At 46.0% G+C, this 243,793-nt stretch overlaps 5 protein-coding genes and 3 non-coding genes across 9 annotated transcripts; 4 read left to right on the forward strand and 4 right to left on the reverse strand.

The window, feature by feature from the left end:
- Positions 1 to 53,472: 53,472 nt before the first annotated feature.
- Positions 53,473 to 82,628, reverse strand: LOC126542586 (uncharacterized). The gene is made up of 9 exons (XM_072286132.1): positions 82,535 to 82,628; positions 80,487 to 80,676; positions 77,203 to 77,716; positions 74,789 to 75,006; positions 73,634 to 73,853; positions 64,144 to 64,386; positions 60,112 to 60,405; positions 56,774 to 56,899; positions 53,473 to 54,129 (listed from the first exon to the last, which is right to left on the reverse strand). The coding sequence occupies exons 1-9, from the start codon at positions 82,626 to 82,628 to the stop codon at positions 53,911 to 53,913; spliced, it is 2,118 nt and encodes a 705-aa protein (XP_072142233.1). The 3' UTR covers positions 53,473 to 53,910.
- An 11,432-nt stretch (positions 82,629 to 94,060) lies between these two features.
- LOC126542198 (peptidyl-glycine alpha-amidating monooxygenase B-like) lies at positions 94,061 to 134,796 on the forward strand. 2 transcript variants are annotated; one of them, XM_050189151.3, is made up of 22 exons: positions 94,061 to 94,304; positions 96,363 to 96,509; positions 101,078 to 101,132; positions 101,231 to 101,330; positions 107,041 to 107,126; positions 107,864 to 107,941; positions 108,525 to 108,573; positions 109,639 to 109,706; positions 109,991 to 110,151; positions 111,602 to 111,652; positions 111,735 to 111,787; positions 116,028 to 116,212; positions 118,304 to 118,427; positions 120,676 to 120,792; positions 122,210 to 122,282; positions 123,469 to 123,611; positions 124,434 to 124,522; positions 126,054 to 126,190; positions 126,285 to 126,446; positions 127,479 to 127,575; positions 128,779 to 129,018; positions 132,420 to 134,796. In XM_050189151.3, the coding sequence occupies exons 1-22, from the start codon at positions 94,290 to 94,292 to the stop codon at positions 132,578 to 132,580; spliced, it is 2,391 nt and encodes a 796-aa protein (XP_050045108.2). In that variant the 5' UTR covers positions 94,061 to 94,289; the 3' UTR covers positions 132,581 to 134,796. The 2 variants fall into 2 exon arrangements, with proteins under 2 accessions (XP_050045108.2, XP_050045109.2); XM_050189152.3 differs by lacking the exon at positions 132,420 to 134,796 and adding an exon at positions 130,635 to 130,901.
- Positions 134,797 to 150,955: 16,159 nt separating this feature from the next.
- On the reverse strand, positions 150,956 to 152,452 carry LOC129387806 (uncharacterized). The gene is made up of 2 exons (XM_055077376.2): positions 151,662 to 152,452; positions 150,956 to 151,041 (listed from the first exon to the last, which is right to left on the reverse strand). Exon 1 carries the CDS (start codon positions 152,450 to 152,452, stop codon positions 151,715 to 151,717), a length of 738 nt encoding a protein of 245 aa, XP_054933351.1. The 3' UTR covers positions 150,956 to 151,041; positions 151,662 to 151,714.
- A 4,881-nt stretch (positions 152,453 to 157,333) lies between these two features.
- On the forward strand, positions 157,334 to 188,100 carry LOC126542199 (high affinity cAMP-specific and IBMX-insensitive 3',5'-cyclic phosphodiesterase 8B-like). Its single transcript, XM_050189153.3, has 19 exons — positions 157,334 to 157,436; positions 157,621 to 157,706; positions 159,383 to 159,439; positions 163,102 to 163,292; positions 166,197 to 166,256; positions 166,870 to 166,927; positions 167,963 to 168,130; positions 170,602 to 170,834; positions 171,037 to 171,107; positions 172,794 to 172,864; positions 175,313 to 175,486; positions 177,632 to 177,689; positions 177,799 to 177,940; positions 179,656 to 179,851; positions 183,616 to 183,746; positions 185,292 to 185,517; positions 185,978 to 186,139; positions 186,553 to 186,682; positions 187,701 to 188,100. Exons 2-19 carry the CDS (start codon positions 157,626 to 157,628, stop codon positions 187,784 to 187,786), a joined length of 2,295 nt encoding a protein of 764 aa, XP_050045110.1. The 5' UTR covers positions 157,334 to 157,436; positions 157,621 to 157,625; the 3' UTR covers positions 187,787 to 188,100.
- TRNAD-GUC (transfer RNA aspartic acid (anticodon GUC)) lies at positions 161,220 to 161,291 on the reverse strand. The gene has a single exon. It is a non-coding gene; the product is annotated as a tRNA-Asp (tRNA).
- A 4,297-nt stretch (positions 188,101 to 192,397) lies between the features above and the next one.
- Positions 192,398 to 229,079, reverse strand: LOC126542584 (high affinity cAMP-specific and IBMX-insensitive 3',5'-cyclic phosphodiesterase 8B-like). Its single transcript, XM_055077375.2, has 16 exons — positions 228,969 to 229,079; positions 225,782 to 225,972; positions 224,876 to 224,935; positions 224,606 to 224,663; positions 222,614 to 222,781; positions 214,358 to 214,593; positions 214,207 to 214,277; positions 212,850 to 212,917; positions 211,203 to 211,376; positions 208,681 to 208,913; positions 201,516 to 201,711; positions 200,940 to 201,070; positions 198,103 to 198,328; positions 197,239 to 197,400; positions 195,246 to 195,375; positions 192,398 to 193,815 (listed from the first exon to the last, which is right to left on the reverse strand). The coding sequence occupies exons 1-16, from the start codon at positions 229,077 to 229,079 to the stop codon at positions 193,718 to 193,720; spliced, it is 2,313 nt and encodes a 770-aa protein (XP_054933350.2). The 3' UTR covers positions 192,398 to 193,717.
- On the forward strand, positions 208,222 to 208,405 carry LOC126542689 (U2 spliceosomal RNA). Its single transcript, XR_007601838.1, has one exon. It is a non-coding gene; the product is annotated as a U2 spliceosomal RNA (small nuclear RNA).
- TRNAD-GUC (transfer RNA aspartic acid (anticodon GUC)) lies at positions 228,021 to 228,092 on the forward strand. Its single transcript has one exon. It is a non-coding gene; the product is annotated as a tRNA-Asp (tRNA).
- Positions 229,080 to 243,793: the final 14,714 nt, after the last annotated feature.

A 243,793-nucleotide genomic window follows, 5' to 3' on the forward strand; every position in this document is an offset into this window, starting at 1 on the left:
ACGTTTGTAAAAAAAAACTCGTCGGGCATACCACTAATGCACCAGATTTTTTGGGGTCCAGACATCTATTTTTATATACAATAAAAGAAAGAAATATGACTCGCAGTGACACCATCTGCGTTGCCGTGATCTTCTCCGAACCAGCAGTGAATAATGCGCGTGTGCTTGCTTGATACCTTCGTATTTTAGTGTTGATCAGGCCGAAATCTAGCGCTTTTGTGTTTGAGTTTCCAGTGTTATGTTAATTGCGTCCACAAAACAAGGTTACCAAATGGGGATTGTGCGAGTTCCATTATACGCTGCTTGTACGAACGCTTTAAATATATGAGCCATCACAGACCAGTGAAAGGAATGGAGCTGCGATAGTTAGGGTTGTGTATTGTTGACACGATTTTGCGCTAGATCGAATAAGCGGCAGCAAGGTCTCTGCCCGCAAGACTGCATGCTTTAGGCCAACCTGCGAGATTTCCAAGCATGCGTGCCCCTACCAGGTTTACACAGCAAATCAAAATCAATAGTTTTGTTATTCGCAGGCAAAACTTCCCCTGACCTCGATAGCGTTTATGTTTACGCGCTTAGTGACGCTTTGGTGCTGGTACACGCGAAGAAACGCATGCGCCGTTGCGATGCGAAACGAGAGAAACTATACTGCCACGTACTTCCACTAAACATTAAAAAATAAGAAATCATGACGATTTTGTTTTTATACAGACGATGGGGTCTAGACTGGACAGCGATAGTATTGCCAATTCATATTTATCACTCCAGCAATTGAAGTTTATTCGAGAAAGCGCCATCATCTCGCCCTTCTCGGTCATATCCAACGTCGTTGTCTGTAGTCGATGATGTGCGTAAGTATTAATGTGTCTTTCTCACTTGCATCTTTCCGAAGCACTGCCACCTGGCCCTCTCGCCGCATTGCTGCAGATAACATACATGCAACCGAAAACAGGCAGAGCAGCACCGAAAGAGCAGCTACCAAAAATCCGGCTTTGTCCAGATCTTCATCAGAAAAAGAGAGAGAGAGAAACGAGAAGCGCTGTATTGAAGCACTATTAGCGTCGACAAAAAAATGGAGAAAGGAAAAGACGTAAGGCTGACTACACGGAATGTCTGGTTGGCCAAACTTTAATAAAAAAATATTAAGAGGGGGCGGGGAGGGGGTTAAAGAACGAGAAAGAAAAAAAGAAATACAAAACAACGCGCATGGAACTCACTCAAGAGGTGTCCAGCAACACGAGCTTCGTCGGCAATGCCCGGCGATTTCGCGTAAACTTTGGTGGAGCTCTATCTTGAAAGCTGTAGGATCAACTGGACTTCATTCCGTACTTCAGCCGTACTTGATTGTCTTCATCAAAAAAAGAAAGAAAAGGAGCTCTCAACAAAATGCTGGTGGAAAAAAATGACATAACCAAACACAGAAAAGACAGCAATACTGCTCAATGGTGACCTATAATATCGCCTTCCTCGGGAATATCCAGCACCCTCTTGGCGAACTTGTTTGGGGAGCCAGGCCCAGTGTACAGAGTGGCATGGACAGTGCCGATCGCCACGATGGCACCAATGGACCACAGAACGGCGGACCAGATGTCTGCGGCGTAGAGAAGAGGCACCGCCACGAATGCAGCCACGATCAGCCTGTGGTTCTTGGTGAGCACCAGCTTAGTACCCCACACGGCTGCATACTCGTCGTCCTGATGAAGCTTGAGCGCGGCGAACACTGCAGCTACCACCGCGACGCTCACCACGAGTTCCACGCTGGACATGACGTAGCCCGCCAGGATGGCGACGAAGAGAACACCGTAGTTACTGTGGAAGCGTCCCACGTTCGATTGGATCCTGTCGGCGACCTCTTGGGCGGACTTCGGAATCGAAAATTTCGCGGTGTCCGCGAAATCCTTCCACGGCTGTGCGTGATTGATCCGTTCGCTGGACCAGGACACGACGGTGCGCCGCAGGTCAAAGTCCTCTTTCTTGAAAGGCGAGGAAAGGCGTTTCTGAAGTAACGGAGGTGTTGGCGCTCGGGACGTGGCTGGAGCATCGCCCGAAAAATTCGGGCTAGAATTCAAGCATTCCCCGATGTCGCTCTGTTCACGGTTCATGGCTTCGAACTCCGTGGTCAGCCGCTACGCTGGCAGATGGTGGCTGGATCGAAGCGGTAGCTGTACGCTGCTGTCCTCCTTAAAGAGCTGGGTAGACGCGGACTTGGCACTAGGTCGCCTTAGAACTATCGCTAATCCAGGCGAGCCAGCGCCAACGAACCCGTTCTAAATTCACGAGCTCTCTGATCGTCGATCGTTCTTCGTTTTCATCGGCGTGTGCCACGAGGTGGAATTAATGCCACCTTTCTTTTTTGCACCTCCTGGTTATGTTGTCAAATGTCCCGAGTGTCTTTGTTCGCTGCGTTTTGTTTCACGTTGATTATATACTGTCTCGTTTTTTTTTCTATGGCACGCATTTCCATATCTCATTATTTCATTTGACCATAAAAAAATATGTACTTTAGCCTCGGCACGCACTCTCTCACTGTAATGCAGATGAAACTAGAAAGGAGAAAAAGAAGAAATCGAAGAAGTGCTCCTCATTAAGTATATAATAACCGCTATCTCTGAGTTCCCATGTTCAGCTGCTCGTGTGGCGTAAACCTCAAAGAAAGTTATTTAATTATTCGACATTAATTTTCATGTTCTTACAAGTGGTACAAACACCTTATCAAACGATTGGTACTCCTTTTCCAGCACTTATCAGAACGCTTAAGGGGTGGACAGCTACTGATTTAATTTAAACGCACGCGTGAATGTGCGTAACGAATGTAGGAAAGTAAACTAGGCTATTCAAAAAGTCAGTAGACGGACAACACTTCGAAGACGCTTGGCGGGTGCCGAGTGAAGGTGATTCTAACCACGCACATGTTCTGAAGGCAAAAGAAACAATATATCCCAATCTCTGTGATCTCAGTTTGATCAACGTTCTTTAAAAAGTGCAATTTCCGGCAAAATCTATAATTATGATATAACTGGGTGGAAAATATTGCTGCGAAGCACAAGAAAAATAGTTAACTTCTAGGATCTTAAGCGGAAAAACCACGATATAACTTTGAGGCACATTTTGTTGGGAAATTCCTGATTATTTTGACCGCCTGGGGCTCTTTAAGTGCACCTAAAACTACGAGCGTTTTTTGCCCTATACGCCTCCATCGCAATGCTGCCGCCGCAGCCGGGCACGAACCCGCCACCTGGAGCTGCGCAACGCAACTCCATAGCTACTCAACTACCGCGGCAGATTGCTGCGAAGCAGTGAAGTCTGACGGCGCATTTATTTGCAGGATGTAGAAAGCTGTACCTAATTAGGCATCCATAAAACGATATGCGCCTTCAGCTGTGGCTTAAAATAAGTAAACGTATACCGTAGAAAGAAAGAAGCGAATAAAGTTAATGTACTCATGCACGTATATACAATTTACGAGTAATTTTAAAGAGAAAGATCCGAGACTTTCGCGAGGATCCTTGTCAGCTCCTGGGCAAGGACAGGGTCAGCACACTGCGGTAGATGGCACCAGTTGAAAGAAGCGATGAATGCCGAAATGAGGCTCGCCTCCAAACGAAATAAAAAAGAAGAAATTTAAAAATATAAGTAGTATACGTGCTAAGCTATCCGCCTGTCACACTTTCGTCGCCGCCCCTTTTCACCGTTTCGAAACCATTGGCACGCTTTTCTTTTTTCATTTCTACTCTGACATCAATGACCACGTGACACATTCCTCACCGGCAGGCGGCTATTTGTTTCCGGAGTCCGGTAAGGGCATTGTTCGCCTGTTCGCCTAAATAAAACGCGGAGCGCCAGTCAGGCGCCAATCGGGACCAGGAATGCGTTCAATTTCCCTGGTATGCTCATTTCAGCTCTAGCCTTTGCTTACGCGCCGCTCTCTACCCAACGAGCACACACGACGTACCCGACGACCGGGCCTCCAGAACTGTACTGTGCCATGAACTGCGGATTTTGTTGCTTCTAGTTTCCCAAGTAAAGAATACAGGGGTTACATACGCACCCACTCCGCGTCACACCCTGCCGCAAATGGCTGAATTTTCAGGCTGACCTGAAAAAGCCCTCTGCTGGAAAGCCGGAATCAACGGAGATGAAATGTGTGCTTCTGTTCTTGCTTTTCTCCTGCGGCAAAAAAGCCACCTTTGCCTCATTCAGTAGGTTTGGTAACTGCAAACCCGTTAATGTACCACCGTTAGGCGTTTTCTTAAACTGAATCAGCCTAAAATTTTTCGCGTGCCAGGCAGTTTCGCAATACCAGAGTTTCGTAACGGCACGAATAACTTAGCGCAGCGACAGCCACAGTTTGCCCAGCAATTTACGCGTCGTGGCAGTCGAAAAGGCACTTGCTTAAGCCTATTATTCGGCTCGTAATTAATGGTCCTAAGACTGGCTTCCCTATGTGCAGCGTTCAGTAGAAAAAGTTCTGGCGTAGACTGAGCCTATTTGCCGCTCGAACACGAAGTTCGCCGGAGTGCCGCAAAAAGAGGCAGGCGAAGAAGTTTATGCAGCGGCGCTTGTAATGAGCCATGACTGAAGGAAGAGAAACAAATTCCGCGGTTCTTGTTAGGAAATAATTCGATGGTGACCATAACTTTCCAACGGCACAGTAAACAAAAGGGTAGGAGGTCACAACAGCTATACGGGACTAGATGAGCTGGTTGGCACATGTTTTGGACGCAAAACGGAAGCAGCTAGCCCGCGAGCTTACCAATAGAACAGCTTCACGTGTCCCGCCTCTCGGAAAAACCAGGCAACAGCATGGCAACACGTCTATGATAGAACATGTGGGACAACATAACACAGGCAAATTGAATTCCAACTTCAAAAATTCCGGACAAAATAACAGCTTGTCTTTTGGAGCAGTTCTGCTGAGAATTTTTTAGTGAACACCCAATTATTTTGCTTAATACGTCATCACTCGACTTAACGAGTATATCAAGGTTCTATCCTGCAAGAAAGCAGATAGTATCATCCCTGTAGATTATGTACTAGATTTAGTCATTAATTCATACAATGTCATTAATTATTTGCTTATTAAATAAATAATAAACAGTAGCAGTCCTAATATAGGACCTTGAGGAACACCATGTTTCATGATTTTGAATGAGGGTCACATTTCATTTGCTGATAGACAAGGCTTCTGATTTAATAAGGAGCTTCTACATAAAGCTAACATGACGCCAGTACTTTTTCAGAATTGTAACAGGCCGGTTGACAATAATAAGTGGCTTGAAAAGGTGCGCTAGTGACTATGATTTTGTTGTGTCTGAGGTCGTCATTGTGAAATTTAGATCTCTCCATATTTCTTCTTGTCTTGATTTTTTGGTCGCATAAGTGCATACCATGGTGTTCTAGTGTTGCAATACCTTTACAACCGTTATCTAACAAACCAACCAAGCGTACGTATAAAAAACTTCAGTGGGCATATAGCGGAATGCATACGAGATTTACAAGGCACATTGCAATAAACTGCCGAGATTTACACGCACTCTACACGACACTTCGCGTTTTTTTCCCCGCAACATTGCAAATAACGACCACGAACTGCCCAGTGCAAGACAACAAACGACAATGAACAACAAAATTCGCAACGAGATCGCTGGCATGCAATAAAAAAAGCGTGACGGGTGCGCGTTTTTCTTACACGAACCATCTGAGGCCCACCGCGAAAAAAAGAAGCTGTAGTCAAAACACATGAGAAATAAAAGCGCAAAGATCTCATAACTCAACGCCTTGAAGAAAGAAAAAAAGAAAAAAAGATCAATACAGGAAGAAATATCATAAAGAGAAGCGGATAAGGGCTGCTCGATGGAAGCGTGACACAAGCGAGCAAGAAACTCACGCGCAGAAGCAAATTCTCGGCTTTGAAGGCGAAATACATGGGATCTTTTCGGGGCGTGAAAAACAAAACAACGAAAAGAGCGCGAAGTTGCAGGTTTGTAGACACCTGGCCCTTTCCCAGCTGGTATTATTTCTTGCCCGACGTTGTTTGTTCCCGCGTCGCCGGAGACTTCGAGGCAGAGGCAGGCTGCAGGACCTCAGAATAAAGCACGCGACGTCCACAAACACGAATCGTCGTAACGGCCGGCCGGAGATGCCTGCCACCGCTTGCATATTTTAGGGGCATTCTGGAGGAAGCGGGTGCGGCGGTTCCACCTTCGAAGGACACTGAATGGGAATAAAGTGCATAGCCCCGGGAATCAAAATGGATCGCTCACCAGGCGGTGCACTGACGCTTGGCCAAAAGAACGGGACTAACGCGACCGCAAGCGGAACTAACCGCGCTTTATTTGTTCGGAGGCGAGAAAGAGCGAGAGTCATGTGCGTCTGTACATTTTTATTTTCGTATGTTCCGTACGAAGAGCAAGGAAATTCTGTTTTGGGCCGCTCTCTACCGTTGTACATACGAGGGGCCGCCAGAAGCAGCTACAGAGAGTGCGCATAATCTACTACATTGTCCTCCGCCCTTCTTTTTTTCTTTTTTACAGCGGAGCTGTTATACGCTAGGTTCTGGCGGTTTGTGTGCGTAGGCGAAAAAGATGGTGGCCACCCCAAAGCTAAAAGAGCTAAAGCATAAAGCAAAAGCGTGTCGCCGGGTTCGCCCCAGCTGCGTTTAATCGCGAGAAGTGTCGGAACGTATTGTGATAAAAAGAAATATCGTAATTTATCGTAATAAGAAACACGGAATAGACACTGTTTAGTAGGAATTGCGTTTTCACGTGATGGGCTCTACCGGAAAACCACGTAACCTTACCTCAGTTCCCTTCCACCCGTACAGTGGGTAGGCCGCGTGCGGTGAAGTTTGCGGAAGAACAGCGCGCCTACGAAGAACACCGTCGTGAACAGAAGCGGGAATGTGCGCGGCGACGGCGGCGGCACGTAATACGGACGAATATCGTGCCGCAAACGCCAAGCGTACGCACCTCTGGTTGAATGACCCCTACCGAATCCACTCCCATCGTAATAGTGGGTGATTTCAACATAGGCGTGTCTCGGCCAGACGGAAAGTGGTTCGTGGCGTTTCTCTCAAAGGCTCCGCGTTCAATGTTACACAAACATCAGTGTGCACCCACGACGCGTCATTATTCGTGCATATACCTCACATTTGCCAGGAACCTTTACAGTATCGCCACAGAGCCACTGGCCGTATATCACAGCGATCACGAAGCGATAGTCACCTTGGTGACCAAATAATAAATCCAAAAAAAGCAAACAAAATACGGTTAAAAATTAAAGAAAGCATTGAGTATGGAATTTAATAAAACAACGAAAAATCGTGAGAAAACGAAGTTCATTGTGGCATGTGTCTTATTTTGAGTCAACGAATTTATTATCCACATATGTATCACCATGTATACTGCTCCGCCGGTCATCCACCTTCACAGAGTGAATGGCTCTGAATTTTTTTCCTTTCTTTTTTACTTCTCGTCTACATTCCACGCAACAGCCATTTTCATGCAAGAATGTGCGTCAAGAATGAAGTACTTCCTTTCAACATTTGACGTGTGTGGTCATTGCACATGCTGCCGGCAGTAAACTACCTCGAGAATAAAACAACGACTGAAGATAGCTAAACACGAAGCTACTGAAACAAAACCGCCGATGAAAGCACGCTGATTTCCACAACTGCTGGAAACAATAAGCCATCACAACATGCATTCTCGAATAAGCTGTGCAGTTTCTCTGAGTTCGTTGTACGTGCCTTTCTGAGGGATCGTCGGCTGTACACCGCCACCTGACAATGCAAACATAATTAGGCAGAAATATTTAGCTACATTTTAAATAAATGTTTCTTAGCCGAAGCTGTCTTCATTCCCCGTAAGCATAAGTAATTTATTTTTCTATCAGCATATGTTCTCGTTTTCATCGTCAGTGGGTTGAAGTTAATTAAAGAAAGTGATGGAGTTTGAAGAGATTACGGGGCGCGCTAAGGTTTGCTTACAACCCGGCGGACGCAATACGAACTAATCCTCTTAAAAGCAAGCACTGAAGACATGAAAACGCGTATCAAGTGAAGGTGCTTATTAATTCCTGACGCAACGAATTAACACCCAGGATCCAAGCTTGTATTCATATGATACAGTGCCTTGGTCCAATAAAGCATTAAATCAAACAAATACGCAGGAAGTTGTCGCTCCAGTAGAGCCGTATACAACAACAAAAAAATGTTTCGTGCTGAGTGCAGCGTTGTGCTTAGTGCAGCATCTCTCGAAGTTTGCGAGTTGCAACACGCTGTGACTACAAGTATACTCCATTTAATATTCGAAAAGGTATTCGCGGTCCTGAACGGCAACTCTGTGTAAAAACGCTTAGTAGGCTAGTTAATAGCGCCTCTTGAGATATTTTACCCAAGGGCATCGGTATAAATATCGATTGCGTTATATGCTACCTTGCGCCAACGTCGTGGCCCTAATGTATCGCGACCTTAATGCAGTGCGTCGTGACCCTACAGCGGGTGGTAACGGTGCCACGTTTCTGGGTTAAATACGGCCAAGCCTGGCGAACACACTGAAGACAGGCGTGATTGCGGGTCCGAAAACAAGCTAGCGAAAGGGCTAATACATGTCGCCGTCGTCGACGTCCTCTCGTCATAGATATCGATGTCCTCCCCGAAGAAGCTACTAGCTCCGCTGTTCATCAATATTCAATCTGCAAGGCGGCAGCGCGCGTTCTACCGGTGGCGACGGCTTCAGCGTGGTTAAGGTCAGGCTAGACCATGATGAAGCACGCTGAGCCTCAATCTGTGATCAGCCGGCCGATACGGGCCTTCAAATAATCCGCTGGCTCCCCGACCGAGATTACTATACGTAGAACGTTGTCTCGCCGGTTCGTTCCACCGGGCCGACGTACGGGTAAGGGAAAGCACATGCGTTACAAGGCTTTGTACACGAGGTTTCGCGCTGCCTGTTAGTCGTCCGCATACGCCTAGTCTTATCCAACATATTATCAATGATAGATATTGTACGTACACAGAATGTCACTGTGCCCACGCTCTCAGAGACGCAGTCGACCAGGCCGTTGTTTGAGGAAGTGAGACTGATGTCGTGTCGTCATAGAGCTGAAGGCAGTTTCTTCGTATATAGTCGAGCTCAATGCCACATCGCGAATGCATTAGATCTCGCCTTTACAAAACCATGTTTTCATCATCGGGCCAACAACAGCACCTGGCAGCGGTATAGGTATATAAGGCTGCGACTGGACACTGGAGAACGCCTTGGAGGGCCAGCTGCCGCAGACCAAGGATATACACGCACGGAGCGTGGTAGCAGCATAAAAGTTGACTCTCCAAGCAGGGCACGCTGCTACCACGCTTGACGGTACACAAGGTCATGCAGTGCGACCTACCTAAATTTCCTATCCCCGCTTACCCCCCCCCCCACTTTTTTTTTGTTGTGCGTTATAACGTATGCTTCATAACTGGATGACCTTAGGCTCAATAACAAGAAATAATGACAGACGTAATTGCAAGGTTCATTTGCCTCTTTGTCCTTACCAATGGAGCAGCAAGATGCCCGTTCGTATTAGGTTTCAATCACCACTTTCTTCTGATGCCACCGAAGCAGCGTTCAATCGCAGAACAAAAAAAATTGATGATTTCGATACTCCCTAATGCGAAATTCGAGTGCAGCTTGATAAGTGCACTCGAATTTCACGATATATTGAGGCAAAACACTTTAGACTGCTTCAGACCGAAACCGCAGCAGCGACTGGTGCTGGGGTAGTGCCGTCAGCGCCTTCGCACAAGGAGGGGCAATATAAGAACGCCGGCTTGATGAGCGGACTTGGAGCCAGACGACGACGAACGCGCGAGCGATTTCACGAGCGCGTTACCACGGTTACGCAGAGAGACGCCGTCACTCAACCCAGGCTCGTATGCCTAAGAGCTACGATCTAAAAGAACGTAGGAAAGTCCAGCAGTGCCCAGACTAGGGGTGGGAGCCTTGAAATAAATTTAAATACAAACATATTTTTATATTTTACGAGTTGCTTTCAAACGCGAACACAGCAAATGCTCTGTGAAAGAAATCAGCCATTAACCATTCGAAGCCGAAGCCATAACTATAGTGAGCTAGAATATATATTATACTTCCCTATAGCCATAAACATACACCCGCGCGTTTTGTGCTCTCCGGTGTTGCTTAAGCTTGTATTAGAGGCCTAGTTTTCGTTGCTGTCACCCACAAAAAGAGACGCACGTCGCATTACAACATAAGTTTTATACCGCCTAACTCAAATTTTAACGTTACTTCACACTTTCTCACAGTAAACAAAGTCCACACACTAAAAAGAAAACAAAACAATGAAACTGTAGAAGTCCCTCCAGAGGTGTCCCGCAGTAGTGTCCAGCAGTGTCTGGTGACACTCCCGGACGCTTTGGTGAAGCTTTATCCTCGAAGAGGCTCGGCGTGGACCACAATACATACATTGCTCGCCGCAGAAATATTCAAGGACATATATTAAAACTCTTGACCTCTCTCGCCGCACTTCTTGATTTTAACCATAGACCTCTCCGACACACTGTTCTAAAAAAGCCACAGACAAAATGATTTGAACTCAAAAGACAGGAATTTCGCTCAAAGGTGTCCCATGATATCACTTTCTTCGGAAGTGTCCGGCAGCTTTCTGGCAAACTTGTTTGAGGAGCCAGGCCCACTGTACAGAATGGCATGGACAGTGCCGATCGCCACGATGGCACCAATGGACCACAGGACGGCGGACCAGATGTCTGCGACGTAGAGAAGAGGCACCGCCACCAATGCGGCCGCGACCAACCTGTGATTCTTGCTGAGCACCAGCTTCGTGCCCCACACGGCCGCAGGCTCGTCGTCCTTATGCAGCTTGAGCGCGGCGCACACTCCAGCCACCACTGCGACGCTTACCACGAGTTCCGCCCTTGACATGACGTAGCCCGCCATGATGACGACGAAGAGAACGCCGTAGTTGCTGCGGAAGGGACTCACGTTTGATTGGATCTGGTCGGCGATCACCTAGGCCGACTTCGGAATCGAAAATTTTGCGGTGTCCGCGAAATCCTTCCATGGCTATGCGCAGTTGAGCTGTTCGCTGGACCAGGACATGACGGCGCGCCGAAGGTCGAAGTCCTCTTTCTTCGGAGACGAGGAAAGCCGTTTCTGAGGCAACGGAGGCGTTGGCGCTCGGGAGGTGGCTGGAGCACCGCCCGAAGAATTCGGGCTGGAATTCAGGGACTCCCTGACGTTGCCCTGGTCATGGTTCATTGTTTCGAGCTCCTCGGTCGGCTGCTGTGCTGGGAAACGGTGGCTGGATGGAATCGGTAGCTGCGCACTGCTGTCCTCCTTGGCGAGTTGGGTAGACGTTGACGTGGCGTTAGGTCTGCTTATAACTGTGACGAATCCTGTCGAACCAATGCCAACGAACCCGTTGTTGTTGTTGTTGTCCTGAGTGGCCGTGGCACATACCCACAGCGGGGGCTTGACCAAGAATCAGGTGGTTCAATTAGGTGTTCCAAATTCACCAGCTCTCTGATAGTTTTTCGTTTTCACCGGCGTATGGCGAGAGATGCATAGAATGCCACCTTTTTTTTTTTCGCACCTCCTGGCTCTGCCGTCAAAAGCCCCGTGCGTATTTGTTCGTTGCGTTTTGTTTCAGGCTGATTATATTCTGTGCCATATGTTTTTATTTCGATTGCATGCATTTCCATATCTAACTCTTTCATTTGACCATAAAAAGATATGCGCGTCAGTCTAGGCACGCGCTCTCTCTGTGATGCAGGTGACGACGACAGCGACGGTAGGTGTTACAAATTTTGTTATCATAAGGAATATCTGTTCCAGAAGGCCCGTTTCGCCGCATTGGAGTGAACCTTTCCATTCCTAATACTCTCTCTTCTGAGGCTTCCTCTATGAGACATTTTGCAGGAATGTCTGCGCAGCTGTCGAGAAATTTATGCATTCATTTACGACGATTTTCTTGTTAAATTCTTAAAACGTTACATTACTTGGTTATACTAACGCATGTCACCGTATCGGAATCCTTGTAGTGTTTTTATACTTGGCTTGTTGACTTTTAAATTCAACGAACCAACTAACCCGTCTGCGTTTCTTCGTGTTCCTCGTCCTTCGTCTCGTTTTCTTAGCGCTTGTAAAAGTTTGCTTCTACATCATGAACCAACTAACTCGCACCAGAGCCCAACTAATTACAGAGGTAACTTTCGTATCTGCTCAAAACTAACTGCTTGTTGCCATGGCCTCTGCAATTTCGCAACACAAATGTGTCGCTGCACCTCTAGTATTAAACTCTGGCGGCGGTCACACAATGAAGCAAAATGGGAGTTACGGAGGCTGAAAATCTCCCGCCTGCCAGGATGGTGATCAGAAATATCTTCCACGTATCGGTCAATTTCAGGCCATCTCGTGTTGGTGGCGACCAAAATAATACTAGAACTGATAACTGAAGGTGCAGCAGGCACTCCGAGTACTAATGTTAGTCAACAATAACCCGTAGTTGACTATTCTCGTTGTGCGGCACCAGAATAATTATACCGCCATCACACGGCAAATGTAATGTCGTTTCCGTGTAATGATATTAGTCAAATTATTGTCATTTTTCTCTGCGTGGAAACACATGGCGAAAATAAATGCCATTTGAAATTGACGACCTTGCATGACCTTGGAAAGAAACATAAGTTGAATTTCACAGGTGCATATCTTTTATATAAGATTTATTATTAATTAAAAGCTACTTTAGAAATATATTCTTGACTGTTTTAGACGATTTTAACACACCTTCACAGCAGAAAGCAAATCAAGTCAAGCTTAAGCAAGCCCAACGAAACACAATATGACCGACGACATAGGTTCCTAAATGGTCTTGCCTAAATAGTTTCATCTGGCGTTCCGACCGTTCAGCCACAGTGGGACTAATGGGCAGTACATTAAGTTGTCTCATCTTCGTGCTTACGGACTCAGACGTACGTTCTTGTGACTTTGTTTATTACCCTTTATCTGCCTCCATTGTCCTAAATGTTTTAGCGATCTATACTTTTCATAAAGTAGAAGACGCTCCGAACGCGCATAATGGCAACTAATTTCAGTGGTTCAGCCTGTCGAGGTGGCCAAATGGAAACGCGCGAACCGCCAAAACCCGCTTGCTTTCCCGCAAGAAATGCTGAAAGGGACACTGAAGGCAAATACTAAGTCGACGTGGACTGTTTAAATACCATGCCAGAAACCTCGCAACGCTTGTTTCGTGCCAAGAAAAGACTTAGTTTACGGGAAAATTGCGTTTGAAGGACCCAAATACCTTTTTCGAAACTGAAATATTCCGCCGCAAAACCGGGGAAGTGGTGACGCTGCATACGCCATCACCGCCCTTTGCTGCCGTCGGCGAGTAAAACGGCGCCCGACAAACGGCGGTACCGAGCCAAGACAGAATGGCGGATTCGCCTCTGCGGCTGCTTTTTGGTCAAGTGGCGTAGACTGTTCAGGCATCCCGCAACACCACACGTAAGTTGAATTCTTAGCTGCGTGCAGTTTGTGCGAGTTTAGCGAGGCAGCAAAACCAGCGCAGCACTATGCGATAACGAAACTACTGGAACGCGAAAGCGTGGGCGGTGCGGAGTCGAGCGAAAACGAAACCTTTCGACCGCCCGCGTCGTTGTCAAGGGTAATTTCAACGAGTTCCTTTTTCTAAAAATGAGATAGAACTGGACAAGTAGCATTTTATCTCGTCGTATATTAAAATACAAGGATGTTTTTTGCAACGAGTGGTTGAGTACTAGGGACAAAATTTAACATAGGAGTGCTTTCGTCATCAGGTAACTACTTGAATGCCCCAGGGGAGTCTCTAATCACGTCCTGCATTTACCTCAATTTCTCGATTATGAAGGCTCTGTTCGCGATAATATTGACACCTGAGAGATTCTCGAGCACTAATCTATCACTTTAGCTTTACTTGATGTTTGCCTTTAGCGTCCCTCTACGGGTTTTCTGTGCTGCTTGTCGATGCGTGCGTCCGTGGCGTAATGGTTTTAATGCCGGGCTTCTGTAAAGATACTGCTTTCGAATCCTGTCGTTAGACAAGTTTATAATCGTTTATTTAATCAATTATAACACTATGCTTTGTTTAATATGATGATTTCACGAAGCCGCTTGAAGCCAGAAAGACGAAGTTTCGGCAAATCCATGTAGTACCCTTCACTCCCAGGCTGGCTGAATCGACCTGCTTGCAGCTCCTGTAGACACTATAGTGTGTATAATTACCAGAGGGAACTTTGCTGCTATAGCGTCAGAGTTCCTTCTGGTAATTATTACATGAAGCTGTATACGGTCTGACCATACTTCTATCAAAACGTACGTTTCTGCTGCGGCCCACTGCACGGAACTTTCTGGCTCTGGGCACGTGATCCGCACAGAGCGCACGGAAGGACCGAACTACCAGGGCTCAGCATACATGGCTGACACCACTGTCCAGTCGCTGAAGTGAAAGCAGCTTTTAAAAGAAATTGACGCGCTTGTATATCAATAAACTGGCACTTGCTTAATACACCAAATAACAAAGAATATGTATTTTTTTAAGTACAAATAAGAGACGAATTCTTTAAAATCTCCCAGGTGTCGAGATTACGCGTTCGGTCTCAAAATGAATGCGAATGAATTCTGCGAATTCATTGAGTTGGCAATGTTTTTTCGAAGGAATTTCATTATGTTTTCCCGTGAGACAGAAGCAAACGACATTATGAACGAATCCAGGGAAAACACGGGGAAGGCGGGAGATGGAAATTCAAGACGATGTGCAAAACAAGAACAAGGTAGAAGTGGGAGCCAACGTTTAGACAAGTGAACTTTTTTTTTTTTTCAGGGTGCTGAAAAAGGCAAGTCCACTTGTCAAAACATTGGCTCCCGCTTTTGCCTTGTTACCGTTTTGCTCATGATAATGAACGAATGTCATTCGTTGTGAATGCCAATGAATTTGCCGTGTGACAGAGTCTACTGTGTCAAGATCTTGTTGTGCTTAGTTATCTTTCTCTCTTTCTTTCTTTCTTTTGCACATTTTATACTCGAAGCATTCAAAATCAGAACACAGAAACGCTTAAACGCATGTACACACGGTGGTGACCTTGCGCAGCCTCTGTATGCTAGCACAAACTGAAGCAACTCCAACTTGCATTGCTTATTTGTTCGTGTATGTCCGAATGAAACAGGAACAGCAGATTTTACGTGGCCTTTAGTAGAGGAGCGTCCCACAGAACAAGGCCGACCTCTGGACATGGATAATCTAATTTTTCGCAGAAACCAATGTAGTTCTCCTTCTCGGCAATGCTTGCGTATACGAGAGCGGTGCTCAGTTAGCGCCGTTTTATTCGCTGCTGTTCGGTCATTTGGAAGTGCGGGTAAAATGAGAACGCTTGCGCAACGCTTCCATATATTCAGTTATCAGAAGTCGACGCTTCTGCGCAGTTACGAAAGGTCTGAAACCAGGCGCAGCGCAGACAACAGGTTTAATCGAAGATCCCCTGACTCGGCCAACGTGCGATTAGGTGTTGCTGTAGTCGTTGCTAAGCTACAGCGAACTTCCTTCAGATACATCCTTGCGAACTCAGGGATGTTTCGCTTATCGACCGGCAGTATTTCTTTCTTCTATTTTGTTTTATCAGAGCTTAAGATTGTCGTAGCAGTAGCTAACAAATCGTGGGACTTTTTTCTAGAAGAGGGAAACAGTCTTCCAATTAGTTTTCTTTCGACACGGTGGTTTAGGTACTGTAGAACTTTATAACTACCATATTTATGAATAATAATTTATTGGTGTAATTTGTTGCTAATAATAATTGGCAGGAGTCCTTACTCCAGAACTTCTGCGGCCCGAGTAGGTCCAGGGGGCATCAGAAAGTCTTCTGTCTCGTCATTAAATAAAACAATCATCACTGCTTGCGTAGAAGAGTGTAGCTCGTTCTAAAACGCATAGATAAAAAAATGAGGATAGAGAAAGACGCTCAATTCTCGTACACAGGACCGCGCGGGTGTGTTTTACCTTCTAGGCTTCACTTGAAGCGCGATGGTCTGTTCTGCGTGCGTACGAAATGCACATAACATACGCTCCCGACAAGGAAGCGCTGAACTAGTCTGATGAACGTCGAAGACAAGAAAGGAAAAAAAAAACAGGTGGAGCAACTGCCGGCTTCGATCGCCAGGCTGTACCCGCCTGTCGCTACAATCAACCAATTTGAAAACGAAATGTTCTATGGCGCTATATACAAGCCTTTGCGCGGAGTCTGCAAATACGTAGCACATACTAGCGAAACAAGGCATTCAAGCATGTCTTCAGCAGATTATAACGACGCGAAAAATAAGAACATTGCGTCTGGTACCGCCCCAGAACACCACGTGTCCGCTGTGTCTCCGACGCCCGTCACATTGATGTAGAAAGAAACTGGGTTGCACGTTTATACTAATCTGATCATTCAGTCCGGTGCGCGAATGCTTAACAGATGTACAAGCAGTCTTCCTGCGGAAATATTAGATTTAGAATAACACTAGGACTATGCGGTGTAAAAGTTTTGAGTCAGGGCAAGAACGTCAAAACGCATTTGCCAAAAAGAGAAAAAAAAAACTGTTTGAAGCAGTTTACGCTGATTAGCCTTTCCCTACATGGTAGGTTTGTGTGCTTATTCTGTCTGCGGGAATGCCTTCACCTCAGGTAGGTCTTTATGTGTCTTCTCCTCACCTCCATAAGTGAAATTCAGGCAAGCTCATGCAGCGTCTGAAGCACTGAGCTCTAGAACCGCTAACAAGAAACTCCGCGTAAGGCAAATGCGTTGAACGTACGCGCCGCCCAGGGCAAATACCAAGTCTTGGATTTACAAAGAGACAATAAATACACTTGCTCACTTTCTACGTGTCATATAGACGCTTCGTCCGTGTTACTGGTGTGGTTTGTACTTAGTCTTTGTAGCGCAGATGAGTTTCTGTTTATTTTTCGGCTTGAGTGCAAAAAAAGAAACAAAGAATTTCGACCAGAAACTTCGTACCCCCAACTTCAGTTCCGGCCTGAGGCAATGTTTTATCTAGTCTTCCTTGGCTGTTCCGCTTTCAATATTATTTTTTCTTCGCTCACTTTTTACGTCTGTGGCGGGTTATTTTGAGACCTTGGAGAGTAAGGAATGACAAATGCATGCGCCAAGAAAAAGTGACGAATTCGTCGCGCTGTGCGCAGAAAGACCAGTAACAAAAGTCACTAAAACAAACGAACGCGCGAATCCGGGAAAAAAGGCGGCTTTCTCTCAAGAGCGGCGTGAAAGGAAAGTATCCAATCCGGAATTAGGCGTGAGAAACCTTGGCCGCTACTCCATCAGCACTGTGCGATGTTTATCTTGTTCTTTATTTTTTACTAAGCTGGTATCGCGTTTCTTTCTTTCCTTTCTTCTTTTTTTTCTTCTTTTTTTTCTCTTTTTTTTCTCTCAGTGGACGCCAGCATTTCTGTGCCTCACAGCAACGCAGCGCAGAGAGGATAGATTGTGCTTCGCCACCTGCACAGTTCGCCAAAGGAGAGAAAAAAAGAAAAAATAATACCGAGCACATTCTGTCAAATCGAAACTTTCTTTGCGCGTCCTTCAAGCGGGCTCACTGGCCTGTAAAAGAAGTGAAGGTGAGCTAGCGAAAGGAATTTCAAATATATAGACATAAAAGAAAAGCAAGAAGGTACCAACACAACCGATTTTGGAAGCTGAACAAGCAAAGGGCTACGGACAGGGATGCCCAGATTCCTCGACAACTACTGCCCTCGTGGTCGCCTGGTGTAGCAGCATTAGAAAAGGATGGAAACAAGGCGCTCAGGTAAAGGAGAGAGGAGGAAATAAATAACGAATCCAGGGATGTTAACCAGCAATGCGTCTGGTTGGCTACGCTACTCTGGAGGACGGGAACGAAGTTATAGAAAGACACGCAACGTAGCGGCTATATTGGAATTCGGGTGTCGACGGCGGCGAAAAAGGGCGCGGGAAAGAATCGGAAGGAACCGAGAGGGTCGATTCTAGCAACCATCATAGGGCGTGTGAACAGATTGTGACGCCAGGGAAAGCACTTGAGCCCTAAATCGTAGGTATTGAACAATTTCGTGTTTGCAAGAATGCGCTACGTTTTATATTGCCAAGCACTACATTAACCCAGAAAATAAGTTATAATAGAGGAAACGAGAGCAGCCCGTATCTACGAAAGGCTCCACAACTTAAGCTGTTGTGTTCTCTTAAGAGCACTGGGCGTTTTCGCTTTATTTATTCACATGCGTTCCAATAATATTTATTCAACACTGAACTTCAACAAGTTCAACGCTATGTTAAACTGCAGCATCAGCGTGCGTTGATCAGGTGATGAACATCCCTGAAACCTTCCTGGGCCCTCGTTGAAGAACTCGTATCTGGGAGATAACTAGCGTACAAGTGCACTTCTTGAAAGCAACCAACCTCCTGGGCAACAACGTATGAATACATTAACGAATGTTCAACTTGCATGTCCATTCGCGCACTGACTCTCTTTATTCCTCTCTTCAATAACACTCTGGCCTTTCCCCGTGGCATGGCGAGGCGTACCCAGGCGAGCGCTACCCTCACTAACCTCTTTGCTTTTCTCTGCCTCCTTCCCTGTTTACACAAAGCTATACAAGCGCTGCATCAGTTTTTATGAGGACCATGGCAAAGCAACCGCCTCCCAAATGAAGGCTCAACACTCACGCGCCATGTGTTTGTTTTCACACTCCCTTTTCTTTTTCTACTCATTGTGTTTCGTCATTCCCCTCCCCCCTCGTAGGATGCCAAACCGGATGAAATCGCAGTTAACCTCCCTGCCCTTTCTTTACTCCTCTTTCTCATTATCTCCTTTAACAATCGACGCCAATGCAATTTCCTTACAGGGAACTGAGAAACACTGAAACGTTTCGCCACTGCCTGTCAGACAGAAATGCAGAAATGGGGGCCCAGGCAGCGAGTGGTCCCTCGATCAAATCAATAGGAGCCCTCGTTTTCGATCTCCGGAGAACAAAAAAAAATATCCGCCAGCTGCCTAAGCGGGGTATTGCACCGAAGACAATCACCTGCTATCGATCACGAGTGCCGCTTTTTCGCTCTGCCAACGTCCAAGAAACAGGCCTCACTACTTCTACCACCGTGTCTCGGACGACAGCTGTAAGTATCTTCAATACGCGGACGTACACATACGAGGAGATCTAGCAAAAGAAGACAAAAACAATATATTCCGTCAGCTGTATAGATACCTCCTCATACACCCCGGCTCCTCCACTACTGAACTCATACAGCCCGTCCACGGGGAAATCGAACAATAGTTGATTGCACATTACATCTTGTTGTGAGGAAAGGAACCCTCTGCTACGCTAGGGTGATTCTTCAGCCATCTTTCAAAGTAACCTGCAGAAAATGGCAGTTTTAATTGTGCGCTGCCACGTGTGTCTCTGGCCTGAGCCTTTTGCGCATGCGCGAATTGCTACTGGTATACACGATTTGAGAATTGATGTGGTGTACGCCTGTGCGTGTGTCTTAAGTGTGCCAGTGTAGCACCGTATATGCTTCGATCTCATATTATCATACAAATGAGAGAAACAGGCTGTGCGGTGTTTTCGTAGCGTTGTTCTGGGCCGACTTTGTTTACCTTATGTTCGTATATGTGTTCTTTTTTTTCTCTCCTATTTCGTCCGGTTGCACATCCCCTCGTCTGAACATAAGGGCCGACAACAAATCGCGGCTTGTGTTTACACAGAGTTAATAGAAGAACGTCTGCACTGTCTATCCCCTGTGAACATCAATGAGGAGTTGTTATACAAGCCTCGAGGTAGGCAGCTATTCCCGACGAAGAATAACAAATTGCTACTAGTGGTGACTAAAAATATGGACTGGTGTATTCTTAAGGGAGAAGTGTTCGTCCTTTCCTCATTGATTTCTTTATTGCCGCAATTCATTCTTTCTTTGCTTTGTGCCTCTTCCCCCTTGTTTGTTTTATTCGAACGTTTCCTCCTCTGTACATCCATAATTCACGTATAGCGCTCTCAGAAACATATGGGAAAATATGCGGAATCATCCTCCCTTGGGATATTAGACCGCGTGGAACGAAAAGTTATGATCCGGGACAAACTTGATGTAGTTGTTTTTGTTGTGATAAGGTGGTGTAAGCCTAGAAAAACAACCCGCCGTGGTGGCTTAGCGGCTATGGTGTCGCACTGCTAAGTACGAGGCCGCGGGATGTAATCCCGGACTCGGCGACCGCGTTTCGACGGGAGCTAAATGCAAAAACGCCCGCGTCCCCTGCATCGGTCGCACGGTAAAGATACCCTGGTGGTAAAAATTAATCCGGAGTATCCCACTACGGCGTGCCTCATAATGAAATCGTGATTTTGGCACGTAACACCCCAGAATTCATTCAAGCCAAGAAATATAGGCCGCCAAAAATCCGGCTATCCCACAATGATAAAACATAAACCCCAGCGACTGAGCAATGCGAAGAAAAGAAAGAAAAATTACACGCAGAACCTCCATAGATATTCGGAAGTTTATGCTTCATATTAATTTGGAATTGTCCATCCATTTCTTGGGCCATCCCCCATCGTTGGTAGGAGCCACACGCGTGATAGGCAACAACAACAACAACAACCTCCTGTGGGAGCTAGCTAAAAGATGAGTAACATGTGCTACTAATCACCTGCTGTTTCGTCGTCGTATGCTGCTGTGTTTGGTACAATTGCGAGAAACACCGCGAAAAAATTGTGAAACGGAGAAGCGCGGCTGCAACACCAAAGTGTGAGCTGAGCAAGAGGCGAGTAATAGCAGTGTTCACTCATGTTGTGTGATGGCGCATTTGTACGGTGCCGCTGCTTCCTGGAAGATGAGCACTGGCTGATGCGTGCTGTAGTACGTGACGTAATTGAACAGCGTCACTTTTGGTAGACCTCGTACGTAGACGTGCTCGACGGCACCGCCGCCTCTCGATGGGAACCATTATCAACCGTACTTCGGCGGCGGCTGCCTTTCGCGAGGCCGCGCGGGCTCTATCTTAAAAGCAATCTGCGATGGGGACTGAATGCACCGAGTGCCGACCGCTTAGTTCGCATTGTGTTCGCGCCGCTTAGTTCGCGTTGAAGCGAGAGGCAGCACGATGGTGGATTCGCTCGCTACGGCGGGCCCTACCTTGAGACCGTTCGTCTTATGTGACGGACGGGTTTTCTCGTTGGGTAGGCACAGAAATGTTTACGCATATAAAACAAAGTCAGAAAGAAAAATATGTACGATAAATAAAACGTCGCATAAATCAGGCACAGTTTGCGGCTAAACATAATAAGTGAATCAGGCATATCAATATATGATCCTGCAATTACGGCGCACATCACTAGCACATTTGTACAGTCTAAAATGACTGGCTGATGAAGAATAACAAATTGTTACTGGTGGTGACCAAAAATATGGAGTGGCGTATTTTTAAGGGAGAAGTGACAAAAGATACAAAAAATAAAAAAACAAAAGTAACAAAAGATACATGCACACAACTGCAATAAAACATTAATTCTGTGGCTTTATTTGCCGAAAACACGATCTCACTATGAGGCACGCGTTAGGGAGGGGCTCGGATTAATTTCGACCACCTGCACCTAAATTCAAGCACACGAGCGTTTTTACATTTCGCCGCCATCTAAATGAGACTGTCGGGGTGGAATCAAGTGCGGAATGATAAAGTACGTCCCTATACATACTACATGAGAAGTGACAGCACATTCAAAAGAAAATAGAAAAGATTCGCCCATGATGGCCACTTATGGAGGCTGTGCGGGTAGCAGACGCTAAATGTTCCCTAGCCAACAGCACCACTGAAACACCCGACCTAGCAGGCGGAGGAAAGAGTTTTCAGTAGCACACGCTGCGATTCAGCAAATTCACCGCTCATCTTGCGGCACATTCGTCCAGCTCCTGACATGACTTCGCACTGGTGTGCTAGAAAGTGCAGAGGAACATACACTCCCCACAGCGCGTCTAGCCACTTGCAGAACTTGGCTGGACTCATCGGTCTAAAGCGGATGCAGTGGAACATTGTTGATACAATTTTCACGGGAACCGGAAACTAAAACGTATCATCGGAACATTGCATTATCCAGAGCAGGCTACAAAAAGTATGAAAATAGGCCTACTCGGCGACAAACTCAACACGATAGGTTTGTGTGACGTCGAGTGACACTGTTCCGCATAACACGTTATGCGGAGCAGCATCATTCGACGCTGCACGAAACGCATCCAACGCATTTTTATTCAGCAACGTTGAAGTAGCTCGTCCGTTTGCGCTGAAATTTCTTCTTTCGGATGTCCGTGAAAAAGCTTTTCTGGAAGTTAAAAAAAGAAAGAAGGAGCCACCGTTTGCTCACTCAACTGAGCAGCGACGCACCGCCGGTTGGTGTGGCCGCACTGCCGCAGCAACGTCACGCATGTCAAAGAAATGTCACGCAATATGGCCTTAGCGCCGACCTCTGGTGGTCATGTGTGGCGACCGGTTGGACGATGCTCTTGTTGTGCAGGCAGAGAGAGACATGCCAAGTCCACAAATAACCTTCGCCCTGCTTTGCAAGTGGCACTCCCTATTGAAACCAATAACTTTCAGAGCAAACTGCTCGGGCTCGATGTCGCGACGTCGCGCACTGCTGGCGTCGCCTGCGTTATAAACAACAAGCTCTTATATTTTTCTCGGCGAAGGTTGCGTGGTCGCTGGCGAATATCAGATTCTACGCGAGAGTTTTCAAGAAAATGGCGGACCGATCGCCGCTTGCCGCCGCCGCCGCCGCAGCAGCAGCAGAAGCAGACGCACCCCGCGAGACGCCATGCAGCGCTAAATCAAAACAAGCCGCAGCAGGGTCTCGCGCTGCTGTGGCTCATCTCGCATATATTGCAATACCAGCGGTTGCCCTCTGCTCACGATACGAGTGGCGGTCTTCGAGCGGCCTTCTTTAGCTACTTCATATTCTCGGCCCGTTCTCTTCTTGACTGAAGTATTGCAATATTTTTTACGGGTCATTGCAATTAGTAAATACATACAGTTTAAATGAATTATGAAATTTGTTGTTAGCAGGAAGGAGCAAACGCCGTACATAACCTCTCTCTACGCTTTCCGATCCATCAAGTCATTCGTCCATCGTCCATCACTCGTTTCATATATTCAAACGCACGCACATCTAACATACATTTGACATGAACGCGCGCGCACGCGTTTAAGGTGGTGGCGGTATAACGCAAGCTTACGTGTATAAACGAAGCACCGATTTGATTCGGTAAAATGCAATCAAATATCTTAACAAGTGTCGGCCGTCCATCGAAACCAGTGTGCGTTATCGCTACTCCGTGCGCAAGTTCGTCCGCAGCAGTATGCTACAGGTTAGGCTTAGACCCATGTTAAAGAACCCCTGGTGATCAAGACTAACACCAAGCCATCCGCTACGGCATCTCTCCTGACCCGAGGGCTGCTTTGTTGGCTTTGAACTCCATAAATCAATCAGTCATCAGCAATCGTTGTATGCCCTTTGCTCAAACCTAATTTTGGATAAATAAAACGCTCTTCTTTCCCGTCAGGTCCTCAGCTTAAAGGCAGAGTTGCGTAAATATTCCGAGGTATGCACGCCACTTCCAGTTATTGATAGGATAAAAACTTACAGTCATCTACTCAGCCATGTAATTCTTTTTGGATAGTCATCTCCGCGCATCTCCCCTTTGGGGAGCAAGTCTCTCGGAAACAGATCGCTGCGTGATTAACGTTCTGCATATTCACGGCGAAGCGACTAAGCATGGCTGTGGGTCGGGAGCAATAGTGAAAAAAAAAAGCAATTCGACGTGCTAGCTCTCCAGTGATTCACTTTTTTTTTTTCTTGTCAAAAGACGGAACGACCTCCTTTTTTGGTTCCGCGTAACCTTTTTTTCTCAACAGTTTCTCATTTATTTCCTTCTTTCTTCCATCTAAGCTTCGCAAAGCTGAAAGAAAGGCAGCTCTGATTTGCTCTCTGTGAGCATTCAACCTTTGCTGAAAAAAAGAAAAACAGAGGTTGGACGAAGGTTTTTCGGTGAACGGATGCACACACGAGCGCACACGGTTCTCAAGTTGCGCGCGAGATACCGCAGGGACCGAATCTGCCTAATTATTCTCGATCAAAACGGGATGGCTGGACGTTTCTGTAATACTTAGTCTACAGAGGAATATGTGCACGTGCCATCAAAGTCAACGCTCTCAGCGCCGACGTCGCAGATGTCACTGGAAGCTACCAAACGACCCAGTTTCTTTTCTTTTTCTTTCAACATCGCGAAGACGACTCACTTAATTTGGCGAAGAGCGTGAAACATTAGTCTGAATCGACTCCGAAAGCATCAGTGACAGTGCGCGGAGAAGTCGCTGACAGAGCCGACATGGAGATTAATGGGGCGCAGAGATCCCGTGAAGGTGCTCGACGACGGAGTGTTTCCGAGCTTCCTTCTTGACTTTCCTGTGTTTGTTTCACTTCTTTCTTTTTTTCCAGTGCTTTCTTTTCTGCTTTCGTTCACGTTCATCGGCTACCCGATTATTACACTTCAAAGATTGAAAGACGGCTGCAGCGCAAACAGCTGCAGCATGGAACTCATTTGTAAATGTCACGCTTAACTCAAGAACCAAAGCAGTGAATTCCATTCTTTCATGCTATTTTCAGTGCAATAAGTCTACGAACCTGTCGGCCCAGAGTTGTCATTGCCCGCCTTCCTGTGCTTTCCTTGAGATATTCTGTTACGCCACCTAAAGGATACAAGTTTCATTGGCTTTTGCCGAGGGTGCGTTGCCAAGGCTTCAAACTTGTTCTCCACCTTGCCATCTGATGTAATCTACGCTTTTATGCTACGAACTCACCGCCAGCACAGAGTATGTATAGCTGGCTAAAGGAATCTACTTTTTTCTACCTGGCTTTATATATATATATATATATATATATATATATATATATATATATATATATATATATATATCGGCCATATACTGTCGGGGATAAATGCGGCCGCCGCCATCACCGTAAGACATCCCAGGACAAACTTCTTTTTACCACAAAGATGTGGTTTGTCAGTGTCACCTACGTCTTCTTGCTTGTTTCCTAGATTCATATAAGAATGTTTGTTGCCATTGTAATAGCTATGGCAAATGATATATAGCGCGCAACTTCATTCTAGCTGTAGTACGTGTGATAGATTCTGGGATGCTTAATGCTGGTTCTGCAACGTTTAGCAACCAATTCACGACACACAAGCAGATGTGTAGCACTGAAACGACGTCAAGCAGCTTTGGTAACACGGCGCGCATGTGTCGCAAGCTGCTACGCACCGTTCGTTTCTTCTTTGTCTCCAATATTTGCCCTGTTTGCTTCCCTTCCCTGTCGAATGTCGATCAATTATTCTCTCAGGTTTTGACGAGAATAATTTCACGCACTCGCCCGATCCAGGTAATTCACCACAAACTAAGCTGCCGTCCCTTTCCCCCTCATTTCGAGCTTTACTCTCTCCCCACATCTGTCTAAGAGCTCCAGTCGGCGGCCATCAGGCAGGGCTCCATTAAGGCTCGACTTTCAATGCGGAGAAAGCCCGCATTCCTCTAATGACAACCACCCAACCGTCCTCTCGCTAATGGATTCCTCTTCCCGGAAATCTGCAGGAAAGAGACGGGACGTATATCGGTAGTCGCGTCGCGAATATTGATTCAGAAGCGCAACCAGGTGCGTGAGGGGAAAATACTTTGAAAAAAGCACTGCTCGCCTTGGAGAGGAGTGACATGTTAAAGCAAATGCTCGGACGGAGTTCGAGTGATGCATGGACTAGAATGAACACGGATCAATTCTGAGCTCGCTGCAGGTCGAAGATGGGAGAGAGAGGTTAAGCAGCCGTTAAGTGGCCTCTTTGGGTTTGATAATAAATGGTGTTGCGACTCATTTTGCCGCCTGCATGCGCACATTTCGTTGCACGCCTCCGGCGACAGACGTAGAAACACAGCCTAGCCAACGGTAACTGGACAGACGCCAAGCAAGAAGAGTGATGTAAAAGGGATTGGAGCTGCCCAGAAGAGGTATTTCGTTTTGTTCCTTCACGCTCCGTATTATCGTCATTGAGGAGGCTCCTGCTCGGCGTCAGTAATTGGAGTTGCCACTGGATATCTGCCGCTCTTCAACGAACCTCTTTCAAAAAGACAATGCTTCCTAAACTACCACTCAACCAGCGTTCTGGTAACTGCGAGGAGTGGACCACTACCCTACGAAAGTTTGAAAAAAATTATGGTGTCCGCTTCTGGCGCAGCATGTCAAGAACGTGCTGGGTTAGGAGGCATGAGCCCACCAAGAGACCCGGACTGGAGCCTTAGCTCCTTCAGAAATAATGAATGCTCTCTCTCTCTCTCTCTCTCTCTCTCTCCTCTCTCTCTCTCTCTCTCTCTCTCTCTCTCTCTCTCTCTCCTCTCTCTCTCTCTCTCTCTCTCTCTCTCTCTCTCTCTCTCTCTCTCTCTCTCTCTCTCTCTCTCTCTCTCTCTCTCTCTCTCTCTCTCTCTCTCTCTCTCTTTCTCTCTCTCCTCTCTCACACACACACACAGTGCAACATGGGTCACTGGGCATGTAATAGCGGGAATGTGCCGATCTTCACCTAATGTCTTTGACGCCAACTTGGGTCACTGGGTATGTGTAATTAGTTATGTGTCGCTCTTCAATGAAACTCTCAGAACCAACTTGAGGTGGCTGGGTGCGTGCCACTGAGTATGTACTACATTACGATGGACCTGCTTAACGCCAACTAAGGTCACTGGGTACGCGTCGCTCTTCAATGAACCTCTTTGACACCAACTTGAGTCACTGTATTGTGCCACCTTTCCACGAATCTCTTTGACTTAGGTCACTCTTCGTGGGCAACTCTTCAACGAAATTCTTTGACGCCAACTTGTTCTTTTGTGCTCTGCCACCTTTCATACTCGGCGGCCATGAATAATTGGCATGTTGCAGAGAGGGACAAGCTCAATTCCCTCATCAGAAAGGTCTTTAAGGTTGTTCTCGGCTTACCTGTAAGCACTCACACCGAAAACCTCCTCAAGCTCGAAGTCCACAACACGCTCGAAAAAATAATCGAGGACCAAGAGCGCTCCAACTCAGGCTATCCAGCGCCCTGGCGGACCGCAAGATACTCGATGAGATGGGCATCAACCCTGTCGACCAGTGCCCCGACGCCGTGCGGATTCCCACCGACATCTGTGGTCGTAACACTTACAATTACATACGCGCCTTTCTAAGCAACCGCACGGCCACAATAGGCATTGGCTCACTCAGAACCCCGACGTTACCTACCCGTAACAAAGGAACCCCACAAGGTGCTGTTCTATCACTCACCCTTTTCAACATTGCTATGATGAAATTACCTGACAAACTTAACGCAATACCAGGAATCAGGCATGCAATATACGCCGATGACATCATTATCTGGACCACCACTGGTTTCGAAGGAGAGAAACAAGACTCCTTTCAACAAGCGACCGACGTCGTCCAGCAATATGCCAAAACAAGTGGTCTCCGGTGCTCCCCCGAGAAGTCCGAACTATTAGTCGTTCGACAGAAATCACGAAGAAAACTCAGTGAAAGACCCCACACCACACTCACCCTCGACGACAAAGAAATACCCACAGTAAACCGCGTCCACATTCTCGGCCTCCACATACAACAGGACGGCGGAGGCGCATACACCATCCAACGTCTCAAGCAGACCCCCTTCCAAATCATGCGAATGGTCAGTCGCATCACCACCAAACAATACGGACTGAAAGAAGACGACATAATACAGCTCGTCCAGGCCCTGATAATCAACCGCATTGCCTAAGCTGCCCCGTACTTACCCCTAACTCCCAAGGAGATAGATCAATTAGACGTACTTCTTCGGAAAGCCTACAAGCAAGTGCTCGGCCTACCACAGGTAACAGCGACACGCAAGCTTTCAAAGTCCATAATACAATAGGAGAAATTACAGACGCCCACCTCACAAGCCAACGAGAACGCCTAGCCCTCACACCAACAGGAAGAACCATCCTAGCGCGCCTAGGCTACCCCACACACAGCAAAGGCCACGAACAAGCAAACCATCGGGCCCCCAACTTCCGGGAGCACATCAAGGTAGCTCCCATGCACCTGGAACACCATGCCGATCGTCGCCAAGCTCGCGCAAAGACTCTACAGACAAAATATGGCGGTCTCCCCACCACACTATACACAGATGCCGCGTAGTACCCCCAAAAAGCAGCCATGACGGCCAGCGTTGTCGACCATAACCTTCAAGAGGTCGTCTCAATGACGGTCCGCACTGCCAGCGCCTTCGTAGAGGAGGAGACAGCCATCGCCTTGGCCATCACCTCTAGTCTGACCAACGAGTACGTCACAATTATTACTGACTGTCAAGCAGCTTGCCGCAACTACGCGAGCGGCAGAATATCTTCAATCGCCCACCGACTCCTCAAACAAGCCTTCCAATTCCCGGACGTTGAAATAGTATGGGCTCCAGGACACGAGTCCCTCCGTGGAAATCAGCGTGCGCACGCTGTAGCCCAAGCTCATGCCTCCCCGGCGCCACAAGACAGGGATACGGCCGCACCTATGGAGCCCGTACCTTTACAATACAATGCCATACTACAACACCACAGACTGAACAGACGACAATACCCACCTCCACACAAGACCCTCTCACGTGAAGACGCCATGACATGGCGACAACTACAAACCAATACATACCCCCATTTAAGCAGACTACACGCAATACACCCTACGCTATATTCATACAAATGTCCCCTTTGTAACGATGGCGCCTCCCTGCATCACACCACATGGGCGTGCCCCAACGTGAAGGCAGTCCCACAAATACCCAACTCCACACTAGAGCAGTGGGAGGCCGTGCTCACTAGTTCGGACTCTCGTAACCAGTAGCAACTGATGTGGCGCGCCCGGGATTCAGCAAGAGCCGCAGGAGCCCTGGACTAAGGGCGCCCCCCGCACGAGCAGAAAGACACCTGCTTATCCTTGCCTTTTTTTTTAAATAAATGTTTCTTCTCCTCCTCCTCCTCCAGCGACATCAGGTCTCAACTGCACATCGCACCCATTCCCCGTAATATGTACCGCGCAAACTACGTCTACAGACGTCAGGCCAGGGGTACAGCTACTCGAGCTTGTCCACAGCAACCACATTCAGACAAGCTTCGCGAATGCTGCGGCCTATGTCCAACAAGAGGCATTCTCCGTTTCCATCGTCGACTCCATTTCCAGGCTCACTTGCTGCGCTACGGTATGCACTTCGAAGCCCGTGGTAGCCGAACAGGTTGCAATCGCGCTGGCTGTGCCCGATGGTCGCAGAGGCAATATATAGCGATTCCGAGACAGCCATTAAGGCCTACCAAACCGGGAGGGTCTACCCTCAGGCACTCCGTATTCTCCAAAGCACCAGAAGTATTTCTCCGCATTTTCTCACTTTGTTTCCCGCTCTTTTGGGGTCGACTGAGGGCTCTCCCTTTGACCCTAACGAGGGCGTGCTCGAGGCCGCGCGAGGACTCACTGACCGCGCCGCCTCAGCAGTCCCCCTGCACCGCGGGGAACCCTTGCTCACGTTCAATGAGGTCACCACACACTACTATCTGTCAAGGCGGGTATTCCCCCTCCCGCACCTTGCCTTATGCAGGGTGCGGGCGGTGAGCCTTCGACATTCACAAGCCCGTGCGTATTCTAACATTGCGGTTCTTCATGCAGTATACCTTGAAAGGTATCCCACTGCGGACTGCCCTGCCTGCGGACTAATGCCAACATTGGATCAAGTGTTGTGGGAGTGTGAAGCCATCGGCTTCTCCTCCAGCGATGATAGGTGGACTGCGCTCTTGGGCAGCCCCGAACTCAACGACCAAACCCTGGCCGTCCAGAGTGCTTGCGATCGGGCCGTCAAGCTCGGCTTGGCGGTCCCTACGTGGGACTAGCCGGGTGGCGCGGGGTCTCCCCTGCGTCTTCTCTGGACCTAATAAAGTTAGTTCACTCACTCACTCACGCCAACTTGGATAACTGGGTATGTGCAACTGGGTATGCGCTGCTCTACAATTGGGGGAAAAAATCGCTGCTGGGCGGAATTGAACCCGCGTCATATAAATCCAGACAATTTTGTTTGAATACATATTCAGGCACGCGCCACGCACAGAATTGGCGGTGGCGCTGCCGGACGGCACACCTGTATGAGACACGCTGTAGTATGAGAGACTCGGGAATTAATTATGATCACGTGACATTATTCAAAGTGCACCTAAATCTAATTACACGAGCGTTTTTTTTTTTTTTTGCATTTCGCTTCCATCGAAATGTGGCCGCCGTAACCTCGATCGAACCCGTGCACTGGAGCTCATCAGCGTAAGGCCGTGGCCACTAAGCGCCACGACGGGTCGCCAGAAAAGCATAAAAAGGCTGTTTGAGAGGTAAACGAGAAGGAAAAACACAGCACCCTTCCACTCTGTGAAGAAGGATTACCAGCGAAGCTGTGTATGTGGGCCATTTATTTATTTATTTATTTATTTATTTATTTATTTATTTATTTATTTATTTATTTATTTATTTATTTATCTATTTATTTATTTAAGATACTTTCAAGGCCCGAAGGCATTACAGAAAGGAGTGGGTGAACATAACAAAAAAAGTGTGCAAGATACAAAGACATATTCAACGTGGCGTTTCATGAATGGTGGTTTTGAAGGTATCGGTATCCAGGATGGCTGCAACAGTGGCGGGAAGGTGGTTCCAATCGTTGCTTGTGCTAGGGATGAATGCATTACTACAAAGTTTGGTACGTGAAGACTGCACACCAACTTTGAAACTGTGGTCAGAGCGAGATGATATGTATGACGGTTGGGTGATAAGCTGTTCTTTCAACAAGGGTTGTGGTTGTAGATTTTATGGAATAGCGAAAGGCGGAAGCATCTACGACAGAAAGAACGTTTTGGCAAGTTATGTGTTGTTTTCATTGAGGTAACGCTAGCATATCGGGAGTAGTTTGATAAGCTGAAACGCGCTGCACGATTTTGAATGGCTTCTGTGCTGTTTATGAGTGTAATGTTAGCCGGGTCCCAAATGGCGCATGAGTATTCAAGTTTGGAGCAAAGTAATGTTTTGTAGAGAGTTAGTTTCAGTGACGATGGTGCAGATGAGAAGTTCCGGCACAAATAGCCCAATATGTGATTGGCATTGCTACATATAATGTCGACATGCATGTGCCAGGAAAGGTTGCTGATGATGTTCAGTCCAACGTATTTGTACGATGAGACAACTGAGAGGAGGCTATTGTTGAGGAAATACGTATGCAGATTAGTAGTACTGGTACGCTGTGATACGCGCATGCATTTACATTTGCTTAAGTTAATGAATTGCACATCCGCCGCGGGTCGGCAAGTATTGCACTATCTTCGGGATGAGCCCACATATGGTTCTTAACACCTGCTTCAACTCCGCCGCGGGTCAGCTCGGCATTGCACTATCTTCGGGATTTTTCTCTACACGCGGACACGATAGTGGGGAAAGTGGCCCTTCAACTTCGCTGTAAAAAAAACGGAGTGCGGAGCTCTTCTTTCAAAAAGAACGGAAGAGATGTGATGGCCATTCTTAGAGCCCCTACAAAAAAAAGAGTGTTTCTTTTTTTCTTTTCTTTCACACGTGCACCAAGGATATATGGCCGCCACCACCAAGAAGGGAACGTAATGCCCGAATCGCCTGTCGTAAAAAACGATCGTTGCGAACAGCTTTTTAGAAGCAACCTCCAAAGTTTCTGTAAGCAATCACACGGAAGCATCTCTCGAGCTTGACATGAAACGACGCTGCTTCACGGCGTGACGGTGCCTCTTTGAGGGTTTCGCTCAGACAAGCGCCAATTTGTAAGAGAGGAATGTAAGAGCAGTCACTAAGACAGAAAGTTGACTTCACGACTCATGCTACCCCGAGAAAGCGGGCTACAATGGGCGCCCACCAGACCTCTACAACCTCCACCCTTTCCAACAGTTTTTAGGGGCAGTGTAAACATGTATCGAATTTTTCACGTAACCAAAACCAAAAATTAAGATTAGAGTGAAACCTTAGAGGACTGAGACCAATTGCACATTCTTTGTAGTCCTGATTTACCCAGGCTACTTTTTGAATTAAGATTAGTTAGCTAAGTAGTTAGGTTCAATTACGCAAAATTTCAAATATGTATTTATCACACCCCTATCACATAATGGGTGTTGATAACCAAGTCGGGGTGTATGACCGTCAACGTGGTCTCGCAAAAGCTGAAACAAAGAAAACCATTCCTCCGCTGCCTGCGACCTCTCGCATGCCCTATGCTAACATCTGCGCCCCTATAACCTGCATTACACTGGCTGTGCCTTTCCATCATATATTTACCACACCCCTCTCTTGCGGATGCGACATAATGTATGCGTGCTTGCGTGGTTCATATGCACGCAACACTTTCTTTTTTCACCTTTACAGAGAAAGTGTATCAGAATTCGGCTTCCGACAATCACTAGAATTTAACTTTCTCTCTCAAATGCAACAAATTACGTTCAAATTGGTCCACCAGTTGCCTCATTCTGCATCACAGCTGGGCGAGGAAATAACATCGCTCACCAGTAATTCGTTAGTGTTCCTCTGTGAGTATTAAGGTGAGAAATATTAAGTTGAGTGCGAAATTGAATTTTTCTGCAGTCACTAAGCGAGCGTGCTTCCTGTAGAGCGTCCTTTGCAGCGGAAAAGCTATTATTGCAACAAAGCCGAACACACAAAAAAATGAGAAAGAGAGAGAGAGAGAGACTCTAAAGCAAATTTTACTGCTCAAATTGTTCTTCCAAGTATTCTGCACCTCTCGTCTCCACAGTTTATTGTTTTCGCAATTTCATAACACTTTTGCCCTTTTTTTCCTAAACCTTTTCTTATTGCAGCACTCGTTTTGTTTGTTTGTTTGTTGGTTTGTTTGTTTGTTTGTTTGTTTGTTTGTTTGTTTGTTTGTTTGTTTGTTTGTTTGTTTGTTTGGTTGTTTGTTTGTTTGTTTGTTTCTTTCTTTCTTTCTTTCTTTCTTTCTTTCTTTCATGGCATGTCTTTAGCTTTGTAGATAACTATTTCATTCTGATTGTCTATTTTTATTGTTATTGATATTTCTCCTACTTGGTGCTCCTCCAACAAGGATCTTATTCAGGTCTGCAATAGGCCTGATAATTAAGTAATTAGATATTTATAAAAGAAATAATTATCTAATTAATTAATTAATTACATAATTAATTAAGGCTACCTTCAAGTACTTCAGGCGCCCCACAGGACACTTAATGCGTTATGTGTTTTCTGTCAGAAGTCAGCACCGATTACATCATACCAATCAAGTGGGTGAAAATAGGGATGCCATCAGAACCTTCCCGAAGCAAGCGAGATGAGGTCTTTCAAAATTGCAGGAGACACATGTAACGTGCCAAAACTTTCAGGGACCGTGTACGTGGTTCTGTTGAAAACAAAACAAAATGCCAACAACCTACATGCCTCTAAGTCTTGGAACACCAAATATTCGTACGATGATGAAAAAAGGAAGCAAGAAGAGCTATAGTGCAAGAAAAATGATATAAGAGTATCCGGGCGAAGAAGAAAAGGCAAGGGAAATATAGAGCGGCAAAATACCTTGCGTAAGAGGATCAAGAAGCACTTTCACGTCATGGTGCCAATAGATTCACGCTTTCTCTCGCACTCTTTCTCTCTTCTTCTCGACACAGTTTGCGCAAGGTGTAGGTAACGCAATGTTGGTTGCGCATTCATGGTGCGGTCGAGCTGTTGCGACGATGGTTCCCGTGCGCAACACTTGACGGTGGGCGGCCAGAGGCTTCAGAGCGTTTACGACCCGTAGCAGCGTCACTTCGACATTAAGGACGTCCCCGAGAAATCCTTATTTTTCTCTGTCCTTCGGCGCTACCCTTGTTAGGTTGCAAGGTTTCGGCGATCGACCGATTAAATAGGGCTACAGTGTCTCACGCTGCCGATGTTCGTCTCTTGTGCCTATAGAATGTTAATACCACGATAAACAGAAGCGGACCTTCTCCTCGGGTTCTTGTGTCTGCAATCCAGTGTGAGCGAAAAAATAAATGGTGTTGACAAAAAAAAGAGGAAAGCGAAAGTGGGTCGAGATTCTGTCGACATGGCACGACTTACGGCGAGAAATCCAATTATTTGACCATTTCAGTTGCTCGCGAAAGACAAATTCAAAGTTTTTTTCTCTCCAGATGGGAAGTAATGACGACGCAGTGGCATTTCTTTAAGCACCGGCACACAAGACTAAAGGCATTTTTCGTTCATACACGTCATGTTTGAGAGCATTGCAAGCGCGGCGCGCAAGCGGGGGTGTCGCGTGCTTTTCGTTTCTTTGTTTTTCGTGAACTTTCTTTAGAACGCAGAAAGAAATAATTACGTAACAATTAGAAAGCTAGAAGCTGCTGAATGAGATGTTTCTTAGAACGTTGTACAACTTTCTCACTAGAATTTGTGCCTATATTTGAAGTTGGTTAATTAAATTCAGATAACTATGTAATTAATCTGAATGCAAAAAAAAGAAAATGGGACTTGCTCCGTACAATAATCGACAACATGCTTCTAGTTGAGTCCTCCAAAAGTGCTTTGGTATTATATTAAACCTTGGCTAAAGGTAGCTGGAACGTATTGCACTTATTACGACGAAAGCTCGTTGCAGTGACTACGGACAAACTTGAATCAATCATGAGCCAAGGCCAACTTAGAAAATGAAATTAAATAAAGAGACAATGTTGAGGCCGGAAACGGCGCTTGCGGAGTTCAGTCTTGCCTAAATCAATTAAAGGGTCAAGGCTTAATTTTGCACGCCTTATTCAATCTCCTGCTACCAGCGCTACTTGTGGGAATATTCTTGATTTTAAATTCTTATTGCAGATAATTTCAGAGCACTCGTGAAATGGGCATAATGTTGCCTAGCCATACTACTCCTTAATTGTTGCTCTTGTTGCTATTTTGTTGTTGTACTTCTTTCAGTTATGAAATGTTGCACTTGCTATTTCATTCTGTACCTGCTCTTGCTATATATTGAATGACGACAGCCGCACGTGTAAATACTAAATAAATAAAAAGTCTGCTGTTCATACCTAACACGTTTTGTAGCCAAAGCAAAATTTGTGCGACGATGATAAAACAATAAATTATACAAAGGACAAACATGTACAGTCAACCACAACATTTTACGGAACGTGAGATCTGAAAGAAAGCTGAATGTCTGCGCAGCCTAGTACCATTCGCATTTACAGCCTCTACCAGTATATGTGAACAGCATTGTGATGTTCGGTTTTACCAACTGCTGTTACAGGTTGTTCAGAAAGTCAACGTTTTCTGAGATCCCGTGGTCCGTAAATTTTTCTGGTTGACTGTACTAGGTGAATGGGGCGCATTATTCTGATGTCGAAAGCGATAAATTAGACCGATAAAGAAGGCTATTAGCAATGACATTGGAGAGTGTGCGGTGGATTGATTTCTTGCAAGCTTCTCGGGAACTTTTGCAGCATTTACTACGCCACGTCGTTGGCCTTGACCTTGTATCAGAGAAAAGCGGCCCATCTCTAAGGGACAGTGTGTGTGGCCGTAACGACGACATTTGGTCTCGACGCCACTCATAAATCTGGAAAACTTTGAACAAAATGCGACTTCAGGACCATTTCAGACTGCTTCGACATTGAGCTTTATTGATCTTGAAAAACGGAGACGGCCTTCGCAATGAGCACACTTCATGGTTAGAGCGAACAAGTCAAGGCCACACGCTGCTGGCGATAAAATGATTTCCGAGCAATTGACATCTCGGCAGTAGGATGGTCATAAACCGCCATTCACATCCTTGCGCACTTCCGCGTCATCAAGAGGGTCTTTCGTGCCAGTGTTAAAATGCCGATACATGAAGACGCTATTGCGCGGAAGGCACAATAAAAGAATCTTACCTTGAGCAGCAATGTGCCTAGTAATCAGCATCATCCTCAAAAACGAAGCACATTTGTAGGGGAGTATTTCTGCAGGAAATAACGATAGATTATGTCTCATTCAGAATAGACTAGACTATTCGCCGGTATCGGATCCCGACAACAATGGAGTGCAAGTCAATGAATTGACGCAGCTTTACAACGGTGCCTATAATTATTGTCATTCACAGCAAGTGAACCAGCCATTCTTTTGGCGTTTGTATGTATGTCATCGCGTAACTCGCCGAAGCAATGTCTTCTCATTGTGCATTTACTGCAGTAAATTTTCGTACGTTGATTTACTTTATTCGCACTCTTCAGAGGACAGTATACAAATGTCCATTTTCATTCTTAAGCGATTTGATTCATTGATAATTTTATATATTTGATTCACATTTAATATCCGCGCGTTCATATAAACATAATTTCTGAACACTGGTGCGCTACCGTTGACTAGAAAGTAAATTATCTTTGAAGGATAGTCTTTTATACAAGTTCCGAAGGATCTTGGATATTCATAGCGCTGAAAAGAAATACCCGTGAGCAGCAGTAACTCCGAAGCACATCCCAGCTGAGGAAATAATTCGGAGTTTCTCCCAAAACGTGAAGCTATTTCCATTGAAACTTCCACAACAACACTAAGCAAGGGTGGTATAGTTCTATCGGCCGTATGAGTTTCAGTTAACATTCGCTTACTAATTGGATTAACAAGCGTCGTGTCACGCCGCACAGGCAAGCGTAAACATATCTCACTCAACGACCGCGAACAATCGCAATCACAACACTGGCGCGATAGAGATCGGCAGCAGCCGCGAACGAACGCTTCGTACTGCCTCTCGCTTCAACGCGTCTCTGAAACTTGAGATCACGCTGCCTCGAACACCACGAGCGCGAGAATAAAGAGCGCTCGAAGCGACCTGCCATCTCGGCTCGCCTAATCTTAGCAACCGCCGCACATTACCTCCAAGATACGGTGCGCGGGGCAGCGATCAGCCGAGCCGTACGAAGCCATGGCCGGGCTAGAAGACGAGACGTAGGCTCACTTGCCCCAATGCTGAAAAAGATGCCGAAGAAGACTAGCTCTCGATATACAGCGAAAACCGCAATACAGCGATATACAGCGATATACCGCAAAAGTTTGTTGGCTAACCAGTGTCGTCGCCGCATGAATCACCTCGTGCCGTTGTTTTCTCTACAAGGTCTGCCACAATAATACAGCGATCAACAGAAGTGAAAGTGTTGCAAAAGGCATTTATCGGGGTGGATCGGTGCATTTGTATCTGGCATGCGGGTAGGCTCATGAAGAGCGCAGGAGTCCGATATCGCGCGGTGGTACAAACACCGCCGCCTCCTGTCCGGCGCAACAGGCTGACAATCCGCTAACGACGAGGTCGCCTGGCTAACAGCCGCTCGAGTGGATCGGAAGCACATAGATTTACGAGCGTGCTGGCATCAAGTCGAGAGAGGGAAAAAATAATGAGAGCCGCAAAGCGCGACATGCCTTTAACGAAGGCAATGCACGGCCACTGCACCGGGGTCCGCCGGAGCCGTAAGGGTCTGGTGTAATGAGGGTTAACGTATGTGCAGTTCACATCACTCGGAACGTAGTTTTCCGGGTCATTGCATTGCAGAAAGAAGCCTTGCTCGTGCACTGGTCCTAGCTGGCACTTTGTGTCTACGATGTAGCTCTCTCCGTATTCCAAATCACTTTGCGAAGGTTTCTGTCTTCTTTTTTTTCTTCGCCTTCATACCAAGACACTGTGCGTAAATCACGTGTACGTACCTCACCTGTCATTCCTGAAAAGACTGAAGCTGGTGCGCACTTAGCGAAACCTCGACCTCGTATGACGTATTTTACTTTCTTCCAACAGAACTTTTCTGCAGCCTACGCGTCAGGGCGACTTGTTACCGTTAACTGTGCTCACCCTTACGGAACGCGGAGCTGAAATGAGGGGTGACATTATTTGGCCCGCATTTCTGTTTTATTCTTGGCGCTCGGCTGTGCTCAAGAATTTCGCTAGACGAAAACGTCGACGCACGCAGTCGTCAAGGGATTAAACACTGTAAATCGAGCGGGCGTACGGTCTTTCGTAGATTTTGATGTGTACCTATTAGTTTGCACGCAGACGTTTTACTGACACCTGATTAAGGGTGAGAAGTGCGTGTGTATATGGGGCGAGTCTCGCTTGTGTGCTTTTAGCGGCGTGTTGATATGCATGTAGCATGCCCCTGAGGCCAAGTGCTCGCATTGTCACTCTTTATTCCCTGACGACCATACAAAGTCGTCAGTCTTACGGGCAATAAGTATAAGTATTCAAGTACTCACAACAGCCTCAGTTTAAAACGGATCTTCGTACAATGACATTTCTTTATTACATATCTGCGTTGTCGCCCAATTACTCACCATTTTCCAAGAAAGTATGAGAAATGCTGAAGTTATATAGTACTGAGTCGTCATCATATTGTCCCTCGACAAAGTGTTGGCACTCTGCGTGGGAATGACAAATACAATTCTGTCAACGAGTTTCGGGAAACACACTCTTTTTACAAGCTCTCTGACTACGCTATGGAAGCAAATCTGTGTGGTATAGTAGTTTGAAGCAATTGCTCAACATTCAAGGCCTTTGTCTTGAGCTCATTCCAATAGTAGTCTGGAGTCCAATGCTGCCTAATTAGTCGAGAGTTTACGCCCGAGAACATTCGCTTTAACAAGGTCGACTCGTGCCTTGCGTAACGTTTCAAAAGTTAGGACCTGCTTGTTGCAGTTCGAGATAACAACGACTGAGCTCAGTTTATTGTGCGACTTGATTCGACGCAGCGTTAAAGCACTCCAGGATGAACAAGGCCGGCACCCGTGACAAAGAAAGAAGTGGCTCCTTATTTATTTAGTTATTTTTCTTTCGAAAACAAAAACCAATGGATGGTTTCTCTAGTTTCATCGCGTTGAGTAGGAGAGTGCAGAAGTTGCACCAGCAGTAGCAGCAGCAGCTTACGCTTTAAATCTCCAACTCGAGGCTCGGCCGATAAGGAGACTCAAGGCAACGAGCAACCTTAGCCGCGCGGTAAGCGTCCTCTCGCTTGACTTCGGGCAAATCTTTTCCGACCGTGTCTCGGCGACGTGCCCGTGGCGCAACCATTAGACGCGTGCACTGCACCGGAGGGCGTCTGTGCGCTGTGCAAACAGTCGTCTTCACTTCGCACAGGCACACACACGCTGTGCGAATCACGTAGATGGAGTGATAGATTTGCTGACGATAGTGCCCGATAGATTTCCTCGTCAAGTTTGTTTCATCTTACTGTACAGGTTCACTCGCGGATCTTTATTATTCCGACAAGAAGAACTTTAAAAATTACTTCAGGTTGTCAACGCTGCAGAGCTATACATAGTTACGACCTCGCATACAACACAGGTGATTTCCCACAACTCGCTTCTCTTTGGTAGCGACACGTCTGCAAAGCATTGAAATCTGTATAGTGGGTAACTTGAAGTATTCTCCCGACTAAACCACCGCAACGACACCGTAAACGACAAACACTTTCTGGTAGTTAAGCATAGCTCAGGAACATTAAAATGGGCCATTACATGTCGAGGAATGCTTTTTTTGTTCTACGCCAAGGCGAACTAGTTTGTTCTGCGTTCGGCCGTTGTCTGCGCATGTGCTGCTTAAAGACCGTCCCCATCGCTCGTCGGCGCACTAAGCAGTGAAGGCACTTTTGTCTTTCTCGAGGACGATTAACCTATATGTGAACTCCTTTAACTTGCTCAGACCCTCCGCGTGCGCGCGTGCGTGAGCTCACCGCGTGTTTCTCTCCCCCCCCCCTTCCCACTCTCTATCTCATCTTTTGATTCCTTCTTTCCCGTCCCCCAGAGTAGGGTAGCGAACCAGACCCATTTCTGGTTAACATCCCTACCTACTCTCTTTATTTCCTCCTCCTGCGTTAATACGTGACCAATGCTCATCATGGACAAAAGAGCAACGACGACGAAAGCACTACTTTTTTTTTTCTCATCACACCCATGCAGTGCAACGAAAGTTAGAACGCTCGCGTCATCGAACCAGGAATGAACGTGTTTGCAGAACCTCTCTGAGCCCTATTTATATCGCGCGCCGACTTCCTTCGTCTGCTAGCATGCGCATCGTTCTTAGGCGAGAGTTCTGTTGCCGAAATTAAGTAGAAAATTTCGAAGGAAAGCCATACTCTCGAAACACAAGTATCCAGAGATAAAAAGGAGGCGATCTTCTACAGTTCGGCCATTGTCAGAAAGAGAGACGCTTAGTCTGATCAGGGATTTATATAGAAGAGAGAGGAAAGGCAAGGGGGCTAACCAGGTGAGAGATTCCGGTTTGGTGCCCTGCACTGGCGTCGAAAAAATTCGGTTTGGAAAGAGGCTAGCAAGACAGATATACAGATTAGAATAAGAACAGAAAGGGCGTTCTCGGAATATAAGCGTTCGAGCAGATCGGCGGATCGCAAAAAGCGCAGTAATTAATGCTTACACGCAGCCCTCCCATGTGATGACAAATCCCGTCGATGTAAAAATAATTCTCCCGACAGAGGTCGGTAGTCCGACTGGTGGAGAACGACTGAGAGTAATCGTCTCTGGACGTGATAGCGCCGGCCTCCGGCACAGAAGAAGAAGAAGAAGAAACTTTAGTAAAGAATAGTCCGGCAGTTCTTGATGTGGTGGCCTCAGGTGACGGCTCGAAGTTCTTGGACTCGAGCGGCATCTTCGGCTTGCCGGACGGCCCAGAGCTGGTCTGCCAGCTCTGAACTTCTGATAGCCGCCTCACAGCGGCGGCGACGCCTACGGAGAAAGTCCCCGGCGGCTCCCGCATCCGGGGCGGCGTCGGGAAGAACGGAGCTCGAGCCTTCTCCTACTCTGGCAACAGCCGCGATTCTGGACGCGTCGCCGGAGCTGCTTTGATTACCGTGGTCACAGGCTGCGGCGCCGGCTATCCCTATGATGAACGCCGTAGGCATTGGACCGTACTTCAGGCGCGCTCGACTCTATTCGCCGGATTCTCCCTTTAAGCCTTTGGTTTACATCAAGACTACACCGCGGAGAGAGGCGACATTCATTTATTTTTCTTTCTTCCTTCGAGGCTATGGTTGAGCCTTATAGGAGAACTCGTAATTCACGTGTCCCTCATATACCTTCATCTCATGCCTTCACATTGCAATCCCAAACGTAGCGCATAGTTCCCGTTCTCAGGTAAACAAAATTATAGTTTGCCGCAAAAATCGAATACTAGCATATCTTTGGTGTGTATGTCTCATATGTACGGTACAGCGGCCCCAAATGACCAAATTAATCCGCAGCCTCCACTACGCGAGCCTCACGGAGTAAGTGCCCAGCTGAGATAGCAAAATTTTATCAGCACTCACTACGCAGCGATGAGTAGGCAGGTTATCAGTACTTTACGCATGCACAGCAACACGCAGTCGGCGCAGCCCTTCCCCAGCAGACGCGCCCATTTCTGGACACGACGCTTTAAGCGAAGGCCCGTGGCGTCGCGTCGCGAGGAGTTCGCGCCATCTCCCGAGAGAGACGGCAAATAAGCGCATTGCGGAATCGCGGTGTTTTCGCTCCCGCAAGAACGTGAACCTCAGGTTCAAAAGAGTTGAGAGGATTTTCTTTTTTTATGATGACGCTTTTATCGTGCTCTTTCTTCAGAATATTTCTTTATTCATCATTTCTGTCGTCCTTAAACCACCCAGGTAGTAAAAAGCAGCGCATGTAGACCTTCCCCAAGACCCTCTCAAGACACTATAGAAGGTTGCCGCTCGGAAGCAAGCTTTTGCGAGCAGGCAGGAAGGTCACAACTGTCAACCCTGCAGTAGTGTGTGCTCGAAGAGGAGGCAAGAGGATATGTTCTACGCATAGATGTGATCTCTAACGAATAGAAGCTTCGGTAGCGGGATCGGGTACGTACTGGAACTAGGCAGCAAAAGTGAAAAAAGTACTAATAATTATAGCTTTGAGGAATTCCTATAGGGAGCTTCCCGGATTAATTTCGACCACCAGGTGTTCTTTAATGTGCACCTATATCTAAGTGCACCAGCTTTCTTACATCTCGTCTCCATAGGAACGCAGCCACAGCGGCCGGGTAACGAACCCGCGACCACGCGTTCAGCAGAAGAAGTGGAAAGTGGGAGTTGATCTCACTTCGACGCGACAGCCACCATGCAAAAATTCGGTCAGGCAACTGTACGGTTAGCCAGCGAACGCTTCCCTAAGGTCACTAAAAGCGTATATAGGCACGTACGCGGGAATAAGAGCAACTGAGATAACGGGACCAGTAAACGGTTCGCAGTAAAAAACGAGGGTGCGTTTTCTTTTAAAGAAAATAAAACTTTGTACGAAGGTATGGCCTGATTACTCGGTCATACGGTCTTGTGAAACTCATATCCAGACATCCTGAGTAAAACGCGTCGTCTTTTGTTAGAACCCCTAGTGACCCAGTTCGTCTGTGAAGCTGTAGTTATACAGACGCGCATCTGTCGTTCTTCGCAAAAATATGCGCACTGTATAGTCTAAGAAATATATGAAAATGCAGTAATCTGACTCAAAAGAAACCGCGCTTGCGGCGCTATTTGTTAAAATAAGAAAGCAAAGGGAGAGAAATAGAAAGACGAGGCCAAAAATCAATAGTGATAATGGTAACTTAGCGACGTTCGCTAGCAAAACGAAGGACTTAGCGTTCCTATCGCTTGTTTCCGCCTGAACGCCTGTTTTCCTTGCCGGCAACCTACGTATGGTCGTTTTCTTGCTCACGGCGGCCATTTTTGTCTCAAGACGCATACGCGACAAGCACGCTTAGTTTGACGGGGCGACACCGCGGAAATGAAAAGCGAGAAACGGAAAGCGAGTGGTTCTTTTTTTTTCTTTTTTTTTTCTTTCCCGAGCTAGATCTCGACACACTGCTTGCTTTCTAGCGTTCCCTCTGTTTTCGCCCATGATGTTTTTATCTCTATGCTTTCCCTTCGTTGACTCATTTTTCTAAGTGCCAAACGTGGCCGGAATACCACCGCTTCCGTTCGCACCACCGCGTGGTACGAATGCGATAATCGCTCTCACTGTTTTTTTCCTCGCAAAGCGTGCGACGCCAGCGAAGTAGCTTTATTTTCTCCGTACAAACGAAAAATGGTGCATAAGCCTGTTTTCATATAATAGGGATTTCCATGCCATCCTCTATAAACGTAGTCTATTTTCTTGTCGCAACAAATGCGATATTTGTGTAGCTGAGACTTTGAAACGTGCTTTTATTGTTATTTTTCATTACTTATCTGTCTCCTGAATAGCGAGTAGGGTCAGAAAAGCGGAAACTATAGTCTTTTTTCCCCAAAAAACAGCGAAAGTGCTGAGAAGCCAAAAGGTACGAATATTTTTTTACTTCCTTTTCTTTTTATTTCCCGTTGATACGTATGCGACATGAGCCTTTAGTCGACGAGCCTACAGTTACTATTATTTAGCACCAAATCCACAAAGAAGCAGTTTTTAGTATTGCCACAGAAAGCTGGCACTCCACTGGGAGCCGCTGAGAACTGACAGTACGGTGCCTGTGTTTTCCCAACTGCTTCAATGAGAATAGTGGGCTTGCGCTTGCGCGCAATCAAACCCCCCCCCCCCCCCTTCCCCCGCCCCCACCTCTCCCGCCTGCCTGCCAGTCCGTGTTGTCTCGAAAACAAGGCAGCAGACACAAATTAATGTCACGACACTTTTGTAGAGGTCGTTTTGACGCGTATATGCAGTATCACATGATCACACTAGTTGCTCGTCTGTGGCCTTTTTGTGCGCGTGAGTGTTTTAGCGTCAAATGTGGGACACGCACGCGCAGACAGGCCGCAATTAAGTTTCGTTTTCTGGATGACAAAGCGGAAACGACAAGTAAGCAAGCGACATCACTACCCAGGAAAGAGGTGTTGGAGGGGGGCAAAGACAGCGAACATGCTCTAATTAGCTTCAGTCCAAATGGGAACGTCCCAGTAGTCTGGGCAGAGTCTTCGTCAAGTCAGTAAATGTCCGTAAGTCGTCGATTGCAACACGACACTTCCGCTACAAAAAGTATGTAAAGCAGAGTTGCATTCTGGGCCGCGCAGATCCCCCGTAATTCCACTCCTCAACTTCTCGGAATGGTAAGAGTTTGGCCATTGCCACTCCTGGAATTTCAGAACTTACCCATTCCATTCCTCCAGTTCCAGTAAATGGACGTTTTCTCCATAACTGTAGACTTCTCGCACTTTTCTGCCTATATTGAATGAAAACAAATTTTGAAGTCTTAAAAAAGTTAAAAAACATGCTTTGCGGCCTTTTATCCCTGCAGCGCTCCGTTGCCTGTAACCTTTATAACAAAAGGTATTTTGTCAATGTTGGTTTTAGTAAAAATGTATCTGCCTATGAGTTGTGAAAACAATCGTGAGCCCTCAAAAGAAGCATTACGCGAACACATGTTGTTAGGAATGGCCTGCCGAGGTGCCGATATGCCAGCTGCAGCAGTAGGGTTGGCGTTTTCTAGGAACCGACCGTCCTTCTCCAGCCTCTTGGCGTCACGATGTCTGCTGTGTAAGGAGGACAATACGCCGCGTCAGCGACTCTCCGTCGCGGGAATGCCGAGATGAGGTCGACGAACCAGGCTTTGTTACTGAACTCGCCACCGCCGACCTGGTCTGCCGTGAGCGGGGGAGTTCCCGAGGGAAGGTATTTGGCGGCACCTTCCCACGCGCCCTTCAAGACGTAAGCCCCGAGTTCTGCCAAACCCGTCTGGCCTCGGTGGGGGCAGTGAAAGCTGTGCGTACGTGTGTGTGTGAGCCCTCCTCCTCCAAAATGCGGGTCGACTACGTTGACGTTGGACGCTACGAATTGGCGGTGAACTGCTGCTTTCCCTCACCTAGGGATCTAGGGAGGACGGAGTGTTTATAAGCAGCTGTTGTAGGCTGCTAGGGTGTGCTCGTGAGCTGTGTGCTCGTGCTCGACCAGCAGTGTGTTTGGAGCTTCATGCTCGTATGCTGTATGCTTCGTCTTGCGTGCTCCATTTGGGAGCCACGCTAGACTGTCGAATGTATCTCTTCGTTTAATGTAAATAACTGTAAATAAACCCTGTACGCCTATTTCCTCCCAAGTTCCTCCCTACGACCTCCAGCTCTTACAACTGGATGCCAGCGGCGAGTTCGTCCTACAACTCTTACAATGTACGGTAGAGCACATGCCTGGTCAACGCAGTAGCAATACTTGAGGGAGCTTATTTCGCAGACACGTATTCAAGATGACTGTTCAAGACAATTACATGCATCATAAGACTGGACAAAAAGATCAATAAAACATGATTACATTAATTTTATTCTCTTGTTTGTCAAATATCATCGACAATCAGAGCTGCGGGGGTTAGAAGCCACGAAAATGTGAAGCGATTGTAAAAATATATTCAGTTCTTGTGTTAAAAATATCACCCAAACACGTCAATTTGTAGTGACAGCCTGTCCAAAGCGCTTCTCTAGTCTATAATTGGGACAAAGTGACGAAACCGAGCAATGTTCTGTCCCTCTCCAGGCTTCCTCAAAATCATAATGTAAAAGATGGTTCATAATGCCTTCGGGAGTGAATTTACGCTTGACCGTGTTTATGCAGTTTTTTTTTTATTTTGGCATTACGCCAAACATGACGCTAATTTCTCACTTCATGGTAAACCAATTATTTTTCAAGTGCGAGGTTGCAGCTGCTCACTCACGACCGCTAAAGTTAGCTTCACCTTAGCTGCACACGTGCTAGGCAACTGCATCGCTAGCCGGGTTACAAGGACGACTTTTTCTACGAGTAAAGCAAGCCACAAAATAATCTTACATTGCTGTGCATGTCAAGCTTACAGCTAGATTATTTTGTCCCTTTAACGATTGGAATAAAAGCGAAACGTATCGATATGTTGGAAGGGTGGTGTATTTTTTTTTTTTTTTAACCCATCTACGGTAATTTGGCACCATTTCTTAAAGGACACCTCTGGCCTCCTGTTATCGTGCGTTCTGGGCACTCGACAGCGTGCGAAAAAAACATGGCACACGTTCTGAATTACCGTGGGCTCGCGCAGGGTGCAACCATTTGCGTCGTTGTTCTTGGCCAGTATCCTTGTGACGTAGATCGTGCGTGCTCTTGCTAAACGGAATAATTCTTGGCATCAATAAGTTGTTCTTTCATAAACGTACTTCAACATTGTAACGCAGAAAGGTCTTCCGGGTCTTCAGAAATGTAGAACGGGCATGTTCGTGTTGTTTATAATTACCGCTACAGAAGTAGTCACCTATAGGTAGATACTGAAAGAACTGGTAGGAGAAATACAATATATTCGCCAATATATACAATATGATGCTTATTTTTATGTATCCCCCTGCTGTAATGCCTGCAAAGGCGAAGCAGGTATCAAATAAAAAAAAAGTCTACTTTAGCCTAGATGGAAAGTTTACCAGCTTTCTTTTTAGCTTTGTAGTCTCGTCTCTAGGCCACATTTAGCGCTAGAGTACTAGGTGTCCATTTCACTCCAACTCCATTCCAGAATGTCGCGCTTACATTCCTTTCCCATTGCACGCGTCCGACTGAAGCCTCCCTTCCATTCCCATTCCAATCCGGATGTTTAAAAATGTGGAATGATTCAGGAATCATTCCAACTCGGCAGTTAGCACTCCGTAACTCTGGCGTAAAGGTAGACTTTAATGGTAGGTTCGTGGCTAAAATCACATCTATGTGATAAAGTTCTTTCTCCGCGCATTTCCCTCACCCGCTCAAATATGCTCGACAACACACATAATTCACGAGCCTCAGAAAGTCAGGAATAAAAAAAACTCGTTAACGAGACACCCTTCCTATACAAAACCCGGAGTCATTTGCATATGGACGTATCCCTTGTCTGGTGAGTTTTGCTGTTTTCACGTGCGCGTGTATCGGCTCACCACGAAGATGGTCACACGGTGAATAAATGAGTGCTTTATTCGCTTCACGAAAAAGTTTACGTCACGCTTCGGACGTGTAACGCAGCTGAAGACGCAGCAACCGTAACATGCCGCGAGAGAGCGCGCACAACCGCCGAATCTGGTCTGGTGAGCCATTGCTGTTTGCCTCAAATGGCTCCTGATCTGCCGCAGCTCAGCTTCATTGCCTTTTTTTCATCCCTCTCATTACCATATTACTATACTATACTATACTATACTATACTATACTATACTATACTATACTATACTATACTATACTATACTATACTATACTATACTATACAGTCATTATGCAGCGAGGCAGGTCGCAAAGTACAAGCATTACACCTAACCTTTGGTACTGGAAAACTGAAATTTCTTCAAAGTAACCTTGAACGCAGCAAAATATGACCCCCCCCCCCCTCCCCCAGTAATATTGCTACTCACTGCTGAGGCGTTTCTTCGAAATTACCGACTCTAGATGTCACTTAACGATGCGCCCTTTCTGCTTTCGCTCACCTTGCATCTTTTCCCTGAAGCCTAATTTCGATGCAGAAATATTCCAAAAAGCATTCGCTATGATATCGTCGCAAAGGCAAAAAAAAAAAAAACGTGTATTATAGATCAAAAAGCATCCATACATTTGCATACATATTTTGGAAACTCTTCCATACTGAATTAGTCCCGCAAGATGATTATACTAAAAAAAAAAAAAAAAATGCGTCCTTTCCTTCGCACCGTCGAGCGTCGCGCACACACAAACGCACATGAACAAACACCGTTGCGTGGGTGCTTCATCCCAGATATTGCAGGGCACTTTAAAACCGACTGCACCCCCCCTCCACACCCCCCTCGAGAATGCAGAAAACGCCCGGATGATTTCCGGAAAGCCATCAGCCTAAAACGTCCATTTCCAACACGTGGATCAGCACCCCGTTGCCCAGTCACGCGCGGTGTTTCTCGCTCAGGAAAAATGAGTGTCTGGGAAGGGTTAAAGCCAGCCCTGCTGAGAGCAAAGAAGTCGGAGAGGCGTCGAGGCGGTTGCCGATTCGAGAATGGTGCGTGCCTCGAAGAGGCGCTGGGTTTTCGGGCACCGGCGGTGTTGGCAGTGGCAGCGTCGGCAGGGTCACCTTGACGAGTCATTCCCCAAACACCGTAATACTCGCCCTCCAGCCCGCGCACGTTGCCGAAACTGGCGATCGCTACGCTTGATCGGATGCAACCACTTTGCGGGGGGAAATGCGTCGACTCGCAGAAGGCCTCGAAACCCTCGAGTTTATGCGAAGCGAAATCGGAAAGTTGATGAGCGGAAGGGTGCCTGCGAGCTTGGCCTCCTGCCCCGCGCACACGGGTCAGTGAAGGCGCTCGGCACGACAAAGGGGAATCGGAGACGCTATCCAGACTAGAGTGGAGTGAAAATAACCATCACATCTGTGGGAGAGTGCCTGAAGTTTATAGCCGACACTGGCCAGCTTTCCACTTTTTATAAACACTTCCTTTGTTTGTTTGTTTTCTTTTTTTTCTTTTGCGCAGGGCTGTGTCTCTTAGTTGTGATGGGCATTTATTATAAACAGACCCGTTCATTGGACCAAACATGAATTTTTTTCACTATACTCTTTTTTCTGCAAGGACGAGTCTATAGGTAGGCTCATTTGTTGAAGTGAATTCGATTCAAGAGAGTGGCCTTGTCCTCGCGGCACTTCACGTACTCACTTCTTGAACTCTCTTGGAGTCTGCGTCGGGCGCAGCGCACGAGCGAGGTGCGCTGGTGTCGCACCCATACAGGGAACATCACAGGAACGCAGTAATCTGTTTTTGCCATATGCTACGTCCAGCGCCGTTTCTCCTGAGGGACGACTGAATACTATGTTAGGACTCGGAATTGGAAGACAAAAGTTACGTCTGTCGTCACCGTCATCATCGCTATCGCTGTATTTCAGAGCTCCTGACGGCATGTACAGCTCGCAGTATGGGTAAAATACTTAGTAGCACCCTTTTTATAAATAACGATTGAGCAAATAACTTTTATAGGTGAGCTTTCGGAAATTTTCTTTAAAAAGTAAACATATAGCAGCTATGAAAAATACATCCGTGATGTGGTAATATTTGCCGAGATATGCACGATTTGAGTGTATATATATATATATATATATATATATATGAATGTCAAACAGGCGCAATAAAAAAATGGCTCTGTAAATTTGAAGAAATCTGAATTTACCGACTATGTTACAAAATGGACGAAATCGTCGTCCGAAGCAGCATTATTGTGTGAAATACTCCCGACCAGTACCACACTTAAAAATATTCAATATCTATGTTTTTGGTCGACCGGCTTCATTTCTCAGAGAGGTGTCCAGGTAACCTAGCGCCAGTGCACGGCTTGTGAAGTTTATTATTTATTGCTCTTTCCGGGCAATAATAAACTTTATCTGATTTTTTTTTCTGTACACTAGCCATAAAATTATTGTTTTTTCTCAGGCACAACCAGCGCCTCCTCTACCTAGATGCCTGGGACGTCGCTTCCTTTCTCATTGGAGGCGCCCTGCCACGTGTTGAGTGTCGGAGCCGCGGGGTAGCGCTCGCAGCCGTACTACTGGAGTCCGCAAGGGGCCGCGCGCTCTAGTGAGGCCCGAGTTGATTTTTTTTAAACACTGCGCATGACAACTGGCTGAAGCCGCCGCCTCGACAGTCTTTCCTCAAGTCCACAGTGTGGAAGTGTTGACTGTGCACTACAGGGCAACTTGACGGTACTTAATCCTTACTCGAAAGTACCTTAGCCACTGCTCACGCAAACTGCTGCCGGAAAGTGTTTCGTGGAAAGACACGACCGGGTGTCTTTTGCTCTTACTAGACGAGTTCTGTGGCATGCAGCAATGGCGCATTACTGAGCGATTGAAATGACATATGGCTCAATAAAACATACTCGTATATGAAAGCCTAAAAGCAAGGCTAAAGAACTTCCGAAAGACGGGCATGGCAGTAAGCGCCAAGCTGACGGGCGAACAGACGAACCTGCGCCTGGCAGAGAATAAGCACACTGTCTGCAATATGGGGAAAGTTATTTGGCACTTTTCACCGCGCTGCGCCCTTTACATTGTATGGTGCTGTTCTTGTACAACAAAACGTACGGTGGTAAGCGGAGTGGAGGAGGAAATAGCACGAATTTTGTGTACTTACCCATAGATCTCAATGTGCGGTCGCTATCTGCTCGAGTTTTATCGGGGGTGCGGTGGCCGGTGTGTCGCAACCGTCCATCGCAAGGGGCTCTATTGACCGTACCATGGGGAAGAAAAGGAAAGGGGAAGGGCAACAGGCTTTTGGCTCACATCCCAGGCATTTATAAATGTTAGAGGAGGCGCTGGTAAAACCATGCAGACATGATAAGTATTAAAAGTTCTGTTACATTGGGTCCTATTCTTGCTGCTGAACTTTCAGATCGGTCTTCGGAAACGCCACACCAAGCACACGCTGATTCCAAATTGTCAAGCGTCTCTGCGACGCTGACCGCCTCGTCACATGCGCCATGGAAGCAGCCATAGGGAAGACGAAGGCTGTAGGCTGTAGGTAAGGTCTTGGATGAAAAGTCGCCATAAACTACTCATTTCCGATCAAAGGAAGAAATGGAGCACTTGCTTAACATTGATCAGCGAATTTCATGGGCTTCCAGGTAACTGAGTATTTGTACAAGCATATTTTTGCGATTTATTTATTTATTTATTTATTTATTTATTTATTTATTTATTTATTTATTTGAATGACAAGCCATGCAAAGACATCTATTGCGCGAACTGTAGCCAGGAGGGTAAGTACAGGGCTGTTGTATGTGTCCCTCTGATTGGCTGGTTGGTTCTGATTACTGCTCGTAATCATGAACCAACCAGCCGAAATGCGCACTCTTCTACATGGAACAAAGACGCTGTAGCGGAGACGTGGCTGTGAGAAATGTGGGTACTAAGAGGCGAATTTTACATTGCGGGTGTCTTACCGCAGGACTTCCTGCACACGGAAACACAAGAATTTCTTTTTAAAAAAACATGAAGTGCAGGAACTATGCACTTGTGGAACTAGTGCGGCTGGCATGCCTCCTTCGATTGAGCTTTGCTGGAGTTCAATCTCTTGAACGAATGTAATACGCGACTGCAAGGAAAAGGCCCGCGCGACTGTCCCTGAAGAAGAAGGTTTAAGGCGAGCACCAAGACACGCCTCCAACAGCAACATGCAGACACGGGAGAGGGACGTTCCCTTTTCTCGATTGCGCCAGTACTGCATCGCACGATTGGAATAGCGTCGGCGATCAATAGCGGCTCTTTATTACCGCGCTCCAACTTTGCGCAGTTGTATGTTTATTCTTCTTTAAGGGTATCCTACTTCTCAAAGGCGGCCGCACGATGTTGTACCTTTCAAATGCGCATCTTCAAACTTCCTATTGCATTACCATAGAAATCGTCTTCCCTTTTTTTTTAACCCATTCCCCTCTCAGCTCACTTCAAGAGCAAAGACGCCATGACGAGGTATGAAGTGCGGTTGAAACCTCAAGCCCATTACCGCAAAGGTGATGACGGCAGCAGTAAGCCATGCGCGGCATTAATGGACTTCTTTGAGCTTCGAATGAACGGTCGTTTCTCTGCGGCCTGGGACTGACTAAATCCTAGAAACGGCCGCGTCCTCCTCTGACGCCCCACGTACTCTCGAGACGAAGCCCCGTCTCGAGCTTGACGATGCGCCCTTTGAGTCTTGAAGCGCTGTGGGTGACGTTTCCGCAGCGCGCGTCGGCTTTACATAGTGTGCAGAGTGAATATTTTCTGCACAACCAGATTGCTATCTAATTGAAGTTTGTTGTTTGGTACATCTCAGTTGGATAACATGCTTACTCTACGTATTCATTGCATTTGCTGGACAGATGCGCTGGTAGGTGACATACGTGGCGTACATTTTACGTATACATGGGTGCCTTCTTTGTTGTTGTTTTTTTTAGTTGCACCAAATTTTTTAAAGATTGCCGGAGGCAGATAGCACAATGCTAACCCTTGATCTAAATCCCTCGATGAGGCAGCCACTACTTCTACGAGAAATAAAAATGTTTAATTGAATGATTAACATTACACTAGTTACCTTCTTATTTCTTACACGACACTAACGGTAATCTACGAATTGTAGCTTGTGAGTTCGCAAGGCGTATCCATTTGGAGCGAATTCTCTGAAGTTCAAAAGTTTCGAGAGAATAATTTTCAATGTGGTCCTACGAAATGCGTTGGTGTTCCAGTTACGTTTGGGCTTCAATGCTTAAAACAGCGGTTTCTTAAAAGAGTCAATGGAACGCCACTGCATTCGTCGGAAACATTGAAAATGAATATTTAAGAAATGGTACTCCGGATTATTCGTTCCAAGCGGATATACCTTGCGAACTCAGCGGCTGTAATTAGTAGAGCAAAATATGTGCTGTAAAGTAATGGAAAAGTTAATCAACGTAATTTTGTTAATCATTCAATTAAGTATGTCGATTTATTTAAATTAATGGCCGCTTCATTGAGTAATTTAGACAGAAGGTTAGAGAGAGAGGGCTCTTTATTGGAAAAACAGAGAATTTTGCCGGCGCGTATATAACTGCTGGCATGCTACTCTGTATAGGGATGGGGAATGGGATTAAAAGATTCCAGAAAAGAGTTGGAGAAAAAAAGAATAAAAGTAAATATGAAATGTCCGAGTGGACCTCGTACTAATGTTTACAGGTGACATGGCGGGTAAATTTCAGCTTTTGTATAGGAAGGATGCAATTTTTAAAGCTTTCCTATTTGACCAATTTCTGTCAGGTAATTGAACAATAAATCCAAAACCCGTCGCTGTTTTGAAGGGCCGGGCATTGGACCTAAGATGCTCGGTAACGTTAACGGTTCGTGGCCAGAAGGTTAGAATTGTGCTATCTGCCACAGGCAATTTTCGCAAATAGGTATATACCGTATATATGTGCACTTTTTAAGATAACATTCCTTATCAGAAGCTTTTTTTGTTTTGTTTTGTTAAATCTCATTCTGTGAGGCCAATCTCTTTTATCAATATATGTTAAGGCAGCTTCAACTTGTCACTTTGAACGCAATAGGTACAAACAACAGCTTTGAGAAGGAAAATTTCATAACCGAACAAGAAGAAACAAATACAAAAGGAACAAATGCGACATCATCTTGACCCTGGAACGTAGAGCTATGTGAGTTCTCAGTATAGTAAAATGTTGATGGAGATTTCGCGGTAAATACGCGACTCCACCGTCGAATCCATCGTTCACGGGGCGTTATACGGGTACACCCCATTCAATCATTCGATCCTCTTCTGCAGAATATTTGCAGCAGTAAATGACTTTTTTTACAGTGATCCCCTTAGCCCGAGCAGGGTTAGCCTTTCTTTATATGCACATCCATTCATTCACTGCGAACACACTGTCTCACGGTGGTATACCTGAGTCTGTTCATTTAGTGTTTGATGAAATAAAACAATTCTCGGCGTTTCTCTGCAACAAACACAAATAAAAGGTCTGAGACGGCAACTTTCACGACCGAACAATGAAAACCAAGGAAAAAGGAACGAATTCGACACAAATGCGACAGCGTATAAGATCGTCGTTAAATACCCCAAAAATGCGTCGTCCAAAGACGTATTTTCGATCATTTTGGAAGTCCGCATAAAAACGCACGCGTAACCCGAAACGGCATCCTGCGTCAAACCAGCAAGCGTACAGCGCAATGTAGCCGACGTTAAATGTTCTTGACTCGAATTCATATTGACCGAATGTCCAAGGCAGCGTCGATTGCTATTGCAGCTCAAATTCAGCGCGGTGGGAAACGTGGTGCGTCTTGGAGTCAGGCAGCACACCCTTAGGTCTTCACCAGAAGGCGCACCTCTCCTCCGGATTCATGGCCGCGTTTTGGGGACAGCCGAAGGCGGCCGAGAACCAGCGATTGTGGCGGAATGGCGTCCTGCACGATGCCTCAGAGCCGCAGCGAACGTAGCAGCCTGCAACGAAGTAGGTCTGCTCGTCACTGAAGTCTTGGAAACCCAGCAGCCGGGCTTCGTTCGGAGTGGTGCGGTTGTTCGCTTGGCCCTGAAGAGCATTCGTAAGAGAAGATAGGAAAGTCTACGCTGTAATGACAGAAAAACTCGCGTGTTATGACCAAATGATGTTTTCTGGATCTAAATTCTCCTGCAAATAGCTGTTTACGTCGTATTTTTCAGAATCTGGGGAACGCACACGACATCAGCCACTCGTTGAAAAGAATTTCATCCCAGGCAGCACACGAACCTTGGCCTGCCGCATAGAAAACGAGCATTCGATTCTACACCCTAAAGCTATCACGACAGCTCGTAAAGCGCCGTGCAAAATAAGAGATAGTTGTGAAATTGCCTCCAAAATATCCGGCACTATGCGTTGCTTCCCATCAGTGATCTCTGAGGCCCACCAGATATCTCTGAGGCCAATGACTGCACTTAATTGTGTCCCCGCGCTCGCTAGGCGCCACTAGACAGACGGCCCCGCAAAAGGCGTTCAAGCTGGACCTTTCCGCCTTTGCCTTGACGGGGTTTCTATATCGGTGCTTCTAGAAATTGAGGAACGTAGAACAGACCAAATCAATACGAAGTAAAAATTTAAAAACAGAATTGCTTGCTGTTAATATGAGCAATTTGCCAAAGCTCTGTACAGACGGGGGAACATTTCCAACAACGAAAAATGGGTATTCAATTTGAGGAAATGTCGCAAAAAATGTGCTTATCCTAGTGTGAGTTATCTCTACATCTATCTGATGTCTTGTCATGATGATGAGGTGACCGATAATGATGACGTCTTGATGATCGTGAAGAGGGTCATGAAAACTGCCTAAGGGAAAAGACATCAACGACAGAATATAGATATTGCTCGCATATTGAGGAATAGCCCATCGGTCTTTTCTACGTTAGGAGGCAATACTTGTTCGTGGCATCCACATACGGACGCCTGTTTATTATTTTTCATTGTTGCCACATCCAACCGAAGGACATTATTGTAGAGCAGTGCTTTACAAAAAATACACATAAAATATGCCATGGAAGTAAAAATTACAAATCATATTTTACACGCACAAATTTCAATAAACAGGCCATATAGCGAGAAAATATAGGCGGGTCACAACTTCTGATGACGGAGCACAAAATATACATGACCAAGAAGCTGCTTACAACATATACGTGCATACAATACAAGATATACATAAACAAGATATGAAGGTTGGTAGCTACATCAGATTTTTAAAATGGAACGTGAAAACGAAAACAAGATTTATCCGAGCTAACATTCGAGCTGAATCATTTCATATTGCCGCGCATGTGCTGTATAAGACCTTAAGCGAAGGTGCCATTATTAGACGCTCGGTAAATGGTTTCATTGGGAAATAGCCCATGGGAAAAGAGTTCACAAAAAGTTTTGGAAATCAAACTTCTTCTGCAATATTTAGTTAAAGCCACAGGCATGGACACAATCAATATACCGGCAACACTGGGCACATATAAATGTCATTTCAATTAAAGCTAATTAACACCCCGGAAAAAATTTCTTGAGGCAGCATTGTTTTGAATGACAGACTATACATACAACAGCACATGTCGTGGATTGCATACAAATCTGAAAATACTTGATGTTCAGAATTATCCAATGTCAAATTGTACAAAACGTTAGCAATTTTCAGCGGTAGAAAATCAGTCTCTGTACTGCTCGCACCGGTTCAGAAGGCGGAATATGGAAATTTTTTTACAATAGATTTAATTGAGAGCACATTATATACTTCACGCGGGCTTTAACTAAGCTCAAACGAAATGATATCAAGACGTTTAAGTTCGCGAACTTCTAATCAAGCTCCTAACTTCCTATGACATATTTTTTCGAGAGAACTATAGCTCCAATACATATATTCCTCCTGCTAACAGGAAACAGCCATGTGTTCGTCGCTCTGGCTTTGGTGGTAGCGCGTCTCAAATTTCAACAACACAGAATCAGGAATGGCACGACACGTGGACTAAAGCTGACTCCGCAGTGTGGCTGCTCCTTAAAACATGAGCATGCACAAGCTTTGAACTGTCGTGTGATGGTGTGGGTATGCCACCACAGTTAGGTAATTGGAAACCCGGAAGAGACTTCCTGCAGTATACAAAGCTGCTGCGTGCAATTACTATTCAGCTTTTGTTTTCGCTAAAGCGCAGTTTGTCAATAAGATTATTATTTAGAGACAATACAGCGTCCATTCTCCATAGAATCCTCCCCGAGCTCCACATCTCGAACGATGTCTGTGCACGCCTTTCCTCATTTCAGTCTAATCAAATATTTTACTCCAGTTTAAACTGTACGTGGAAATCAAACGCATAGTAACGTTAGAACTGGAGTGAAATATGCGTAGCTTATTTTCGAGCTTATTGTTGATTATTGGGTATTCTCAAGGTTGAGATTTGAGATTATTGGGGAGAACTGAAGTGTGTGTGGATATTACTTTAAATAACAGCTACAACTAAGGGATGCCAAGACACGTACGCCGCCATTGTGTGAAATTACCAGGTCTCATTTTGCAAGAAAAGCACGAAAATATTCGAACCTTGACAGGCGTACTCTTAAACCACCTTACATAATATTGAGTGATGCCCACCAAATGAGCTACAGCGTCCCAAGTAGTTTGTTTGGAAAGTGTGGAAATGCGCGAACTGCGCATTTCGATAACGTTGCTCACCTGAAATGCACGCCCCACGGGCCTTTCGACGGCGGCGTGTAGAAGCACAGCAGCTGTGAAATTGTCGGCAGCTTCGTTACATGGCTTCGTCGTGTACGGATGCCGGACGAACGTCTCGATCAAAACCTACGCAGTCGAAGCCTGCGTCAACGTACCGTAACCACAGTGAAGTCATTTCATTAGAAATGTAAATATCCGACGAAATCACCGAAATACAGATCGACGTCTTCGAAGGGCAACTTTACTTAGTGAAAGCGAAGACAGTTCCTTTTGTGTACGCATTTTGTGTGTGTGTGTGTGTGTGTGTGTACGCGTGCGTGCGTGTGTGTGTGTGTGTGTGTGCGTGTGCGTGCGTGCGTGTGTGTGTGTGCGTGTGTGTGCGTGTGTGTGTGCGTGTGTGTGCGTGTGTGTGTGCGTGTGTGTGTGTGTGTGTGTGTGTGTGTGTGTGTGCGTGCGTGCGCGTGCGTGTGTGCGTGCGTGCGTGTGTGCGTGCGTGCGTGTGTGTGCGTGCGTGTGCGTGCGTGTGTGTGTGTGCGTGTGCGTGCGTGTGTATGTGTATGTGCGTGCGTGCGTGTGTGCGTGTGTGCGTGCGTGCGTGTGTGCGTGCGTGTGTGCGTGCGTGTGTGCGTGCGTGTGTGTGTGTGTATGTGTGTGTGCGTGCGCGTGTGTTGCATTCACTACCTGGCCACCAATTACATTGGGACGCGAAGACGCATGGATGCAAGGTTACAAAAGTATGCAATTTCTTGGCACCACAAAGCAATTCAAGTTAGCATCCAGGTACTCACAAACTCTCAATTTTTATTTCATCAAATCTGCTAACGAGATTGTTTCGCTGTAAAATCTGTTCAGCGACAAGTGGGAAAGTTCAATGCTCTATTTTACATACAACATGAGGATGTCTTGTGATTTCTTTTCTTTCTCTCATTCGTTTCAAATCGGTGCTCTTCGCAGCTTTAGCGACACCATACGCAGCATACAATCGTTTAACGTTTCTTCACAAACAGAATCGCGACTAAATTCCACCAGCGCGCTGCCACACTTTGGAACCACAATAAATAACGAGTGTGGAACCACGTCCTCGAATATCAATTGCGCGGAAAATTCTCGACTTTCGACGGCCATACAGATTATATTTTGTGGCCCTATAAATTTATTTGGGTGGAATAAATTTATTCTTTACGCAAAATCGTGAAATGATTTCGCAACGCTCCCTTCAGGTGCAGCCTCCACTTACATTCCTGCATTGCGCAGAAAATTCAGTTTTGGCTTTGGCAAGTGCACAGTTTGCTTTTCTTTTATACATATTTAGCTATGCTAAAGCTACAAAGAACTTCAATAAAAACATCCAAATAAGACAAAGCTTTCCAGTAAGATGGGGATGAAGGCATCCGAAGTGATCAACACTGCTCGAACAAGGAATGTCGCTGGAGCCAATGCTTCGGCTAGGAGAGTTGCCTTCGTCATAGCAGCAACTGTTTATTATTATTATTATTATTATTATTATTATTATTATTATTATTATTATTATTATTATTATTATTATTATTATTATTATTATTATTATTATTATTATTGTTATTATAGCGCACCTCACCCCTCCGTCCAACTGGAGTGAAGAATAAGCCGGTGTGTAGAGCAGGCTGAAGGAATCTCGAACGTTAGAAGTTGGGAGGTGATCAAATCTCTAGTTTAAGTCGATAAAGGATGCCTTCCTGATCCAGTTGGGGATGAGAATGGACTGGAGTCCATTCTCATCCGGCACTCTACTGCGTCACCCTTCGCGTGATGGGAATAGGAGGAGCGCCGGACGCCTTAAATCGGTTGGCTGCATGTACCCACAGGAACGGCCCACATTTTTAGACAGTACTATCTTCGCGATCGATCCTCAAAGAAAGGTTAGAAACCCAGATACCAGATACGGATAAGGGTGAGTAAATCGCTAAGCAAGACATCGTCATCAAAAGAAACACTAGAGAGAGGGATATTGTGAAACAGAGGGAAAGAGAAGAAACGTGCAATCAAACATGCTTCCATTCCTTACTGACGTCACTCCTGTGCTGCTTAATTTTTGTGCCTTCGTGGTCTTGATTTATTTCGCAATTTTTCCTGTTTTATTCACTAGTGCATTTGTTTCCTTTGCTTACTGCTGACCTTGCCACCTCCCTGTACGTATAGTTGCGATAGCTCTTTCATATTGTTTTCTTTCATACGGTTTGTTTTAGTGCCTTTTAAATTATTGCACATTTTGAACTCTCCCCCACCTGCTATAGCCTCCATGGGCTGCATTATGAGCAATAAATAAGTAATTAATTAAGCCTACAATTATCGACCTCCAGCTACTGCGGCGTTCCTATAATTGACTATTGTTCGGGTAATAAATACAGGAATACGACGCAAAGTGTAGTCGAAGCAGCGTGCTCTCCGCCCTGCGACCGAGCCCCGTGCACGAAAAACACAAATTTGTTCGTACATGAATGAGACCGCGCACGTGGCTCACGGTGGCTGCTATATGGGCAATTATTAAGCGCTTGGCAGCTCGTTTTCGCTCATGTGCCAGTGCGCGGACCACCGAGGAACAGTGAAGACGTGACTGGCGAAAGCCTTCGTTGTGCGTCTGCCAAGGGATGTCCTGTCACCCAATGACGATAGAATAACTGTTTAACAGCCGGATGCTTACATCGCGTGACGGTCTCTAGCAATTGCCCTGAATCCATTTCCTTAGTTACAGTTGTGCTCTAGCACAAGCATTCTACTCTAGTTGTACTCTAGTAGCATTCTCCTTCGCTCAAGCATCTTGTACAACAGCTGTGCGCAGATGTCATCGTCACTGCGCCACTGCGCGTCTTAGTGGCTGTTTCGCAAGGCGTGAACACTTGTCTTAATAGCACAAGACACAAATTCTTTTCTTGGCGAGCTGTGTAATACGATTGGTCCAAGTTTTTCCGTTGCGCTTCCGGACCAAATGACGATATGATCAGTCTGTGACCCCGTTATCGAGCGCTGAAGTTGTAGCGAAGAACTCCTTGCGGCACGGTGTTGCTGGCAACCCGAAGGTCGATAGTCTCGGCAAATGACTTTCAATTATACTGTATAGGGCACAGTATATTAAAAGTGTCATGACCCGATGTTCAAAGCTGCTTCAAATTCTGCTATAGGTATTATGTCGTCGCAAGTATACTTCCACGACTCATAACGGGCACGTGAAGAAACCGCTTCATCGCTAGGGGGCCGCCTAGGGTATCCATGAAAATAGATTTGCCACGGATAATGACGCAAGCAGCATCTTTCTTTCCGAAATGTGCCCACAACACGCAGCCGGTGCCTCAACAACCTACCTCGGCAACAAGTCGGCCGAGGGACCCGTAGTTAACGGAGGGGGTGAGCGTCTGCCCGAAGACGGGCGGCTGCAGCACCAACATGGGCACCAGCAGCGCGTGCAGCGACTCGAGGTAGCGCAGCCTGGTGTCCAGCGGATCCACGAACAGGGGCAGCGACAGGTGGTCGAGCCTGGAGCCGAGCGCTGCCAAGCGAAGCTCGCTCAGAGCGCTGGTCGTCTGCGCCACAGAGCCGAACAAAGTGCGCCTGGCGTCGGCCACCGGGACCGACTCGTACAGCGCGTCAACGACCTCCTGAAAGAACAAGCAGGGCGGGGTGCATGGGCATGTAATCTGCCATGGGACTCGCTGCACAGGGTGCCTTACATTACGTGCCGCAAGTTTAGAAGGAAGCAAAGCCTCCTACGCGAATTTAACCAACCATATTGCCGTCAATATGTCATTAGGAGGATTCAGTTCCTTGCGGCGCGCTAGCTTTATTGTATAAACTTCTTCAGCATTTAAGGAAAAGCCAGCTAAATTTAAAAATTTCGCTGAGTCAACTGTAATTGACTTTTACGTAATGCGAAGCGTTCATGATTTGTAGAGAACGGTGGTATGAGTGATGTAACTGTTGTGTAGTGAACGGGTACGTAGAGATTATATGTTGTAGGCGCTTATTGTTTATATTACATAAGACAGAATGTTTATAATGGCGAAATATATAATTGGAAGCAAACTAAAACCCAGTGGCACATACGAAGTCACCCCTGTGGCATATTATTTTAGAATTCATTATCACCAGAGTCGGCCTACTAAAACGGCAAGATACCCCGCCAGCCCGCAAAAACGTGGCTGAGATCGGTGAACGCTTCGCATTAAAGAAAACTGTGACGCGGATGCTTGCACGCCGCAGCAGAGCCACAGAACCGATGAAACAGCCAATTGTAACTGCTGAAATTGAAAACTTACGCCGCTGCCAGCCAGTGCGCTATCGAGAATCGCGATAACCAATAGGTCATTTTCCTTTGCATTCCCAAAGGAGTACAAAGTAGTGTAACACCGTTCAATCGTATGTAAGCTCTGTGTAAATATCGAACGGTCAGCGCATGGCGTATACATTTGTACGGTGAGCCATCGTCCTGAGCATACGATACAGAGTAGATCTCACGTGCACCGCAGATTCATTCGAAGAACACCTTGATGACTATTCTTGAAAACAACAGTGTCATATACAACGTTATAGAAATACATTTGCCGAGGCCATCGACCTTCTGTGTTCATAAGGGTGGCTTGTAGGGCTAGTTGGTACATGGTTATACTATTAGAATGCCAGAAAACTTGAAAAATGGAAAAAAAAATGGGAGGCAGACATGGATGGACATAGCGATAGGAAGGTGGCTGCCGTGTGGTGCCAGCAACACGTCGCGTCAAGGAGTTCTTCGCTACCGCTACAACTTTCGCTGTCTATAATGTGGTCACAGACTGATCATATCGCAATTTAGTCCGGAAGCACAACGGGAACACTTCTACCAATCGTGTACCACAGCTCGCCAAGATTTTCCGTCTTGCGCCCTTGAGACAAGTGGTCCCACCAGAAATCATTAACTAAGATATAGAGAATAAACTTTACTGTTGCTCTAAAAAATATTCCCGTTGTGATCTGTGTGGGTCACTCCGGAATTCCTTCTTCTGGTCTAAGGCACCCACGTAGACAACCGCCACGCAGGCTCGGCCTGTAAATGATATCTGGTTATCCAGGACCGGGCTAGTCAAGGCAGCCTCTCACTGCTCCAATGTGGGACTTTTGTGTGGAGGCGTGCTGGGTTACGTTGGCAGGCCCACATGGTCTGGCGTAATGTAACCTTATCCCAGCAATGTTGACATTTACCCTCATACGCGGTAGGGCAAAATTTTTTAAGTATATATACACATGGAAAAGTGCCTGCCTAAAGCTGACGCCAGCATGTCACCAGCATGTCGCCTGCTCTTTGTTGAGCTTAGGGTGGGGCGGAGGTTATTTTCTGCTGTTTCCCCTTACGTGCTCCAGTATTTCGCTATACCGTTGGGGTACAAGCATTGATAGCCACGCCTCAACCCCCCGCTCGGTAAGTGTGGCCTCGAGAATTACGTCAGCCGTGTGGTTATCTGCATGCACTCGTACCCATGGCATTTGATGTTTGACTCGGGGGCTCACGCCCTGAATGAGTCCTATGGCCGTCTTGCATAGTCTTCAGTTGAGATAATTTGCCGGCTTACTGCGAGTCGGCGATTATAGTCAAAGACTCTCTCCTATGGATACCGCTAGAGCTACAGCGGCCTCTTCAGTCTACGTGGGTTTACTGTCTCTGACAGTTATGCTGGCGAGTTCTCTACACGCAGAGTCCACTGCCGTAGCAACAGCCACTGATCATCTAGCACAACAAACTGCGTCCACGTATACCACATCCGCTCTGCCCGCCAGTCCTTTTTCTGGACTCTTGGCTCTCCCTTTCCTTCTGCCTCGACTGGGTGCATGTGCCATGGAATCGGGAGCACGGTATCCTATTTTGTATCTCTGATGTTCCCGAGGCAATCTCGGTAGCCGATATTCTTTAGCAGAGATCTACCGGTCTTCGTTAGTAGGAGCCATTCAATTTGGGAGCTGAGCTACGCATTCTGATGTTCTAAGTAGCTGTTGGTAACGTCGAGGTCCATCGCTTGGTCGTAGAGGTCCGCTTGGGGAGGCCCAGGGCCACCTTATAAGCTTTGCGTAGCATGGCCTCTACCTGCTAGCTTTCTGATTGAAGGAGCTTCTGATACAGCAGGCAATACATAGCCCTGCTGGCTACGAGGGCTCGCTCAAGTCTCGCCGTATATTCTACCTGGAGCCCTCTTCTGTCATTTGCGACTCTGGTGATCATGTGAGTCACTTGGGTCCTGGCTTTGGATATGAGTCTGAGCGTGGTGTCTACTCTGTGGTTAGACTGCAGTCACATACCCAGTATCCTGCCCATCAAGCGTAACCTCCAGCTTGAGTGATTTGTCGTATCGCCTTCTGCGTATTATTATTTCGGACTTATTCGGTGGGCAGGCTAGGCGGCATTCTTTGGTCTACTGATTCACATAGTCCGCCTACTCATGAAGCCGTCAGTTTTTCTCCCGCCGAACCCTCGCTGACCCACACCATGACGCCGTCGGCATACACGGCGTTCCAATTGCCTGGGAATCTGTCAAGCCGTTCTGGAAGTCTGGACATGGCCATATTGAAAACTATCGGGGAGACCAAACGCACTGTGAGGTGTGCCCTTGTTAGGCATCCTGATGACGTCAAACCTCACGTCACCCATGTCGATTGGGGCTGTTCTAGCGGTCAGAAAAGCCATGGCATATCCGTGGATCTTCTGACCGCAGCCTAATCGACTCAGTCCCTCGAGGACTGCGTCGTGACTCACGTTGTCAAAGGCCCCCTTTATATCGAGGGCCATGAATACGTCTTCTACGTGACATGGTGATCGGGTCAAGACTTCTTCCTCGAGTAAGAGGAGGACATCTTGAGTTGACAGATATTGGCGGAAGCCGAACGTTGTCTTGGGTAGATTACCTTCGAGATAGCCCTGGAGCCGCGTGACCACCACTCGCTCGTAGAGTTTTCCGAAACACGGCGTTAGTGATATGGGTCGCAGGTTCTCGAAGTCCGGTTTTTTCACAGGCTCAGGAATGGCCGCGGTCTGCGCGTGTTTCCCCATCCTGAGGCACCGTTCCCGCTTACCACAAGAATCTATGCGAAAACGACCAGGTGATCTGCAGCCCGACCATAATGGAAAGCTAACAACAAAAGAAAGGAAACTTAGCCGATGGTTTTCATTTTCTCTGTTCGATTATGTGCGACACTGGTATTCATTCACAGGCGACGAGTTATATAGCCATAACCTTGCTTAGTGACCGCTCACGTCAAGATAGCGCATTTCAGTTTCAAATAGCAACGCTTTAGTGCTTTCTTACTGTTGCAAGTCTAAGGCCTACCTGGCTTTGACGGCACAGCTACAGACAAACGAAATTCAGTCACTTAACGTCTTCCATAGGCAGCAGAAAGATGGTCTGGATGGTTCGCAGGCTTTCTGCCATCTGGAAACGGCCCGATGCCTCCAACAGCTCGGCCATCTTGGATGCCACGTCGTGGATTACCACGTCCGCTGCCGCAGATGTGCTGGCGTTCGCTGCTGTGTCAGAACCGCGGGCATACGCGGATGCGACGGCTAGAGGCATTTCGCGGTTAATCATGTTCATGCAGTGCCGGGAGCGTCTGTCTTGCACCTGGTAGAGCATAAGAAGTTTCGCAAACTTTATCTCTGTGGATATGAAGGTTAACTTTGACGGTCTGGAGTGCACACGCAGGGTGTCTCAACTAAGTGCCCAACACTCTTCTCAACAAATAATGACTGTAAATACAGACTAACCCACAATTTTGGTGGCCTAACTAAATGTCTACAAAAATTTCAACACATGACCCAACGATGAATCCAACGACCTTTGCGTTCCTGTATTTTGTGCATTTTATTTTTAGTTTCTTCCTTCTTCTTTTTTTCTTCCTTATGTTCGAACACTTTTTTATTCACCGCGTTTCTAGAAAGTTGTATGGCGCAAGGGAAAGTACAAGGAGAAAACGCTTCTGGCAAGCTTACTCTCGTTAATGCAAATAAGCTAGACTCAACGTCAGGAAATGTTGCGGCATTTTTCTTTTAATGCGATAGTATTATATGCCGCATTACGCGAAAATCTGGCGTTGTAGTCAGCGACGTGACCGAATGATGGTACCAAAATTGCCTACGGCAAAGATTAAAACCATATAAAAATATACTCGAATTGACGTCAGATTTCTCAGCGAGGCTACTGTAAACAAAGTAAATTAATGCATTTGAGAAGAATATTAGGGAATTCCGGTCTGAGCACGCTTCCCCGACGCTATGGCGGCTTCTTTCTTTTTTTTTTTTCTTTCCCGCAGTCTTTATTTTTGTAACATAGCAAGTACCATGCACTGAAGCGTTCTTTCACAGGTTCCCTAACACAGAGAGAGAGGAAATCACACATCTTCATGAAGACCAGTCTTTGCTGCAGGCACTTCTGCCACGCCTGCCATCTCTTGCTAAGCTCATATTCAACGTCAAGCAGAGAACTTGTATACGCAAAGTGCACAAAAGTGCGTTTACACCGGTTTCCCGTTTTCTAGAGCTAGGATGTAGTCAGTTCGTGATCTCCAAATTGCATGCAAGCCTTGTAACATCAGGGTTTCAACACTACTGTTATCATTTTTGTATTCCTCTGTCAGAAACTCTACATCTTCCAAATTTGGTTATATCTGTACATCAAACGCAATTCATATGTTGTGACAAAAGTGTGCTGCATTCGTACAAAAGAAGGCGTGTTGCAACGATTCTGGATAGGGGCAGAGCGCCGAGTTCGTTGAACACAGCACAAAAAAAAAACTGGTTACTTAGCCATGCTTTGACGTGTAAAACTTCAACATGAAACTTAACAAAAATCCTTAATCACTGTTTTCACAGGATATTTTGGAAGATGCTTGGAAAGTCAGGCTTCAGCTGGCTTCCATATCAAGACCGATATAGTGGTGGTGGGAATAGTATATCTATAGTGCTCCAATGGAGCCTCTTCCGTATTACATTTTTGAGGTACACTTGAGAAAAACGCTGTTCAAAGAATCGAGCTGCCTGTTCCACATCCCTGTACCTTAGGGTGCGCGCACGTGGGACTCCTTGGGCACCATAAATCTACTCACCGGAGTACCCACCGCCTAGTTTTTTGAAAGAGTGATGTTTAATGTGATTAGTATGTTTTTTTTTTTTTTTGAAAAAACAAGGTACCTGTGAACTTTTAGTTTTAACTCTAAGTTTACAAGCCCTAGGCCTCCTTTCAGAACCTTGATCCTATCCGGCGATTACAAAAACGGGCTGTCCGAATTATAACACAAAGCAAGTATACTGAACCAAGTAAACCAATTTTCCAGTTATTAAATATCCTTCCTTTCGATCTTTTGCGGTCTTTAAAGATAGCGCTGTGTGTAAACAACATAGTAAAATATAACCAACCTTTCAATGCCTCCCTGTTTCGCTCTCCTTCTCGACTCACGAGAAACCTCACACATAGTAACTTTAATCTGCCACCGAATAATAACATCTACAGTGAAAGATTGGTGCAGTTTTCAGGAGCCAAGGTTTGGAATGCTTTACCCCCAGAAATAAAACAGTCCCACGAAACTAATAAAGCATTAAGAACATACTTTTTGAGCCTTATTTGATCTATGTGACAGTCGTTCGCGGTTTGTATTTGTTGTACAGTGTTGTTCATTACAGATCTTTATTCATTCTCCTGTAAAATGCATATTGTATTATTTTCTCCTCATTGTATAGTGTACTCTGGTCTTTCGCCGTGATTTTGGGCTTTCTATTTTACACAAGTGTTGTGTCATTGCCATCGTGTATTTTTGTATCTGAACCCCACACTAGCCTCTGGCTATGGGTTCAGTCAGTGTCTGATAATTTGTATGGCAAGAATAGAAATAAAACAACAACAACAACAACAACAGATTGCCTAAAAATAAATTAGTGCGCCTCATGTCCCAAATAAATGTGGCGCAATATCTATGTACTCGATTCACGTGTGCCGGCAAACAGGGGAATACCTGCGCTGAGTACCATACGACTGGGAAGAGCACAGTATTGCACGCAAGGGCTCTGTTCATAAGTGGGACAGTTCTCCCGTGCCACTGTTGCACTTTCGCCACGAGAGTGTCACTTCGAATTGTATTCTGTCCGTTCTGCAAGTTGGCAGTATCAAAGCACAGACCAAGGTAGCTGATGATTCCAGACGTCCACTTAATCGCTAGAAAGGTCGTTGGTTTTTGAGTCCCATACACCTAGTCATGCACCCGCGCACTTTCACAATTCACTTTAGCACCAGACACTTTTCATGACATGCTGCACTGCACTCCTTGGCGGACATCTTTAGAGGCACACATAAGCTTAAGGTCGCCAGCGTAGGCGAGGACTTTCAGAGAGGTATCTGCGAAACGGAAGCCTGTTGTGTCGCTATCGTTCAGAATAGCTGGTGGCATGGGACATCCTTGCCTAACGGATCTGTTGAGCTCTATTGTCGGTGTTGTAATCCCGTTGATTGCCAGACACGTCGATACTTGTCTGTAGCAGGCACTTATATATTTAAGATGCCGGTACCCAATGTTGCAGGCTTTAAGCGAAATGAAGAGAAAGTCATGAGCTACTCTGTCGAAAGCCTTGCTCAGATCTACTCGTAAAACCTCAAGCCTGGATTCATCAACGGAGGTGGCTTCGCACAGATAATCTGCATGGCATGCAGATTATCGCTGATACAACGTCCTTTGATGCCGTATGATTGATGGTTCCCGATGACTGCTCCGAGGGCAAAGTCAAGCCGTCTAGCTATAACTTTAGCTAGAATTTCGTAATTGGTCGTTAAACGGCTAATGGGGCGGAAGTCGCTCACTGCCGGCTCTTGCCTTGATTGCTTTTTCGGCAGTAAGACAGTAAGACCTCGTCGCATAGATGGCAGCATTAATCCTCGTTTCCAAATGTCATCGTACACGTCGCGTAGTGTAGACACTAATTCCGGCGAAAATTTCTTGTAAAAAGCAGTGCAGAGCCCATCAACTTTTGGCGATTTTCTTGGTTTTAATTTACGTATGGCCCATTCTACTTTGCTCTCTGATATGCACTCATCCGTTTGCTGTTCTGTCTCATCATTTATGCAATTTAACGTCGAAGCATATTTTTGCAAGAGTTCACGGTCGCGTATGTTTCTTCATATACGAAGAGGTCCTTGTATGCTTAGGTAAAAGCAGCCTCGATGTCATTTTGGGGTGTGAGAAGGCTGTCGCCGCTTTGTAGCGCTTCTATTCTGTTTTTCCAGCCCCACTGTCCTTCTTTTGCCTTGAAAATCTTAAGCGGTTCCTCATCTCTCTGCTGTGATCACAGCGCCGTTGTACTCCTTCTCCAGTATTGCCAGCAGCTACCCTTTTCACTCTTTGATATCTTATGTAAAAGAACCTGTGTGACAGCTTTCGGCTTCGATAAGATTTTTCTGAGTTTGCATAATACTCAGCTTCTCGCTTTTCTTTAGTGCCGATTTTTCCTGTCCTTTCGTAAGTAGAAACATCTTACATTCTTCTAACTCTTACTACAAGACAGCGTCTACGTTTCCTCGGTTCGGTCTTTCCTTGATTAGATTCCTGATGCTGCCGCATATCTTTTGTCATCCAGCAGACTATCATTCAGCTTCCACAACTGCCATTCCTTGCGCCTCCGTCCAGTTCTTTCCTTTTCTTCTAATGTGGATGTGACAAATGCATGATGTGAGAATGCGACGGGCTCCGCCTTACAACGCCCGCTGTACGATGACAGGTCGCTAGAGACGTAAAACCGATCAACCTTCGAATAACAGTCACCTTTGCAATGTGTAAAACCATCGTTATTTCCTGGCGCAAGTTCAGTAACATCCTGCAAGTCATAGTCGCGCAAAAGCTTCCGGAGCTCTTGTAGGCTGGCATCTGGAGATCGCTTTTGGAACAATCAGAAGCACGTAAAACACAATTAAAGTCGCCGGCAAATATGGTATGGCACGGTGAGTCAATATACCAGCTGCCTCAGGCCTGAGAAGAATTCTTTTCGGAGCGATGCCTCATTCGGAGCTTGAAACAAAATGAGCTTGTATGATTCGTTCCGGTAAACCAAATCCACCCTGCATAAACAGCTGTTTCAGTGCTTGACCTACTCGGGGTATTCTAGTACAGCTGAGTGTCTTTTTTACCAAAATGGCCGTTCCTCCACTGTATCCATAAGCAGGTAAAAGATGAAACGAGTAATGGTTGCGAACGAAATGGTTCATCTCTTCCAACTGCACACTCGATGAAAGCTTAGTCTCCTGAATAAATGCAATGACAACATTTTTCTGTAAGAGTAGATTTAGAAACCACTGCTTCCTCTGGCGTATGACCAAGGTCATGCAGTTTTAGGTAAGCCATATTGAGAAAAAGAAATGATGGCTCTCCCGTAATCCGGAGTAGATGTAGGCATGAAATGGCTACCGGCAAAGCAGATTGGTTGGAGATGATACTAACCCCATTCTTAAAATGAATGTAGTGTCTTTTTCGACGGCACACCCCACCACACCACACCGCCCCACGCCACACTGGTCCATATGGATGCAATAGTTTCCTTTACAGACAGAACCTCATTGCAAGTCTCAACTCGGTCAAACAGTCATCCGCGGTGCGCCGGACGCTACCGGATTGGACGCTGCCGGACGCTACCGGCGCGGTTGGCGCGCAAAACGCTTCCATCGGCAGGTCCTGGCCCAAACGCTGCTGGCGTCTCGCGGCGTTCTGCTCCAGAGTTCCTTCCTCCATCCCAGTGACCGCGTCTTCAGACGCCACTGGCGTCTCCGGGCGTTCTGGTGCATGCTTCTCTATGGCAAAACCTTGAGTCCCAGTGGAAACGCCGATGGCATCTCCGATAGCGTCTCCACTGGGACTGAAGGGCACGGAGCTCAGAACACTGCGCTGCACTCTTTTTCCGGCTCTCCCGAAGTTTTATCTGTGATTACAGACACAGCAGGCGAAACTACTGCCGCAGCCTTCACCGGAGAAACGGCGTTCTCAGTTCATTTTTGCGTGGCTGGTGTTTCCGGTTCAGGCACTCATAAGGAAAGGTAAGGTTACGCGGCTGCAATGTTTCTACAGCTTCATCTTCATCCGTAAGCGCCTCTGTATCGTAGTTCTCGACATCTTCCAGTGTCATGGTAGTGTATGTTTTCCTGCAGTCGTCGGCTTTATGGCCGAACTTATGGCATTCATAACAATGATGGGATACGGCAATCCTTTCTTATAGGAGCCGATCTCTTGCATCTTGGATACAGCGGCGATCTTCCAAGCATAATTACAAGAGTATTGCTGCCACGTATACGAATCTGATGTGGGAGCATTTCGACAGAAAATCCGTGTTTCGGTTTCAAAATCACCGACCTGGATGAGATTTGGGCTCCCTTCAATTTTGCGGTCAGCCACGCTTCCTTCCTCACTTCCTCAATTTTTGCCAAATGGCTCCATTGCTTTTCGCATGGCGTCGTCGCTGGTACGGTTAGGAAACCAATGGAGCTTGACTCTCACCATTGCTTTTCACATGGCGTTGTCGCTGGTATGGTAAGGAAACCAATGGAGCTTGACTTTCACCTGACTGCCTTGGGATCGATGACATCTTTTACCTTTTATGTGCAGTTCGCTTGCTTCTCCAAGCACTTGCTTCGCGGCCATTGAATACATCGTTAGCGCTCAGACATGATTCATCTGGTAAGCACCAACCAACGCCACATCCTTGACTGCTCGTAGTCCCGCAATTTCTTCTTCGAAGTCGTTGATTCGGAATGGCCTAGCAGACACATCACAATGCAGAAACACAGTGTTCAGGGAAGCGCTCCCAGTTAGCACTTGGAGCAGAATAACCTCGTCGTCTTCAGCAAAAACAGTAGAACCGCGCCCTGTGGGCGCTAACACCGCGTGGAGAGAGCAGATGGTCCCTGTGTCCGACGCGCGCGAGAGCCGACGATGTAGTGCCCCCGACTCCACGGCGGCTCCATGGTTCAAGTTGACTTATGGCGAATTCGGAAAATCGCACCGGGGCGCCCTGGAGCGACGATTATGGGGTGAAACGGCGCATTAAGGCGCCTCGGTGCGCACAGGTGTGATTTTCCGAATTCGCCATAAATGTGTGCCCAGTGCGTGCGTCATTACGCACTGTGACGTCGCAACCAATGGGCAGGAGGTGACGCCACGTCATGAGTGTACAAAATTAGTGTATCAAATAGAAAGCTAATGTCCAACTGAATGCCGCTAAGCGGTCCTTCAAGCTATGAACTCCTTGCGGGCAAGCGAGAGCGTTGAGACACTTGACGTATTTTCATTTGGCCTTACCGAAGAGTAGGCAAGAGCTTGCGCGGACAAGGGATGCGCAGAAAAAGACATTCCCACACGTAAACAGACTTAATTGTCTCTACCGAATTTTTTTTCTTTATTTAAGGGGCTTGTTATCGTGGAAAAGCAAGAAAAAACTGAATCGGTAGAAGCACTCTGTATATTGTCAGGATTGGGGGCTCAATCCCATCGCTCGTAACCCTTTGTCAAGATTGGAGTCCGGCATGAATTAGAAGGTAGCTGGCCCATGCCGTCGTGCAACTTATCCACGCTGAGGACTTTGATGAAGGGAAGGACTGCTCCTCATCGAGAACGAGGAATATGGGTTTATTTACAGTATTTACATGCAGGGGCGCTATAACGTAAAACTATTCCAAACTTTTCTATTCCAATTCTGCTATCAGCCCTCCACGATTGGTCAAAAACTTTTTTCGACCACCCCCACTTCACCTGTCACGCGACGTCACGAAAACCGCGATACCTCCCCATCTGATATGATGTGTACACACTGATTATGCATGATTTGACAGAAAAAAGGAAAACAGTTATTTCTGATTTCTTTTCGCCATTAGCCTCCGGGTATTCGTCAAAAGTTTTCGGGCTGCACCCACTTCACCTGCCTGTCACGCGACGTCACAAAACCGCGAAATCTCACCGAGTCAAAGTGACGTGATGCATTAAACATGCATTAATAAGCCGAACAAAACTGAATTTTCTTCTGAATAGCCGCAGGCTGCCCCGTTCCGAAAGGAATAAAAGATGGCTGCCGCCGATCGCTCAGGCGCTGGCTACTCGCACCTGCCGGAGAGCATGGGTGTATTTGTACATAATAAAACTTCTTGCGTGGCCGTGTAACGTTTTCGAGCACTTTCGGCACGTTTACCACCTCATTCTGCCAACTCTTTTTTGCTGAGTGTACCCTTTAGCGTCATTCTTAAGCTTCCATTGCATGCCGCCGCGATTTTCGACCAGCCACCGCAAGCTAAGTAGGGAAAGCCGACCAATCGCAGACACCGGCACCACCCTCTTCATCCGGTTATCTATTTTCAGTGCACTGGCTCTGCCCCATTGAATCCCTCTCCACTTGAGCGTTCTCCTCGCCTCTTGTCAGCCAATTAGATAGGAAAAGCCGCTCAGTGTAGGCAATGTTATTCGTTTTTCAAGCAAACAAAAGTGACCTCCTATGAACGAGGAGAGCATTTTATTGGTGTGTTCAGACAACCCTGCGGGTGACCGCCCGGTGCTTGCGTCGGTGGTTACGCAAATTTGACGTCAGGAGATTGGAATAAAAACATATTGGAATAGTTTTGCGTTATAGGGCTCCAGTTCATCAGTCTCGCCCCCCCCCCCCGATACCCAAGTGACGGAAACGTTCGTCCAGTCATTGTAAACACGCCGCCTCTCCGCGGCACGGCTTACACACACACACACACACACACACACACACACACACACACACACACACACACACACACACACACACACACACACACACACACACACACACACACACACACACACACACACACACACGCACACGCACACGCACACACACGCACACGCACACGCACACACAGGTTCACGGTCCGGAACCGACGTCACACGGACATCATAGAACTCGGAGCTGACCCCGACAGCACGGCCGCGTGCCCATTGTCTTGCGTCTTGGACGGCGCGTTGGAAGAGGCCTTCGAAGACGTTCCCGTGGCATCTCCCCCGCTCGCGGCCGACCCGGGTAGGTGGTGTCGTGTTGCGGCACAAAGCCTGCTTCGTCGAACTCATTCAGTCACAACGGCGACGAGGCTAGTGCGTAACGCCAAGGAAAGTTGCCGCCACTGTCGAAACGGGCCGGCAAAACTTGCACTGCAGCTGGCCGTTCTTAACAATATTTGTCAGCGCGCTCAATAACTTTCTTAGCTACTCCCCGACCCCTTCGTCACAAAGCACTTTATGAAATCTTGGTTAGTAACACATAATGGCATCAGAATAAAAATACCTATGTCTAAGATTCAAGGAGACTGGCGCATTATAATAACATATAGTTGGCTTCATTAGAATGTCGGCTAAAATTGAAAACTTTTTTTTACACTTTCGGTGTTCGTAAACTGCCTTCAAACGCAGCGCCAGTCGTCAAGTAATAGTATGCATGACACGATGCGTGGCACAATTTTCTCCAGTAAATATTTCTCCCGTCGATGTTACTTTTATATCTGGCTAAACATAGCCAAAGAAGCAAAACCAATAGTGTTGTTGCCTTCAAACTTGTATATATCCAACTTTGTGAAGGTTGTCGGGATGACCTCAAACTGTACGCTTTTCATAGTGTCTTCATAAGTATTGCATTACCCCTATAGCCCCATCAATCCACTTAGGGTGAATTTGTTTCATTGCCTCCGGTAAAAATATATTTAGGGTGATTGCGATACGCGCTGGGGCGGGCATAATTGAAGAGCACCAGGTCATTTGTTTAATATTTTGCGGCACAGTTAGTCAGCTAGCGGTATGACCAGGATGACATCCATTGTAATGACGAGAAGGATAGCCCACCTCGACCTCATCGAGCAAGGATGTCACGCTGAGAGGGGCGAGCTTGCGCATTACGAGCCATGCGGCGATCACTGAAGCGTCGTCGGTCATTTTGAGCACGAAGTACTCGAGCGCCGTCAGCAGCGTCGATGGCTCCACAGAGGGCGTCACCTGTCGGCCAGCCACCTGCGACGCCACCTGGCGCCATGTCTCTGCACTTATGTGAGACCCGGACCAGAGGCTGCGAGCAATAGTTTACAGTCATGTATCTTATGTTTACAATATTACGTATACATTCACATGCAGTGGAGCATGCCATATATGAGATCACTCGACGAGAGAGTCAACGTGCGACATTGCCCTTGTTTTTTGCCACGAGGAAGCATTAGTTTAGCCTCTTTTTCGTCTCTGCCAGCGACAATATGACCTTGGCGCTTTCTATTCTACAAGTAAATGTTACTTTTGCGGCAGTACTACTGAATAGTTAAGCATGTGAACGACGCACAGAATTGCGAGTCGTATCCCTGAACCTCGCTTTCCTCTTCGGTAATCATCATCATCATCATCACCATCATCATCATCTCTCCTCAGTTTCTTCTATTTCGCTCTGACTTAAATGCTTCTCGAGTAAACGGTCCCTCACAGAGTATGGTCTGTAGAAAAGCGGGAAATTCCGCTCTATGTTCTGTATTAGTTTTTAACCGATCCCCTCTTCAGATTTGTGTAAACTGTATCATCCCAACTTTCGGATGCCAACCAGCGTTGATCGTTCCTGTAGAGTGGCGTGTCGTCGCGTAAGCCTGATATGGGAAATTTTCTACATCAGGAAAACTACGTGCGCAACAAATTAATAATGAATAACTTATGTGCGATACCTAAAGACTACAATAAAGACGAAGTGAGACAAACTGCACTGATTTGGCCCACGTGTTATCGACAAACACGTTCAAGGTAGAAATACAAGAAGTTACCAAAAAACGCCTAACAGTGTCAGTTTCATTTTTACCAGCATGGCTTTCCAATTCGAGCCCCTCGAGGTGGTGGTATGACCTCTCCGCTAATTTACAGCCATGGCAACGACATGATCAAATCACGAGCATGGGAAGCTACAGCCGAGCTGGAATAAGCTTAAACAAACCGATAGGGAAGAAGATGGTGGTGATGGCGTCGTCTCACCTGGTGTTCGAGATGAGTGCACTGAGTAGGCGATCTGCACTGGCGACGCTTCGGACGACACTAAAGGCCTGCTGTCGACCCCCAGGCCAACGAAACCCAGCCACCACAGTGAGGAGCGCCTCGTTGTACTTCTCCGAGCGCTGCAGTTCGGTTCGGACCTCGAGCCAGTTGGACAGCTCGTCACTGCTTCGCACGGTCAGCACCAGCAAGCCATTCGGCTACGCGGTCACAATGGAAAACGTTCAAGAATCTTGTGGATGCCAACAGATTAGCGAATGCACATACTACAAGAAGCCATAAACGCATGTGCTTGCCTCGCCCCGCTCCCCCCCTCCTCCCCTGTCAGAAGGGAGGATGGGGGGAGGCAAAGTAGGGCATTTGTTCCCTCCCCCTCACTTTTGAAAGAGGGCAATGTCTGCTGCACACTGGCAAATCCAGCAAACAACAGCCGAAGCCAAGATCTCCTTTTTTTTCAGAATAGCGCTCGTGTAAATATGCTTTTTGTTTATTAAGTATCCCCTGCTTTGGCAGCTAAGATTGTTTTTCCGGCATCGCCTCCACGCGCGGTAGCAGATGACGTTCGACCGGCCGCACTAAGCAGTTCTTCGCAATGCAACCGCCTGCTGGACGTGCCTTGCACGCCTGCATTGCAAAGAAGGCTGCCGCCGGGCAGTCCGAAGCAAGTTCATTTTACGCCACTTGCATCATCCATTGCTTGTTTGGGCCGTCTAACCTAACCATCTATGAAAATACAAAATCAACATTGCTTTTTATAATTTACCGGTCAGTCATCAGCGTTGCCATGTTAACAGTTGTAGCAGTAAATTAATTTACAAAAACCAATTGGAGAATGTTGTATGTTCGGAACACTGATTTTATATTCATTACAGTCACTATAAGTGGGCTCGCATGTGTGTGGGTGTGTGCACACAAGCAAAGTATACATTAAAGGGCAACTTCGGCATGTTGTTGTTGTTGTTGTTGTTGTTGTTGTTGTTGTTGTTGTTGTTGTTGTTGTTGTTGTTGTTGTTGTTGTTGTTGTTGTTGTTGTTGTTGTTGTTGTTGTTGTTTACGCCTATTTTCCATGATACAGCCAATAGAAAAAGCTTTCTAAACGACCGCCTTGCCACTGTCGGTACGTGTAGCTCTCCCACTCGATAGAGAACTCGCTGACGTTTGTTTGAATACGATGCTAGGCGGGAGCTTGAAAAGCAATACTATAGTGCATGCACACGTGCAAAGCCGGCTTCTCCGTTATAATGCTCTTCGTGGGGGGAAGCCTGATTCACCCATGGCGTTCGCTAGACGGGCTTTTACGCTGTATCAGAAATACAGACGGCTCGTGATAATACGAACTCAAATCATACAAACCTTGCGTTAACTCAACCGAGCCTGACTTTTTAGTTGCTGCGACATATATTTAGTGCATTTTGAAGCCGCCTAATTAAAGTAATGGTTTTATGCAATTCAAACGTTATGGATTCACGTAGGAAGTCGGGGTCAGAGCAACGCGCCTTAAAACGCCTAATAAGACGTTGATAAGGTATCTAGAATCAAAACGTAGCACATGCTTAATCTCGATGGCAGCTGCAACGATTTGGCAGGCAACACCTCTATCTCTCTTCTATTTTCTTCTATTTTTAGCCGCTCTAGTGATGTGACATAACAAAGAAATATGCCCGATGATGTTTCCAACGGTACCTGACTAACTGTGACTCAAAACTCACAAAAATTGTGCCCATCGACATACTGTGGGAAACAATGGCGCGTAAAGTTGCCTATCTATAGCATTCTTGAGGCCTCGCAAATGAGTGTTAACGGATGGCGCGACATGTCCGTGCAAGGCGAGCAGCTGTGTGTGACGCGAGCGTGCGTGTGACGACGAAGACAAGGCGACGGCGACGAGGACGGCTTGATGGCGATGGTCTGCCGACTTAGCCGTACCACTCCCAGGAATGAACGCTATACTTATGTTCTGATGCGCCCTACGCCGATTCCGAATGTTTTGCATTGAGCAAACCGGGTTGATCTCGTAGGTGGTGTGCGCTATGTCGCCTCGCTTGTCACATATCGTCTCAAAGGAGTCTACTTGCCTCAGCGAAGGATCGGACCAACTGGCACACTCTCTGTTTTATAAGCAAATTGTTGACGTGCGACCGTAAGCGCGTCTCAAAGCACCACAACTTGCTGAGGGAAGGAGAGTGGTAAAGTTGTTATTCATTCGTGCCACGCATTCGCCCGTGGGCTAACGATTAGAGCATCGGGCAAAGGGCTGCGGCGACCCAGTTTCACATCCTCGCATCAGACACGTAGCTGTTCCTTTGTTGAAGAAGCCCCAAACGATGCGCGACTTTAACCAACCTGCCTGCTTACCGCAAAGTGCGTGCATGGTAACGCTTCGCATGAATGCTCACCTTTTGCTCCGGTTCGACCTGGCATCGAAACAGCGCGTGTAAGCGCCAGCGCAGCGAAAGCGCGATCAGCTTGGCGAGCAGCGACTCGGCCTCGATTCGGGTGGGCGCAGGCGTCTCCTCGACGAATCCCGGTGGCAGAGGGTCCGGCGGCCATCCAAAGCCCAGTTGGCGGAGCAGGTCCGACAGCTTGGGTGCCGCGTCGTCCTCCAGCGAAGGAAGACGCACGCACAGCTGGAAGAGCGACGCCGCCTTCTGCAAGGCCGTCAGGTTGCCGCCACTGTCCTTGACGGTGGCAACGAGCGTCTGCGCCAGCTGCCAGCCGGCCTCGGCCAGTGCCCTGCGTTGACAGGACCGCGAGAACGTGTTGGCGTATATGCTTTGTCGAGAACGCTGCTTCCACGAAAAGAGAAAAAAAATACGAGTGGTAGCGCTAGAAACGGGAGGTGCAGACTGAGGCAGTTGAAATGATAGTCTGCACGTCCCCTTCTTTGCGCTGTTACTCGCTTTTTTTTTTCTTTTTTTTTTTTAACGTGCACCAACCAGTCCAAGATAGCACTTTATTGCTTCCACGAGCCTAATGATGGCAGGACTTTAGCAGAGCGTCGCATAGCTAGTTGCGCCATCGTGTACGGTTGTGTTGTAGGGGGTCTCAAGTTCTTCTGGTAAAAAAGAAAGCGACTACACAGTTTAGTGTAAACACAAAGAGGGTGTTTCCTCAAGAATACCAGCTAGCCAAAATACACACAAGGAATAGCTCCTCGGTCGATACATTCCGAGGAACCTTGAAAGTTCGAGTCACCACGCAAGTACACAGAGCGAATAATTCTCACCCATGTCCGAAAGTCGCAGGTGGAGTGCCATCCGTCGAACGGAAGCGCATCCCAGCGATCGTGTTCGCCCGTACCAGTGTCGCTTTCTAAAGCCAAGTCGAAAGCATTCCGCGGGACAGTCCCGCAAAGAGCACCGAGCAGCCGTCGGTACTCTTCGCGTATGTCTCACGTGAGAAAGTCGAACCTCAGTAGATGCGAGACAAGTGTCAGGGGACGTGAGACAATCGAATGGCCCCACAAATGTCACTCCCCATTTCCATATTTAGCTATTTCTTGTGTCTAATTTACGTCAAGAAGTTACATTACGAACTCCGAACATTCCCTTAGGTGGGCGATCTTTCGAATGAAACTTTCCTTGAGTACTGTCGCAAAAAGCTACGTGCAACACAATGTTATTGTTACATGTGTCACATTGTCACGTATTCGTAAAGTTGTTTTAGTTACCTGTGAAGTTTTGTATTGCTGAAAGAGAGAAAAAAAGGACGGTGTTTCTGGGTCTATATTTTGTTTGTTGTAACTTTATGTGCCAAATATTTTTGCTTTCTTCAAGCATTTTACGAATTGTAGTAGCTTGCGTGTTTTTAAATATTTACGTTTTCTTAAATTTATCCTTTCATGCAGTGCATATTTCACTTTTAATTGTCACATGTCAAGCATTGTGCAAAATTCCATCAGGGCGCGGACCCCGCCTAGCCACTGTACTTTGGATTTTTGTGTGTACTCCCATTATCTTAAAAAAATATTGAGTTGATTTCTGCGGCAGACTTTAGCGATTATTATAATTAAACTGGGGGTGCGCGTGCCTCGAGCACCGATCAGCTTTTATTCTGCATCTGTAACATTTTCTACTCAATATAATTTGTAAAGTTAACACATTACTGAAAGATGTATCACGTATGGTGCACAAAAGACAGCTTCTGGCACAACATAGTCGAAAAGAAAGGAAGCTCTACCTATTTATCCAATAGCTGACCTTTCTGGCAATTACCTCGCTAACCTCCCTGCCTTTCGTTTATCATTTTATCTATCTCTCTTTCTGGCAATTAAATACATAGCGAGTGTAGCAGTGGAGATAATTTTAGTTATATTTTAACGCATGGCGGCAGCTCGTTACATAACGCGAAAAACATTCATAAAGAAACAGGTTATTTTTCACCAATTATACGCTCCATTTAGACACGCCTGTAGGTCATCCCGACGCGAAAAGCAAAACATTTATTTGTTTAGGCGTATAGGCAAAATGTTTCTTTAGGCATATCTGGCCTGAGCAAAAGGTCGTCAAATATTTTCCCACGAAACTAAAACGTGGTACAGTAAGAAGTTAATAAGAGATATTCAACGAATCAGTATGCTCATTGGCGATTATTTGGCAATTTCTGATGCCTTGAGACAGCGCTGTCCACACCCGCTGCGACAGGCCTGATCAGTGGCCTTGGTGTTCTGATGCCGAGTACGAAACCGCGAGTTGGTTTACCGGCCGTGGCGGCCTAACGCAAAAGCGATCGAGTACACCGAGCCTTGGCTGTGCACGCTAAACAACCTCTGGCGGTCAAAATTAATTCGTCAACTATGGCGTGTCGCGTAGCCCATGTGCTTATTTGTGCCATTAATCCCCATCGACCAGTCAATCTGTTCCAGCAAAAGTTATTTTTTTCTTTTAACCCCCTTTCTTTTCCTTATTCTTTATTTTGAAATTTACATATGCATGCTTGGAGACTGCCGTCGATGAAAGTACTCCGAATTATAACATTCAGTTCAGTTTGCAAGCCCGCCTCGCTTTTCGAGTTCACCGTCGTTGAAGGCGCTCTCGTTAAACCAAATGCGGAACGGCTCGGGAGCTTGACGTTTATCACTGTAGAAGTTTCTGTAAAATGTCGCGCCTCCCTCAATATTCACGGCCCCTGCGATTCACTATACGTTCCAGAAATTTACGAAAGGACCCAGGCGGTGACGTGCTACGGCCACCGAACTCGCGTTCCATTAACTTCTGATTGCAGTTGTATCTCTGGAGGCTTGTGTTTGAGAGCCGCACGTTCAAGGTAAGCCAGCTGGATGTTTGTCTATCGGCCACTTCGAATACTTATAACAGTTATCCAAGTCTGCAGCGTAAATAATTTTTTTTCTCTTTTTTGTGAAGTTCCTTGTGACGTGAGCAGGAAGCAGCTCCCGCGCAAGATACAGAAGGCCATCGCTACTACACCACGCTTCCAGCACACATATGTATTCTTAAGTCTACAGCGTTCTGCGATTGTGCAGTCCTGTTTCGATTTTGCTGTCAGTGAACTAACGACAATCGTCTGCTCCTGTGATGCTGCCAGCCCCGGCAAGCAAGACTACGATACGTACTATTGCCAGCTATCGTGTTGCCATGCAGTTCAATCCATTCAATTTACAATTCAAGTGTGTTAGGTATTACAGCGCACTGTGACCACTGCAACGACGTCGTCTGCTGACCTGGACCGCACGTCACGAAGCAGGTGGGTGGAATCCGAGTTTCCGCAGACGAAACGCTCGAAGTCTTCGCAGGGGTCCGCGGTGCGATCCATGGAGCGCCGGTAGGCCTCGGCCAGTAAGCGCTGATCACGTTTCCAGGCGAGGGACCTCATAAGCAGGTCATGAGTCAGAGACCCTTCGCCACCGGTCTCTGAGCACAGCCATGAAAGGAAAACAGAATGGATGCCGTGGTAGAAATAACAGGTGTGCACGTTCAACCCACACCACCAAAAGAATAGCTCCGTTTCCCGGTTTAAAGATGTAAACCTCCGAAATCGCAAATAAAAAAAACAATTCGAAGGCTAGCAGTTCGCTTCGCATTTAATAAAAGAAACACTGGTTCTCCGTGTACTCTCATGTCATCGAATCAAATTAAACCCTTTCTATAGTGAGAAGCACAGTAGCCCGATTGACGTTCTTGCACTTTTTAGTTAATCAACATGAAAGTTCGCCTTTACCCTTTGTAAACCTTCTCACCACACGTAAAGTACGTCATAAGCACAACTTAATATGCACACTTCATTTCGCATAGCCAATGCTTATAAATATTCTTATTTCCCATGAACATTTGAGGACTGAAATAAATTACCCAAACACATCATATTTGCCAAATATTTTCCAAAAGTGCAACAGAATTTCGTATGCGGTGATTAATTGTGGTTGTATACAATAGCCATACGTAAGTGTTTTTACAGCCTTTTCCGCATTTTATTTCTAATCATTAAGTTTGAAGTTCCTTGTCGTTTTGCCCTTCCTGCTTGGACTTTCTAAGGTCAGCAGTATTTTGTTAATAAAAAAAATTAATCTGAATTGCGCCGTAAGCAATTTTAAGACGGCGACGTCACGCTGAATGGAAATTAAAGAAAAAAGACACCAGCGGTTCTAATGACTTCTAATACATGCTCCGCTAAAGCAAGAAGCGATAACCTTAGGCCATATTCAATTTTGCGTTTTCGAATAGCATCGTAAAGGTCGACTTCAAGAAGTGTTCAATAGAGTTACTACAGAAAGTGTTCAACGGATAACTTTTTCGAGTTTCAGCGCTCGCCCCGAAAATCATTAAGTCGGCGCCTCTCCTGTCTTTTATACCTTGAAATAAGTAACGAGTGTTTTCTAACAAAAACAAAATTGAGCTGAGCGGTATTTTAGCTATACAGAATTTGTTTAAACAAAAGGCGTTTGTGGGAAATGGTATAATAGCAAGAACCAATATCAAGGAACCATTTATACAAACACTTCAGCTTGCCCTTTGTATTATTTCTCGATGCTAAGGCATAGAACGTGAAAGGTATCGATGGAGATTTAACTCGCCCAGCTTTTCGCACGCGTAAGCGTGACATCTCTTTCTTTGGTAAAGGAAGAAAATGAATGCGAACGCATTCTGGGACAAGCTTATCGATTCTTGTAGCTTCAATTACCATATTAATAATTAACTCTGCAAGAATCACTAGACTTGGCCTGAATAGCGTTAACACTCCTTCGCTTTCTTTATCAAGGAAGACAATGTCATTTCTTGCTGCTACAATTAGCTTGCGCATGCCTTGTACGATGGTCTTGAGCACATGCATCCGTACCTATCACTGGTGAAATTTAGATCCTGTGTATGTCTTGCAAATCCTGTATCTACTCAAACTGTCATGCGGAACACTAGAAAAACTGTCGTTTTCCTAGTATTATGAGAACAAAGAAAAACTGCGCTAAAAAGGACAAGACAGAGAAAGAACCACACGACACAGGCGCAGGTCGTGCGCCTGTGTCGTGTGGTTCTTTCTCTGTCTTGTCCTTTTTAGCGCAGTTTTTTTTTTTTGTTCTCATAATGTCCTACCAACTAGCCCCTCACCGTACGCTACTAGTTTTCCTAGTGTTTAGCGTAAAACAAGGCCGAAACTGTTACCGTGTAAACACTCCAGGCTAAGCGGGACTACCGCGCTTTAATGGCGCACTCTTGTGATAATCTTTATGAGGCCAGTTGCCTGATAAACGCTCAGTTTCGTTCACGGCTCCCGTACCTCTGAACACGAAGCTGAGCACCAGGATCATCGCGCTTCCCAGGCCAACGATGCTAAGAAGCAAAGCGGCCTGAAAGCGTGGGTTGTCCGCCATGTTGCGACGCTGGCTGAGTTGCGAATGCCAACCGACGTCATTGTGAGTTAACGTGACGTGATCGGTCATTCTGTCTGGCCGTAGTGAGCCTGGGACGCTTCGCGGTTCGCATGCACCAGGTTCAACCGCTGAAAAACGGGAACGGGCGGCCACGTCGTCGTGAGAAGCAGGAATGCTGGCGCTCGCCGACAGTAGGCTTGAACCGGCGCTTCCACGATCAAGTACGAATGGCAGATGTAGATGAAGATCCTAGATGCTCGTGGCACATACCCTCTCTGGGTGATTGGCCAAGAACCGGGTGTTCAATATAACAATGCGAAAAAAAGAATCACAAAATGATGTGGGCAAAATTTGTGAATAAGTATATGAGAACTAATAGATAGATTTTAGGTCGTTATCTTAATGAAGAATGAAGGATTAATTAAATGAAGGTAAATCTACAGTTAATCTAATCCATTTTGTGGGTATGTAACGAAACCTTAAACACTGATTTTATAATCGAAGTCTTTTCTGTCGTCTCCGATCACACGAGCCACGAGCCCGATTCGCGCGGAACGTGCTGCAACTACGTTTGGGAGCTCGCGCCGCCGAGAGCTTTAGAAAAGGAGGAAGTGATAAAAAAAAAGTCGCAGCTTCGCCCGAAAGGCGAAGCATCGATTGCAGTAGCAAATTAATACACGCCTACACGAAGTAAGGATAGTAATCTTATCCACCGTATCAGCTTAGGAACATTCGCTTATAACTGAATTAACAAGGACGGTGTCAGCGCGCACAAGCAAACATGAACATGTCACGCTCGAAGAACGCGGACACTCGCTGCGAAACGCTGAACGCTGGTGCGAGCAAGCGCGGCAGCAGCAGCGAGCGAAGTGACCTTCGTGCGGTCTATCGCTTCAACGCAAGAGCGGCGAAGACACAGCGCACACAAAGGCACGAGCCGTCTGCACATCTCTTTCAAGATACGGCGCGCGCGAACGCGCGCCCGTGCAGCGTACGGACTTGTCGGCGGAGTCGAAGCCGCCCCCTCCCGCGCTGCCTCCCTCCGTTCCTCCACATATGGCGCGCGAGATTGAGCCGCGATCGCCGCCTTCCCTCGCGTGCTTTCACTCGCAGATACAGAATACAACGCGCGGCGATGGCGTTATTGCCCTTGGACTTTATAGGGAACATCACGGCGATGGCGACGGCAGAAATGCGTCTGAAGTGTCCACATAATTGCTGTTGCAATAAAACATCATCTATGCAGATACATCGCACCTGTTGAAATCGATGTGAGGCGAAGATTATTTGTACAGGGTCTGTGCATAATTTTATCGATGTTCGCGCAATTACATTGGTGCACAAGCTAATTAAATAAGTGCACGAGTTGTTTGAGTAATTCGTTTGTTTCTCTGATGAAACGTAGTTCAGATGTTTATTTTACATTTTGACGTGAGCTATGCTCACGCACAATGGTGAAACAATTCCGGCCTAATTGGTCGAATACCCCCACTGACATGCATCGGCCACATGCCATGATATAATTTATGGAGCAAGAACATTTTCACGGCAACACATGCCGTGGAACAATGAACATCGACAGCGATTGGCTCGTTATTGTGCCTCAAATGCGTCATTGTTATCATTTCGCTATAATTAGCAGAATTCCGAGCCATATCAGCCGTGTGCAAATGGTGTGTACGCGCTTCTGTGTTCCTTAACTAAAACACGCCATTGTTCTTTCTACAAAGATCATTCACTCGCGTGCGACATCTCCCTATAAACACACACGAGCGTATGCGTATAGTACATTTATGTTATGTCGCACGAACACGCTTTCAGGTGTACCAAAATTGCGGAAAACGGCGCTGCCCCGCTGTTCCAGCTACAGCAGGCCTCAGTCCTGGCTAGCAGCGTCCAGCCAAGGCTCTAGCCACCGCTCGCGGATTCCTCGTCTACTTCTGCTTCCACTACTATAGCTGCGATGTCATGAATAACAGTGGCATTTAATTCTGGGGTTTCATGTTCCAAAACCACGATTTAATTATGCGGAGCGCCGTAGTGCATGGGAGACTCCGGATTAATTTTGACCACCAGGCATAGGCGCCGACTGAGGGGGGGGGGGGGGGGGGGGGGGAGCTCCGGGGCCCGAGCCTCCTCCAGAGTTTTCTGGAGCGGCAGAGCCCCGCCCCCCCCCATCCCCCGGCGAAGCCTATGCCTACACTCCCCCCCCCCCCCCAACATAGACATACACACAAAATGGCATTGCCGGAGTTTTGTCGCCCACATCCTTTGAGGTTTCTTTTCACTTGTATTGACCTGTTCACTTAAAATTTTATTGTGGCCAATCATCATCATCATCATCATCATCGGCCAATTTATGCCCACTGCAGGACGAAGGATTCTCCCGGCGATCTCCAATTACCCCTGTCCTACGCCAAGCGATTCCAACTAGCACCCGCAAATTTCCTGATTTCGTCACACCATCTAGTCTCCTGTCGTCCTCTACTGCCCTTCCCTTCTCTTCGTAGCCATTCTGTCACCCTAAAGGTCCAACGGTTATCTAACCTGCACATTACATGACCTGTCCAGTGCCATTTTTTTCTCTTAATGTCTATTAGAATATCGTCTATACCCGTTTGCTCTCTGATCCAAACCGCTCTCTTTCTGTCTCTTAAAGTTATGCCTAGCATTCTTCGTTCCATCGCTCTTTGCGCGGTCCTTAACTTGTTCTCAAGCTTCTTTGTCAGTCTCCAAGTCTCTGCGCCATATGTCAGCACCGGTAAAATGCACTGATTGTACACTTTCCTTTTCAATGATAACGGTAAGCTCTAAGTCAGGAGCTCACGATGTCTACCGTATGCGATCCAACCCATTTTTATTCTTCTGTGAATTTCCTTATCATGGTCAGGGTTCCCTGCGATTAGTTGACCTAGGTAAACGTACTCCTCCACAGACTCTAGAGGCTGACTTGCGATCTTGAACTCTTGTTCCCTTGCCAGGTTATTTATCATTATCTTTGTCTTCTGCATATTAATATTCAGCCCCACTCTTACACTCTCCCTGTTAAGGTCCTCAATCATTTGTTGTAACTCGGCCGCAGTGTTGCTGAATAGAACAATGTCATCGGCAAACCGAAGGTTGCTGAGGTATTCGCCGTTGATCCTTACTCCTAAACCTTCCCAGTTGAATAGCTTGAATACGTCTTCCAAGCACGCAGTTAATAGCATTGGAGAGATTGTGCCTCCTTGTCAGACCCCTTTCTTTATAGATATCTTCCAGCTTTTCTTGTGTCGAATTAATGTAGCTGTAGAACCTCTGTAGATATTTTCCAAGGTATTGACGTAAGTGTTCTGTACTCCTTGATTACGTAATGCCGCTATGAATGTTGGTATCTCTACTGAATCAAATGCCTATTCGTAATCTATGAAAGCCATATAGAGAAGCTGATTGTACTCCGCATATTTCTTGATTATTTGATTGATGACATGGATGTGATCCATTGTAGAGTATCCCTTCCTGAAGCCAGCCTGTTCCCTTGGTTGACTAAAGTCTAGTGTTGCCCTTACTCTATTGGATAATATTTTGGTAAATATTATATAATACTGGGACTAAGCTAATGGGCCTATAATTTTAAAATTATTTAACGTCTCCCTTTTTGTGTATTAGTATAATGTTTGCATTCTTCCAGTTTTCTGGGACCCTTGCAGTTTATAGACACCTCGTATAGAGAGCCGCCAGTTTTTCTAGCATTATGTCTCCCCCATCTTTGATTAAATCGACTATTATTCCATCCTCTCCTGCCGCGTTTCCCCGTTTCATGCCTTGCAAGGCCCTTCTAACCTCATCTCTAGTGATAGGAGGAGTTTCTATACACTGTTCATTATTGTTTCGAATAGAGTGATCCTGAGTCCTCTGGTTACTGTAAAGGTCAGTATAGAATTCTTCCGCTGCTCTTATTATACCTTCGGTATTACTGATGATATTACCCTGCTTATCTTTCAGTGCATACATCTTGGTTTGTCCTATCCCAAGTTTCCTTTTCACTGATTTCAGGCTGCGTCCATTTTTAACGGCTTCTTCAGTCTTTCTCACGTTATAATTTCTAATATCACTTATTTTCGCTTTGCTGATCAGTTTTGACAGTTCCGCGAATTCTATCTTATACCTTGAGTTGGACATTTTCATTCTTTATTCCTTTATTAGGTCCTCTGTTACTTGGGAGAGCTTGCCTACTGGTTGTCTTGGTGCCTTGCCTCCCACTTCAATTGCTGCCTCTGAAGCTAGCCTCGTTACGGTTTCAATCATTACCTCTATGTCATCGTCATCATCTCTCTGTTCTAAGGCTGCATATTTGTTTGCAAGTACCAGCCTGAATTTGTCTGCTTTTTCTCTTACTGCCTCTAAGTTGCCCTGATTTTCCTGACCAATTTTACTCTTTCTCTGTTCAAATTGAGGTGAATCCTGGCCCTCACTAACCTATGATCACTACACTTAACCCTACCTATCACTTCTCCATCCTGCACTGCGCTGGGATCGGCAGAAAGTATGAAATTAATTTCATTTCTTGTTTCACCATTAGGGCTTTTCCAGGTCAATTTTCTCTTGCTTCTTTTCCTGAAAAGGGTATTCATTATTCTCAGTATATTAATTTCTGCGAATTCTATCAGCATCTCTCCTCAAGCGTTTCTGAAATCGACACCATAGTTGTCAATTGCCTGTTCACCCGCCTGCTTTTTCCCCACTTTTGCATTAAAGTCCCCCATTACTACTGTATACCGCGTTTGCACTTTTCTCATCTCTAATTCAACATCTTCATAAAACTGATCTACTTCCTCATCGTCGTGACTGGACGTTGGAGCGTAGGTTTGTACTACCTTTAATCTATACCTCTTATAGAATTTGACTACGACTACTACTACCCTTTCGTTGATGCTGTAGATTTCGTCAATGTTGCCCGCTATGTCCTTATGGATTAGGAATCCTACCCCGTATTGCTTCTTTTACGGGAGACCTCTATAGCAGAGGACATGGCCGTTATTCAGCAATGTGTAAGCCTCACCAGTTCTTCTAACATAACTAAGGCCGATAATATCAAAAACAATGTCTGATAGTTTTTCGAAGACTCCTGCTAAGCTAGCCTCACTCGAGAGGGTTCGGGTTTTAAACGTTGCAAGGGTCAGTTTCCATTGGCGGCTTGTCAAGACCCAGAGATTCATAGCACCCTCTGCTGCGTTGCAAGTGTGACCGCCGCCTTTATCAGCTCCTCCGCAGCCGCTGGGGACTGAGGGCCATTGGTTAATTGAAGAGATCATTAGAGAGGATGTGGCCGAATACTGCACCAGGGAGCCCAATTCCTGTTCTGGTGAGGAAGTGTCTTTGTTCAATCTTAGTGGGCGTTCCTAATTTGGTTGTACCTGGATTAGTATAGCCCCACTCGCTCTCGGCATCTTTCGCCGGTGTCAGGCGTCACTCCAAGCCTGCAGATGTAGTGCACTGGCGAATGTCAAAAAAAGAAGAGAGAAAAAAAACACCGGGGAGGGGGATTTGAACTTCCGGCTACTGCAACCGAGCATTCGGCATAGCTCAGTAAGATAATCCCGCAGGCAGCAAGGCTATCTTGTCACCGATAAGTACGGCCAAGAGGGCCCTACATGCCTAAGAGATCCGCTAATTTGTCCGCCCTTGTAGTGTTGTCGAGTGTGTAGTGCCAACATCTATACGCGTATTAGGTTCTCCGAATACGTTTCCAAGATCTGTATCAGCTAGCTTCTATGTATTGCAGGCTTATGAAGAGGGAATCGCGGCGGGTGCAGATGTTCGGAATTTTTCTGAGTTATATTAGCTACCGTTGTCACGAGAAAGCATGTGCAAGGTATGTCGGTAGTGTATTTTCGAAGCCATTTTTGTAGAGATTTCGTGTTGCACGACATAGTGTCAATTCTCGGTGGCCCTAACCTCTTGTTTCCCGAATCTCACGCATGCACGTAGTCTTGAGCGCGCCTAGGTACACGATATAGTTTCGCTGAATTTGAACAGCACTTAACACTTGTGCGTATAAATAAAAAAAAGTGGCCGTGGCTTAGCTTGGTTAAGCCTGCTGATTGCGAAGCAATAGTGTGTTAGGCCGCCGTTGTTAGGCCGCCGTTGGTGGCTACCGCCTCGCCTCGCGACGGTGTGAGATGGGGCCCCGTTTTTACACAGCTGGTGTGACGTCACACCGACCGTAGCGCCCCTGGTGAGAGGAGCGGGAGTTAGGCCGCCGTTGGTGGCTACCGCCTCGCCTCGCGACGGCGTGAGATGGGGCCCCGTTTTTACACAGCTGGTGTGACGTCACTCTAGGTCACGTGGTGTGACGTCACGCAGCGAGGTCACGCTAAAGGTCAATGGTGCCTACCACCGCCTCGCCACGGAACGGGCTGAAGTGCGACCTAAAGTAGTATTGCTTCGCAATAAAAGGGAAAAGCTTTTCAGCGCTTACCGAGAGGCTCCGAGTTGCGTGTGAACCGCTCGTCGCGTCTGCTTTTCCCTTGTCGTCCGAAAACTCGCGCACCCGGGTAGCTATTCAGAATGGTCAGTCACACCGCCGTCTCAATACCGCTCTGAGATTCGCACAAAGCAGGCGACCTTGACGACTCTCAGTGGTGTCTTCATCCTTTCTACAGCTTTGGACAGTGGTTATATTGTGGCCTCTAGCCACAATATAACCACTAGATGCAGTAAGCTATTGTGGACAATAGCTTACTGCATTATTGTTGGCGCGGAAGTGCATGCCTTTAAATTCTTACTCTCGCTTTGTTTCTGCAAATCTTGACAATAGGAGGACAAGCGCACTAGAAGCACTAGTGTCAGCTGCCTCATCCGTATTTTCTCACTTAAACAATGTTTTAAGTTTCCGCCGTAAACGCCATACACATATACAATATGTTTAAATATACGCACAGGACAATTTTTATTATCTTTTTGAAAGAGAAGGAGGTAGTCAAATAAAAAAAGGTGAAGGGCGCTTAAGCTTTGTCTTTCTAGTGGAACGCGACAGCATTCAAATATCCCTGACTGCTTCTCAAGTTTCCCGGCAACTGTAGCTAATGTAACCGTAATGTTTACCGGGAAACGCTGGCCGCAAACGCAATGCACGAAGGCGGGCTTTCTGGCAGAAACCCGGCCTCTTGTGTGGGCCGCGATGGATAGATGAATGGATGGATGCTATGAGCGTCCCTTTGGAACGTGGTGGGGGGTTGCGCCGCCAAGCTCCTATTATATTGCCTAATTTCCTACCTATGTCAAAAATTTTTTTAAAAAATGAAAGGAAAAAAGACACGATGAATTCTCATAACCGAACTTTCTGAATCCCTATTGTGAACTTTGTTTTTGCACGCCTCCGTTTTTTGACGTTTCCCTACTTTTCTTCCACCAATCTTCCAATCGCCTCTTACTAATCTCTACTGCGGACATGTTTACTTCTATCCCTGCTCTCACTGAACCGAAGGGCTTCGAAGAGGCCAGAGATGCCTTAATCGATCACTGGGCAGATATCTTCAGATTCTAATAAAATATGCTCCATCGTTTACCTAACTTTACCGCAGCAAGCACATGTTTCTTCTTCCTTCTTATATCTCGCTTTATAAGTGCGTGTTCTAAGGCATCCTGATCTTGCTTCAAAAAGTAATGAGCTTCCCTTTGAGTTATCATAAATTACTTCTTTCCTTATTTCGTTTTTTCCTTTTAAGTAGTCATTCATAGCAGGTTTCTTTTCCATTGCCGCCACCCATCAGATATCTCAACCTCTCTGTCTTTCTGCTTTCAAACCATCATGCTAGCGTGTGGAGCTTGGCCGCGTGAATCAAACCCGCGCTAGCGTGATTCGGGCCCCACAGTTAACCCCTTTCTTCTCTTTCTTATATAACGAGGGTCCTTCGGTAGCATGTGCGGGTTTATTGACCAATTGCCTTCACCCAGAAAGCTGACGTACCCGTGACGTCTGCGGCAGAAAGGATGTTCCACATCCGCCGCCAAGGTGTGTGAGTGGTGGCGCTGGCTAACACTCCCAAGGTTAGTTCTAGTAGTAGCACATAAATACCCATGAAAGTGGATGGGGAAACCGCGCCGCGGTAGCTCAAATGGTTAGAGCATCGCACGCGTAATGCGAAGACGTGGGATCGTTCCCAACCTGCTGCAAGTTGTTTCTTCATCCACTTTCATTGCCATTAATCTATCATTTCTTTAATTCAGTTAGTAAGTAGAAGTAATTTCCCCTATGTTTTCCTTTGTGTCTTTGTTTCTTGGCTTCTCATAATATGATTAGTTCAGCTTGTCATTTTCAGTTAGAGGGTCCTGACCCATCAAAGGTCGGTGTTAAAGCTGTGTTGACTTCTGGATAGGCGGGTGATGAATGGGATGGATTGCCTCTGATAAACGTCTAAGAAATTGTCTTCGCCGTATTAAGTTGTAACAGCTGTAGCTTCAATAGTGAGCGACGACAGCGCCGCAGCTACGATCCCCCCAGGGCGCACAATTCACGATGCATAGAGATAATTTTTACCAATGAACGATCCCACAACCTTCGCATGGTTGTGGGATCGTTCCCCACTTGCGGCAAGTTGTTTTGAAGCGAAAAGCTTCACTACGCTAGTCAACACCGCGCTTCGCGCGAGCCGGCGTATGTCGGAATCGGCTCCGTAAGCGTGTTCGGAGTCGGCGCAGGTGGCCACTGCCGCGCGCTATGCGTCATCGTTTGACGTTCGCCGCAAGCGCATGTTTATCGCGGAGGCCGACTATATAACCGCTTGCCAGAGAATAGGCGTGCGCATTCAACATGGAAGGAGAAGAGAGTGATACTACCGATACAGAGATCTGTATTTATGGCTGTACAGAAATCGCAAGACAATGTGCCCAACAATGATGAATAAAGAAGTTCAATAATCCTGCATAACTTATGGTATATATCATTGATAAGCAGTTTGCATAACTACACAAGGCACACGTATAGCATAACCATAAGTAAAACCAAAGCATATCCATAAGTGAAACCGTAAGCATAACCATAGGCTAAACATAAAGCATAACCATAAGCTAAACCGTAAGCATAACCATAGGCTAAATCATAAAGCATAGCCATAAGCTAAACCATAAGCATTACCGAACCTTTTCGCTTCGAGATATCCAGGCTTAACCTTACGTAAGCCCCAGCCAATTTTTTCATCCACTTTCATTTCCACTAATTTATCGTTTCTTTATTTTATTTATTAAGCACAAGTAATTTCCGCTATGTTGTCCTTGGTGTCAGTGTTTGTTGGCTTCTTATGATATGACTAATAAAATCGGGCCCCTCGGTTCACCCCCTTTCGTCTTGTTTCATATATATATATATATATATCATAAGAAGCCAACAAACACTGACACCAAGGACAACATAGGGGAAATTACTTGTGCTTAATAAATTAAATAAAGAAACGATAAATTAATGGAAATTAAAGTGGATGAAACAACTTGCCGCAGGTGGTGGATATGACTAATAAAAATCGGGCCCCTCGGTTAACCCCCTTTCTTCTCGTTTATATATATATATATATATATATATATATATATATATATATATATATATATATATCATCATCAGCTTCGTTACGCCCACTGCAGAGCAAAGGCCTCTCCCATACTTCTCCAACAACCCCGGTCATGTACTAATTGTGGCCATGTTGTCCCTGCGAACTTCTTAATCTCATCCCCCCACCTAACTTTCTGCCGCCCCCTGCTACGCTTCCCTTCCCTTGGAATCCAGTCCGTAACCCTTAATGACCATCAGTTATCTTCCCTCCTCATTACATGTCCTGCCCATGCCCATTTCTTTTTCTTGATTTCAACTAAGATGTCATTAACTCGCGTTGGTTCCCTCACCCAATCTGCTCTTTTCTTATCCCTTAACGTTACACCCATCATTCTTCTTTCCATAGCTCGTTGCATCGTCCTCAATTTGAGTAGAACCCTTTTCGTAAGCCTCCAGGTTTCTGCCCCGTAGGTGAGTACTGGTAAGACGCAGCTATTATGCACTTTTCTCTTGAGGGATAATGGCAACCTGCTGTTCATGATCTGAGAATGCCTGCCAAACGCCCCCCAGCCCATTCTTATTCTTCTGATTATTTCCGTCTCATGATCCGGATCCGCCGTCACTACCTGCCCTAAGTAGATGTATTCCCTTACCACTTCCAGTGCCTCGCTACCTATTGTAAATTGCTATTCTCTTCCGAGACTGTTAAACATTACTTTAGTTTTCTGCAGATTAATTTTGAGACCCACTCTTCTGCTTTGCCTCTCCAGGTCAGTGAGCACGCATTGCAATTGGTCCCCTGAGTTACTAAGCAAGGCAATATCATCAGTGAATCGCAAGTTACTAAGGTATTCTCCATTAACTTTTATCCCCACTTCTTCCCAATCCAGGTCTCTGAATACCTCCTGTAAACATGCTGTGAATAGCATTGGAGAGATCGTATCTCCCTGCCTGACGCCTTTCTTTATTGGGATTTTGTTGCTTCTTTATGGAGGACTACGGTGGCTGTGGAGCCGCTATAGATATCCTTCAGTATATTTACATACGGCTCGTCTACACCCTGATTCCGTAATGCCTCCATGACTGCGGAGGTTTCGACAGAATCAAACGCTTTCTCGTAATCAATGAAAGCTATATATAAGGGTTGGTTATATACCGCACATTTCTCTATCACCTGATTGATAGTGTGAATATGGTCTATTGTTGAGTAGCCTTTACGGAATCCTGCCTGGTCCTTTGCTTGACAGAAGTCTAAGGTGTTCCTGATTCTATTTGCGATTACCTTAGTAAATAGTTTGTAGGCAATTGACAGTAAGCTGATCGGTCTATAATTTTTCAAGTCTTTGGCGTCTCCTTTCTTATGGATTAGGATTATGTTAGCGTTGTTCCAAGATTCCGGTACGCTCGAGGTCATGAGGCATTGCGTATACAGGGTGGCCAGTTATATATATATATATATATATATATATATATATATATATATATATATATATATATATATATATATATATATATATATATATATATATATATATATATGTATGCATGCCTCGCCACTCCTCATTTTACAAAACACTTCTGTAAACTCTCCATGGCGCGAGACGCGTGTGCTTTCGCTCACTCCGTGGTGCATGTTTGAATGGGACCGTAGGTAAGATCGTGCACGGTGGTATTCGTCTCCGTAAGCACCTTCGCATCATTCAAAATTGGCGCCAGAAACTTCGAAGATGGCATTAGAAATAACCATCATAAATTGTTATTTTTTTCTGTTAACTCAGTAAATTACGCTAAGTAAAAAATAAATTAAACTTGTTTTGTTTTAGTATTGCTATTTTTTTGTAAAGTAACATTGTCTACTGCCGACAGAAGCCAATCCAATTTGTTCAGATAAGTAACTTGTTGAGCCAGTGCCATACGGTCATACGGTTGTATTTGTTTACTGGCTGCAGATCGTATCAAGAGTGGCCGCATGCTTGTTTCGTGGGATGTGATTTGCGCACAGTGCTTTGATATGAACTCATAAACCAGATAACCTGTCGTAAAAGTATGCGGTTAAGGGACGTCTTAAACTGCTATATGGTTCGCCTCGAACATCTGAGGTAGTGCGTGAGCGGCGGTGGACTCCGACGTTGGAAATGGGTGCCAGATTGGTAAGTAGAGCTTCAATATGTTTTGATAGTACGTCTGTTCCGATCGCTCACAGGCTCGTACCAGGACTTAGGATAACATCCTGTGGCAGCATGTATTGTCGCCTTCAAGTGCAACGCGATATGCGAAGACGCGCGGTCGCTTTACTGAAGCTCTGCTAGAGAAGATATGACGAGCGATTGGGAATCCTATCTCTTTGATCGCTATGCAGTTCTTTCGAGTGAGGTTTGCATTCTCATCAAGGAAAAAAAGATCCCCAGCTAGTCAAGAAGTAGTAACAGCGTAGAAGTGTAGTGGATATGTCGCGCCGATTCCATGCGCCAACTCTAGAAGCGTTCTGCAGTGCGTAGGCGCGAGTTGACGCATTCGAGCTTTTACTGCCTAGTGACAAGACATCCAAAATTTGAGAGAACAGCTGTCACTTATACAGTTGTTTTCCTGCTTTACTTGCATAAAAATCCTTGCTTTTTTTGTGTGTGTGTGACGTTGTGTTGAATCGCGATTACTCTGCTAACCACGATTCTGACATGTTCCGCGGTAGTTCCCTTATGTTGAAGTTAACATCTGTGGTAGTTACTTTCGCCAGTGGTTATCTCGCGGTTAGTAGAACGGTTAGACTTTAGGTTTTCGCTGTCTTCCGTGTGGCATACTTGTGATTGTCCTTCCTTCCCCGGGATTTCAAGTGCGGAGCTTCTCTAGTGTGCGCAGAGGTTTAAAAATAGGTCGCCCCACTTTTTCTTTAAATTGTGTGTGTACGTTCGTGTAATGTATTACAAGCTTTTTAACCGCTCGTATTGTAATGAGAAACGACTTAATCTTGCTTCCGTTACACATACACTTGAGGTTTTATTCATCCGTGAAATTTGCATAGAAGGATCAGCTGTGTTGATAAGCATCTTGCATTAAGAACTGACTTGCTTAGTTTAACCGTACTTTTTCTGCAATGCAAATATAGGCAGTGTCTACTTGTGCAGCTGTTGATACAGCATCCAAATAACAATGGATTGGCTTACGTCACCCCATGCTTTCAGCTGCAGCCAGACTTGAAAGCATTAATATGCATTATAGTTCATGTCCTTGGTAAACTGATATTTAAAATTGCCTTGGTGCTCAAAAGAAACTCCCTTTGTAATGCTTCTTCTTTTTTTAAAAAAAAGGACGTGAGGCATTGTACACAGCTTGAGCACTGCGGATGCAAAGACGTCAGTTGAAGTGCTCGAAACCTGATGCCGTATTCCAAAACAATTCCATTTGTGCATATGAATGTCCTGTAGGTGGCTTTCCAACAGCCACTGGCAACCGACCTGAGAGGTAGCAGACTTGAAAATAACACCACTAAGAAGTGAGCCAGTAAGCCTGCTCACATTATTATTATTATTATTATTATTATTATTATTATTATTATTATTATTATTATTATTATTCAACAAATTTTTCAATCAGCAGTTCCAGGAAAAGGATACCTCGCAAAAGTGATTGTTTAGAAACATGGTGCATGGACTTCTTTCATGATTTCATTAGGTCGCCTTAAGTTACAGTAGACGCCTGTTAAGGTGAACTTGAAGGGACCGAAAAAAATCTCTTCATCTTAACATAAGTGATCCATGGGCCTCAACATCTGTTATTGCTGGTGCTTTTAAGCATCCATCACACAAAATGATGACCCAGCATTAAAGCCAAAAGGCAGGTGTAAAAAAGACACAGTTATTAAATTTGCATAATAAAAAGTGTTTATTTAGGTGCTCCTGCTTCAGTTGTTAAAACAATTTTTGGTGTCCAGCACTGTCTCAGAGCTGACATTTTATCTAGCCTGTTCAAACATTCTTCAATAGCCTCATGTTGAAAAAATTCACCAAAGTGTTCAGGTCCTTATCAGCTGCATCATCTGTGAAGCTGGTCCTTGTAGCTCCCGAGCAGTGTCCTCGGCTAATTACTAGCCTCCAGGCGCTCATGGATAACTTCCTCAATTATTGCTTCTATGTTGTCAGCCTGTTCGTCTTAATGAGAGACTACTGTTATTACACGAAGGCACTAAAAACATCTTGTTTGGCATGTTCCAGTGGTCCTTCCTAGGTGGCTACTGGCTGCTGGTAGGCCTTTTCTTTGCGCCGCCGTCCGAGGGTCTGTGGCGTCGTGGCGAGCCACCACAACACCGTCAGAGCAGACTAAGGACCTTGTTGCGCATGCCTGGCGTGCAGCCAACCCAGGTGAGATCTTTTGTTCTCCAAAGCATCAAGCATTTAAAGGGATATCTGACAACAAAATTCTCGCTATTGCTTTGATCCTTCTTTACTGTCAACTTCCAAGAATAGCTTTGAAAATAATGGTTGAAATTAATGTATCCCTATTTCTCTTCTTCCTTCCTTTCTTTCTTTTTCTTTTTTTTCTGATGCAGACCTACATAAGATTTGAGGTTGAAAACCAAGGTCAAGAACTAGTCAACTTAAAAGGTTGTGCAATACAGCAATTGCCAGTGGTCGCTGTAATAAATTTCTATGGACTTGTTGATCCACACTGTGGCAGCTGTGTGTTCATGACACCAGAAAACTCGAAGTTACATGTTTTTTAATGCCACGGTTTGCCAGTGAAAAATAAGTATATATTTGTAGGCTGTTGCAACTTGTATTTGCTTCCTTACCTGCTAAATATAGCAAGAGCGAAGCTGCAAGTCTTTGGGACGTGTGTATGTAAATGTAAAAAGGGTCTATCCACGTAGTGCACTCAGACAGACATGCCGCTGGTGGCGGCCTTGCGAAGTGCAGTCGGGAAAGAAGGTAGCCATCTGCCGTAGTTTTCTGCGCTATTGCTCGTGCTTCTCTGTTCGATTCACATTCTCAGAGCAAAATAAGCAACACCTTTCACATGTGTGGGGTGGCCAAAGCTTCAGGGTATGTCAAAGATTTGTTGCGTGGTGGGTGCTCAAATACCTACAAAAACTTGGCGGTGACATGGTTCTAATTATTCATTGCGACGTTGCACGAGCGGCAGCAAGCCATTTGGCGGGAAATTTCTTGTTCTTATGCTTTCTTTTGCCATCTCTGTGTTTGTCGCACTTGATCATGTTTGCACGGCTAAGCATCGAAGTTAATCATGGCCTACCCATGTTTTGTTCAGTTTGTCCACAGTGCAGCATGTGGGTTAAAGGCATTTTACTTGGGTTCAGAATGCGGCTTGCTGCTTCTACTGTTTGCCACTTTTTCACCTTGTTGCGCCACCTAGGGTGCATGACTGCACAAGTGCATTATCGTGTTGTGTGTTAATGAGGCTTGCAAGGACTGATTTTGTTGGTTTTATGCAGCCTGCTAAATCATCACACCAGCTGTCACATAATTTATGTTTCTGGATCTATTTTATGCATGGCTTCGTGCATGTTGAACTGTTGCTAGTTGCTTCATGCAGAACTGTTGATATATTTGAGTGCAAGGTTTTCACCTCACCTCATTTGTCAGGGGCTTGAATCATGCTGTGCTTTATTGGAATGACTACAGGCAAGTGCTTCTTCAACAGCTTTAGTCTTTTCACCCAAGAACATCTTCGATATTGTGGTTTCTTGGGAAAGGTGTTAGAAAAGACTTAGCTTGGGGCAAGGATTGTTGTTTTACTTTCGCTGAAAAGTTTGCATCACGTTTGGGATGTCTTTACACCTTCATGTTGTCTGAGCAGACTTAGCATGCAGAATACTTGGTTTATTTCGCAGCGTAGTCCTTTTCGTGTGTGTATTTTGTACTCAACTGAGCTATTCTTTATTATCTGTTGCATTATTGAAGTGTAATGCCTACGCCGCAGAGGACTGAATCCAGCCTTGCTGCCAGCGCCTATCTATGTTGACCGCCACTGCTCCGCCTTTATATATATTGTGTGGCATCTCTCTTCAGTACCATTCTAAAAAACAAATACTGAAAAGTTGGTAATACTTTAGCTTTGTATATTTCCAAGCAGGTCACTAAGGGAACTTCAAATTGTGAGAACTGCATCGGGAAGGGCAGTTTGTCAACGTATGCAGTGGATAAGGCGCTAACTTGCACTTTTATTCACCTGTACTTTCCGTGACTTCATTGGCTAGTGTACGCATTTCTATTAACAAATTTGCAATTACTCTTCTTGAGGTAACTTTGATGGCACTTATTTGGCGACAGCACATGTATTCATCAGCAGAAATATCAATACAATGTGTGCAGGCATCGCGCCATGTAGAGTCGTTTGAGGTATAAGTCTGCACCAATAATGGGTGCCTGTTATTGAGGTACAGAAAGAGTATTACAGCAAGGGTAGAATATTAAAATATACGATCGAGACATCACATTAGTCAACAAAACCAAGTTGACATAATTGTTCTGCGGAAACCCACAAGATGGAGAGAAGTAATTAATAAAGAGAAAATCAGACATGCACCCGTTCGTAGCAATTGCTACAAAGGAAACCCATACGGGTTCCTTAAAAGAAAAGCCTCACAGTTGAAGAAAAATTCATCCTGGTCCCAGACCAAGACGAATTTTTCTTCAACTGCGTTTTTCTTCAACTGCTGTAGCAATTGCTACGAATGGGTGGATGTCTTATTTTCTCTTTATTAAAAACCAAGTTGCTACTTAAAGGGCCCCTCATCAGGTCTGGCCATTTTGAGCTGACAAGCGCAGAGCATACAATGCGCAACAACGATTGTGTTTGCAAAGAATCACATCGCTATGCGCTGCAGAAAGGTCTGAAATTTCAATCCGAACGCCGTTTTCCCTTCTCCTCGTGTCCGCTGCACTCCAAGCCGGATGGTGACGTACTCGCGTCCCTGAGCCTGTTTACTCGGGTCCGTAGTGTGCCGTCGCTCGTGGTGACATGTGACTTCGAGAATTATTCAAGGCACCATCTGTTCTTTGTATGATCTGTTGCTTGAATTGACGAATTGAAGTTCAGAGAAATAATACAACACACAAACGCAATGTCTGCATGTTTTTTTGTTTTACTTCACATCAAAGCAAGAAAGATGTACTTTCACTTCGTCTGCTTGTTCGCACGGTCGTGCAGTCACGTGCACAGGTACCTAAACTATGCCATTTTCTATCGTGTTCCAGCTTGTGATCATGCTCAGCGATGCTCTTGGTCTGCCTCAGTATTCGTGTAGCACTGAATTATACCGCTAGTCATGTGTCCTTGTGCACAGTGCGCAGCGCCGAAAAAAAAAAGCGAGGAGAAAAAAAAATGAAGGCTGGGCCCGTGACGTGTCCGTCACGTGATCCTCGAGGTCCTGTATGAGAGAACACAGGGAAGGAATTTCGCTTGCGGAGGCTAGATGGGGCAAGTGGAAAGAGCGTCTCGCTATGCAGTGGAGCTTGCCTCCTGAAATCATGGGTTCGCGGCACTGAAATTTCTATCTCGGCTATTAATGAGCTGATTTGAAACATTTTTGCCGATAAGTGTTCCCTAGAGGACACGTAACAACTTTCAGCGCATAACCAAAATTTGCTATGGGGCCTGGTGAGGGGCCCTTTAACGTGAGCTCCACTTCGTATAAGTGGGCTTCATAACTCTTGTGATCGGGACGCACCTGGCATGTATGGGAACTGGGTTGTCCCAAACTCTGGTAACAGTATGTAGATGTCCGCTCTCATCATAGAGGCCTGCGCCTTTATTACAGCTGTCGCCATAGAAGAAATAGTCTGACACTCAAACATATAAATCACAGCCTCAAACTTCAGCTAGTGTTGCTCGAAAGAGTTGTCGTCTGCTACTGCTCTCGTGTGTACTTTCGAAAGTGTCTGCTAAGAGGCCAGCACTGGCACCTCTATAGGTGGTGCACCACACGTATAGGCATCACTTGTTCAGACCATTGTAAATCTCTTAGTTGTAGTCAAATGTCTCACTTGGCTTTTGGCATTAAATATATCTGTTGTTTTTTTTTTTCATTGCAAATGATATTCATTTAGACGTACCTTCATATCTAAAGGAATTGTATGTAACCGATTCAATAATAGGCATGGCCTCTGTAATCTGTGCAACTTAGCACTGATGTCTTGCTCACCACAGCACTTTATTAGGCAGTGTGCCTGGGACTGTTGTAACACTCACTAACTTTACAGTGCAGGACAACTGTTGCATTCACTCCCAGTGTTTCTAGTCTATAATTAACATGATAGAGGGAACGTAAATGTCAAAAAGCCATGTTTGAATAATTTTTTATGCCATCTCCAGCAAAAACTAGTTTAGATAGTTTTGCAATGAACTTTCGATTACCACTGAGGGTTTCTTAATGTTCATGTGTCAGACATATTAAAAAAAACACAGTAATTGGTCTCATAGCCTTAGTGCCCTGCGTAGCTTAATAAGTATGCATTGACACCTTATGTGATTCAGTACAGAACTAACGGTGTCTTGATGTCCTCGAGTCTTTTACTATGTTGGTGCTAGCATCAATGGCATGCATTTATGTGTGTATTCCTCATGTATTCCACACCACATAATTAGTATTCCGAATCTTTTCACATTTCATTTATTTGAAGGATTTACTAGCTAATGCAACATATTAAACTGGTTCTTTCTGTTTTCAAATCTACAACCACAAAATACTAAAGATGCTGTGGTTGTTTTTGTTTTATTTTATCTCGCAATCAGATTGTGGATATCTTACTTTCTCCTTTCATGTAAAGGATTGACAATCTTTTAACTGGGTCATCTGCTTGTTTGCAATTATTGTGTACATGCGGCAACAACTTCTCATTGTTTGTATTTTCCATCTCAATTGCATTTGTGACTGGAAACAACCTTTCATTTCTTCTTTTTTTTGCAGCCGGATGATTACTATTGTACAGCATATAATTTAAGTTATGAAGAAGCCTACATAGGTAAGATGATGACAAGCGTTTTTGCATATGTTTATCTGACTTGCACCATCTCAAGCTCTATTCCACAAACTGTTGGCATCTCGGCACTTGTATTGCAGTGAGCTTTAAGCCGAAGCCAAATCACAGCACAGCGAGTCACATGCTGCTTATCGGCTGCGGGAACGTCTTCAGGAAGGATCACCTTCACCCAGGCTCCTGGTCAGCACCTCTGTCACTTATTACTTGTCTTATCTGCATCTAATTGTACCCTAAAAGACTTAAAATGGTCCTGAGATGGCATCTTCAGTTTCGTTGGCTCTGAGGCTTTCCTTCTCCCCTTGTAATAGCAACTATGCTGGATTTATTTACAAAGGCAATTACAGGGTAGTCAAATACAAAAGCAAACATAATTTGTACTCAAGCAACAATTACTGTAACAGTGCGGACTTGGACATCACTCATTATTACCCGCCACGGTGTCTTAGCACCTATGGTGTTGTGCTGCTAAGCACGAGGTCACGTGATCAAATCCCGGCCGTGGTTAGGGTGGCTAGAAGGGGAGGTGTGAATACCGGCGGCTCTTTCTTTCGGGCGCGCGTGACCCCCTTGCGCACCGATGCCACCAGGGGGAACGTGGCGCTGCTGCTCGCGGCGTGGTACTCCCGCGCTGGCCTGCGCCCTCCGCTGTCACTTGGTCTCGTCGCCTGTTTTGGAGTGTTCCTCCCGATATTCCGTCATTCGAGGGCGAGATGCTGTAGACCACTAAAGTTATGTTGAGCACCGCAGCGACGCACGGCTAGTTTATTACATTGCAGGTTATGTGGCGAGAAGACGTGTTTTGCCCACACATTGTGAAGACTGCAAAACACCATAAAGGCAATATCCCCAGAGAGCTTCCACCAGAGGCATCCAAAGAGTGGGACCTTGAGGGCCTTTTATATCCGTCAGAATCGTTCTATAAGCTGGACAATGCCCTTGAAAACAAACTCACTCGTTTATTCAGTGTAACACCCGCCGTGGTTGCTCAGTGGCTATGGTGTTTGGCTGCTGAGCATGAGGTCGTGGGATCGAATCCCGGCCACGGCGGCTGCATTTCGATGGGGGCGAAATATGAAAACACTCGTGTACTTAGATCTAGGTGCACGTTAAAGAACCCCAGGTGGTCAAAATTTCCGGAGCCCTCCACTACGGCGTGCCTCATAATCAGAAAGTGGTTTTGGCACGTAGAACCCCATAATTTTTAATTCAGTGTAACACGCTAGCATGCCAAAGCTGTGGCCGAGATTTTGCAGTCAATTGGTTAAATGTTAAAGATTGGTTGCCTAGACCATTCTGCTACCCTGACAGCCTCAGTTATACGTTTTTATTGCCTCACAAGGATTCACTTTTTGCTTAAAGGTGTCAATCAGCAGAGCAGTGAGAAGAAACGGAAAACACTGAAACATTGCGTGTTGTATATTTTTTGCTCACTTGTTAATAAACGATTTCATGACCAGATCTGTTGCTTCACTGTCTGCAATCATAGTAAATTTCTTATATGAGAATCAAAATGACATGCTACAGGTCTGCAAGCGCAGACAAAAAGTGGTTTGTAAATACGTCCAGACTTTATCAGGTAATGTCTGCAGTTTACAGGTCTTACGGCACGCATAGGGTCTTACAGGTCTTACGGTACGCATACTCAAGCAGGAAACTAACAGAATTTGCAAAGGTAGCCGGGAAGACGTACTCTCTTCGCATGAATAAACTAATCATGGACAAAAAAACGTACGTGTACTGCTCAGTAAGTAACAGCGTACGCGAAATCAGTGGATACGATCAGTGGATACGCAAGATAGCGCTGGTACTGTAACTGCACGTGCTGGCACTTCCAGTGCATCATAGCTATGCCCGCCCAGATCCTGCGCAAAAGACGCCTCTATTTTTCTTTCCAATATACGGAGTATTCTGAATAAACGCGTGGAATTGTCTTCCGCTATTGATTCCTGCTCTGCTGACATTGTTGGTCTAACGGAGACTTGGCTTTCTGCAAAAGTTAAAAATGAAGAAATTTTGGACTGTGAAAAGTGCTACAAATTTTACCGATGTGATCGTGATTACCGGTCTGGTGGTGGTGTTCTGCTGGCGGTTACCGATAGTCTTGCTTCCCATGTTATTCCAATTGTATCCTCGCTTGAGCTTGTGTGTGCGCGCGTGCTCATTGATTCTCGCGAAATAATTTTTTGTGTCTGTTATCGGCCACCAACTGCATCATTATCGTTCTGTAATGAACTGCACGATGTTGTCAATCAGCTGTTCGTCCGATACCCAAAATCGCCCCTCTTCTTACTTAGCGACTTCAATTTTCCTGACATCAGATGGGAACGAGACTCGGTTTCCTTAAAACACAACTCAGCTGAAAGCAAAGAATGTTTAACTTTTTGTCACGACTTCAACTTAACTCAGCTCGTTCACTTTCCCACTCGCATAACTTCCACTTCCGCTAATATTCTAGACTTAATACTTACCACTACACCCGACCTAGCTACCGCCTTAACTCATTCACCGGGAATTAGCGATCACTCGATAATTCACTTCACTCTACGGGCAAAGATTTCTAAGAAGAAAAAAACTAGGGTCATCCAAGACTACGGCAAAGCAGACGTAACTGGAATGAATGGGGAATTTCAGGTCCTTGCTGATCGGTTTTTCGCCGGTTTTGAGCAGCGATCGGTTGAGGATAACTGGTTGCTTTATAAAAACAAACTCTTGTCTCTTATTGATCGTTTTGTACCTAAAAGGAAAGTTTCATCATGTACTCGCTCACCATGGTTCAATAACATGTTAAAGCGCATGCGCAACAAAAAGAAGCGGATATTTCGACGCGCAAAATTCACAGCCAGAATAGACCACTGGTCTTGCTATCAAAAATTTAACAGAGAATTCTGTACTGCGCTCTCAAAAGCCAAGAAGGAATTCTTTGATAAAACTCTTCCTTTGCTACTTCGTTCTAATCCCCGTAAGTTTTGGAGCATTATTAACGGTACTAAAACGACACACATTCAGTTAATCCAATCTGATGTCCCAGTAATTCAAAGCGAATGCTGCAATGTTCTGAACAATGTGTTTGCTACTCATTTTCATAAGAGCACTCCCACAGTATTTCCGCATATACCAAGAACCAACTTCTTCCCAATGGATTATATCGCTATTGATGCAGTTGGTGTCGAAAGGCTGATTGTCAACTTAAAAGTGTCTTCGTCGGCCGGTCCAGATTGTATTTCATCAAAAATGCTGAAGTGTACACAAGTTTATTCTGCACTGATATTGTCAAAGCTTTTTCAACAGTCATTACAGATGTCTACACTGCCCTCTGATTGGAAGATAGGGAAGGTGGTCCCTGTGCATAAATCTGGTGATGTACATTCCCCCAATAATTACCGCCCCATATCATTAACATCCATTCCAGTAAAAATTCTAGAGCATATAATATACTCGCACCTCATTGAATTCCTGGAGTCCAATTCCTTCTTCAGCATTTATCAGCATGGATTCCGTAAGGTAGTTTCGTGTGAAACGCAATTGTTATGTTTTACTAACGACTTGTTCATTAACGCGGATCATGACTTTGATACTGATTGCATATATTTAGATTTTGCTAAAGCATTTGACTCCGTTTCACACGATCTACTTATCTTCAAGCTTAATCAACTTAACATAGACCCCAATGTACTTGCATGGATTAAGGAATTTCTCTCTAACCGTAGTCAGTATGTGACGGCTAACGACTTCTCTTCACGTAATTCTGCCGTAACATCTGGTGTCCCGCAAGGGTCAGTTTTGGGCCCTCTGCTCTTCTTGATTTATATTAATGATCTTCCTACTTGCCTTTCTTCCTCAACTGTCCGACTGTTTGCAGATGACTGCGTGGTTTACCAGAAAATTACTAACCATGACGATTATCTCAATCTGCAACGTGATCTAGATAGGGTATTTGAATGGTGCAGTCAATGGCTCATGACACTTAATACAACTAAATGTAAAAGTATGCAGGTTTCTCGCCACAGCACTAATCACTGTCCGCGTACTTACCGCCTCAATAATATTCCATTACCATCTGTTGACAGCTATAAATACCTTGGTGTTCACATTTCTTCTAATCTATCGTGGAATACGCATGTAGAATTTGTAACTAACAACGCCAATCGCATGCTTGGTTATCTGCGTCGAAACTTTTTTGATGCCCCATCGTCCCTGAAGTTAACACTTTGCAAAACCTTGGTACGTTCTAAATTAGAGTACGCATGGGCCATATGGGATCCTACTCAGACTACACTCATTCAAACTCTTGAAGCCATTCAGAATCGCGGCGCACGTTTCATCTTGTCGAATTATTCACGTCATTCCAGTGTCACATCTATGAAGAAAACCCTAAACTTGCCTGACCTTTCGTTGCGTCGAAAGTCCTCTCGCCTTAGCCTTTTTCATAAAATCTATTATTATAACAACGAGATGAAGGACGTTTTGTTCCAACCACCTCATTACATATCTTCAAGGACCGATCATCGCTTCAAGGTGGGGCTACCTTCTTGTCGCACAAAATTGTGTAATGACTCTTTTGTTCCTAGAACAAGTGTCGCATGGAACCACCTTCCCTCCACAATCGCCAGCATTGCTGATGACCACCAGTTCAAGATCGCTTTACAAGACGCCTTGTAATACTTCTGTTTGTTTGTTTGCTGCACGCCTTGCCATTTCTTCCCCACTCCTTTCTGTAGTGCCTTTGGGCCCTGAAAGTATTTTAAATAAATAAATAAATAAATAGGGTGATTGACTGCTGATCTCGAGGACGAGATCGCATTTTCAGGGAGGTGATATGCAAGGCGCACGTGTGCCGTATGATGTCAGTGCGCGTTAAAGAACCCGAAGTGGTCGAAATTATTTCGAAGCCCCCACTAGCTCTTAACACCCAAAGCCAGCTCACGAAATGCGCACAGACAAAACGCGTTTTAATCTCTATACAGTGCGAACTGGGCCCGTAAAATTTCACAGGAGTAATGATTTAGGCTGACATAACATTGTTTTCATGATAAAGATGCATTCTTTTACGCTCGCAGAAAGCGCGCGATACCCGAAACGGGCTCACTTTCACTTTGCTGGTAGAGATGCAGCCGACGCGAAGCTGGCGAGGCGCTCATTTCGGCTGCGTGCTTACCCCGCTTTGGTCAACAGCGCCGCCTCGCGGCATCGGTGCACTGTGGGGTCACGTTTGCGCCGCCGGTATTCACACCTCCCCTTCTAGCCACCCTACCGTGGCGGCCACATTTTGATTGCAAAATTGCAATCAAAATGCTAATTGCAAATTGCAAAAACACCAATGTCGCGTGCCTTGGAGGCACGTTAAAGATCCTCTCGTCAAAATTAATCCGTAGTCCCCCCACAACGGCGTCCCTTTTTATCAAATAATGGTTTTGGCATGTAAGACCCCAGAATTCAATTCACTCACTGTTGCCGGTTGCATTGCTTTCCTCCTGTTACAGAATTTGCTCCTTTCTTGATTTCAGCACAAAAACAAGGACAATTGGTGTACTTGAATGCAAGTCAGACGTTCTGTGTCACATTTATCTCCGCTGTATAAAGCTGTGCTTGCAACAGCGAGGATGGATTCTCACTCATCTATAACCATGTTATGTCACCTTCCTTTCAGTCTTTGTTAATGGACTTGTGAATGTTATTCTCCTGTAAGATGGAACCAGCCAGCAGCAGCTTTTACCTTGTTAAAACAACAAAATGCACTGTGTTGCTAACGAATGAATGAAATGGTTGTGAAAGATCAAAATGCAGGGAAGCGTGAACAGTATTGTCATAGAAAACTTTTCAGTTGTCTTCTACCATGTGTGGTTCGCTTGATAAAAAAATGTCTGCTTTACCTTTCGCTTTCTGTGTGAAGGAACTGCGATCGCAATGCGGTTTGCGACAACCTGACTGTTCTCTATGGCTGGGCCCGCAATGCAGCCAGCACACAGCTGCCAGAAGGCAAGTGTTATCATTCGTCTACTGGTATTTTATGGCTTTAAGATACGGACTTTGCAGAAGGAGTGGTGGCACTACCACACTTATGGAGCCGCAAACAGAGTTTTTAGTCTGTGTTGGGCACTCCAGTCTCTGAATATAGTGGCTGCCCTAAACTGCTCCGAAGGCTTTGCATCACAAACATGGCAACACAATCAAAGGGATGGCTTGTGCCTTATGCCATATCCAACCAAATTATTGAGCAACTAACAGTGCTTGTCAACGATAAATAAGAATTTAGGCTATCAAGCACAAATTGCAAAAGGTAATAATAATTTTACAGTTGTTTTTTTATATTGCTTGTTGAGAACATGACAGCCTAAATGAAAAGGTATTGCCGTTGCTCTTAGAGTGGGCAGAAATGTATTCACAGCTAACAGTGCAAACCAGTACGTATTCTCATTTGGTACTTACATTAACAGTAATGATTGATATTAAAAAGGAAACACAATCGCACCATTTATTCTGTTCTTCTTTATATTTTGTGCTAGGATTGTTTTCTAACCTCTCTGGTGTTATGCAGACAAGACATAAAGTGTGACTGCTTTCTAGAACTTGCCATTTCTACATTCCCTAATTTGTGTTCTTGCAGGGCTCATTAGTTCCTGATGAGTTTCTACAAAAACAAAGGCTTGAGCTATAATAAATGTTGCAGATACTTGTCTTTTCCTGGCATGGCTTTTTCTTTTTTCTCCTCCCAGGTGTGGGATTTCAAGTTGGCCATCTAACACCTGTCAGATACTTGGTCCTTCAAGTGCATTATGACAGCCCAATGCCAGGTGAGCTCAAACTGTTAGCAGCCTGTGCTCGCAATTACTATTATCCATGGATTTTTGTTTTCACTTCATTTTGATCCTTCAGCTATTTATTTTCACATGGATTATTAAGATGTGGAGGAATTGGACTTAAGCTTTTGGTTAGAGAAATATTGTGCTCTCGCACTCAGCTGTAGGCCTGACATTGTGGCCTTTTCTCAGTGATTCAAGATGTTTGTATATAGGCCTAGTACAACTGAGTGTTTTGGTTATTTTTAATTATAGTTGATTGGTTGATCTGGTTTGACGTCCTAGAGCAACAAAGGAGCTGTGAAAAGTACCATGTTAGAGGGCTGCAGATTGATTTTGACCAGATAGGGTTCCTTAACAAGCACTTACTTGGAAGTGCATGAGAATTTGTGCATTCTGTCTCTGTCAGAATGCAGACATTGGCGGCAAGAATAAAGAAAACATCTTATGATCATATTGCCCAAGTATAGATTTTATTTTGCTTGATCTTTTCTTCCTTTCCTTTCTTTTGTCCTACGTGTACATAGATGCAGGAATACAGTGATCAGTCTCTCAGAATTTTGCATACTTTTTGCAGATGGGGAATCTGACACTACAGGCCTGGAACTGCAAATTGACTTGCAGCCGTGAGTGTCATGCAATATATTGTGTGTTTATTTCATTCTTGTTTTAATTGTGGCATGATGTTGATCTGCTGTAGTTGTAATGCCTACAAAAAATCTTCTTTGTTAAATATGAACAGTTGCATTAGCCCACTATATATCGCAGTGTGTTTCTGTTGTGGAGTAATTAAGTAATGAACTTAATGTGCAGCTTTTGCTTTTGGGGGGATTTTCATTGCTCTTGTACATTTAAGGACTTCGTAAAGAAAAGTCACCCACATCAGTCATCAGAATATGGCCTTGCCTTTTAAAATGCAAGATATTTATTAAAATTCATTGTGTGGTTGCCAGAGGAGAGCGTTCCTGCACTTCACTTCACTATTTGAATAGGAAAAGTAGCAACTAAAGAGTAACACCACATGTTCACAATATATTCAAGCATCATACTGTCACGGTGTGGAGCAACCACGTGGATGTGACACTGTGAAAGAAAGTCATGAGGTCAATCTTTCAACTGAAGTGTAATATATATGTACATTTAACACCACACTTAAGCACAGTAAGCAGGCGTTACACATCGACAGCATTATATGCTGTGGCACCTTCTGGTAGAAATCAAAACGGTTTCAGGGCTTGGTGCCATTGTAGGCCTAACAGAATCAAAACAAACAGCTGATCACAACAGTCGTGGCAGAATTTCACGAATAGTTTATCCTCACTGTGAGATGAGACTGAACGAGAGCTTGCTGCTTATTTCTTGCTGTCGCAACAGGGAGCAAGTAGCAGGGGCGATTCGGATGAATGGTGCTGCCACGTTGTTATGGAACCACAGTATGTAACCAGCAGAAGCCGCTGCACGGACTTCTGAGCAACATTTCGAGTGGCTGAAAATGGTAGATGCGACAAGCAATGGCAACAAATTGCACCCCGTAACGACCAAGCTTGTTGCTTGTTACTGCCACTTGTTGCCATCGCTTGAATGACACAAACGTGGTGGAGCCTTACAGCTCCCTCTTAAGCACTTGGATGGCGAGCCAAGTTTTACCGGCCTGAATAATTTAACTCTTGGCATGAAAATTTATTTTATAGGCAAAGATACCTGGCTGGGATCCACGTATTTTATGCTAAGGACAGGACCATCCCACCTGGTCACACAAGTAAGTTGCTCAATTTTTTGCTCACCCGTTTTATTCTTGTGATGGCATTATCATGTCTTTTCATGTGAAATCTAAAATGTGAGCTAGTCTATATTCCAGTTTGTGGTTCAGTAGGTCCATATCCTAGGACATTTGACATTCATTGACACCAATAAAAATTTTTGGGAAAAAGTCTTTCTTTTACTCCATAAACATTGCCTGGCAGTCTGTCAGGTGACATCAATTACTCTTGTCATTTTGCTTTAGCCGTAACGCTGTATTTGGGTTGGTCATTTGCCCTGCAGACTTTCCCGTGGACGTTAATTGCGTGGCAAGCCGAGAGGAGACGATCTTTGTCTTCGCCTACCGGGTGCACACACACTCCCTGGGGCGTGCCGTGACTGCCTATCTGCTGCACAATGGCCAATGGAGCTTGCTGGCCAAGGGTGATCCACACCAGCCGCAGGTAAAGGGAACAACAAAGCTTTCAGAAGCTATGCATCATAGAGAACAAGCAGCTGTCACTATTGCTTAACTTACTTTCACCTTATTGCCAGTCTTTGACTGCCTTGTGCACCATGGCGCAGTGCTGCGAAAAGCGAGGGCTTTACCTCACTTCTTCTTTACCTTTAGTAAAGTTTGCAAGGCCTTAGCGAGTAGCGAGATGAGACATGAGAGGCGATGGGTTTCAAGGCACTAACAGAATATACATAGGATGATCACCAACTGTAGCAAACAGTTGTTTACTGCAAAAGGAAATGAAAAACATCTGTTTTTATTCGCAGTGCAACCACTGTGATAGATGTGGTGTTTTTTTGCCAGGTAAATATACATCACCAGGTAAAATGCATGAGCATCAGATCTCTGCTGCAAGCCCTGAAATGTGCCGATGCACAGGCTTAACTTCCCACAAGCAAAGTAGGAAAAGCTTTGGCTTGTAAAATTACATCCGACAGATAAGGGCTTTTAATGTGCTGCAACAGATCATTTTATTGTAATAGCTATTACACGAACGCTCGACACGCATTCACAGCATCATAGGAGACGTCTGGCAGCCGCTGGGGCACTGTCCCTTCTGCCCAGAAGCCTTGTGTGCTGCATCGCACCAACATGTCACTCGGACATATAGACAAAACGCAGTCCGAGGAGTTCGTGTGCATCTCTAAATCTTGCTATTGCTGTCAATGCTTTACCTTTAGGACGAAACTGCCGAATTTTTTATTGACACTGAGAAAAGTGCCTGATTTTTGTTACTAGTAACCAGTACTACTGCAGTTGAGAACAGACAGAAAAGTATTATATGACATTGCATAAAATTTTGATTCACTGGCATTATGCACAAAATCTTGTTAATAACTATTAAAGAGTTAAAATTGCTTGATGCCTACAATAAGAAACCAACAAACATTGACACCAAGGACAACAAAGGGGAAATTACTTGTGTTTAATAAAGCAAATAAAGAAACGATAAATTAATGGAAATGAAAGTGGTTGAAAAAACAACTTGTCGCAGGTGGGGAACGATCCCACAACCTTTGCATTCGATCGTTCCCCACCTGCAGCAAGTTGGTTTTTCATCCATTTTCATTTCCATTAATATATAGTTTCTTTATTTCATTTATTAAACACAAGTAATTTCCCCTATGTTGTCCATGGTGTCAGTGTTTGTTGGCTTCTTATGATATGACTAATAAAAATCGGCCCCCTCGGTTAACCCCTTTTCTTCTCATTTGATACATACAAGACAGAAAAAATAGAAGAATGCACACAAACACTAAATTTGGCATGACTGCTCCTTCTCTTTTGAAAGATGGTTTACTGTGCAAGTTGGTATTCCATTTTCGATGCAAGCAGCATTAAAAAAAAATGATGTGAGAGCTTTTTCTTTTATTCTTGTGTTCCTTCCACCTCCTCAGGCATTTTATCCTCTGAACAAGACAGTGCCTGTCAAACCTGGTGACGTTTTGGTGAGTGCACCCAGCATTTGATATTTCACAGCTTCATGGCATGAGAAACAATTGGTTCAAATTAATGAGAAATCCTTTGCAGGCATCCCGATGCACCTACAACACCATGTCAAGAAAGCATCCCACAGAAATCGGGTGAGTGCTACTGACATGATATAAGCTAGCACTACAGGTCAAGGGTGCTCAGCTTTCAGATTGTGTTTGCAAAGGGTACATTGTAACTAGGTGCATTGAACTTGGTGCCTTGTATAATTAAAGTGGCATACTTCAAGATTGACTCGTTTAATGAAGTCTCCACTGCCAAAGCTAACAAATTCTGTTCTCTCTTCACACATTCTGTGTTCACTTCTCCTGGTGTTTTGTTTTATGAATAAGTCAAGGTCGTCTCTATTCTGCATGTTTATGTCAATTTGCTTTTCTGTCACCTATGTCTATGTTTAGGTTGCACGTACCATCTGCAGCATGCACTCTTAATGCTTCTCTTTCATCTTCTGTTTGCTCAGTGAATGGATCCACACTCCTTGTGCTATGATCTGTCTAGAAAGTTGTACAGTCAAATCTTGATCTAATGAATCGCACTGGACTGCCGAAAATGGTTCCTTATCTCGAAATATTGTTGTAATGAAGAACTTCGAGTTATAAGCCAGTGGTAAACCTAGGAATGAGACCTTGGAATGAACCTATAAACCTAGGAATGAAAATTACGAACTTTGGCGCGTGTGCAGACAAGCATACTCTCAAATAAAAATGTTTCACTGACTTCAAAGCTGCTTTATTTGAAGAAATCAGTGATTTTCTTCTGGCGCGTGCAGCACGCATGACCGATTAGGAATGCGTCTACATCTTCCACTTTGCGCAATACCTCATCGGGTACGTCATTGCATCAAACGATGAAAGTGCGGACTTTGTTCATGCGCACTAAAACATTAATGTTCGACACGATCTCATCTTCTGTGTTCGGTGACCCACAGTTGTCTTCCTTCAGGTCGTCATCGTCACTGGAGACGTCGCAAATGCAGTTAACAATCTCCTCGGTTGTCAGGTCTGCCGCCATTAGTGCTGCGCTGTCACTCTCCACGTAGTCATCGAAGGAAGAGACGGCGAGCAGCAGTTTCACAACCTTGGTCCACATGTCTCCTGGGTTGCTGTCAGTCACCTCCAGGTCACCTTCAAGCTGCACAGGCACTTTTACAAGCCCTGCTTTTTGCCAGCAGTTGCTAATGGTGGACGCCTTCAAGTTCCACCAAGTTCTCGTGAGCATTTCCGCTGCCTGACGAATATTTATTGCAGTCGGCTTCTTTAGGCGGAGGTTTACAATCAACCGCTGCACAAGGCGCTTATGAAATTCTGCCTTCACACTCTTTATAATGCCCTGGTCTAGGAGCTGCAGCAAGGACGTGCTGTTTGGCGGCAGAAACTCCATGCGAACGTGCATCAACCGAACATTCACAATGTGAGCAGAGGAGTTGTCGACAACCAGTAGAATTCTCAGTCATCCCTCCTTATTTGGTCGTAGAGTTTGATGAGTCACTCAGAAAAGAGTTCTCTGGTCATTCAGGCTCGCTTGTTGGCGCGGTAGTCGTACGGTTCTTACGTACGGTTTGTGGCGAAGCTTGTGATGAAGTTTGTGGTGAAGCAGTTGGCACTCGTCATGGTTATGATGATAGCTACTGCACTCGCAGTTTTTGTTTCGCGCGAGAGTTGCAGTGCTGTTACTTTTAGCCGAATTCGTAATACTGATGTTCCTCGGTTATAAAGGGGAAAATAAATTACGTGGGTTATTCTGAAATATGCGCTGTATTGAAATTAATAGTTCTGAAATATTTTTACATTGAAAATATAGGCAATCTAGTGGGGATTCCTAAAATATTCGTAAATTTGAGAAATTTGTTAATGTGGGGTTCGTAGTAATGAGATTTGACTATAGTTGCCTTCTACCATGCTGAGCGTGCCGAAGGCAGTTTGCCTGTTCAATACTAAGTTGCATTTTAGTAGTGGCATAGCTTCTTGTTCTTCACTTTCTTGAAGAAAGGTGGCTTGCATTTCTTCAGCCACACTTGTCTCTCTGCTTGCTCTCATAAGCTGTCTCTTGTTCAACATCATTTGCTCATCTAGGGTGCCCAATTTCTTTTTTGTCATCTTTCATGCACTGTCATTCACACAGGACAGTTTGAACACAAACCCCAGAAGTGCAAAAAATTCAGCAGAGAGGTTCATATAAATGTGTTCTTTGTCGTCCTCAATAAGAAACAGGAACGGCACATTTAGGTGTTCTAATCTGGTGCACTAATGCCATTAAGTCCCATACAAGTACATGTGTCAATATGCAGTCAAACCCAGTGAGACCTCTCAGGGTCGATTTTCTTTATTGCAGATTTAAAATCTTAAGTGAACTATATAAAAAAATATTTTCCATGAGTAAACATGCATTATTTATTCATGTACACAGATTGGCTTACATAAATGCTTCAAATACGAATAAGAAAGTTGATACACTAAAGTAGATATATATTCTGTTTTAGCACTTAGGCAGTAGTCCACATCACAGGAATTGCCACTCAACTCGCTTGCAGAAGAGCACCCGGCGCTCACATCCCTAGTGTAATCACACGGTGTATGCGAGTACACGAAAAAAACTATGATTGTGCGCCCATCGGAAAAACCAAACGAGTCATAAACTTACATTGATCCTTTGTCCCATCGCCAACGAGGGGCAATCAGTTTTCGTGAGTCTCAAAAAAAGAAACGCAGGCATGGCAGCATTGTTTGTTTGTAGTACCAGTGCCCACCTGTGAACAGATGTAATTGCACGCCCATAAACAATAAACAAGCGAGCACCTAGTGGTGACCCTTTGAGCGATTAGAAACCAGATAAACATCCGTTTTTGCTAGTGCGACAAATAGGAAGGGCCCACGAGATGAAACCAAAACTAACCACCTCGTGTATACGTGAGTGGTCTCTGACGCACTGGAATAAACAGGCCATGGGATTAAAATCAAGAGACTCCAGAGCAAAAAAAAGAAAATGTTGTTGTAACCACACAGGGTGGCAGCACTTGCTGGGCAACAGAGAGTTAAAAATTTACCACGTTTTTCAAACATACAGACAGCATCGTAAATATGCGGCATCGACCCTTTGGGTCTTGTTTGCTGTGTCATATATTTATGTCTTTGACCCTCAAAGAGTTTAGGATGCACGTTGATGTCATTGGAAAAAAATTTGCAGTCTGCTCTGGGCAAAAAAATGCAAGCGTGGTGCCTCCGACAGACCATCAAATGTTCTGCTGTGAATTTTGATGGCCAATCAACGACTTGCTGTACGAGTACGTGGCACAGGAACAACAATAAATTACATGCACGTGCTCTGCATCATTGACATGGGATTTACACATTGGCTCACTAGTTTCAATGCAGCCAAGCTAAGATGTTGGTGAAAATCTGCTCATGCATCCGGAATGTGCCGTTTCAAGTTGCTCTTGCTGAGTACAGTTGCTGATCGATTTTTCGGATGCAAAGGGAGGCACAAGCGGACCTGAACTCAATGACATTCATCAGTTCAGCATATGTGTCTGATCCATGTTCGATCACCAATAATTTGTTCTCACAGATGTTAATCTGTGGGAACAGTTATAATAATAACCTGCTTCCTGTGACAACTTGTTACCAGCCACTATTCTTAACCAATGGCTCTTCATCAGCAGCATCCAAATTATAGTTGGGTGCAAGTCAACATGGCAGCGACTATTCATGACAACCACGTTTGCAGCATCATGCACGCCGATCATGTCCAAAAAATCAGGCGGCACACTGCGCAGTGCCTGTAATTTTGGTTGCCGTCATAGATTAATTCTAGGAATAGAGAGTGATGGCACCAGGAAAAAAATCAAGCATCTGAAGAATAGCTCAGTGGCTGTATTCAGAATTTTAAATCGAAGATTTATTTGCCTACCCTTCTGGGTTTTGGTGGTGGTCGTAGTGCCGCCTCCACATTTGTGTGCCAAAATTTGTTAAGAGTTTTATGAGTGTTAATGCTAAGCGTCGTTTGCCTCTTCCAGCGGCATTGCAGTAGGTAGGTATGTTTGGTATGTGTCTTGCATGGTATTTTGTACACTGCCTTCAAGTTGTATTATGCTGTGTCTGGGGGCTGTGTCTACTAAAGCAGGACACTTATCTTTCGAATTTCAAATTTTCATTATTTTGCATAATGTGCTGCATCACGGCCAACTCCCTGTTTAAGTCAGTGTAGTCAGCTGATTTACATAGTATAGACTAGGCAAGTGTAACTCTTTTTATTCAGCTCAACTGCTTCACATCACACGAATAATTTTCTCATTTCTGTTCTCCTTTCTTACTTTCTTTTTCTTTTTGTTCACAGGCCAGGGGCTAGGCAAGAGATGTGCAACCTGTACCTGATGTATTATGCATTGAGATCTAGCAATCGTACATCGGGTCAGTGTGAAAACCTAGAGCGGCCAGCATTAGTGAGCCAGATCCCGCTAGAAAGCAGTGGTGGTGAGGAAACTGTGGTTGATGGCTTTCCAGCAACTGGCAGCCATTATGGTAAGCTATCGTACATGTTTTCTGATACTGTACAGGCTCAGGTGTGTTGACATTTCCTTAGCTTGACATACACATGCCATATCTACTCGAATCTAAGCTGATACTTCTGTCATGAAATGTCAGAGACAAAATTTGCGTACATCAGCTTGTTTGTTCCAAATACTGTACAAGTAAGTTGTAAGCATCAGTGTTGCCTTTGGCAATCTGTTTGAAATCTGTATCTACATAGCTACACTGGTTCGCTAACTCAGAAAGCATGCCAGTCCATCCCAAACCTGACTGGTTGCATCAATCTCGCTTCTTCCAAGACCTGTGGTGAACTGTATAGCAGGCCATGGGAAGCCATTCCTGCTAAACTCATCTTGAAACCTTTTTAAAGCAGCATGCTCTAAAAGTGATAGACTAGGCTGAAGTATAAGAATCACTAGCAGCCGAGTGAAGTCAATGCAGATTACGATGATAAGGGAGCTTGCCTTTAGGGCGAACTTCTTGTGTGTCACGCACAATCATCTTCTGAAGTATTTATGACTAGCAGGGCAGGTGAGGAAATACAATGCTTTGCATTTGTTGGTATTCAAGGAAACCTTGTTGTTTCTGGTCCTCCAGATTTATGAGTATAGTCTATTTCTGTTGATTCCACCCTAATGGGACCGGCGAACTTGGTCGAATTATCTGGCAAGTCAAATTAAACAAGGCGCAGAATAAACGCTGAAGCACACTGCTGATTCATTTGGCAGGTAGTATTTGCCCAAATCTAGCATGCCCCCGAATCAAATACGCCCCCACTTTCATTGTATCCAAAACAGAAAAGTAATGTAGCAATTACACTGAAGCCCCTAAACAAAGTAGATATATAACGCGCACCTGATTTTTTTAGCGAGCAAAATGGGCAAGAGTCTTCTAATGTGTTCCACAATGGCAGCCGGTTGCCTAAAGTCAGCTTCGCTGCGCGTTTTTAAAGTCAGCTTCAATGCAATACAGTTACGTTATGCGGTAAAGCACATAAACTCCGCAAAGGCGATTTTCATTTTGCATCCGATTGTACCGTGCAGGCAATTTTCGGCACAATTTTCTTGAAGAAAGGAAGCTGCATGTTAGAATTGGGTAAATACCGTAATCGGACATTGCGAGCTACAGTTATTGCTTGAAAACTTTCCTAGAGCCGACTGATAATAGGCATTTTTGCCGGAAGATGGCATGTTTTCAATGCTTTCACTGTCCTATATGCTTAAGTTTGGGTTATCCAGAAAATGCCAATTTTAGGATCGATATAGGAAAAGCTTGGCATCCACAGAAATGCATGGCCACCAGCCAGTACCTTCGGTCATAATCAAATTAACCAAAACATCTAATTAACCGAGGTCAAATTAACAGAAATCTACTGTAGTATTCACTTCGATTTGTGCAAACATGGCATTACTGTTGTATTACTGCTTATTACCATGATATCAAGGTGAAGCTGCTAGCCACATCATTAGCAGTATGGGGTGAATTGTGAAGTTGTGTCCTACCGAATTTGTCGGAAACATTCTTCTGCAATGATTCTTTACACGCTACATGCATACGTAGCTGTAGTGAGGCTGTGCTGCTGCTTAAACCTCTATTCTAACTGATAAGGATTCTGCTTACTTTGGTTACTGTGTGTTACCAATGAGCCTGTGGATACCTGCTACATCTATATGCAATGTTATTGATATAACACTAATATGGATACATCAAAATAAATTGCCTCATTGTGAAGCTGTACAGAATTTGAAGTATCGGAATAAAAAAGGATACACATGCACTGCTGTCTTCAGAAATTTTACGTGGTGGTGAACGTCTCATTTGTTAAAAGCTGCAACAGCTCACTTAAATCAAGGCAGTAGTAGTAACAGGGACACACGGAAGCTAAGCGCTCACATCGAACTGATGTTGATTGAAAAATTTATTGAATATTTACAGTCTGCTATATACTCTTAAAATGAACAGCCATTTCAAGCTTAATCATCATTTCCAGCTTGAAATTCTAGCACTTTCTGTATTGTAGCTAAAATAGTCATCTGTTTAATTACGTACGAGATGCACACACACTCTGTTGCTTTGTTCTAGTGTTCTCAGCCAGTGAAGGCTGGCCTGATTCAGACGTGCACTTTGGCCAAGTTGTTGCTGTGTCGATGGACCTCGACGGGAACCTCGTTGTCTTCCACCGAGGATCACGTGTGTGGACAGGGCAGTGAGTGAATCTTCTTGGCTTTTTTTTTTTTTACGCAACAGCATTATATGCCCCATTATGCAAACGTCCGATGGTGGCGCCACTGAGCAATAGTGCCAAAAATTGGCTGATGGTGCAAAGAGTAAGAACATGTCAGAAATGCTCATATTGACGTCAAATTCCTCAGGGAGGTTTCTGTAAAAAAAAGCTAAATTAATGGCTTTGAAAAGAAAATTTGGTAAATTTCGGTCTGGGTCAGAATCAAGCCCGGGCCTCCAGGGTGCAAGACAAGCACGCTTCCCCTACACCACGGTGGCTCCACAGTTCTGGCTGACTAAGGTGTGCCTAGTGCGTGCATCATCGGGCATGTGATGGCGCAGCTAATGGGTAGGAGGTGGCACCATGTCACGAGTGTATAAAATGAGTGTATAAAATAAGAAGCATTAATTTCCAATTGAACGACACTGAGTGGTCCTTCATGTTATAACTTCTCATCGGCAAGTGAGTGCATTTTGATTTGGCCTTACCGAGGTGCAGTTAAAATGCAGGCAAGAGCTTGCATAGACAAGGAACGCACGGAAAAAGAAACATTTAACCAAAAAGATTATAATGCTTTGAGCTGGCATTTTAGCATGATAAGGATTGTTTTTGCTTTCATTGATATTACTTTTGTTTCATTAAAAGAATGTCATTGTTAAAACCTGCCACAGCAGTTTAGTTGCTATGGCTACCGATAAACTTTTGACGTTTTGTGATTTTTCAAAATTTGCCACTATCATTAAAGATAACAGTATGTATTAGAGACTAAATGCACAATGATGTGAGCTATCAACTAGCAAAGTATGCTGAGAAAAAAAATTTCAGAAGAAACTTGTGGTGAAAACACACATTAATAGATTGCCAAAAAGGGCCATTCTTAGCCCACTGTTCAAAAGCCAAGTTTGCCATCTTTTCTTTTGTTGTGGGCTTGTGCCGAAGTTGAGTTTATTAAATTGTGTAAAGTAGTACAAAAAGTATGAAAGCATAGAAAAACCATTTTTATTGACTCCCAACAGTATCGGAACATCGCACATTTGCATAAGCCACATTTACAACCTTGTCTCAGTTAAGATTCTTCCATGCTGTAACGAAGGCGCACACTGAAAAAATAAGCTTGGTTCGGATTAGTGAATGGATTCTGCTATGCTATATAAAAATTTAGTTGGAGTAAGAAAATAACTGGGGGCTCCCCTTCTGAGTCTCTTTATCTTAACACGCCAGGAGCAAATAAAATACAAGTGCATAATTTGTAGATGCAGTGAGCACAACACTAATTTGTGAGTATCAAAACACATTGTAAGACTGTGCTATTTGCATGCTTTTAATTTTTCCAATTGCACTCACGCTAACAAATCCTGATGACATTATGTCACACTAAGTCAGGATTGTGTCATGCTGTATTCTAAAATACTAAGAATGTGGCAAATCAGTTCAACAAAATTGTGCAAGGTGGAGGAAGGTTTATGAAAGGAAAAAATCACATCTACCCGTATGTAGCAGGAAGCTACAAAGGAAACCCACACGGGTTTCTCAGATTGTAGCTTCGTGCAACATACGGGTGGATGTCAGTTATCGCTTTCATGAACCTTCCTCCACCTTGTGGAATTCTGCAGAACTGATTTGCTGTCCTTGTACTTCGAGCTGTCAATTAATTCGCCCTCGCGCTGCGATCTGCTAGCCTCCTGGTTAGCTCAGATGTTAGAGTAACCGACCCTGAAAGGCGTTGTTCCCAGGTTCGACTCCCAAACCAGAACGAATTTTTCTTCAACGCAAGGCTTTGTTTCTAAGAAACCCATGTGGGTTTCCTTTGTAGCTTCGTGCTCCATAAGGATGGATGTCAATTTTTTCTTCCATACTAAGAATGTGTTATTGTAGCAGCTAAATTTATGTAAGATTTTTTTATGTCCGCAACATGTGCTCCCTTTTCCTCACAGGTGAAACTTAAGCCTTGCGGCAATATTACGTAGGTAGAAAGATGACTACAATAGACTGATAATTTTTCTTATATGCGAGAGCTTGTCATTAGTGCTTATTTGTATAGTTTGTTGCCTGATGATAGTTTGGCAGTCTTCTTTTTTTTTCCAGACATATGCAAGTGGGTAATTCACCTAAACAGTGTTTTTAATGCTGCTTAGTGTGATTCCACAAGAAGCAATTGGTATTCATTCATTTCATAATGTGCAAAAAAGAAAGGAAACTGCATGCAAACTTTGTGATTGGTGTCATGCAGGTCCTTTGACTACAATGACGTCTACCAACGTGTGGAAGAGGGCCCCATTCCCGAGTCCACGGTGCTCACCCTTGAGCCCGGGAACGGTCACCTGCTTCACCGATGGGGCCGACAGCAGTAAGTGTTGACACTCTCAACGCTGAAATGGGTGGCCTTGTACCCTTCATGAGGTATAAACAAGGTCCTTTTTTTCTGACTCAATTATGGACGCCACACAAGCTTGTAGTTGAAAGGCAGTGTGTACCCGCCATGGTTGCCCAGTGGCTATGATGTTAGGCTGCTGAGCACGAGGTCGCGGGATCGAATCCCGGCCACGGTGGCTGCATTTCGATGGGGGCAAAATGCGAAAACACCTGTGTACTTAGATTTAGGTGCACGTTAAGGTACCCCAGATGGTCAAAATTTCCGGAGTCCTCCACTACGGCTTGCCTCATAATCAGAAAGTGGTTTTGGCACGTAAAACCCCATAATTATTATTATTCAAGGCAGTGTAGGGAGGCAACTCATCACAAGGAAAAAGAGGTGTTTAGACATGGCATTTAAGTGACATTTATTTCAGGCTACGTTTTGACTTAACCATGTTCAAATATTTCAAAAGAATCAAGACTTCCTGTCGATTGTAGCCAATTCTGCCCGCTCCTTGAACCTTTCAGCAGACAAAACATGCACACACCACATGCAGATTAGTCTTGCAAAGCTCATCCTACCAATGATTTATGGATAATTTTTTGTCTATGGTGTGCACTCAATCTTTCACCTGCATCCCAACTGCTTTATTTCTACAGTGAGCTTCTTTGCCATAAACTTTTTTAAGTTAGCCAGCAAGAAAAGTATTGATCAAGTGTCGTGACCAGTAAAGCAATGTTTGGGAGTTATGGCTTCAGATTTTCCTCTTTCTCAGACAAGTCATTCCAAAATAAGTGCACTGACCAACATTGCGTGTGTCACACTTGTTTAGTGTCCAGTAAAACATAATGTTATGGTAATGTGCATTACAAGAGAAACAAGATGTATTAAGAAGGTTTAGTTTAAAGCTTCATTTGCACAGCTATAACCACGTAACTAGACCAAACTGCACTAAAGTCAAGCCACCTACTACAGCGGCTCAATGACTATCGCATTTTTCTGCCCAGCACAAGGTTGTGGGTTTGTTTGCTGGCTGCAGTGGCTGCATTTCAATAGTGGTTAATTGCAAAACTGCTCTGAGGTGCACTTAAGTTTCATTATAGAACCGTAAGCGGTCAGAATTAATCTAAAGCCCTCAACTACTGGCGTTTCCTATAGAACTAGGGTTGCTGTGGGGCGTTAAACCCCATGAACAATTCAAGCCAAGCTAAACTTTACACATCCTGCCATTCACATCCTGCCTGTAAAGAAATTCACATTGACAGTTGCACAATATTTTTCTCCTAACATGTAGTAGTGTGATGAATGAATGCCTTGACTTGCTGAAATGCCACAGTGTATTTGAGTGTGCATGGTCGGGGACACTCATTTCTATTTTATTTTTTTTCCCTCTCTCTGCATTGTTCAGGTTCTTTATGCCACATGGTCTCACTGTGGACAGAGAGGGTTTCATTTGGATCACAGATGTCGCCCTACACCAGGTGAGCGGCTTATTTGTATTGCTTGCATGCACAGATTTGTACTCTCCTTCTCATCAGTTGTATGGTTGTGCCATCTAACCACCTCTATAAATGGGACGGTTAGCATTAAATTTAATCTTCATGTAGCAGTCCAGATGAAAGTGAGTGCCCATCGGCAGCACAGTCCCTACTCGTGTGTCTTTACTGTGATGTTCAAAAATGGATGCATTGAAGGTTTTTTTTTTGTGAAAGCAGCAGTATCCGAACTGCGGCTGGCTGTTGTTGGTAGGTTTTTGTTTTTTAATTCACTTAAAGTGACAACTATTTTTTAATTTTACAGCCATTACTACTTAATATGCGGGTTACTGTCACACTTTATTTATTGTTCAGCATATCCTCCTTGCCAGAATTTCGGTGAAGGGTTTTCACATATCAGTGCACTATTGTAATTCAGAATGTGATTAGCTGATTCATGTGTAAGACTTCTTGGTGTATATGTACTCCGAAATGCAACTTGATACGTTTCCATTTTGCTGCACTTCATTCCTGACCAACCGTACATCAGTGAAACGCATTGGTAAGAAAGGAACTGTATGCGAGGGTTACAGGGTACATACCATATTTAATTGTGTAATGCCTGCACCCCCATATTGTAGCACAAGTATCTTTTGGAAAAAAATAATGTTCGTCATCATCATCACATTCCACTTGATCATGCAGCATAGATTCAGCTCATTTCAATGGTATCAGCTCTGCTGCAGCACATTGTTTAGTAGCATCATGCTTTTAGGCCTGTTCTGCTAGCAACAATGGGGAGGCACCTGATGGCATAAATTGCAACCTCATGAGTGGGTGATCATGAGAAGACTCATAAAATGACGTGGACAGTGGCAGCAATGAGGACGATTGAATAAAAACAGCCGCCCTCAGTTGTATAGCAGTCTGAGCACAGTTCGAGGCATCAGTGAGTAGCCATAAGCCTGCCTCCTGTAAGGCCCATAGCCTGTGAAAGTCCAGAAAAGAAAGTGCAGGCCTTACATGAGTAAACACGGTACATAACTGGTATTGAGATCACCAGGCAGGAAACAATCGGGAAGAGAAGCACTGCAGGATCGGAAGATTTGTTCTGTTCATCTTTTCTTCTGCATTCTTGTAAAACATGGGTGCAGGCAGTGTGTTACAAGTGGCATCCTTGTGCGTCTTTTAGGTTCACAAGTATCCTCCTGGTGGAGCCAAGATTCCCCTGATGTCTCTTGGAGAACGCTTCCAGCCAGGAGGAGGCAAGGACCACTTCTGCAAGCCAACCAGTGTTGCCATTGCTAGTGGAGGCGACTTCTACGTGGCTGACGGGTGTGTGAACCTGTGGTTTCTCTGCTGGTTGATCTGACTGTAGGCTACTGAGTGGACCACTATACTGTGGGCTGCTTTTCACGATGTATACTAGTATGTTCATTTTGGGGAGCGCAAGTATTCGAAATTTAAATACAGTAGAACCTCGTTCATACATTTTGAAAAAAAGCCGCGAAAAAAAAACGTACTAACAGGGAAAATGTACAATCCGAAGTAGCTAAAAAATTTGACAGGCTCAACTATCGTTGACATCTACGTAACACAAAGGGTCGCACAGATTGTTGCAGCACGAGACGTCGACGCACGTTGAGCTGGTGCTGCTCCAGTGGCCCGAGACGCGTTTTGTTGTTTTCCTATTGCATGGTGTTTTAAGAGGGCAACAGGAAACCGAAATAAAATCAAGCTGGTGGGTAATGCCAGATGCCGCCGAAGCAAAACGTGATGCGCACATCGTGACGCCTGCGGCAGAGAACGGCGGCACATTTGGATTATCGCCTACTAAAAGCATGCAGTACACTACCAATGGCACGACGCACCACGTGCTGTAAAACAGATAGGTGAAGATGCTGATCACAGTAGGTTTGGTGGCGATAGCTGTATATACGGCATGTGACGACCCGGGCGGACAGTTGCTTCACTTTCGTAATGAGCACTGCGTTATAGTTAATCTAGTTAGCAGGCTACAATTTCATTGTTAGAGAAATCGCACCAATCATTTAGTTATGTCAAACTCAGGTAACTTTGATGCTTTCATGTCTGTACCTTGGCCTCCGCCATAAATATTATATACGTATATATATATTGTATCTCTATCTCTCAAAGGTACTGCAACTCCCGAGTGGTGCACTTTGACAAGGGAGGCAAGTTTCTTCGTCAAATCGGTGAAGACGGTGCATTCTCTTCCTCTTTTGGTGAGCATGTCTTCTGGGGCTTTCAAATAACATTTAATGACAACTATGGTTGACACTGCTTTCACCAACAAACAAACAAACAAAGAAAAAATTAGTCTGCACCTTAGCTATATCTTACCGTCTGTTTCAGAGTGCCAGATCCTCCTTTGCTTGCGTTGCATGCCACAGGTTACCTTGCCCAATGCACAGCTTCACTGTACGGGATTGGCATCTAGCTTGTAACATGAGGCTGCCTACAGTGTGCGTACTGGATGCCCTATGCTGACAAAGGCAGAACCCGAACCATGCTCTAAGAAACATGCAGCGCAGTACACGGCTTGCAAAAGTAATGTCGTATATGAGATACCCCTAAGTTGCCAACAGGTTTATATTGGTCAAACCGGACGGTGTTTTAATGAAAGGGCACGTGAGCACAATTGGGCCGTAAATAACAATGCGGGGGGCCATCTGGCAGAACACTGTAAACGTCACAATTGCCGCCCGTATCTTCGTGACACCAGGTTTCTGGCACGGTCTAGAGATAGACTAGAATGGGAGATATTAGAAGCTTTTGACATTGCAAAGGCCGAGGGCACATGCATTAGCTGCCCTTCAGTGACGCTTACCAAAAAAGAGATAGCTTTTCTAATGAGATCGGGAGGTCGTGATGTCACGATGGGCCATTCTAGGTTGTATCTCTTTAAAATCCTGTTTCTTCAAAAAAAAAACATTTAATTGGAAGTAGCGCCTTGTCCGTCGTACATGTTCCTCTTTTAGTCCACGTCTTCGTAGCGCTCTTTTCTTCAAGTAGATGAAATCGGCACTTCATTAAGGGTCAAAAATGAGGGGAACTTCCCAGTGCACACTGAACCACTGTGGGCTCCAGGCACAAACACCTGATCTATAAAAACGCCACATTAGGTAGGGCGAAACTATTCCAAGAATTATCAAATCTCGGGAAAAGTCTCTGGCCCCCTATTTTCGCAGTAACAATGTATTGTCTGCGGCGACAATAAAACTTGATTGATTGATTGATTGATTGATTGATTGATTGATTGATTGATTGATTGATTGATTGATTGATTGATTGATTGATTGATCAGCCCAAGTGGCATTTTGTGGGCACCTTGTCTGAAAATGACACTGTATACATATAAGACATTACGCTAATGCTGATAACCCACCTACAATCAAGTAGAGTTGTGGGCACAGTGGCACCAGTGTCTGTGCCCAACTGTTGCAATATTGCTGGCTCGCTCTTCTCCTAGCTTCCATGGATTCTATAGCAGCGTCGGTCAAACTATTTGTAAACACATGTAACGTGTAACACATGTAAGTGTAGGGCAGTTGGATTACCGTAACAGGCCAACCAAGAGCCACGTACTGATGTCGCATTCAGTGTTGTACACGAGAAGCGCAGGAATTGGGCACGTGCATGGGATGTGCTTACTTTGCATGCCAGCACTTCACATTATGTCCATCTTGCACTACGGTGAATCATTTGCCACCTTGCAAAATTAGAAATGGTGAATCGGCTTCATTTGGTTTTCAGTGACTGCTCCACCCGGGAGCTTTGCCATCCCCCACAAGATCATCTTGGCTGAAACAGAAGGGCTGTTTTGCGTGGCCGATAGAGAGAATGGACGAGTGCAGTGTTTTGACATTCTGGGTGGCTCCTTTAGCTTCAAGGTAAGGGGCAGCTCAGGCTGAGGTCAGGAGTACTATACAATGAAATTCTCTGATGGTCGTCACCATAGTCTTTCGGTTTCCCCATTCTGTGCAGCTCGCCATAGACGCGTTCCAGGGCAAGGTGTACTCCATTGCTTATAGCGGAGGCCTGCTGCTAGCTGTGTCAGGTCCCCGTGTCTTGTCCAATCCCTCCAGGGCCTTCCTCTTCAACCTCACATCACGGCAGCTGTTGGCTTCGATGAGCCCTCCCAGCGGGGTATGATATGCATTGTGTCTTTACTTTACTCAGTGAACTATATATTTTAAGTTTACTTTATTTCACCAACTGTTAGTAGCTGAAGCATGGTGCTGTGCCTCTAGGTCGGCTCTCCTTGCCCTTAGCATGTTTGTTTTCTTTGTTCTCTTCTAATTCTTTGTGATTTCTCTGCCTTCCTTTCTCAGATATCCTTTCTGATTCTTTTCTTTTGAGGTAGACATTGTGTCGCTTCCGGAGCAAGTTGCCAGCCTGTGCTTATGTTAGACTTTTGTTACCTTTGACATTAATGCTGATCTTTGCTGTCATAATGTGAAAGCATGTGAGAAAGTGCCTTAATGCAACAGGGGTAGTTTGTTTAGACATATTTAGACATATTGAATATTCAATACCTGCCAACTCTCCCAATTTTTTCGTGAAATTTACGAACTTGGGCTCGTTTTGCAATTTTACTAATTTTGTGTCAAACTTTAGAAAACACAAATTCGGTGGCAAAAATATGTGCGCCTCAATCTTTTAACCTTCTGTTGAAATCTTCTGATGGTGAAAGGATGCAAGATGGGTGCTTGATTGGAGCAAGTTCATTTGGACGAGTTGTGGAGGCAGGCAGAATAGGCAAGAGCTGAAGAATACATTTTTATCTGAAAGCAATGTGTTACTTGTCAGACAATGCTGTGCTAAATCTGCTGCGGCTTGTATGTTCAGGACAAGCTTTAAAGAAATGCGTGCTATTTGAAATGTGTGCTACAATAGCAATAAACTTTATTCAAATGGTTTCAGTGGTTATCTAGGGAGAGCTTCCTCTTAAAATGCATGCTTACATTGACTCCATCTCTTGCCCTTTCATTTCTACCCTCTGTCCCACCTCCATTCTTTCTCAATTTATTTATTCTCTCATCTTAGCTTCTTTCCATTTTACCATCTTTTTTTTCCTTTAATACTTCAAAAAATAGGGGTGAGATAGATGGCTGTAATTTTTCTTGTATAACATTTCATGTGAGGTTGAGTGACCCTGTGTTTGCTTTGTCTTTCCAGTCTTTTATAGCCCCACATGACATTGCATGTTCCAAGGACATAGAGCAGGTCTACGTAGGTGAAATTGGTCCCAACCGTCTGTGGCAATTTGTCCGAGGTGAGCACAGTTCATGCAAGCTTGTAGCAGTGTGTACAGGGACGCTATGATAATTGCACCTTCAGAGTTTGTAAAAAGAAAAGAGCTTTCTTTTTTTTAGGGTACAATCTTCCATTTGTGCTGTCCAGGGCAACAACATAACATATGTAAACATGGCGTTTTGTTCCAGCCTACCCACCATGAGTGCGGTGCATACTTAGCCCTTGTTCTAATAGTCTTGCACTCACTAGTCTCTTCTCAGCCTTGCCTAATATAATATCTAATGATATTTTGACATCTGATATGATCTTATATTATGATACTGATATCTAATGTGAAAATTTTCCGAATGCGTTGAGTTGGCACTTGGCATCTCTCTTTCTCTCTGTCATTTGTCTTGGCCTTAGGAGACCCATTTCACCACACTCAAAGCAGTTCTATGCAGTTTCTCAAAACATTGTGTTGCCACCTGACCCAGAAATGTCATCATTACAGTTAGCCATTAAGCAGGCAACTTTAAGTCGTGTCATGAAACTAGCCATGCTGTGTATTTTGCCCATTGTTCTTACTGATTTAATCTCATGTGGCCCAGGAAGGCCTTGAAAATAAACTTTTTAACATTCAAATACTATGTGACGAGGCAAAAATCTCAGGCAACTCCATCATTTGGTGAGCCAAGCAATTGCTGCCATAAAAGTCCTTGCTGCATTCAAGTATGTGAGAAAGCAAAAGCCATAGAAGTCATTTACTAATTTGACTAATTTGATATAGATTTCACTGACCAGCAACCCTTGCACTCGTGGTGGTGGGATGCCAACTTGTAGCAAAAGCACTGTTTTGGGAAGTCACTTCTCTCGTAATCTCACTTAGTAAAAAAAAAAAGAACTTCTTCACAGCTCGGCAAGTTAGACAGTACAAATAGAGAGTGTTACAATCTTTCATTTCGGGCTGCCCAGTATATAGTGCCTGAAGGCACTGCTTTCGAGCAGTGAGCATTGGCGTAAGCAATGTCTCGGGCATTTTCGGGCAGTCTGAGACAACAAACCGCACAGACCCACAGAGGCTCGAAAGACATGCAAGTCCATTGCTCATGTCCATCGTGGCCCATTGTTTTCGCTGTTCACCTTGTTGGTCACAAACCAGCTGAGCCCTGATTTGCGCACTAATAAAGTTCTTCAGAGATTGCCAGTTGTCCTTCACAGCGTCTCACTCTGTTTGCTGCAGAAGTGCACCGGAGCGGCAAGAAGGTCCTGGTCGATGTGCCTCCACCAGCGGTGCCTAGCACAACGCCCCCTTCAGTACCGCGGGGTGAAACAAGCTCCAGCAAGTTGCCTACCTCGAAGGAGGCTGGTGATGAGGACGAAGACAACTTTGGCTTCTCCATGGTGGTGGTTGCCCTGCTGGCCATCCCCATCCTTTCCTTCCTCATCATCACCCTCATTGTGCGACTCAAACGCAGGAAAGGTGAGTCACGTGCGACTTTCAGGCAAGAAATAGGTGCAACCACTGTTAGGGATGGTGAATAAATATTTAGCATGATGGCACCTAAAACATCTTATCATAGCTTAAAACAGGATTCTCAAGGAACAGCTTAAGACACCATATATATTGAGGAAAGTGCCTTGCAGCTTGCAGGAATGGTTTAATACAGTAAAATTTCTCCACCCGCTTGACCTCATAAAAACAGAAAACTCTTCAGTAGTTCCTTTACTGCAAACAAAGGCTATTTTCACCAAGCCATAAGGCACTACTTCCAATGGCGCACGAGCTTTATAGAGGATAACATAATTTAAATTAGTGATCCTGCATTTATGGCTAATCAGTGTTGCAGTGCTTCAAATTGTCAATTGTCAAATTGTCTTCACTGAAACCATCAAACCAATCAAATCAAATTGACTTCAAATTGTCAATCTCAATAACGAGCTGTTATCTGCTATCCTTCTCGTTAGTTGCCCCTGAAGTATTGTGGCACTGGGTTCGGTCACTCAATCAGGATTAATTTTTCTTCAGGTGCAAAGCTCCTGTATAGAGTAATGTGTGTATGTCCTTGTATCTTTATGCTGCTTCAAAGTGGATGGATACCAAATCTCATTTTCATGGACAACCCTTTATGTGTAAAAACATGTACTAAAAGCACCAAAAGTGCACAGGGCAAGGGTTCTGCAAAAACAACAAAACTTAATTTTCTTGATGTCGTGGTATGGAATCTGAAACTGAAGACTGTAGTTCAGAATTAGCATTGCAAACATTGCAATGCATTAATCAGTTTCAGGTTTTCAATCTAGGTTGCCAAGAAATATTCGTTTATTTTCTAGACCTGTTCGTCTGCATACTTGTCATCACAGGTTTACATGACGGGTATGAATGCACAAAGAGCACATGAAACCGTTACCTGCTTTATTACTGTGCATTCTTCTTATTGAGAAAAATATGTAAAGTGACTCTATGCATCAGCCTTGAGTTTAGAACTAGAAGTCAATGGTTCTCATCACTCACCATTGCCAAACATTAAAACACAATCACAACAAGTAATGGCACTAGGCAACATTATGTAATAAATAGAAATGAATGGAGAAACTTGAATACCGAGTATTTTTTGTGCTGGGCACAACTTTCTTGTAATGGTGCTTAACTAAACTAAAAGATAAAGGTATATCTTATAACAAGCATCACTGTTGCATAATTTTGCATATTACTATTATAATGTCATTTATGCACGGTGTTAGCAGTATTGCTATTGTGCATAGACATTGCATAACAACAATATGAGTTGTAGTATAATACCTATACTATATACATACATGCATGTCTTAGTTGCTGAAGGGCTTAAATTATGGGCACCCCAAGCTCAATGAATGAGTCATGGCTGGCCTAGAATTAATGCATTCACCTCCACGCATTCCACAAGACTTGTAACTTGTGACTTGTTCTTTAATGCTGTTGTCAGTACCCTGACTCTTCTTTAAATGCTTTAAATGCGGAAGCAATAAAATGTCTTGCCCCATCTCTGTGCAGGACACATAATGCGTCATCTTCATGTAACTTGTTAAGATTACCTAAATTATGATTGCTTGTTTTAGATCCAGAATACACTCCATTGGAAACGAAGATGGGTGACGAGCTTCTGTGCCCTGACTAGCCACCTTGTCAACCGCTGCCAAATAGCACTGCGCATCCCGACACCAACAGAACAACAATGCCAACATGAAACAGTGACGTTAAAACCTTTCTGAACGGAACACCAGGAGGAGAACAAAGGAGAAGTACAGGTGCATAGTGGGGGAAAATGCTTCTAACTAGTTTTTTTTTTTTTAATGTATATTAAAACCAAAATTGTTACATTGTCATTCTTGTTTTGTTTTCTTTATTCTTCATTGTCAGTTTTAGTGCCATAAAGCGTGTCTTTGTCGGAAAATTTTTAATCTATGGTATTTTGCTGTCCCACTTGTCTGGTACTGAAAAGGCACGACTAGTTGCATTAGCATTTTCTTCACATTACAACAAAGAAACAAAGAAAAATTTATGTACTTGAACGTGCACTTGAAACATTTCTTTTGTCTACATTCAGTGCAACACCAAGGAAACATGCCTATGATAAGCTGTAGTGTCTACATCAATTAAAAGAGATAGTGCTTACCTCATAAGCTTTCTAATGTTCCAAAGCTGAAAAATTAATGCTAGTCAAACGAGGAATGTCGTCGTATCCTGTGTTTTGGCAAGGGTACTTGCCTTCACCCTGACGAAGACAAACCCCCTTGTTGAAACGTTGGATATGATATTCCTTGTTCTACAAGCACTGTTTATCACATCAAGCCTCCATCTTCCTGCAAATGTCTGTCTTGTTGGAAAGCTGAAAAATGACATTTGTCATTTACAAGGCTTTTTGACACACGGTGGGTAGAGCACATCCTTTTCATTCCTTTATCCATAGAACACCGTAGTGGTTCAGTGGCTACGGTATCCTGCTTAGCACGAGGAGGCAGGTTCGACTCCCTCTGCAATTGCTAGATTATGGCTAGGACAGGAGTCAAATGTGCTCATGTACTTGCTAAGTTATGGCATATTTAAGAACTTCAGGGTTAAAATTTTAGAATCTGCTACAGTGTCCCTCAATGCTTTGGGAAGTTAAACGCCATCAGTCAGTCAATCAGTTAGTTAATCAATCAATTAATCAAGCAAGCTATGATATAAATGCCTGTGGTGCCACCAGAACCAAATCCTAAGATGAAGCAGCAAGAACATGAAGTGCTTGTTGAAGGGGCACTTTTTGATGCTTAAGGCCTCGACTACGTGAGTTTTTACAGGTCATGGCTGGCATCGAGTCTCCCAACTATGACCTTTGGAAACTCCTCAGCACCTGCAGTCAGCCAGCAGTCAACTTCACGTTTAATGTCAGCACCAAAACCGTCTGGAAGAGCAGCAACCTATCACAGACTACTTTGTAGGCAGTGACTTGTAACAAGCATCAGTGCTCGGAAGCTTTAAGTTGCGTGCTGCCATTGGGGGGACTGTTGTTGGTTCCACTCTGGAACGAAAAATCATTTGAACAGCACATTTGAGCTACAGCCTGGAGGATATATTGTTCTGTATAATTAAAAAACAGCAAAGGGAAGGACCGTGTCCTATCACTCACCTTCCGTTCGATTTGGTTGCACGAAATTCTTAACGGTATTTACACAGCTCCCGCCGAGATCGTTTGCTTTCACCACACTAGTGCTGCATGGACACTAGATGCTCACCGCGAGCCGACTCCTGTGAAAACACTTCTTTGTGGTCAGGCCGTAATCATTCTTGTGCTTGAAGTCTCATGAGTTAGCAGTGCATTGTGGCACATGGTTGAGTCTCCCTGTCGCTGGCATGTGCAGACAAAGGGTCCAGCAGCAAAGGCTGGTCCCAGGGAAAGCTGGACCTGGGCCAGCTTCTGCAGCCGCACCGGGGTTTCGACCGACTAGCTCTGGATGACACAGCGTCTGAGGGCAGCGACTCTGACGTTGAGGAGTACAACGCCCCCGCCCGCAAGGCCTGAGAGAGCACCCTCCCCTTCACCCCCTCCAAGATCACCCAGTGAACCACACACCCTAGGTGTTTTCCAGCACACACCCAAAAAAGCTGCATCACTCAAGGATTCCCGCTTGTAGTGGTCTAGAGCTTCTCCTTGTGGGGGAAATGAACACTGGCAGAAAGTGGAGTTTTGAGCTCACAGAATTTAATCCAGAAGCTTGCATGCGTTTTTTGTAGCATTGGGACTGAATGACAGCAAAGTGTCAAGCTTGTAGAAGTGGTGAAGGAGTGACACTGTCTATCTGCACCTGCTCCAGAGCCCAGGCATCAATACCGCACAGCTGGAGCATGTGCACTCCGTTCATTTGACCCACAAGGAGACATCTGGATATCTGTGATCACATTCCTTCATGCCATGCAGCCAACCTGAGCAGAGTTCAGCTTGACTTATTGGCAACCTCTTGAGCAGCCAGTCCATTGCCTACCTTCCCTTTGTTTCATTTTTGTTGTTGTTGTTGCTTTTGTTATATCTTTCCAAAAGGGAAGTCACCTGAAGCCTGGGAAGGGAACTGTGTGTTCACTCCTGTTCATTTTCAACTCTGGTCACATTTGCTATATACTCTAGTGCATGCACTACATGGCAGGATGTCCCCGTTTGTATGCCCCCAGCACTTTTGGTGGCATTTCGAACAACCGTGTTTGCACTGCGCCTTGTTACATGCTGTCAAAAAAAGCTCTTTAGGATGAGCACATGTGTATATCACGTTCTGGCAGCTGACACTTGATGTCACCATCATCAAGTTGAGAAGAACAGGGATGTGTGGCAACTATTGCAACAAATCTCGCACATTGCATTCAGGCAGGGTCAGCGATGACATCGCGCTATTATGTCGAACAAGTGGCAAATTCGTGAGACTTTAATTTTGGGATGGCTATGAAGTCTGTGGTCTTCTACTGGCTGGTGGTATCATTAAGATAGTACTGATAAGATAGCTCTCAAAATGGTCTGTAAACATGATGACAATTGTCGTCAAACTTCGAAACCGCTTCTTAAATTGTCACAAAAATAGCAAATCAGACAACTTTTGGTGTGTAAGCAGTATAAGGTGCATTTTAACTAACTAAGGTCGCAACTTTTTCTACACCACTGCTTTAGTCAGAATGAATACTTGTTGGTTGGGGTTTTCTTTGTCTACCAAGATAGTATAGAAATCGCAAAAACTATACTGAACATATTTTATTTTTTGGCTCTGGAATTTTCCCAGCTGCAGTCTAAGGAAATGGTTGGAATTGAGCTGTTGCCAAGCTGTCTGTGCAATGGAGCAGTTAGGTAGGATGTAAGCAAAATGCAAGGATCTATTTTGCAAACAATGCCTGTGTTTATGTGTATGCGCACCGCCCGAGTAATAGCAGCCATAGAGTTTCCTACAAAAATGACTGAAGGGAGCTCTGGTTCTTGTGTCTACAGGAGATGCAAGTACGGTAGTTCAGGCAGCATAGAAACAATGGTTAGTACGTGCGTTTTTCCAAACTTTGTCCTTCTGGCTTCAGAAGGCTTTGTGACTTTCTAAAATGATCATTTCCAACAAAATGTTGTGTTATATATGAAACAATCTGCAGTGATTATGCATGTTTGCAGAGTCTTGTTGCCTACTGCAGTTAGAAGAAGAAAAAAAGGATTGCTTTAAAATTCAGGGCAATAAAGGCTAGTCAAGCATATTAAATAAAGCCGGAAGAATTCCCGAAGCCAGGAGCACAAAGATAATACAAATCTATGCACAAACTGCCCTTCCTATGGTAGCTGAACAATCACAGTGCCCAAGTTCCCTCTAGTAATTTCAATAGGAAACTCTATGGCAGCAGCATGCTAAAACAGCTTGTGTATTAGCTGGTCTCCAACAGATATTCAGATTCATATTGTCTGTGTCAGACGGTAGCCAGCCTTTGACTTACACGGACCACTGCAATAGGCCTCGAAGGGACATTGCAAAAACTCTCATTCAGAGTCACAATTTTTGTAAATTTATTATATTTTTTTTTTCTTTGTTGACCTGTCCTGTGGTACTTCTACACACTACGGACATTGTGGTTGTGGAGTTGTGTCATTGTTTTGCTCCGTGGTCTGTGGCACCTGCGTCGATCTCTCTGTGTCAGCAGCCTGACTGAGGCTTTTTAACCTGAGCGGTGGTTTGGAGCAAGCTTCAAAGTTGTCAGAAATAAATGATGGCAAACTGCCTGAAACCATGTTCTCTCTCCTGCTTTCTTCAGCTTAGGTTTAAGAACAAGGAGAATGGTGGTAGCTTGGAGTAAGATAGACAGGAGCACTGACTCTCCTATCGTGCAATGCATTTGGCACAGCCAAACAATGTTTCAGCGGTAAAAGGTACCCAGTATTCAACTGTGCTGTCTGCCTGTGCTCTCCTCCTTTCTTTTTTGTAGCTTTCCAACAAATTTTACTCTCTCTCTTTCTTCCCTAAATGTTGGCGCTAGGGAGCCTATATAAGCATGGAGTTCCGTAGTTGGCATGGCGCCGAATGTGTGTGCTGCACAGCAGTTAAATCAAGAAATGAATGTGTTGAGACGGGACCTCTGAGATTGTGCGCCGTAACAGGTTTTGCTCCGACCATCCTATTTGCATGGGGAGAGCGTAAGTTCAGTAGTTAATGTGGTCAGCTCCTTCTCTGCTCCGCAGTGCTCACAATTGGGGGCTTTTCATTCATCAAGGGGCTTTCGGATGCTCCGGTACTGTTGCTGTGGCTTGGACAAGGTGAGGAAAAAATGCTTTTGGGCTGCTCTGTCATCCCTTACTAATTTGAACATGATAGCTCACAGTCTAAAAGCAGCAAAGTACATGCTGGGGCCTAATTATGCTCAAATGTGTTTACTTTTCTTCCACACGTTTACTCCCACTACATTCACATGTAGAAGTGGAATATCCTTACAAGAATTTGTCGTGTGCTGGAAACACCCCGCGCATCGCAATTTGTGGGTTGTATGTGTTTTTTTTTTTGTCTTGTGAGCTGGTTTCAAAGCTTTGAATGAGTTGCATGGTGGTGTCAGTGCTTGATTTCGTTTGTGAATTTTGCCCTCGTGATAGGGCGTAAAGTAAGGCACAGCACAATCCACCCTCAGTAACCTGCTGCATTCATCATTTGTGCGCTTAAATTTAGATGCACGTTAGAGAATCCCAGGTGGTTAAAATTAATCTGAACCCCTTTGTATGGTGTAATTGTATCGTGTTCTTGGCATGTACACCCAAGTTTTCTTTTCTCTTTTTTCTCCCCCAGGGATCACCACAGTAACATTTAGGTATAAAGTTTGTAAACAGGGATGAAGTGCCTCAGACAGGCTGGCCAACGTTTCGATAGGAGGACCTATCTTCGTCAAAGGCGATCACTCGCAGGAATAAGATAGGTCCTCCTATCGAAACGTTGGCCAGCCTGTCTGAGGCACTTCATCCCTGTTTACAAACTTTATACCACAGTGTGCTATTCCATCTGTCAGCCCCTTTCTTGTTTTTGGACTCACAGTAACATTTAGTCATACTAAGGCTCCAGACACCAACTGCAATGGGCGTCAGTTTGCCATCTCATCTAAAATTTTGAATTCTGTTTACTGACAGGAGCTAGCGTGGTGCGTATGACATATCAGCTCACAAGAGAAGCCATTCAAAATTATTATATGAGAGTACAGAAAGACACATTGTATGCTTATCTATGTATCTACTGTTGGCTTTGTCAGCAAACGGACAAGCCTTACTCGCAGGAATAAGTATGCCAGTCCAAAGGCAAATATTCAACGAGAAGTGCCACTGAAATGTACAAATGCACAAAGATTTGGTTCAGCTAAGGAGCAGCAAGCTCTAAGTTTGTTCTTTGTTTTGTTTCTTTTTTTTCAGATTACAAAAAAATGTGTGTTCTGCTGTGTGAATTTGTAGGTCATTACCTGCTGCGTGCCACAGTCTCAAGGGTGGCTGGAGCGAGAAATTGTGCACCAAAGCATGAAACAAAGAATTCTGTAACTATTTACTCATCTATTAGTACATGTAGTTGCTGCCCAAGCAGACGTTGCCATAACTAAACAGCGGTATGATCAAAAGTTTAATTACATCGAAGGCAAGAAGACTAGTAGCTTTCCCGCATGTCTGCTTACGGCATTTTTTTTTAGTATATTTATTTATGAATACCTTAGGTGGCCTTCAGGAAGGCATTGTGTAAAAAGGGCAATACGGTTATATCAACGTAAAACAAGCATTATTGAACAAGGCAGAAGAGAGCAGTTTGTCGGAACAGAACGAAAAACGAAAAGAAAGGATATATTTGACTGGAACGACAACATAACAGAAACATTATTTATTTGTTTGTTTCGGAGTGAAACTAAAATATTTTTTATCGGTTTTTGGTTCAAGGGAGAAATTTGCAATCCAAAACAGCTGATGTCAGGCAACATCAGAGTTAGCGCAAATCTCGGGGGGTCTGCATAAGCGTGTGTCTCAGTCTCAGGCAGAGATAGTGCTAGTGATAGCCAGTTGAACGCTCCACTAACCTAAGTCCGCCGCTCGATGCACTAGTAGATTGGCATCGTACACTCTTAACAATGTTTGCAGGCTTTGGAGCTTATCTCCTTCCACAACGAAAATCGTCATCTATCTTGCCCGCACTTCCTTTATTTAACGCTACGAGCCCGGTATTTCCAGATCGCTATCGACATACGCGTTGTCAGAGAGAGATAAAACTTTATTGTGTCCTTGATGGGGTCCAGGGGTGGTGGGGGTTGGGAGACTAACCCCTAGTCCCTTCTTTATTGGAACAGCGGACTCGAATTTCAGTGAGTATGCTCGATGACATGCTGCTTCTGAGATAATGCTCCTTGCCTTGACTCAAAGCACTGAGCATGATCTCAGAATTTATAATTTGCTCATTGAGAAAAATAAATGCTATGTTTTTATTGTTACTTTGCTCAAAAATTTTTTCATATGAACCAAAACCGTGATAACCATTGTGGATTTTTTTTTTCTTTCTTATTCTTCGGTCCAGAGCAGACTGGAACGGAACTTTTTTCAGTGGAACGAAACTAAAACCAGAGCGAAAAACATTTAGTTCTGACATCCTGGAGAGCACTGACTGTGATGATAACAAGTGTTAGCGTTGCATTTTAACTTCTCAGAATTTCCGACTGCACGTGGGACCGACTAACACAGGCTCGGTATATGCAGATGTGCCAAGATTTCTGGCACCCTTAAAAGCATTGCCAGACTGTGTAGAGCCTGTAATGACATCATATGGGCTCCACTATGCTGTCCGTAACGATCCATGCCAGTAAAATTACGTCACCAAGTTGCAGCTTCGATATTGTTTTGCACTTTTATTATTTAACAGTCTAAGATGATTTAGGATAAAAGGAATGAGCTGTGTTTGCTACATTTCATGACGTTTGTTTGTGTGCTGCCACTCTCAAAATTCTGATGAATAATTTAGTCAAGAAAGTAAGATCTGGCATGAGCAACTTTAGTGATAGAATAGTGTAGCAATATAGCCCGCATGTACAGCATGTCATTAGCATAGCATGGTATATAACATACGTATACCTAAGTATATGCAGAACCAGAGCCTCACGACAACGACGATGACAAAAATTCACTTGAAGTGTCCAGTAATTTCTATCACAGTAAAAAGTGTGAGGTAACAAAAACATTCACCATATGCAATAGCGCATATCAAACTAAGAAGTTCCGGGGACACCTAAGCACTTCTCATGAGTTGTGAATGTGAGAGCATTAATGTGCGATTGAACATCTCTGAGCAGTCCTTTGAGGTATGAACTCCTTGCGGGCAAGCTGGCATGTTGATATGCTTGGCACGTTTTATTTGGCCTTACCAAGGTGCCGTTAGAACGCAGGTGAGAGCTTGCATGGACGAGGAACGCGCAGGTACAGGCTTCCAAGAGCAGCGGTGACGTGGCATCGCTACTATGGCCTCTCCCCTCATGCAACACCTAGCGTTTCGTCGAGGCGCTCAGGCGCTCATGATATGGCATCGAAGCCAATGGGAATTTACCTGCCATTTCGCTGCTACAGACGACTTTTTCACTCAATGGGCCAATTGATGCTATCGCATCAAAACAGGAAAACGCACGCACGGGGAGATACTAGTAAATATTATGCGATCATCATTGCACTACAGAGAAGGTGTACAATAATTGACAAATCACTGCAACACAAAGTGCAAAACGAAAGAAAGAAACACTAGGCAGACAACAATTCAACTCTGCCAACTACGTTAAGCTACCAGTTCACCGGCAACATATGAACATACATATGAGTTGTTTAGAAAAATAAACTAATAAGTAGTAAAAGACTATAACTACTATAAAATCAGTGAATAGGAATATAAAAAGCTACAGTAAAATACAAAGACCACAAAAGAACTAAACGGTTCAGACGGCAAAATGTACGAGGCAGAGTTGAATTGTTTGGGATATATCCTGCAAAAATCTTTCGCAAAACGTGAAAAGAGAGGAAATGCGCGTGTTGACATCTTGCGTGGTAGGCCTTATGATTATGATTTTAATATATGCTTTTCATTCTAGCATATTATTGTGATAGCAATTATAGGGAACTCCAGTCTCATTTCTGTCGGCGGCGGCACCGTGAGGTTCCGCATAAAGTTCAAGGGCGATAAAATCGTCGTCGCCGCTCGCCTTATGCTGTGTGTACGAGTGAAAGCGTGCAAGGGTGGGCCGGTGATCGCGGCTCAATCTCGCGCATGCAAGCGAGGAAAGCGGGGAGGAAGCGCGCCATCTTCCATCGCGCACGAAGCTCCGGGGGGAGGGGGGCGCGTTCTACTCCGGGCGGCCACGTATTTACAAGTGCTAGTAGGTACAGCGGGGCGTGGCACTCGTTGAGACGCCGGATGTTTGCGCGCATGTGCGTGCAAGAACGGGTGCGAGAGAGGAAATGTGGGCACTTCTGCTCCTTGAATATATGACTCTGCCTAGGCACTACGGAGGAGTTTCTTCCTAGGCGTGTCGGCAGAAGTCGCGGGGCGCGGTTGTGCTGAACTTAGCATCGCAAGTTGGCGGCTCGACGCAATCATATTTAATCGATCATGTTTTTACTAATGAAAACAACGTGTCATTATTTCGCATTATTGGCGGCGCCTCCAGGACACCAAAGCGGCAACGGGGATATCAAGGCTAGAAGCCGGACTGGTCCGTGGGTTGGGGCTCGCAGAGGCCTGCGCGTGCCAGGGGAGTATAAGATCGGCTGTCCGCTATCGCGGACAGCCAATGTTTCTTTTTTTTTTTTTTTTTTTTTTTTTTGCGAACACCCCCAGGCACGCTTCGGCCTCTGCGGCCCCAACCCCCAGGCCGCCCGGCTTCCAGCTTTGATCCCCCCCCGCTACCGCTTGGGTGCCCCGGAGATCCTGCGCCGCCTGCTTTAATATAACCTCAGGTGCTCTCCTGAGGCCTCCGTTTGCCAGTTACATGTGCCCTCCTGGAGCAGTGCTCGTAAAAAATCCGATCTATCGTCGCGACGAAAAAAGCGGCCCGCGACTTATAAAACACCAGTCAGAACATTGTCCCTTCAGACACAGCGATCACCAAGCGGCGTCCGCGCCCACTGCCTCACCGCGCGGGCGCAACCAGCGGCGGAGCGTATAAACCAACTCGACCGAACTCCGTGTGTGTGTGTGTGTGTAGTGATTATAAGGGTGAAGGGAAGAGAGAAGTGCAGTGCCGTAACTGTCTCTCAAAGGAGGACACCTCAACAGCACTGCACAGGGTAGGGGAAGTGGGAAGGAAAAGATTAAGAGAGAATGAAAGAGAGCGGAGAAAAAAAAAAGAAAAAAAAAAGGCAAGAGGGTTGAAAAAGAAGAAGCAATGCGGGGCTTATAGCCGCGCTCTCAGTTGAGTTTCGACAAAAAAGTCGAGAAGGGCAGCAAACGCTCTCTTGGCGATGGAGGCGTGGGCTGCGGGAAATAGTAGTTCTGTCTCCGTGTTGCAGGGTAGACCCACACGACGATAGGATGTACAGAGCGCGGTGCGCTCAGCGTCGAACGATGGGCATCGCAGCAGGAGAAGTGCGAGAGTCTCGACCGAACTCCGCAATGCCGGCATGTCTAGGGGACAAACGAATACAACGCGCTCTAAGAAACCTCGACCGAACTCCGCAATGCCGGCATGTCTAGGGGACAAACGAATACAACGCGCTCTAAGAAACCTCCTCCGTAGTGCCTAGGCTGAGTCATACATTCAAGGAGCAAAAGCCCACAGATTTTCTCTCTCGCGCCCGCTCTTACTCGCGCCTGCGCAGAAACGTCGAGCTCCGTCAAAAGTGGCACGCCCCGCTGTATCTACGAGCAATTCTAAATACGCCGCCCCGGGCCGCTGCAGGTTTATGCGGAGTGACGGATGAGGAGGACATCTCTGCGGAGGCACCCTAGCAGCCGCCGGAGAAGAACGCCCCTCGTCGCGCGCCTGACACCGTGCCTCGCGCGCGACAGGAGAGGGCACGCTTCCGGCCGCGTTCCTCGGACGTGGCGCCTTCAAAGGTGCCAAGTCCTCTTCCCATCTGACAACGGTTCCTCGCTCGCGCACGCGAGATTTAACCGCGTTCGCCTTTTACGTTCGCCGGCTCACCCTCGCAAGCTTTCAGTCGCACATACAGCATACGGCGCGCAGCGACGGTTTTATCGCCCTTCGACTTTATACAGAACCTCACGGCAACGGCAGAAATGCGCCTGGAGTGTCCATACAATTTCTATCGCAATAGAAAAAAGGCGGGGCCCGTGTCGTATGCGTCACGCGATCCTCCAGCTCCTGTATAAGAGAACGCAGGGAAGGAACTTCGCTTGCGGAGGCTAGACGGGTTAAATGGATAGTGTCCTTGTTAGCGGCGACGCTCGCCTCCAGAAATCGGGGGGCGCGGTACTGAAATATTTCTATCTCGGCGATTATTGAACCAACTTGAAAAAGTCTTGTGGTAGAACGCTCCCGAGAGGGCAGCGTATAACTAAACTCTGCTATGTGGCCTGGTGAGGGGCTCGTGATGGAACGCAATGACCAACAAGTGACAGATTTATGTCCGCCAAAAGCGGAAACGTGGTGCCAAGCTAGCTATGCCCCGACTCAGCTAAGCGAGTTACACAAAGCTGCACATGCGCGCCTCTGCAGGTGCTTCTTTTTTTTTTTTTTCATTTACGAACAGGAGTACAAAGGAACGAGGCGCTGTGACAGAGATTGCGCGATCCGTCTCCCGTAGCAGTGGTATACGCTATCAACGTATGTATATTTTTATCATTTAATAAATAGTGCAGCCAAGGGCCGAGCCCACAATGCTGTCTTGGACTCGCCAGCTCCGATAGCGAACGCACCTCGTCAGTGGCGCTTGCTTACACGGGGACATTAAACTATCGAACACCCACAATTAGATGCCTCCATGCTTCAGAGCCTGGCGGCACGTTAACACGCTGCGTTTTATATATAGTCGTAGCGGTGCACCACTGTATGGCATCATGGATACGATGTAGCGGCCGACGTGTTTCACGTGCCTTAATTTTGCTCCTGCGGTTATTCCTATGCAGCCATTAGTATGGCGTCGTCGTCGAGAGAAGCGACCGGCGCGTCGGGAACGACCATGGTCAAGTTCACTTCCTGTGCGGCAGTAGCGGATATACCACTGACAGGTGTCAGCTGCTTGACGAAAATGGCCAAGCCGAAGCACAACAGAAGGATGAAAGCCAGCAAGGCCGCCTTCGCCGAGGTATTGAGGTCATCGTCCTTGATGGCGTCGCTGGGCAGCGTGATGGGCCCCTCCTCCGCTCCTTCGGGTGGCACGACGTTTATCGCGCTGCTATCGCTGCCCTGCTGGGAAATGCGTCGTCCACTCGACCGCTCTCCGCTTCTTCGGCCTGTCCAGCCAGCTTCTGAGCCGTGCTTGTTTCTGTTCCACTTGAAGCTTCTTTCCCGCTCCACCGAAGAGCTTGTGCTTCTAGGAGAAGCCTTTCTTTCGTCAGAGCTTGTGCTTCCAGGTAAAGCCTTATCGTCGGAGCTTTGGCTTCCAGGAAAAGCTTTCTTATCGTTGGAACTTGGTGCTGAGCCCGCTGGCGCCTTTGAGGGTGTTGCGTGGCCCTGGTTAGACGGAGCTATGGTCATAGCCTCTTAATTCAGTTTGCAAGGGCCTTGCGCAATCGAGGACGCTCCCCGGAGCTCCTGGTTCCCGGGCGGCCGAGTCAGCTGGTCCACCAGCCCAGTCGCTGCTGCTTCGTTTTCGTCGACATCATACAGACCGCGTTCTTGTTCCCGAGCAATGGTGCTTATTCGCTACGGTATAAATGGGCCTAAAAGCAGGCTTTCCTGAAATTTATTTAAAGGAGGAAAAAAAAACTTTATCCAGCAGGTAATTGGAGTTACGGCAGGTCTGGGTGGAGCCCTTAGTCCAGGGCTCCACTGACTTGCGGCTCGCTGAGCTTGGTCAAGGAGGGCCAATTGGCTCCCTCGGTCCCCGCGTGCGAGCAGTGCCTCCCAGTGCTGTACGAAGTCCGTGACCCTTAGAAAAGGTGAAATGATGATGCTTGGCCGAGCCTTACATTCCCACGTTATCTGGGCCAGCGTGTGCTTTGCGCCGCACCACGGGCAGCTGTCTGTGTAATATGTCGGGTGCTTCCTGTGTAAGAGGTTTAGGTGTGGGTTAGGAATTGGCTTGTATGCGACGCTAGTCCTTGACTTAAAGCATAAGCTATTTGTTTCGTTTTTTATTGTTTTTTTTTCTCGAACAGTTGCTGTTTTAGGCATAATACAATGTATGACAGAACTACAAAATGCCGCTCCTTGCTCAGCCTTGCGCTGTTAGCACAAAGTGGTGTCATAGTGGTGGGCCGATCCCGGGGTGCAGTCTACAGTTCCTGCGGGTGTGTTCCTGCCGCTGGGGGTAGGGACACACCCGCAGGAACACTGCAGGGTGTGTGCCATTTTTCAATGAACCTCTTTGACATCCTTTTGGGTGTTTACCACTGGGTATGTGCCAATGGATATGTTCACCAAGGGCCACCGGGTATGTACCGCTCTTCAATGAACCTCAATAGCTCCAACTTGGGTCACCGGGTATGTACAGCTCTTCAGTGAACCTCAATGGCTCCAACTTGGGTCACTGGGTGTGTGCAGCTGGGTATGCGCGGACTTTGCGTCGGCGCCGCTGCATGGCGCAGCGTGTCCAGGTATTGGTATGAAGAACTTTATTTAGGTCCTGAGGGATCAGGGAAAATTAAATGCGCAAGTGAACGTTGGGTGTATAACATCCGCAAAAGAGACAAAGGCGCCCCAAAAAAGATTCTGGGACCATACGAAGTGTGCTCGGAGTTCTAATTAAAAATTCCCTAACGGCTACAAGAGATGAAGACGGTAACGTTCACGAAGGAGACGATGCGCTGCGGTGCATCAAAGCCGTTATTAGGGATAACTACGGCACCAAAGTAAACCTAGTTCAGACTCAAACAGATCGAGCAACAACTGAGAAGCCTGAGATGCCAAAATTTAGCGCAGAAACCTTTTATTGTAAAAAAAGCAGATGTCGCTAATAACACGGCTGCAGGACCCAATGAAATCCTATTACAGCTAATCAGAAGCCTCGGTTCAAAGAGCAAGGGACTGCTCACTAATGCCATAGGGAAAGTGATTAGAACGAAGAAAATTCCGGTTGGATGGTGGGAAAGCAAGATGAACCTCATCTGCAACGGCAAAGATGATAAGGATAAGACGAACTCGCACAGATCAGTTACAGTAAAGTCAGTGAATGACAATGCAAGCCATAAAATTGGTACTGTCGAAGTGGGTGGAGAAAAATTACGTACTCGGGGAACTGCAGAATGGATTCAGGCCAGGCAGACGTTTCCTCAGTGCATAGAGGTTTCAGTAGCGCACAATAGATCTTTATCAATAGCATTTCTAGATATTAAAGAAACCTATAATAACGTAGACAAGGAATTGTTGCTGAGGAAGCTGCTGTATACGATATACAGAGACAACCGAGTACGAGTTCTATGGGAAAGTCGAAAAGGTAATGAAGTGGTGGGAATCCACCAAGGACTGAAGCAAGGATGTCCTTTAACTTCATTGTCGTTCACGCTTTATGTTAAGGGCGAAGAAAGACGACTGGAAAACAGTGAATCAGAATCTGATTTATCCTACATGCGTAATGGACAAATGGTGCAACAGAGACATCTTGGACTGGGGGGGGGGGGGGGGGGGGGGGGATGTATGCGGACGACATAGTAATACTAGAGGCCAATAAAAAATTTACAGACACTTGCGAATAACTGTGGCAGCGCAGCGACAAATCTAGCTTAGAACGACAGAAAGCTGACCTAGTTGGTAAGGATTCAAAATGCAAAAAAAAAAAGGTAAGGCGTGCAGACACGGACACAAGAGAAGTGGACAACAGGAGTGCCGTTCGTGTTGTCCGCTTCTCTTGTGTCCGTGTCTGCGCGCCTTACCCTTTTTTGCATTATGACAAATCTAGGCCTCGAGTTTAGCGCAGAGAAATCGGAAATTATGATCTGTAATGAGGAGACGAGTAAATACGTGGTGTCACTTCAACAGCAAGTCACACGCACAGTCAAGCACTATAAATACATCGGCGTATACAAAAACGAAGGAAAGACTCAAGCACCCGCCAAGAGAATATGAAAATAAAGCGGAAGCGGAATGCTGCGATAAGGAAACACAGAGCACTGTGGGGCGACATTAAGTATGAGGTGGTGCATCGAATCTGGATAGGAATAAGGGTGCCAGCGCTAACGTTCGCAAATGCCGTTCTATGCTTAAAACCGGATATCTTGTCCGAGTTGGAAGTTAACCAAAGATCAGTAGGCCGGCTGACTTTGGGAGCAGGCGGTGAAACCGCAAATGAGGCAGTGCAGGGTGACGTGATTTGGGCCTCTTTTCAAATCAGAGAACCACAGAGCAAAATTAGTTTTGAAGAAAGACTCGGGAACATGGATGAAAATTAATGGGCCGCTAAATTGCACATGTATGTGTACTTGAAAAGCGTGGACACAGAATAGAGGAAGAGGTCAAGAAGTTAGCAACCAAGTACAGGGTAATTGAAAGTGTAGATAGGCAACCAGTAGGAATCAGAAAGAAAGTGAGAGAAGGAGAAACAGTTAATTGAATGCGACGAATGGAAACAGAAAGGACCATGGAGAGTTACAAGGATCATCATCATCAACCTAATTTAAGTCCACTGCAGGACGAATTCCTTTCTATCCAATCTCCAATCACCCCTGTGCTGCGCCAACCGATTCTAACTTGCGCCTGCGAATGTCGTAATTTCATCGCCGTCCTCGACTGCGTTTCCCTTCTCTTGGCACCCATTCTCTACTTATAATTGTGCACCGATTGTGTAACCTACGCATTACATGACCAGCCCAGCTCCATTTCTTTCTCTTGATGTCAATTAGAACATCGGCTACGCCCGTCTGCTCTCTGATACAAACCGTTCTCTTCCTATCTCTTTACGTTACGCCTATCATTTTTCGCTACATCGCTCTTTGAGCGGTCCTTAACTTGTTTTCGAGCTTCTTTGTCAGTCTCCAAGTTTCTGCCCCATATGTTAGCACCGGTAGAATGCACTGATTGTACACCTTTCTTTTTAGTGATAATGGTGAGCTTCCAGTAAGGATCTGAGTATGGCTGCCGTATGTGCTCTAACCTAATTTTATTCTTCTCTAAATTTCCTTCTCATGATCAGGGTCTCATGTGAGTAATTGACCTAGCTAACGTATTCCTTCGCAGACGTAGAGGCTGGCTGGCGATCTTGAACTATTGCTCCCTTGCCAGGCTATTGATCATTATCTTTGTTTTCTGCATATTAATCTTCAACTCCACTCTTACACTCTCTCTTTTAAGGTCCTCAATCAGTTGTTATAACTCGTCTCCAGTGTTGCTGAACAGTACAATGTCATCTGCAAACCGTAGGTTGCTGAGATATTCGCTATTGATCCTTACTCCTAAGCCTTCCAAATTTAATAGCGTGAATACTTCCAAGCACGCAGTGAATAGCATTGGTGAAGTTGTCTCCTTGTCTTCCTTGTCTGACCCCTTTCTTTACAGGCATCTTCCTACTTTTCTTGTGGAGAATTAGGGTAGCTATGTAATGTTTGTAGATATTTTCCAAGATATTTACGTAAGCCTCCTATACTCCTTGATTACGTAATGCCTCTATTACTGCTGGTACCTCTAGTGAATCAAATGACATTTCGTAATCTATAAAAGCCACGAAGAGAGGCTGATTGTACTCTGCAGATTTCTCGATTACCTGATTGATTACATGGATGTGATCCATTGTACAGTATCCCTTCCTGAAGCCACCTGTTCCCTTGGTTGACTGAAGTCAAGTGTTGCCCTTATCCTGTTAGAAATTATCTTGGTGAATATTTTACACAATACTGGAAGTAAGCTAATGGGCCTAAATTTTTCAGTTCTTTAACGTCTCCCTTTTTGTGGATGACCCGCCGTGGTAGCTTAGTGTCTATGGTGTTAAGCTGCTAAGCACGAGGTCGCGGGATCGAATCCCGGCTATGGCGGCCGCATTTCGATGGGGACGAAATGCGAAAACACCCGTGCACTTAGACTTAGGTGCACGTGCGTGTGTGTCCGCGTGCGTGCGCGTGCGTGCGCGTGCGTGCGCGTGTGTGCGTGTGTGTGTGCGTGTGTATGTATGTTTGCAAATACCAGCCTGAATTGGTTCGCTCTTATCCTAACTGCGTCGTGGTTGGCCTGTTTCTTCTTGACCAATTTTACTCTGACTCTCTCTTCAAATCGAGGTGAATCCTAGACCTCACTAACCTGTGATCACTGCACTTTACACTTCCTAACATTTCTACATCCTGCACTAAGCTGGGATCAGCAGACAGACAGACAGACAGAGAGAGACAAATAACTTTATTTGCAAGGTCCTGAGAAGCTTTGCCCTAGGGCAGAGCTGCGGGCCGCTCCCACGTGGGGACTGGTAGGCCGAGCCTAACCGCTGCATCGCGGGCTCTCTGGACAGCCCAAGTTTGACGTGAAAGTTCTGAGCTCTGGATGGCATAGCTCCATTCTTCTTCCGTGATGCGATTGGGTCCCTGTAACGAGGGGCATCGCCAGAGCATGTGTGCAAGATTGCTAACAGTCCCACAGTCGGGGCAAGTAGAGCTTAAAGCCTCTGGAGTGATAGCACGGAAAAGGGCCAGGTTTGAATAGGCCTTAGTCTGAAGCATGCGTAATGTGACGCCAGAGGTCCAGCCAGTTTGCTATGAGGGGGAGAATAAGTCCTCCTTCCCAGGTGATAGTGCGTAGTGATTTCGCTTAAAGTGATTTCGTAGTGTTTTCGCTGAAACCCCGGAGTCTGAGCTCGACCCTGCTCCCGCGCGGTGGGTTAGTGCGCACGCTCAGGAGTGGGCGATGTCATTGAGATTGGGAAAGGAGTCAAGTTGGGGGTCGGATGTGCGCCGGAAACCACGTGATAGTGTGAGGATAGATTATCTTGTTCTTGAGAATCTTGTGAGCCTCCTCAGCGATAGAACCTGAAGCGAAAGCCCTGACCGCCGATCTCGAATCAGTGAAGATTTGTGATCTGCTGTTATCTAGGAGTGCTATAGCAACTGCGACCTGCTCCGCTCTGGTTGACGTTGAGCTCTTCAGAGAAGCCGCATTCACTATCTGTCCGTTGTGATCAACGAGGGCAATGGCGAAGTTAGACGACTGTCCATATTGGGCTGCGTCGAGAAAACGTGCCGAGTAGGGATCGTCTTTGGTATGCTTGAGGAGGGCGAGGGCTCTTGCCCTGCGTCTGCCTACGCTGTGTTGAGGATGAACATTACGGGGAAACGGTGCGACTCCGTATGTTGTTCCTTTGATCTTCTGAGGTTTCATATTTCCGCTCTTCCATGGGGATAGGGTTGATCCCAATAACGGCCAGGATCTTCTTTCCAGCCGGGGTACAGGATAGACGGGCCAGTTCGGCTGACTCCTGGGCCTCGATTATCTCGTCCAATGTGTTGTACACTCCTAGTTGCATAAGGAGGTCCGTGCTCGCCCGTAACGGAATGCCTAGTACTTTTTTTATACTTTTTCTGATGAGCGTGTTTAATCGTTTCTTCTCGGAGCTATACAAATTGTGCATGGCTGCCACATAAACTATATGACTCATGAGGAAAGCGTGGAACAACCTGAGGAGGTTGTCTTCCTGAAGGCCTCCACGTCTATTCGAGACTCTGTTGATGAGTCTGATCATGTTCGCAGTCTTGGTTGTGAGCTTTTTGAGCGTCGTATTGTTACTGCCATTGGATTCGATGAACATGCCGAGGACCCGAATGGTGTCTACTCTGGGGATAGTACGGGCGCTATTAGTGTAGAGTTTGATGCTTATTTCAGACAACGGTTTCCAGCCTCTAGGTTTGGGACCTCTCCTGACTGGCCCGTAGAGGAGGAGCTCAGATTTGCTCGGGGAGCATCTACGCCCCGTATTTTCCCGGTACATCTCTATTTGGTCTACAGCCTCCTGTAAGCCTAATTCAACAGCTCCTTCGCTTCCTCCGGTGCACCAGGTTGTGATGTCATCAGCGTAGAGCGTATGATCGATCCCTTCTATGTTGGAGAGCCTTTGCGATAGTTTCTTGATGACAATGTTAAACAGCTGTGGTGAGATTACCGCTCCCTGTGGCGTGCCTCTGGGGCCCAAACTGAAATTGTAGGACTTGAGGTCACGGATTTTGTGCGTGGCCTTGCGATCTCTGAGGAACGAGCTTATGTATCTGTGGAAGGCGTCTCCCAAATTGAGCTCCGAGATGGAGTTCAGAATGTGAGCATGGGATACATTGTCAAAGGTCTTCTCCAGGTCAAGGCCTAAGATGCCTCTTATATCTCTCGTGTTGTTGTCAGTGATTTTATACTTGATGAGCTTCATCACGTCCTGCGTTGACAGGGCCGTACGATGGCATCCCCTACCGTGCCCTCAGAAACCTGGAAGGCGGCTCCATAGAATGGTTGACAGAGGAGATCATTGGAATATAGGAACGAAGGGTTGTCCCGGAGTCCTGGAAAATGGCCTCGGTCATCCTCATTCCAAAGCCTGGGATCAACAGAAAGTATGAAATTGATTTCATTTCTTGTTTCACTAGTAGGGCTTTTCCAGGTCCACTTTTTTGTTGCTACGCTTTCTGAAGAACGTGTTCATTATTCGCAGCTTATTCCTTTCTGCGAATTATACCAACATCCTTCCTCTAGTGTTTCTAGAACCGACGTAGTAGTTGCCAATTGCTTGTTCACCAGCCTGCTTATTCCTGGTTTTTGTATTGAAGTTGCCCATTAGTACAGTATACTGATTCTAGAGGGGGGAACTTTGGGTCAGTTTGTTCGACATGTTTAAAGAGGAAAAGAACCGCGACTTCAGACGGGACGTAAGACGGAGCGGACAGGACGAGCGGTAACTAGCAACTGAGGTTTAGTACCATGAAACACATAGCAGGAAAATGTCGCATCTGCGCGCAGCGTACCTTGACATACTGAAGAACAAGATGAAGCACACGTGGCAGAAAGCATCCTAGATGACCATGGAAAGTGCCAAGGGGCAAAAAACAACTATCACAGTTTAGTCAAAAACCGGGTTTCTTTACCTAGGAGAGCCACCGAAGGCTCACTTACACACGTGTCTAGGCCAAGTCTGCGCATGTGTGCCGCTTCAATAATTTCTCGCTCAAGTCTAGAGCCTCCCCGTCCTACAATGATGGCTCCGTCCGTTCGTCCGTCCGTCCGTCTGTCTGTCGGTGTCTGTCTGTGTCTGTCTCGCATTATTAAACGTGAAAAAAATATACCTCTGCAAGACCCATTTTCCTAGTTCAGCTTATGCTCAATGTATACCTGACTGACAGCAGCGCTGCAACTTATTCAGAGAATTATGACATGCAAGACCTGCAAGTGCGCTTATACTATAGTTTGTGTAACCAAGGTGGCAGGTCTAGGGCTATAATTGTAATTGGTGTCCACATGCCGTCTCGCGACGTCATTACTGCCACCTTCCGTTAGCCGCACCGTCAAAGCTTTCAAAATGCGTGTTTAGCTGTGCGAGAAAGCCTGCTTGCGAAATATTTCGTCTGTAAAAAATTTTTCCACGTACGGCTATACGGCGTCGCCGAGTTTTTAACCTGATGTGGAGCTGTTTATTTACTATTGTCATCTTTCTCTTTGCAAGTGGTTTCCTTTTTTCCCTTTGGTACTCAACTTTGTCAATAACCGTGACGACGCCCTCTTTTTTTCGAGCAGCACTCCACGATGGACAGTCCACGAAACGCCCGTGAACAGTTCTGCAGGCTTACCGATCGTTAATATCGTCGCTATTTGTTATTATTGATGGAACTCGCAATTTCAACATATAATGTATTTTCGCTAATAAACAGACGTGGCTTTGAGGCCGAGGTCAATCTTGTGAACACGACGTCCGATGTATACCTGCAAAAAAAAAAGTTAAAATTTGACTAATCGAAGCATGTATTCATGCGGCGTTTCATTGAGAAGACTGGAAGTCTTGTCCATTATAGTATATTCTGCCCGAGGGCTGCTTTTTCGTATACCCCGTAAGAGATAACGGTGGGGAAGTCAACAAGTGAGAGTTGCTCTTCATACAATACGACAACACAGATTATTCCGCGCCAGTTCTAAGCCAGAAATACAGACTCAGGTGGCCAGAGCGCGTGTACAGGTGTGACATTCAACGTGACCCTGCGCACAGACTCGATACATCCGCCGAGCCGCGATTAGAGAGGTATAGTGCGACAGCGCCTGCTTCCAGCATATCAACTCTCACAGTAATCGTTGTTGCTTAAGCTACTTAAGCGATTTTCGGAAACATCTTCTCAATATTTTGAGAAACACGGTGAAGTTTTAGCATCGACAAAGCACCTCCCTTGCCCGCACACTTCTTGTCCGAGCTCTGCTTATACAGACAACCGAAAACAATATATTCAACGGGGAATGACATCACGCAGTTTTCAAGACATATGGCGATGGTAGCATTGCGGGTCACGCTAGCTATATATGCCAGATTCGCTGTAAAGGGTGCCAATACGCACACGAATCCGTAGCATATGGCGGCGTGGACGTTACATCCGTGCAGTACCATGGGTCATGTCAGCAGCTGCCGCTTTGCGGATGCGGTAGTTGACCCGTTGTGGCTAACGGTCGCTGGAATCTCCGACTCCACGGTTAGACTGGAGTTGAGGTCCACCGTCCATTCCCGCTCCTCCAGCTTGTCGAACCAGGACGCCTGTGCAGTCGCGTTTCGGCGCCGTCCTGCGTCGGCGCCCAAAGCCCGCTGGCGCACATCCGTCGCCGTTCCATCCGCACCGCTGTCGGCACCGCGTTTCTTTTGGCTGCCGGTGACCACAGGAGGCGCGATCGCCGGCGCCTGTAGCATGAGGCCGGCGGCGGCCTCGGTTGCGCCCGGATCGGGATCGTTTCCCGCGACCAGCCGCCGGCTCGTGGCGAGCACGGCAGACACGATGAGTCCGATGAAAACGCACAGCGCGAGCGTGACGAGCACCGAGGTCAGGCCTTCCTTGCTGCCCTGCTGCAAGCGCTTCAGAAGGACCGCACTCGAGGCAGCGAGGTGTAGCTGATCTTGGTAATCGCGAGCGCTACCGGCCGACCGCGCCGGCGACGGCGGAGGCGGCACGCGGAACGGACGACGTTGCGGTCCAGCCGCGGCGTGCCGGTCGACGCCGAGGTCGAAGCACGTACTCTCTTGCCGAGGAGGGGCCTCCCGTCGATGAAGGTTCGGCGGCGCCTCCGTGGCCGACGGCAGACCGCCGGACCGACGGAACTGGCTGAGGGCGCCGACCTCGTTTCGACCGTAGTTCATCATCTTCTTCTTCTTCAAGAAAAGCGCACGCGGGCAGCACGTGAAATCGGGCGATGATTACATATACGACTGGCGATGCGACGCACGCCTCAAATGTGTGACTTCGTGCTTTCGACGCTAAAGCGTTTGGATGAGCCACGAAGCTTCACAGCATCGGTGGTTGATTATTTTACCCGAATAATATAGCGGGTAAACGTAATTAATATAAAAAAGCATAAATCGTTGTAAAACAAAAGTGGTTTCCAATCCACGCTGTGACGGTGGTTGGACAGCGAAGCTCTAAAGACAAGTGGTATGAGTACCCATTGCGACGTATAGGTTGAAATTATTCATGTGGTGACATTAAAATGTGATTTACCTAATTATTAACCTAAAATGTTTCGACGGCCTGTAATTTGGCTGAAAAAGAAAGAAGACAGAAAGCTCGCCTTCGCGCAGAGCGTTTGCCGCAAGCGTTTGCCGTTAAAGATTACGGTTGCATAAGCTGCAGTTGCCGGGAGGCGGAAACTGCAGCTTTTGCGCATTGCCTATACAGTTGACGGGAAGCGGCAACTGTAGCATACGAAGCAGGACGTGACGTAACTACCCTTTCATACGTAAAAGAAAAACCCGCCTAGCAAATTTGTGTTCCGATAGCGCTATGGAAAGGCCACGCATAGTTTGGAGTCCCGAAGAGCAGCGTGAACACAGTAAGCGGCGACGGGAATAGCAACGTCAATATGCACAACGGCGTCGTGGTCAGGCTAGGTAGGACGCAGTGGTTCCTGCCCAAAGCATACCACGCACAGTTACTACGCCTGAAGAGCAGCGCGAATACGATGAGCGATGAAAGGAACAGCTAGGTCAACATACACAACGGCGTCGTGCTCAAGCTCGGCAGGACCCAATTCAAGGCTACGTCGCATTGGTCTAGCGGATCAGGTGATACCACAGCTTCGCTGGCCAACCACCTTAATTCACAGCGTGGATTGGAGTCCATTTATTTTTCTTATTTCTTTAATAGTACACATTTGATGTTTCCCGTCAATAACAATTTCGTATACCGCCTATCTTTTTTTTTTTTTTGAAATTTTGCTATCATGAGCATCTGACTGTTTTGATCTGCTGTCAGATGAACGCGTGCATTATGTTTCTGCGCGAATTATCGGTTGGCTCGCTCAAGTTCTGCGCATTCTCAGTGGCTGTTGTTCTGCGAGTTCTTACGTTGTCGATTTACGTTACTTCTTCCTTCTTATTTTTTTTTTTGGGGGGGGGGAAGAGGTGGTTCCTTTTGTTGTTGTTGTTATAGTCCGCAACTTGTTTTATGTGAAATCCACTATGTGCAACAAAGAGAAAGAGAAATTTACTTACATAAAGTCATATAGGTCGGCCTGAGCTATAACTTGCTCTCAATGAGTCTCAATGAACCTCAATGAGTCTGCTCCCGAGGCTGCGCGTGACCTCACCGACCGCGCTTGCTCTATAAGAAGCACTGACTCCCCTCCTCTCTACGGTCACAGGGACGCTCCCGCTACTCACAACGAGATTATTAAATATTTCTACATGTCCAGAAGTGTCTTTCCACCCCCTCACCCCTAGTTGAATAGGGCGCAAGCCGTTTCGCTTAGGCTCCTACAGACCAGCACATATCCGTGTCTGTCCGCTCTCCACGAGGCTTATCCCGACGTGTATCGCGACGACGCTGGCCCGTCCTGCGGCCAGACCTCCACTATACCTCACATGCTCTGGGAGTGCGGGTCGACATACCCCAAGTTCATCAAGGAGGAGTGGGACTCGCTTCGGCGTAGCCCCGCTCTAGAAATGCAAATACTGGCCGTCCGGCGTGCCCGCGACCGGGCCGGTGGGCTAGACCTGCCGGTCCCGACGTGGGACTAGCCGGGTACGCGACGAGTTCGCGTCCTCGCCGGACCTGCAATAAAGTTTATTCACTCACTCACTCACTTGCTCTGGCCTGCTACTCTACGCTGGGGAAAAGGGACAGAGAGGAAAAGGGCTGATTAATGATGATGATGACGATATGAGGAGGAGGTGTGTACATACAAATTCGCAACGTGGTGGCATCTCTAAAGCTGTGCGTCGAGCCCAGTGGCTTGTACAAAGGCTATAGCGCCACTTCTTATCAGGGCACTTGTTACCAAGAGCCTAAAATAAACTCGTCTGATAACGGTCTCTCATCGACGTTTGCAATAGAAGAGACCAGTTTCTGTCTTTCTTGCGCGTACGCGAGACAAACGCAAAATATATGGTCAAGTGTTTCTGGCAGCTGACAGTATTCACAATTTGGACTAGTATCACTGCAACCTACGAGAGGTCTATAACGCTGGGTGAATGCGACACCAGGGCGAATCCGGTGCGCCATGTTTGTTTGGCTTCTTTTGAGCTTCTGAGGCATATTGAATTTCATTTGTGGGTCCCATTTATGCACTCGCTTGTGTCGTCGATCTGGTGGGGTCCAGTGCTCCAACGTACGGTTGCGTATCACGCAAAGAAGTAGGGTGTTTGTGTCTGTTCGTGAGAACGGAATGCGTACCTCAGAAGCATTATTTAAAGCTGTTTTCGCTTAAACGTCTGCCTGTTCATTCCATATATCACGCCACAATGTGAAGGTATCCACTGAAAGGTGATATTATGGCCATTTCTATTTGCATGGTCGAGGTGCTCTGTAATTTATATAGTCATTGAATAATACGGGCACCGTCTGAAGACACAGTCAATGGCTTGAAGAGCTGGCTTGGAATCGCAGAATATCGTCCGTGCACGAGGAGGCTCGTCGGAGAGAAATCGTAGTGCCTCCCGGATAGCAAGAAGTTCTGCGGCAGTTGACGTTGATCTATGGTCTAGTTTAAACCACCGTGCGACGATCATATGTGGGATGACGGAGGCTGCAGTGGAGGCATATGTTGTGACAGAGCCATCGGTATACACGTGTACAATATATCCGTACTCTGCATAAATGTGAAACAGGGTAAGTTGCTTGAAGCCAATGGATGCAACGGATTACCTTTTTTTTTTGTAATTCTAGGGATCTGCAGATTAACGAAAGGTTTAGGCAGGACCCAAGTGGTACTCTCGGAATACAGGCGGGATAATATCTTGACGGTAGAATATTCTGATGATGCGATAGACTCCTTGTAAAGCTGCAATCTGGGCTGGTGGCAAGGATCGATGACAAAAAATGGCGTCTGTGTCGGGTCAACACACGAAGATATACATTCGAAGAGTTTCGCAGAGCAAGCATACACCAATAGAACAAGCACGCGATTCCACTATTGTTCCATTGGCTGACGTTGACACGACCTCGACGGGGTGAGGTGGGTCTTCACCGCAAGAATCAGGAAACGACGACGAAGCCGGGCATTGTGATGATGGGGAAAAAGTAGAAAATATTCTATTCACTTCATTGGTACATGGTTGTGATTCTCATCCGGGTTTCGAGCGGTTCTGCTTAACACGGTGGCCAGGAGGGCCTTAAAAAACCCCTTGCGGTCTGGTGGTCGTCGCTGTCTTCTTAGGGAGCCTGTGGAAGTATTAGTGCTTTCGTCAGGTTCTGTCGTCGACGACCTCCTGCCCTTCAGTTTGTCTTCTCTTCGTCCTTGCCTTTGTGTCAGCTCGGGGAATAAAAGGGGTGACGCTGTTTCTGAAAAGAGGGCAGTTATGTCGACATGAAGACGCCCGCTTGAATGCTTCTCGTACTTGACAGGTCGATGTCCAGGCTTATCATAACAGCCTTTTCTGGGACGAGGCAAATCATCTTGTCATGGGAACGTATACGCCTGAATGTCTCTCACACTTGACAGGTCGATCATAACAACGTGGATCGTGGGAGGCCCAAACATGTGCGCAATGCTTGAGCTCGAATGCTGTCCAGCGTGCGCATACAGCTATGTTAACCGCAGCACGTGAACACGCTTCTTAGCCGATCCCCCGTTGTGGGTGTGTGCCGTATAGCACGGAAATCATAATCATCGTGAATACACGGCGACCATCTCAAAGAGGTATAGCATGGTGTTGACACTATATGTACCACCTGCTTCTTGGCCGATACCCCATCAAGAAGAGGGTGGCACACACCGTGTCAACGCCAACAAATTATTTGAGATGGTCGCCGCGTGTTGACGATGATAATTATTTCCATACCACGGCACATACCCACAATGGTCAAACAAACACATACCCGCACATATCGAGACTGCACGCAATCTTTCCAGAGGTATACACAACAGGGATATGTCCGTGGTGTAACGACCACACAGCCACACTGACACACATTACTTACCAGTGTACGGAGCGCCCAGACTGGGAAGCCAACTGGCGACCCTGGACCAGGCCCGGCGAGCCGCTACGGCCAGTGGGGCTCTACAAGAAGGCTCCACCCGAGATTAACCCCACGGAGTTCCTTCGTACAATAAAAAGTTTATTCTCTCTCTCACCCACAATGGGGGATGAGACAAGAAGTGGCCGGTACAGCCTGATCAAGTAGACAATTGGGCAGTTTGGCACAAGTGATGCAACTCACTACGTCCTATTTTACGTTTAAGGTGGCCAGACAGGTAGGATAAATATACGAATAAAATGCATGATTAATGAAAAGACCTGTGTGAAATATTCACTTTACGCGTAGGTATACTAACGGACCACGTCTTAGCTCTGCCTTGTCACGTATAGTGATCTTATCGCATCTGGTTGCATTGCATGGTCGTTCCTTCCTGTTCAGTTTTAATTCTGCGTATTTCGCGCTCGTCTCTAGCAACGCCACTTTAACCTGCCGCCACAGGTGCGAGTACGTACAAAGGGCGTGTAATCTTCTTTGCTATTTCCGCACAAGAGTTGCACGTGCGGGTGCTCGCTGGATGAACGAGAAAACGTGGAAAAGAAGACAAAAGTCTGCTACGTGAAGGCGCGCGACCACGTAACGGTCTGGCGCGAGAGCGGGTGGCAGCAGAAGAAGAACAGCCAACGGTCGCAACGGTCGTCAGGGCTGAGCCAGGTAAGAGCCGGTCCGCCGGCAGCGCTAGGCCTTTCGTCGCCTTCACTTCAAGTCGGTCATGTTGCCCTTTTGACACCGGCGTCGTTAGTCCTGCAGAGCGTCGCCTATTTCTCTAGTTGTAGTCGTGTTACACTTCCGAAACCGGCGTGTTCCAGTGATTTGCCTTGGCGCATCTGTTTCGCAGCTGCAATGGCGCCGCCGCAAGACGGAATTTCCCTCCACGACGCGGACACGAAGTACAAAGTCGCACGCGAGCGCCTTGCCCTCGGAGTGAGTGCCTGCACAGTTTCTTGCATATTCCTCCCTCTAATTTCATTCTTTCTTTAGTGCTTGTCGCCTGCACCCGCGCTGTAGTGCTTCGAGCAGTTAGCGTGATGCCTATTACGAAGTCCAAAGTGGCGTATTCGTGTAATTCATAGTTCGTAATGCCGCTATATACGTAACTGATGCGCAGCATGCTTAGAAAAGATATGCGCCGAGAGGAATTCCTCGGTGGCATGTGCTGACATCAGATATGTGGAAGCAGATTCGCAGATATAGTTGACATTTCGTAGCAGCTTTCACGGAATCAAGTGGAATTACTTAATGCATATCGTGTAAGAAAGTTAAACGTACACAAAATCATAATGCTCTACTATGGTTTACCGTGTCAAAAACTTTAGTAAAATCTTGAAACAAGCAACCGATAATACATCCGAAATATGACATCAAAAAAGGAATAACCAAGCGCCCATAACAAAATTCTTATGTAGTGACTCTATCGGGATACGAGTAGTCAAGACATGCAGCAAGAATATTATAAGGGTTTGCCAAAAAATTAAGGCGTTACGAGCCAGAAGTTCCAAAAATTCGCACTCAAATTGTTGCCTTCTCTTGAGGGCATTAGAGGCCCCTGCGCCTACACGCGTGACCGTGCACAGTGGAAGGCAAAATGGGGAGGCTGCAATGAGGGGTCGATGTTAAAGGCACACTGAAGGGAAAAATAATTTGAATAGTTATTAGTAAGTAACCCTTCAACAATACCAAAGAAAACCCTCTTTATCCGTGAGGAGGCTTGCTATGCGAGAAAGGATGCAAAAACGAAATACGGGTAATAACACCGCCTTCAAATTTCTCCACCAGCACGCCGAAACGTCATGAAATCTGACGATGCCTGCTTGAGCCTTAGTTATTTTTTTATCACGAAAGATGGATTGAATTTTATCGTAGAGGAGCCAAAAACTGAACTTAGCAAGTTTCAAAAGAATTTTTGCGATAGCTATTACATGGGCATATGTATAGTACTTATGTGACAGCTCGAAGCGTTCGCTCCATTCTGCCGGCGCTCTTCAGCACGCCAGCCTTGTGACATCGAGCGCTCGCGGCCATCGAGTGAGGTAATCGGCAGGCGAATGTTTATGAAACGACGAACATTACTTCGTGTAATTGTCTAATGCTTTGCTATCGTTGTCAATGATTCGCCTTACGGGCGAAACTGCGAATTTTATTACTGAGTCACAACGACCCAAATACGCAAGAAAAAGAACTGCATTTAAATTCGTTGCATCACACGGACGTATACTGGCGCTGGGGTTTAAGGCGCAAAATGTCAAAAAAGAAATTTAACTGGCCTTTTTCTCTTATAATAAACCTATTACCGTGAATTAACGAGTCTTTAAAGAATATATATTTTCAAACCGTTTTAGAGGAGCTCTGCACTGTTCCTTCAAGTCATACCGTTTTCGCGGCCGCTATAAAAAATACGCTTTGTATACTGCGCCCTCGCTACTTCGGTTTGGCTCACGCTTTCTAGCGAGGGCTTCCTTCCTTCCATGGGTCCTCGACATGATTTAAGAACCAGATTTGAACAGGTCAGTCGTTGTTGTTGTATTACTGTACGTACGGTGCTTACTTCACGCGCTATTTACACCGTCACTAATTCCAACCGCTCTTTTCGTCTCTTGCAGGAAGGGACCGTCGCACTCAAGTTCGGCTCGATGTACCTCAAAGTCCCGACCGTCAGAGTAAGCATAGCGTCTGGTTGCCTTTTTCCGTCTTCACGTCTTCGCGTAACGCTTAACACCTTAAAGGATCTGAACGACTGCAGTTCCGAATGCGTAACGCTTAACACCTTAAAGGATCTGAACGACCGCAGTTCCGAAGGCGTAACGCTTAACACTTTAAAGGATGTGAACGACCGCAGTTCCGAAGGCGTAACGCTTAACAACTTAAAGGATCTGAACGACCGCAGTTCCGAAGGCGTAACGCTTAACAACTTAAAGGATTTGAACGACCGCAGTTCCGAAGGCGTAACGCTTAACACCTTAAAGGATCTGAACGACCGCAGTTCCGAAGGCCTAACGCTTAACAACTTAAAGGATCTGAACGACCGCAGTTCCGAAGGTGTAACGCTTAACAACTTAAAGGATCTGAACAACCGCAGTTCGTCACGATCGACTGGCGCGTTTTGGCTTACGGCGAGCTCGCCTCTTCGCGGGTATTTCGCCACTTTCTGAATCGCTTGTGATGAAGCGAGGCACATGGCCTCCGAGATCGCACGGACGCCCCGATCGAACAGGCCACGAGAGGACAATGTTGTTTTTCCTTTCACAACATAGATGGCAGCAGCCCTTCTACAGTCCGCGTAACGGGTATAACATCATCGGTAAGAAGTACATTGCGTTCTCAAGAAGGCAATGATCTCGATGGCGTAGTGGGTGCGACATCGATCGTGCGAACCGCCGTGCTTTGAGCGCTGTCATACGGCTGGTATAGTAGTCTGCACTAGTCTGCATAAGATCAGTCAAGAAACAGCATAATACAGGCAACCTTTTCCATGAAGTTAAAAAGAGCGCATGGGGTGGTTCATATAAGTTCATAATAAGGAGTGTCCGAATATTCGGAACTTTAGAATAAGATATCGAATATTGTCCCATTCGATTCAGCGTAATCGAATCGAATAGTCACTATTTGAAAACACAAGTATTTTTTTAATAGTATGCGCCGTTTACTTACGCAATCAAACATAAATTGAAGAAAAAGAAATCTGGGTTCCATCCTATCCTCAATGGACATAAACGAGGAGGTTATATAACAATACATAACCTCATTGGACGTAACGTACTAGAGCAGGCTGTGTCGCTCCGTCACTCTTTCGGCTAAACACGATCACCCGCAATAAAGTATTTATACAAGACAGTAGACATTGTCTGATGCTATATATAGATGCAGCACCTGTGTCCTCTCATCTGATTAAATCAGGATACCTTTAATTGCAGCATACATTTAGAATAGCGGCACTTTCTGCGACTATTCGAGAAAACTAGAGAAGTAATTTTTTTTCACTCTGCCGTCATGCAGAGTGAAAAATGCATTATAATATAAATAAACGTTATATTACAATGCATGACCGCGTATATAGTTTCTAAAGAGCGTTGAGTTTGAGAACAATCTGCTTAGTTGTTCCTAATGCTCCGTTTGTGCTCTTAATGAAGGATGCTTTATAATGTGCAGCATAATCACAGGAAATTTATCTTGTCGGGACCATCAAGTTGTTAAAATGTTTCGATAATAAAAGTGAGAGGGCTGAACATTATATTCGCAAACTATTCAAAAAGTATTTTATATTTTATTCAACTCTGTAATAAAGACTGCCGCATGCTATTCGCGCACCCCTAGTTATTAAACTATCCTGTGCGGCGCAACGTTGCCAGGAAAAAGAAAAAAAAAAAACGTTAAGAAAGAATCACTCTGAAATTTAAATTCTAAATGAATACACTGAAAAAAAATACGAAAAAAAAAAACCTCCCCGTCGGGGAATCGAACCCCGGTCTCCCGCGTGACAGGCGGGGATACTGACCACTATACTAACGAGGAGCGGTGTTCAAGAGCGTATTAAGTTTTGTGTTCTGAACGTTTCCAACGTCGCGTAAAGCGGCTTTTCGCAGCGGCTGACACACATGCCCTTTTTTTTTTTTTCTATGGCTGCTGTGTACTGTATGCAGACTTCGCGCAACGTCTCTCTTCAACTTTCCGAGTGTTACCAGGAGGAGATGCCATCCGCATACAGCTTTCAGACAGGCCGCGTGCGATTTGCTCGTTTGTTGCTGCTAAGGGGACGCACGTGGTCAGTCCTAGCAACGCTTACTTTCTCTTGTGAGTGAGGGAGCGACTTTGGCCTGCTATCTACGCTTTTGCCGCGGCACATACAAACAATTCAACAAAAAACAGCACATCTTGTATCTCTTTAACGCGCCGTGGAAGAAGCTGAAGTACTCAGTACATTAACCGACAGTTACTTTTTTTTTCTATCGTGATAGACGCACATACTCGTAGGCAAAATGATAATGGTGAGGGAAGAACGAATGAAAATTTCGTACGGCTTGAAGGCCTTGTAAATATAGCAACCGCATATTTACGTTCAAGGAAGTTTTAAAGAAGACAAGTCATCTTCGATTCGCGCTACTCGCCGCCTTGAAAAGGACGATAACAACCGCCGTCAAGGTCGCACGCAATGTCGCAATATAACCCATGCTCTTTGGTGAGAAGAGTGGGGGCGGAGCAAGGCTCAGAATTCGCAGTGACGTCACCCCGAACGGGAAACGAAGCGATCAGAGGCGCTAAATTTGAACGCACACGTGACTTCCTCTGCAGATTTTAGAGCCATACTACGGAGGTTAGGCGTGGCGCACCCGACACTATGTAGGACAAAGCGACACCCGCAAACACATACAAAGAACAAAAAAGATCATACGCTCGTGGCGCTCTGCGTCTGACTCTTCTGTCCGCTCATTATAGCTATGAGTATGCGTCTTTTTGTCTGGCTTCCTGCATTTATCGCAACTGCCGTTATTGCCCTACAAACTGAATCTTAGCCCGTCGTTACGATTGGCGTGAAGCACCCAGTGCAAATAGACATTGTGTGCAAGGCAAATAGAAATTGGGGGGGGGGGGGGGGGGGGGCTTCTGCGAACTGTGCGAGTCAAAGGTAACCCCTCCTTCCTCCAGCCAAACGGGAGCCACGGGTTACCGCCAGCGAAGGCAAGCACGTGTAACATCGCCTAGGAAAGGGGGAGCAGCTGCCAATCACCGACCGGGATCAATACACACCATGTGACGTTCATCTTCAGCAGCAGCAGCAGCCTATTCTATGTTCACTGCAGGACGAAGGCCTCTCCCTGCGATCTCCAATTATCCCTGCCCTGCGCTAACTGATTCCGACTATAGCGTCCGCGAATTTCCTAATTTCATCGTCCCACCTAGCCTTTGCCGTCCTCGACTGCGCTTCCCTTCTCTTGGCACACATTGTGTAACACATGTGAGGTTGGCGTGAGCAAAATCCCGCCTATGATTTTAGCGGGCCTATTTAAGCCGCCCCGCAATGTATCTTTTTTTTATTGTCTTCGTTCTTTTCTTGGCGCTGAGCCGTGCTCCCTCAAGGGCTGCAGAAGACAGCGCTAACATTTCCTTTTCACACCGAACCACCTCCCTCTTTCCTACTTCGTTACCATGGAATAAACGGTGCAAGTTTCACACTACAAATCGTCTCGCCCCTGCTTGGTCGCTATGGTCTTGCGGACGCCTGCGGCCTGCCGACAACGCGACGCTGCCCAGTAGTAACGCCGATCGAGGCTCAAGTTACCATCGCAAGTTACGGCGTTTCAACAGCGTCTCTCTCTCTTCGCAGGTGATGTTCGTGTTCACCAAAGAGGACGCGCAGTACGGCGCGCTCAAGTGGGCCGCGGAGAAGATGCACTACGCGTGCAGCCTGAGTACGACGGCCGAGGAGGCCATCGAGAGTTTCTTCAGCGAGCGCCCGCACCTGGTGTTCATCGACGCGCGGGGCAAGGGCGGCATGGACCCCACCGCTCTGTGCAGGTCCGGTTACGTTGCCGTGCACGACCCTTGTGGGGCGCCTGCATAAAAGCGACCACCGCGTGCTGCACTTGGGCTACGGTGGCTTAGTTGGGCGACGCCAGTTTTCGACCGCCATTGAGAGGGATAGACACGGACACATTGCATAGTAGCCGGCCGCCTGCCCCGCCGCGTGCTTGTATGCGTTGTGCTATGTGGTGCTGTGTGATTGTGGGGCACTACGTGCCAAAAGCACGATATCATTATGAAGCACGCCGTATTAGGAACTCCAAAATAAGTTTGATTGCAAATAACTTTGATTGCCTGGAGTTCTTTAGCGTACACCTAAATCGGCCGCTTTTGCATTTCGCCTCCATCGACATGCGTCCGCCGCGGTCGGAATCGAACCCGCGACCTCGACCTCAGCGAAGCAACGCCATAGCCACTGGGCTACCGCGCTGGGTTTGCTGTTTCTCGAGCTTACGTTCACTGAAATTCGACAGTCCGGTCTAATGCTATGTGTCGCTATGTAAGCAGCGTCTCCTTGTGGGCAGTTTCGGTCGCATAAGTTACACATCTATATGCGCAAGGTTCAATACGGTGTTCAGTGCAATGGCTTCATGGATGAATTTCACGGATGAAAAGAGGAAGCTTTAGCTCGGGCGCTCCTATCTAAATACATGGGAACGACGAAATTGGTTTTCTAGGCAGCCACTGCACCGGTTTTGATAAAGTGTGTTGCATTAAAAAAAATTGTGACTGTGTGAAGCGGATTATTGATTAAAGCTGTCAATTTTCTTTAAAAAACGCTGAAAATTGCAAGATTGAAAAAAGGACTCAAGTATAAAGTTTACAACTCTGGAGCTTAGCAATAAAAATAAGCGATATAAACGTTTTGCAAAGTGCACCTAATAATACATCTAAAGAGGACAAATTGATGTATCATATACACACCGCTATGAAACATACCCCTTATCTGTGGGTAGGACTCTTGTAAAAGCATTACCCGCCGTGGTTGCTCAGTGGCTATGGTGTTGGGCTGCTGAGCACGAGGTCGCGGGATCGAATCCCGGCCACGGCGGCCGCATTTCGATGGGGGCGAAATGCGAAAAGACCCGTGCACTTAGATTTAGGTGCATGTTAAAGATCCCCAGGTGGTCGAAATTTCCGGAGTCCTCCACTACGGCGTGCCTCATAATCAGAAAGTGGTTTTGGCACGTTAAACCCCATAATTTTTTTTTAAAGCATTGTAAACATTCTAACAATTTAACCTGAGCTGTAAATTTATAAATCAAGTTTGCCTGCTCTAGATGCTCTAACGGATGTAGTTTACAGAATGGCGATTTCGGTTCTTGATGCATAGCTACAGATCTTCACCAATTTTAGCCAATTTTTCTAAAGAATTCAAGGTTTTAATTCAAGATTCTTCGTCTAGAGTCACTACAATTTAGCTTTCTCTCTTAAGTGCGACAAATTTCATTCAAATCGGTCCAATGCTTGTCTCATAAGGTATTTCTGCGTGTTAGATGTATTTGAATAGGGAAATCGGCGTTGGCGCCGAGCTAAAGCTTCCTCTGAAGTGCAGACGCTTCACCTGTCCATAGCTCATTATAGTGTGTAGGTGTGCGTTTTACTTCGAGCACTTAACAAAAGAAGCTTACACATCATTCGCAAGAGACATTTAAGTAATGCATTCACTGATTAAGCTAATTACATTGATTAACTTCTTAGTTACAGACTTACGGTACATGTCTATATCGGAAAGTTGATGGGAATGGTCGTCAAAGTCTAGTTCCATGCTTCAACATTTCAAAACGGCCTTGTAAACTGGAATAATTCACCTTAAATTATTTGTCTAAGCACGCGGCACTGCGAAGCGCAGTTTGCCGTGCAACTTTCTTGTGACGTAGCAGGGTGGCATAGAATGAAGCGGCCGCTTTATCGCGTCGTAAAGCCCAGCTTTATTTTTCGACACCCTGTGACGTCACAGGAGAGTTGCAGTGTCGCAGTGTTGCGTGGCTAATCAGGTAAATTCCACACATAATTTGAGGCCCATTATTTCGCTCAACATGTCCGTTTTATAATTTTGAAACTCGTAACTAGACACTTATGACAATCCTGAAGAGATGTCGGGCGGCAGTAGCTGCGACAAGCAGATCCGCTCGTACGGCCAATACTCAAACGTTTGCGAGGCCACGCATCGGCGGTTAGATGACTGTGCGGGTTCGCAACCGGTACATAGAATATCGCAGCATGCGGTGCTTGTTGGTTTACGTCCCTCTTTCTTTATCGTAGTTTGTTCTGACGGAATTCGGAGTGACGTAAGACTTGATAAAGAAGTTGTAGCTCCTGCAGTAAAGATATCTTCGCGTCGCCGCTTTCGCTTTGTGGTATCCAACAAGGCGTTCGTCGTATAGGTCACGAGGACGCATTAGTCGCGAGAAATTTACTACAACGCTGGCTAGCCTCGTAGAATGACTCTACAACGTACTATGTTGTTACGAAGCACAGCACTGCATCCGTGCAGCTTTTTCAATCAATGGCCAGCCACATTGTTTTCAAATGCTATAGTTGGTTAAACCAGTTATAGAATTCATCTTTTAACACCAACCTTCCTTCGTTCCGCAAAAGTGAAATAATGCACGACCTTTAATATAGTAGCTGTGCGTGTCATTTGTCACACATGGAAGCAGCACGTATGCAAGTATATTTAGGTTTGCAAACTTCTTCCTACTGAACGAACGCGAGGCTGGATTGTTTTTTTTTTTTTTATCATCTCCCAGACAGTTCTAGTCACCCCTGTTTTGTGCCAGCCGAAACCATGTTATGCTTGATTATTTTATACTCTCGCCACCCCGTCTAATCATTCTTGCTTAGGTACCTGCTGTAATTTTTCATGGTCCGCGTGTTTTCGTCCCTTTATGACAGGACTATGCGAGGCAACAGAGGCAGCCAGTTCTCGTGCATCGTCGCTGTTGTCAAGAGAGGGTGAGTGAATTGTCAAGTTGCGCTCGGTGACTGCTGCATGAGCGACCCTGCAACGTTTTCCGCTTGTTCGAAATCGATACGAAATGTAAGTTGTAAGTTCTCAGTTGTCGGTAATTCAGCAAACGAATTACTAATTGTTTATCGTAATAAATCATTTTTATTCAATTATCGATTTTTTTTTTGTACGCATGTACTCTTCTAGGCCAGAAATAAATGTGAAGAAGCTGTTCTATTAATTTATGTGAAATGCTGTTCAGGCTTTCTGGTGTTTATGGTCCCCTAGATGGAGCTAGTGGTAGCCTGCGTCGACTATAGCGTGTTGAAGAGCACCAAGAAGAAAAACATCAAGGGTGACATGTAGCTTTTTCTGCAATTTCAGGGTAGCTTGCTTCTGACTTCATCGTTCTACCTGTGCAGTGGTTCGTTATTTTGGCCTTAGTTGCGCAAACATCATCACCGTGTTATGCATTGCTGCCTCATAACCACGGTGGAATGCACTGAACGAGTATACGCGTGAATCCGTCAAGTTTTCTACAATTACATATTTTATGCTTGACTGGAAAAGGTGACGTTTCAGATCACGTGATCGCTCACTCTGTTCTTTACTTTGCAGGCTGGCCGAGAAAGAAGACGCAGCTATCATACCACTGCTCAAATACGGTTTCAGCAGGGTAATTTATCCTGATTGCACATGTGTTTAAAAGAAAATTTGACATCTTGCCCTAACGCCCTTTTATTAGTGCGCACACGTGTGTGGCATGTTCCCGCGCACGCAAACACGTATCCATCATTAAGCCGGTCCTGCTGCTTCTGCAAGAAACCGTTGCACACCCATATTATGAAAAGCTACACTGGAAGCACAGCGCGCAAAGGATGAACCACAAAGACTAGACAGGACAAGCGCTAACTTTCAAGTTGAAAGTTGAAAGTTAGCGCTTGTCCTGTCTAGTCTTTGTGGATCGTCCTTTGAGCGCTATGCTTCCACTGTAACTGTTTTATTAACCAGCCCAAGCCTGTACTCTCCTTATAAAAAGCTATAGTTACATGAATAGCTGTCAGGCTATGACAAGGTATAATAGTAAAAAATCAAAAAAAGGCTGGTGATATGCGTTATAAGTGTCGATGCGTCTGATTTAGCGACAATCCTGATGGGCTGCTAAGCACGAGGTCGCGGGATCGAATTCCGGCCACGGCGGCCGCATTTCGGCGGGGGCGAAATGCGAAAACACCCGTGTGTATAGAGTTGGGTGGACGTCAAAGAACCCCTGGTGGTTCAAAGTATTACGGAGTCCTCCACTACGGCGTGTCTCAGAATCAAATCGTGGTTTGGGCACATAAAACGCCACAATTTAATTTTTTTTAGAGACAATCCAGATAGCATATACCAATATTTAGGCAGATTATATTTCTGTGTAGGAAAACAATCCTTACAGATATTTAAGCCTCACTTCTATTTAGGAAACAATATGACAGTTTGATAAGATTCCTTCGTATATGAATTGAACAAGTGAGCTCGAGACCCCGTTTTCGGGTACGGAGACACATATTCTTGTATACTCGCAATCGCATACTGCGCGAGGACGTCAGCAGAATTTTACTTTATATATGTTTAGGAAGAAGTGCCTGAAGTTTCTTTTCGGACGACTTTAGCAGCCAAAGCTGCTTTCTTTTTCACAGTATAGTCTGATAATTCCTTACGGCTGCAGTGGCTCACAGAAACCTGCTCCCGCGGCGTGTGCCTGAACGAGATGATACAAATCGAGCACAACGACCTCGTCAACCTGCGGAAGCTAGCGGCGTCCGAGGCGCTGTTCTCGGCACTGCACTTCACCCGAGATGGCATCTTCGTCACCGGACCTTCGCACGAGATACAGGTGGGCCTGCCGGCTTGTCCTTATACCACCCCCCTTGCATGTTCCGATTGTTGCAAAACGAGTGCGTTAAACACTAGCTGCCGCAGGCGTGAGCAAAGTGCCGGACATCGTTATACGACCATCGGACGTCCATAAAGATGGTGAAGAAGGAATGCAAACACCAATCTGGGTAAAATCGGCTGCCCACGTATTAGACCATTCGTCATCTTCGTATTATCGCCAACTTTATTAAACCCTTAACTGCTGTGTCAAATTACAAAAAAGAAAGTTTTCTCGGAGTGCAAATTTTTTCTAGACCTGCGTATCTTGCGCCAATTTTTTCTCAAAATTGCGACGCCAGGAATGCCTATTGCATTTTCTACTGGTCGGTTTGAAAGGGAAAAGAAAACGTAGCAAGAGTTACTGTGTTATTTACCAGTCAAAATTACAAGAGACTGCACTTATACACATTTGCTAAAATTGCGGAAGGTTCACCACCAGTTAACTCGTCGTCAGCACCAGAGGATGTTCGTTGTGATGAGTTACCTTGTCATCGGCAGTTGAGTTACTCTAGTTAAGGGGTTAAATGGTAGACGCGAGCGCGGGGCAGATAAGCATCGTCGGCCACACGTAGCGCGGCATCGCGGCGACATGAAAATGTAGTGGTCGGTGCCGTGAAAATGTAGTGGTCGGTGCCGTTCCTCCCATTGCCTATGCACGCCTTGCACATTTCCTTCTTTCTATGTTGTTACGTTGTCGTAACGGTGAAGAATTAGACCGTGGCATAAGTGGTGAGTCACGAAGCTAACTCTTTATCGGGCGGACTTGTGCCCACAAACCAAGTTACACTCGGACGCAACGATAGCGGCGAGCGCAGCGTCGGTCGTCGAAATCTGATCTGCGGGTCAAGCGTGTCGGCAATTTTACACGACTCGCCGAAGATTCCAGCGTTTTTGCTGATGCTTGCGTGCGTTGTAGAACGTACAACACTAATAGCGTCGCGCACGAAATCTGATTAGACAAGGTTCGGCGACAACATGTAGACAACAGATAAAATCTGCGACAACGTTCGAGAAAGTTCCGACACAAGAATGCGGGTCTTGCGCTAACCGACAACTTTGTAACATTTGTTAATCCATGATAAACAGTCACCGGAAAAAGAAAACGTACACGTGTCAATACTGATATATTATTCGCGAGCGGAGAAGAACGGAGAATCCGATGCATTGCGATCAAGCTACTTATAGTGGCGTAGCCAAGGGTTGGCACCGGGCACATACACCCGCTCTCCCACCCTCCTGCCCGATAAATAAATATGTCTTTGTTAGTATCGGGACTGCCCAGTTCCCTCCTCCGCGTACCCAATCAAGGGTGTGCACTACCCCCCACCCCCCCGAAAGATTTCTGGCTGCGCCACTAGCTGCTTGTCATACCATGGTACTTGCTTGCCATAGAGTACTGCTTGTCAGGGTACATACTAGGGAGTACTTGTCGTACTCTTCATACTCGCCGTTTACTGCGATTACTTCCATAGCTGCGTTAGATGCAGTACGCCCATATCAAACTCGAAAGAAACTGGCGTTATTCGCTATAGTGAGGAACGTAAAGAAGGAACCGGAGCCGCTTTCCCATCTCCTTTTCGCATCTCGCGGTGGCATCGCGCAACACGTGGCCGACGATGCTGTTTGCAACAAGCTCGCGTACTCCCTGTTATAGAGTTTAGTACATTGCAGGTAAACAGTGGCAGAGTGGAACCAACCTTTGGGCCAATTTTAGGGCGATTAAATTGCCCCTGAATGGACACCCGCAGGCTGTCGTCTGCACTAGCGGGCCTTCGACAGTAGGCGACAGTACTATCAGCATGATATCGTCAGTATAAACTGAAACGCGAGCAGGAAAGATCAGCGCATATATTACGTGTAATTGCATGAAAATGCGACATATAATCGCTCTGGGGCTGATTTTTAAGCATGGAGTTAGCGCCAAGCGTTCGTTTTGGAGTCTGGATTAGGCCGCTGTTACAATTGCGGGTGAACCTGCATATACGGGATGCGTTCGTCGCTGAAATACTCCGCCATTTTTGTCTTATCGTTGCGATGCGCCGTTTCATCATGCCGGCTCGTCAAAGCTTTACTTTCGCAGATTCCCACAGTGCGTGAAATCATAATGATTTTTTTTTTTTAGTTCGCACATAGGACAGCTCACGTATAACGAATAGGCTTATATGTAGTTCCATCTGTATACCCTTACTTGTTTTATTCGGGTGGCCGGCTCTGTTCTCCACGGAATTTCGCAATGAAACAACAGTAACTATAAATATGTCTAGTGCAACAAGTATACGCCTTCAAAATTCCTTTTTTTTTTAAAGCTAGGCTTTCCTATGAGATATTTTGCGCTATGTCACGAAATGACAGCCGTAGTACACCGTGCCTCGTTGTACTATGCCTCGTTCATAGACATATACTCGCTGAAGCCCCCCTGTTTGTGCGCAGTTCGTGAACCACGCGGCTGAGCGGCTGGTGGGCTACGCGGCGGAAGAGCTGCTAGGCGAGAACGCCCGAGAACTGCACCGCATCGGGTCCCTGAAGGCAGAAGTGGCCGAGTGCATCGGCGCCAAGCTTCACAAGGGCCACGAGTGGCAGGGCACGCTATTCCAGCGCCGCAAGTCCGGCGAATACGTTCCCGTCTTGACCAAGATCGCGCCCGTCGACATCACTGGTCCAGGGTATTCAATGTAGTGGCACTTAGTTCTTCCACCTATAGTTGAAGTCAAACAGGGGTTCGAACTCACTTATGTGATTCCCTTATTCTTTCGTCGCCGCGCCTTCATGACCTCACGTTAAGCAGTCTGTCTCTTTTGTTCGCTTGACCCTGTCATGGATAAGACTAAGTCAAACCTTTCTTCCCCCGGTGTCGTGTACGTGCAGGAAGTTGGACCACGTTGTGTACATCAAGGAGAGCCCTTTCCTCATGGAAAGGCCCTTCTCTCCTGACACTGGTGAGCTTTGCTGTATGTAGCCTTAATATATATCGAACTAGACACCACTCGTCACTTACAGGGCAACATGTTTTTTTATTTGGGTCTTTCTTTACATTCGACGTTTTGTTCGTTTCGTACTTGACAGAATATAGTAACGATGGAGGAAGGATGAATCGTTCAGATATTTTGCAGCCTTATTGAGGTTTGTTAAATGATGTGTGTATCATCGCGCGAGTGTACTGTCGTCGTTTATATTGAATGACCCATATTCGAATTAACCGAACGAATGGTGAAATTTCTTGCTAATATGCCAATTATTTGCATTAGGAAATACATATTATTCGCCACATGCCGTTGTAGCTTTACCATAACGCTTTCTGTCCAACCAGTGCCTTTATTTGAACGAAAAAAACTGTCAAAAACACAAAGGACAAGAGGAGAGGTTCACACCACAACGACTGGACTATCAACTGAGGTTTATTAGAATCGGTGTAGTCCCAGCAAGGCCAGCGGAGCATGCGCAACTGCATCATCGCTAATCACATAGCATGAAAAGACAAGAAACGCTTCTATCGTGACCGACCTAGAAATTCAAATTCTTTTTCAAGTAAGCGCACCGAGGTTGTACTAACACAGTCATCACCTAATAAACTGATGTAGTACGCTTCCAAGATTTCTCGCTCTTCCTTGCCCTTGCCCCTACCAAGAATCGTCACATTGCTGAACAAAGGGTAACAACTACACTCATTGCAATGGCGAGGCAAGTTTGCACCGTTATCTGACCCCAGGGAGGAGTGGTGCTCACGCAGGCGGTCATTAATACATCGACCGGTTTGGCCTATGTAAAATCTTTCGCACTTGAGAGGGAACTTATAGACAACCCCTGCAGCACATGCCGTAAAACGGTTTTCATGCTGCGTTGTGCAAACGTGTTTCCTTGCCCTGCCTCGAGAAATGCGCGAGCACAGACCCGAAAGCTTACAAGGGGCAGAAAACACAACACTTACTCCCTGCTTGGCGGCAACCTTCTTGATGTTGTGGCTCACTTTATGCACATACGGCATAACTTCAAGTTTCCTACGTTCAGTTGCCCCACCATCTACCAGCTTCGTACGTTCCTTCTTTAGCCTCTGAAGCAGCGATTCAGCCACCGCTTTCAAAAGAGGCGGAGGGAACCCTGCGGCTTCTAAACTTTGGGATTGTGCGGTGGTGTGAACCTCTCCTCTTGTCCTTTGTGTTTTTGACTGTTTTTTTCGTTCAAGTATGTACCAACTGGCCCAGATTTCAACCCTTCTGCAGTGCCTTTATGCCCTGGTATATTTTTCTTTCCTTTTTACTTCCCTGTCACTGTTTACATCGCATAACTCGTTTCGTGTGAAGCTACGTTGGAACATCATGCGCTCTTTCTTGTATCTTAATATCTTGAACTTTGACACGTTTTTCAAGTACCTCGATGATGTCTGCACCAAATGTCGCATCAATCCCCTAGCTGTTAACGCTGTTTCTACGCTTACCGCTTCTCTCCTAAAAGCAGCTGCAGCAGACTCGTATCAGGTCACGGCACGTGCTGTCTTCGCATAATACGTCAATATGGTAATGGCCATTGCTTACAATGACGACGCGGTGTGTGTATGTATGACTATTGTTGAAGAAATGCAACGTTGATTCTTTATTACACTTTGTGCATCTCTCACCCACATACAGCCGGCTCCAACAAGCGACAGGCGTACGCTGCCAAGTACCACGCGATGACGATCGAAGGTCCCATAACAAAGGTACGCCTCCGAATGCCGCGCCAGATATAGAAATGGCTCGAAATGGCATGCCCCGCCACCAAAGTTGGCCGCTGACTTTAAACCTAACACAAACTCCGCGGCTACCGCAATGTCACGTGATAATGTTGCCACGCAGTCAAGGATGCAAAGCAATTTCAATGCGAATTGCCTATCGGAAGCGAACGTTTGGTTTAAGCTAGTTGGCTCATTTGGTGAACATGGGCAGGGCAGGGCAGTGCGCAAGAAACACGGACAAAAAGGTGAGTGAACAGCGGTTGACATCAAAGAAAGACAAGGCCTTCTTGGGCGCATTAGTGTGCTACGTGGTTTATTGTTTAGACTGCACTAACCTCGGGATCGGCCCATATCTTTCGGTGAGTAAAGCCACACTTAATAATTTATAACATAAGAGTTACATCAGCACCAATAAATAGGTCTGCCAAAGCCGCGTTGGGCTTGAAGCGCAAAGCGGACAAGCAACGTTTATAAAACTGCGATATCACGGGCACCACAGAATATACAGGAACGTTTTTTGCAGGAATATGTAAGAGAAAAACGACCTAACAGGAATGAAGAGGGAAATAAAAGAAAAACAAACCACGTAACTTATGCGAAAATGTAGTGTGAGGTAGCACTTACATTATAAAGCAACCAAATAGTCATCTTGCAGTCATATAGTACTAAACAACCATCGATATTTTTTCGTGCTCAGAACGAGCAATAACATTTGAAGGTCAAACAAAAAAAAAAGAAAGAGAAGAAAATGGGGGAAGAAACGGAATAGGAAAGAACATATGATATCAGCAGTGTACTACTTCAATATTAAACCCAAACTAAAGTTACTCTCTTCAGGGTCTATTCTTGCACGTCAGCACCAGTACATTTAAGTGGCCATAATAGTGGGTTGTTCTCTTAAGGCTCACATATCAGACAGTTATGTATTATTGGAATGAACCTGGAAGAAAAGACCACTTCTGATTGCGGTTTTAGGTGAGCGTAGTTTGAACGAGCACATCTAGGTTAATATTCGTCCATGTCATTATGCGCTGCCTTGCTTTTATCTATCGGACGAACACGCACTCAGGAAAACAAAAAACTTGGCAGAGGCAATGATGTTGCCACGATAATCGTATCGAATGTATGCTTTTGTGCGATCCAGGGCCCGTAAAAACATCGCTTAAGTTAAATCTTTGCAAGAGAAGTTGCCAGCCAACTGCTCAATGGCAAAAGAACTTAAAGAAGGAAAAGCCTTGTGAACTCGGCTTCAAAAGTTTAATTCACATAAGTATGTTCTTCCTTTGTAATATCGGTTAGTCACTGGCTGGCAATCTTTGCTTATGTTTGACCGGCATCCGTTATTACAAACTATTTGAAAGCATACGACGCGTTTGGTGAATACGGGCCCACAATCGCAGACAATTTCACAACTTGCAGGAGACTGTTATGTCCTCCAATCACCGTTCACCTCCACCCCCCTCAAGAATGGAATGGAATGGAAAAACTTTATTTCTCTATATCTCAGAGAGATTGGCGGTGGGCCGGTGTCTTCATGTTTTGAGTCCTGGCAGCACACCTTTGCCGCCGCTGCGTTGTTCTTAACGTTACTTTAAATTTAAAAAAAACTTCACTGAAACTTTTAGTATACGCTGTATCGCACATCAGTGTCGTTCGCTTTTCTAAAGCGCATTCTCTCTTTTTATTTTTTAATACTATATATACAAACTAGGAACCACTTCTGTGGCCCAAGTAAAAGGTGCCTTCAGTCGTACAAAAGAGAACAAGAACAAAAGACAACCGAACATTCAAAACAAAAGCAGAAATAAATAACACATACTTGGACGGTATATTCACCAGCTGCAAAAGTGACGCTGCAGTTGTGCACAAAATCATCAGTATCAAAGATGATTTCAGGTTACTCATTCTACTCGGATACCGTTTTGGGAAGGAAACTGTACCCAAATGCGTTGTCCTGGCGGAAATTGGCCCATAAGGAAAGATAAGACATAGACCAGAGTTTCCAGTGGTCGCCCATCCTTTGGCCCTCTGATCGGTCGTCCAGGGAAGTTCAAGCAACGCTATACCTTGCTATCGTAGTCAGTGCTATCTGAGCAAATGAAATAATTTTGTATGGGCTTCATACTGCGCAGGAGTGGTTAACAGTAGTCGAACAAGGAATGTCGCTGGAGCAGACCTTTTGACATGAAACTTGTCTTGACGTTGGCTCCTGTGATATTCCTTCTTCGACCACTGTTAATCGCTTCAATCCCGTTTAGATTACTTTGTCAGAATTACGTCACTTATCATGCGCCAATAAGAAACGTGATGCTGGTATTTAGGTTATAAGGAAGGGAGGCCACTTTCCAATAACTGCTAGCCTAGCAAATGATGTGATCCGCTGCTCTTCAGTTCAAGTCAATGGCTTTTTATGCCCAACTAACCTGTCCACAGGTCGTCAACATGCTGGTGGCGACGAAAGAGAACAGCCAAATCTCCGTGGGCCAGTCGCTGGACCGCGTCATCGACATCCTGCGCTCTACCGACCTGTACAACCCGCAGTTAGGCGCCTCCCTGGCAAAGGCCGAGGACCAGATGACATCAGACCTTGTCGCGGGACTCTGTTCTGTACGTTAATCTTTCGTTAATGTTGAGTTCAATTCGCGCAAGTCTCGACCTCACTATTAGATGTGGAATCTCTATTGCTGCGGCAGGCAACGTGAGGAGCACGTTGCGTTTTGTAACGACGTGACGCTACGCAATGACGCACTTCAGAGAAGCTCGTATGATTGCCGTCCTTCAGTTCTAAACGAGATGACTGTGCGACGCGCTGACTCAGTTTTTGTTGTGCTGTTAAGCCAGAGATATTAAGCTCGATTACCTAACGTGATAGTAGAGTTAACATAGGAATGTAACGAAAAAGTGTTCTCCGTACTGGCATTTGGGTGCACGTTCACTTATCCTAAATGGCTAAAATACATCCGGCGCTCACTGCTGTGGTGTCCGTGTCAGCCGAAGCGTTGTTGTTGCCGAATCATTGTCGCGCTGTAAGAATGAGCCGATGCAGTGTCGCCTATTCTGGGAATTCAAATCGAAACAAAATGCATGTCATTGTCACTATGGGCTACGAATTTGGTCCCAAAGTGCGAAATGTCGCCCTAAGGATTGTTGGCTGTATGAGTATATATATATATATATATATATATATATATATATATATATATATATATATATATATATATATATATATATATATATATTTGATGGTTGGTATTGAACCCGGTTCCCGCATAATAGAAGCTTGATGTTCTGTGTTGCGGTTCTCTCTTCATATACATATACATATATATGTAGAGAGAAATCGAATTTCCGACGCCAATTCCAGTACCAGCGTGTTGTTCTGGCCTCAGTTTGCGCCTGCGCAGTCGATAGCGATTACATAGCTAACATCCAAACAGCATAAAAAGCTTCGCTTTCAAGAAGATACGTTGTCACTGATCACCTGGATTGTACCTCGAATAGAACCAGTACGACTCCTTCGAGGACAAAATGAGTCTCGCCCGAAGTGCCAATCATGGGCAGCGATACCAATTGGTTTAGCTTGGGCTTTTTCGTTTGCGGCTTCTACTATGGTTCAACCGCAGGGATGTTCGCTCCGCAGTTTAGGAATTTCTAATGGGGTCTAACCAATTGCCTAGTTCTATTCGTATTATTTCCTCTTTCTGTATGGCTTTTCAATTATTAACTAATAATTTTCCTGCGATTATTGTTTTGATTTTAAGATACTCTTTCACCCTTCAGCAGTACTTACTAAATAGAAGTGCTAAAAGTTTATTTTTCGTTGCAATTTGTAATGATTCAACCATATAATGGCGGATACCCCATAGTGGGCAAGAGACACGAATTGGATATATGCGATACCAACGACTCCTCGAAAGATGTTCAGGCAGAGGCGGACGCAACATATTGGTGCGACGCAAAACACAAGGCAAGTGCTGCTGGGTAGAAGGAACAGCGCCCTGTCAGCTGCTAAGCGTATCTTGCACGCGGGAAATTCTTAAAAATGTCCTATTTCGTCTAGTGAGGCAAGCTTCCCCAGACTAATGGTTAGAGCATCGGGCTTCTGTGCTATAGAGGTCCTCTGTTCGAGTCCGGCCGTTGGACAACCTTGTTTATTATATATGTATATATATATATATATATATATATATATATATATGAAACGATTATAAAACATATAAACGCTGTGCAGATCCGCAATGTGAAAGTGCTTTTATGAAAGGACGATTGGCCGTTCACCTCGGCAGTACATAGCAATGTCCTGAACTGTCCCTCCTGAGAAACGCGCACAATTTTTCCTTGTAACTCATTATACTAAACTAGGCGGATGGGAAAACTTCTTTTTTTTCCTTTTGTAAGTCATGTTATTGGCTAGCGCCTTGGTGCTCGTCTCGTTGGATGTCACAACCGGCCGACGCTCGTTCTCACAAAGAGTTTTGGTCAACGAGAAGCAAAGTGGCAACCTCATGTTAGGAAAATGCAGTGCGCAATGGCGGCACAATTATTGGCGATAACGCGCGCTCATTGGCAGTTGTGAAGTATACCCTTCTGCCAGCCGAGTCTTATTGGCTCCCCCATGGTCCAATCAAAGGCCACCGTACTCGGTTTTGTACAGAAACGGGGGCTCGGTGCGCAGCAGTGTGTTCCGGAGAACAGTGGGTCCGGCCGTTCTGACGCACAGCGCGACGACGCTTTATTGCTTCTCGCTCGCAGACGGGCCAAAGACCGACGGGTGTCCGGCGACTTTCTCACGAGACTGCGCTGATGAAAGGTATTGTGCTGCTGCTGCGTCCATATATAGGACAAGACCGGCGCGCAACGGTCACGTAGCCGGACCAAGTCCTTAGGCGCGTGGTCTGCGTCCCGCTTGGTGGATGCAGTGAACGTGGTGAAAGCGACGACGGCGCACGCTTGTCTCCCGCCCAGCCTAGGCGCCGCGCCCTCCAAGATCGAGGAGCTGCTCGAAAACGACGTCAAGTGGGACTTCGACATCATCGAGCTGGAATCCCACACGGCGCGCCGGTGAGTGCACGCGTTTCGTGTCCGCGACGTCTGCATGAGAACCTTGAGGTTTTGGCAACGAAGCGAATGCGCATTGGTCCACTGAGTTTTCATCGTTTTTGACGAACGCGCGTATTTTTTCTTCACGTTCTTTTTGCGTGTTGACCACAGTATAAAGATGTCATCATAATCAACGTGCGCACGTGCTTTTTGGTCGGACCCCCGTTCTGGGCATGCGCCATATAGTATAAAAATCACCATGATCGACACGTAGTAGTCGACCATCTGAAAGAGCTAGTAGATATTGGCATAAGAAAAGTGTACGTGTGATTGCGGCCTAACGGTTGGAGTATTATACTGCTGCGCAGGTGGGCCCGCCCATAGAATAAAGAACCAACTTCAATTTTATTTGTGCGTCAGGTGTGCATATAAATGTATCGCCAAATCGTTCTCAGTTCTTTGTTCGCGCTTTGTGTGGTGTGTCCCATGCGTTGTGAACTTCTTGGTTCTATGCAAAAACAGTGCGCTTATTAAAAAATAGTGTGCGACCGAGTGGCCCCAATTGCAGAGTTACAAGTTTTTATCGTAACGTTGGCCGGGGCTGACCGGTATGTGCGTTATCAGCGTGACATATATCATTCTTGACAGGAAACTAGAGAGCGCAGCTTTAATGCGCGATACGTTATTAGCCTTCTTCGGTCACTTTTTGTCTACCTACCTATTTATCCTCTTTATTTCGCTCTTGAACTGAAAAAATAACGAAGGTTTCTCAGGTGCTAGGCGCTATCGAACGTGCGTCACATGGGTTCATCAAGCACAGTGCTGCGCCACGAATCCCCGCGCGAAGCGGGGGAATATTTATCAGCGTTAGCACACACTGGCGCGCCAGCGGGGCATGCAGTCTCGAAGGGCATGCAAAGAGAAGTGAGACGTCGCGCGGGATATCTCGCGCCTGCCGCTAGATGGCGCAGCGTCCAGAGATATAAGTGCGAGATAGGAGCCCCGCTGAAGTACGCGGCTCCTACATGACGCGTTGCGGCGGTAGTAATACCGTATGCCACTACATTGATTGAATGCTTATCGCCTAAATGACGACAGTCATTGTGAGATTGGCTCAGTCGGAATTATTTATTTTTTTAGGAAAGAAACGCAAGCAAGACAGATGATTGTTGTTTGGGGACAAGTCGCACTCCAAATTTTGTAAACGTTTTTTTTAGAGAACTTGTCATCATGCTTCAGAAAAGGACAGCATGAGGCACCTGAGATAGTTTTCGTAGTTCGCCAAGAATAATGGCGACATGTGTGCGAATTTAGTGACGACTCACTCCCGTCAATTATAATATACATTTATTGTCCCCTGCACCGCCGAGTGGTCGATCTCGGTGATATAGCGGTATCGTTCCAACCAATTATAAAGGCCGAAAATAAATATGAAACGTATCCTTGCAAAATCTGCAATATTTAGCGTACGAGAGAATTCCATCAAATGCAAATGCTGGACATAACAGCGCAGGCGGCCGGGCAATGGTAGAGACCATTTGCGAACGAAATACATGTATCCACAGAAAAGTTCATCCGCCATAAGTATTATGAACAAATGCCACATAACCGTGATGTCGTACATATAGCGAAAATAGCCGGCCAATTGCAAAGAGCGCTTATGAACGAGAAGCACTGCGAATCCGGCCCCTGGGCCAGATAGGCATGTGAATGGACTTCTATGGGGTTCTACGCAGGCCGCTCACCTGGCTGGGCCTGTCAATATTCGCCAAGTTCAGCGTGCACACCAGCCTGGAGTGCGACGACACCATCATCAGCAACTGGTTGCAGCTCATTGAGTCGCACTACCAGGACAACCCGTACCACAACTCGACGCACGCGGCAGACGTTATGCAAGCCACGGCGTACTTCATGCTCAGACTGAGAAGCAAGGTATGACGTATGGTGCGCGTGACCTGCTTTGCGTGCTTCAACGCGAATTCCGATACTAGCAAAAGGTCACTGTACTTGCCAATGGGAAAAAACAAAAGGATGGAACGTAAGATCTCGCACAAGTGTGTGAAGAGCCACTGCGCTGCGCCGAGAACGAAGTCGCCGGCTCTCTTGGATGAGCAGGGCGGGTCATAGATGCGCCCACATGGTGCCTGCACTATCATTGGCTTCAGTTTTACTGTCGCTGTTCTCAAACGACGTTCATCGGTAGATGCAAAAACATGCTGCATAGGATCGCTTCTGGCCTCAGCGGGCAACCAATTTCAGTGCTCGACAGCATCTTCCATACACCTGAATAACGTAACCCTATGAATATTATAAGCATTTGGGTTCTTCAAATAGAGTGCAAAAACATAAATAAACATATCCAGCTCCCTTCAATACATTGCGAATGAAGTGCAGGGACGATGGCCTGAGGGTGCATTCGCTATATTTATTTATTTCTTCGTACTGCCAACCAACCCTTCGGCAGGTTTATTACAGGAGTAGGGTTTTGAAAATAGAATACACATAAATAACAAGAATTGACACCAGCAAGAATACAGTTAGCTTAAGTCCAAACAAAAAAGAAGGAAGAGAAGGCATGCACAATGCATAATGCTTAAGTTAGTGTAAGTGCACTAGTTCGCATAATACAAACAACTTTCTAAATTTTAAACAGTGAGCACAATACAATAATGAAAAAAACATATACAAGAATAGGGTAAACATAAATAGGAAACGCTTACAAGCTCATCAGTACGTATAAACTGAACTGTTCTTTGTACCACTTCTAGAAAGTAATCTAGTGTATGCTGTTTTACAATAAGCCAGTCGAGACCATTTTGTTCTCACGTGGATCTAGGAAAAAAAAAAATAATGAAATGTGTTATTATTGCACGAATATTATTGCACGAAGTGTGAAATCATGTGTGTGGGGTGTTTGTCTTGTTTTCTTAGTTTCAACGTATCCTGTGTGGTATATTTTTAAGCAGTTGTACAATAATATATATAAATCTTTAGGCGATGAAGTCTAGCTCGACTTCTGAGTTCATGTAATCCTGCACGACATAACAATTTTGTCGGGAAATCCAGGCGTCAATGGCGCCTAACGATAAATCAAACAGCTTTCCGCGGCACATTCTCAAGCCTGTTAATACCACTATACTTGTGAATGGGAACCAGATTATATTAGCATATTCAGAAGCGGTCTGACACATGTGACGTATGCTAAATGCTTAGTGTCATGGTTGGCGTGGCGAACATTCACTTGAGGAAACACCATTTCATTATGGTTTTCGCGGCTATAACGTGCTCTGTATAGCTGAGACTGGACGAGATCCTAACGCCAGGATATTTGTGCTGGCTTACGTTACGGAGCGTGATGTTATTAAAACCTCAAGAAAAAGGCTAAGCTTGTTTTCTTTTTCTTTTCTTTTTTGTTATTGACATCATGGATAATAATGGTGCTAAGACAGATCCCTGAGGCACGCCGGATGTGACGTTTAGTGTATCAGAAACATGATCATTGCCTTGTACAAACTGCTGACGGTCTGACAAATAGCTACAAGTCACTGCCCCATTCCCAAGTTTGCGAATCAGCTGAAAAGCCCACTTTTTATGGGAAATCCGGTAGAACATCTTTAATTTAAAAAGTCCGTAATATTATGCCGATTTGAGAGGGCTTATTAACACCTTGAGCAAGGTTTCGACAAGTTGCGTCACGGTAGACAGGCCCCTCCGGAATCGCATGTTGGTTTGGGAGCAGCAAACCACTGTCTTCGACAAAGTTTGTAATGAATTTGAGAATAATATGCTGGAATAGTTTGCAGCTGGTGCAAGTTAAAGAAGTAGGCCTGTATTTTTATGAAATTGTCTTATCACGAGATTTGTGCACTGGGATTATTTTCGCAACTTTCCATTAGGAAAGGATCTGTGAATCATGGATAGATTGTGTAAATATTAGGCGAAGATACTAATTGGCTTTGCATAGTTTGGGAAAAGCATTCGGTATCTCATCTGGGCCACAGCCCTTTCTTTATCGGCGTTTAACGGCAGGTACAGTGTGCCACTCTCTGTTATTTCTGGAGTTCCTAATAACGTTTTTCCGCTAGATGAGATGATCGGTGAATGTTACCATTGTGAACACCAACTGGAAGTAGTGACTGACTTGTTCTACCTTGTCTTTTGTTTTCAATGAATGGAAGCATTTTGTCCATTATTTTTACAACTTACATTACGCCATTACATTGCTGGTGATTATTTAATGAAGTATGCTAGAGTGGTACTGTAAGAGTTGGGGTCGGGCATGAATTAGGCGGTAGCTGGCCCATGCCGTCGTCCGACTCATCCACGCTAAGGACTTTGTTGAAGGGAGGGACTTGTTCTCATGGAGAACGAAGAATATGGGATTTATTTGCAGTATCTACATGAAGGGTGGAGAACGTTACATTTCATCAGTCTAGCATGACTGAAAAAAAATGCATACCAAGCGGCCGTCAACGGCTGCTGAAGAACACTCTGTCCTCCCTAGGTGAGGGAAAACTGCCGTTCAACCTTCGATCAACGGGAGCGTCCAAAGTCATCGTAGACGACCCGCCTTTGAGGGGGAGGGTTCACACACTCACTTCCGCACTTTGATTTCACTGAACACGCCGAGGTGAGAGGGTTCTCGTAGACAGAGGTCTTGACCCGAGCAGGTGCCTCTTAATCCCAGAGCTGACCCCGAAGTCAGTTGCCGCCGCGTCTGTCCATTGACTGTGATGACCTCTGGGGCCCGTGGGAAAGTACCGGAAAACATCTCCTTCCAGGAGTTCCCCCGCTCCAAGCAAACCGTGAAGGCGACAGCGAATCGACTAACAATACTCGGCCCGTCGAACGTGGCTAGACATGCAGGCGCCGTGGGGCTGTTGAGGCGACGCATTGTTGTATTTACAAAGCAAGTCGTCGCAGCGGGCTGCGAAGGGTTCGCAGGTCACTTCTCTGAAGATCGCCAGCCCCCGCAGGCCGATCGTAACAGTACCAATAAAGTGCATTTTTGACGAATTTTGCATTTCATCATTTTGGATAAGGCGGATATCTGACCAGTGTAATTAACGGCTGAGCACGGCTATCTACCTTCCCTTGACCTTTAGATTTGGCTTTTCACATGAATTATAAGAGGACCGCTTTCGTTCTAACGAAACTGAAACCAAGTATCCCAACGTATCTTACGATCCTGATTAAGTCGAGAAGTATAGCTCGCTTAGAATGTCTTTCGGTTGAACTATTCTACATGGCCAATTTCACATAAAAGCAAGTTGCCTTCTTTATAGGAAGAACCTGTGTATGGAAAGGTATTCTTTGAAAGCTCTGTGACTGTAAAACAGCTTACATAGGTATCGGTAAACATTTTAAGCATTTCAAAAGTTGCAGAAGCTTTGTCTGTCGACCACTTCGTCAATAGAGGGCGAAAGTTTTTAGCTGCAGCACGCTGCTGGTTTCTGTCGCAACGGCAGTCACTGCCGTTGTGACTAGCGTTGCTGAATATTTTTTTTTTCAGATTTTAGTGGGAAAGCTTTAAAGTGTTCAGCGCTCTTGGTGAAATGCTTTAAACATAGTATTGCCTTAGGAATTATTTACAACTGCCGCCGCTCGAGTTCAAGTGGGATCTGAATTTCGGTACTTCGGACTCTCAAGATTATTGCAAGACTTTATTTATTTGACTGTGCTATTCTCGACTACAGGACATATTTGACCCACTGGACGAGGCCATTTGCCTCGTGTCGGCTGTGATCCACGACGTCGACCATCCCGGGAGGTCAACACCATTTCTCTGCAACTCCAACCATGAGCTGGCGATTCTGTACAACGACAGGTGCGTGTTCAATCCCAGCGCGCCTCCTCTATAAGTCATTCAATGGCAGCCTCTACACCATGCAGTCACTCGATATAAGCAATCCTTGTGGTAGAAAAGCGACATGGCCACTCCGGTGGGCTGAGACGGCCTTAACATTATTATTCATCTACCTCTAGCACTGTGGAAGACGTTGCAGTCGTTTTTCATCATCCTTGAAAGTTTGTCTAAAGGAAGTGCGGGTACAGAATACAGGCATATATATATTTACCTCGGCAAAAAAGTGCGCACCTGGAGCGCTACCACCGCTGCAGGTGTGACATTTCGTCCACTCTGGCAACGCCTTCTAGATAGCACAAGACATGTGCACTTCGATCCAGGATGTCATGCTACCTTGCCCGACTGTCATATAATGTAATGGGAATGCTGCCGAGTAATCTGCAGTGATTTTGATGTCAGTGCTTTCGTCACGTCTGGCTTGACAGTAGAAATTTCGATCCCTGTAGCATGACGTCATAAAGAAGAGTGCACAGAACAGCTATCTTATGCGTTGACTCTGCTCCGTTGAGGAGCGCTCGTGCAGAGAGCGAGGTCGACTTGGTGTCGCGGCGATGCCCTCTCCGCAAGCAACACCTGGCACGCTAAAAGGGCAGCAGGTGTACCCGTTCGCCCGCCCTCGTGACGGCACAGCTTGTGACGTGGCGTCGCAGCCAATGGCAATACGAGTTTAAATGCCGTTTCGCTGCTACAGACGACAGACGCCGGCTTTTTCAATCAATGGGCCATTTGGCGCTTTCGCATCAATGTGAGCGGCTAAAGTGCACAAATATATGTACCTCAAAAGCGTAAACATGGAATCATGAGGTCAAGAAAGCAGCAGACCAATAACAGGGTAATTTAAAGTGCAGATAGACAATCCGGAGTCATCAAAAAGAATATGAGGGAAACAAAGATTGTAAATTGAATGCAATAGATGAAAACAACAAGAGAACATGGAAATTTACGAATATTGCAAGAAAGAAATGAGGAGGAAAAATCTGTACGATGATTACCAATGGCAGTGCCTTGATATTTGAGGCCCAATCGAGCTGGTTGCCTGAGCACGAAAGCATACCGGAGTAAATATTTGCAACAAGATGAGGTATGTGTCTGTGGCAGAAAAAGTCCGAAAACCACTCGGTACTTCGTAACGGAAACCCATGGGCAAGACTCATAAGAAACGTCCTCCTATAGAAGCGCTGGCATTCAAAGAGGATGGAAGCACTAAATGAAGGGCGCATGACGTTTGGTTTGAAATTTCAGCTGTTTTCGCGGCGCGCAGTGGTGTAATACGTACTTTGCAGGCCCGATCGTTAGCGCGCATTGTGCACACTGCGCTTGTCAGGTCAAAATGGCCAGACCTGGTGGGGGGCCCTTTAAAAGCAGAACGGGCGAAAAGTGTTTACAGGCCTGTATTTGCTCGCCCCTGCAATTTGACGCTGCTATATTACGTCTCACTCATAAAGGGTATAAAATAGCTGCTGTAGCGTAGAAAGCGCACGGCCTCACGAGTCATTTCCCGTGCAGTTCGGTGCTGGAGACTCACCACGCAGCATTCGGGTTCAAGCTGACGCTGTCGGACGAGAAAGTCAACATCTTCCAGAACATGGAGCGTGACGTCTACCGCTCTGTGCGAGCTTCCATCATCGACATGGTGCTGGCCACCGAGATGACCAAGCATTTCGAGCACTTGTCCAAATTCCTCAACGCTTTTCAGAAGCCTTCCCAAGACGACGACGCATTTGGGCCAGAGGTGACTGGAACTAATAGCATTAACTGGAACCTCCTAATACGATTTTCCATATTTGTACATTATGCAACTGTGCATGTTACCGTTCAGCGCGGTACAGTTGCACTAACGAGGTCAAAACCACGGATCACTCTAAACTTACTGCACTCGCCAGTTCTCTGCGGAGAAATAAAACTTTTCTTATTCTTCACCCGTGAGAATATAAAAATGGCTATTGGCAGTGCTGTGTAAAATCTTTACAAACGACGCGATTCAGCGTCTCTACTTATCAGCCATTAAAACAAGTAGGTTGGCTGATGAGGCGTTTTAGCAGAGATTGTATGTGACAAATATTTGACATGAAGATGATACTGAATCTGGTGTTCGGTCTTCCAACAGCACTAGTGTTAACAGCACTCAAGAGGGAGTACACTGTTAAACATTTTCGCATGTTAACCTTGCATGCCGCGCTGGACTCCTGAAGGGCACGCAGGACCAAGGGGAGTTTGGATCCCTACGCTCGCCTGAAAGCGTGGTGCTTATCAAGCGGATGCTCATCAAGTGCGCTGACGTCTCGAACCCAGCCAGGCCTATCGAGCTGTGCATACAGTGGGCGCAGAGAATCGCCGAAGAGTACTGCTCCCAGGTAGGTCCTTTCCATTTTATAGTTATGCATAGTTTGTTCATCGCAATGGATGACAAAGTGCCACAAGCCGAATCTTCGTTTAACAGAAAGTTTGCACTCGCCAGCCCGTAGCACGAAGCTACGAGTGAAACCCAACAGGATTCATATTCGTTTTGGTCCGGGCGTCGAACCCTGCCTTAGCTTTTTCAACACAGCTTATCAAGATAACAGTGAACAACCTTCAGACTAATGAGAACAATCGACTTGACTAGAAGTTTAGAAAAATAGTAATGAAAAACTTTCGCCTGAGTGATTCTTCTGAAGCAGCTTGTGTCGTTGTGGTTTACCTTGTCTACATCAAGTCATTCGACGATTGCTCTGTTTACCCCGAAAGACGGTTTTATCGGTTTTGTTGCACGCATCTCGTCACGAAGACGGATGAGGAGAAACGTCGCGGGCTTCCCGTAATGATGCCTGCCTTCGACCGGGCCATTTGTAGCATCGCCAAGTCCCAGACCGGGTTCATCTCCTTCTTCGTGCGCGACATGTTCAAGGCATGGTCAGGCAAGTTGACGCCACTGCCACGTTGTCTTTTTCTCTGCGCTGTCACGTGCGCTTGTTGACGTAAATGGAGACACGGGAAGAAGCAGACAAAACAGGCTTTGACTGACAACTGACATGACACTATTGATCGAGCGGTGCAGTCCTCCTCTTGAGTGAGCACTTCTGCATATCTAGACATGACAGTCAGATGGCGCGCGAAATCGTGGGAGCGCACCACATTAGGAAGAAGTCCGATAATAGCATTTAGATTTAAATAAAGGGCATCATCAGTACACCCTCTATTTTAATGTTCGATTATGAAATGTGTGTGCGATTGTGTGTGTTGAGTGCATGCGAACGCAGGTTGACCTTTCTTTTTTCCTAATAAAAAAGTGATTGTCAGTCGGCGCCTTGCCCTCTATTTCGTTCCGTTTGCGCTGTCTTAGCAGTGAACGTTAATCAACTCACCCACTTGTCTACTTTGCTACAATGCTGTCATGTACAGAAAGATGGAGTGGCAGCTAAGGTCAATGTCAGGGGATTTTTCACGAACCCGACATTTCTACCTGCCAGTCGCATGACCACAAGGACTCTCGACTGTTAACAAATAGTGTAACTCGTGTCCACACACTCGAAATCCTGCCGACGAGAAGAGGCTTATTATACGTGTCCTCGATTGTCTATTCAAACACTGCATCACTGCCGCCATGCCCATACCACGATCTTCACTGGGAGCAGCAACTGAAGTTAGTGGCGCCTCCGTGAATGCCCTGAGGAGGACAGAAAAGCGGTCGATCATCTTGTCATTGCACTGCGCTATAATCCATCTCTGTACAATGGCCCGGCATGAAAAGCGTTTCAGAACAAGCGTAAGCTATAACCCGACTGCTGCAGAGCAGAGCACGATAGTAGCTTGTTTTTTATCCGCCGATGTTATTTTCCGACTTTTTTTTTCTCTCACCTATGAATAAAGAGAACACCGTTATTGCTGTGTGCTTGATAACCTCACGAACTTACTCATCTTGCTCCACGCACGCAGACTTCGGCGAGTTCCCCGAGATTGTGGACATCATAGAGAAGAACTTCATTTATTGGAAGGACAAGGAGCCACCTGCACCTCAGTAAGCGAGTCGCATATTCTGCCTACATGGCCAGCTAACCAAAGGAGCACGTGAGACTGTGGCGAGCACAATAGGCTGCACCAAATCGGACAGAAGCGGCGGCGAACACCCGTTGACGCCCCATCGAGTCTCCGCTGCCACTACAGGTTGTGAAGCTGCCCCACGTGGCCGTCGCACCACTACTGAAGCAGTGCTGAGATGTGCGCAAGCAAGACGACCGAACCCCCAGAGCCTTGTCGCACTTGGCGTGCCCATCCCAACAGCCTCGCGCGCCGCTTTGTACGTGCTTTGCAATAATAAGGCGTGCTGTGCGCAGCATTTTTGCACCTGCATTTCGCCTGGGGACCAGATATGTATTCACCCTGTCTCTTAAATCTTTAAATGTCAATGACAGGCCAAGAAGGCTGGAGATGTCTGTCCTGCAAAATTGTCCCGTGTCTGTTCTCCATTGCCACGAGAATAAAGAAAGAAAGCCTCTATACGGATTGTACAGGCACGGAGAAAAGGCACCTCGGCGACGCCGCGGTCACAGTTATATGCTAACAGATAGGCTGGTGTGAGGGCGAAGTCAAAAGATGACATGCACAAACGCTCGCATGATTATCCTAACCTCCACGGTAAATAATTGCCCATTGTTCTTACGAAAATTCACGGTTAATCTTGGCTGCCATTTTTTCCGTAAATTTTACTGGCAACTTCAATTTACACATTTCTCCTGCAATATTTGCATAACAGTACCTTGGGATTTTGACGGTACACTGTAGTTTACAATACTGGAATACTTTGCTCTGTAAAACTGTTTTTGTTGGGGTTGTTTTTACAGCGAAGCTGTATATGGCTAGGGTTCCGTGCGTTTTTGTTCTCCGTGAACAAAAACTATCATCATCAATCGATCATACCCCCGTAAGCATTCATGCTCCCGTAAGCAAGCAAAATATGCAATGGCTCATAGCCCCGTAGGGCAGAGACTACAAGCACTCAGCAGTGACGCGAACGGCGCCTAAATTCTAATCACGCATACTACATACAGAACATGTCGAAAACTGTCGTCAATGGCTCATACCCCCGCAAGCAAGCAAAAAGTGCATTGACAAAGTCCGGTAAGGTTCATGGCTACTCACTTGGTTCTTGGCTACTCACCGAATACGGAGCGGTTTACGCCTTCCGTGTTGCAGACATATTCCTTGCGATGCCAACCCAACCGATAACCCAGCGACGTACGTGCATTTATTTGACATGAGTGAAGTAATGACCACCGACCAAGACAAATGACTGTGCGGACCTTTCTTCACGATGACCATCAAGTCAGAGTTCTTACCTTTGTTGAAAATTGTCACGTTCGTGTTGTGTGAGTTGAGTTGAGTTGAGTTGTTGTAGGCTACAGGTGGGATTAGCCTTGCAGTTGCTGCCGGCAATTGCTCCACCGTAGCGACACTTAAAATAAGTAAATCGCATAATCAGACACAGACCACACAAAATACAAATGGTCACTCCTCAGTTCACCATGTGGAGGCCAAATCTGTGTCCTGTAGGTAATTTAAAAGAAGGCGAGAGACCTCCTTCCTACACAACCGGTTCCCGCGCGGGAAAACAATGTCTTGAAAAGAGCTGTGAGGAACTCGATCCTGTCTTCTTGAGGGACCCGAATAACTCCTTCCTTTCCGCGTTATACACAGTACAGCACATTAGGTAATGTTCTATGTCACCGCACACACCACACGTTGAAAATAATGGTGATAACGCCAGGCCAGTCTTATACATCCACGCAGGGGTTCGAGCAGAGCCCGTGCGAATGCGGAGCAGTAAGGTAGCTTGGTTTCTTTTGAGGCCCTTGATCACACATGGCTTGTGAGGTGAGCTCCACAAAGAACTGAGGTGGCACAACACTGCTTCTCTGAAGAGTCTGTTGTCGTCTTGAGGCACTCTTCTCAATGGATTCCCAGACAGCGCTCTATGGGCGAGGCTGTCCGCCATCTCGTTGCCTATGATACCTGTGTGCGAGGGCACCCATTGGAAACGTATGGAGAAGCCTTTGATATGGAGATTGTGCACCGAGCGTAGGGAGCTAAGACATAAGGCATCAGTAGGGAACCCGTGCTCTAACCTTTGAAGGGCAGATTTTGAATCTGTAAGAATAACAACAGGTTGAGGCGTACAAAACCGTAGTTTCTTTAGAGCTGCCTCAATGGCAACGCTTTCGGCCGTTGTGGAGGACACGACTGCAGTGAAGCGAACAGACCAATCATACTTCAAAGAGGGAATGTGAAAAGCAGCTGCACTAGATCCTTTGACCTTGTCCACAGAGCCATCAGTAAAGATTTGAAGATGACGTGCATATTCAGACTCAAGATGTTCCAGTACCAGCGAACGCGTTGCCGCCAGAGGAGAATTCCGCTTAGCGCGTACGTGAGGAATTGTCAACGAACAATCGAGGCTCGCGAATGACCAAGGTGGTTTCAACCTCTTAGTTCGACCTCTAGTGTCAAGACCCAGGTAACCAAGAGTATTTAGTGCCAAGTACGCTCGGGACTCAGATCTCTTTCGAAGGCGCTGTAGAAGGGCTCGGCCGGCTGCCGTCTGTTTGAGGCGGCCAATTTGCATCAATAACCTTTGTGAAGCGACTAGGCTAAGAGGTCTCGATAGAGATTCACAAAGTACTGCTTTGTTAGGAGCAGTCTGCGGAACGCCAAGAGCCCTTCTCAGGCCCTTTCTGTGCAGAACCTCAAGTCGTTCCAGCTGTGATATTGAGGGGGAAATTAAAGGGAGCTGATACATTATTCGACTCGTCACTAGTGCATCGTGCAACCTGATCATTGAGGAAGGGTGATTTCCCCATTGCTCACTCGCAACTCTACGAATCACATTGAGACGCGAAGATATCGATGTCACAACCGAGTCCACAGCTCGTCGCCACTGTAGACGGTAGTCAATAATGACACCCAAAAAGCGCTTGTGTTTCAATTGTCGAAGGCAAGATTGATCAAGGTCTATCTTCAGCCGCGCATACCTTCTTCCTCTACCTGGAAAGCCAAATTTTTCCACCGAGAGAGTCAACCCAACACCTTGAAGGTAATTTTGAACTAAAAGTAATGCCTGTCGAGCTATCAGAGCTAAACGCTTGTGTTGATATCCGGTTAACCAAAGGCAAATGTCGTCCGCGTATATCGACATATGGACATGCCTGCAATGTTTTTGCACTTCAGCGGGAAGACCAGCCATTACAACGTTAAAGAGCGTTGGGGAAAGAACACTTCCCTGAGGTACACCTCGTGATACCGCCCTTTCGGTGCTTGTGGTACTTCCTAACCGCACTTGAATTTTACGATCACTGATAAATGAGTGAATGAATCGCAGAAGATAGCCCTGTACGCCCATGGCCTGCAAACTCTTTAGTATTGAGCTAAACAGCTTGGCTGGTCAACCACCTTCACAGAGTGGAATGGCACACGATTTTTTTCCCTTTACAGCTGGAAGCAGGGTTTGCGTTGAAATATTTTCTGTTACGCCGTTTTACACGTATTTTTGCGACTGCATAAACTTTACGGAGTGTCGTAATTTATTAAGACGTGAATCTTACTGCCACCAATTAGCAATTAATTTTCTTAGATTTCTCATGAACAGTTTAGAATTCTGCAGCCTTCAGACGGTACAATATTTTCTATGTTGAAGAAAGTATGTCCGGTCGTTAATTTCTATCAACGTTTTAGTCAGCGTGACATTTTTTCACATTTGCTATATTTTGCATGATATTGCGCAGGGCCAGCCTTATAAAAATGCCTAGTATTCGCCTCGTTACAAAAAAATATATTTCCACTCAAACTATGTCGGACTTCCGCACGTTTTGGTACAAGCTACACATCTCGTGCAATAATATGACAGACATGGTGAGTCGCGCGTACACGTACGTGCTAAAATTGGGTGCAACCAATGTCGCTGCACACGTAGGTGCACATGAATTCTGAACAGGACCACGTCGAGTGCAACATGGAACGTCAGAAACATCGCCGAGGAGGGCGCGCTTCCACGGGATGAGTCAACTTCCTCCACTGCACTTCCTGTCACTTGTAAGACTTACGACATGGGAGTGCGCCCCAGCCTACACTACTACTAGCTGTGGTGTGGACTGCCCTGGACTCGAAGAGACAAAAGAACACGGACGGCCCACCTTCGACAGTGTGGATGACTGGATTAGTCCGGCCACTCAGAATAAAGTCTGGCGTACGTGGGTACGCGTACGTTTATAGTTTGCATACACAAACGGGCGTGTACCCAAAGAGGTCCTTTGCGTATGCAAAGCGCCACCACCTAATATTGCGTTCCTTTGTACTCTTTGTCCTTAACTTTGACACCTTTAATACTAACGCATTAAAATTGCTGTCTATACCACGTTTCGAAGCCAGCAGATAATGACGACAAAGAAAGCGTAAATGAAACTAGGAGGGGCCCATCCGTTCCCTTCCTCGGGAACGCCTAGACGAAAGCTCGACGTGTGCGGTTCACACTACGCCTCGTTGTGCTTTCACATTAGCCTTGTATGACGAACGCACCATAAAAGTTCGTTATAGGCGAGTTCATCATGGACATTGCGTCCGAGCCAGCAAATAACGAAGGCAAGGAAAGCAGAAAGGAAATTGTTTTATTTGAAATGAAGTGGTCCCTCGGTTCCCCTTTATTATGGCACCCGGAAACTACGTCTGTACAATATCTTGACGTGACAGATTCGTACGACGCGCGGCTTTATTTCCAAAAATTAAAATTAACAAATCCGTATCTAACCAACGCACTACAAAAACACGCTATAGCAGAGTTTGGGTACACGGTATTAACACGGTATTAACTGATATATCGAACACAAATATTCGTTATAAACGGCCTGGTTCGACTCTATCGACCTCATCGTGGCCTAGGCCTCCTTTTAATACATCGGTATATTCGTTATAAACGGCCTGGTTCGAATGTATCAGCCTCATCGTGGTCTAGGCCTCCGAGATCAAATGGAGTGGCGCTCTGCGTTGGCCTCCGTAAAGGTCGTGGAACGGATGGGCAAGGGCCGCTGTGTTTGGCTGCTCGGCGCCGCTCTCAATCCTGCTTGAAAACGTGGTTTTAAGTACTTCACGCCGCCAAATGCGTCCCATTAGCACATGGAGCAAGAGCGGCGCGCAGCGAGGAAGCAAGCGCGAAGCATCGCAATGCAAGCCTGCGAGAACGCTCGCTCTAATATAACTGCACCATAACTATATGCAGTTCAACCGCATGAATTCTGCCACGTTCAAAATGTAGAGCGTTGCGACCTTCCCGCAGGGTTGTCATGTTGAATAGCGTTAAAGCGATAACATCGGCTCTATATACCTGCCGTGATTACTCTATACCACTAGCTCGTACCTGCAGCCAGAGGTATGTAGCGACTTTGACGAACAAAGCTGCCTTGATCAAGATAACTTTTCAGTTCATATTAACACACGCCATATTTTCTTTTCGTTTTCGCTTTGTTTTGTTTTACTTCGTCTTTGGTTTCCATTCTCACTTATTGAGCGAGATGGTGACAATGTTTGCGCAACGATGAAAACGAGCGACATGTTCGCACTGCCCGACATGTTCTTCGAAAGCTGCGCAGTCAACGGTGCCAAGGGTATGCCGAATGCCCTGTCACTGTCGCCGTTACTTCACTCAGGCGCGTGCTGAACTAACGACTTCGGTGATGCTCTCGTCTGCGCCAACTGCTGCGGTCCATCTTCGGTATTCCGTGCGCGTCTTCTGTCCTTGCACAACGAAGCACAAACGCGTGTAAGATGAGCGTGCGCCCAAGACGGCGCTGGGCCTACGCGAATCCAGCTGGCTCTCCGGCGATGAAAAAAGGCCACGACTTCTGCTGCACTTGTGCGTTTCGTTGGTGACGGGGAGGCCGCCTTTCGCACCATCAACCAACCACGCGAACTCAGCGGCTACCCTGCTGAGTCGACGATGGCTCCTTGTCCTTCCAGTATATGAAGTTCTTATCGATGTACTCCATCAGCTCGGGGAAATCGCCGAAGTCTGTACGGAAGAGATTGTGATGGAAGAAGACAGCTTGGCAATGGTCTCGCAAGAAACTCGCAGTAATAATAAAGTGTAAGCGTATCAGGAAGTGTAAGTATCAGGAAACTCTATGTTGCTCTATTATTGAATTTGAATACGTGAGCGCTACAGATTTCGTCTGCGGCTCACTAAGGCCTCCTTGATGTATGGTCGTGACCTTATATGAAAGCCCCATAGGTTACAAAACCATACACAAATTTATGCTGATGTATTTTTTTAGACAATGTCGGGGTGAGGGAAACGCGTTTGCAGATGAATTAACTAAAAAAACACACAGTGCAGATTACGAGAATATGCCTCCGACTATACCTGGACGTTATCAGCGAGAATGGCCTATGCTACGATACATGAAACTATTAATGCGCCCGATCGGCACCTCACGACTTTGAAAAATCAGAAACGCCTGGACACTGCGTCATTATTCAAAATCTGGGCGCGCGCGGTTCATACTGATGCTCTTGTATGCGGGAGCATACCCAGAGAGGTTATATAGTTCATATATTCCCGCTTCGCGTTATCCCTATCACCGAAACCTGCACTTGCGACATAAAAGCAGAACTGAAAGTGCGGTGAAACTCTACCGCCAAGACACACCGGACATCGTTGGTGGCAATGAAATGAACACTTGCAATCACGAAAAAAGATCTTTTCTTTTTAACTGCTTTCTGGATTCAGCAGCAATGAAGCTTTCCTTGGCTTCACTATGTTAATGCCTTTAAAGCATGGATAGGCACATTCTTCTCTGGAAAATTGTTTGGATATGATCGGACCGTCACCTTGAACAAAACGGTCCTTTCCCAGCGTTGATATGCGTTTATTGTGAAGCAAGGTGGCTATATGCTAAAGTTCCAGTAATACTGTCGGTAAGGGAATACACAACTCGTATATATAGTATGCAGTACAGTACTTTCGCAAATGCCCGATCATGTATGTGTATATATATATATAGCATACGCAGAAATAGGTAAGCAAAATGGGTTCCTATGGCCACGGAACTAAAAGCCGCTTTTATAAGCAGCACCAAGTGTACTCAAGAGTAGAAGTATAACTTGCAAACAAAGAAGCAGCGAAAACAATGCAAATTGCTCAAACGGCTGGCGATAAACAGCGGTTAATTGCGTAGCAGTACAGCTAATTTAACGGAGAGCTGTGCTTCCTAGCTGGTTAGCTCGGTTGACAGAACGACTGTCCAAGAAAGGCGGTGGTGCCGGGTTGCATATACACGAGCCAAAAATATTATTATTTTTTTTTTTTTTTTTGTAAATGTGAAACTCGTATATCACTGTATGGGCTTTCTCCGTTGCTTCCTGCTGTTTCCGCAAACATTCGCTTTCATGTGGGAATAATCGTGGCAAAATGCTTGGATGGGCTAGCACCGGGCAACTTGCCTGACCATGCCCTGAACATGTCGCGCACGAAGTAGTTGATGAAGCCCGTCTGCGATCCTGCAACGTTGCACATGGCGCGGTCAAAGGCCGGCATTGCCACGGGGAGGCCACGCCGCTTCTCTTCGTCCGTCTGTAAATTTAAGAGCATTTCCATATATACACTCTGTTGTCTACGGACTTCTTGTAGATCACCTTGGCCTTTTTGTCTTTTTTTGTGTGTAAAGTGCATAAGGTTTCAATAAACAAAAGTCGTTAAGGGGAAGCTTTAGCTCGGGGGTTCCTACCTAAATACGTGGAAACAGAAATGGTTTTTCTCGGCAACCACTACACAGAATGTGACGAGGATGATGCATTTAATAGAAACACCTGCGATACAGTGCCCGTAGGAATTAACTCGTTTGTTTTGGTCCCTGATATTTTCATAATAGTTGAATAAACTGAGTTTATAACTCTAACTCAGCAATAAATAAGGCTTAACTAAGAGAAAATGAGACATCCAACCAATCGTAGCAATTGCTACAAAGGAAACCCACAAGGGTTCCTCGAAATGCTGCGATTGGGTGGATGTCTCATTTACTCTTATTTACTTCTCTCCACCTTGCGGGCTCCCGCAGAACTATTACGTCAATAAAAAAAAAAGGATATCACAATTATTTAAACTGCACCTTATATATAACACATTTACAGCGGACAAAATTGATTCAGTATACACCTCTCTGAAACGTATTACTGATTTGTAAGTGGAACTTTTGCAAAACCCTTGTAAACACTAAAAACTCCACTTATGCTGCGAATTCTCATATCAGACTTGTCTACATAAGATGCTATAAAGGATGCAGTCTTCAAAATTGGGATATCTGTATTTGGCGCTTAGTTACGAGCTTGTAGACTTCGTGATTGTTATGACCAATTTTTGGCAAGTTCTGTAAACAACTGCAGGCCCTAATTCAAAATTCTGCTTTTATACATAGAACTTTTTCTCTCAGACGCAACAAATTTCTTTCAAATCGGTCAAGCGGTTGTTCCGTAAGAGCATTTCTGCGTATCACATTTATTTGAATAGGGAATTCGAGTTGGCCCCGCGCTAACGCATACCCTTAATAAGCTTTCTGGTTTATTGTAGTCCATATGTTTCCGAACAGATTGTCTGCATATCGTGGACATTAATTAGACAAAAGCTGTAATCATATGTGTACAGATTGCCTTCAGACAATCCACAGACTTCCCAAAAATAGATCTTGTTTAGGTTTGCCTGTACGCGCGTGACACCATGCTCAAGAAACACTGAATTTTTCACAGACTAGGTAAAAATTTTTGATGGGAGGCGGAAAGATGATTTCGTCACTTTGGGTGCCAATATCTCTACTTATATGAATGGCGCTAATAAGCATGCATTTAATCACGCTTTCCTGTTCTGCTTCAATGGGCTCCTAGAGCTAGAGCATTCCTCTGCTCCTAGAACATAGGAATGGACTGTCGGACTAGTTTGTAGGAATGGACTGTCGGACTAGTTTGTTAATGATCACTAACTCGCATAACATCGGGATGAAGTGAAAAATATACATAGTACATAGTGCGTGCGTGCGTGCGCTCACACGCACACACAAATCTTGTTTATGTTTGCATGTGCGCGTGCGTGACACCATGCTTGTTAATTTACTTAGTAAGCGAATGTTTGCGAGTTTATGCGGCCGATAAATATACTATCCTTACTTCTTTAGCTATATAATAGTTTTCTATAGCAATCGATATATGCTTCGCTCTTCGGGCGAAAATGTGACTTTTTTTAGTGTAAAGATAATGACTAAGTTATTAGCATATATTTTTCTGAACTATCCACAACCGAAACATAACTCCTGCCTATAAAAATCAGGACTATACGGTCTCCGCATTGTTTTCCTATATTGAATCAGAATTGGGCCTAACTCCTTGTAGCATTTATATAAACTATACATTGGGTGTGGCAGAGTTAAGCAAGAACGGAGCGGGTCACCTGTCCGCAGTATTCTTCGGCGATGCGGTGCGCCCACTGGATGCAGAACTCGGTAGGCCTCGCGGGGTTGGACACGTCCGCGCACTTGATGAGCATGCGCTTGATCAGCTGCAGGCTGTCCGGCGAGCGGAGCGACAGGGCCTCGCCGCGCTCTTGCACAGCCTGCGTATACGCGCAGGGCACCCAGCCGTCGTGCTAAGCACACAACATTGACAACGCAAGGATACTGCATGGGCCATGACGTCGCAGAGTGTACACCGACAACCGGCAAAAGAAGTCATTTGAAATACAGTGGGTGCGAGCGCTTTCGAGAAACCCCCCAAAAAGATGAATCGGCAGACTATACGGAATCCAAACTTCTTGCACACACGCTGCATCAAATACAGCGCCCAGTAACATTGCGCTCCCTTGATTACGAGAACGGCCACAAGCGACCCGATGGCGTTTATATCACGTTCGTGCTTTCGCCGCACATGCAGGCTTGGCGATGAAAGCATTGGTCCGCGGACGTGCGCAACGCTGCGGTTCCAAGCGTCAGATCTGCTGCTATGTGTGCTGTATAAAGTGGCATTGATGAAAAATCTGCTAAAGGCGAGCGCTTTCTGTGAAAGAAAAATTCTTCTACGACCATTTTCGTTCACTCCATTTATCCTCGCTTTTCTTTCACTCTGCTCGCTCGAAATTTCCTTATCAACTCGACGCCTTGTTGTTGCAGCTGCTGGAAACGCATTACAGTCAACGTTAACAAGGTAATTTGATTATATAAAATCTATGTGGACGTGGTGTGTACGTGACACCGCCAGTCAAGACTGATGTACGTGTCCTGAAATTCCAACAGACTTTCGCTCCCCCAGTTCCACTTGCCTCTTGCTCGTTCATTTCGCTTTCCTGAAGAGGCTTCTGGAAGCAGTTGAGAAACTTGGACAAATGCTCGAAGTGCTTGGTCATCTCAGTGGCGAGCACCATGTCGATGATGGACGTGCGAGCCGTGCGGTAGACGTCGCGGTCCATGTTCTGGAAGATGTTTACCTTCTCGTCCGACAGCGTCAGCTTGAACGCATATGCTGCGTGGTGACTCTCGAGCACCGACCTGAATGCAGATATCGTGAACCGCATATTGAGGTCACGTTATTTTCCTAGGCCCCAAAGGAACAGCATATGTTTTTCACGTGCTGCTGTGCTTTAACCGTTTTCCTATATACTGTCTCCCTCCCTCGCTTCTCAGAGCCTCTGAGAAAATTGGCAAAATAATATTTTTTTAAGAGCTTTATCGAAGTCCGCGACGACTGATGTTTTGAGCGGCGAAGAGCGGCTTCTGCCGGCTGATCGCCGCTTATCTTTAAACACTCCTCCGACTCACTGTCACTGGGGCACCTGTATGGCAACCACCCGGCTCTATTCGCTGTTGTTCGCCACACTGCCGTAACCCTAAGTCTTCCGCTACAGAATCTATTCCTCCATTACCTGCTTCCGCGGAGAAGCTCTCTAGGCTAAACCTCTTCGCTAAACCTACGTCACGACGTATCGACTCTCTCGCCTAAGTATAGGTAGGACCATAGCCTCCGAGATTTGCGCGCCCTGACAGGTATTCCCATTCCGTCCCGTTCACACGGGGAGAGCGCACTTTCAGTGGTGGGCGTGGCCCGCTCCTTCTCCGCACCGATGCGCTCGCACTCGAAATCTTTCCATGCGTCGAGGAGGCTTTCACGCGCTCCGGTAATTTTACTTCGGCTTGGATAAGGCGAGAAAAACTCGACTTTGCACTGCTGTATGATCCCTCACTGATTAGGAGATTACAGCTGAAGGGGCACGAGGGGCAACGCGCGCGCTGGGGGCTATTTAATCTCAAATGCGTTAATTATTCCTGCACAAATACACTCGGACTACATTCACGTGGGTATATAGTGGTATATCTGTGCAAGATTTCGCTATGAGACGGACAGAAAGTATGAACAGTCACCAACTAGCCCCTTTCATCGACCTTTTGAACTAAGTATACGTGATGTTAGCTTTATTAGTGAACGAAAAAACATAACTCGCAGGAATAAGTTTGCTAGTTCAAGCACAAATATTTAAGGTGGAGTGTCACTGAAAGTCCAACCACACAATGAAATGTTTCAGCTGAGAAGGCGCAGCAAGCTTTTAAAAAGATTTCATTGCGAATTAATAAAAATCCGCGTGTTCTGCTGCGTGCGTTTGCGTGCCATATCTGCTGCGTGCCGCAGTTTCAAGGCTGCATAATAAATTCATAAATTATGCAACTATAGCTACTCTCTTATTGGTATAATACGGTTGCCACCCAAGCAGGCATTATTATAATTTTAAACAGTATGATTGAAACGTTAATTACACCAAACACACAAAATCCGCGTCTCTCTCATCCGTGTGTCTGTTCACGGCATATTCATTTTATTTATTTTAAGTACATTTCTTTATTTATGAGAACCTTACAGGCCATCAGGAAGGCATTGGGTAAGATAAACTACGGTTGCATCAACGTAAAACAAGCGTTATACAACAACGCAGAAAGGAGCACCAACGTAACAAAAACTTTATTCGCACAACGTAATAGCGTGCACGATCAATACAGTTAATATTTTATTTCAAGCAACTACAATTTGTGCGTCATGAAAAATTCTACATAAATAGCAGCCTTGATTAATAATCTTACTATTTTAGAGAAAGAAATGACACATGTCAATAACGCGGACTAACTTTGGAAAACAATCCATGATATATCAAATAACGTCGCTTCTTAATAAACTCTAAAAGAGATTTGGACTTCGAATTTAGTCGAAACCTCTTTAAGAAACAGTTAAAGTATTCGCTCGATCCTCGGCTAATAGCGCCATCTAGGGGCGCGGCCGGGCGCGCGTGACGCTTTTCTCTCTCTCTCTCTCTCTCTCTGCGAAGCGCGTCTAGTGGGACATCCGGAGGAAAACCGGCGAGCGCGAGCAATCTCGAAGGCTATGGTTGGTCTACTCCCTCACGAGTACACTAGCTCGCTTCACGTTCATTTCACAGGCGTAAGATAGTGAGACGAAGGTATACGAGTTGACGTATGAACAGGTGTGAGTGCCGGTTAACGTACGAGCCAGAGTTAGCGACGGTGAGTTGGAGCGGACGCGGGTGCGAACGTGAGTGATCACTGCCGAGTGTGTGTGTGGACTTATGTATGTGAGTGAGAGCAGGCGAGTGACTAGGAGTGGGCGCGAACATTAGCGTGAGTGATCTGAATAAAGTGGCTGTGAGGGCGAGCGAGTGATGATAAGTATAAGAGGGCGAGAGTATAGGAACGTGAGCGAGTGGCGACGAGTGTGACTGCATGAGTGCTAGTGACTCCACTTAATCTGCCGACCACTCCATCTACTTAAACAGCAGTTGTCAATCAAGCGGCCAGAGTACACCCGTTTACGTGATATATTCATCGCACCGCCATACGCGTATTGGGCAACATGCGCTGCGCGGGTGATAACAATGCGGCAAACAAAAATGTTGCATTTTGGCAAAACGTTACATATAACCGCTACCACTGGCCCCCAAATACGCATGCGCAGTCGGCAACAGGCGGAATCGGTAACGGTAAAAGCAGAACTGTAACGCAATGCTAAAATATTCTGATATCACCCCTACTTGCTCGGCATAAAGGGCTATTTTGTCCGATGTAAAACAAGGCCATCTAGCCAACTCTGCACACTCACCGGTCGTTGTATAGTATGGCCAGCTCGTGGTTCGAGTTGCAGAGAAATGGGCTCGACTTTCCGGGATGGTCGACGTCGTGAAACACAGCCGAGATGAGGCAGATGGCCTCGTCCAGCGGGTCGAATATGTCCTGCAATGAGCACGGCCGATCGACACTCGGGAAATTAACACCCGTGCTTTAACCCGGACAAGCCTGGCATTTTTTTTTTTTTTTACTTTGACCAGTGCGTTAGATGGATTAAGGGTTGGCTCAACAACGAGCCGGACAAGATCGGCGAACGACACCGTAGATTTGAGCATACGTTTTCTAATTATACACGCTGGGCAACCATATTTTTTTTTATTCAGTCCCTGCGTGCTATTCATGCAAATGTATCAAGGTACGACGAAGTAAGGTCACAGAAACATTCCAATGTTTATGCGCCACGCTATAAGACGGAGCAAATAAAGCGACAACTTGCGAATATCATGTATTACAATTGCGTGCAAGTTTGCTACTGCATCTTTATTCTACTCATAAATTGCTGATTCCAGAAGAAGAAATATCTTTTATTTTCAAGACATGTCCTGCGCACCTTCTTTCGAAGCCTGAGCAGGAAGTAAGCCGTAGCTTGCATCACGTCGGCTGCGTGCGTGGAGTTGTGGTACGGGTTGTCCTGGTAGTGTGACTCAATGAGCTGCAACCAGTTCCGGATGGTGGCGTCGTCGCATTCGATACTGGTGGGTACGTTCATCTTGGCGAACAGGGACAAGCCCAGCCAGATGAGTGGCCTGTGATAGAACGGGTGGATGCACGTCGCAGGTGATCATTTTTCTCCGCAAGCCTATTGATTTATTTTTCTTAAGGCCGAGTCATTACAGAGAGGAGGGAGTGGTATCAAAACAAAAAGAAATAATATACATTTTAGCGGCATAGTAAACGGTCACAAAAAGTTGTTAGCAAGGGCTTTTTTGAATTCGTTGGCATTGACGATTGAAACAACGGAAGCAGGAAGGTGGTTCCAGTCGCCGCTTGTTGTGGGAATGAAGGAATTGAAATGAAGGTTATATATAGTGCGGTAACATGGCACGTCGACCTTGAACTGATGATCGTTTCCGGTAAAAATGTGCAATGGTTGTAACAAAAGGGAGTCGCTTAAAGTGGGATTGTAATGACAGATTTTATGAAATCTACAGAGACGTGAAATTTTACGACTAAGTGACAGGTTAGGCAAATCAAGAGTGAATTTCATTGAAGTGACACGTGCCGTACGCGAGTAGTTAGATAAAATAAAACGTGTTGCGCGGTTCTGAATGGCTTCTATGTTGAGGTTCAGTGAACTGACATGAGGATCCCAAACGGAAGATGCATATTCAAGCTTGGGCTCAACTAGTGTTTTATAAAGCAAGAGTGTTAAGTTGGTGGGAGATGACTAAAATTACCTTTGATATAACCAGGAGTATGACTAGCATTACTAGTTGCATGGTCAACATGAGTTTGCCAGGAAAGGTTCTGAGAAATATAAATACCAAGGTATCTGTAAGTGGAAACCAGAGTTAGGCGAACGTTATTAAGAGGATAAGTACACGGTGTGTCGTTAGAAGTACGGCGAGTAACTCTAATTGCCTTACATTTATTAATATTCAGTTTCATTAAACAAGTCTCACACCATGCATTTATATTACTTCGGTCCGATTGAAGTCTTAAATGGTCATAGCAGTTAACATTTCACGATAAATAACGCAATCGTCCGCGAACAGTTTTATGGACGAACAAATCCTGTTAAGCAGGTCATTAATGTAACTGACCCCTGCGTTACTCCGGATGCCACAGGACAAGGAGCAATAGTTGTGGTCGTTAACTGTTACGACCTGCGTGCGCCCAAGCAAGAAGTACTCTATCCATTTTAGTACGTTATGGTCTAAATTTAGCGCACGCAGTTTGAAGAGTGGTAATGCACGACATACTGAATCGTATGCTTTCACAAAATCTATGAAAACGCAGTCTATGAGGGAAGAACGATCTAAAGCGGTAAATAATTCGTCAGTGAAAGACAGGACAAATTATTAAACAACAGGCAAACCGCTAATCCTTTTGCAGAAAAAGTTCACGAAGGACACTACAAAATAGGCGCCACAGCGGTGCCACCGTATAGGCCACACTAAACAGTGGGACTGGTTCCGCGGAGCGCGACAACACAAAAACCCGCCGCGGTGTATGCACAGCCATGCAGCGGCTATGGCGTTGCGCTGCTGAGCTCGAGCTCGCGGGTGCGATACCGGCCCGCGGCCCTGCCGCATTTCGATGGGGGCGAAATGTACAAACGCTCGTGTACTCATATTTAGGCGCACTTCAAAGCGGTCAAAATTAATCCGGATTAATTCCCCCACCGCTGCGGCGTGCCTCATAATCAGAACGCGGTTTTGGCAAATAAAACCTCAGAATTTCATTTCCTTTTAAAGCGAAAGCTTTACTGGCCGCGAACTTGCGATTTCGCCGTGGCAGTGCTCCGAGGAGGCACATGACGTCACAACGCGCGCCTCGCCGCGGATATTTCTCACTCTCGCTCCCTAGTCACTATACTTCGCATGCGCCACTAGTAGCACCGAGCCACAGATGTTCCTCCGCTGGGCAGCGCCGCGCCTTTCCGCCGCCGCCGTTTGGTATGACGTTACACCGCGTTCCTCGTCGTTGCGCTCGCCTCCACTCGCTTCGCCAGCTGCGTCGCATGCCTGATAATATGTCGGAGGATTGAAAAGGAGAGTTCGCGTGCGCCGCAACCACAGTTGAGGCGGCAGTATGGACGGCGACAATTCTGATAAGCAGGAGGAGACCTGGAATCGACATCGGAACGAGATGAAGAGGAAACGAATCGCCCAGCAAACAGACGAACAGCGCGCCGAACGACTGGCTAAACGCCGCAACATAGCTAGACAACCAGACTAACCTGGACTTGTAATCAAGATTAACCAAGGCTAACCATGCTATGCCTTAGCTTTCGCTACGTATATCCTGGCATAGCCGAGCTAAGCCACTGTCAATTGTTTTAAGAGCATAGAAGGATGCATTCGACGCCAGCGCGAGCGAGTGGCGACACAGTTAAATGCACAATATAGGCAGAAGCAGGCACATACCCAGGATTGTTTCTCAGGGGGGGGGGGGGGGCAACCCAAGGTAACTTTTCTATGCTAATGGGGGTGGGGGGGGAGGTACCTTTACTAGTACAAATGTTAATAACGCCCGCTATTCGTTATAAAGACGCGTAAATCCACAAAAGAGAAATGAAATAGGGTGTATCTCACAGGTACGCCTGTGAGATATACCTGTCCTTTACTAGGCAAACAAGGAACCACATCAAATGGACTCGCGCAGGAAAGAAGCGCATGAATAACACTGCTAAGAAAAATTAAAAAAAAGGAAGGGTAAAATAAAGATTTCCATGGTAGCATACAACATTAAAAAAAAAAGCAGTTGGCAGCCAAGGCACACGGACCGCGTGGGGTTGTGTTACTCCGCCAGCCAATCACAAAAGCAAACAATCGTTGTCATGCGGCCTTTTCAAAATTGCGTCGTACTTGATACCTCGGAAGTGTCTGCTGTTCTTGAAGAGTCTTTTCATCGACGGAAGCAACGAGGTGGGCTACAGACATGGACAAAGTGTATGGAGTCTGAGCATTTCACTCTTCAAAAGTGTGCCTGCCGTGGTTGCTTAGTGGCTATGATGTTGAGCTGAGAAGCACATGGTCGCGCGATCGAATCCCGATTCCTGCCACGGCGGCCGCATTTTCAATTGGGGCGAAATGTGAAAACATCCATGTACTTAGATTTAGGTGTGCGTTAAAGAACTCCAGGTGGTCCGAATTTCCGGAGTCCCCCACTGCGGCATGCCTCATGGTTTCTGCACGTATAACTCTATAATTAATTAAATCTTCGAAAGTCTGCGGTACAGTTCATTTCACTGCTGAGCACGTTTTACGAATGAAACTTGACTGCCAACTGAAGTACAACTTGACAATATACTGCATAGTTGCAGCGAAGCAAGTATTTCATTTCAATAAAGAATTAGGTATTCGCCATTCCACTATTATAGGTGAGGGAGAACGTATAAAGTTACGCGCTAACAATTTTATTCTTGTGGTTACCGCCTGATTTGGTTAACAGGAAAAGCTTGAAGTACGAATTATTTGCAGCCTCGCGGAGGAACAGTGGCTGGCGATTATGAGTGCGTGTGTGGGGCTTGACTGAAGACTTGAGTTGTATCCGACTATTGCAACGTTTTTTGAATTAGCTCTGGAAGAATTATAGAGGAATATACATTTGCGCAACAATCACAGTTCTTTTGGATCCCTCGTTTACTGCTCTACCAAGTTAAGTGCCACAACCGACTCAAATTGTTATTTGGGAAGTTGCATAACGATGCGTGGCAGCCAGTCCCGTACAACTGTGTAGAGCGCAGGACGCTGCGGTTCTAGACGTACTGCGGCCCCCCCGGAAGGTTAGAAAAACACCTATACATAAGCACAGCAGGAGAAGTGGCTACGTCAGGCGGCTCGAATGATAACTGTAGAAGCGTCATTCAAAACACACGGACTTATTCTCCCCTTTCGGCGGCGTTTTCTCTACTTCCTTTTTAAATAAAAAGATGTTGATCCATAAATATTTTCATAAACAACGGTTAAATTTGTTAATATTCGCTTTCTCTTCCTGTTTGGCTGCTGCCTTGGCTCTCTCCCTTAGTGGATCGCTTAATTTCTCAACTCCTTGCGACTCTTGTTTCCAGTCGCCAATTTTGCACGAAAAGTGCTGTACAATTAGGGAAAAGCCAGACGAGGCAACAGGTGACAGTCATATTGCTTATGGGTTTAAGAGGAATCTTTAGCTCGGGTGCTCCTATCTAAACACTTGTAAAAGGAGAATTCGTTTTTCTCGGCAACCAGTGCACAGAATTTGATGAGGTTTGTTGCATTTAAAAGAGAAAATTAAAATCTAGTGACAGTTTGTTTACAGTTCTTGATTTAGATTGTCAATTTTTTTATTTAAAAATTGGCAGGAAATAAAAATTTTCCGAAAACGAAACTTTCAAGTCCACAACTTTCTAACTCAGCAAGAAAAAAATAATATCACAATTCTGTGAATTGCATCTGACACATCTAAAGAGGACAACATTGATATGTTACATATGAATCTAAAATAACTCGGTAATATAGACATACAGCTTTTGCAGAACACTTGTACACAGCGTAACAAATTCACGTAAGATACAAATTGACGTATCGAATTTCTCCTCTTTGAATGATCTGATGGATGCCGTTTACAGAACTGCGGTATCTGTTTTTCATGCATAGTTATTAATTTATAAACTTCGTGCGTCTATTCTTTTTTTTCGAACTTCCGAATCTGAAAATATTTTTCACAAATTTCAGACCATAAATTGAAATCCCGCTTCTAACAGTCACTAGAATTTAACTTTCTTTATTGCAACAAATGTCATTAAAAGCGGTATAGTGGTTATATCAGAAAAGCATTTTTGCGTTTTACATGTATATGAATAGGCCGCGTCGGAGTTGACCCCGAGCTAAAGCTTCCTCTTAAGGGTTATTGCAGGGCTTGATGACGGACGCTGTTTCGCATTATTTCATTTTTCGCCTTATCTAATCCATATCGCACTTATATGGTTCCGAGGATCTGCCACTGTAGCGGCGAGCCGTCACTGGAGGAAATAATGAAGCAAAAGGACAAGTTAGACGCAACTGGCGTTTTGTCCGGGCGCAACTCGTTTCTCGTGCATACAGGCCAGTCGACTACGAACTGAATCTATTTCTTGGACCTATTTCTGGATCAGTCTAAACAAAGACGGTTGAACTAACGAAGCCACAGCAATGCGCGTTACCGTTGAATAGGTGGTGACAACTGAACGCATCTCGAGTTAATCGCGCGGGCACCGAATGTGTGAGAAAACTGGCCTTCACACCCCAGGAGATGCCGATAACTACCGCCATCCAAAAGGAGGCCGCGCTACTGGTAAAATTGCCCTTCTGCAATGTCAAAGAGACCCCTTTTACTCCGACAGGAAGCGGCAGGAAACCCTGGAAGAAACCCTGACAGGAAACGAAAGCTGTGTTGCGACGACGCCCTGAAGTTCCTGCAGCACCATATACCATGTACTTGATGCCATGTACTTTGACAGTATATACTAGGGCATATAGTTAATAGTTTATGGGAAAAGAAGGACTGGATTGCGTTCTAAGGGAACCAACGACTCAATTTAGTAGATTTTTTTTTACTTTTTCTGCGCCACAACGGCTCAAATACGATGGGAGTATACCTGCCCCGTCAAGTAAGACTAACATTTCTGCTATAGTATCAAGACTCACGCGTCGTGGTCGCACTTCGCGATTTTGTAACGTTACGTCAAACGCGTGCGAAGTGCGCTGTGACCACCGAAGTTTGATTTTAGGCAAGTCACAGAGCTTGTCACTGTACAATATTGAAACTTCGATGGAAATAACGTTTCTGTAAGTTAACCTCCGTATATAGGTTTACATTTTTATTAGTTAACAGAATCTTTAAAAATTGCCCTTGGCAAACAGCATAATTCTGCTTTTGGAGCTGGGTTACTCCAAAAGGATATTATTTGCACAATAAATCGAAAAGCATGATCGACAAATTACCAAGTTTTCGCTAATTAACTTTCAAACCAGTTGCATTACGGTACATCTTGCAATTCACGAAGTATCTGATGAGTTCGCAAGTCATATCCACTGGGAACGAGTTCCGAGAATGACACCAACGTGCGAAGTATGAGACGAAACACATTGACGTTCCAGTAATCTTATAGTTTCAGTACATAAGAATACGTTCTGTTAAAAAAGTACAGGTGGAACAACAGCAGTGCATTTTTTACCACAAGACTGGCGGTGCATACCTCGAAACTGGTAATAGATTCAATATTCGTTCCGAGTGAATGTGCCTTCAGAAATTGCTGGATTGAATCCGTAAATAGCAATAGGTACGCTAAAGCAATTGGTTAAAAAATCGTAAGCCATTCCACTCTGTGAAGGTGGAGGACCAGCGAAGCTGCTTAGCATACGTCACAGAGGTGACACAGGATTTTGCACGTAGGTATGGACTCATTTACCGTGATCTTTATATACATTCGCGTGGGCGACAGGACCGCCGCTCCGAGGAGCCGCAGGAATTTAGACACGCGTGACGTTTCGAGAGGGCTGCGACCACTAGAAGGAAAATAGATACGCGAGCGCTCGGAACGCCGACAAAGAGAGGACGGTGCGAACGTAGACATAGCCGACGCGGGTCAAAGTGTAGTATATGTTCTTATCAGCTTAATATCTGATACGGGTTGAGTTTGCTACCAAGACATTAAACATACTTGTGCAAGTTGGCGCAGTGCTGCAACCATGCTTCCCCTCCGCCGCGGGCGGGCCGGCTCGGTATTGCACTATCTTCGGGACCGGCCCATGGCTTTTGGTCTACGGACATCGATCCGCTGGAAACTAGCCATATATATATAAAGCTTCGGTGTAAAAGTTCACTAGTGAAGATTTGGTAGTCGATTATGTATTTTTGTTTCTCGTGCAAGCATAATGTGCGCTCTTGGAATAATCTAGCTCAATGAGTAGATTCGCGCTAAAGGTACATCGCAGGCCCCTTTTAAAAATTCCTGCTAACGTTGAAACGAACAAAAATGAAATACCTGGCATGAACATAAGTTATATCGCATTCTTTCCGGTTGCACGCACCTGCGTCCCGTAAGGGATTCCAGCTCGAGGATGTCGAACTCCCACTTGACGTCTCCTTCCAGCAGGTCCTTGATCCTGGACGGCGCCGCGACCAGACTGGGCAACGTCACGGTCATCCCAGCGTGGGTTGCGGACGCCTTCACCACGTTCACTGCGTCCGCCGACGCCCGGGTGGCACGCCACGCACATAAGGACTTGGCCCGGTTACGCGAACGATGGGCGCTCGGCTCGTCCTATATGGACGCAGTAGCAGCACAATACCTTTCATCAGCGCCGTCTCGTGAGACAGCCGCCGGACGCCCGTTGGTTTCTGGCCCGTCTGCGAGCGAGAAGCGGCGGCGCCGTGCTGTGCGTCAAAATAGCTAAGCCTGCTCTGCGCTCGCTCTGTCCCAGGTCGCACTGTCGTCTTGCGGGAAACCGATTCTCACTGCTTACGCCCCCTAGCGGCGCGCTTGAAAGAATTTCGTTTCGTCGCGCTACCCTGCCACTGGTGAGCACGGCTTATCGGATCGGCGAGCGAGATGCACGGCGAGGCGCGTTTGCGGCGGCCTGTCTATAAGCAGCGACAGCTATTCGTGTCAAATACCAAGATTTATATCATGTCAAGCCGAGGTTTATGTCGAATTCGATTAGTCTTCAACGGAATGAGACGTCAAAAACTCGTCTTGTGCGTACAACAGTCACCTTTCCACGCAAATTCACTCGCAATAGACGAGTTGCAACACGTACAAGGCAGCTTTCCTGCACTGCGCCATTTAGTTTACAATGCCTGCGCTGCGCGCAAGAAGCAACTTCGCGACATCGCCATTCAAATGAAATTAATAGAATATAAGGGGCGCAGAAGTGTCAATGGAGGCGCTACCAAGGGATTCAGCCCCACTAAGCAGGCTTTTCCGGAAGCCGAATATGTGCCATCAGACGCTTCATTGCACCTAACATTTGAAGGAACGCTGCCTTGTAGGTTTTGTAATTCGTCTATTGCAACACGGGTAGCACGCGAATCTTTTAAAACGCGAGTTTTACCAACTGAAATATAACATGCATTTGGTTCTTATGGTCCACGATACTAATACGTTTTCTAGTAATTTATTTCTTTTATTCTCCTTTTTGTTTAGTAAACGGTCCGTGACAAGGTAAATGAGCTTCAGAGACAACTACCAACGGAGATGGTCAAAGCCCACCCTGGTGTGCGGGTAACTTATTATTAAATTATGGGGCTTTACGTGCCAAAACCACCATTAGATTATGAGGCACGCCGTATAGTGGGGGACACCGGAATAATTTGGACCACCGGGGATTCTTTAACGTGCACCTAAATCTAAGCACACGGGTGTTTTCGCGTTTCGCTCCCATCGGAATCCGGCCGCCGTGGCCGGGATTCGATCTCGCGACCTCGTGCTTAGCTCGGGTAACTTCAGTCTATAGCGACGGAAAAACTTTAGCTTAGGCTGTCATGGCGCGCAACACACTGTGATATGCCTCGAATATCGCCACGCTTCAATAATGATGACACGGTCGACGTAGTCGCAAAGAGACGGCCAGTTCACAGAACTGAATCTAGCAGTTCAGGGAGGCAATGAACGCGCACATAAATATACAGAACAGAGGGAAGTTGCGTTGACCAAGTCACGAAGCAAAGACAAAGGAGAGTTTTATTCAAGTCCGCATTACCGTATGGAAACGCACCTAACGCGTACGGTAAATCTTACCACACGGCAAAACGGAGCCGGTACACAAGACAGAATATTACCATATTACCGTACGGATGATAAGAGAACGCTACACGACTAAAACTATTAACAGCAAACATATGGCGGACTTCACTGTCAGGGGGCCCATGCAAGCCTTGCTGTGCAAGAGCCTATGCGTCAACGCTATGCAAGTTGCATGAAACATTCGTTGGAACTGCTCCTAACCGTTGCTTTTTGATAGCGCAATGAGAACGACGGTGGTGAGCACATAAGCTTGTTGGTATGCCACTTGAAGAGGGTTATTGTAGTTCAAGGACAAGATAACGTAGTGCAAGGACAAGATGAATTAATAAGCGAGACAGAACGCTATTCCAGGATAAATTGGCATTTATACATTTCAGCAAAGAGATGTGATGTGCATACACTCTTAGGCAAAGTTACACCCTTTGGGGTGTATCTCTGCCACACGACAATAATCGTCATCTGCCTTGCTTGCGTTTCCTTTCTTGAAAACGCCGCGCCCGCTACTTTCCTGTCGGGAATGCTATGTCATGCTGATAACGCGCATGCCGTTCGTTACAGGGAAGTACCGGGCTCGCCGCATTAAAGAAAGGAAATGCAGACAAGACATATGACGATTATCGTTGTGTGGCAAAAGGGTGTAATTTTGCTTAAGAGTGTACTTGCATCACCTTCCAAGAAAGTGCACTGAAGCAGTGCTCCCACATATTTCTGAACACATCAACTCTATATCCCTTCGGGCTTTATACACCTGCTGGGTTGGCAAAAGCCAAGGCATGTATGACCGACTTTGAGGAGAGAACAACGTACTCCAGTGAGACCCGCGACAAGGTCGGTGGTCATCTGGTCCTCGGTTTTTTCCTGCCCGGCGGCCAGCTGCGGGTTGTATAGGTCGGTAGAGTGCAGGATGTCGATGACACTATCCAGGGCTTGCGCCACGGAAGGTGGACTGTTTTCTTGTGTCGCCATCAGTAGTTTGATGACCTGTCAGCCACAAGTATGGCAGTGAAGACCACCAATGATTTGCACAGCAAGAAAATGCGCATCTGCGTTGGACGCGTGGAGCTGGCCTTGTGCCATAGCTCTTGTCGTCTTATAGCTATGAAAACGCAGGAAGTGAATGAATAAGCCTTTATTTCAAGAAAGGGAACGGCTTTCGGCCACTGTTAAGGATTGGGCGGTAAAGGGGTTATGGATTGTTGGTTAAAGTACATATTCATCTAGGTATCTGCTCTTCCGGTCTATGCGGACCGTTGTACTACTTGGTGCATGTTCAGTTCGGTCGCTCTCACATGGGCCCATCGAGCTCCCCTACACACCCGAAATTGGCAACGTTGACTGCTGTATGTGGCGATGGCTTTCTGGTTGGGTTGCATTAGGTTTGCTAGGATATGCTAAGTGTTGGATGTCAGATCTCCCTTACGCCAAATCTGCACAGCTACAAGTGAGTTGGCGTAAATCTGCTCCGCACGGCTCCTGAAAATCTGTTTATCGGGCACAAGTGTTGGCAGTCGTTGCTTGACTATCTTGGAGCCATTTGTGGAGTACGCGCGGTGTGTATGCGTCGTTGGCCATGACTAAAGTTTATTAAGAGACTGTACACCTGCCAAGAAATACCCGAGGATGACAACTTGACATTATGCTGAAAGTTATTTCTAATTTTGGATTCGAGCCTGTGAGAGAACACAGTTTCGGTTTGAAGTGATTCGGTTTCGCCACCAGCGTCTGGCAACCAGAGGCTGTTCCGGCATTTACCGCCGGACGGCGCGGATAACATGGCGCCAGGTTACTTCGGGTACAGTGCACTAGATTCTAGTACACTGTACTTCGGTGAGACGGAGAGCAGACCAGGCGCTACCGATGAGAATAGCCATGCTCGTAGAGCCTCTGCCACGTAGTCATGTGTATCAGCATTGCCAGTAGTTAAACGGTTTGCGGTGACCCTATAATTCCCTCTAGAAGTCCTTGAGCAAAACACAAAAGAGGCAGACCCCATAGCTCTCGTTTCAATTTGCGTACGGTGTAACATCATTCGTAGGCATTAAATTAAAATAGGAGACAGCGATGCATTTGCGCTCTGGGGCAAAACAAGAGTAAAACGAGACGTGGGGCTATTACTTTTGCACACAGGAGCGCTTGCCTGCAAAGAAGTACGTGCTAAATAAAAGATGTTGACAATTTACAGAGATGGAGTAGTTCACGCTTAAACTTAGAAATGTGGACGTTCAGCGTACACAATATTTTAATTATTTTAATTCAACAGCATGCAATGTTTTATACAGCTTTTAAGTGCGGGGAGGGTGGGGAGGGTCGAAGAATCGTAGAGCAAGAAAACATGTTGCATGCGTGCTGGTAGCGCGCCTACAGCAAATGCAGCTTTAATGTAAGCCTTCCATCATTGCCAGCGGCTTTTATTCGGCTCTGTACGAGAAATTTCTTCAAGCCATGGTGACTCACCTTTGTGACAGGGGCTTCGATTACCATTGCGTGGTACTTAGCAAACGACTGTCTCCGGCTCAGAACCACTGCAAAAGAACATTAACATTGCTATTACTAAAACTTCTAGGGCAAGTTGGTGCTATTTGGAAAACATGACTTTAGGGTGCTAAAAGAACACACGCAAGGGAGAAACATGCACAGACATTGTTTATTAACGTTGTTGGTTCTTCATGTAAGGAGGTTATTATTTTACTATTTAAGATATGTTAGCGAATTTCATTGCTCAAGATTTGTCGAAATGTCAGTTGTGCTATACTGCTCACGCGAATAGGTGATAACTTCACAGAAAACAAAGGAACTGCAAAATTGTTTTTGAAGCAAGGTGATTTCCTTTTTTGATATAACAAGCGAACACCACAAAAACTGGACGGTGGAAAATAAGTCTGAGACAAGGAGTGTGGCGTTCGCCGTTCTTTTTCGCCGCCCTGATTTTACGCTGCTTGAATGAGAGGCCACTTTAATTGCGTTCTTGCTATACGAACCAAGCGATCATTTTCGCATCTACTTAATACTTGCAAAGTGCGCTTAATCGTTCCGATTTTTCCTTTTGACGTCAAATAAGAATTGAGTTTCCTTTCTGGCAAAGAGATGAAACATGCGAAGAAAAACGTTTAACAAAAAGCATTTACGTTGCACAGACCAGCGCCGTCTTCCAATTTCCTCAATTGTGCCGTTAATTAAATTTCTGCCACGTGTAGCCGACGTTTTTACTGGGGGCCAGACTTGCTTTCAGATTACTCTTTGTCTGTATTGAAAAGATCATTGGGCGCGAAACTAAAACGAAGACAGAGGTAGAAACGCTTAGACAGAACCTGCAGACGCTAGCTTCCGTTTGTTTTATTTTGAAGACTCCACCCACGTTTATACATTGTCGGCATGATAAAACTTAACTTCCTTCAGATATTTGAGACTCAGATAAGATTAGAAAAATTTGCGCCTCTTTATCCGATCGAAGCTAGTACTTGTCTTTGTCTGCAGTCTTGGGCATCCCTTTGTTCGATAACTCTTGATAGCTCTAAATGTCAACCTTCTTCTGAATCTGTCTCTCGTTTGGATTAAGACTAAGTCGTATGTCAGAACAAGCGCCGGCAAGATGGTGGAGAGCTGGGGAGGGGGGGCTGCAGTGCCTCCGTTTCGGAGTCGCCCTTGTAGAAGCCCGGGCACAGGTTACTACGCATGCTAAACGACGTACTGAGCAAACGAGCGGCAGCAAACACTAAATGTGACACCGCACTTAAGTAATCACCGCAACGCGGGCCTGTCACCTAGCCCGAGCTAACCCTTTACGAGCGTAACAGACTCGCGGAGAGCTCACCGGCCTCGGGAGGAAACGGTTTATCCATGAGGAAAGGGTTCTCCTTGATGTACACCACGTGGTCCAGCTTCCTGTGCGCAAACGACAAAAGAAGGCGATGCGGGTTGGGCGAGACAACCGGTTGGCGACTGCTAAATGTCACAATGATTACCCCGGCGCAGCGCTGTTGTCCACGGGCGCGATCTTGCTCCAGACAGGCACGCACTCGCCGGTCTTTCGGCGATTGAATAGAGTGCCCTCCCAAGCACGCCCTTTGTCCAGCTGATCGCTGATGTTTGCAGCCACGTCTTCCTTGAGCGAATCGGTGCGGTGCAGTTCCTGGGCGTCCTCGCCCAACATCTCCTCCGCCGAGTAGCCCACCAGTTTCTCGGCCGCGCGGTTCATAAACTGCGCACGCGCGTGAGGGAATGCAATTGTAAGCTTTCCTTCCGCTCGAGTCTCGACTCTGGAAGTCTGATGGCCTGCAGACGTCTGACGCAGCTGTGATAGAAGCGAAAGGAATACAGAAAGCGGTTACATTTAAAAGCTTTGGAGGGAACAAGCACGCTCATCCTTCGGATGGATGTTATGAGCATCCCCTTTGGAACGGGGCGGTGGGTTGCTCCACCAAGCTTTTGCTATTAAACTCCCTAATGTCCCACCTAAGTTAAAGAAGAAAAAATAAACCTATGAACTCCCACAACCAAATTTTCTGATCCCCTATTGCGAACTTTGCTTTTGTACGTCTCAGTTTCTTGTCGTTTCCCTACTTTTCTTCCACCAATCTTCCAATCGCCTCTTATTAATCTCTATTGCGGACATGTTTACTTTTCCATTGCTCTCGCTGAACCCAAGGGCTTCAAGGAGGCCAGTGGTGCCTAAACCGACCGCTGGGCACACGTCTTCATATTCTAATAAAACATACTCCATCGTTTCCCTAGCTTTACCGCAGCAAGCACATGCTTATTCTTCCTTCTTATATCTCGCTTTATAGGTGCGTGTTCTAAGGCATCCCGATCTCACTTCTAAAAGTAATGAGCTTCCCTTTGAGTTATCATAAATTGTTTCTTTCCTGATTCCGTTTTTTCCTCTTGAGTAGTTACTCATGGCAGGTTTCTTTTCCATCGCCGCCACCCATGAGATTATTTCAGCCTCTCTGACTTTCCGCTTGACGTCCTTTGTTGCTGTGTTGCCCACCGTGCAGGCCGCACACTTGCTGGTAAGCTTCGTAGTGCTTTTCCTCCACTGTGAATCAATGTTTTTCCTGTACAGATACATCAACACTCTCCCAGTCCGTTTACTTTCTTCCATATTCCTCAGTCGTTCTTCATTCCTTTTTTACAATCCTTCCTCTTTACAATCGCGCGCCCCCTTGCGTTGCTTTCTGGCTCTCCTTCTTTATTTTTTTCGTATGTGCCAGTATTCCGCCGACATTTCTGTTCTTGCGATATTTTAGTCGGTGTGACGCGCAAGACCCGCGGCAAGCCAGCCCAAGACCCATGACGAGGAGCCGCGGTTCTCGGAGGCCAGGCGCGGGATCGACGGTAGTTGACTGAGCGACGAACAGGTGGCGTGAGTGCGGGGAGGACAGCGGCGCGAGCGGGCGGGAGGAGAGTGGAAAAAGGGGGAAACTCGGAGTGTGGTTGTGTGGTGCGGAAGGTTGGCGTGCCGGAAAATAAAGCGGTAGTTCGGGACCACGTGTGGCGTGTCGTCGATCGTGACAAGTGGGGGCTCGTCCGGGATCTACGTGAACATGGAGACAGTGGACGTTCCCGAACAATTGGTACAGCATCTGCTGGGGCAGACGAGCGGATCTACCATGGAACGCGAGCAAATCGCGGCAGCTGTCAGACAAAGACTGATGGCGGCCGAGGCAGTGCCTATGGGTTCTACGACAACGGCGGCGGCGGTTCAACCGGTGAGCGACTGCGCTCCGCGCTCCACAGGAGGTCAGCCAGGTCAGCCTCCAAGGTTTAAGGGGTTCAACGACCATCAGTCCCCCGAGGAATTTTTGGACCGGCTTGAAACGTTTTGTTTGGTCAGCGGTGTCGCAGCTGACAAGAGGCTTACGCACATTGTGCCTGCTGCGCTGGAAGGTAGCGCGAAGTTGTGGTGGCGATTCGTGAACTCGTTTGCGTCGTGGGAGGAGTTCACTGCGGCGTTTATTGCGGAATTCTCCTCCATTGACGCGAAGCGCCGCTTGAAACAAGAGCTGGAGCACCGGACGCAACATCCCCAAGAAAATTTAAAGGAATTTATTTATACCATCGCGGCCTACTACGACCGGATTGGCGGCGAAGTGCCCGAGTCGGAAAAGGTTGACCGCGTGCTGCGGCAGATGCACCCGCAACTCCAGGATCTGGTGGAGGGAAGACAGTTCGGCAGTCTCGCGGAGTTGGCGAAGGCCGCTGACGGTCTCATGGAGCGTTTCTGGAGGCGCATGCAGTACAAGCCACCACCACCCCCGACTGACCAAGTCGCGAGGGACTTGGCCTTCCAATCGACTATAAACGTGGCCGGCGTGCCGGGAACACAACCCGGAGGGTTGATCACAGCGGCTGCCGCGCCGTTCCAGTATCCGCCGGCGGCATCCCCCTGGCCGTTGCACCCCGCGGCGATACAGCCCTCCTACCACCGAGACCAATTGCACGGATTGGCCGCATTCGCCACAAGGACGCCACATCTCTCAACGCCGTCACAGCACCAAAGGTACCAGCCGCGTGACCAAAGAGAATTCAACTGCCATCGCTGCGGAGGCGTCGGTCACATGGCCCGCGAGTGCCCTACAGGTCGGCGTGGCGGCCCACCCCGCTGCTACCAATGCAACGGGATCGGACATATCCGCTCTCAGTGTACGGGAAACGGGGCACGGTAGGTGCTGCACCGGCAAGCACCTACGAGACTGCGCTGCAAGTAGCGGCCTTGGCCGGCAACAAGGAGCCTCTCCTGGAAGTGCAGATCGGGAGGACGACGTTCCAGGCCCTACTGGACACAGGCTCGAGTGTGAGCTTGCTTGGATTGCCGGCGGCAAGGGTAGCGGTCGAGGCGGGCGCCAAACCCAAGACACAGGAACAAGCACTCCGCCTGGCAACAGGTTGGTCTCAGTCGACGACTTCCCTCAAGTGCAAAATAAAGTGGGCCACAAGCAGCCGCAATCAACGCTTCCTGTGTGTGCCAGACTTGTGTCGGGACATTGTGCTGGGCAGAGATTTTTTAACAGCAACAGGCATCTCTTTACATGTATCGCTGGGTGGGTGGACGATTGGAACCGATCCACAGTGCATGGTGCCATTTGCTAAGCGTGAAAAGGACCCAGCGACAGCACTTGCAATAGAAGATGGAGAGTCGTACCACTTGCACAGCCTCTTTGAAGAAGTGCTTGTAGTTCCAGGCATAGAGAACATGCATCAGGCTGGCACCAGGGAACTACACCCAAGCATGAGTAAAGTTCTCGATGACTTTAACCATCTGTTTACTACAGTTGCGGGATGTACCACCCTGGCTCAGCACCTCATTGACACGGGGGACAGTGCGCCCGTGAGATGCAAGCTACGTCCAGTGAATGCGAAGAAGCAGAAGATCATTGAGGGCTGTGTGGATGACCTCCTACAACAGGGCCTTATAAGACGAAGCACCAGCCCATGGACTAGCGCCCCAGTGCTCGTTGCAAAGAAGTCTGGAGGCTACCGGCTCGCTGTGGACTACCGTCCGTTAAATGCACGCACCCGAGTACCTGCCTACCCAATGCCTCGAACTGACTGGCTGCTAGCGCAGTTGGGCCGAGCAATGTGGTTTTCCAGCTTTGATCTCTCCCAAGGGTTTTTCCAAATTCCTGTTTGCAAGGCTGACATAGCTAAAACGGCCTTCATTTGCCATCAAGGTACATTTGAATTTACGAGGATGCCCTTCGGGGTGGCAGGTGGTCCAGCAACTTTTCAAACCCTAATGGACCGGGTGCTGCAGGGAATCAATCACCACTTTGCTATGGCATTTTTAGATGATGTCCTTGTATACTCAGAGACACTGGAGAAACATGTTGAACATGTAAGGGAAGTGCTACAACGCATTGAGGGTGCTGGCCTTACGATTAATCCAGATAAAGTACAGGTCTGCCGTCAGTCCCTCAAGTTTTTAGGTCACATCATCTCCCCTGGGCAGTGCAGACCAGATGAGGACAAGGTGCGTGCAGTGCTGGATTACCCTAGACCCAGTACAGTTAAGCAGCTGCAAGCCTTCCTGGGACTTGCCGGCTACTATAGAAGCTTCATCCCTCACTTTTCACTGACGGCACATTCACTGACCAACCTTTTGAAGAAGAACGAGCCATGGCAGTGGGAGGAGTGCCAAGAACAGGCTTTCACTGCACTCAAGCAGGCCTTAGCTCAGGATGCTGTTATAAGCCTCCCAGATCTAAATCGACCCTTTGTGGTGGAGACAGATGCAAGTGGCATTGGCATTGCAGCTGTGCTGCTGCAGGCTGGCCCTGATGGTCTGCAGCCTGTTTCCTTCATTAGCAGAGTCCTTACAGCAGCCGAGAGCCATTATACTGTCCAGGAGTGGGAATGCCTGGCAGTAGTCTGGGCAGTGGACAAGTTCAGGGCATATCTTGAATTTACGGAGTTTGAAATACACTGTGACCACTCCTCCCTGGCATGGATGTTTCATACCGACCAAGCTTCACCCAGGGTCAAGCGTTGGGTTCTTCGGCTGCAGGGCTTCAACTGCCGAATCAAGCACAGACGAGGGCTGGCAAACATACCCGCTGATGCCTTGAGTAGAGCCCCTCTCCAGTGTGAAGACAACCCAAGTGACAACCTACATGAGACGCTGTTCCCCATTGCTGCTCCAGAACCTGAAGGCAAAATTACATTTGATGAAGTAGCTGTGGCCTCGGAGGTTGACTCTTCGCTGCTGAGTGACACAACACAGCTGGTACAAGAACAGGCTCGTGATGACCGCCTCTTAAAGCTGAAGGCAGTGGTCCAAGGGACTCAGCTCCCAAGTTCGGACCCTGATCATCGCCTCTTTCGTGATCTGGCCGAAACAACGGAACTGCAGCCAAGCGGATTGCTGGTTCAGCAAAGAGGCAACCACAAGGTAGCGTGGTTACCTAGTCACTTGCGGCAGCTGGCACTGAAGGTGGCCCACGACCATCCCACTGCAGGCCATGCTGGATTTTTCAAAACTCTGAGGCGTGTGGCTGCACGATTCGTCTGGCTGGGCATGCGAGCAGATATATCAAAGTATGTGCAGTGCTGTACTGTCTGTCAGCGCACAAAAGCTCGGCGCAAGAAACCAGAGGGCCTCATGAGCAGTCAGTGGGCAACATCACCCATGGAAGAGCTCAGTGTTGACATTATCGGGCCCTTGCCATCTACACCCCGGGGCCACAAATACTTGCTGGTAGTTATTGACAAATTTACGAAGTTCCCAGAGCTTTTCCCTCTACGAGCAGCAACAAGTGCGAAAATACTGGAGTGCATGGTGCAAGTCTTCTGCCGCCATGGCACACCTGTGGCCATCACCAGTGACAATGGCAAGCCCTTTGTTAGCACACTATGGCGCAACCTCTTGAAACACTGGGGCATCAAAGATCGCCACACAGTGCCTTACCGGCCGGCTGGCCAAATGGTGGAGCGTCACAATGGCACAATTAAGCAGTGTCTACGGGCATACTGCTCCAACCACAAAGACTGGGACCGGCACATACCTGAGATCGCCCTTGCCATGCGTACTGCCGAGAGTGTTGTCACCGGATATACTCCAGCATTGTTGTGTTACGGCCGCGAGTTGCGCACCCCATGGGAACCTACAAGCGACAAGGAAGACACAGAGCCTCCAAAAGCAGCACACCATGCACTTGCTGCGGAACTCCAGCGGTGCCTTGGAGAGGCCCTCCAGTATGCTCGGTCACATCAGGCAGCTGCTTGGAAGGTGCAGAAATCCTGTTACGACCGTCATCGTCAGGCAACAACCATCAAAGAGGGTGACCTTGTGCTCCTGGATTCCCATACCTTGAGTGATGCGGCCAAGGGCGTTTCGGCGAAATTGGCACCGCGGCGAAGTGGACCTTATTGTGTAATCAAACGATTAGGTGACAATAACTTTGTTTTGAGCGATCCTGCTACAGGACGTCATCGAACTACTGCCCATGCTGATCAGTTGATGCTCTACCATGAGCCAGGGCCCCTCCCTACCAGCACAGCTTCACGATTCGAGGGGGGGGAGAGTTGTGACGCGCAAGACCCGCGGCAAGCCAGCCCAAGACCCACGGAGGAAGGAAACTAAGGAGAGGCCCTGACGTCACTCTTTGTGAAGCAAAAGTGAAGCCGGAATTTGGCGTTGCTCATGGCGATGCTCCGCCTTTTGGGCCACCCTCCTCGCTTGTTTACATCTTTCGCGAAACCACGCCGCGCTGCGCGTGGTGTCGCGCGCGGAGCGCGCGCGCTCGCGCAACATCTGGCAGAGCACGGTGCAGGTAACACAGCGCAACAAGACACGGTGACTAACGCAAACCCGCCCACTCAGCGCCTTTGCCGCGGCCCGAAACATACCAGAGCAACACGTGTGAGCGCTCAAAACCATAACGCCGCCGCCATTGTGGCCCAAAAGGCGTGGCCATACAACAGAAAAAAATAAAAAAGCAGCAAAAAAAATGAGAACCTACTACGTCATTTCCGCCACACTTTTCTCCTAGCGCGCGGAGGGGGTAGGGCCTCTCCTTAGTTTCCTTCCTCCGTGCCAAGACCCATGACGAGGAGCCGCGGTTCTCGGAGGCCAGGCGCGGGATCGACGGTAGTTGACTGAGCGACGAACAGGTGGCGTGAGTGCGGGGAGGACAGCGGCGCGAGCGGGCGGGAGGAGAGTGGAAAAAGGGGGAAACTCGGAGTGTGGTTGTGTGGTGCGGAAGGTTGGCGTGCCGGAAAATAAAGCGGTAGTTCGGGACCACGTGTGGCGTGTCGTCGATCGTGACATCGGAACTGCGTTTCTTTTAACGCCCACTCCTGCCTAAAGACTGGTAGTCAGGCTTAAGAAACAAATAAGTTTCAGTGCCAACATCTTGTGAGAACGAATCTGCCCTCGCCGAGTAAGCCTCTGGTCGCCATGACAAGTGAATTGTCGAAGCGCGAGCAAGAGTTATGCAGGGAGTGCTATTCATTGTACTATGCACTTTCTCAGAAGCGTACGAGTCTTAAGATGCTCGAAAACTGCAGCCTCGCGTTTATAGCTGTTTTGAATTCGGGTTCCAGGTTGGTACCAGCGTCAATTCCCTCGTGAGGAAACGAAAGGAAAAAAATCTATGTCCGTATCCAACAGATGAGCCGACGGGTGTTAGCTAATACCAATTTTCCCAAATGCGGAAAGCACACGTAGATAGCTGCAAGCTTATGTATAAATTGGGTTGTGATCACATCCAAAATTCGCACTTGCAACTTTTATTTCTCTCACAATTACCGGTAGCGAAAACCACAAGGACAAAGGAACCATAAATTGACACCCACTCGCCCAATTTCTTTGTTTTTTGTTCGTCTGCATGGCTTTCGTTGGTTGGTTCATATTTATGTCGAACCAGCTCGTCTGAACGTCAGTACCACTGAACTTACTTTTATACCGTTCTTCTGGCGCCGGTTATAATCTGTCTTTTTTTTTTTTGTCTACGTGATAATGTCTATCGCTGGTTATATGGCGAAACTGCCTACGGCACGTTATGTAGGTTTAAACACGTACCATTCAGACGAACGGCTCGCCTAGCTTCTACTCACTATTTGTTATGTGTTCCATTTATTAATCCCACATAGAACACACACGTGTGTGTGCGTGCGCGCGTGCGTGCGTGTGTACCTGCACCTTGCGTAGTTTGTTCACGTGCGTAAAAACAAAACTACAAGAAATTGAAGAAATAAAAATTTTCAATACACGTTCGTAATGATTCGGCAAACACATGGTTGCGCAGATATAGAGAACGCCACTTACAATGACCACTACACAAGCTTGCCGAACAGCAAAAAGCTTAAAATGAAGTCGCGAAGCTGACGCAATCTCGTCTGATATTGAAGAGCCACGAAGAAAAGAGAGCTTTACATTTCAGCCCCCACATGGTTTGAAATCGTGTAAACAAGGCGTCCGCCGTGCGGGGGCCGAAAGGTAACGTTTTCATTAATTTCTTCACCTTGGTCGGCGACATATATGCTCTCTTCAAAAGCTTAAAGTTTGCGCTTATATACTGCAAATGGCAGAATACGCGTATGAAAGGCACGGTAACCACGGCTGGTGTCCCTTAACGAGGGACGACTTGAGTTGACGTTTTTGCACTCAGACACCGCCGGCAAATCGAGCCGTGGCAGGGTTAGCGCAAGGTTAGCACTGCTGCTTTTTCGCCTCGACGATCGTCTGGGAAACACGAGGCGGTTTATTTCACAAAGCCCACCTGTATTTCGTGCGTAGGCCCAGTGACGATGACACCGTCCCGCACATAGTGCAGCGCAGAAAACAGTGCCTCGGAGGTCATTAGCTTCCACAAGTGCATGAGGTCGTTGTGCTCAATCTGGATGACCTCGTTGAGGCACACCATGGGCGAGCCCGTCTCCAGCATCCACTGCGGTTGGGACCAATAGCCGTTGCCATTGTTTTATGTGCTGCTCGTGATTTCTGCGCGCTGAGACTAGCGTAACGTAATCCGCATGGGCATTTCAGTAGATATATATTAGGCGACTCAATGGGCTTGCGCACGCGTGAACCCAGACTAAGCTGGGTCTTGCTAAATCCCGAGCGGCTATATAGCGTACGAACGCTGAACGCAATCTATATTTGCGTTTCCCCATAATCTAAATGTGCCTGAACGGTTCACCAGTGGGTTTCATCGTGCAAAAACAGTGTACACTCTGTAAAACCAGTCCAAACAGAAGTCGCCAGGTTCTTCTGTCGAGGCTCGACCATGAATTCTCGCAGGCTACTATAGCTATTCGCTCGTTAAAATTGAAATTACTTTTCGAAAGGCGCCAACTGAAACAACTGTTTTCTTTTGTACGCGTACATGCATTTTGCCACTTCTTCGACAGCAGTTGCCTTGCTACGTGGCTAATCAGTCCATAAGCCGAACCCAGCATATAGACGCTTAATATTACGCCTTTTACTTTTCTTTCCTTTTTTTGTACGTACTGATATATTTAAATATATAGCTTCTTCCCCGCGCATAGTTAAACACTAAGACCTATAGTACCCAGTAACATTTGCTCATTGTCTTTATTCCAATTCTTAGAATCCATTGGAGACAGTGTTGTCTATAGCGCATAATCTTGCACATTCTTCTCTTACATACTTTTGATCAAAGATATCGATTCCTTTTCCTTTTCTACTGTATACCCTGCACTAAGTATGTATTGAATTTATCCCTGAATTTATCTTTACTGTTCTGCACTTTATAGTCGCTTCTATAGTGCTGACTTTTGCACGCTACGGCGAAATTTATTGTTCACATTTTGTCTGCTTTTCCCCACTCCCGCTATATCCCACGTGGGCTGTAGTGTATAATAAATAAATAAATAAATAAATAATTAAATAAATAAATAAGTATTCCTTACAATGACGCGGTTCTCACGGCTATGACCTTTTCACAAGTCGTGTTGTTTCGAAAAACCTCGAGAGACTGTTTTGGTTGTGCAGCTGTCAAAGACACTATAACACAGTAACCCACACCATACCGACATCGCAAACGGCCTTGCAGTCACGAACTGATGCAGTGGTTACCACTCAGTCCGAAAAACCAGCTGGTTGCCACAGACTGCGATAGCGGTAGCTGATCATGCGACACACATTAAGGTGAATAGAAAATATACCTTCCACAGTGGTGCACTACCATGGGGTTGGTACGCACACGTATACATGGAACCTACGCGGATCGCATTATGCTAGAAAGTTAGGCCGCTGTCACCCATCAGTGCTAAAAACAGTCTTAATAGCAATTCGCGCGGGCAGAATTAAGCGCACAGATGTATCATCGTGAATGATTTTCTTTGACGCGTAAGAGCTGACACATACTTGGTGTGTCATAAGCTGGCAACTCACTCTGACCGTAGCTGACGCGCACACTTTGTGCGTCGGCTCTTGCAATTCAAAGAAAATCTTTCGCGATGAACATCGACCAATTAACTAGCCTATCTTGCCATCTTGCTGCAAAATTCTATACCACGGCGCATGCGCACAAGACCCCAGTGTTCATACCGGCTTTTTGTGCTGTGCAATAACACTAATGAAGTACCGTTGTGCTATTTTGCGGGCGTTTATAAAGTGTGTGCACAACGTGTTGATGAATATATTGAGGGTGCATGTCAACGAAACCCCCGCCTATATATTTCGGTAGCAAGAATAGAAGACTCGATCGCTCTGGACAAGAACATGTTGACGCTGTCACGGGAGTTACCCTTTTGTAGCCAGCCCTGAGCAGCGGGACGATAGCTGCCTCTTGCCTATCAGCCAACCTGAAGCACAAGAAAGAAAGCCCAGTCAAATAATAAAAAAACGCTCTTCGCTAACGTGCGCGACTCTGCCGTCTATATTAGAAAATGAATGCTAGTTGAACAGCGTTCATTAGGCTGATCTGTGCGAGCTGATTCGGACCACCGAGAGTAGTCATAAAATAAGGTTTGCGCAATGGCTACTTATTGAACACCAACATCTCGAATCCACTCACCCTTTCTTTACGACTGCGACAATGCAGGAGTACTGGCTCCATTTGTAGCCACACAACGTCCTACAGAAAATAAAGAACCAACACAAGATAAAGCTTGGGTATGCACTGTATTATACCGCATTCAAATGAGATGATTCACGCTTTTATCTATATATACGTTTTCCGGCCAATCGTTAGCTTGCACTCCGCGTCACAGATCCCGCAATGACCATCGAATGTCAGTGTGCTACGCCAAGGGTGGCTCACACTATACGATTTATCTGCGTGTAAACTAACCCACGGTTAAAACGGTTCATGTTATAAAGCCAGTACGAACGCTCCTGCACATGTATGTTGCCGAGCGACAAAGCAGTGGCACTTACACCTAACTCCATAGTTGCAACTCTACTGATGTGCTGAACTTTACTGTCACTTGTACGAAAATATGTAGCCTTACCAGCATGGTATAAGCTTCTTGACAGCCGATACACTATAACGAGTCGCGAGCTCGGAAATGCGCGCATTCTTTTCTGGCATTGTTTAATTACCACACTTGCAGTATAAAGTCGAACAGAGCGTCGGGGGATGGCGAGTCCTTAGACATTAAGGCGTATGTTGGAGGCTGCCTAACCTTACCAAACTAAAAAAAATGATAATAACAATAATAATAATGCTGCCGCCAAAAGAGCGATCGCTGTTAGAATACGGGTTCCCGAACGAAATTTGTGAGTGGATGACCAGTAAGGCTAAAATTATTCAGTTTATTCTAGTCTTTCTGGTCAACTTATTCAGCAAGCTATACAAGGCCTGCAGAAAGTCTGACCAGTTCCGAATGAAGTTCGTTTCGAAACGTGGTACACTAGAACGCAAACAGCGCGAAAGAAACCTTCGGTTCTTTTGCTCTGAACACTTAAGCCGCATGATAACCTGCACAGGAGGATGGGGTCGATGGTGTTCTTGCTCCGCGCGTCGATGAAGACCAGGTGCGGACGGCAGTTGAGGAAGTTCTCGACGGCCTCCTCCGTGGTCGTGCTCAGGCTACACACGTAGTGCATCTTCTCGACTGCCCACTTGAGCGCGTTGTACTGCGCGTCGTCTTTGGTAAACACGAACATCACCTGCAATGGGACCGGACACCGGTGATCCATGGCCACTCAAAGCATCAGAAAAAAAAAAAAAGAAAACTGACAGCCTTTGAATTACAGTCCAATAAGTTTGAATACATGTATAGTAAATGTAATGCGCAGAATGGATAACCGGTGCACTATTAGAGTTAAGGAATGAGTGCTAAGAGAAGGGAAGCGCAGTCGAGGACGGAAGAAAACTAGGTGGGGTGATGAAATTAGGAAATTTGCAGGCACAAGTTAGAATCAGTTGGCGCAGGACAGGGGTAATTGGAGATCGCAGGGATAGGTCTTCCTCCTGCAGTGGACAAAAATAGGCTGATGAAGAAGTTCGAGTACAAGACATGCGCATATCGATAGGCTAAATATTAAATCTCCATACGATTCACAAAAGGGGGCGTGAACCAACTGTGCGCAGCTCCCAGCTGTTTTGCCATAAATATCGATATATTCGATTGCTTGTTCATGGCTGACTGTTTAATTTATTAGCTAATCATCGAGGCTCAGATCGATAAGGTCCAGGAAACGTTCAGACATGATCCTCATCTCGGCATCTGCTGAGACAACAGGTGGTACGGTAAAGGTGGAACAGTGAGGGTGGTCGGCCTTTCCAATAATTGCTCCCGCAGACAAAAATTATTTAGTTAACTTTCCGAAAGAACGTAAATAGAGGAACAGTTTCCATTGTCGTGAATTTTCAGGACAGCTTGCCGAATAGCTGACAAAGACAATTTCTTGTAAAAAAAAAACTAAAACATTTTTGTTGCTTCAGATCGCCATTATACGTGACTTATTTACTGGTCATTCACTTAACATGTGCTTCTGAGTATAGTTCTGTAGTAGGCTACGTTCTATAAGCTCCACAGTATTTTCGGGCTCCTAAACATTATTTAATGAACTTCGTAACTATTTTATTGTAAATAACTATTGTAACTATATTATTGTAAATGCCAGAACAGATCAGGCCACAAGATCCACAGTTAGTCTTGTGTTGTATCGGATCCTTAGTCGGTTCCAAGAGATGCCACGACAGTTATGTACTGCCCGGAAACTGTTACTTCAAATCTGCGGTACGTACAAAGTCAACATCTTGGACAAAAATATACCACCTTTCATTTTATATCTTTAAGCCTGTGACAGCGAAGTTAAGCTCAGGAAGAAGAGGAAATTATCACCATTACAAATCACGAAGTCCATGCAGGTAGTAAATAAAAAAAAAAATCACTAGTTAACTTTTCATTGATTCACTTTGAGGAGCATGTTGCAATTTAGAAATTCAAACCAAGCCGCAGTGAAGTCATTTCCAAAAGCAAAAACCAAAAAATTAGGGTATTTTCACACTTTTCCATAGGGGCATTTTCACACGTTTCCAATGCACCCTAATGTGCTCCAACCTAACTGCGCTGTCGGCTGCGGACCCGACGGCTTCCGGCGATCGGCGGCTGTCAGCGGAGTCGACACCAACGCTCTTCGTTGTTCCTGGTCGAGACTGCGGACGGCGCGCGATGGCGGAATGTTTTCCGCTAGCATAGTTGTGCCTAGAATAACATAGTTTGTGTATAACTAATTATCGCCGCGCAAGGACGTCTGGTTTGCGCCGTCAGGGTAGGTTGGCTAGAATGGCCCAATTCTAGCCACCCTAGTCAGGGCCAGTACGCGAAGCATTCCGAGCATGCGTGCAGGGCTGCTGTTATGGGCGGAGCCTATGCGCGGCTCGCTCGTTGGCACCGTATATTGCGAATCGTTGAGTCGCACTCCGACACGTCGTACGACGGATAGAGCGCAATGTGTCTCCTGCTACACCGCTGTTGCACAGAAATGTTAAAGGCGAGGTATTCCGCAGATGCGGCACGAAATGCACAAGGCCTAACCTTATGCTGGCATAGTAAGAAATCCTTGCTGTGATCTCCGTATATCCCTTGGGCAATTATTCTGCTTCCAGCTGCCGCAGCAGTAGCTAAAAATGAAGTTTGTACTCCAAGTAGAAACATTTATCAGTGCTAACAGCATGTCAGCTGTCTTTAAGGAACCCGAATCAGCGCTCCTCGTTAGTATAGTGGTCAGTATCCCCGCCTGTCACGCGGGAGACCGGGGTTCGATTCCCCGACGGGGAGGTTTTTTTTCTCCCCTCTTTTTTTTTTATAGCATTTGCATATGGTTACTCGCGGGAAATAAAAAATAAAGTTGGAAGTCGTCGCTTGTCCTCGACACCTCCTGTCCTTGTCCCGGTGTGCGCTGTAATTCACAGTGACATGGACCACCAGCTCGTTGGCCTCTTCGGCGAGAAAGCTACGTGCACGTGTTATTAGAGTTGTAGTCGGGCGTAACTCATCTCGACCAGCAAGCATTTGTGTTTCTCAGGCCCTACGCTACTCGCTGTGAGACCCGATGTAGCAGCATAGAGTACGAACGAGTGAGCCGGAGCGAACGCAAACGTTACGATGACCTGCTCTTGAGTGCATGTGCTTATTTATAGCTATAGGTAAATAACCTAGGGCGCCCCGAGGGTTGCTAGTATCTGTTGGTGGATTTCCACGTCCAAGACCTTCATCTAATGCAGAAAATCGACTCAGAAATGTGCACTCCTTTAACGTATAGGCTAAAACAGCTAATTTTCTCCCCGTTGATGATCCCGGCAGGGCGCTTTCATATTAACTAGCATATGCACTAAAACAGTTTGTTTTCCAGCCGAATCCGATTCTTCGAAATTCTAGTAGTCCTACTCGCTAAAGAGACTGCAGGCCCGACATAAGAGCAAAACACAATATAGCGCCTTGTATTTCCCTTCTTGCGTGTGTCCTTGTCCATATTAGCTCAACTCGGTTTCCAAGTAGGCAGATCAACTAGCCAAGATCACTACCTCAGGTAGCCCGTATAATGACAAGGGTAAAAATAATGAATTCCAGCTGCGTATAATTTCTTCGCGTGGTGCTTGAACATGCTGAGTCATTTGGTAAAGCACGTGACGAGGACGGTGAATGCGCGCTCACCCTGACGGTTGGTACCGCGAAGTACATGGAGCCGTACTTGAGCGCGACGGTTCCTTCCTGCAAGACGTGGTAACAGGTTTGGGTAAGAAGAACACGACTATGAAGCTCCATTGATAAGTGTTTTATCGCATATCAAGCCTATAGTTATAATCATTTGAACGCTTCATACGACGTGTCGCAGCTTGACACTGCTGATCGCTGACATAAAGCAACGAGGAAGAACTTGAATTTTAAGTTTATTTTGGTTCGTTTACAAAAGAAAACAAACCATGGGGAGCAAGGCTAAAGGCGCTTTTTCATGCCTGTCCTCCTTAGACAATAAAAGAGCAGACGTTTGCAGTTCATGAGCACGTATCGGTTACAACAGTAATATGTGAGCACATACAAGAATGTTAAGAATAAGTGCACATTATCCAAGAAACAAAATACAAACTGACAAAATCAGTAGTACATGCGCATAGAAAGGCGTCACTAGCACAAAGTGAGACGTCTGATGTTAAGAGACAATAAATAGAATGCTTTTTTTTTTATTTTGTGCATACGAAACACCCTCAGATACCAAATACTGTAGAATATATATCAAAAATGTTGTGCATTTGATAAACAAGCATTTCGAAAGCGTAGTCAGCACGAGCCCTATGGATCTGGTAGAGTGTAGGTTTCTGAAGCTGGTAGGTTGTACCTATATGAATGTTTCTTTCAAATCTCCTTTCTTGTACCTAATAAGGTTCTTAAAATAGACGCTTTTTTCTTTTTTTCTCACACGGCTGACAAATAGTCAGCAAATTAAACTGACCAATCGATGATTAAATATTCTGGTTATTATGTACATTCATAACTGTTCTATTTTCTACAGTATTAGCTTTCTTAGCTTCGTATCTAAACAGTAGAACCCCGCGCAAACAAACAGCAGTGCATGTGACAATGAATAATGACAAAATAAACCTTACAGTAACGGGTAACGTATTTTACGCCCGCACCATTTCAATTTTCAAATAGGACGCTTGCGAACAAATGTGCATTGAGAGAATGCAACAGCTATTTCCCGTCGCTCTTTCTTTTTGCGAACTTTGCCGATATATCTATACCACAACCTCCCGGAAACACCATCTCTAGCGTTTTTCTTTTATTATTATTACATTTTTTTTTTTGCGACACCGGATGCTTGTAAGCGGAGTCAAGCAAGCGCACTACATCGCGGGCTTGTTGTCTTGGCAAGATTTAATACCTGTTGGCACGCATACTATTGTATGTCTACCGAACCTTCGCGTGCATTTAGTGCTCTCCCGACTTTCCGAGTCGTTGCGCTCACCCCTATGACGAGGCGTTTGAGGGCGGCTTTGTACTTCTCGTCGGCTTCCTGAAGCGCAGCTGCTTGTTGCGGCGGCGCCATATTACAGCTGCGAATAAGAAGGGAGAATTAGCAGTGTCAGCGTTAACTATACAGCCCACCCTGTCGCGTACTGATTCCCTGTTGATTTCCTCTGCTACACATCCAGTGTCTGTCCAGCAATGCTCGTCCTTTCGTTTGCCTCATCTGATAATCCAGCTGTAGGATGTCGCAATTTGCTATAGGTGCTACCCGATCGGCACGAGCTAGCGAATGCCATAAAAAAATATCAGTGCCCTTCCACTGTGTGAAGAAGGATGACCATCGAAACTGTGTATGTGGGCCTTTAATGGCGAACTGCACCTCCGCCGCGGGTCGGCCCGGCATCGCACTATCCCCAGGATCGGCCAACGTATGGGGAGTTTTTTGCTTACCACGCCAACAACGACGCGAAAATTTCCTTGGACGGTAGAGGTATACAGCTTCGCTGTGAAGAGCGCGGCTCGTCAGGCATTGCTGCTCTCGGGGCACATGCTTATTCACTGTTGTCTTTCATGTATTTTTTGGATAGGACGGCGCAAGCCCGCTCTTCGAAGAGGGTGAGCCAAAAGAACGCACTTACGTGGATCAGCGCCGGCGACCGTTGCGGCTGCTCGTTCTTCTTCTTCTGCTTCTTCGTCGCGCTCCGCACGGTCACGTGCCGAAACGCCACGCGAGAGCGCGAGGGCTCGTGGTGGTGCTTGCTGGCCGCGGTGCTAGTGAACGTTAACATGCTGCAAAATTGCTTCAGGAAAGAGACCGGCAGCAACTGCAAGACTAATCCCACCAGTAGCCTACAACCACTCAACTCAACAACTCAACTCAGGAAAGAGAAACAAAAATGACTGCTTTTTGCTAGTATCACATCAGAGAATTAGGGGCCCGTGTCTCACGGGCCCCTAATTCTCTTATGCTTAATAAAGCCAACCTCCCTGTAGAGTATATAAACGCTCGAGTTGTGTTTCCTTCCAGGAATAAGTACTTGCACTTAGAAAAATTAATGTGAGTTGAAAAAATATACTCTCGTGAACTCACAGTTACACTGGCTGCATTGTAAGGTGCGCCTTATAATACAGACCCTCATTAAACTTTCCCCCCCCCCGCAGTCCACCTCTAATGTAGCTTATATATATAGTCCTCTTTGAGGCCGCCGGCTGGCCAGCAAATTCGTGATAACAAATGGAGGAGGCCATATTTAACGAAGCGTGATTACGAATACAGAGCCAAGTTGTGGCGTTGCAACGAAGTGATGAGCGCGCACTCCAAGCGACGCTCATCCGAAGCGGTGGATGTAATTGCATGGTCAAAGAGGAAATGTCCCTTTCCATGCGATCTCGTGGGGACCGCCATGTTTGATCATGTGGTGACGCCTCTATTTCTTGGTCACGTGGTGACGCCTCAGCTGCCTCTGTTTCCTCCTTATTTATAATACAATGGGTGTGCATGACGCCCCGGTGCGGCCTACCAAACCTCTGTTTCGACGAATATCGTGGACTCCAGTGGTGAATGACACGTAGCTTTGGTCACAGCTTCAGAGGCATGTAAGCACTTTCTGAGCTCATTAAGCCTTGTCGAAACGGCGCGAGCAGCGTACACGTTCTTGTACTATTGTTTTTAAATAAGAATTTCCTGTAGCTATACCTCCTGCCGCCTGATTCTTCGCACATCCCCGTTAGTGAGCGCGAGCCATGGCACAGGTCCATCATTATTAGCCTTACTAAATTAAGCTGCGCTATAAATGTATTCCAAGCTGTCCAGACTTTCCGTTTAATAATTCAATCAGGATCACTGTTTTGCTCTTCGTTCTTTATTTGCAAACACTTTGATGCAGCAGACTGTCGTGTTTCTGATTCAGTAATGTTCCTCGGTGCGGTCACTATCGTATTGTTTATTTTCTGCTTAATCGCTATATAGCGGGTTTGGTAGCCATAGATTTGCTCTTGCTGCGCAAAAGACTTGGAACGTAGATGTTCTGTAGTTTGTAAAAGCTTGTAGTAAAAAAAATATTATTGATATTCACTCGCAATTACGCCGTGGACCGTCACGGAACCTTCAGCTTCAAACATTCGTGCGCAGTCGGTGTAGTCGCCGTCACCATAGACTTTCCTATGACCGTCGCCATGCATATGCATGCTTCGGCGCGTTGATTCAGGTATGCGCCCGTTCAGCTATTCTTGATGCGTTGGCAATAGAGTGGGCGTAAATTTTCGTGTGAGTTGGGGTAGATGCGTGAAGATAACGTGCGAGAAGCTATGCCAGGAAGCAGCGCTACTCCCTTTGTTACTGTGCAACGAGCGGTACTCACTCTTGCCGACGTTCCGATGTTCCAAAGTCATTTCTTTGGAGGTTAGCGATACAACGCTGGCGTGTGAGTGAACTTGTTTTTAGAGCGCAGCCCGTTCCTGCGGCGAGCGTCGGCGTGCTTCGGCGTCGTAGCTCGCCGTAACCGAGCGAACGAGCACAGTCAAACAGGGTGTCTACCAACCGGGAAAACCGGGAAAACCGGGAATTCTCAGGGATTTTGAGTAGTCTGGAAAAAGTCAGGGAAAACTCAGGGAATTTGGGCCTCTATCAGGGAAAATTAGCGGCAATTTTATTGAAAGGGTCGAAAGTCGCGGTAATACGGGATCGAGTAGCAGACAGGAATCGTAATGAATCGTCTTTGATGCCCTGTAGTCGGCAGGGGGAGTTGTCAGTGTACAGTCAACGAGCGACTTTCGGGATTCCCGATAATTTGGACGGCTTCGCGGCCCCGCCACGTGTCCCATAGAGTCAACGTATAGCAACGTGTGAAATTTCCGACGCAGGAACTCTTCGCCGTCCGAATTTCCGGATGTTTTGCCGTGACCGCAGGTCCGAAGCGGCAATAATCAAAGACACCACCACTGCCGTTTTGATTACTTCGCCACCTCGAACCGGCACTCTCGCACGCAGATCCGCTGGCAGCCGTTGCCACCACTGCGGCAACGACTGCTTCGACGTTCGCTATGAAGCTTCTTGCCGTTTGGTGCCGAGTTTTTTATTGAAAGAATTAGCTGCTGTCAGCAATGGTACGGACTCCGCCTTTGTGGTACTCGCGATTGGCTTAGAAACTTGGAAAACACGGTGCGTTGCATAGTGCTGGTTTCTGAAAGTCAGCTTCGCGTCTGTACAGAAATGTTACTCGGTGAAGCTTACGCAAAAGTATTGCAGTGAAGCATAACAAGCGGGGGAAGGGGCCACGGAACACAGTATGTGTTCCTTAATTATACACGCAGGCACCCGGTATTTCCTGTCACAGTACGAGCACCGATATGCCTTATATGTGTACGGACAGGCCTTCAGAGCGTTTTCGAACGTGCCTGTGGCGGTTTGAGCCCCTAAGGGCAGTAAATGACACGGATTTATTTTTTTCCAACTGGCCGATTTTTCGGACGTTTTCGCGGCCCCTAGGGAGTTCGAAAAACCGGTCGTGGGCTGTGCAACTGACCAAGATGCTTCAAATGGTCCTTGGGGCGAACGAGTGGCGGAAGGCGGACAAGAACAGAAATTACCTACGCATTGAGGAATAAACGGGAATGGAAGCTTGCTGCTGCCGTTTTGAAGGAGCTTGAGCTCAAAAAATAAAGTTTTGGCTGATGCCGAGATGCAGGTGTCCCTCTTCCAAACCAAAATAAACTCTTTAAAGCAGTGAAACACAACACTCGGGCGTCGTGCGTGGGCTGAGAGTATGTCAGGACAGTTGAGGTTGACTTACGAGCTGTTGAGAGAGAATCTCAATTGTGACAGAGTTCGGGCCTCATCCCACTAAGGTTGCTATCAGTTGACAGAAATAGCTCATATACGAAAATATTTGCTTCTTTATGCATCTCCTTTTTATTCGTATTTGATAATGTCCGACCCCATTTGCAATTTTTTTCGAAGACACTTTATTTGCTGTGCATTTTACTAACCCATGCCTTCTATTCTCTTTTTGAATAACGTAAACACTGCTCCTTGGTATTCAAATTTTATTAAGTCACGTTTTTATTTTTTTCATGAGCTTACTAGAGAGTGACAGCATCAGGCGATATGGTTTCAGTCCGTCTTGACATAAAACATAGTTATGCATCACTCCGGGAAATTTGCAATGGCACTCAGGGAAAACCTGGAAAACTCAGGGAATTTGGAAATGTCAACTTGGTAGACACCCTGTCAAAGATCAAAGCGAACGCGGAGCGCGGCGGGAGATTAAAGATGCGAGGAGGACAACGGAGAGGAGGGTGCAGCGGAACCATGAGGCGGAAAGCGGAGGAGAGTATGGCGAAAGCGTGAGAAGTGTAGAGCAGCGACAATAGCTACGAGATGGCGCCAGAGTATCGCACGTCGTCTGGTAGGTTTGTTGGCGGCGGCTGCTGTGAATCGCGCCCACGCGTCACCCACGCGCTCACTCAAAGATTGGTAAAAGAGGGATTGCAATGAATTGTTTCCGCAATTAACTCGAAAAAAGCTGTCACCACGCTATTAAAAGTAGCTTTGACATACAACTACAACGTTTGGAATTGTATGTCAGCCCTCAGGCCCTTTGATGTTCGGGGTTACGGAACGTAGAAAACTCGAAGTCATGCCGTATGTGCATAAAGTGAGTCACAACATGAAAAAGGTTGCGGCCAAGCAGGTACTAACTTTAGACGTTATCCGCTCCTTGCAAGCTTTCGGGTCTGTGCTCGCGCATTTCTAGAGGCAGGGCAAGGAACCACGTTTGCACAACGCAGCACGAAAACCGTTTCACGGCATGTGCCGCACGGGTGGCGTATAAGTTCCCTCTCACATGCGAGAGAGTTTACATAGCCAAACTGGTCGATGTATTAATGAACTGCTGCGTGAGCACCACTCCTCCCTGGGGTCCGATGACGGTGCAAACTGGGTAGGCGTACTGCTCGTCATCTCGTATGTTCTGGTAATGCCCTGCGTTACGCAGCTCATCGCTTACCATTCTAACGGACTGGGAGGCAGCCCTTAAAGGGACACTAAAGCGAAACAATAAATCAGTTTATACTAATGAAGCATTGTTTGAGAACCCTGCAGGCAGTCATTTCAAAACAATAGTTTGATTATTAGATGAGAAAATGAAGGTCCAAGTATCAGTATTTGAATTTCGCACCGAAACCCCAGCGCCGGTACGTCAGCGTTACGTCAGGGATTCCAAAGTATGTTTTCGCATATGGGCCGCGTTGGCTGAATAAAGGTTCCCGAAACTTGCCATGTTTAATATTTGGTTCCTTTAGGACGCAATGCAGTCAATCAGTACCGCTATATATAATTAGGAGGCCCTAGAAGATGCCCTCAAAATCCAAGTCGTCACAGCCCCCAGGTGCAGGAACTTAAGTAGGCGTCGCCACCCGTATTTCGTTCTTGCGATTTTTCTGGCTTACCAAACGTCTTATCGTTGTAAGAGTGGTGTTTTTGGTGTTGTAGAACGGTAATTTACTGATGCAGAAGAAATCATTTTTCACTTTAGTGTCCCTTTAAGAGCGGCGACCTCTCAGAGCAAATACGGGCTGTCCAGAGGGCCTGCGACAGGGCGGAGGACCACGATCTTCCGACCCCGACGTGGGTGCGGCCCGCGACGGCTACGGGGACTCCCTGAAAAGGGAGGTACCCTAACGCCGGTTCCTCAGGACCATCAATAAAGTTCTTTGCCTGCCTGTCTGTCTGCCTCGCCATTGCAATGAATGTGGCTGTTACCCATTGTTCAGCAATGCAACGATTCTTGGTAGAGGCAAGGGCAAAGAAGAGCGAGAAATCCCGGAAGCGTACTACATCAGGTTATTAGGTGACGACTGCATTAGTACAACCTCGGTGCGCTTACTTGAAAAAGAATTTGCTTTTTTAGGTCGGTCACGTTAGATGCGATATCTTGACTTTTCAATGCTCTGTGATTAGTGATGCTGCTGTTGAGCATGCTCTGCTGTTCTTGCTGGGACTATGCCGTTTCTAATAAAGCTCACTTGATAGTCCAGTCGTTGTGGTGTGAACATCTCTTGTCCTTTTTTGCTTGTGAGTGGTTTTTTCCTTCAACATTTATCGGCATGCAGGTTGCACGAAATATATAGATACAAGAAAGCATCAAGCAATGTCGTTACAACAGTTCCCAAAACATCACACCGATAGCAGACTACACCATCATTAGCCACGGAACGCGCAATTCTGTCGTACACGGTTAAACCGGTCAAGCAATCTTACGTCCTGTGAAGATAGGCACAAAGATGGCGCGCTAACACACGTGCTGCCAGCCCTTGCTATGAGATCTGCTTCAAAAATCTCATGATGCCTTCGTCTTCGTTCTATCGTCGCCAATAAAGCTTCGTCATTTGACTCTCGGGCAGCCTCTCCAAACGTGCACGCACTAAGGGATCCATTTCATACAAGCAGCCAGACAACAACGCAGGTGTTCTCGTGCACAGTTCTCAAGATCATGCGCAGCTCGGAAGAACCCGCACAGAGCGAAACAAAACAAACGCAACAGCTCGCCGGCTTGCGCGCGAGACCGTCGCTGGAAGTGCGCCGCGCAGCAAATACGCGAGAAAAAAACAAAAAGATCATGAGTCGTTCCACTCTGTGAAGGTGGTTGACCAGCGAAGCTGTTTAGCAGAGGACACGGAGGTTAGCCATAATTTTGAACAAAGGTACGAACTTATCTATTGTCTTGATGGGTAGTCATTGTGACGAAAGGTACGCACGCTCATATATTGTCTCGGTCGGTGGTCATTATTTCTCTCGCAACTGCAATAGCATTATTTGATAATGTCAAATCGATGCACGTACTGCGCTGGGTGGTCGGTTGGGCCGTATCGGTGTGGCATCGCAAGGGATATGTCTGCAACAGTGAACACGTAAACGGCTCCCTTTTCGGTACCGACACATCCACATTGAAATCACCGACAACGACAACAGTGGCAGTGTCATCGCAGCTAATTCACGCAAAGTGAGTAGCCATGACCCTTACGGGACTATCATTGCATCTTTTGCTTGCTTACAGGGGTATGAGCCATTGCACACGGGGGTATGAGCCATTGCTCACGGGGGTATGAGCCATTGCTCACGGGGTATGAGCTATTGATGATGACAGTTTTCGACATACTGTTCTGTATGTTGTATGCGTGATTAGAAAATATTTAATCACTGTTCGCTTCACTTTGCTGAATGCTTGTAGCCTCTGCCTTATGGGGCTATGAGCCATTGCATTTTTTTCTTGCTGACGGGAGTATGAATGCTTACGGGGGTATGAGCCATTGAGGATGATAGTTTCTGTTCACGGAGAACAAAAATGAATGGAACCCTTGCCATATACAGCTTCGCTGTAAAAGGAAGGCTACGGCCACCGCGACGTGTACCTGAAGCAATAGGGAAGGAACTTTGCTTGCGGAAGCTAGACGGGGCAAGTGGAGAGAGCGTCTATGTTGGCAGTGAAGCTCGTCTCCTAAAATATCTTCTAATAATGAACCAACTTTAAAAATTATTGCGGTAGCAGGCCGAGGATGCCGCTAGAGCTCAAGGGCTTCTGGCCGTCATCTAGGCGGGGTTGGCCCCCCCCACCAATCTGCCGGCTATATAAATAAAAGTTATTTCTCTCTCTCTCTCTGCGGTAGAACGCTCCCTAGATGGCACGTAACAATTTCCAGCATATAACTACAATTTGCTATGTGGTTTGGTGAGCGGCCCTTTAACAGAAGGCGAACAAACTGCCCTAAATACAAAGGCAATTCATATGCTCACATACTCTTTAGTATTTAGACATGTAAGCCTTCGTATCTGTAACAGTTGGCACTTCATTTCATAATTACAAGTTACTTATTTAATTTCACATCATTTTTCTTAAAAAATGATAACAGTCTTTTCACCGCCCGATTCATGACTGATCCCCCAGAATGAGCTGCGCCATTTGACTGTCCCGGCCGCCTCCTTCCGTAGCATTAGGCAGACCTTTACGACCTAGGAACATATACTATAGGGACAAGCTAGGTGGTATACCTGTCCTGTCCGACTGCCGGCCATATTAGGATTTTATAAACGCTTTAAACGCATCTGTCACCCTGATATTCGAAGAATTTCCGTTAAGTTGACATTAATTTGTGAATGCCTTGGGCTTTGATTCCGAAATTGTGCCATGTTCCATAATTTAATAGCCCAATACGTTAATTGTGAACTTGTCAATTAACTAATCGAACGTTGCACTTTGTCGTGCAAGTGATGTCCACCTGGCCGGGTAATCCAGCTGACGTGACCGATTTGCGACATCTGTGACAAGCGATCTTTAATAAGTAGTATAGCTTTAAAAAAGAGCGAAAAGGCAACCGCTACATATTGACTGCTTCTATAGTGCTTATGGCATGGGCGATCAACTTAAACAGATCATCGGGTCACTCAGCCCCAATTACCGGACATGATCACGTAGCCACGTTGACAAAATAAAGAAGACGACGACGACGGTAAGCCTGGGCGTCAAACATTTTCACCATGCATATATCTTGTTTATAGAGCTATTTAATGTGTACCGGCTCAGCGATGCACTCTCTTTGCACACTCTTTTTACTTATTCAGTATTTCTTTCCTTCTTTTTTTCCTTGCCGTAAATTACTGGACTACATACGTGGCGCAAAGTTTACATTGAAGGCATCTGACAGTGAAGACGTGTAAGTGAGCTGCTAACAAATGACAAATAAACTAACGCTGAACAAGTAGCGTGAGCGCGGGCAGACAGCCTCCCCGTCACAGCTTGCCACAACAAGTCATCGAAATGTGTGACCCAGCCAAATAAATTTTGCACCTCATCCCAAGTTAACGCTACTGAGCGTCATGCCAAGAATATTATTCTGATCTGTATCCGTGCGGATATTTGCTGCTCACTGTAATGGACATATGCACGGCCATCTCAGCTATTACTTTCCGGGAGCCAACTTACTACATTGAATTGTAGACCTCATCCGTATGTCGTAAACTCCATGAAATGCCTCGTGAATCTAAATACACCTATCGTGCAAACGCAGCTTGCCAGCCACGGGTCACCTGTTACGTCCTCAATGCCGCCTACAAGGAGGCGTTCACACGTCGTGAAGCGGCACATGTAGATATCTGTAGCCCCTATGGCGTTATTTCCTGGCTAATGTTTATCAACAGTAGCTCTTGGGTAACTTTCTCGTTTTATGTTGTCCTATTACCCTTAGAATGATTATTATTAGCTTTACACATTATGTTCATCGTTATTTCCGTTATTTTCTGATTTGTGTTCACGTTTAACATTTGACGTTCGCTTATAGTATACTAAACATTTCCTGAATGTGTGTATTCACTGAGTAATCGCCTTCGCTGTGTTTGTAATAATTATTCATCTTTTTAATATGTTATCCGTCTTTATTGACTTTCTTCATTGCTGTATTGCGCTAGTCCATCTATATAAGCATCAGGCTTGTGAAACCGCTGCATGTACGTGAGACTTCAGGCACTTTCATGTAGTTTGCAACCGCTTTTCGCCTGAGGGACACCCACGTGCTGTTGAAGAAATAAAGAATTTATTTATTTATTTATTTATTTATTTATTTATTTATTTATTTATTTATTTATGTTTTGTTTTCTTTATTGTTTTCCAGACGCGAAATTTCAGTGTTGAGGACTCGTATTCTTTTTCTTCTTTGTTTAGAATCCGCCAACTGCCTTTCCTAACGGGGACAGACAAAGCATGGACTGCTGGAAGTCATGGTATACTTTTACCAACAAGCCCAGCATACAAACCATGGCAAGTGCCTCCTTTGTAAGTGCGACTGAAAACTCCATACACGCTCTTGTACGAAACGGCGGCACTTTGCTTTCTGCACATATGTTTAGAGATCGACCTGCAATTACGACTGAGAGCATTTCAAACATTCTATGGATGTCTGTCCGCTTGCTTTTATTATTATTATTATTATTATTATTATTATTATTATTATTATTATTATTATTATTATTATTATTATTATTATTATTATTATTATTATTAGAATTAGAATTCGTGTCCTTCTACTGAAAGTCGAAAGGACGATATGTAACTTTTTTTTGGAGTACGCCGTTAAGTAACAAGTCAACAAATAAATCAACAAGAAGCAATGCGCACTGCACAGGCATTCTAACGTGAAAGCAGATTCGAGACGCTGATTCGTTAAAAAACGCAAGTTGGCGACAGCTATCATTCGTCACCCAGCTGCAAGCCCCCTATACAACACCCCTTGTGCCCTTCAACTTTTAGTGGCGATTTCTAATCACGCTTTTCTCACTCATTGAATTGCTGAGAACTAACAACTTTCGAAGAACTTAGGTCCCACTGGCACTAATTATTTTCTCTTTTTTTTATTATTTCCAGACAATACATACAATAGCGCTGATGACATGCCTGCTCGCCATCCTCAAAAGCGACGACGCAGCAGTTTACCTGAAGCTAAAAGCTATAGAGTGCACGTCAACAGGTAAATCAACAGCATCAGTGCATCGACAGGCCATTGATATACCAGTTGACTATTCCTTTGAGCGTTTCTATGGTTTTACAGCGAAGGCTGTATATGGCTAACCTTCCGTAGTTTTTTCGGCGTCCAGCAACAGAAGCGGGCTTAGCGATTTTTAAGAAACCCATACACAATGTGTTTCGTTGTTTGCTTTGTGTGTGATCACGTACGGGTGCAGTGCGGCGGCGCAGATGTCAAAATGTGGAACAGATTAGAATGCTCACCGTGAAAAATAGCGTGACGTCAAGGTTATCGCAGTATATAAGCAGGAGAGGTATCGGCGCTAAATACAGCTGCGTTGTCGATGGGGCGGACACGTATAGTTCGTACACCCGAAGAGCAACATGCGTACGAGGAGCGCCGGTGGGAACAGCAAAGAAAATGTAAACGGCGCCGTCGCGAAACGACCACCGACGAAGAACGTTCCCGCGATGCTGAACGAAAACGACAATCTCGAGCCCGGGTAATTGTTCCACTCTGTGAAGATGGAATCGCAGCGAAAGCATTTTGCTTTTTGTTTGAGACTTTGACTGTCATCAGCTTTCGCTGCCATTTCATCTTCACAGAGTGGAATGGTTGTCTTTTTTTTTTTTTCTTACAGAAATTTTTATTGTCGCTGTGTTCGGAATGGTTATCACCTACATAAGCATCCTCACGGACCTTTTCCTTCTCGTTGGAATTGAAGATGTAAGTAGACCTCCAACCGACGAACGATATGAAGGTTACCTAACACACATAAAAAGCTCAACAGGGTCATCGTTTTGAAGTTTTACGGAATTTTTTTAAAAATCGCCTGTTGCAGATGCCATAATTGTAGTCCGTGAGCTTGATTATTCAGAGAGGCGGACATTTCTTGCACAATAACCCGAAACACATATTCAGCAAATTAACAAAGATTCACTAATTAACTTAATTAATTTTACGGGACATATTGAAATTTACGAATTGTAGCTGGTGAGTTTGCCAGGCTTATCCAATTAGAATGAATTTCCAAAATGACAACAGTTTGGATATATGCGCCATCAAAATCGCCGTAAAATGGACTGTTCCACTTACTTTTCTTTAAAGGAAACGCTCTTTTGTGCATTGAAGCACGAAAGTAACTGGAACGTACGCCCATGTATTTCGTCCCACACTATAGGAAATAATTATCGAAACTGACGTCATCCTGGAAATTCATTTCAAATGGATACTTCTTGCAAACTCAACAGCTACATGAATTAGGAAGGAACAGAGCCAACTAAGACGATCACGAGAAGGAGAACGACACAGGACTCCTGTGTCTCGACCTGTCATATCTCGAGCCAGGCGGTCCACCCTTTCGTTGCCGTCCACTCCGGCGTGTGCTGGGCACCAGGTGATCCCATGGCCTTGTGTTAGTCTTAGTCCCAGGATGCGCACGATGCTGGCGGGCAAAACTTTTTTCATGGGCACCACCACAGTGCTGCGCAGTGGCGCCATCTATGGGTAGTCGGCATGCTGGCTTGGGCGAGAGCTCCGCCTTGTGTTAGGTATATTGGCGGCGAGGAGTTAGGGCCCGTACATGGTCGCTCCGCACGTCCGTTCCGCCCTCGTCCGGTCGCGTGCGGAAGCCTCTCTACTGGTGAGCGAGGAGCGGACGCAAGTTTCCCGTCCGGCCGCCTGCTCGTCTCTCATTGGCTGGTCCGAGGCGGACAGTTCGGCTGTCGTCACAGCAAACATGGCGCTTGCTCGAAGCGAAGCGAAGCGGGGACGTAAGGCTTAAGCTACAGCCGCGTCAGAAACAGTCTATTTTTTCTCCTTTTTGTGATTTTTACTAGTTATCTGGCACCCACGGAGATAGTCATCGAAAGCAGCAAGCCGGCGTACCCTTCCAGACCTCATCAGTGCGTGCGATCGCCTACAGAAACAGACGGAGCGCAGGAAGTGTGTGTTGTGTTTACGAGAGCATCGGAAGAAATATTTGAAGCCGTCGACTTCGTGATTTTTTGTTCCATGCTTCGCGTGCGTGTCGCAAACGAGAAGTCCATCACATACACGTGCATTCTGAGCAGCAGGACACATGTTCAGTGCGTGGCAAAATAACTAGCGTCCGATTGGCGCACCCAGCGTACACGTTTGGTTTCTGCTCTGTGTATGCGGATCGTTGCCGCGAAGTGGTGAACGCCAGCCCTTCGCAACTTTCAGAAGTAATGATACGATCAGTAGCGATAAATTTTTATCGCCTTGTTATCGCTGCCATTCCGCGTGTGCTATACTGCGCGTGAGCCGTTTGGCGGCTGCGACGCGCCGAGGTGACCGCGACGTTCGAGCTGTGTTGTTGTTATGAAGTGTGTCCTATACTGCGTGTGAGCCGTTTTGCCGGCTGCGACGCGTCGAAGTGACCGCGACGTTCTACCTGTGTTCTTGCTGTTATGAAGTGTGTTTGCAAGCTACAAACCGTGATTATGTATGCGCGATGTGTCGCAGCGTTGCTGGGTGTAGAAGTGCTCGTTCTACGCGATGTGCGTTTGCTCAGAAGTGAACTGTGCAGATGTGTTGCCGATCGCGTTTTCATATTTAGTACCCTTACAGATAAGCCCTATCACACCAGCCTTTTCTGCTTCGTACATCTATCTTTTCTTTCAAAAGTTGTTACTGCATGGTTGAAGATGCTTCTATCGGTGGGGGGAAATTAGGGAACATCATAATAATTGCATACGTCAAGACAGTCAGCGCTGTCGTGAAATGTGGACGCGCCTGAGAGCACTAATGTCATGAATGCAAATTTCTGGCAGCCTTGATTTTCATAATGTGGACACTAGTGTGAAGATCAAGAATTTCTAGATTTCACGAAGTAAATTGCTTTATATTTTGTGGTGCAAGCGGCTTACATAGCCAAAAATCTGAGCTGCTTGTTTTTGACTAGTGACTAAGCACAGCGTCTGTTTATGAAGACACCGGTGGCATGGTAGATGAATATGTTATAGGTAAGAACTGGA

This window comes from Dermacentor andersoni, chromosome 2 (genome assembly GCF_023375885.2).
Source record: "Dermacentor andersoni chromosome 2, qqDerAnde1_hic_scaffold, whole genome shotgun sequence".
Lineage (NCBI taxonomy): Eukaryota > Metazoa > Arthropoda > Arachnida > Ixodida > Ixodidae > Dermacentor > Dermacentor andersoni.

Bases quoted from the DNA above. Each gene is read 5' to 3' on its own strand.
- LOC126542584 (XM_055077375.2), bottom strand. From the start codon at position 229,079: ATGGAGCTTCATAGTCGTGTTCTTCTTACCCAAACCTGTTACCACGTC. The intron at 225,973-228,968 runs GTGAGCGCGCAT...GTCCCATTGCAG, and splicing joins TCGCGGTACCAACCGTCAGG to GTGATGTTCGTGTTTACCAA. The intron at 224,664-224,875 runs GTGAGTGGATTC...CTTGTGCTTCAG, and splicing joins GTCGCAGTCGTAAAGAAAGG to GTTGGCTGATAGGCAAGAGG.
- LOC126542198 (XM_050189151.3), top strand. The intron at 111,653-111,734 runs GTGAGTGCACCC...AATCCTTTGCAG, and splicing joins TCAAACCTGGTGACGTTTTG to GCATCCCGATGCACCTACAA. The intron at 120,793-122,209 runs GTAAGTGTTGAC...TGCATTGTTCAG, and splicing joins CACCGATGGGGCCGACAGCA to GTTCTTTATGCCACATGGTC.
- LOC126542586 (XM_072286132.1), bottom strand. From the start codon at position 82,628: ATGGCGGACAACCCACGCTTTCAGGCCGCTTTGCTTCTTAGCATCGTT. The intron at 60,406-64,143 runs GTTAAGTGACTG...TTGTTCTTTCAG, and splicing joins TTCTGCTGCCTATGGAAGAC to GAGGTCGTTGACGCGCTGTA. The intron at 54,130-56,773 runs GTGAGCAACGTT...AATGCTCTTCAG, and splicing joins CCGTGGGGCGTGCATTTCAG to GGCCAAGCGAACAACCGCAC.
- LOC129387806 (XM_055077376.2), bottom strand. From the start codon at position 152,452: ATGATGAACTACGGTCGAAACGAGGTCGGCGCCCTCAGCCAGTTCCGT.
- LOC126542199 (XM_050189153.3), top strand. From the start codon at position 157,626: ATGGCGCCGCCGCAAGACGGAATTTCCCTCCACGACGCGGACACGAAG. The intron at 170,835-171,036 runs GTATTCAATGTA...GTGTACGTGCAG, and splicing joins GTCGACATCACTGGTCCAGG to GAAGTTGGACCACGTTGTGT. The intron at 172,865-175,312 runs GTACGCCTCCGA...ACCTGTCCACAG, and splicing joins TCGAAGGTCCCATAACAAAG to GTCGTCAACATGCTGGTGGC.